The sequence below is a fragment of the Hakea prostrata genome, chromosome 5 (genome assembly GCF_041222555.1).
Source record: "Hakea prostrata isolate BN-2017 chromosome 5, UWA_Hpros_2, whole genome shotgun sequence".
Lineage (NCBI taxonomy): Eukaryota > Viridiplantae > Streptophyta > Magnoliopsida > Proteales > Proteaceae > Hakea > Hakea prostrata.
Window position 1 is genome coordinate 56,610,873 of NC_142604.1, and position 223,230 is coordinate 56,834,102.

General features: G+C 38.9%; 6 protein-coding genes and 1 long non-coding RNA gene across 14 annotated transcripts; 2 read left to right on the forward strand and 5 right to left on the reverse strand.

Annotated features, from left to right (window-relative positions):
• Positions 1–12,575: 12,575 nt before the first annotated feature.
• On the reverse strand, positions 12,576–57,723 carry LOC149016701 (Zinc finger C-x8-C-x5-C-x3-H type family protein). The gene is made up of 10 exons (XM_089154777.1): positions 57,441–57,723; positions 32,853–33,054; positions 32,473–32,564; positions 32,228–32,323; positions 31,983–32,076; positions 14,138–14,358; positions 13,860–13,951; positions 13,409–13,643; positions 13,070–13,139; positions 12,576–12,692 (listed from the first exon to the last, which is right to left on the reverse strand). Exons 1-10 carry the CDS (start codon positions 57,482–57,484, stop codon positions 12,618–12,620), a joined length of 1,221 nt encoding a protein of 406 aa, XP_089010903.1. The 5' UTR covers positions 57,485–57,723; the 3' UTR covers positions 12,576–12,617.
• Positions 57,724–67,901: 10,178 nt separating this feature from the next.
• EMB3141 (Pentatricopeptide repeat (PPR-like) superfamily protein) lies at positions 67,902–96,900 on the forward strand. 4 transcript variants are annotated; one of them, XR_016173357.1, is made up of 3 exons: positions 68,099–68,179; positions 74,993–75,157; positions 95,721–96,900. XR_016173357.1 is itself a non-coding variant. In XM_089154781.1 (2 exons), the coding sequence occupies exons 1-2, from the start codon at positions 68,097–68,099 to the stop codon at positions 70,361–70,363; spliced, it is 2,067 nt and encodes a 688-aa protein (XP_089010907.1). In that variant the 5' UTR covers positions 67,902–68,096; the 3' UTR covers positions 70,364–72,280. The 4 variants fall into 4 exon arrangements, 2 of the variants coding, with proteins under 2 accessions (XP_089010907.1, XP_089010905.1); XM_089154781.1 differs by lacking the exons at positions 74,993–75,157; positions 95,721–96,900 and adding an exon at positions 68,380–72,280 and having other exon boundaries at positions 67,902–68,179; XR_016173358.1 differs by lacking the exon at positions 74,993–75,157 and having other exon boundaries at positions 68,092–68,179.
• A 5,111-nt stretch (positions 96,901–102,011) lies between these two features.
• Positions 102,012–165,526, forward strand: LOC149016703 (uncharacterized). The gene is made up of 4 exons (XR_016173359.1): positions 102,012–102,205; positions 103,263–103,329; positions 165,022–165,096; positions 165,187–165,526. It is a non-coding gene; the product is annotated as an uncharacterized LOC149016703 (long non-coding RNA).
• An 8,891-nt stretch (positions 165,527–174,417) lies between these two features.
• On the reverse strand, positions 174,418–175,919 carry LOC149016704 (HSP20-like chaperones superfamily protein). Of its 2 annotated transcripts, none has more exons than XM_089156437.1 (2): positions 175,525–175,919; positions 174,418–175,064 (listed from the first exon to the last, which is right to left on the reverse strand). In XM_089156437.1, exons 1-2 carry the CDS (start codon positions 175,856–175,858, stop codon positions 174,757–174,759), a joined length of 642 nt encoding a protein of 213 aa, XP_089012563.1. In that variant the 5' UTR covers positions 175,859–175,919; the 3' UTR covers positions 174,418–174,756. The 2 variants fall into 2 exon arrangements, with proteins under 2 accessions (XP_089012563.1, XP_089012564.1); XM_089156438.1 differs by having other exon boundaries at positions 174,419–175,061.
• An 8,725-nt stretch (positions 175,920–184,644) lies between these two features.
• On the reverse strand, positions 184,645–186,756 carry LOC149016705 (coniferyl alcohol acyltransferase-like). The gene is made up of 2 exons (XM_089156148.1): positions 186,149–186,756; positions 184,645–185,991 (listed from the first exon to the last, which is right to left on the reverse strand). Exons 1-2 carry the CDS (start codon positions 186,620–186,622, stop codon positions 184,783–184,785), a joined length of 1,683 nt encoding a protein of 560 aa, XP_089012274.1. The 5' UTR covers positions 186,623–186,756; the 3' UTR covers positions 184,645–184,782.
• Positions 186,757–197,481: 10,725 nt separating this feature from the next.
• Positions 197,482–201,881, reverse strand: LOC149016706 (uncharacterized). The gene is made up of 3 exons (XM_089154782.1): positions 201,416–201,881; positions 198,294–200,430; positions 197,482–198,203 (listed from the first exon to the last, which is right to left on the reverse strand). The coding sequence occupies exons 2-3, from the start codon at positions 200,020–200,022 to the stop codon at positions 197,758–197,760; spliced, it is 2,175 nt and encodes a 724-aa protein (XP_089010908.1). The 5' UTR covers positions 200,023–200,430; positions 201,416–201,881; the 3' UTR covers positions 197,482–197,757.
• A 452-nt stretch (positions 201,882–202,333) lies between these two features.
• On the reverse strand, positions 202,334–210,668 carry LOC149016707 (myb-like HTH transcriptional regulator family protein). 4 transcript variants are annotated; one of them, XM_089154784.1, is made up of 9 exons: positions 210,294–210,668; positions 208,674–208,772; positions 207,708–208,398; positions 206,984–207,194; positions 206,629–206,705; positions 206,510–206,549; positions 204,063–204,129; positions 203,906–203,975; positions 202,334–203,128 (listed from the first exon to the last, which is right to left on the reverse strand). In XM_089154784.1, the coding sequence occupies exons 3-9, from the start codon at positions 208,362–208,364 to the stop codon at positions 202,784–202,786; spliced, it is 1,467 nt and encodes a 488-aa protein (XP_089010910.1). In that variant the 5' UTR covers positions 208,365–208,398; positions 208,674–208,772; positions 210,294–210,668; the 3' UTR covers positions 202,334–202,783. The 4 variants fall into 4 exon arrangements, with proteins under 4 accessions (XP_089010910.1, XP_089010912.1, XP_089010909.1 ...); XM_089154786.1 differs by lacking the exon at positions 208,674–208,772; XM_089154783.1 differs by having other exon boundaries at positions 202,335–203,128; positions 207,708–208,772.
• Between the last annotated feature and the right edge of the window lie 12,562 nt (positions 210,669–223,230).

Below are 223,230 nucleotides of genomic sequence, written 5' to 3' on the forward strand. Positions count from 1 at the left end.
CTCTCCCGAATGAGGCCCTCGGGACCTTCTTCAAGGAAGAAATCAGATAACCAAGAGAGGTGTATTTGTCCCGAGTGAGGCACTCGGGACCCTTTATGAGGGAAGAGATGCATCAACCCGAGGGAGGTGCATCTCTCCCGAGGGGGGGTGCATCTCTCCCGAGGGGGGTGCCTCTCTCCCGAGGGGGGAGGATCGGGACCATATTTCCTCACAACACTAAGTTTTCTTATTGGAGGAGCTTCTCTTTTCTCTAAATTATTATGCGAGTAAAGCCCTATTATGTACCACCCGAACTCCCTTCATGTGGGATTGCTAGCTATTGGTCCTGCTGCAGCCACGATACCACGAATCTTCACACCTGCTTTGTCAGATCTACCCAGCCGGTACTCTATCTAGAATATCCGAGTGTGTGATCCACAGTTTTGAAGATCAAGTTTAGGGCGATTATATTCACATAGCACAATAACACAATCAAGAGCAAGAACAAATCATTGTATTCAATTAATTTAAGAAAAACAATCAAAGTATATATCTTAGAAGGATCACAAAAATATATCAAAGTGCGGAATAAAAGACACCAATAAAAAAGATAACTGTAGAGTATAGCGAAAAATAACTCTACACATAAATGCAGAAGGTAGATCGAATCTCTAAAGTAAGTCTAAAGCTATTACATTTAAAACAAAAGTCTAGGATTATTCTAAATCTTCCATGGGCTCTTCTTCTTCTTTAGTCTTCATCTTGTTCACCTTAGGTTTATGCTCCTGCAACTTTCGATCAGCTTCTAACTCACGATACCACCAACGAATGAGACGATATCTGCTACTATCAATAGGAGCCATCAGTGTGGTCCACATCGGTGTACTGGTCGTATCACAGGTCATAATCTTTTCCAATGATATCCGTAACTGTAACCATATAGGGAAGGGTCTTCCGTACTAGCACACGGGATCTCTTCAATTCCTGCAAAGTCATCTAAAAACATATGCCCCAGAAGGGTGAGCTCAAAAGAACCCAGCAAGTAGTTCAATCACAATAAACAACTACAAGCAGTTCAAAGCAAACATGATGCAATGATATGAGACAATGAATGCAAGTATACTTCTAACTCTAAGTATATTGGTCTCTATTGGAAAACACGCATCAAGATAAATCACCATATTCCTCTGAGTAGGTCTCAAATCACTCTCCCTCAACCTTCTCGGTCTTTTGGGTTCTTCGCGGTAATTGGGTCAATGCATCCTTCTCGAACATTCCATGGCTGGGGTTTAGGTCAACACTATCGCTCACCACCATTAGTATGAGTATTGGTGCGTGTCAAAGTTATACTTGGCCCAATGCAAGTCATCTACTGAGTCACATCTACTTTAGGGTCGGATACGTCAATTCTTCGCTTCCTGCGATCATTTCCGGTACCTTTTCCCCTAGAGTCACCATCTCCTTCCCATCTACGTAGACTCTTAACCTTATTGGTCATTCACACATAATAAACAGGAAGCTCTTGTGTCCCCTCATGCTTCTCGCCTTCTTGGGCGCCCATGAGCCCAAGTCTATTAAATGCAACACTACCAATGAATGGCCCCCACAATGTGATTTGTGTCTTCTCATGGGTTGGATACCGGTCTTGAGTGCTCACAAATCCCCATTGCTGCCACGGGTCACTCGGTCTCGATACCCCTTCCGATAGGGTCAGCTATGACGGGGTTTTCCCTAACCAAACACTTCTAGACCAAACTTAGGTATGTCAACCAATAATTACGGAAAGTGTCCCATACCACCTCCACTGATATCCAATAACAGAAACACCAAAAGGGCATTCCTCATTCCACAACTACAACATAGGCAATCACATCACATCATGATTCCATACATATCACAATATAGTCCAATTCACAATAACATTATTCATAATCAATAACAGTATGTATATCAAATCATGAATAACGTACTATAATTGCAGAAGTTAAACAATATAGAAAAGAGTTCTAAATAGTAGCTAACATATGCAAACGCAATCTAACAAAATTTAGAATTCAATTATGTAAATTGTGAGTGAACGTACTCATCTTATATTCGACTTTGCAACCTTCAAGTAAGAGATCAAAGAGCAAGTCCAAAATCACCTAAACAATTCTAAACAAACATGTATAGAACAAAGGAAACAAACTCTAATGATTGGAGACAAAACGGAGGCAAAATAGAGGTAAGTAGGCACACCTTTGGTCGATGGTCTTGGTAATGATTGGAGACAAAACGGAGGCAAAACAGAGGTAAGTAGGCACACCTTTGGTCGATGGTCTTGGTTGATGTCATCAACCAAGAGGATCGACCAAAGCTACTATGTACAGACAGTAACTTCCAGCTTTGGTAGGAAACTCGTCGAAACACATCGAAACACTCCGAAATTAATAGGAAAATTCGAGAATAACATATAGAAACTATCTATGATGGTCTAAATGTCAACACTGTACTCAAAGTCCATCTTCCAAGTCCAACATCATACAAGTCACCTCTTCTTCCAAAACATACAGGGTCTTCGGATCTACACTATGAATTTTCGGATTAGGATTTTGCACGATTTCACATGCTTGGCATGGTAGAGGGCATGTGTCTTCTTGTAGTGCAACCTACCAACATTGTCCCTAGAAATGCATCCTGATAAGTGACTACATGCCATGGATCTTCTTCCAAAAGCTTAATGTAAACTCCTGTTACTTATAAGTAAACATAAATTTATTAGTGCATTTACCAAAATCATGTGCCATTTGAGCAGATAGATTAAACCCAACTAGTGCTTTTTAATAAACCTGCTCATCACCTTCCACAACATAGCTTTCACCAATCTTTTATAAGGAAATTGGGTTTGAAGATCACAAAATAAAAAATTGAAGAAAGATTGTTGTAGCACTTCCTATATGCAGCAAATAGAAGCAGTTGTGATGCATTCTTTTAAATTGAAGATCTTCAATAAGTAGTTGAATTGGTACCATATTGCTACCAGTTATGAATTACTTCAAATTTAACCATACAAAAACACTTTCCACATACTATAGAAGCTGTATTAATCATAAGTCATGACAATTAGCTAAATCAATATTCAATATAGAATAAAGTAGAGAAACAGCTTGGTCAATAATAACTAGATCAGTTCACGGAACTATGCTTAACTCAATGCCAGCTTCCCTCTTCCTTTTTTCCCCCTCTATCAGGAAAATGATCTATTATTATGGTTGTCACGAGACAAATGAAGCCTGCACATGAAGACCTAATTCATGATACCCCTCCCCTGGTCTATCAGGAAAAGACGTTATATACTAGTGTTTCTAAATAAAAAAATATTGAAAAATATGGCGTAATGTCTTAGAAAGTTTCATCAGGAGAAAAAAGACAAAAGAAAAATGAAGAACCATCTCAAGGAAGTATGCAGCTCTCTCTCTCTCTCTCATCAAAATATATTATACCATTGTTTCTCTTTCGTTCATAGATTTGAGAATGAAATAACCATTTGCAGCTCTCTCTCTCTCTCTTTCAGTTATTTGAGAATGAAGAAGCAAATGCAAGACGAGAATGCAAATGTAGTAAGAACCGTAACCTCTCTCTGTGAACTGATCTCTTTCTCTTGTTCGCACGATCTCTCTCTCTCTCTCTCGTTCGCCGTTCTGAAGAATGAAGAAGAAGAAGAAGAAAGTAAAACAGGGCTTTTTCCCTTGATTTGGCATTTTGAAATTTCAGTCAGTTTCGGTTCGGTTCGGTCCAGAACTGGGTTTGGAACCGTTGAGCCAGAACGGTCTACCGGTTTGGTTCACTTAAATGTCCAGAAATACCACATGCCTTTAATCAATGGTTCCAATTCATTTCGGTGACGTGGCATCATCCACACCGTTCTCAGCTTAGGCTGCGTTTGTTTGCAAAGGTGGGGTGGGAAAAAAAAACATGTGGGTCCCACATGTAGTGGGGTGAGGGAGAAGAAAAGGAAAGGAAAGGGTTTTGTGGAAAAGTGATGGGGTGGGTCCCACTTTTTACTTTTCCCAACTTTTCCACAAAATCCCACCAAATATGTGGGGTTTTAAAATAGCATGGGGTGGGAAAGTTGAACTGCCACATCAGCAGACAAGGTTCGTTGATTCAAGGAACCTTGTCTCCCACTTTCCCACCCCAAGCAACCAAACACTCTACCATTTTAGGATTTAAAGGAAAAGTAAGAAATCTACACATTTTTCAAGAATTTTCCCACCCCTTTTTTCCCACCCCACCTTTATTCCAGCAAACAAACGCAGCCTGACTGAACGTAGTACTTTCCCAGGTATGACGTCCGACGGTTAGAACTCTATTTACCTTTTTATCCTTCTCAACTAGGGGTGTCAACAATGCGGTTTTGGGGCGTTTCGTGTTGGGCGCAAAGGTTTCAGGCTGAAATATATATAGCCAAATACGACCCATTAGAAAAATAACGGTTTGGGGCCAATTTCAGTTTGGTGTGGTTTGGGCTCGGGCTAACTAACTTTTTTGGGTTAACAATTTAGACTCGGGTTGACTAATAGTTTATGGTGTGCAAGAAGAAGAACAAGAACAAGAAAAACCAATTGAGCACCCTACAACAAAAGTCAAAATTCCATGCAAAGCAAAATTGCTATTGGTCAATTTCCATTAAAAAATTAAAAGTTATTCCACGTTGTAGAAAACCCACCCACCTATAGAAACCAAGAACCTAGACAGTAAGTAGTAACATAGAGATTGCAAGCTCATTCCTCAGGCTCCACTAAATGGTACTTAAAAAACAAATCTTCAAACCAAAAACACTTTTGAATTCCCATTTTTGCTACGATTGATTGTTTTGAAATTGGGTTCTTGTTTTGTGAAAATGTATATATTTTTTTCTCCCTACTATGAAATCCATTTTGTTTTTGGGTTGATATTTAGTTTGATAAATACATCTAGGTTGGATAAGTATTTACTCAATTTAAACAAACTTAATACATTCAATTGGACTTTCATACTTAAGCCTTCTGATTGTCCCTTAAACGTAGTAGAATGATTATTTGATCTTTGAATTCATGCTTAATTTTGTTAATTTGCTAATTGTCTATACCAACTACCTAGTGGTAATATGATGATTCCAATACTATATAAATTAAAACTACAAAACAAGTTGTAAACGGGTTGCGGTATGGGTTCGGGCTAGTGCGGGCTCCGCCACCCTCAGCCCATTAAGGTTTAGTTTGGGCCAGTTCAGGCTATAACAGGTCTGTGCTGTTCGGTTTTAGCGGTTCGGGCTACAAATTGACACCCCTATCCTCAAGCTTGTCCCCAGATGCCGAACTGTCAACCCTAAACCACTGCTGCTAAGCAAAGAGTAGAATTTCAGTTTTAAAGACGGTTTTGACCAAGCCAAAAACCTGAGATATGGTGGTTTCAAATGAAATTTCAGTTAAAAATTGAAACTTATTCCTACAACATTCATCAGTAAGTTTCACTGTTTCAGTCCTTTTATGGGTTTTTAATCTAATTTTTTGCCTAAACCTATTTAAAACATAATGAATACAATGTAATTGGCATTTTGTTTATAATAATAATAATTAAAAAAAAAATAAGGAAAAAATTATCATTCAAGTACACTATCACATGAAAAGTTTTGAGAAATACAAACTTTATAAAATTGAACACACAATTATAAATCATAGTCCGAAACTAAACAGATATTAATCCCATAGCCATACAAGACCATTTAAGCGATCTACAAAGCAAAAATTGAAAAATGGGAAGTTTTGAGGAAAACCTTGCAAAAATCTTCCAAAATTCCCAAAAAAAAAAGGAGCAAATAGTGTGATGGAAGACATAGGAATGACTGGAATTAGATAATAAAAAAATGTGTTGAAATTACAAAAAAATCAGCAAAAAAGGGGTTGCAGGTCGAAGCAACCTTCATGAAAGTCTCAAAACCAATCGAAATCTCGCAAATCTAAATTCACCACAGGTTTCATTTCAATTTTCTTCAACCGAAATTTGCACCACACTCCTAGTGATGCACAAAATCTTGCTAGATTTTGATAAAATTTTAAAAATTTGGTTGTCTCAACCTCGACAATACAAAACAAGGTCTGAAACGAAATTTATTTGGGGTCCTCCTCATAAAGTGACAAATAGTCACCGAAAAAATGAGGAAAATGATATTTATCTCTAGCCACAATATTTGATTAAGTGAAAGAGAGAAAATCTCTCTTGATCTCTCTAAATCTCGTATGGGTGACAATCCATTAATGAGGTAGGCACTTTCTTTGACAAAATTCATCATTCTTTCTCTCACCCACCTATTTATGACAAAGGAGACAAAAACAATAAATAAGAAAAGTTTTGTTTTTCTCTCTTTTAACATCCCCCTCCATCTATAAATAGGAGTGGGGGGTTTGCTTGAGATACGAACAAGAGAGCGAGTGATGGGTGTCGAATCCACCAAAGATAATCCTTCTCTCAACTGAATTTGTATTAGTAGTGAGTAGGGTCGAATCCACAGAGATTGGTGAAGATTTATTCTTAAATAAAAATTGGGGAGTTTTGAATCAACAAATTAAAAAAAAATAAACGAATGCATTAGTTAACAAAAAAATTAGAATAATAAAAACTTTCGATCAAGATTCAACTTCAGAATTGATTCTCTCAATTGATCATTGACTTAAAAAATAAAAACTTTAATTTCGGGTAGATTGGTTATGGTCATTGAGTATCAGTCCTCTAACAACCAATCTTTCCCTACTTTATTGATAACCTTCGGATCTGTCCTTTGAGTTATTCCCTAATTAATAAACATAACCTTCGGATCTGTCCTTTGAGTTATGTCTATTAATCGCATAAACAATTAAAAGACCCAATCCCCAGTCAATAAACCCGGAAAAGCCTTGTTTATTTAAACTAGGATATATATTCTCATAGCAAACTCTCCAGGGCATTGATTACCCATTCGAGAATGCTATTTGTCACTATATAAGAATAATAAATAATTATTCTAATTGACTAAGTATTGTATTAATCATAAAACAACAGGCCTCTTGTCTAAGGATTAATACAATAACATAATAAATATGGAAAACGCATAAATACCTGAGAATTAAAGAAAACTAATTATCCGAAGTCTCACAATTGGCGAAAATCAAACTTCCATTAATCTTAATCGAAAGCTAGAATTAGCTGGACATGGAAAGTAAAAACAAAGAAATGAAAATAGAAAATATTGTGCCGTTCTTCCTCAGGACTGTGGCTTCCTCTTGTTGTAGCTTGTGTGTCTTCTTCAATCTCTGAAAATGAGTTCCTTCTTGTAGAGGATTCTTGTCAATTCTGCATTCTTTCCAATTCTGTTATTTCCATCGTTCGCTTTGGCAATGCAATTCTTCCCAATTCAGTTGTTTTCTTTCTTCATCTTGGCCAATGCAATGGTTTCCAATTTAGTCACTTTCCAATTCAGCTTCTTCCTTAGATGTCTGATCGCAAAAGAGAACGAAATATTTGCTTGTTGAATTAAAACTTTTTACGAAAATCCTTCTGATTTGGACAAAGATCAAACCTCTAGCTTTGGACATAATCAAATCTTCCATCTTAGTTTGGGTGTGATTCTTTGATTTGATTTAAAAATGTGCCAATATGGTTCTAACCATTCTTTTTATAGATTTGAAATTCAAATGCTATAATCTGTCCATATCCAAATAAAACAACCAATTAGTCTCATTAAAATACAAAGGATTTGATATAATATTAATGCAATTAAATGATCTATCAACGAGAGAACTCATCAAGTACAAGGTTCTGAGAGTTGAGTGAAGTGTATCTGTGTTGGAGTAGTGGGTTTGAAACTCTTCAAGGGTTGAGAGTGTGAGTTGAGAGAGGGTGTACAAGGGTATCGAGTTTCGGGTATAGGATTGGTTTGGTTATAAATCTAAACACTATACAAGTGTTGTATTTGTACTATCTCATGGTGAAAAGTCTCATTATGCCCGTGATATAGGCAAAGTCGAACCACGTATATTTTTGTGTCTGTGTTCTTTTTGTAATCATTATTTTATCTTTTACGTGGGTCCCGCACAATTACTATCTACGTGGACCCCACACATACACTATTCATAGACATTATTCACGAATACCTTTGTTGTATTTCTTTTTCTTCGTCAATTTTTTACACGGGTGGGAAAAGAGTGAACCGTCTTTGATATTTTTTTCTCAATAATTTAAATAGTCAGCTTGGATCCCTTCTATTCCATCCCATTCGATTCCCCTTAGTCTCTTCAAAGATCCTTTTATCAAATGGGTTAATCAGTTGTGATCTAATGGCGAGTGGGATATTAGGCTGCTTAAGAGCTTGTTACCTTCTTACTTTGCTATCAAGATTCTCCATTCCAAGCTATCTTCGGCAGATAACCATTGGTTTAGTACGCTCTCCAAATTAGGCTCATTTTTCTATACAGCGGACTGCTCTGTATCTTTCTCCTAATTCTAATTTTCGCGGAGTCAAGTATCTAAAATGGTGGAAGCTCTTTTAAGTTTTTTAAACTTCATCTAGGTATAAAATTTTCTGCGGAAGTTGCTAAATAATGGCCTGCCTAGCTATTAAGGGGAAACAGCAAAATGATACAATAATGCTGATACGGGTTGTCCTTTTATGTGCTCACCGTTTAGAATCATTATGGCATCTATTTTTAAGTTGCTGTTATGCGAAACATGTGCTCAATAGCAGGGCCTTTGGGTATTGCTTCTCAGTTTTTGGTGGCTGATTTATTTGTATATTGGGAAAGCTAGGAATGCTTGTGTTAAGAAAGGGAGAAATTTTTTACCAACAAAAAAGAAAGAAAGGGAGAAATTTCATCCAAGTAAAGTCGGTACACTTTTTTTTTTTTTTGGCTTAATGAACTGCATCTATCTTCTCCTGTTTCTGGTGTACATATAACTTCCGGAATCCAGGAAGTTCCTTCTCTCTCTAGGGGCATTACTTCTGTTGATGATTGGCACAAAGTAATGTATCCAACTTTGGTTGTTAAAGGTGTCTGAGTCCCTCTTGCGGATCGGTGGCAGTGGGGCTATTTATTTATTTATTATTATTTTTTAATTATCCTGAATGGATGTTGTGTGGTTAAGAGTTATGAATAAAGAGTTTGATTCAAAGGCTGAAGCTGTGTTAGTGCAAGAAATATGATCTTGACCACATGGTTTGCTTCTGATTCAGCCTCTGCTCCTGAAACCAAAAGAATGTGAAAGTGGGCCGCCTCTGAGGACGGGAAGCCACCTCCGACGATCGAGTTAGTCCAGGCCAAATAATCAGAGACTCCATTAAAGAGTAAAGAGCCCCCAGAGATGATGAAGATCATGCTCTTGAAGGGTCAGAAAGGTAATGAAGGATGGCTGGAGTGTGTAGAGCTTACCCCGTTCAAGCATGGTGAGGAATTATATAATTGAGCCATACCTCAAAAGATAGTATGCTTCATAGCCCTTGGATGCTGATTTGATGAGATGGAAGGTGGAAATGGCCTTTGCGGTTTAAGGGCTCCAGGCGTGAATAAGAGAGTCGCCATAGCTGCCAGGGCGTCCCATCAGAGGGCTACGTCTCAGTGACCTCTTTGTTTGACGCGGTGGAAATCCATGAAAAGAGCTGGGTATGCTGCCATCCCAAGGCTCGAAAAGATCTTTACGTGTGTCAGGCTTCTGACAGGGGCAGCCAGTTGCAGGGTAACGGGACCCACACATCATGATTCTTGCCACGTAGAACGCTCTTGCCTTGCTAGGAGAGAGAATTCGGGTTTGGGCCCTCAGGCCACTTCTCGGGAGGAGAAGCCTTGGTGCTGCCGCTGTTCGAAGAGGAGCCTAGGCCCAGCAGATGGATCTGGGCTGACCCATGAACTAGTTCTTTGGACTGAGGGGTTATGACGATATCACATGGTGCCAAGGATGCAGTACACAGGGGCTTAAGGGAAGTCTCATCCGGCTATAGTTTTTTCAACTCAGTACTTCAAGTCCCACTGGGGCATCTGTGGCTCTATTTTCTTGTTCCCATTTTTTTGGACTTGGCCAAGGAACTCTCTACTGTTACTTTTTGTGATATTTTGTTAGTTGATCTTCGTATTGCCTCAGAATCTTGTATTCTTTGGAATGTACAACAGATGACTTAGACTCTGTTGTACTTCGAGAGTTTTCTTCTGGGAAAAAAAATGAATTTGAATATTTTGATGAAATTTCAAGAATTTCAAGGGATTGTATAATAGAAATTATAATCAAAATTTGACTATTTCTCAATATTTTTTCTTGTATTTTAATAAAAAATTCTACATTTTCTTGTATATCTAGGCTTAGATTTATAAAAATACATAATCCAGTTTCGTCTCCATGCAACCATATACATGTACAAATCAAGATCACCAGTTTGTGTAAGGTTCTAGTAAAAAAGTAACCTGGTCATTGCATAAGTTGATCTCAAATTAAGTTATACGCCAAAAATCAAACCCGTACAGGATTTTATTTGCGGCAGCGATTGCTATCAACAGCGAGCCTTTTATGATCTCGTCACTGTATAAGAATAAATCTAAAGGTTTTGAAAGAAAATACAAGTGTTTGTGTTTGTTTATATATATACATACATTACAATTTTTTATTTTATTTTTTACTATATTTAAAGGTTTACTATTTCGTAAATTTATAAAATGAAACCCCAAATTCTAAGTCCCTATTTCTTGGACCTTAATTGGAGAATAGGAAATAAAAATGGATGTGTGAAATCTGATGGAATAAACAGCCTGAGCATGAGAAATCATAAAGGAATGGCTTGCTGTAGGTATAAAATTTGAACGAGAGGTGTGGATACAAGAAGATTAATCTCTTTCTTACCAAAAAAAAATATATATATATTAGTTTCATCTTGGCTTCCGTCCATCTTGGACATACTCCAACTACAGCATAGAATCACTCATACTTTTTCCCAAGGTTTTAAGTATCCCACAATACCATATGATACTAGCCGATTCGTATCCATATTTGACCCACCCGATATGACACATCTCAATACATCTCTCCATTGAATGACACTAAATACATTAGCTAGAGTGATACAATACTCGATACAGGACGATACTTCTCTTAAAATCACCTGACTGATAGGATACTCGATACCGATACTTAAACCTTGCTTTTTCGTAGGTTTCTAAGCTTATCGTCTATCTACAAATAGTCATTTTAAATACAAAACAAAGACGTGGAAAAATGAGAGGAAATAACTGCAGAATAACTACTACTTCGGACGAATAGCTCCATCTCAACAGGTCTCGAACATTTACTTTTCATTTTATTTTCAAAGACGGTTTTGGAACTGAGAGACTGAGGCTCTTTTTGGTATCAATTCTCATTCTCTATTATGCCTATTTAAAATAAATAAGTACAAGAATTCATTATTAGTCAAGAATGAAAAATGGTTTGGTGAATTTTATCGAAAATAAATTATGAAATGAAAAATAAGTTTGGTGTTAAGATAAAAAAATTGTTAAAAAATGATAGTAAACAAGTGAGAAAAGAAGGAAAAAGTATGGTTGTTATAAAAGAATGTGTATTGACTATTTTACCCTCATCTTCCTTATAAAACTTTAAGTAACTTACACAAATGAAGATAATGAAATTCTCATTATAATCCATAATGGACAAAAAGTTCATTATGGATTTTGGAGGTTTTTCTATTATTTTAAATAAAAATAAAATTAAGAATAGATGCCAAACAATTTAAAATAATGAAAATTTCTCATAATTGACAATGATAATTGATACCAAAAAGAGCCTAAGACAGAATCCTTGCATCCTTGGCTTGTCTCCAACTAGGATTTTTAAATTAGGGATTTAGAATTGGGTGGAACCAGGGATTTCATTTTATACATTTACAAAATAGAAAACCTTTAAATGTACAAAGAAAAACTCATATTTACCCCTGCACTTCCTTTCATAGTGAGATCATAATTACTCACTATTGGCAGTCGTCACTGCGGCAAATAAAAATCGCTAAAACATCTTAAAACCTATCAAAACACTCGACCAAACATGGTACTTCATTTTGCCATGTTTAACTAGATTTTTCGTGAAATCTTGGTTATCTTGACCTTGTCTTGATACTAAGAAGAGCGGAGATTTTAAACTTTGCTCCTACCAGCATGCCTGTGCTGCCCCCACCTCCTTTGAGGAGAGAGAAGCAAATGGGAGTGTTGGCATCGAGCACACTAACAGCCACTCGCTTCATTCCTCCGTCTGTTTCACACGGTCGAACTAATGAATTATCATGTAATGAATAATGAATTGTTACTTTTCACTAGGCATAAAGATGGGGATAAAACCATACAAAACAAACGGGCTAACATGTACTTGCAAGATGAGCTTTCAATGACACTTCCCATTGCCGTCACCAAACAAGAAGATCCAGCGGTCTAAATGGTGGAAATGACTCCATTTCGATCCAACTTCTCTCATTTACAGTCAAAGGTGAAAACGGGAAAAATGTACAAGAGAGGAAGAGTAAACAGCCAGTAAGATAAAGGCAAGCACCATGCACCCCCCCCCCCTTCCCCCAGCATCAACTGATATGGTCCTTCATCCAGTTGTCAATATTACTTTCATCTTCCCTTCTGATTGGATCTAACACCAGGATCTGGAAATATGAACTCTTGTGGAGGTTCTTCTTCTGGAATCTGCAGAAAGTAATACTATTCAGTATCTACAGAACAATATACAAGAAATCCCGGCCCCAAAGTGCAGTGATAAGACCATACCTCTGTTGGTTTCAGCTCGTGATGTAAAATAGCAAGAAAAGAAAAGGTTAAACATGATAAACTAATAAAGCGCACGCCAATGACTCCAAATAACCATAAATATGCCATTATAATATCACCACCACCAACAACCAACCACCAGAGAGAGAGAGAGAGAGAGAGAGAGAGAGAGAGAGCTAAAAGAACTCTTATGACACCAATGTTTTGGTGTCACCAGCTTATCTCATGTGGATAAGCCCATTTTGGAAGGTAAAGCAATTTCAGTCACTAATCTATTTGGATATTATTTCCTTTACCTCCCCAGGTTCCCAGTCTTTTAGCCAAATCCTTCCATCCCCAGCAGTAACATCTATTTTCTTGCTATCCCTGCAGAAACAGGATGCCGAACCAATGGTGAAGAAATAGCATTCCATTCAAGAGAGACAAATATTGTGTAGGTATAAAATGAGTTAAAGCACAAAAAAGTGGACAACTAAAAGGCAATAAGCAAATTGCCGCCCAACTTAACTGAAGATCAGCATAAGGATCTCAAGTGTAAAAATCATTTTATTCCTACATTTAATAGGACTCTTTCTATACAATCTAAGTGTTCAATGCATTCTTGCCTCTAGAAAAGACACCTTCAATGGACTTACACAGAATTAGTTTCCATGGATGCTTGTCCAACCACATTTGCAGAAAATTTACCCCCATTTAGAAGTAAGTTTGACTCGTTAGTTGCATATTTGGGAAATTGCGTTGGCAATGGCATTGGTGAAGAAAAATGAAATGGGTTAATTCCAGCACCAGAGTCACTGCCGCCGACATTTGGAATATTGAAGGTTGCAGCACTTGTAAATGCCTGCATAGGCTGCTGACTCGCAAAAGGTTCTGCATCAAAGATGGCAATTAAAAACTATGATTCAGCCTGCATGAATTAGTTTTGAACTCACAAAAAACTACTGCAGCATAGATGGAAGTCAAGAGCCACACAGCCTGCATGCATAAGTTTGAAACTCCCTAAAGATTCTGCAACATAGATGGCTACAGAACACTATGCAGCTTGCATACATAAGTTCCAAATTTCTGAATTATATATCTTAACACCTTTGCTGCCAAATGTCAAGTTGTCCATCCCAAGTCCTGTAGTTTGTATAGAAATTGATTGCCCAATAGCATTGGTTGATGACACAGGAGACCTGAAAAAACAAATGTTTTACGTAAATTGCTGAAGTTAATGCTTTTCTGAGATGGAAGCTGCAGAATACACAATTTGCCCTCCAGTATTATGAATTTATAATTAAAAAGGCACTTAATAATAATTCTGCACATCTCCAATTCGAACCAGATAACCCCCAAGAATTTGGGTAGAAATGGAACCTCACCATGTACTGCCTCCCAGATTAAGTGACGAGCCCAATTGACTAAAACTTGAGACTGAAGGAGGTCTACTATTTGGAATGGATAAGACAGATGCATTTGAATTGATACCAGAGAATGAGCTTCCCCCAGTGGAACTACAATTCGAAGATATCACATACGGATTACGAAGTAAGTTATCAAATTCAATTAACTTTGAGTTCAGCAAGTTCCTTTCTCTTTCAACCTGTAAAGGTAATCAACACATTCACTTAAGTTTAACACAATAGAACATGATATGCACTTAGCTACTGTAATATCATCAAAGTGTAAATAAAAGAACATGCTAATTAAAAGCAGGGTAAATTTCATGTACCAATACAATGTCCCCCCCCCCCCCCTCTCTGTGAAGAAACTATGTGTACCTCCATACTTTGCCACAGTGATATCAAGGTGGTCCACTATGTTAGTTGGTTTCTGCTAAAGTGATGATGTCATCAAGTAACATTTCTCCAAGTGGCCCCAAAAGAAGAGGAGCTACAATTTGTAATGACATAGAACTCCAAATCCCTAACCTCTTGCCGCTAAAAAACAGAACCCAAACCCTAATCAAATAAGCAAAGCATCCACTGGAAAACCAAAACTTTTCTTCGTCATCAAATGAGGTTTCCCTGAGGCCATTAATCTCCTAGACCTCATACCAGAAACGGAGCATTAGTTCACCTTGATGAAGCCAATACACAACCAACATTCTTTTGTAAGATTTTTGGTGGTTTGTGATTTGTATCTCTTCAATTCCTGTAGAAAAAGACCAGGCTTAGCAGATTTACCCAAAATCTGAGTCGAACAAATTTTTGCCAATTGATTATTTCATTCCTCTTATTCTGGCTTATTCATCCTTTTAGCCAGCAAACCAAATATAAAAACTTCTGCCTGTCTCTTTAGAAAGAGGGAGATTCTGTAGGAGCTGTTTCGTGTTTACAGTTTTCCACAGGAGCAGAAAGAAAACAATGAGTCAAATCTGACCCAGGGAGATCACTTGACGAGGTTATAACAGGTCCTAATTTCAGCATATTTTGATTCCAGATTTGGTATCCTATCCTTCCCTCTCTCTTCTTGTCCTCTGACAAAACTAGTTGTCAGTATTGCAGATTGGAAAAGACTGAATATATCTATTACAGAGAAAACAAACCAAGAGAGGTACACAAGAGAAGATGCGCATACTAACATGTCAACGTAACATGAGCACTCGCTAAGCCGTTGCCTCTTTGGTCTATATTACGTTCACAGAAGGGGCATGCTGCTCGGCAGGGCAAAGCATAACCACCCGTTATATCATACTGGGTACATGGAGAAGGACCATTACGCCCAGTGCAAGTTGATCCGGGATCGCAACGTCTATAGACGTCATGCCCTTTTGACTACAGCCCTGGTCTCCGACCACCCTGTAGTTTTCTTCACTCCTTCCCGGCCCGGAAGTTCGCTTCTAGCGACTAGCTTCTACCACTAGCGCTTGGACTTGGAATCCGACTCTACTCGCTTTCCACAAATTGAGATTTGGCCATAGAAGGATCAAATTGTATCCGAGAAACAGGGGGATACAAAAAAGTAATAAGAGAGGCACACAGACCAATCAAACGTATCAGACGTATTCTTGAATTTGGAATGAAACCGGAAGTCTTTCGATCCCATGCAGTCAATGCCATTGGGTGTGTTTACGAGCTGGTGGCAACCAAATACCATCACTCTCTTCTATGCCAGAGGGCCGAATGCTCTCTCCGCTCACTCATTCCTGTAAGGACAGAACATTCTAATTGATTCCCATTCTAAAAGAGAGAAGGTTGACCACCCCGAACCAGCTGTTGATCTCATCCGGCTTCGACACCAAGATAGTTAGTAGTGGTCCTTGCTTTGTTGAAAGTGGAGCAGGGCGAATTTCTCGTACTTGCTCAGTGTGCCTCACCGGCATGTCGAGTGCCTCGCCTGGCTTGAGAATCAATCTTTTTAGATTAGAATGAAAATTTTTGTTAATTTCATTGAGTCTAGCCATCATCTATTTATGTAATCTGGGGTTTTAGTGGATTCTACTTAGGGTTGAGTTTGATCAAAGTAGGAGACCAATCAAACTTTTGGATTTAAATTGGTGTTACTAATTAATTTCAGAATTTCTATTTGCTTGGGCTTGTAATTCAGATTTAAAAATTCTTTAATTGGTCTCAGCTTTAAAGTATAGTTTTGAAGAAGAAGAATAAGAGGGTAAGGATAGAATTATCAATCAGATGGATTATATGAAATGCTATAATAGGGTAAAGGGGTCTTTTATATATTTATTAGGGTTGTAAGCTAACCGCAGCAGTTTTAGGGTTTCTGTTGACATCATCAATTAAGAGGATTATATGAAATGATATAACAAGGTAAAGGGGTCTTTTATATTATTATTACTTTTTAAAGTTGTAAGCTAACACCGTTAGCGTTAGGGTTTCTGTTGATATTCGTTCAGACAAAGAGGGGTACATTACTACATTATAGCTGGCTATTTAAAAAGGGGGTACAGGAAATTAATTCTTAAAGGTATGGTAATGGGTACCGGGATACTAATTAAGGGCTGCTCCTCACCCCACCCCCACCCCCACCCCCTCCCAAAAAAAAAATCCTTCGTTGTACAGTTTTTGGAAATCATAGTTTATTCATCCAAAATATAAAAAAGGGTATAAGGTAGAATTGTCTATGGGGTTTGTTGAGAATTGCACAAGCTTTATGGCTGTTGCCTTGGTATGCAAGACTTGGGGCAGCAGTCTTGGGGCTCAAGTTACTAAGATTCTATTTTTTGAGAATAATCACTGGTGCACAAGTTTTGAAGAATTAGTGTGACTTAGTTTCTATTCTCAATTGTTACTATTTTCATACCTTCCTTTTATATTCTTTCTATTTTGAGCAAAATTCTATTTCAGTCTATTATGTCCTGCAGTTGTAATTTTGTGTCCTTTTTTAGAGGACAAGGTTACTTGTCTCTCGAGTTGTAATTTGAGTATTGAAAGCTACAAATAAGACCAGCCAGCGATTCTAGGAAGTTAATCCAGAATCGTACACTACTGCTAGTTCTTCTTCTTCTGCTTCTCTCTTGACTTCTCCTTCGCTTCAGCAACAGGTTTGATTCTTAAGAGCTTGACTTCTCACAGGGCTTTAGCAATGTTGCATTGTGGGTAAATATTTAACTTTTACAGCTCATCCTATATTATAAATAAAGGGACTGTCTCCCTGACATCAAGCTCAATTGCCCCAATCTTTTAATATGGTGTTAAAGTGTTGGATGAGTCGGAGGAATCCCGACTTTTTAGACAGAGGAGGTACTTTATTTATACTCAAAACTTACTAAATACAGAACAAATAAAATCTTCCCAGTGTGGGGATCTTATACAACCAACTCTTTGATGAAATATCTATCAATCTTCACATGCTTGGTCTTATCATGTTGTACTCAATTGTACAAAATTCGGTCGAAATTTTGCATTTTTGAAACCTCAAAATGAAACTTTGGGGGACCCAAAAAAGTCCCAAGTTTGGAGCAAAACTGTCAAAATTTTGTCCAAACTTTCAAATTTCGAGGTTGGATAGAAACCTGACCCGAACTGGCTGAACTAGCCGGTTTATGAGAAAAAATTCGAGGGAAACCCGGGAAATTTTGTAGAAACCTATGACTTTTTCCTGCAAGTTTTGTGGTTTCCCCAAATTTTCAATGTTTTTGTTTCTTTCATGTTTCACTAAATACCACAACCAATACCCACTCATCAAGACTTCTCTATCCAAATTGTGTATTTCCTCAGACAGGTTATCTTAGGCATGTTGATGACCAAATTGTCATAGACAATGGCTCCAACTTCAAGAAGGCAAGTGAGATGTTAATGAGTTCACTTCAGTATCATTGTTTTTTGACACCCTGTGCAGCCCATTCTTTCGACCTCATGTTGAAGGACATTGGGCTGCGAATGGGCACAACGCACAAACCACCATTTCATCTGATGATTTCTAGAGAAATGTAGGGATTGGGTTGTATATTATGGAACTCATTATAAAGGTCTTGCATATGGAGGACTCCTCAATGAGATGGCCCATTATGCCCCACCTGTATGCAACCATTGAGCATATAAAGACTGCCATACAGAGAGCAAACCCAAAGGCTGCAAGGGTTTCTTTAGGATCGTTCATAAACGATGGACCAATCATCTTATACATCGGCACATCAAACCAGTAAGTTATTATCAAGGGTTGTTGCCTTGTAGGTATTGATAATTCATTCAATCCTAACTCTGACTGTGAGTTTATAAATTGTGTAGCCTATTAGCTCCACCTCAAATATCAGTATAGCGAACATTTGGGGTTGGACACCGACCTGTGCGATGTCGTGATGCAAGTGATTTCAAAGTTGGAGCCAGACCCGATGGTCCAATCATTTGCCACAACGAGTTGAGATAGCAAGGATTTCAGACTTAGGACTTGCATTTGATTTTTTTAAGAATTTAGCTAACCATCATTACAAATGATTGTAGATAAAGCTATTTAGGGGCACATTTGGGTCCTTCAGTTCAGAAGCTGCTATTAGGGAACGAGAAAACGCTGATTTAGGTTAATACAGAAAAGTAGATTATATGTTAAGTATTAAACTATTAGCTTAATGTTTTTGTGATAATACAGCTAAGCTGTGGGTTCTTTATGGTAAGAGTGTAGCGAACCTTAGGAGATTGGCGATCAGGATCCTCTCCTAAACTTACCCCGTCTCTAGGTGCGAGAGGAACAGGAGTAGATTTAACATGATCCAATCTAAGAGGAGAACAAGTTGGAGATCCAATGCCTAAATGATCTAACGTTTTTCCACTACAACATGAGGTTGAAGATACAACAAGCTAGGCAACAGGCTGAGGGTAGGGTGCAGGACATTGACCTTGCCGATCTCTTCGAGGTGGATGCAAAGGATCAAGATACTCAATGGTTGATGGACAGGGGTGAGCCGGTGTTAGACCATCCTAGAGGGAGGCCTAACCCAAAGACTGCTCAAGCTGTGAGGGTTGATATGGATGATTTCATGGCATCTCAGGATGGGAAGACACATGCACAGGAGGTAGTTGCTACTATGGATGAGGCTTGGATGATGGCAATGGCACGCGCAACAACGATCCAGATGATACACTCACTCCCAGTCCAAGTCAGAGGCATTATGATAATAATGATGATGATGATGATAGTGGTGGTGACGATAAGGATCATAAGACTAGAGGTGATGTAAATGATGACGATGGTTATCGTGGTGGAGGACTTCAGGAGAGTTTAGTCGTTCCATTACCAAAAAAAACACAGCCCCCCCCCCCCCAAGATTCAATGGGGAGTCTCACTTCACACATGCCACCCAAGATCAGGATCATGGTGCTGAGGGACATTGTTATTGTACTACAACCTACAACCAAAAGGGGAAGAGCCAGGGGAAGCAGCACAAATATGGTTATGGTGATGACACCCACTCATACGTATCGTAGGTTCTTTCCTAAATCCTGAAGATCCAGAGGACAACTTGACAGAAGCGATGGGATCCATAAGCTTGGATGAGTCCATAGGCTCCACATCTACTTATGGGGCTTATGGTCCTTATGGTGTCCCTCTCGCTCAAGGACATAATAATATGGGTATGTCCTCCGGTAGTTCGTACTATGGGATCAATTATGGAGATTATGACCATAGTCTCTTATGGCGAACTCATTTGCAGAGTCTATTTTTGGATGGCATATAGTACCACCATGTGCACAGGCACCAAGAATACCACCACAGCTATAGGAGCAGATTCCTCTATCTTATTATTAATTCCCTCAGACCGGAATTCTCGAGGCGGCAGATGACCACTACAGAGCTGCAGTTCAGGACTATCTGAACGAACATCAGTAGGGAATGAGATGGGTAGCATATTGTTAGGAAAGGGCAATTTGGGAAATGACAGATCCATCGAATCGATAGGAAAAAGAGGCGGTAGTTAAGAGTTTTATACCAATCGAAATTGGTTGATGCTTTCCTATATAGAATATACTTGTAAATTAGCCTATATAAAGTAATATTATTTTGAGGAGAGCTCCCAAGTTCAATCTGAGCCTCCACAACTAAATCGTGGCTTCCATCATCTCTTCTCCCTTATTCTTTCTCAAAATAACATGGTATTAAAGCTGTAGTAATTCTTATTCAATTCTAAGAATTACTAGTACAAACAGTTGATCAGGGAAAGAAACTGTACCTAGTGTGGGAGTCGTTTCCAGTAAATAAAAGGATGCAGTTACGCTGCACTTGTTGGTGATTATTATTTTGATGTAGCTCCTTATTGAAGATCGGTGATTGATATTGAAGATCGGTGCAAGAGATTGTCCATGATTACGGTCAATCTGCACTTTTTTTCAGGTACGAATCTGCGCTTGTTTGAGATATATTTCGTTTTTTTTTTTTTGATTTGGGGCTGAGGAAGAGTGTCTCTGTAGTCCTCCTCACTCTTGATCTGTTTAGAGTTGAGAGAATAACAATCTTTGGAGAAGAAGAAGCAGCCGTCGGAGTAGTCGCTGGAACTATGACTTTTCGCTTCCGACGCTGTTTGAGATCAGAGTGAGAGAGAAGGAGAAGAGTAACCTGCGACACTGCTTTAGATCAGAAACTGGTGTGATTTTTTGTTTCTGATTGTTGCTCTAGATCAGAAAGAGTGAGAGAGAGAGAGAGAGAGAGTCTTCGTGAAAGAGAAGGCTGACCTGCGGTAAACCCAGTTCGATTGGTTTTAATCTGTTTTCTGGTTCGGTAGGTTCAAGTGGTCCAAATCGATTGGTATTGGTTTGTTTTCTGGTTCGGTTGGCTCAAGTGGTTATGAGAATAATCTGATTCTGGGATTAATCTGGAAATTATTCTGATTCTATTTCTGATTTCTGATTTCTATTTCTGATTTCTGGGATTTGATTTTAATTGTGTTGGCTATGGGAGAAATTCCAAATAAAAATACCATGACTGAAATTATTTCTTCATCCTCTTATCGGTTAACTGAGAAGAAATTGGAGGGTGGATCAAATTTCCACCAATGGAGGGCTATAGTTAAAATTGTTCTTACTGGACAGGGACAAATAGATCATTTGACTAAGACTGTACCCAAAGATGATGATACTTGGGCAATTATTGATGCACGAATACTTGGGCAGATGTTTAATTCCTTGGCCGATAATATTATAGATTTGGTTACTCACTTACAAACTGTGAAGGAATTATGGGAGTATTTGAATGTGTTGTATTCTGGTCAGAATAATCTGGCTAGAATCTACGAATTGTCCCAGGAATTTTATCGAGTAAATAGGAAAGGTAAAGATATTACCCAATATTTTGCAGATTTTAAAAGAATGTATGAAGAACTAAACTCTATTCTACCTATCTCCTCTGATATCAAAACTATGCAAAATCAAAGAGAGCAATTAGCTGTTATGGGTTTCTTGGGAGGTCTTGGAAAGGAGTTTGAGGCAGTTAGAGCACAGATTCTTGGTAGTGATCATGTACCCACATTAGCTGACACATTTTCAAGAGTTCTTCGTGTTGCAAGGGAGAGTACCAATAACTCTACAGAAAATTCAGCTTTGGCAATAGTTTCTCGAGGCATTTCTAGAGGACATGCCCCTGGTGGACAGAATATAGGACGAACTCGAGGAAATAATACTGAAAAATATCCAGGTTCACACAACTCTACCGACAGTACAGGACAAGTTAAGACTTGTCATCATTGTGGTCGTCCAGGACATATTCAACGGTATTGTTGGAAGCTTCATGGGAAGCCCCCACACATGGCAAATGCAATCATCACCTCTGAATCAGCATCTCCAACTACTACCGTTCATCCTGAGGGTAAGACTGTAAAGATGACTGATACAGATTATATTCGTTTCACTCAGTTTCAGGCCACTCAACCACATTCAGCCGCTGCCACCCTTGTTTAGACAGGTAATGCTACTGTTTGCCTTTCAACCACATCTCGCCCATGGGTCATTGATTCAGGAGCTTCTGATCATATGACTGGGGCTACAGGTATATTTTCCTCTTTTGTTCCATCATCCTCTTTGGTTACACTTGTTGATGGCTCTCATATCAATGTTAAAGGAGTGGGTACAGTTCAACTCACTCCATCCATTACCCTACCCTCAGTTCTTTATGTACCGAATTTTCCATTTAACTTATTATCTGTTCATAAATTTACCTCCACTAATAACTGTTTGGTGCAATTCTTTCCTGAATATTGTTTATTTCAGGATCTTACGACGAAGAAGATGCTTGGTAGAGGCCGTATGTCTGGGGGGTTGTATCTATTCGAGGAGATATCCTCTACTGCGTGTTCTAGTATTTCCATCCCCCATCAAATACATTGTCGGTTGGGGCATCCCTCTTTGGAAAACCTAAAATTGGTAGATAAAAGTTTTCATTCTCTTTCTAAGTTGGACTGTGAGTCTTGTCAATTTGGAAAACTTCATCGTGTAAGTTTTCCTCCTCGTATAAATAACAGATCAGATCACCCTTTCTCTCTAGTTCATTCTGATGTGTGGGGACCCTCTCCTATTAGTTCTACTTCAGGTTATAGATACTTTGTTACATTTGTGGATGACTTTTCAAGAGTCACTTGGCTTTATTTAATGAAAAATCGTTCAGAATTATTTGACATATTTTGCAATTTTGTTACTAAAATTCGTACTCAATTTGGTGTTCCTATTCGTACTTTTCATAGTGATAATGCCAAAGAATATTTCTCTGATCCTTTTTGTAAATTTATGGCTTCCAATGGGATTCTTCACCAATCCTCCTGTGTTGATACTCCTCAACAAAATGGGGTTGCAGAAAGAAAAAATAGACACTTATTGGAGGTCACCCGTTCTCTCTTATTTGATATGAAGGTTCCTAAATCCTTTTGGGCTGATGCAGTTTCAACTGCGTGTTATCTTATTAACAGGATGCCTTCATCTGTCTTAAAAGCTAGCATTCCTCATTCTCTCTTATTTCCTTCATCTCCCTTATTTACTTTGCCTCCTCGCATATTTGGTTGTGTATGTTACATTCGTAATCATCGCCCAGGGATCTCTAAACTTGATCCTCGTGCACTTAAGTGTATTTTTTTGGGGTACTCTCGCACTCAAAAGGGATATCGTTGTTATTCTTCTGACTTACGAAGATATTTTGTTACTACAGATGTGTCTTTTTTTGAGTCCACTCCCTTTTCTACTGAATCTCATAGTTTAACTGACCTAAATGATGATCTATGTATTTTTCAAAGTGTGTTTCCACAGGGTACAGTTCCTCCACCTCTGCCAGACATCACCAAAGTGTACATGCGCCGTCCAAAACCACCGGCTCCCCCTCTGCACCTACGGTCTCTACCTCTGTGCCGACTTCGTCTGTTGATCCTGCGGATGTTCCTGCCAAATCTGACCTTGATATTCCAATTGCTCTTCGGAAGGGTACTCGTTCTTGTGTTCAATATCCCATCTCTAACTTTATTTCATATTCTACTTTATCACCTGGATTCTCTACTGCTCCATCTACTATAGAGACTTATCCTATTCCTAAGAATGTTCTTGAAGCCTTATCTAATCCTAGGTGGGTCAGTGCAATGAACGAAGAATTACAAGCCTTAGAGGACAATCAGACTTGGGATCTTGTGTCTTTACCCTCAGGAAAGAAAGCTATTGGTTGTAGGTGGATATTCACTGTGAAAGTTAATCCTGATGGTTCTTTAGCTCACCTGAAAGCTCGTCTTATTGCCAAGGGCTATGCTCAAGTTTATGGTGTAGACTATGTTGATACTTTTTCGCCTGTTGCCAAGCTTACTTCCATCCGCATTTTAATCTCTCTTGCCGCTACCTACCAGTGGCCCTTGTTTCAGTTGGATGTGAAGAATGCCTTCCTTCATGGAGATCTGCATGAGGAAGTGTATATGGAGCAACCACCTGGGTTTGTTGCTCAGGGGGAGAAGAATAAGGTTTGTCGCCTCCGCAAATCATTATATGTTCTCAAGCAGTCACCTCGAGCATGGTTTGGATGATTCACTACTGTTGTAATAGAATTTGGGATGACTCGTTGTGAAAGTGATCACTCTGTATTCTTTAAAAACTCGATGCCAGGCAAAATCTTTCTTGTAGTTTATGTTGATGATATTGTCATCACAGGAAATGACACTTCAGGAATTGATAGGTTAAAGACCTATTTGCAAGAGAAATTTCAAACCAAAGACTTGGGCAAGTTAAAGTATTTTCTAGGAGTAGAAGTTGCCCGATCAAAAAAGGGCATCTTCTTATCTCAACAGAAGTATGTACTAGATTTGCTTTTTGAAACAGGAATGTTGGGATCAAAACCCATAGACGCTCCCATGGAATGTAACTTAAAGTTAATGCCAGAAGATGGAACCATTCTTGATGATCCAGAGAAGTACAGAAGGCTTGTTGGAAAGCTGAATTATCTGACTGTGACTAGACCTGACATTGCCTTCCCAGTCAATGTTGTGAGTCAATTTTTGTCTGCCCCACGAACATCACTTGGGATGCAGTTATACAAATTCTGAGGTATCTTAAGAAAGCACCAGGACGTGGACTTCTTTACACTAATCATGGGCATAGAAATGTTAAAGGATTCTCTGATGCTGATTGGGCTGGATCACCTATTGATAGAAGATCGACTACAGGCTACTGCACATTCGTTGGAGGAAATCTTGTATCATGGAAAAGTAAGAAACAAACTGTGGTAGCAAGATCAAGCGCAGAATCTGAGTATCGTGCTATGGCACAGGTAACATGCTAGATGGTATGGATAAAACAATTACTCCAGGAATTAGGAATTATTGATGACACACCAATGAAGTTATGATGTGATAATCAAGCTGCGGTTCATATAGCATCAAATCCAGTTTTTCATGAACGTACCAAGCATATTGAAGTTGATTGCCACTTTGTTCGTGAGAAGTTACTACAAGGCATAATATCCCCCAAGCATGTGAGGACTGGAGAACAACTCGTAGATTTGTTCACCAAAGCTCTAGGGAATACAAAAGTTACCTATATTTGTAACAAGCTGGGCATGAGTAATATATATGCTCCAGCTTGAGGGGGAGTGTTAGGAAAGGGCAATTTGAGAAATGACAGATCCATCAAGAGTTAGTGCCTTGCACTAACTCTCAATAGGAAAAAGAGGCGGTAGTTAAGAGTTTTATACCAATCGAAATTGGTTGATGCTTTCCTATATAGAATATACTTGTAAATTAGCCTATATAAAGTAATATTATTTTGAGGAGAGCTCACAAGTTCAATCTGAGCCTCCACAACTAAATCGTGGCTTCCATCTTCTCTTCTCCCTCATTCTTCCCCTTATTCTTTCTCAAAATAACACATATGTACATTGGTTGCGGGAGAGGATGATATACTCTACAATGGAGCATCGGGAGGAGATGGATCCACCTAGGCACAATACTTGGTATTGAGATGATTGGATGACTAACATGTACTTGCCTACACTTGCATACTTATACCTGTACACTTAACTAGTTATATAATGGATCTTGTAGTTCTCTTCTTTCTTGAAATTTAATGAAGATATTTGTTTTCTCTTGCATCATTTGCATATTTACATTTGTTTAAATTCATGTTCTAGAATTCCAGTTCACCCACATATAGCCAGGCATGTGCCGATCAAGAACATTTCAGTTTAGCTTTTAGGCCAAAATAACACTCCTATTATGTTTATTAGCCTTAAATTAGGCTAAGCGCAAAAAATCAGCCCAAAATTACCTCAAATACCCCTTGAAACTGGGGGGGGAAACATTTCGCTGACATTTCAACAAAATTTTGGGGTTTCGGCCCGGCGAAACCCGAAATGTAGCCAACATTTCATACTTTGGTTCCACATTCACCCTACCCACCAGTGGATTTCTCCAGTGGAGACCCTCTTCGCACTTGAGATGACTTACTTATCAGCCTTCAAAAAGGTAAACATACTTGTAAGCTACAATCAAATGTCATTTATCCTATTTTTAACTGTGTCTCTCTCTCATTTACCTCCTGTTTTTTGTCATTTTCGTTGTCTCCCTTTCTGCCACTCATATTCCAACCCATTACCTTGAGGCCCTTAAACTCCCTAAATGGTAGGCCACTAAGGATGTGGAAACGGATGCTTTACAATCTCATAATACACGGTCTTTGGTAGATTTATCCCCCAGGCGGGATTTGGTACATTTTCACTGGGTGTACATTGTCAAGTACTGATGAAAGGCTCAAGTCTCGCCTGGTAGCCAAAGGCTATACTCAAATTTATGGTGTTCATTATTTTGAAACTTTCTCTCCTGTTGCTATGCTCAACTATCTTTGAGTTCTAATTTCTTTGGTTGTAAATCATGAATGGCCTATTTTCAACTGGATACCAAAATGCATTTTTGTATAAGGAGGTTTATATGGAGCAATCCCTTGGTATGCTGCTTAAGGGGAGGATCATACTCGTGTTTGCAAGTTACATGAAGTAATTTTTGTCTCAAACAGTCTCCATGGACTTGGTTTGAGAAATTCAGTAGTATTTTGGAGTCTTATTGGTTGTTCAATGTTATTTTGACCATTCTTGTTTCATTCAATAGCAGGGCAGCAATATAGTCATTATGGTTGTGTACGTTTATGATATAATTATTTTAGGGAACGATGTTGATGCTATTAATGTAGTTAAAGCACAATTAAGTAACAGTTCCAAACTAAAGACTTGGGTAACCTACAATACTTTCTTGGAGTTGAGGTAATCCACAGTAAAAAGGGAATTATACCATCACAGAGAAAGTACGTTTTTATCATTTTATAGAGATTGGAAAGCTTGCCTCCAAACCTACTGACATCCTTATAGACCCTCAGTTAAAATGTGGACTACAGGATGGTGAATCGTTACAGAAGTCACTTTGGAAAACTTATCTTCTCACAGTTACGGCCTGATAGCTCTTATTCTATAGGAGTGCTAAGCTAATTTATGCAGTCTCCTAAGAAAGCCCTTTGGGATACAGCAATGAGACTGCTTCGTATCCCAAGCGTGCTACCAGTAAGAGACTTATTTATTGTTCTAATAAAAGTATGAATTTGGGAGCCTTCTCCGTTGTAGATTGGGTAGGATCTATAGTTAACCATCAGTCCGCTATAGGTTACTATACATTTCTTGGAGGGAACCTTTTGACATTGAGAAGTAAAATCTATTGTTGCCCGATCTAGCGCTTAAGCAAAGTATAGAGCTATGGCTCAGACAGCTATATAGTTGATGTGGTTTCGTTCTTTACTGGAGAAAATGGGGTTTCTAATTTCCTCTCCCATAAAGATGTTTTGCAATAATCAAGCTGCCACTTATATTGCCAATGATCTTGTTTTCCATGAAAGAACAAAGATATAGAGGTGGGTTGCCAATTTGTCTGTGATGGTGTTAAGAAGGAAATTATTGTGACACCCGTTGTGTGATCTGCAGTTCTGCTGATCAGTTAGCTCATGTGTTCACCAAGGCCTTTTTTGGTCCTATTTTTCGATCCATCCATTCCAACCTAGGCATGGGAGATTTGTATGCTCCAGCTTGAGGGGGAGAGTTAAGATCTATGAGAGATTTGGATACAGCTGTAGTTGGATTGGAGATCTGGATTTTCTGGAGTTTCCTTCTTCTTGCTTTATATTTTTATGTGAATAGAATATTGGACTGAATATCCTGCAACATTTGTTTCTATTTTGGACAGAATATCCTGTCCTAGTAGATTGTAATTGAAGACTGCAGCCTATAAATAAAGAGGTCTGCGTTCTGGGAAATCAATCCAAAATCACAGGGAGTGGTGCTATTCCTGCTGCTCTTCGTCTTCTTCTTCATTCTAGCATCTGGTTTTGATTCTTAGAGTCTGATTTCTGACCACTACAACAACAACAACAATAAGCCTTGTCCCAACTAATTGGGGTCGGCTACATGGATTCTTGCCTTCCAATCAGTTTTGTTTGAGCCTTTGAGGACATGCTAGATACAAGGCCTAAGCTATGCATATCCTTTCTCGCCACTTCTCTTAAGGTTATCTTAGGTCTACCCCTAGCTCTTCTAGCCAAACCCTTTTCATGGATTCTGACCACTAATTTTATAATTTTTAAAGAAATTAATAGGCAGAATTACTGGTTAAGGTCCTGATTGTGTGCTCTCATGAATAATTCTTGAGGTCTCTATGCCATCTCTGTGAAGCCCCTTGCTGCTAATGCAATAAAAAAGTATATGGAAAACTGATGAGTGTTTAGTTATGCCTACTAGATCAATACCATTGATCCCATAATCGCATAGGGTTATCTTCTTCTGAACAATGTTGTTGGTGTAAGTATGGTTGCCAGGTAAACTTATTCCAAGGTAGGCAATGATCCTCAATGCTAAGGAAATTTGTTCATGTGCATTGATTTACTGATCAGAAAAGAATAAACCTTTGTCATAGTCATCTTGGCTACTATTGCAAAAGTTTCTCGATAACCAGTCCTATAAGTTTTTGTGTTAATGTGGAGCTACCTATGCATTTATGCTCTTAATATAAGTCTTCAATTGGCATAGCTTATAATCTGCTCAGCATGATAGGATAAAAAATGTGGAGATTGATCATCACTTTATCAAAGGGGAGATTGGAGAAAGCTTATCTCCATTCCTATGTTCCATCTGTTGGTCCGCTATAGATGTTCTTACCAAAGGACTAACCACTAAAAGCAACTCTGTTGGTGCATCAGGTTAGCAGCTGGCACCGGAAAAATCTAGCCAGACCTTTTTCATGGATTTGAGCTTATAGGATAAACATCATGCTAGCGTTCCCTGACAATAGAAGTGACACGCTAGTCTATGGCCCAAGTGTAGTGACAAGTGGGCAAGGTTAAGCTAGGGCATCCCCCCGTAAGTGACGCATCGCATCAGCGCTAGGATACGGTGATAAGTTGGCAAGGGTTCCCGTGCCATGGACAAGTGCAGGTAAAGAAGCTAATCCAGAAATGGATGATTAGATTGGCATCTTAGAACATAGGATCTTTAACATGTAAGAGCTTAGAATTGACAGATGTCATGAGGAAAATAAGATTAATATAGTTTGTATTCAAGAAACTAGATGGAAGGGTAAAAAAGCTAAAGAGTTAGATGACTTTAAACTTTGGTATATTGAGGATAAGAGTAATCAAAATGGAGTAGGTAACTAGGTATAATAGTGGATAAAGATTTTAAGAACAATGTGGGATGTTAAAAGAGTAGGTGAAAGGATTATTGCTATCAAGCTTATAATGGAGAAAGAGATCATAAATATAATTATTGCATATGCGCCTCAAGTAGAATTGGATGAAAGTCCAAAGTTAGAATTTGGGAAAATATTGATGGATTAATGCAAGGAATTCGTCAAGGAGAAAAGATTATCAAAGGGGGTGATCTAAATGGATATATTGGGAAAGATTAAGGAAGCTATGAGAGCGTAAATGGAGGATATGGTTTTGGAGAGAGGAATGAGGAAGGGATCTCAATTTTAGATTTTTCCATTGCTTTTGATCTATCAATCGTAAATACTTTAAAAAGAGAGAGAAGCATTTAGTTACCTTCAAAAGTGGACATCATAGAAGCCAAATAGATTTCTTCCTAAATAGAAGGTCTGATAGATTGTTGTGCAAGGATTACAAGGTGATACCAGGGGAAAGCTTAAATGCACAATATTGACTAGTGGTCTTAGATATGCGCCTAACTCCAAAAACTCATAAAAGATGCGAGGTTAACTATCCTAGGATAAGATGGTGGAACTTTAAAGGAGAGTGTTTGAAATCTTTCGCTAATAAAGTAGTCAAATAAGAAAAGTGGGATCTTAAAGGGGACACTAATACAATGTGGAATGAAATGGCTACGTGTATCAAGAAGGAGGATAAAGATGTCATAGGTAAATCAAAAGGAAAGCTTCATTTCTATGGAGAGACTTGGTGGTGGAATAGTGAGGTTCAACCGTTCAAGCAGCCGTTAAGAACAAGAAAGCTAGCTTTAAGACATGTCAAAGAACTAAGGATGTTGAGGATTTTTAAAGGTATAGGTTGGCTAGAAATGAAGCTAAGAAAATTGCATGAAAAGAATGGGAAAAGAAATATGAAGATTTATATAATAAGTTGGGCACGAAGGAAGGGGGAAAATATATTTATAAGATAGCTAAAGTAAGGGATTGGAAGAGTAAAGATCTTGACCATGTTAAATGTATTAAAAGTGGAGATGGTAAAGTACTGGTACGTGATAAGGACATTAAGAAGAGATGGGAAATCTATTTCTTTAGTCCACTAAACGAGCATTCTTTAGGTACCTATGAGTTGGATGATAACACCATTCACCAAGGCACCAATTTTCAAACATATATACAGATTCCGTGTTCAAAGTAAAAGAAACTCTAAAGAGGATGAAAATAGGCTAGACGCATGGTCCTAATGAAATCCCAATACAAGTATGGAAGAGCTTAGAAACCTACAAGCTAGCTTGGTTAACTAAGTTGTTTAATAAGATTATGAGCACAAGGAAAATGCCAGATGGATGGAGGAGAAGCATCATTGTCCAATTTACAAAAATAAAGGTGATAGTCAAAGTTGTAATAACTATAGATGCATTAAACTAATGAGCCATACTATAACATTATGGGAGATTCTAACAATAATTGAAACTCATTTGAGACACTTAACCACAATTACGGAGAACCAATTTGGGTTTATGTCAGGACAATCTACAACGGAGGCTATTTACCTAACTAAAAGATTTATGGAAAGGAAGTGTAGGAAAGACCTTCATATGGTATTTATTGACCTAGAAAAAGGTTACGATAGAGTTCCTAAAGCTAATTTTGCAAGTAAATATGGGGACATAGTTAAGGATATGTATGATGGTCTAGTGACAAGTGTAAGAACAGTGGAGAGATAAAGTAATGAATTCCCAATTTATTTTCACTTAATATATGTCGACCAACTTCCCCAACTACTACTCCAGCCCACATTGGTACTCAGCTTCCCTTACATCCACCTCTTCCACTCCATGGATCAGATTCTAGTGCGTCTACCCATCTGACTGGTAAGTCAGAACTTGAATCGATTATGTTTAACTCACATAAAAGCTCAGAAAATCGGGCCAGAACCACTCCAATGGGCTGCAAAACCACAATCTCAATATTGCAGGTAAAAAATACCAGCTTTGGTTCAAAACCTTATATATATCTTGGCTACTAGCTGGTCGAACTTGATATGGTAGGAGCATTTTCTCATATACGCTTTACCTTCTGTGACGTTATGTGTATTTCTAGGTTTCTGTTTGTTTTAACTGATAGAAGTTTCCATTCCAATTAGAAGGCAAGTAGAACTGACTGGCATTTTATCCTATTATAAGCTTTCTGAAGATTCTTGAGTATCTTTTGTGGTCTCAATCTTTTGCCCCCTTATCTGTGCAGTTTTTTTTATTTTTTTATCATTATTTTTTGGGTGAATACAAGAAAAGTATTCAGAATCACTCTGGACTTCGTGTAGATTATTACCAATGTGAAGGACTGTCTCTGCAGAACTAAGGAAATTTGGTTTTACATTCTGACTAAATGAAGATTATTGTGTCGAAGACTCAAGATCACCATAGAAACTGGCATGTATCAAAGAAAACAACAAACATTTGCAAGCAAAAATTGCAGATATACTTTAGAAATTTAGAAACTGTTCTTGGCAAGTAATTTCGGAACTCACGAAAAACATATATGATAAAAGTAAAAACAATAACGTATATATAGAAATAAACTTATCAATAGATTGAGAGGATATCGTTCTTTGTATAAATCAAACATACAATTGATTGCAAGCTTAACCCCTGCTTCGCATCATTATATGCTTCAGCCCGCAATTCTTCATAGCTAATGTCACCAACAATGTCACATGATCCACTACAAAGAAAATAAGCAACAATTTAGCCATGGAGAATCCCACATGGAAATAAAAGAAAATGAAGTAAGAGATATTAAACTTTCTTCGAGGACTGGAGTTCACGGATAAATAGTTGTCAACCCTTCCCCACCCCTGTTACTTAAGACATACTATTTAAAATGCCCATAGCAGGTCAGCTTCCAAAGTGGTCTTTCATTTTGAAAATCTTCGAGAATTTGACGTTTGCATAATTCAGGATCTGTACACCTAGACATCAATGAAATGCAAAATTCTTCAGCAAATAATCTTTGGTTCAATACACTGTGTGCATGAGAGAGAGAGAGAGAATCAGGAATAAGTTAAGATCTGTAAACAGAAGCAAGCATGCAAGTTTGTCTTACAACTAGAGGACTCACTTGTGAGGAGCCTGGGACTGGTTGTCAGCTTGTCGAGAACTGGAGTTTGGAGTGGGTACACTTGATGAACGAGTCCACTTGTTCTCCAATGGCTGATCCCAGAAAACATCATTGCAAACAATAGACACCATGTATCATGTATGCTGAACTCTTTAATGGGAAAAGAATACCAGGTGAAAACTTACATATCCTAGATCCATTAGCTCATAAAACCACCAAACATGAAAATAAGAAAAATAACGAGACTTTAAGGATGTTACATATAAGAGCATACAACAGCCAGGAAGAAGGAATTTCATGCCTACCATATAATATTACCTTTGCCTTGATTGGCAATCCAGGGAATTATTTAGGCTATGGATGAACATATCATTACAAACCTTGAATTGACTCTGATATTTTGGACCAAAATCAGAGGTTCCTCTAGGCTTCGAGTTGTTCTGCACCCCAAATCCAAAAGGATTGGGCTTTTGTTGTTGCTGATTTGCCTCAAACTGTGAACCAGACCCAAAACCAAATGCATTAGGTTTTGCCTGTTGCTGGTTCACATGGAGAAACTTACAACCATCGCCATATTTACAACTGGAAACATGAGGGGAAATGTTAAGCATTGCACAGGGTTTGGTTTAAAAAAAATCAATAAAAGCTGAGATAAGCAAGGCTAAAAAGTACAAACCAATCAAGTTTTTCAGAAACTGAACCAGAAAAATCTTACATAAAAAGCATAGGTACATCATGGAACCCGCCTCAGTGGGATAAGAAATTTCATACCAAATGCATCAGATGCATATATACTAGTGGTTGCAGTCTGGCAGAACAAGTAAAAAGCTTGGCCTGCTTTTCCTCACAACTCAAACCGCATAAATTGTCAGGGAGAGCTAAAGATAAGCATGAACTAGATTGGGTGAAGCTTTTCAGCCAAGGATCAAAATAAGTTATCCAGCCAGCCTGTATAACTCCCCATCTTATTCTTTATAGTTGCTTAAACTTCAAGTTTTACAAAAAAAATGTTTAGATGTTCCATTTCTTGCTAATTTAGAACAAATACAATTGTCTAGTTCACTTTCACAAAACAAAAATAAACTACCACAGGGAAAGAAATGCTTCCGTACTTCTTTCCTAATTTTTAACCCACAACCATATTGAATTTGTAGGTAGAACACAAAGGTTGGGTTACGGTGATGCAGCCTTACTTGAATAAGGCTTAGTCTACCAAGATCTCTAAGGCTAGACTAGCTTCAAGGCCCAAACCTTGATTTCAGGTATATGTATGTGATGGTTCCTGAATGGGTTTCCAATTGGTTTGAGTTAGTGTTCTCCGAATTCCCTAGTTGGTTTAGTTGGAATGCAACAGTATCAAGGATGACCCAGTGTTAGTTTCGGCGTTGGAATATAGTCGATTACGTCAGGAGGGTTCCATTATTGAGCCAAACGCCAGTGGTTTGTAGAAAATCCTCTCTGGAGAAGTACGTTGTTGCTAATTATAGTTGTTACCACTAAGAGAGGTGTCTGGAAAAGTCCTCTAGGTGTATAGTAGTTCCAAACTCTCTTTAACTTAATATGCAACCAGTTAAACAATGGAGTAAATTCAATTTTTACTTTTACTTTTATATTTTAACTGGCTTAGTCTATAAGCCGCAGATTAAGTCATTAAACTTGGTCTTATATTGTTCAACATCCTTGGTATTTATTTTAGGAAAGAAATATGTGGGGCTGATATGATTTTATTTGTTTCTAGAGTAGTAGGGATGCAATCTCAATTGATTGTAACCATGGTGGGAGATCTCGGCGAGATCTCGCGAGATATCTCGCTATCTTGACATAGCGAGACATGAGGAGAGGCGAGATCTGCGAGATGGGAGATCTCGCCACATCTCGCCGAGATCTCGCCATATCTCGCCACATCTCGCCACATCTCGCCAAGATCTCGCCATATCTCGCCTCTCTCTCTCTCTCTACAACCATAAAAAATTGCCAAAAACTTGATTTTTTGTCAGAATTTGTTGGGGATTCAACTTCTAAACATCTTTAAAACATCTACAACATCAAATTATCATCATTCAAGCCTATTACTTAATGTGACATTTAAACCTATATGTGACATACTATAGTGATGAGTTGACTTGGGAGTCATATGTGGCCACCGTTCAGAATCAGTTGATGCAGAATGCTGAGTGATACTCTTCCTGTCTTGTAGTCTTGTAATCTTATTACTCACATACTCTTGTGATTGTGATTGTAAACTTATGGATTATGATTTATGACTTACTAAAAGTCTAAACTTCTTATAGTTGTAAAATTTTGAAGCCATTTAAGTTTTTTGATAGTTTGATGTGTAATGTACTTAATACTTTATAGTTGATAACATGAATTACTTGATATCTCTACATTCGGTTTTACACATAGGGTTGACTTAGAAGACATAGTTAGGGGTTATTTTCTCACAATTCTAAGGCCACCAATGTGTTCAAAAGGCCTTAAATAGACTAAATACCAAATTTCAGCCCAACCGGGGCCCTAAAACCCACCGAGATGGGTCACCGAGATTACGCCAAAATTTTGGTAGATCTCGCCATTTTGGAGTGACGAGATCTCTCCCACCATGATTGAAACCAGTTCAGGAATTGTTTCCTACACTAAGGATTATGGAATGGCTCTTTATTCTATGAGTGAGGGGGAAGGCTGCAACCTCTCTCAGTACTTTCTCTTGCCTACTGCAGCTTTTGATGCACTCTGTTTTTAATTCAGAATCAGCCACACTATGATGTGAAGAAGCATTTCTTCAAGGCGGCCTGATTCCACCCTACGAATGACTTCAAGGTCTGAATATGTATTATGCCTGCAACACTGAAATCTGAAATTTACTGCTACTTCAAGACATATACTTGCACTGAGATCTGTTACTTGATGGAAGACATTGAAGCCTCCTCTGATTTCTGTCAACAAGTATGCTCTTCTATGGATGATGACTCCTCTGTTCAGGGTTCAAATTCACTCTGAATTCTGCTCCTCAGGTGCTATTATTCTGACTCAAACTACTTCAGTTATTTGAAGTCAAGAAGTATGCTCTTCCATGGATGATGACTCCTCTGTTCAGGGTTCAAATTCACTCTGAATTCTGCTGCTCAGGTGCTATTATGTTCTTCTATGGATGATGACTCCTCTGTTCAGGGTTCAAATTCACTCTGAATTCTGCTCCTTAGGTGCTATTATTCTGACTCAATCTACTTCAGTTATTTGAAGTCAAGAAGTATGCTCTTCCATGGATGATGACTCCTCTGTTCAGGGTTCAAATTCACTCTGAATTCTGCTGCTCAGGTGCTATTATGTTCTTCTATGGATGATAACTCCTCTGTTCAGGGTTCAAATTCACTCTGAATTCTGCTCCTCAGGTGCTATTATTCTGACTCAATCTACTTCAGTTATTTGAAGTTTATTCCTCTACTATTGCTGCTTCTGTTCACCTAGCTACTAGGCTGTGCAAGGTCTTTATTCGGTTTTGTCATCTATCCCTGCACACCTGTTTATTACTGCTATCCTGGCTGACCCTAAGGCATCTACTGATATGCTGAATGTACAAGTTACATCTATTAAACTCAATGGTGTGTCTAGTTACCTATTATGGGCCCAGGCTATTAAAGCCTATAGTCATGCAAAGGAAAAGATTAAATGTATAAAAGAAGATCCTCCCAAACCTGACCTCAAAGATCGCAAATCTGTTGCTGCCCATGATGATTGGATGCGTGAAAATTTAATTGCGAAGATCTGATTGTGGAACAATGTTGAACCTAATATTTTGGGTAATAGTAATATTTCACACATTAGCTAGAGGCGTGTGGGATGATCTTTGTGAAGGTTATTCACAGAGCAAAACTATTTATCACACTTATGAACTCTGAGAAAAAATATATTAGATTTCACAGGGGGACAAATCACTTAGTGATTATTACAGTACTTATTTCAGTACTTATAAGGGGTATCTTGAGGAATTGCAAATATACCAGCATTTGAGAGTTGATCTTGACCAATTAAAACAACAGATGGCAGAATTTCATGTGGCTAAATTTTTGGGAGGTTTGCATCCTGATTACCAATGCACAAAAGCCTAGTTTACTGGAGAGAAGGTGCACCCCCTTAATGAGGTCTTCTTTCAACTTAATCATCTTGCCACTGTTCCACCCGTATTCTGCTATTGCTCCTACCGAAGAAAACTCTGCCTTTATTGCTGATCAAGGAAAAGGATCTTTTAGAGGACATAATCAGTCACGTGGCCATGGTGTGGTTCCGCTGGACAGCAATTTGACAAGTCCTCTCGTCAGTGCATCTTTTATGGAAAGCCTAATCATACCATTGAGTCTGAGAACATCTCTCATCCTGGATAGAAAATTGCTATGGACGTTGAGATGGATGCATTCTTGTCAAGAAAAACATATGGTCTCTTGAGGATTTGCCTCCTGGAAAGGATGTTTTCCCTTGTCGTTGGTTCTATATTATGAAGTACCTTCCTGATTGGTCCATTAATATTTTAAAGCCTGGCTGGTCGCTAAAGGTTATACTCAGACATATGAGATCAACTACTTCGAAACTTTTTCTCCAGCAGCTCAACTTAATTCTGTAAGAGTTCGCATATCCCCTTTACCAGTTGGATGTTAAAAATGCCTTCCTCAATGGTGATCTTGCGGAGGAAGTCTAAATGGAGCAACCTCCTAGAGTTGATGCTTAGGGGGAGATGTCAAACAAAGTTTGCAAACTTCATAAGGCTATTTATGGACTGAAACAGTCTCTCAGATGTGTTTTGAAAAATTCAGCTCCGTTGTTATCGAATATGATTTTATACAGCGCTAATATGATAACTCTATGTTCACCGTCGGAATTCACATGTAGAAATTCTTGTGGTGTATGTTGATGATATCAGCATCTTTGGAAATGATGCTACCAGTATAGCGGATGCAAAGATTTAATTGCATCGTCATTCCAACTGAAGGACCTAGGTGGCTAGGTCCACTTGGATATGTCTTAGATATTAAAGTTCTTTGCAGCAAGGAAATTAGTTTGACAAAGAAATATGTGCTTCACTTACTAGGATAGGAAATCTTGGTGCCAAACCAGTTGATACACCTCTAGATCCTCATAAAAAGTCCGGCACCGCTGATATTGAAGACTTTGGTACAGGAAGTTAACAGCAAAACTAGTTTACCTAATGGTTAGTATGAGTCTACGCCACAATTATTTGCTATTGGGATTGTTGCCAATTCATGCACTCCCCGACGAAAATACACTGGGAAGCAATATGTCATATATTGTGGTTTAGGAGCACCCAGAAAGCGACTAATCTATCACTCTCATGGTCATATAGATGTAAAGGATACTCTAATGCAGATTAGGCAGGAGTTTATGACGATAGACAGTCAACAACTGGATATTATACATGTGTGAGTGGCAACCTGGTTACTTGGCAAAGCAAGAAGCAGCCCATTGCTGCTCAATCAAGTGCAGAGGCCGAGTATAAAGCAGTAGCCCAAAATACTGCAGAGTTAATGTTGCTGAAATCCTTCCATCTTGAGTCGGGACTTCCTGTCAATGAACCGATGGAAATATTTTGCAACAATCAAGCAGCCATCTGTTTTGCAAGTAATCCAGTGTTCCATGAGTGTACAAACACATTGAAGTTGACTGTCATTTTATACATGATGGAGTCCTTATGAGTTACAACAAGATTAAAACACCTTTTGTTTTCCTCTTCGGACTAGCTTGGTGATATCTTCACCAAACATCTTTTTGGACCTATCTTTAAGAATAGTTGTTCCAACCTGGATACCGGTGACTTGTATTGATGAAACCCCGAATCTAGGATTAGGGGTAGTAAGGCAATTTCCCCAAACTCCTTGGGCTGCCAAGGATTTCCAACCAAAAGAGGAAGGACATGCTAGGGTTTTAGGGTACTCTTGAGGCTCTAAAACTCTAAGGAGGAAGGTGGTTTAGATCTGAATTCCAGATGTTAGGGTTTGGTGGAAGTTAAAAATTCTGCAGAATTCCTTAACAAAGAAGTGCAGAAATTTCAGACTTCAGGGAAATAGGGTCTAGATGGTCTGATCGGGTTGAAACTAGAAGGTTACTAGGGTTAGGGGCAGGCTACTGCTAAAGTTTGGTCCAGATCTAACACTTGGTTTGCCGTAGATCTGACCACAAATTTTAGGTCCAGAAAAGGGCCCCGAAAATTCCAGAAACTTTCTGGGAAAATAAAAGAAACTTGCGGGTGGCCTAGAAGAAGAGGGAGGGGGTTAGGAAGGGCTGCAATGGGGTTGGGAGGCGACTGGACTAACCTGGGACCGATTTGGAGCTGTCGTTTGATGGCTGTAGCTTGTGGAAACTTGCTGGAAATTGCAGAAGAGAATTCAAAAGCTTGAAAAAGAAGAAAGAACTTCAAGACCACAGAAAACAATGGCAAATACCCAGCCGCAGGTCACCCATTTCAGGATCCCACAACTCCACTCAATTCCATTCTTCAAATTATAATTTATTCATCAATGAATCAGAAAATTATGATACAAGAAGAGGCTATTTATAGCCTAAAAATAAAAGACTCTGACTAGGGTTGGGAATCCTTAATAGATGAGGATCCTAACAGTAGACTACCACACCCAAAAAACAATCAAATTACTAAAGATCACAACTCTAGAATTGGAATCTCGCTAACACAATTTAAAACAAAATAGAACTCTCAAAACAAAACAAACTCCTAAAAGAGGATAAGGAAGCTTATCTTATCCACAACTAACTAACAAACTCAACTTGACTTAAAATGGGATATAACTCTCAAATGACTAACTCAAATTAAGAAACTAAAAATAGATCCATAACCTTTGGATCGAGGGGATTCTATCAAGAACCATATTGAGGCCTAAAAAGGGGTTTGAAAAGGACAAAAATACCCCAGGTGTAATTCGGCCAGCTTTAGGAAGCTTCTTTGGGTTTAGACTTTTGGGCCCAATTTTTTGGGGGCCCAACCTAGGTTAAATCCGCTCTCCCCTTCTTAAAAACATTCATCTCCTAAAAATGTGTTTGTCATGTGCTTCAAGGTCAACCCTCGGGAGGGCTGTTAGGACCCTAGGATGAGAGGCCTTGTGGAATGAGGGTTAGTTAGGGTTATTTGAAATAATAAATAGAGGAAAAGAGGAAAGGAAGATCATCGAATTTTGGAGAGTCTTGTGGGCAGCCATAGGCTGAGGGAACACCGTGAGGTGTGGGGGGTGATTGGCACCATAGAAACCAGTGTTATCTTGTTATTTCTTGCATTCTTGTATGAATTTTTGGGAAATATTATTAGGGATTCATCAATTGGCATCAGAGCTGTAACGATCCAGGGAGGTGATGGCACTGCCTTCGTTTTCTGGTGAAGGAGGAGTTCAGAGATGGATTTTAGAGGTTCTTCTCTTCTGCTGGGAGAACCAGATCGAGGAAGAGCAATGGTTGGGGATAGCGATCCAACATCTGGAAGGAGAGGCACTTGACTGGATCTATCACAAGAATTGGATGGCATTTTCTTGGACGGGATTCAAAGAAGCCCTGAGGTGTGAGTTTAGCGACGGGAGACAACCGACATCAAATTTGGAGATAGACAACAACCAGGTTGAGAAGTATCGAATGAAGGATGAAGTACTGCCGGCTACGAAAGTCACGCATCACCAAACGTGGAGCAAAAAGATGAAGATAGGATTGAGTGAAGATACCTACCGTACCAGAGTGGAGGAGCAATATTCTGCTATAAAATCGAGATGCAGTGAAGTGAAGAAGCATAGAAGGAGGCCAGGTACAATCGACGGCAAGTTGCAGGCGGCCAAAAATTCTATTCGTAGGAAAGGAAGAAGACTGTGGAGTTTTAGGGTTTTTGAGGTTGGTTCGGCTCAACCCAAACCGGTCAATCAGTTTGGTTCAAACATTAAGGGCCAAGGAGCTTCTAATTCGGGCCCAATTCAGGTATGCTTAGAATCAGATTTAGAGCCCAAGAGATCCAAGTTCAAAGAATGGGCCGTATGTTTTCCTAAGAAACCCCCTTGGGCCCAGCCCATTCCATTAATCCCCAGCCCATCGTATTTCATTAACTCATTATCCAACCCATATTTGTTAACCCATGATTTTAAGTGTTCATGTCTAGCCCATTTAATAGAATTATTTTGGGCCCATTACAGTTTCATAACCCAAAACCCAATCCCTACAATCAAACCAACGATCAGCCCATTACTCTTCACCCATGGGTTTAAGTATTTGGACCTTACACCTTCTCATCATCACTCATGGGCCTGGCCCATTTCGTATATATCCAAAATCCAAGCCTTTTCATCAATACTTTAAACCCAAATAACTCAAACGGGTCAAAACCCAAACCCAAACCAAGCCTGAACCAAGAACTTGCCAGAAAATGGTCCAACCGAACCAACAAGTTGGGGAACCATCGTCTTCAACCTCTGAACTTCAGAATAGAAAGGGAGGCAACGTTGGGGCTGCAATGACTGAGGAAAATCCATCGTCTTCCAAGCTACACGCAGGCTTCTTGAGATGCAGCGGTGCGATGGGGATTAATTTCGTTGCAGGCAAAAAAAAAAAAAAAAAAAAAACGCTCCAAGTCTGATTTTGAGCAGTGGGTGTGTTATTCAGCCTAGGAGGATGATTTTGATTTACTACGGTTATGCGGCACCATCACACGACTAAACTTCAACAATTCCATCACCTTGAGGACAAGGTGATTTTCGAGGGGCCGGTAGTGTTAGGACCCTAGGATGAGAGGCCTTGTGGAATGAGGGTTAGTTAGGGTTATTTGAAATAATAAATAGAGGAAAAGAGGAAAGGAAGATTATCGAATTTTGGAGAGTCTTGTGGGCAGCCATAGGCTGAGGGAACACCGTGAGGTGTGGGGGGTGATTGGCACCATAGAAACCAGTGTTATCTTGTTATTTCTTGCATTCTTGTATGAATTTTTGGGAAATATTATTAGGGTGGAATGAGGGTTAGTTAGGGTTATTTGAAATAATAAATAGAGGAAAAGAGGAAAGGAAGATCATCGAATTTTGGAGAGTCTTGTGGGCAGCCATAGGCTGAGGGAACACCGTGAGGTGTGGGGGGTGATTGGCACCATAGAAACCAGTGTTATCTTGTTATTTCTTGCATTCTTGTATGAATTTTTGGGAAATATTATTAGGGATTCATCAAGGGCTTGCATGTGGATTTGTCCTCTCATCTTGCAGTCAGGAGGAAGCAATAGGTGTGTTGCTACTTGCACCTTTCCTTGACAGAATCTTGGTGAAATTGAACTGGGGGCAATGTAATCCCCAATCCTAGGGGCCTGAGTGTTAAGAGCCCTAGGAGGAAGGAGGGAGTCGATAGCCATGCCTTTGGAGCCTTTCTCTATCAACACCTTTATCATGATTGTAGCTATTGCCCTTAGAATAATCATGGTACCTTCTCCCAGGAAGAAATTGAGACCTAAAGGAGGGCCAATTTTGCATGGGATTGGTGCTGGTATGGTCCTGATGTCTGTGGGCAGCAGTACTCTACCGTTGATGCTAAGGGCATAGGGAACCACTGGTGTAGCTAGCGGGTACCTCATCGATGCGATCTTCCACTCTTATGGTAGTTTTGTCAATCTCTTATACACCTTTTCCAAAGGAAGCTTAGGGATTGGAGGAGAGGGTTCACCATTAGATTGTGGAGCCTTGGCCTTAGAGCAAGAGGTGGTGTCTTGGTTGTTCTCTTGACTGGGTCCTTCATATTGGAATCCACCAAGTGATGTATTTTGGAATTGGAGTCCTCCTGAGTTGCTTTGAGGGTCTGCTTCTTGATCTCTGTTGGTAGGTCCAAGGGTAAGAATACCATTCTCAAGCCTTTGTTACCATTCTCAAGCCTTTGTGCGTGAACTTACACTTGTTTTCTCTCCCCTTGATAGTTACATTGTTATCATACAATCAAGCCTACCTAGAATAATGTCAGACAATCCCATGGGTACTACATCACACCATATCTCCTCTGAGTGAGAATGGGGACTAATGGGAACTACACACCTATGAGTGACTTATAATTCTTCATAGTTTATAAGGTAGACTCTATGGGGTTAGGGATGCTTCTCAATTTTAAATCAGTCCTCTTTACAAATTCTTCAAACACCACGTTGGAGCTACTCCCACTATCAACAGTTACCAAAGCTCAATGCAAACCTCATTGTACTCTAGTGTAGAAGGGGCAACTCCTCCTCTAGTCTTCATTGTACTTTTTTCCCTATTGAAAATACTTTTAAGATGACATTAATGGAGGGGCTGAATAAAAGTCCTGCAGTTCAATTCCTTCTTTGCAACAATAGATCGAGTCATCCACGGAGCTAGAACTATAGCTCTGATACCACTGATGAAACCTAAATCTAGGGTTAGAGGTAGTCAGGTAGTTTCTCTAGACTCCTAGAGCTGCCAAGGATTTCCAAACAAAAGGTGAAGGACAAGTTAGGGTTTTAGGGTACTCTTGAGGCACTAAAACTCTATGGTGGAAAGTGGTTCAGATCTAAGTTCCAGAACTTAGGGTTTGATGGAAGCTAAAAATTCTGCAGAATTCCTTAAAGAAGAAGTGCAGAAATTTCAGACTTTAGGGAAGGTTTAGATGGTCATCGGGTTGGAGGGAAAGTTACAAGGGTTAGGGGAAGAGTACTCCTAAAGTTTGGTCTAGATCTAACTGTTAGATTGCCATAGATCTAACCTCAAATTTTGGGTCCAGAAATTTTCTAGAAAAATAAAAGGAACTTGCAAGTGGCCTGGGAGGGAGCTATGAAGGACTGCAATGGGGTAGGGAGGTGACTGGACTAACCTGGGACTGATCTGGAGATACCGTTTGATGGCTGTAGCTTGTGGAAGCTTGCTGGAAATTGCAGAAGAGAATTCAAAAGCTTGAAAAAAAAAGGAAAGAACTTCAAAACCATGGAAAACAATGGCAAATACCCAGCCGCAGGTCACCCATCTTGGGATCCCACAACTCCTCTCAAGTCCATTCTTGAAGTCATGATTTTATTCATTAATCAATCTGAAAATTACAATGCAAGAAGTGGTTATTTATAGCCTAAAAATAAAAGACTCTGACAGGAGTTGGGAATCCTTAATAGATGAGGATCCCAACACTAGACTACCACACACAAAAAGGAATCAAATTACTACAAGATCACAACTCCAAGATTGGAATCTTGCTAACACACTTTAAACTAAAATATAACCCTCAAAACAAAACAAACTCCTAAAAGATAAGAACCGTTTTGGATAAGGGATCTTATCATATCCACAACTAACTAACTCAACCCAGCTTAAATGGAATATAACTCTCAAACTACTAACTCAAATAAAAAACTAAAAATAGATCCATAAACCTTGGATCGAGGGAATTGTATCAAGACCTCTACTGAGCCCTAAAAAATGGGCTAGAAATGACAAAAATACCCCTGGTGTAATTCGGCCAGCTTTGAAAGCTTCTTTGGGTCTAGATTTTTGGGCCCAATTTTTGGGGGGTTGAACCCAGGTTACATCATATATGCTCCAACTTGAGGAGTGTTAAACAATGGAGTAAAATTCAGTTTTTACTTTTACTTTTATGTTTTTCCTAGGTCAATCCAGAAGCCACAGATGAGACTTGGTCTTATATTGGTCAAGATTCTTCTATTTATAGTACGAAAGATATAAGTGGGAGAAATACAGATTTATTTCTTTCTAGATTACTAGGGATGTAATCTACATTGATTGTAACCAGTTTAGGAACCTTTTCCTAAATTGAAGATTATGGAACGGCTGTTTATTCTATGTGTGAGGGGTAGGGCTGCACCGTCTCTCCTCTACTGTGTAACACAACTTGTACAGTATCTTCTGTTGTGGATAGTTGACTGGAAGCAAGTACAGCACTAATCTAAGTATGCAATCTGTTACGAAACTGTGCTACCAATACTTCATCATCCCAATCAGAACCAGACCAATTACCATAATAATAAAATTTAGTTCAATTGTTAGGTTAATCTATTTCAACTGAGGCACATGTCTTGCTTGTAGTAAGTAGGGAAGAACCTTCTGTTCACAATTTCATGGCTTGAGTCCAATTTTGTTGGCGTTTTTGCTTGATTCACCATACTCGAGCTGTGCCTTTCAACTAAGCTTCTACAAATGTTAGACAGCAAAGTTGGAAAGAGAAAATGAGAAAAGAAGAGATCTAGAACTAACTCAAGAATGTTAGTTTCATTGGCTGGATAGGGTTCTATCCTAATTTTTAGTTTCCTATACACATTAGTAGTTGTATTCTACTCTATAAATATTGGATCTTGGCTGTAAGAGGCTTACACGATCACGATTATGGCCTCCTTGGCTGTTCTCTCATCTACTTCTTCTTCTTCTATCTCTCACCCACTCTGTTCTTCCATCTTCTACCAATCTACTCTCTGATTTACATGGTATCAAAGCTGTAGGTGACACTACAGCATTCCTATTCTTAGTATTATTGGTTCAGGCAACTCTTGCGATACATGGAGAGGCATCACAGCTGGTTTCTGAAGCTTTCTTGTTTTCATTTGAAGACAACACCTCTCACTGCTTTTTGGTTTCTAGATTGTCTGTATGGATTAAGAAGTTTCTAAAACTTCTATTTTACTGAAGGGTTTTTCTATCCATGACTTCTGGATATGAGGTTAGTAGTCCATTTCTGAAATTGTTTTTGTTGTTTGAAACTAGGAGGTTGAAGCAAGGACCTGCTCAGATTGAACTGCTGCTTCAGGCACTTTATCCTGCTGTTTTGAGCACACCGTTTTAGACCAGAAGTTGTGGTATCTTGACTAGTTCAAGTTGTTGAGAAACACAAAATTGGTAGAATGGCTTATTGATCCATGATCTCAAGCCCTCTATTTATACTTAAGTGGAAAGTAGACTATTACAAGGAATAGAATTTTACATGAATATAAACTCTAATTTAACTCCTATACAAACTCTTATTGGACTCCTAATAGAATCCAACACTCCCCCTCAAGTTGAAGCATAATAGATATTAGTCATGCCCAACTTGCCTACAATAGGAAGGAAATCTTTTTCTTTCAAACCCTTAGTAAAAACATCTGCTACTTGGTCTCCAGATCTTACAAAAGGCATGCAGATAAGCCCTTGTTCCAACTTTCCTTTGTCAAAAAACCTGTCAATTTCAATGTGCTTAGTTCGATCATGTTGCACCGGATTATTAGCAATACTAATAGCAGCCTTGTTGTCACAATATAACATCATAGGGTCTGGAACTTGGACTCCAATATCTTGCAGCAAGCCTTTCAACCATAGTAGCTCACAAACTCCACGAACCATAGCTCTATATTCAGCTTCAGTACTAGATAAAGCTACCACATTCTGTTTTTACTTCTTCAAGTAACTAGATTACCTCCAATAAAGGTACAGTAACCTGAAATTGACTTCCTGTCTGGAGATCCAGCCCAGTATGCATCAGTGTATGCTTCTACTTTTAGATTATCAGTGGGTGACAAAAGTATTCCTTTTCCAGGAGTTCCCTTCAAATACTGTAGTATTCTGATAATAGCCTTCATATGAGCTAAATATGGATCATGCATGAATTGACTCACTATACCTACAGCATAAGCGATGTCTGGCCTGGTGTGGGACAAGTAAATAAGCTTCCCTACCAGCCTTTGGTATCTTCCTTTGTCCACTGGTTCTCCCTCTTTTTCTTTAAGTTTAGCTCCAGCTTCAATAGGGGTATCAACTGCTTTACACCCCAACATTCCCACTTCTGATAATAGATCTAGGACATACTTTCTTTGGGATAGGAATATACCTTTATTTGATCGAGCCACCTCAATCCCTAAGAAATACTGTAACTTCCCTAGATCTTTAATTTCAAACTCTTTGCCAAGATAGTTCTTCAACTTTTGAATTTCTTCACCATCATTCCCTGTGATGACAATATCGTCTACATAGACAATGAGAAGTGTGATGTTAGTATTTGACTTCTTGACAAATAGTGTATGATCAGCATTGCTTTGCTTGTACCCAATAGAAGTCATTGCCTTCTGAAGGCGTCCAAACCAGCATCTAGGAGACTGTTTTAACCCATATATTGACCTCTTCAACCGACAGACTTTCCCTACAGTATTGTCATCGGAAAAACCATGTGGGATTTCCATATAGACCTCTTCGCTAACTCCCCATGTAAGAAGGCATTCTTTACGTCTAGTTGGTGCAAGTTCCAGTGTTTGTTCACAGCTACGGACAACAGAACTAACTCGACAAGTATTTAGTTTCGCAACTGGGGCAAAGGTCTCCTGATAATCAATCCCATAGGTCTGGGTAAACCCCTTTGCAACTAGTCTAGCTTTCAACTTGTTGACTGATCCATCCATATTTTGTTTAACCACAAATACCCATTTGCAGCCCAACGGTTTTTTTCCGGAGGAAGTGTAACCAGCTCCCAAGTGTCATTTTTCTTCATTGCCTCGCATTTCCTCTACCATAGCTTCCTTCCATCTCTTATCAGCATAGGCTTCCTGCCAACTTTTAGGAACAGATACAGATGACAGAGAGGATATAAAAGCACGGTAGGAGTCAGACAAAGAGTTGTAAGAAACATATTTAGCTATGGGATGTTGAGTACAAGATCTGACCCCTTTTCTAACAGCAATAGGAAGATCAGAAGAAGATACCTTAAGGGGAACAGTAGAATCTGATTCTGGAGCAGGAGACTGTAGTGGTAACGTATCACCTTTCTCCACCTGCTTTAGCCGATTGTATTTCTACCTCTGATAAGTCTGTACCTCCTTATTCTGGTCAATCTGGTTTTGAAAGACCTCAACAGTGTGTCTAACAGGAGTGGTCTCCCCCTGGCTAGGTTCTTCACATGGTTCAGAAATCGAAGGTGGAGGATTAGAGTCCTCAGTTATACTGGCCGAAGTTTCCCCCTGGTCAGGAAACTTTTCTAGGACTCTTAAGTTGGGTTGGTGTGTGATAGGAAGATCTAAAGTCGGAAAGAACACCTCTCCGCTAGGACTCTCCCCTTGGAGAGGTGTATAGTAAGGGCAAAACTCATTAAAAATTACATCCATGGATACAATGGTTTTCCTGGAAGGAGGATGATAACATTTATACCCTTTCTGAGTAGCAGAATACCCCAAAAAAATGCAGCGTAGGCCGCGGGGAGCCAACTTACTCTGGTGGGCAGTGATTCTGACATAACACACGCATCCAAAAACCTTTGGGGGAATAACAAAAGAAGAGGCTCCCTGAAGAATCTCATTAGGACATTTAAAACCAAGTATTCTACTGGGTATCCTATTCATAAGGTAAGAAGCAGTGAGTATAGCATCACTCCAGTATTGATCAGGTACATCCATAGCAATCATAATGGAACGGGCTATCTCTAAGAGATGCCGATTCTTCCTTTCGGCAACCCCATTTTGGGCAGCCGTATCAACGCAACTGGTCTGATGTATTATACCACAGTCAAAGAGATATCTTTGAAATTCACCATCAATATACTCTGTGCCATTGTCACTACGAAGGATCTTCACAGTGGCATTGAACTGAGTTTTAATCATATTATGAAAATCACAAAAACATCGGAAAACCTCATTTTTTTTGTTTTAAAAGATAAATCCATGTAGAACGAGAGTGACAATCAATAAAAGTAACAAAGTACCTATGACCAGTAATAGACACACGTCAACAGGGACCCCACACATCAGTATGAATTAGCATAAAAGGAATAGGTTTTCTATTATGAAGAGAAGGTAAATAAGTAGAACGAGTCTGCTTTGCAAAAATGCAGGCTTCACAAAAAAAATTATTCTCATTACAAGAAGAAACCAAATCAGGAAATATTTTCTTAAGAGTTCCTAGAGGGGGATGACCTAGCCTACGGTGCCACTGATGAAGATCTGATATTACCGAATGGACCGGATTAGAAGATGTAGTCAAAGCAGAAGTAGATCCTCCAATCGGCTCGAGCAAATAAAGTCCATTGTCTAGTTTACCAAGTCCAATCTCCTTCCCCGTTACCAGATCTTGGAAGACACAGTAAGATGGGAAAAAAGTCACTTTACAATTCAAGGCATGTGTAAGACTACTGATAGAGAGCAAGTTAGTAGAGAAAGAGGGAACATGTAAAACGTCAGACAAAGAAAGTGATGGAGAATGTTTAATGGTCCCTTTTCCAGCAATGGAAGAATAGGAGCCATCAGCAATTCGAACTTTATCCTTTCCAAAGGTTGGAGAATATTGTAAGAAAGAGCTGGATAAATCTGTCATATGATCTGTGGCTCCTGTATCAATGATCCAAGGAGTAGAAATTGAAGAAGCTTGAAAGTCTGTAAAAGTTTTACCTGAAGTAGCAAGGTAGGAGTTGGTATGGGTAGTAGAGGAAGCAATGTTCGAAGCTGTACCGGCAGTAGAAGACTACATAATACATCACAGAGTAGCGAAATCCTCTTGTGAGAAACCAAAGTCTGCAGAGGGTGTGGTGGAAACTATCTCAGAGAGATTAGCCTTTGGTTTTCCCTTTCTTTGTGCTCGTTTTTGCTCAAAATCAGCAGGCTTCCCATGCAGTTTCCAACAATTTGCCTTGGTATGATATGGTTTGTGACAGTGCTCACACTTGACAATCTCCTTAGCCAGATCAGATTTAGTGTGAACAGACTGTAAGGCTGATTTCTCCATAATAGGAGTATGAAGCATGGTTAATCGACGACTTTCCTCACACTGAACAAGAGCATAAGACTGTTCTAGCGTAGGAAAGGGAGAACGACTTAAGACTTGCACTCTGATCTGATCGTACTCCACATTCAAACCTGCTAAGAAGTCATATACCCGAATCTTATCAATGTGCTTCTTATAAGTAGTCACATCATCTGGGTTAGTGGGATGATAATCCTCATAATGATCCAACTCCTGCCAAAGAGAGCGCAACTCAGCATAATAGTGGGCCACCGTCAGTTCCTTCTGGGTAGTCTCATGAAGCTTCTTTCGTAACTCATAAACATGTGCATCATTCCCCAACTGTCCATAGGTTTCAGTATTAGCCTTACAGATTTGGGCTGTAGTATCAAGTAATAGGTAACCCCGGGCAATATTTGGATGCATGGAACTCAAAAGGAATGACATAATAAGGGAGTCATTTGATATCCATTTATCCTGTAAAACACCTGCAGTAATGGGTTTGATGGTGGTGCTCGTAATGTATCCAACTAGTCCTTTTCCAGCAATAGTCAAGTAAGCAGAGCGAGACCAGATCAAATAGATTGTTCCATCAAATCTCACGGAAAGAGAATGAAGAGTGGGGTAGTGTTTAGGGCCGGTGGGAGCAATAGTACCCTCAATAGTTACCATGTTGAAAAAAGTGTCTGCAGTTCTTCAGTCTTCACCTTTTGAAAAAAAACTAAAACGTCACAGAATGCAATAGCCAAACAACTCAGGACAAAAAATTTCTCCTTTATCCCCCTTTTTTTCTCTCTCTCTCTCTCTCTCTCTCTCTCTCTCTCTAACAGAATAGCAGATTATAAGAAAGAAAATAAAATGGTTCGGCCAAATATGCAATGGGCTGGTTTGGTCTAAATTTGGAGAGAACCACAATATGGCCTAAATTTGGTTTGGTTATATGGAAAAAAAAAACAAAATCTGGTTCGACCAAAGATGAATTGGTTTTAAAGGGATTTTAGGAATACTATTGCATCGTCGAGTTTCAGGGGTTTAGTTTACCTAGCTTCGATGGTGATGGTGGGTGAATAAGACGCGGTTGATGACTGATGGCTGAAGACGATAATGGCAGCGATGGCGGCTATGGCTGAAGGCAGCGATGGCTGAAGGAGTCTGGTTCCAGAATATCGTTTCAGAAATCAGAATTTCTTGCGATGGTGATGGAGTGCAGCGGATCTTTTTTCTCTTTTTCTTTTTCTTCTTTCTCTTCCCTAATCAGACGATGGCTGCTTGGAAAGACGTATAATGGAGGTAGGTTTTCCTCACCGATAATTTTTTCTCTTATTCTTCCCTAATCGAACTTAGGCTCTGATGCCATGTTGAGAAACACGAAATTGGTAGAATGGCTTATTGATCCATGATCTCAAGCCCTCTATTTATAATTAAGTGGAAAGTAGACTATTACAAGGAATAGAATTTTACATGAATATAAACTAACTCTAATTTAACTCCTATACAAACTCTTATTGGACTCCTAATAGAATCCAACACAAGTTTATCTATATCCCTGCAAGTTTTCTGGTTCGATTCTCTTGTGGTTGCAATTCTGATTTGTGAGGTTCTGTTGATTGATCCACTGGTTCTGCAAATTTTTCTGGTTTAATTATCTTATGGCTGCAATTCTGATTTGTATATTTTTCTGGCTCTATTGAGATTATGTGGAATGTTTGGTGAGTGTTGCAAAAGCAGACCCTATTTTGAGTAATTTCTTGTTTGGACTGTTTTCCTGCTGAAAAAAACCTGTGGAAGGCAACTTATAATTGATGGCTAAAGCTAAGACTGAGACTAAAACAACCATAACTGAGGTTTTTGTCCTCTTCCTCACATCCTCTTACTGAACTGAAACTTGAAGGAGCCACTAACTTCCACCAGTGGAGGAAAATTGCAAGGGTAGTTATTATTGGGAGAAGGCAACAAGACCATTTGACCAAGAGGCCTGATGCAACAGACCCTATTTGGGAGGCCATGGCTGCCAGTGTCCTTGGACAAATGCTGGATTCAATGGAGAAACATAATGTGGATCTAGTTACCCATATTGATACAACTTTCCCGCAGTTATGGACTGTCCCAGGAGTTCTGTAGAGTTGATCGAAAAGACTGTCCCTTGAACCAATATTTTGCTGACTTCAAGCAGATGTATGATTAATTGCATACTTCCCAATTTCCCATCACGTCGACTGTTACCGAAATGCAAAACCAACATGAGCACTAGCAGTCATGAGCTTTATACGAGGACTGGGGAAGGAATTAGATTTGGTGAGATCCCAAATCCATGGTGGAGAAAAAACATCCACGTCATCTGACACCTTTTCAAGGGTTCTCCGGGGTTTCTAGAGAGAACTCCCATGATGCTACATCCAGTGACACATCTACTCTTGCCTCTTTCACTTGTAATCAAAGACCCAATTCTAGAAATACTTGTGGTCATTGGGATACTATTGGGGAAAAAAACCCTACCACTTCACAAGAGTCTGCAAATGCATCTGGACCAGTTAAGACTTGTCATAACTATGGTTGGCCAAGACAATTTCAGAGATTTTGTTAAAAGTTACACAGCAAACCTCCTACCTCCTCAGGTTGCCAATACTGCTACTGCTACAGAGACTACTTCTATACCTACACAGTGTAAAGATAAAACTATGAAGATGTCTACGGGAGATTTTATTCACTTCACCCAGTTTAAAGCAGCCCAGTCCTAGCCATTTGCTGCTACGTCTGTATAGCAGGTAATGCAACAGCTTGCCTCGAATCCACCTCTCAGTCTTGGATCATTGATTCAGGTGCCTCTGATCAGATGACTAGCACCCCAGGTATTATTTGCTCTTTCTGTTCACCTACTTCCATGGTCACCATCTGAATCATTCCCATGCCATAGCTAGGCACTAGAACTATTCCTCTTACCCCTTTCCTAACCTTAGCTTTAGTTCTTTATTTACCAGACTTTCTGTTTAATGTATTGTTTATTCATAAACTTATGACAGCATATAATTGTTCTATCACCTTTCTTCCTAGCTATTGACTTCTTCATAATCTTACAATGAAGAAGACACTTGGTACAGGTCATAAGTTTGGGGGGTTGTATCTGCTTGACACTTCTGCTTCTCTGGCTTATTAGAGCATCTCACTACTGCACCAAATTCATTGTTCACTGAGACATCATTTTATCCAAGGTTTGAAATTGTTAGATAGTTGTTTTCAGCATATTTCTGAGTTACCATGTGAGTCGTGTCAGTTTAGGAAACTCCACTATGTCTGCTATCCACCTCAAGTTCTAAATTGGTCTTCCTAGCTTTGGTTCATTCTGATGTTTGGAGTCCTTGCCCTACTGCTTCTACTTTGGGTTTCTGATATTTTGTTACTTTATGTTAGACTTTTCAAGCGTTAACTGGATTTGAAAAACAATTCTAAGTTGTTTGATATATTTTGGAATTTTATTGCAAAAACTCATACTCAATTTGGCACTATGATTAAGATTCTTCATAGTGATAATGGAAGGAGTATTTTTCGAACCCTATTAATTCTTTTATGAATTCTAAATTTCTAAGGGCATCGTCCATCAATCCTCTCTACGTACACCCCCATAACAAATGGTGTTGCAAAGACAAAGAATTGCCACCTTAAAGAAGTAGCTTGTTCGTTGTTGTTTAAATAAAAGGGTGCCTAAACCTTTCTAGCTGATGCGGTGTTGACCACCTGTTCCTTATTGATCATATGTTATCTTCTGTTCTGCAAGGGAAATTCCTTACTCTGTTTATTTCTATCTGCCCCCAGTTTGTCTTACTTCTTCGCGTGTTTGGTAGTGTCTGCTTCATCCATGGCTTTCTTCCCAGATATCAAAATTTGATCCCAGAGATCTAAAATGTATTTTTATTGGTTATTCGTGCACTCAGAAAGGTTACTAGTGTTATTTGTTTAACTTAAAATATATTTTGTCTCTAACAATGTTTCCTTCTTTGACAACACCTTATTGCATTGACATTTCTATTTCCACTTTCCACCCCTAATGATGATGTCTCTATCACCATTGTTCAGAATACTATTTCGCAAGATATTGCTATCTCATGGGGTTTTAGTTCCTCTTTTCGGTCTTTTGCTTAAAGACCTTGTTCTCTTGTTTTCTTTTGTCTAATATATTTATTTATTCATCCAAAAAAAATATATTGTCTTTTCAAGAATTTCAGCTTATTAGACGGATGCCTCAATAGTGTACTGGAGATGTCACCAACCAGATGTTGTCCCTCTTGCTCACTGCCTCCACCAATGTCTTCTTCCTCAGCAGATCTGGTGGTAAGTCCTTCCCCTCCTCTTTTTCACTTTGATGTTCTAATTCCTCTTTGTAAAGGCACTTAGAGTTGTGTTCAATATCCTGTTTCTAACTTCATTTCCTGTGCTAACTTGATATCAACATTCCATTCTTGTTTATCTAGCATTGAAAATTACTCTCTTCCAAAGACAGTTGCAGAAGCCTTGACTAGTACAAAATGGACATAGAATTGTCTACTTTAGATGACAATCATACTTGGGAGCTGATGCCTTTGCCTCCTGTGAAGAAGACTATTGGGTGATCAATGGGTGTTTCTTGTAAAAGTTAACCCCGATGGTAGTTTTGCCAAGGTTTATGGCATCGATTATTAGAAAACTTTTTCCCCTATTGCTAAAATGACCTCTGTCCAAATCTTGATTTGTTCAACTCTTTGTTTCGTTGGCCCCTATATCAGCTTGATGAAAGAATGTTCCTCATTGTCTATAATGACAACATTAGCATTACTAGAGATAAATCTACAGGGATTGATAAACTGGAGCTATATTTGTAACAAAAATTCCAAACTAAAGAATTGGGAAGACTAAAATACATTTTGGGTATAGAAGCTGCTCTATCCAAGAAAGGTGTTTTCTTGTCATAATAGAAGCATGTAATTGATATGCTAACAAAGACTGGAATGCTTGGTTCTAAACCTTTAAATACTCCTATGGATCCAAATGTGAAGCTTATGCCAAAAGATGGAAACTTCCTTGATGATCCATAGAGATATTTAACGCTTGTTGGAAAATTGAATTGTTTCACTGTGACTTGACCTGATATTGCATGTAGTGAGCTAATTACTATATGTTCCTCAGACAACTCATTGGGATGTAGCGTTACAAATATTAAAGTATCTTGGTTGTGGACTACTGTATAAAGACAATGGTCATACAAGAGTTGAAGGTTTCTCTAATGCAGATTAGCCGGATCACCAACTGATCAAAGGCCAACGACAGCCCACTACACTCTAATCGGTGGTAACCTTGTATATTGGAAGAATAAGAAATAGACTATATGACGTAACCAGCCAAGGACAGCCCAAGAAGGGCCAAAGGAGGGCCCAAGCCCACTCAAGTTCTAAAGCAAGCCTGAGGGGCCAAACCAACAGAGGAAATTTGGTCATTCTCCACCCCTAGATCAAGTCCTAATTAGCTAAGATAAATCCAGTTTTTTTTTTTTTTTTTGGTTCTTTTCTGTTTTTCTTTTGTTATTTAAAGTACTAGTTTGAGAGTTAATTAAAAGTTTTAGTTTGGGTAGAAGTTAGTTAGTATGGATAAGATAAGATTCCTTAGCCAAGAGGGTTCTTATCTTTTAGGAGTCTGTTTTATCTGGAGAGTTCTAGTTTGATTTAAAGTTGTTGCTTGAGTCCTAAGTTATCTTAATTAGCATGTGCTATTAAGTTATAGCGTGATTCCCATCTAAGGGTTGAGGTTCTAGTAATAGATTCCCTTTCAAAGTATGTTGGTCAATGGGTGGAATTCTTATCCATTAGGGACTCCCAACCCAAGTCAGAGTCTTTTTTTCTAAGGCTATAAATAGCCTATTCATGCAATCTAAATTTCAGCTTTGGAAGAATGAAAATTGAGTTGAGAGAAACAGACTTAAAGAAGTCATGGTCCCAAGGGGTGACCGCGGCTGGATATTTTACCCTTGTTTTCTGCAATTGAGTTCTTCTTCCCCCCCCCCCTAAAAATTCGGCAACAAGTTAATTCAAGCTTTTCCAAGTAAGTACAGCCCTACCCATTCCCCCATAGCAACCATAGCCTTCTCCCCCTCCCCTTCCCCTTCTTCCTGCGATAGCAGCACCACCTTCTCTCAGTTAGTCCTACTTCCCCAGTCCCTTTAAACCCCATTCCCCTTCCCCTAGGACCGCACCAGCCTTTTGAATTCCCCCACAGCTACTTCCCCAAACAGCCCTATTTCCCCAACCCAGAAATTTCTGCACATCAGCTTCTTCCTTGAAAGAATTCAGCAGAATTTTAATACCTCTGAAACCTTAATTGAGTTGAACCAGATCACCTTGAACTTGTTCTGAACTTGCAGGACAGAAATACCGGCCCCAAGCCCACCCTGGCCGAAACCTACCCTAACCCCCCTAACCGTAATTTGACCTTAAATTTGAATTTCAAATGTGGAATTTCAATTTACAGTAGTTTTCAGACCTCATTCTCAGTTATAGCAAGGTTACTTAAGGCCCTAAAAGATCCTAATACTTCTGAAACACCCATCCCTTTGCTGGAAATTCTTGGGCAACCCTAAAAGTCCTTAAAATTACCAACTTACCCCTAGCCCTAGATTTGGGGTCTATATCACTATAGTGACTAAGCCAAGTGCAGAGTCTGTATTCATCCAAAAAAAAAAAAGTGCAGTCTCTGAGTATAGGATATGGGCCATATGGCACAGGTCAGTTGTGAGTTGATGTGGATTAGACATGTTGAAAGAACAAGGGGTGATGATTCGTCTGTGACAGTATTGTGTGATAATCAAGAGGCTATTCACATTGTGACTAATCCGTTGTTTATGAACGTACAAAACATATTGAAGTTGACCATCACTTCGTTTGTGAGAAGCTGCAACAAGGATTAATTTCTCTAGAGAATTTTACGTACGGGAGAATGGTTGCCTGATTTGCTCACAAAATCTTTAGGGTGCCAACGTTGACTATATTCATAACAAGGGAAAGTGTTAGAAAGCAAAGTTGGAAAAAAAAAAAAAAAAAAAAAAAGGGGGGGGAAAAGAAGAGATCTCAAGTCAGTACTAGCACAAGAATGTTAGTTTCCCTGGTAGGACAGGATTCTATCCCTAAATTTTAGTTTCCTATACAGATTTGTAATCATAATCTATTTATTCTATAAAGAAAACATCTTGGCTTTAGGAGGCTTATACGATCGAGTAAACCCTCCTTGGATCTCTCGCCTTCACTGTTCTTCCTTATTTGATCAATCTAGTCTCTACTTTACAGCAAATGATACTTTCATAGCCTTAGTTAACGCATACCATCTGAAAAAGGTCCCCAACCTATGAATCCAGCAAACATACTGCTCTACATTATTGTCCCTATGAAAATCAAGAACATCCAACCGGTTATGTGTGAACTGATATTTTGTATCCAACATCAAAGATGGACATGCACTTACATATTTTGGTGGATGACCCAAATGACCCGTTTACCCAATTGAGACTCTAGATATACGTACCTTATGTTCTCTTATATTATGAGATTCAAGGTTTTTGCCTCAGGATTTTGGGAAAAAGTTTTTGTAACGCGATTTTGGCAATTGGTTGAAAGCTCTCTATGGTGATCTTCTTCCTACATAGTGAAAGTTCTTGTTCATCACTTGTGGACGTAGCACATCACGTTGACGTGCAAACATTGTCATATAGCTGTTTTGCTTTGATTTGTGACCTTTTATGTTCATGATTTCTTAGTGTTCATTCTAACACAACCTTACTGCTCTGCATCATAAATCAGCTTCAACCTTCCCATTTCCTAATTTTGCTTATACTGGCAGGAGTTTTTCCTCAAGCGGTTCCTATTTATTGAAGTTTTAGTTTGTTAACCCAGGAAAAACCAATGCACTAACCTATCATGTTCTAACCTTCGGCATATGCTAAACCAAAAAACAAGATTCTAAGGTAGAGCGAATCGTGACTAATGAAGCAAACAAGGTGCACTGAAATTGGTTCAGACATTTTATAAGGCAGCAAAAATTTATAGTTCATTTGCACTTGGAATACCGAAACATTATAAAGATAAATGAAGGGAGTGACAGCACATCGTGCTTCAGTTTTTATAGAACCACAGTCAGGGCGAATTGTCATAACTTCTTCTTTTGGGTGGAAGGCGAATTGTCATACCTACTAAATAGTCAAGAAACGAGTATAATAGGAAGATGGAAAGAAGAAAAAGTAACCAATACCTGCCACGCTGAAAGTTTCTGCAGGGCTCTGTCTTTCGATACATCTCTGTGTGTCTCAGAAAGAGACGAAATCTAGCATTTTTTTACCAAAAAAAGAAAGGGACGAAATCTAGGATTTTCGTTCGCGCCTGTAGATATCTCCCGCGCTGGCTCAAACATATGACACGTATCCGACGAAAGAGGTTGATTTCACGATTTTTCCGACGGCAGTACAAGGCGGCGCCGGACAGGTGAGGGATGATAGCTTGCAGGGGTATTTCCGTCAGTCAACATCGTTGCCTAATCATTAATCAATAATCACCTCAAATGGCAGGTGACTTAGGTGAGTAAACTCACATGGAGTCCGGATCAGCAACCCCGACAGGAAGCACAAAGTGTTCCCCCGACGCTTCCTGATCACAAACATTAGTGGGGCCCATGGTGAAAAACACTTTTTGAAAAAAATAAAAATAAAAAGTTTTTTTTCACCAGTGGGACTCACTGGTTTTTGTGGTCAAGGAAGCCTTGGGGAGCACAAAGTGCTACCTCGACGGGGAGAAGATCCGGATTCACTCACATGGGCCAAAGATTTTGCATCGCAGTCATGAATATTTGGCCAGGACTATATGCTCACTTTGGGTATAAACATGTAATTTTACATGTCAAGAGCTGTTCAAATTTTCAAGTGTGAAATGGGCCTGATTTGGAGCATGATGGGATAGAAATGCCATTATGGACCAACTCCATATTATATATTAAATTAAGAAGCTAATTTTGAAATACGACTAAGATTCGTTAGAACTCCGCCAGTGTTTTGCTACCGGTCCCAAGCCCGGGTAAAGGAGGAGGGTTGGTGCGTCAGGTCGGCAGCCGGCACCGGAAAAAATCTAACCAAACATTTTTTCATGGATTCGACCTTATATGATAAAAGCTATGCTAGGGCGTTCCCCGACAAAAGAAGCGACGCGCTACACTATGGCCCGGGTGTAATGAAAAGTGGACAAGGGTTAGCTAGAGCGTCCCCTGTAAGCGATGCGTCGCATCGGCGCCCGGATGCGGTGATAAGTAGGCAAGGGTTCCCGCGCCATGGACGGGTGCAGGTAAAGAAGCTAGTCCATAAGCGTAGGATTAGATTGGCATCTTGGAACATAGGATCTCTAACTGGTAAGAGCTTAGAATTGATAAATGTTATAAGGAGAATAATGATTAATATAGCCTGCATTCAAGAGACTAGATGGAGGGGTAAAAAAGCCAAAGAGTTGGATGACTTTAAACTTTGGTATATTGGGGATAAAACAAATAAAAATATAGTGGGTATAATAGTGGATAAAGATTTAAAAAATGTGGTGGATGTTAAAAGAGTGGGTGATAGGATTATTGCTATCAAGCTTGTAATGGAGAAAGAATGCATAAATATAATTTGTGCATATGCACCTCAAGTAGGACTAGATGAAAGTCTAAAGCTAGAATTTTGGGAAAATATTGATGGATTAATGCAGGGAATTTGTCAAGGAGAAAAGATTATCATAGGAGGTGAATTAAATGGACATATTGTAAAAGATCAAAGAGGATATGAGAGTGTTCATGTAGGATATGGTTTTGGAGAAAGGAATGAGGAGGGGATTTCAATTTTGGATTTTGCTACTGCTTTTGATCTATCTATTATAAATACTTATTTCAAAAAGAGAGAAGAACATTTAATTACTTTCAAAAGTAGACAGCATAGAAGCCAAATAGATTTCTTCCTAACTAGAAGGACTGATAGATTGTTGTGCAAGGATTGCAAGGTGATATCGGGAGAAAGCTTAACTGCACAACATAGACTTGTGGTCTTCGATATGTGCTTAGTCCCAATAACACATAAAAGGTCAAAGGTAAACTATCCCAGAATAAGATGGTGGAATTTGAAAGGATAGTACTCGAAATCCTTCATTAATGAAGTAGTCAAACAAGGAAAATGGGATTTTAAAGGGGATGCCAATGCAATGTGGAATGAGATGGCTATGTGTATTAAGAAGGTGGCTAAAGATGTTCTAGGTGAATCAAAATGAAAGATCCATTCTTATAGAGAGACGTGGTGGTGGGATAGTGAGGTTCAAGTTGCCATTAGGAATAAAAAAGATAGTTTTAAGACATGGCAAAGAACTAAGGATGTTGAGGATCTTCAAAGGTATAGGTTGGATAAAAATGAAGCTAAGAAAATTGCGGGAAAAGCAAGGGAAAGGAAGTATGAAGAGTTATACAATAAGTTGGGCACAAAGGAAGGGGAAAAACCTATTTATAAGATAGCTAAGATGAGGGATAGGAAGAGTAGAGATCTTGACCATGTTAGATGTATTAAAAATGGAGATGGTAAAGTATTAGTTTGTGAGGAATATTAAAAAAAGATGGGAAACCTATTTCTCTAGTTTACTAAATGAGCATTCTTCAAGCACTTGTGTTTCGAATGATTACACTTTTCACCAAGGCACCAGTGTTCGAACTTTTATTCGTAAAATTTCGATGTCCGAAGTAAAAGAAGCTTTAAGGAGGATGAAACTCGGCAAGACACAAGGTCATGATGAAATCCCAATTGAAGTATGGAAGAGCTTAGGAACCCATGGACTAGTTTGGTTGACTAAGTTATTTAATGAGATTATGAGCACAGGGAAAATGCCAGATGATTGGAGGAGAAGTGTTGTGGTTCCAATTTACAAAAATAAAAGAGATATTCAAAGTTGTAATAATTATAGAGGCATTAAATTGATGAGCCATACGATGAAATTATGGGAGAGAATAATTGAAACCCGTTTGAGACACTTAACTACAGTTACGGATAACCAATTTGGGTTTATGCCGGGAAGATCTACAACAGAGGCTATTACTTAATTAAGAGACTTATAGAAAGGGATAGAGAATGTAGGAAAGACCTTCATATGGTATTTATTGACCTAGAAAAAGCTTATGATAGAGTCCCTAGAGCGTTAATTTGGCAAGTGCTAGAGAAAATAAATGTTGCAAGTAAATATGTAGATATAGTTAAGGATATGTATGATAGTTTGGTGACTAGTGTTAGAATAGTGGGGGGACAAAGTAATGAATTCCCGATAACAGTTGGGCTACATCAAGGGTCAACTTTAAGCTCATATCTATTTGCACTGGTAATGGATGAATTAACCAAAGACATTCAAGATGAGGTCCCCTGGTGTATGCTTTTTGTGGATGATATTGTGTTGATTGATGAGACCCAAGTGGGGATTAATACCAAATTAGAATCATGGAGAGTAGCTTTGGAATCAAAAAGCTTTAAACTTAGTAGATCGAAGACAAAATATCTAGTTTGTAACTTTAGTCATGATCGGGCAGATGATGAGGTGGTGATACTTGACGATAAAGAGATTCCTCAGAGTGATTGTTTTAGGTACCTAGGTTCAATAATAAGTAAAAGAGCTGATTTAGAAGATGAGGTTTCCCAAAGAATTAAAATAGGGTGGATGAAGTGGAGATGTGCGTCTGGGGTCTTATGTGATCGGTGTATTCCATTAAACCTTAAAAGAAAATTTTATAGGACCGTTGTTCGACCAACTATGATGTACGGTGCAGAGTGTTGGGCTGTTAAAAAGAATCATATAGATAAACTCAGTGTAGTAGAAATGAGGATGCTAAGATGGATGAGTGGCAAAACTATGATGGATAAGATAAGAAACGATCATATTAGAGTTGGTCTGGGAGTTGCTCACATAAGTGATAAGCTTAGAGAAAGTCGTTCGAGGTGGCACGGCCACGTTCAACAGAGACCTATAAATGCTCCTGTTCGGAGAAGTGATATAATCAATATTGAAGGAATTAGAAGAGCTAGGGGTAGACCTAAGATAACCTTAGGAGAAGTGGTGAGAAAGGATATGTATAGCTTAGGCCTTGTATCTAGCATGGCCTCGAACAGAACTGATTGGAGGGCAAGAATCCATGTAGCCGACCCCATTTAGTTGGGACAAGGCTTATTGTTGTTGTTGACTAAGATTCGTTAGGATTTTTATTTTATTTTACTTTATTATAATTGAAAATTTTCCAGGGCCCACAAGTAGACAAATATTAGGATTTTCTATTTTTTTCTTTAGATTTTTTAGAAGATTTGAATATATTTTATTTATTTCTCTAACTATTTTTCTCTTTCCTCACTTTCTATTTCTTTCACTTTATTATTATTTTTCCTTCCTTAATTAACGCACAACATTTTTCTAAAAATTTTCTTTTTTGTCCTTTCCTTCTCTCCACTTTTTTCTCCACATATAACTCAAAAATTTATTTATTTATTAATGTTGGGGGTAATTGTATTACAAATACTACAAAATACAAAAAATGAAATTGCAACACAATTGAAAGATGAAGATCCTTAGCCAATCCGGAGAGCTTGATGTTGCAATCGAACGAACCACCGATCAATGAGGTTGAGTCACACCTTGAGTACTGTCTTTAAGGTAATTGATGCACCCTACTACCAAGGGTTCTTCACACCACCACTTCCAAGATAAAGCAACCTCCAACTAGAAGATGAGGTAATTCTTCTAATCCCTTCAAGGAGCCAAAAGCTAGAGCACAACACTTAGACAATTCAATTAACTTTGTAACACAAATAATGTGAGTGTGAGGAGTGTCTCAATTGCACACCCCACATGCAAGGAAGGGTTGGGTTTATATAGGCCTGAACCACACTTTACACCCATTAGGATTATTAAGGCAATGAATTAGATTTAATCCATTAAATAACCTTAACCCACTCATGGTAATGAAGTTGAAATGAGAATTGATGGTCAAGAGTTAGAATTTAAGTAAATTCCATCCTCAAGTAAGCCCACCTCACCACCATGATCAATACCTTTAAGACCCATGACTAATATCATGAAGAGCCTCATAACCAAGGTCATGATGGGCCTCTTTTACTCATGGTGCCTCATTACTAACCTTACCTCATAAGTCCCACACAATAACAAAACAATTAAATAAAAGAAATGCAAAAACTAATTTTGAAACTTAATATAGATTTAAATAAAAAACCTAACAATTTATTATCCACTTATTCTCTCTCTCTCTATCCGTTCCAAACCATTTTATTATTTTTATTATTTTTTTTCTCTATTCTTTCTATCTCTAAGTTTTCTACTTTTTTTTTTCTTTGATTTTATTTTTCATAATTATTATTCCTCTCTTAGACCCAGCTGCACTTCCTTTCTCTTTAGTGTTTTTTAGGTCATCCACCTTCTATTCTTTCTGGCTTGTTTAGGTCTTTTCAAGTTTTTTGATTGTTTTGTAGGGTTCTAATTCTAGATTGAATGTTCAGGTTCAATTTTTTTATGTAATGCAATGAATATTCAAGTTATTTAGTTTATTTTATGCAAGTGTTGTTGTTTTTTTTTTTTTTTGAACAATGCAATTTCAATTTCAATTTCAATCTCAAGTTCAAGCTTCAAGTTTCAAGTTTTGATTTCGAAAAGGATTCTTTTTTCTCTTGGTCTAGCAATTGCAGACTTTGATCATTCCAGATCTGATTGTTAGGTTGGTTAAGATTTGAATTGATTGTTCAAGGTTTTATTTTTGTCATTCGAGATTTAAAGATACAAGTTAGTAGTCTTCGTCCATAATCTTCTTTGGCCCCTCCATTCTTGCTTCTGTCTACCCTTTCATATTCTTAACTAAGGATTTACTTTTCAGTATTTATTTATTGTTTTCCTATCCCTTGGGTCGTTGATAAAAAAATTACATTTGTGCCTCTCTTTGGTTAAGGTTTCCCTTTTCCATTTATTGTTTTGTTATTTGTTTTCTACATTTTTTTCCTTTAATATCCATTCCACCGATTGGTAGAATGTAAGCTACGGTAAAGGGTCCACAGTCAAAGTCATCCTAGTTATACTCTCCTTCCCTCGATCCAGAGCTGACACTCGGATGACTTCCCTTTTATTACTTATTTATTGTTTGCATATTTTATTCTTGCTTTTTATTTATGCATTTTTTTATTTGCTTATTAGATGACGAATGGTTAGGTTATGTTTATTTTATTTTTATTCTCAATTTGATCACATTAGATGTATGTGTTAGGACTGCTCATTTAGTTTAATTGATTAGTTAAAAATTTTGAAGCATTGCACTCTCGCGTTACCATTAATAAGTTAAATTTTAAAGTAGTATATGTCCTTGAAATCGACCCGTTAACTTCACAATACCGTGCGTTTGCAGTTACGTTTATTTTGCAAACAAGACCCAATAGCCTTTTTTGCCAAATGATAATTGAATAAGAGACCAAGTCTAATTATGATCAAAGCTAGTATTTTAGCCTTCATTGCATCACACCAAGCTTGGTGCTGTTTCGCTTCAATAAAAGTAAGACGGTTCCGTATCACTAGACAATGAGGTGAGGAAAACTAAATGTGGAGGCATAAAATGATTATAACTCAAAAGATTAGAGAGGGGATTAGGTGTATCTAAATCATTAATCGTCGAGGTTCTTGAGACAAGGTAAACGAGCATTTATAATCCTACAAATACTGAGGATGTTGACGAGTTGGTGGGGTCTTGGATTTTGAGGAATGAGTGTAGGCACAACAGAGTCAATTGGGTTGGACATGGGGTAATAGGGTCACAAATTCATGAATCAAGATTGGGTTTGGCTGTGTTTAAGGGAAGAGGAAGAAAGAGTGAACCTAGTTCATTGTGGTGAAGTAGGGAGAATGGAAAAATGTGCTAATAAAAAATAACATTATAAGAGACAAATACACATTTGGATTCAATTTGAAATTTAAAAAAAATACTTTGAATGTAAAATAAAAAAGCAATAATTGCAGGTATTCCTTTTTTATATAAGAACCATCGGATCAAAGTTCTTCTACATGACATAATCCTAATGATTGAAAGGATATAAGGGGATTTTGGTCTAAAATATGATGATTTGTCCTTAGTTGGTTTTGTTAGATACCACAGGGAAAGCAAATGCAATATATCATTTTTTTAGGTTAAAATGACATGCATCAAATCTCAGGGGGTCCAAATGAAAATTACTCTTATTCATTTGGGCGCTTCAATTCTTTATCAATTTGAAATACATTGATCTTTAGCTGAAGTGTGACTTAGCTACCCTAATCAAAGAAAGAAATTTTGATCATAAATCCCATTCATAGGAGATTTCCCTTGTTTTGGCTTGTTGGCCAAAATAAGGAAGCGACAATCTCATTTTGATATTGGAAAATTTTGGAAGAATCTCTTAGAGAGACAAGCAAAAAATCTAACGATTTGGAGAATAGGAAAGGCCCAAAGGGTACTCATAATTTCTTTTTACATGATTTATTCTTTTGAATTTCTTTCCCTACAAAATAATATTAAGTCTTAAAATGACTTACTCACATTAATATGACTTCAGTATGGTGCTCATAGAAACTATGTGTTTGTTTTAGTAGTTACTAGTACAACCTCATGTATAAATGCACGTAGAATTTTCGCTTTTGTTATGATTTAACAAAATAATATGAGCATAATTTCTTTTGGTAATGTAAAATTTTGTCAAGTGATCCTATATTCCAATGATATTTTTAAAGAAGAATTTTAAAAGCTTTTGAAAGAAATAAAGGATGAGAATTGGCAATGGAGAGAAGAGAGGCGTTAGGGATAGTCTCTACTTTGATTTGCAATGAGAAATAGAAAGGTAGAACTATTGAAAAAAAACAAGGTATATTCAATCCAACTGTATCAAAGTAGACACATACAGACCATCTGAGTAGCTATACATTGTCCATATGTTTGCATTTGTTAAGTGAAATAAACTTTGAGAAGCATGGTTCATTTGGGAGAAGAGAACTTCTAAAAGGAATGATTGAGATTAGTTGATCAACTAAAAGGCAAATAATCTTTCAAGTTAGTTATGGATGAGATGGAGAGTATACACAAGGGGTCTGGGAATTTAAATACTGGGAAGATAGCAATGTGTCTAACCTAATGCATCAACAACATTACTGAGGTTGAGAATGGAAGATGGTGGAGATTTAATATGAAGATCAATTTCAAAACCGAAACTCTCAAGAAGAAAAGGAAGAGGTGTTTGCTGAGAGAGGTTTGATAAATAAGGGAGATGTTAAAAAACATCTCTTCAATCAATTTGGCTTGATTTGTTTGATGGTCTTTTACTATTTTGGATTGTTTTAAACGCTACAGTTCATGGATATGTGGTTCAGTTTATTGACATTATGGAACTATGTGCCAACAGTTGTTACCTTGGTCATCTATCAGGAAAAAAAATGGAGAACAAAATGGGAAACCAAGACAAAATCACGTGATTGAACCATCATTCTTCAATAGTAATTGCAATAATTCCATTTACCCAAAAAAGATTGTAAGTGTTTGAAACTCGACCATAAAACTTGACATCAACAAATATTTCATCATACGATGAAATGAAAACACTTTTTTAACCCCTTCTAGTTGGATTCCCTTTCATCCTCCACACATATTGTTGAATGAGAAATGGTTCTCTACAGTAATAAGTTTCAGTATCAGTTAACATCCATATTGATTTGTAAAGTTGCAAACGATCTCTCAAGAGGTAAAAATGAAGATATTAAGTGGCATACTTTAACTAAGCTGGACATACTTTTTGGTATCACAGCTAAATGAATCAAATTGGCATTGAACCACTAAAGAAATCGAATGGACATGAACTAAATTAGCATAACTCCAAGTTTTCTGCATTGGAAGGCCAACACAACTCACACACAACCGCATGAAAAACCATATCTTTAACACCGTGACTAGATGAAAATCCATCAAGTAGAGAGTGAGTCAGGTCTAGCACTGCATCCCCAAGATGAATCTCTGGCATGCAAAAGCGTTAGCATAACTTTGGAATTGCAGAATTTCGACTATCAAAGAAGCCAATGCAAATTTAAAGCAATATTGGTTTGATAGCAACTGATTGAGCATTTTTGTGTTGCTGGGATAGATGCTCCCAATCCCTTTTTGGATGGATTTTTGGTGTTATTTAGTTGTGGGTAGTTGGGAAGATGCCTACGTAGTAGCTTCACTTGCTGGTCTTTTAGGGAGTGAGATCTTGGAAAATCATTGTGGAGGTGTCCTCTTTTATTATTATTATTTTTATTTTAAATCTTGGTGTTTATAACGTGTAATTCCTCTACGTTATGATTTGATGGATAATTTAGGAGGGTGTGGGTAGAGGGGGTGGGAAGTTTCAATGGCAGGAGTACTGAGGGGTACTTTGTTTTGTAAGGGTGTATCCCCTAGTGGGAGGTTATGTTGCTTTGGGGCATGTTCCATGACCCGGGAGATATGTTGTTTTGTGGGAAGAGTATTTTGATCTAATGAAAAATTGTTCGTAACTGATTTGAGGTTTTATTTTTATATAGCAATATGATATGATTTTTGGTCCAATGAAATATTGTCCACAATTAATTCGAGGTTTTAATTTTATATGGTAGTATGATATTATGATGTGTGTTGGATGTATTTGTCCATTAATCCCCTAGGACTTGATTCGGCTTAGCATTTTATATAATTACATATTTTTGTTATCTGGTTTAATCATTCATTTTTATATTAAATTGGCAGTTGACTAGGGTTTGGATTGGTAGCTTTTATAATATGTATCCACCCTTTCTTTGTTTCAAACTCTTTTTCAACATTTAGGATTATGCTGTAGATCCTACTATGATTTTTTTTGACAAAAAATGAATAACTACTTTGTGTGTAATACTGAAGAATCTTTGTCAGTTCCTCATGTAATATAGCTCGTTGGAATGGAAACAAACCTGTGGATGCACATGTCCATCTGGTCTAGTTTATATAGTCAAACATTTATGTTCTTTGGTTTAATGAAATCATATGCATCATTCAAATGTTATGAGCAAAATGTGTCCATATATAATTGTTAATTAATAGTCATCACTAGTGTTTTGCTTTGTCTAAAAGAAAATAGATAAAAGAGACTAAGGTTTGGGTTGGACAGCCCCTATCATGTGGTCATCATGTTTGGCCTATGCAGGCATAGTGAGAATAAAGACACAAATTTCAGTACACTTACATGAAGACTAGTTACATTTGTTACCCTTGTGTTAAAAACATTTTCCATATTTTATATGGATGATGCTTATGGATTAGAGATGATTATGTAACCTACGGATGTATCTAAATCAAACTGAATGACCCTAAAAATATTTTCAGAGCAAATTACATTTATTCCTCTATATTGTAAATAATTATATTTACTCTTCTTGAAATTGAGTTTATTATAAACTTCCCTTTTGCAGTTGTTACATAATTCAAAATGTAAGAGAAATAAACCTAATCTAATGTTTATCAATAAATAAAAAACCTAATAAAATGAATTTTAGGGAGTCTAAACTTAACTTTTTGCAAAACAGACGGTGTAAATATAATTTTATGTTAAGAAATGACAATGAAAAATGACATGCAAAATGCAGAAAAATAGCCGTCTAACCATGTGGAGCTGCGGGGTTTCGATCTCAGTATGACTCCCATGGTTAGTGAGCGCTCTACCATCTCAGAAGCACTGGCTTCATTCTAAAGGTTGATGTCTTTATTTTATATAATCACAAACACTTTCCATTCAGGCGGAGCAGCCGATGTTGAAAGTTGAAAGCTGGAAGTAAACGTTTTGAATTTTAGGAATGCATTGGCATCAAAATGAGGGATAGAAACTGGATCACCCAACATCATCCCGGCAGATCTCCCGTTTCCTGGATTTCTGATTTGTCACGCACATATAGGTACGTTTATCGCGTACTTCATTCCTTTCACTGGTTTTCTTTGTGTGTTCCATGATGGAACTTCCATTGTCACGCTTCCAAAATGGATCATTAGGTCGCACCCAAAGCTACTGTGGCTTTTCGAGTTTATTACTAGATCCCAAAGGTCACAGTACCAGAAATATTGCCCTTTTGCATGGGTTTTATTTCTTATATGACAGAAGAGACAGGTGGAGAATGTCACCGTCTCATGTCAAGTGTTTTTCTCTTAAGCAAGGGATACAACCAAGACCCAAGCCAAAACACACAAGTCATATCATCCAAAATTTAGAAATAGCAGTTGCTTCTGAAGAATCGCAGACTAGGAAACCCACTTCAGGGTTATGCGTTCAGATAGAGAAGCTCGTTTACTATAAAAGGTATGAAGAGGCACTTGAATTATTCGAAATTGTGGAGTCCAAGGGTAATTGTGTTGTGGGGTGCACCACGTACGATGCGCTGGTGACTGCATGTATTGGGTTGAGATCTATTAAATGTGTTAAGAGAGTAACCAGCTACATGCTTGAAAGCGGGTTTGAACCGGATCAATATTTCCAAAACAGGGTCTTGTTGATGCACGTGAAATGTAGGATGATGACGGACGCACGCCGGTTGTTTGATGCTATGGCTGACCGAAACTTAGTGTCCTGGAACACAATTATCAGTGGGCTTGTCGATTCAGGAGAATACATTGAGGCTTTGCAGTTGTTCCTTTTCATGTGGTTGGAGTTTTCGGATGCCACCACCCGCACATTTGCCACAATGATTCGGGCTTCTGCTGGATTAGGACTAGTCTCTGTAGGGAGACAATTGCACTCATGTGTGCTGAAGATGGGGTTAAGGGCTGACATTTTTGTGTCTTGTTCCCTGATTGACATGTATAGCAAGTGTGGGGACATTGAATCTGCTCAATTTGTCTTTGATGGAATGCCAGAAAAGACTGTGGTTGGATGGAATTCAATTATTGCAGGTTATGCACTTCATGGATACAGTGAGGAGGCTATGATTAAGTATCATGAGATGCAGCGTTCAGGTGTGAAAATGGATCACTTCACTTATTCCATAATTATTCGAATATGTACCCGTTTAGCTTCACTAGAGCATGCTAAGCAAGTACATGCTGGTCTGGTTCGTCATGGTTTTGGGTTAGATGTAGTAGCTAACACAACACTGGTTGACTTGTATAGCAAATGGGGTAAGATTGAAGATGCACACCATGTTTTCAATAGCATGCCTCACAAAAATGTAATTTCTTGGAATGCTTTGATTGCTGGATATGCTAATCATGGCCGGGGAGTGGAGGCTGTCATGATGTTTGAAAAAATGATCTTTGAAGGCATGGTTCCCAATCATGTGACTTTTCTTGCTGTGTTGTCTGCCTGTAGCTATTCAGGCTTGTCAGATAAAGGGAGGGAAATTTTTGAATCAATGACCAGGGACTACAATATCAAACCCCGAGCAATGCACTATGCATGCATGATTGAGCTATTAGGACGAGAAGGTCTCTTAGATGAAGCCTTTGCATTGATAAGAGATGCTCCCTTTGAGCCTACTATAAACATGTGGGCTGCCTTGCTGACAGCCTGTAGAGTCCACAGGAATTTAGAACTTGGGAAAGTAGCAGCTGAAAGGCTTTATGGGATGGAACCCGGGAAGCTTAGCAATTATATTGTGCTGTTGAATATATACAACAGTTCTGGAAGGGTGAGGGAAGCTGCTGCAGTCATACAGACCTTGAAAAGGAGGGGTTTGAGAATGCTTCCTGCATGTAGTTGGATTAATGTGAAGAAAAAAGCTCACGTTTTCCTTTCAGGTGATAGATCCCATATTCAAACCAAAGAAATTTACCAAAAAGTAGATGGTTTGATGTTGGAGATATCAAAACGTGGCCATATCCCAGTTCAGAAATCTTTGCTTCCTGATGTGGATGAACGGGAAGCACGGATTTCTTCCTACCATAGTGAAAAACTGGCAATTGCTTTCGGACTCATCAATACATCAAGTTCAACGTCATTACAAATAGTGCAGAGCCATCGGATCTGTGCCGACTGCCATGAGGTTATTAAGTTGATAGCCTTGGTCGCTAGACGAGTAATTGTTGTGAGGGATGCAAGTCGGTTTCACCATTTCAAGGATGGAAGTTGTTCTTGTGGGGATTACTGGTGACTATGCAATTATTCCCTTGTAGAAATGAAATTCTTTTGTATTCCATTAGTACTTGAAGATATGGTTTCTTTTATTAATGGAAATATATACGAAAATTCTTTATACACTGGGAGTTGGACCACATGCTCGATTTTCTTTACATTGGATAGTTGCCTGCAGTAATTTGGTTTACTCAAAGCTTCTTCCTTATCTTTGATGATTATTATTCATTGTATTTAGTATAAGTAGATGATATTTCCCCTTCTTTATATATAGAATTAGAGACACTGCTTATGTAAATTCCTAACCTAATAGATCTTTCCTATATTGTCTCTATTGTCATCATAACATTACTCTAGTGTGTCAAAGTACATGTATGTTCTTAGACCTCATTGAAGTGAAGTTACTCAAATGAAGTTGGATCTTTTTCAACAAAGGGTTTCTTGATTCCCACCAAGGGGAGTTGATTAATTCAGTGACCATTCCGTCACCAAGTGATGCCTTGAATACAGATGCTTTATAATTGATTAATTTCCACCATTTTTAGTTTTCAACATGAATCACAGGGAGTTTTTGCCTTATCCTCAGCCTTTCCTAGGTAAGCTGTTTGCCTTTAATTTTTTCATTGATTATATAATTTCCTTTGTTGGGTAGCCTTGATTGAATCTGTTTCAAATTTAACAATTCAGTGAAAAACTGTACTCATAAAACTTATCCTTTTTTTTTTTGAGAACTCATTTGTATATGAATCTAGAAATCAAGGATGAGTGCCACAGTTCTTAGGTTTAATGTACAAAACTCATTTTATTATACTTTTTCTTCAAAAGTTTTCACTTAGAATCATCTTGTTTGCAACACAATCATGAGAACAATGAACAGTTGAACAAACAAAAAATGGACATTGTAAAGCTCCACATCTGTGTTGACATTTGAAAAATGTTGTGTTGGCACACACGCGGTGTGCAGTGCTGCAATTGTTGTCAACACAATGTTAAGAGATGGATGGGCAAGTTCAGTTATGGCAGCTTATATGGCAATATACTTGGTGGTGATGTAATGCAGGTATTCCTATACGTTAACCCAAATCCATTTGAGAACCAATATATAGATGGATAGATTTTTCTTGAACATTAGAGTGGCAAAACTAGGAAGGATAAGATAAGAAATGATCATATTAGAGTTGGTCTGGGATTTGCTCCCATAAATGATAAGCTTTGAGAAAGTCGTTTAAGGTGGCACAACCACATTCAACGGAGACCTATAAATGCCCCTGTACGGAGAAGTGATATAATTCAGATTGAATGAATTAGAAGTGCTAGGGGCAGACTTAGATAACCTTAAGAGAAGTGGTGAGAAAGGATATTGTTGTAAGTCATAAGTTGAGTTCAGTTAGGAGTTTGAGTTCAGTTGGGTGTTTGGTCTATTAGAGCGTCTTTATTGTTTATGTTTTTTAATCCCACATCAGGGAACATTGTAGTTGCTCATTCATAACTATTATTATAAATAATGCCCTGCTATGTCACATAGGACATAAGTCAGGATTCTCTCAAGATTTTAACTTGGTATCAGTGCGAGGTTAAACTCCCAGTCCCCATCACCTCCATTATTCTAAACCCCAGCCCCCATCCTAGTCCCTATCGCCTCCATCATTCTAAACCCAACCACCATCCCAGTCCACATCTAGACCTAGTCGAAGCCTCTTTTCAGCCCAACAATAGAGCCTAAAAGAGTTGCTGCATTTTTTACTCTTCTAGGGCCATCGCCTAACTCTGTTATAGCCCTCCAGCCCCAATCGAACTTCCCCACAACCCTCTTTAAACCCAATGATTGCTTCTAGAAGACTCGCTGCATCTTTATGACTCTTTTAGGGCCATCCCTTGACCCTGTCCTCTCCAAAAAATCCTAGGATGTTCTAAACTCCCAAAAAAAAAACAAAAACTATCCTCTGTGTAAATTCAGCCTTGCGAGAGTGTTTGGCAAGCCTTCAAATGTCTCTGGAGCCTTCAAAGATGCTTAAGAGTGGTTCTAGGTACATCGTAGGTTCAGGTAACATTTTCTGAGATTGTAGGGACTTGTTTTGCAAATTCAAATAGTTTTAGGGAGCTATTTGTAAATTCTACTATTTTTAGGGGTTGGTTTATAATTTCAAATAGTTTCGGGATTTGTTTGAATGGTTCTAGGGAGCTGTTTGTAATTTGAGTGATTTCTTCCTATGATGGCCAATCCCACATCTCCCTTGTCTGGTACATCTGAAGAGTCTCCCATGTCTTCCATTCATAGGGATCGTGAGTTTTCTCTGCTTTAGATGACCATTGTGAAACTCAATGGGACAAATCATCTTAGATGGTCTCGTTCAATTTTCCTTGCTGTTGGAACTCGTGGTCTTATTGGCCATCTTGATGGGACATCTACAAAACCTTCCATACTTGGTTCGCAACTTTTCAAGTGGTACACAAATGAATGCTTGGTCATGGGTTTTTTCATCAACTTCATTGAATCAAGCATAGCTGACAATTATCTCCTCCTTCCTGATGCGACAACTATTTGGAAAGTTGCTAAGGATACATACTTCAGAGTAGGCAATGATTCACAATGCTTTGAAATTAGACAGAAAATTAATCAGTTGTAGCAGAAGGACCTTACTCTTTCTTAGTACTATAACTCTTCGGGGATATTACCAGACTTCAGATTTCTATGGGAAGTTTACATCGAAGAATGCTGAAGATGCTATTACCTATCAACAATAGAAGACAGAGAGTTTATGATTTTTTAGTAGGATTGAATATAGAATTTGATCAAATTCGCGGACAGATCCTTTCTAGATAGCCTTCCTTTCTTTGGCTCAAACCTATACCATAGTAGGTACAGAGAACAATCGACAGATAGCTATAGTATATAAAGACTCCTGATAAGTCTGCGTTAGCTGCTGGTTTTGGTAATTCTAAGCCTAGTTTTGGTAACTCTCGACCTCCTGTGAAGTGTGAGTATTGTGGGAAGGAATGCCATGCAAATAATAAATGTTGGAAACTACATGGACTTCTAACCAGTTCTCGTGGAGGAGGAAAGAGTGGTAGTAGGGGCAGCAATCAAGTATCTGCAAATTAGGCTATTCTAGACATACATAGTACTCCAACACTTGCTTCCATAGACGAGATCCAGAATCTTTTTCGTCAGCTGATGACCAGATTTGACGGATCCTCTTTCGGTTTGACTCCCAGTGCAAGTGTTGCATCTGCCGTTGCATTTACCTTTGGTTTTCAGCCTCCTACATGTATTTTTGGTTGTCACAATGTCAATTATATTGATCCCTCCTTGATAATTGACTCTGGGGCCACCGACCACATGACGGACTCATCTTCTTTATTCCACACTTATTCTTCTATTCCACTTGTTCAGAACGTTCGAACAGCTGATGGATCTCGACCCCTATTTCTTGGAAAGGGCTCCATCATCTGTTCACCTAACCTCACCCTTTCCTTTGTTTTGCATGTTCCTAAGTTTTCAGATAATTTATTATCCATTAGTAGCCTAACCCGTGACATGAACTGCAAAATAACATTCTTTCCATCTCACTGTGTTTTTCAAGATTTGGAGATGGGGCGTACGATTGACAGTGGTAAACAGAAGGAGGGGCTTTACCTATTGGATGGTTCTGATTATCCATCAACTCTTTCTATTGTTTCTACATCATCCTCTCTTGCATTAGTGTCTTTATTACAGTGGGATAATCGTCATGACCACATTCCTTTATCAGTTTTGTGTAGACTCTTTCTTGATTTGGTTAGAAAGTGTCATTTGAATGGTTTTTGCTTTGATGCTTGTACTTTGGCCAAGCAAACAAGACATATATATATCCCATTTCAGATAATAGAAGTAAAGTTCCTTTTTCTGTTATTCACTCTCATGTATGGGGTCTTTCTCGGACTGTGTCTATATCAGGCCATCATTGGTTTGTAACATTCATTGATTGTTGCACCTGCACTACTTGAGTTTATCTCTTGCATAAAAAAAAAATTGTTCTCCTGTTTCCAAAATTTCCACAATATGGTACCTAGTTTGGGGCTGTAATCAAAATCCTGAGGACATATAATGGGACTAAATATTTGGGTGACAACTTTCCCTTTTACTATTCTGATAATGGGATTATTCATCAAACCAGTTGTGTTGGTACACCTCCTCGAAATGGGGTTGCAAAATACAAAAATAGGCATCTCTTGGAAGTGACACGGTCCCTTATGTTGACTATGCATGTGTCACCTCGATTTTGGGGTGATGTGGTTCAAAGTGCCACCTATTTCATTAATAGGATGCCTTCACGTGTCATAGTCTTCTTGAAGTTCTCCTAGATACAAACCAAAATTACTATATCCTATAAGGTCTTTGGATGTGTTGCATTTGTTCGTAACCATCATAGTCATGGTAAGCTTGATCCGAGAGGGTTACGGTGTATATTCTTGGGCTATCCCCTACACAAAAAGGTTATAAATGTTACCATCCTAGATCTTGTCGATTTTTTGTGTCTATGGATGTTGTTTTTCAGGAACAGGTTCCCTTTTTTCCTCCTCTTCTTTAGGGGGAGTCTTAGTGAAGAAACTCTTGTGTTCCTTAAGATTTCTCTTGAAGTTTCTACTGTTGAGTCTCCTTTGGCAGGTTTCCTATTGGAAGATGGAGTGACTGGACAGGAACAACTGGTGGATGATGTGTAAGGGGAGTCTAGACCTCCTCTAAAGACCTACTAAAGGAAGCAGAAGCCCTCCTCTGAGCCACGACAATTGGAAGCACTAGATCCTAGTCCTGAAGCAACCATTCCTCCTGGTGAGTCTGTCTCTAATCTTGATTTGCCCATTGCATTTAAGAAAACAGCCACACACTTGCACCAAACACCCTATTTCTAACCATGTATCATATCATTCCCTATCCCTAGAATTTCAAAGCTTTATTTCCGACTTGTGTGATGCTATTCTTACTGCTTGTTTTCTTACAAAGTGTATGCCTTCTTTTGTAATGGATAATAAAATCCCTTTTCAACTTGTGCACCCTATTGCACCCTTGTTTCCCATTTCACCTTGTGTTTTTAGAAGTGGGTTTTGTTCGTGACTTTAAGCAAGAATTTGCAAATTATCTCCATGTGCTCTGAAATATGTTTTCTTGGATACTTTCGTACTCAAAAGGGTACCCTTGCCTTGACTAGACTTCAAACATTATTTTGTGAGTGCAGATGTTACCTTCTTCGAAGACACCTCATTTAATCATTCTTCAAATGATTCAACTGTTGTTTTTTTCTTATAAACCACCTGATATTCCTAACCCACTTCCTCTTATCACAGAGTCCCAGCCATTGTTGGTGTATCAATGTAGATGGCAACAACATTCCCCTTCAGTGCCAAAAGATAGTGTAGTTCCTGATGAAGTCATCCATGATCATCCTTTTGACACTGTAGGGCCATCCAATCGCCCTTCATAAGGGTACACGCCCTTGCACCTTAGATACCTTACATATCCCATCGCTCAGTACATTTCTGATTCCTATCTTCCATCTTTGCATTGCTACTTTATGTCATCAGTATCTACCAACACAATCCAAAAATCTCATATTGATACAGCTATCAATGGAGTACAACTAGAATAGATAAGAATAGGAAAAATAGAACTGAGGAGCCAAATAATGCTTCCACAGTGCTCAAGCTCTCTCTCCAACTTCCTTCTCCTGGACGAAATCTCCTCCCTCTGTTCTTTGTCTTCCTCTTTTTTTTTTCTCTCCCTTTTGTATTGGCTGCCCCCTTTCTTTCTTTAAGTGCTAGGGTAAATAAGAGCTTAGGATTAGAAAATCTTCCCTTGAAAATCAGTGGTTGAGATCTTTCAGGTAATGACAAAAAGGTATATCCAATCAGCTAGCCTCTTTTGGTGTTCTCATTGATGATGCCACATGTGCTTTGATCACACAATTGCAGCAAACTAAGAAGATTAGTTCTCTGTTTCTCTTCTGTAATTCATGCCATTTCTTTATCCATTATAACTTCATATTTCCTATGGTGCCTAGAAAATTAAGATTGATCAATTCCATCCAATAATTAAAGAAAATTCATGCAAAAACAACATAAAAGAGCTACACTAGACTTAAAACTACTAAGATTCCCTAAACTATAATTAAGGAAGAACACTCACTAAAAGTAAGATAATTCACTCCTAAATCAAGCTATCTTAAGCATAAAAACACTTGAATTGACTCTATTTCATAGAGTTGTTAGCTACCTTCCTCATACACACAATATCCAGAGGTAGACCTTCTGTCATTTGGACATTTTGCCTAGTCTGCATTTGTATATGCCTCAATCTTCAAGTATCGATGAGCTAAAACCAGTATCCCTTTTCTTGGAGTGGCCTTCAAGTACCTCAAGATATGATACATCGTGTCCAAGTGAGAGGAGTAGGGATCATGCATATACTGGCACAAGATTGACTGCAAATGTGATGTCTGGCCTGGTATGATGGATAGAGCAACTTTCCCACCAACTTTTGATGCCTTGTTTTGTTAACTAGTTCCCCCTGTTTTTGCCTTTAAATGTAGGTTAGGCTCAATAAGAGTCTCAGCAGGCTTACACCCTAGTTTTGTAGTTTCCTTAAGATGATCCAATGTGTACTTTCTCGGGGAGAGAGAGACACCATTGGAGGAATATGCCAACTCCAGTCATAGGAAATATCTGAGCTTCTCCATACGTTTGATCTCAAATTCAATTTCCAAAAAGGTCTTCAATGCTGAATCTCATCCTCACTGTTGTTGATGCTCACAATATCATGTACGTATACTAGAAGTATAGTGTGGGAACCATCTCTTTTGATGAAAAAAATGTGATATGCATTGCTCTGCTTATAGCCATTAGAGATCATTGCCTTATGGAACCGTTGCAAACCACGCTTTCGAAAACTGCTGATGCAATCTTGCATTGACAGTACCTAAGCTTGGAATGTGAAGCAAGTTGACATGGAAAGCCTTGGCTGAAATTTGCCATGACTCATATATTTAAATTAACTGTTTATTTACTGTCCACCCATTTAGGTAACTATTATATTTACTATCTCGCTATTCTGATAACTATCATTTTGCCATCCCTCTATTTAAATAATTGGCATATTAGCTACCTATCTAATTTTGGTCATTAGTATATTCTCTTTACCCTAAATGAGAAGGTTGCTTTACTATGTTATCTAAAATGTAATGTTCCTTTACTTATATATTTAAGCCCTTGTGGCCTCTTTTGAATATAATGGAATGAAAGGATGATTTAAACTCATGTTTGAGTTGATTTGGACCTTGAAGAGTGCTTTATTCTGTAGCCTTGAAGAGCTACTCGTCATCTTAAAGAATGTCGCCCCTATCCTTATCTTTTCTTTTCATTTTTTATTTATCCACCATATCAATCTTGGCAATCCTAGGCTTGCATCAATTGCTTTAGCTCATATAACACTATCTTCAACTTGTATACTTTCCCATGAGTCTCGGCAGTAGAATACTTAAGAGGCACATCCATATACTCCTCCTCTTGGGGTTCTCCATGTAGAAGAACATTCTTCACATCCAACTTTTGTAGACTCCATCCTTTATTCACTGCACATGCAAGGATAGTCTGAATTGTGTTCATCTTGGCAACATGAGCAAATATCTCTTGGTAGTCAATGCCAAAAGTCTGAGTGAAGCTTTTGGCCACCAATTTTGCCTTGTACCTCTTAATAGTCCCATCTGCCTTGTGCTTGATTACGGACACCCATTTGCACCCAAAAAATTGCTTTCTTGCAAGCAAAGTCACCAATTCCCATGTTTTTTTCCCTTCTCCAAAGCTTGCATTTCCTCATCTATATATTCCTTCTAGTTTGAGTGAGATAATGCTTCCTGCCATGTTGGTTGAGTTTTACTAGGAGTCCAATTCTATTAGAGCTTTTATTCATGTAAATTTCTATTTCTTGTTACCCAAGTAAGGGTATTTATGTAATAGTGTACTCTCCACTTAATTATAAATAGAGGGCTTGAGATCACATTGATCAATAAGCCATTCTACCACAATCGACTTTCTCAACATGGCATCAGAGCCTCAAGACGATTAGGGAAGAACACAAAGAGAAGAAAAAAGAGAGAAAGAAGAAGAGAAGAAGAACCACCACTAACGTTGCTACCGCCGCTGCTTCTTGTGAGTAGGAAAGAACAAAAATAGAATCGCAATTGCTTGCTTCTTGCTCCAAGAACGGAATCACAGCTGTTGGCTGCTGCTTCCTGCTCCTGCAACATCGTTGCGATTAGGAAAGAAATCGATGCTTCCTGTTCTTGCAACACCGTTGCAATTAGGAAAGAAATCGCAGAATACAAACAGTTTTTTTTGGCCCATCAATCGTTTGAATCGCAAAATATCGATCGTCTGAATCACAGTGAGTTTCCTCTGTTTTTTTTTTCTGTTTGAAACTCTTCGTCTCCGTCGAATCTCTTCGTCTGAATCTCTTCTTTTGACCCTTGAATTAGGCCCAACTTTATTCGAATCATATTTAGTATTTTTTCCTCCTTACCTACGGTTCTATTTGCCCAAAAATAGGAAGAAACAGAATACCGATGTTTCAGGGGTTTCATTGGTAAATTTGCCTCTCTTTTTTCTTCCAGGGATCTAATTGCAAATTTGCATAAATTTAGGGGTTTATTTGTAAATTTGCATAATTCCAGGGACTTATTTGTAAATTCAAGTAGTTTTAAGGACTTGTGTGTAAATGTGCATAGTTTCAGGGACATATTCGTAAATTCAAGTAGTTTTAGGAACCTATTTGTAATTTTAGCTTTTCCAAGGGCTTGCTTGTAATTTAAAAAAAAAAAGAAGAGAGAGAGAAACATGGTTTTCCCTATATGCACTTTTTGAATCGTGGTTTCGCTATTGCATTCTGTAACGTTTCAGTTATTTTTGAAATGGTGAAGACTGAAAAACTGTAGACAATCTTTTCAACATGGCAACTACCGATGGTACTACTGCTCCCACTGGCTCCGAACATTACCCCACTTTTCATCCTATTTCGGTAAGATTTGATGGAATAAATTATTTGATCTGGTCTCGATTCGCTTACCTGACTATTGTCGGAAGAGGATTTGTTGGACACTTACGGGCACTACTATCAAACCTACTACCACAAGCTTTTCATAGAATAAATGGATCTCGAATGGCTCTTTTATTATGTCGTTCCTTTTGAATTCCATGAATCCAAATATTGCCGGTGGATACCTGTTACTTGATCTGCAACCCAAATCTAGAAGGCTATTACTGAAACATATGGACAGTTGGGGAATGATGCACATGTTTACGAGCAACGAAAGAAGCTTCATGAGACTACCCAAAAGGAACTGACTGTGACCCAATATTATGCTGAGTTGCGATTTCTTTGGCAAGAGTTGGATCATTATGGGGATTATCACCCCACTAATCCAGATGATGTGACTACTTATAGGAAGCACGTTGATAAGATTTGGGTACATGACTTCTTGGCAGTTTTGAATGTGGAGTATGATCAGATTAAAGTGCAAGTATTAAGTCGTTATCTTTTTCCTACACTAGAACAGTCTTATGCTCTTGTTCAGTGTGAGGAAAGCCATCGATTAACCATGCTTCATGCTCCTATTGTGGAGAAATCAACCTTACAGTCTGTTAGCACTAAATCTGATTCAGCTAAGGAGATTGTCAAGTGTGAGCACTGTCACAAACCATATCATACCAAGGCCAATTGTTGGAAGCTCCATGGGAAACCTGTTGATTTTGAACAAAAAAGAGCACAAAAAAGAGGAAAACTGAAAGCTTATATTTTTGAGACAGTTTCCACAACACCCTCTGCAGACATTGGTTTTTCACAGGAGGAGTTAGTTACTCTGCGACGTATTCTGCAATCTTTTACTACCCGTACAACCTCTACCACTGCTTCCTCCACTACCCATACCAACTCCTACCTTGCTACTTCAGGTAAAACTTTTATAGGCTACCATATTTCTTCAGTTTCTGCTCTATGGATCATTGATACAGGAGCCACAGATCATATGACAGGTTCATCCTTTTTTTTTTCTTACATTTTGCTCTAACTTCCAGAAAAGATAAAGTTCGAATTGCTAATGGCTCCTATTCTTCCATTGCTGGAAAAGGGACAATTCAACATTTTCCATCACTTTCTTTGTCTAAAGTTTTACACGTTCCCTCTTTCCCTACTAACTTGCTCTTTATCAGTAACTTTACGCATGACTTGAATTGTAAAGTGATTTTTTTCTCATCTTATTGTGTCTTCCAGGATCTGGTAACATGGAAGGAGATTGGACGTGGTAAACTAGATAACGGATTTTATCTGTTAGAGCCAAGTGGAGGATCTACTTCTGCTCTGATTGAATCTCCTAATCCGGTCCATTTGGTAATATTAGACCTTCAGCAGTGGCACCGTAGGCTAGGTCACCCCCTCTAAGAACTCTTAAGAAAGTATTTCCCGATTTAGTTTCTTCTTATAAAACGGATGAATTTTTTTGTGAAGCCTACATTTTTGCAAAGCAGACACGTTCTACTTATTTATCTTCTCTTCATAATAGAAAATCTATTCCTTTTGGACTTATTTATATTGATGTGTGGGGCCCTTGCCGACGTGTGTCTATTACTGGCCATAGATATTTTGTCACTTTTATTGATTGTTACTCTCGTTCTATATGGATTTATCTCTTAAAACAAAAAAAATGAGGTTTTTCGATGTTTTCGTGATTTTCATTATATGATTAAGACTCAGTTCAATGCCATTGTGAAGATCCTTCGCAGTGACAATGACACAGAGTATATTGATGGTGAATTTCAGAGATATCTCTCTGGACTCGGCATAATAAACCAAACCAGTTGTGTTGATATTGTTGCCCAAAATGGGGTTGCCGAAAGGAAGAATCGACATCTTTTAGAGAGAGCCCGATCACTTATGATTGCTATGAATGTCCTTGACCAATACTTGAGTGATGCTATATTCACTGCCTCTTACCTTATGAATAGAATGCCCAGTAGGATACTTGGTTTTAAATGTCCTAATGAGATTCTCCAGGGAACCTCTTCTTTTCTTATTCCTCCAAAAGTTTTTGGATGTGTCTTGTTATGCCGAATCATAGCCCATCAAAGTAAGCTAGCTCCCCGTGGCTTACGCTGCATTTTTCTAGGGTATTCTGCTACTCAGAAAGGCTACAAATGTTATCAGCCTCCTTTAAGGAAAACCATTGTCTCCATGGATGTCATTTTTAATGAGTCTTGCCCTTACTATACACCTTTCTAGGGGGAGAGTCCTAGAGGAGATGTGCTATTTCCAACTTTAGACCTTTTTTTTTTTGGGTACAAAGGGGCTTTATTAAGCCGGGGGATGGGGATATTAATATGCCTCAGCGAGAGTCGAACCCACGACCTCTTCACTAAAAGGTGTTGGTTCCAACTCTAGACCTTTCTACCACACCACCACAACACAACTCAGGAGTTCAAGATGTGTTTCCTGACCAGGGGGAGACTTCAGCCAGTATACCTGAGGACTCTAATTCCCCCCCTCCGTTTTCTAAACCATGTGAAGAACTTGGTCAGGGGGAGACCACTCCTATGAGGCACACTATTGATGTCTTTCAAAACAAGATTGACCAGAATAAGGAGGTGCAGACTTATCAGAGAAGGATTTACAACTGGCTAAAGCAGGTGGAGAAAGGTGACACATTACCACTTCAGTCTCTTGCTCTAGAACATAGTTGTCAAGGCGTTGCCTAGGCGACGCCTTGGCGTCCTGGCGGGTTTCTAAGGCCTGAGGCGATGGTTGCCTCAGGCAAAGTTCATAAGACGGGCACCTCAGAGATGAGGCGTCTCTGAGTCGTCGCCTCAGACGACTCGGACGCCGTATTGCACTGGGCGATCGCCTTATTGGGGGTTTAGAATTGTAAATTATTTGATTCCAAATCAAAGGTGAAATTTAATTTGAAACGTAGATTCTAATCGGAAAGAATCTAATGGGTGAGTTGTTATATAGGTGTTACATATTATTACATATTATCATTTGTAACATTAAATTAATTTAAAAAAAAAAATAAAATAAAAAAGGAAAAACAAGATTATTGAAATCGATCGAAACTCAATCTCAACCTTAACCTCTCGCTCTCTCTCTCAGTCTCTCTCTCGCTCTCTGCTACTATCCCTCTACAACTCTCTTCATCTCCGACTCCGACAGCGACCACCGGCGACACCAGTGACACCGGCAACAACTAGTGTCATCACCGGCGACATCCAGCGTCACCGGCGACAACCTTTGAAGGATTTGGAGACTTGTACTCGTGTGACTCTATTTCTTCTTCTTTCTTCTGCAACTCCACCGTATCTCAGCCTTCTTCTTTCTTCTGCAACTCCTCCGGCGGTTGTAGGCTTGCAGCGAGTCACTTCCGGTCACTCTGGTCTCCATCTCAGGTGACGGTAAGTCGTTGAATACTTTTTTTTTCTTACTTCTGGTCACTCTACTCTTACTTTTGCTTCTTTTTTTTTTCTTTTTCCCCCCCCCTCATAGGCTCATACGAAGGCCACTGTAGTTGCAGCGATCAAATTGCAGCGGCGTCGGTCACCATCTCAGGCAACGGTATGTCGCTGGAAATTTTTTTTTTCCTGCGATTGTAAGATTGTTACAACTTGCTTTTTTTCTTCTTTTTTTTTGGTTTGGTTGTTGCATACTGCTTGGTGTATGACTGTATTATCACTGATTCACTGTATGTTGCTTCTTCTTTTTTTCCTCCTGCGATTTGCTCCCAAGCATGAATTTTTCAGAAGCTTGGTTGATGCACCATGTGCAAACCATTTGTTTTCAGCATCAAACAATTGAGATTGATGCTTTGTTTCCATCAGCTTTGCTTCGATCAGTAAACCTTCTTCTTTACAGGCTCCCTGGTTCACCCTTGCATGATTGCTTCTGCTTTACCTGAAACCCAAAACAAAAACACAAATTAACTTCCAGATTAATTCATACCAACATTTCTAAACATATATAATTTGATGATCACAATAGAAACTAACCTCTGCAACAGGCTCCCCTGGTTCACTCAATATCCTGTATTCTGAATTTCTGATTTGCTTGTGATGGATCCTTCTATTAACAACTGCATCGGCTAATCAGCTTCATCACCATGTACAGTAATTTTTTTAGTCATCATCTTCATCTTATATTTTCTGATTTTTCAAAATAGAAGCTTGGTATCATTATCAATTTCATTATTTAGGACCTACTATGTGTGGTTTGTAGTATGTTGGATGACTTGAGGTAGGCTAAATGGCTAATATTAGTTTTTTTTTATTATATATAAGATATGTTTATAATGAATTAGTGTATGAGATGTACACTAAAACGCCTCGACCGCCTCAAAAGCGCCTCGGAGGGCACCTCATCGACTCATCGCCCCAACTAGCTAAAACCGCCTCGCATCGCCTCGTCGCCGTGACAACTATGCTCTAGAATCAGGTTCTATTGTTCCCCTTGAGGTATCTTCTTCTGATCTTCCTATTGTTGTGAAAAAAGGAGTCAGATCTTGCACTCAGCATCCCATAGCTAAATATGTCTCTTTGTTTGACTCTTACCATGCTTTTATATCCTCTCTATCATCTATATCTGTTCCTAAAAGTTGGTAGGAAGCCTATGCTAATAAGAGATGGAAGGCAGCTTTGGTAGAGGAAATGCAGGCAATGAAGAAAAATGATACTTGGGAGCTGGTTACACTTCCTCCAGAAAAAAACCAGTGGGCTGCAAATGGGTGTTTGTGGTTAAACAAAATATGGATGCATCAATCAACAAGTTGAAGGCTAGACTAGTTGCAAAGGGGTTTACCCAGACCTATGGGATAAATTATCAGGAGACTTTTGCCCCTGTTGTGAAACTAAACACTGTCAGAGTTCTGTTGTCTGTAGCTGTGAACAATGACTGTAATTTGCACCTACTAGACGTAAAAAATGCCTTCTTACATGGGGAGTTAGCGGAAGAAGTCTATATGGAAATCCCACATGGTTTCTTCGATGACAATACTGCAGGGAAAGTTTGTCGGTTGAAGAGGTCAATTTATGGGTTAAAATTGTCTCCTAGATGCTGGTTTGGACGCCTCCTGAAGGCAATGACTTCTATTAGGTACAAGCAAAGCAATGTTGATCATACACTGTTTGTCTAGAAGTTAGGTACTAACATCACAGTTCTCATTGTTTATGTAGATGATATTGTCATCACTGGGAATGATGGTGAAGAAATTCAAAGGTTAAAGGACTTTATTGGTAGAGAGTTTGAGATTAAAGTTTTAAGGAAGTTACAGTACTTCTTAGGGATTGAGGTGGCTCGATCAAAGAAGGATATATTCCTATCCCAAAGAAAGTATGTCCTAGATTTATTATCAGAAGTGAGAATGTTGGGATGTAAAGCAGTTGATACCCCTATTGAAGCTAGAGCTAAACTTAAAAAAAGAGAGGGAGAATCAGTGGACAAAGGAAGATACCAGAGGCTGGTAGGAAAGCTTATTTACTTGTCCCACACTAGGCCAGACATTGCTTATACCGTGGGGACATGATCCATATTTAACTCATATGAAGGCTGTTAGAAGAATACTACAGTATTTGAAGGGAACTCCTGGAAAAGGAATACTTTTGTCACCCACTGATAATCTAAGAGTAGAAGCATACACTGATGCTGATTGGGCGGGATCTCTGGACAGAAAGTCAATTTTAGGTTACTGTACCTTTATTGGAGGTAATTTAGTTACTTGGAGAAGTAATAAACAGAATGTGGTAGCTTTATAGTGCTATGGTTCGTGGAGTTTGTGAGCTACTATGGTTGAAAGGGTTGCTACAAGGTATGGAGTCCAAGTTCCAAACCTTATGATGCTATATTGTGACAACAAGGCTGCTATTAGTATTGTTAATAATCCAGTACAACATAATCGAACTAAGCACATTGAAATTGTTAGGTTTTTTGTCAAAGGAAAGTTGGAACAATGGCTTATCTGCATGCCTTTTGTGAGGTTTGGAGACCAAGTGGCAGATGTTTTCATCAAGGGTTTGAAAGAAGGAGATTTCCTTCCTATTGTAGGCAAGTTGGGCATGACTAATATCTATGCCTCAACTTGAGGGTGAGTGTTGGTTGAGTCCTACTAGTAGTCCAACTGTATTAGAGTTTTTATTCATATAAATTTCTATTTCTTGTTACCCAAGTATGGGTATTTATGTAATAGTGTACTTTCCACTTAATTATAAATAGAGGGCTTGAGATCACATTAATCAATAAGCCATTCTACCACAATCGACTTTCTCAACATGCCAAGTGTTAGGAAGTGAAGTAGAGGACAAATAGGAAATGAAACTTTGAAACTCTGGGGATAAAGACTGAAATGAAACATATTGGATAGATGATATCTGGTACAAGTTCATGGCTGCTTTCTCAATGCAATTTATAAGTCCAAAATAGGGTAAAAAGAAAGGTTAGAGAAAGACTCACCTGGAGGAACGGATTCTTTAAGACTAGGAACCAAAGCTCGCAACTGGCTTGGTTCAAAAGGGGTGGTCACTCGCTTCTTTCTTTGATAGGTCTTCAGAGGTGTAGGCTCCCTTGCACATCATCTACTAGCTGTTCCTGTCTGGTCACTTCATCTTCTGAGAGAAGATCATTTGCAAGGATCTCAAGAGAAATACTGAAAGGAGGAATTAACACTGAAACCTTTTCTTCACCAAAGGCACTCCCCCTGAAGAGGTGTTGGGGAAAAGAAAGGGACTATTTCCTAGGGCACAACATCCATGGAGACAAATAATTAATGAGAACCAGGATAATAACAGTTATACCCCTTCTGTGTAGCAGGATAACCCAACATAATGCACAATAACCCATGATGATCCAACTTACCATGTACATGGTGGTTTCGGACAAAGGCAACATAACCAAACACCCTGGGTGGAACAGTAAAAGCGGTTGTCCCTAGAAGAACCTCAAGGGAACAACACTGTTGCAATACACGGGATGATGTTCGGTTAATTAAATAAGCTCCAGTAAGAACCACATCACCTTAAAACTGAGGATGCGCATGCATAATGAACATAAGGGAGCGTGCTACCTAAAGTAAATGTCTATTCTTGCTTTCGGCAACCCCATTTTAAGGTGGATTGTTGACGCAACTTGTTTGCTATATGATGCCATGGTTAGCTAACTAAGAAGGGTTGCACCACCCTAGACTCAGTCCCATTATCCGTACGAAGGATTTTTATTGTAGCCCCAAACTAATTCCTAACCATATTATGAGAATTTTGAAAATATGAGAAAACGTCACTCTTTTGGTGAACTAAGACTAAACAAAGATGCAGCCCAAGAAGGACCCCACACATTAGAATGAATTACCGAAAAAGGAATACGATTGTCTGAAATGGGGTAAATATGCCTTGTCTGTTTAGATAAAATACAGGCCTCACAACAAAAGTCATCCAAGTTACATCTTTTAATCAAATCCGAAAATAACTTAGATAAAATAGATAATGGAATGTTGCTAAGATGACGATGCCACTATTATAAGGTAAAAAGTGCGAGAGGTGGAACTAGAGGCCGTAGAAAGTGCTGATGGAGACCCATCCAATAAGTACAACCCCCCTTTCTGTCTAGTCTTGGTTTCTAGGTCCCAAGACAGAAGGAAAAAATGTTATTTTATAGTTTATATCACGATTAAGGCTACTAATAGATAAAATGTTTGCTGAAAACTTAAGAACATGCAAAACAAAAGATGGGGTAAGAGTAGGTGAACTACATAATATATCCCTTCTAGAGATAGGAGAAAGAGATCCATCAACCATAGGCGAACTAGATAATATATCCCTTCCTAGAGATAGGAGAAAGAGATCCATCAGCCGTTTGAACATCCTGAGAAAGAAAGGATAGAGGAATAAGTATGAAACAAGGAAGACGAGCCAGTCATATGGTCGGTTGCCCCATAATTGGTTATCTGGGAGGGATAAGTTGAATTGACACTGTGGCAACCGAAAATACCTGTGGAGGACTGTGGATTGACAGAGGGAACAATGGCATAAGCTACCCTCTCACTGGAAGTAGCCACTGAAGGAGATACGTTAAGTCTGGATAGCAATTAACGAAGGTGATGGAGCTTGGCTAAGGAAAGAGGTGTTGGAGTACTCTGGGTGTTAGAACTAGCTTGGTTTACATATGCAATGGAAAAATCAAGGGATAAAACAACATAAAAAATAGAGTTAGAGATGGGGCATTGAACACAACGATGAGTACACCTTTTTGAAGGGTAATGGGAATATCAATGTCAAATGTGGTAGGAACGTCCTCATGACTAGCAGACAAAGTCAGCATAGAGGTATAAACTGCAGGTGCAAAGGGGGTGTAAAGGGGGGGAGCAGTTGGTCTTGATTAGTGCACATACACTTTGGTGATGGCTGGTGGAGGTGGAGGTGAAGGAACTGTGCCTTATGGAAAATAATTTGAATAAAAGTGATAGCCAGTTAAGCTAACAAATTCAATAGAAAAAGGAGTGAACTAAAAAAATGATACATTTGCAGTAACAAAATATTTCTGTTAGTTGAAAGAATAACAACGATATCCTTTTTTGGTCCGAGAGTACCTAACAAAGATACACTTAGGAGCACGAGGATCAAGTTTAGAAATTACAGTGTGATGACCACGATTAAAACATACACTATCAAATATGCGGGGAGGCAAAGCAAATAAGGGGGATGAATGATATAACAAAGAATAAGGAATGCCACCTTGTAACACAGACGACGGCATCCTATTAATAAGATAGCAGGCAGTCGAAACAACATCAGCCCAAAAGGATTTTGGAACTTTATCTCAAATAAAAGAGAATAGGTGACCTCCAATAAGTATCTATTTTTTCTTTCTGCAACCCCATTTTGTTGAGGATTATAAACACAAGAGGAATGATGAAGAATTCCTTAGAAGCCCTAAATTTACTAAAGGGATTAGAGAAATATTCTTTAGCCTTATCACTACGAAAAGTGCAAATAGAAACTCCAAGTTGTTATGAATTTTAGTAACAACATTGTAAAATATGTCAAATAATTACGAGCGATTTTTCATCAAATAAAACTAAGTGGCTCTAAAAAAATCATCCACAAATGTAACAAAGTATTTGTAACCTAAAACAAAAGTAATAGGACAAGGTCCCCACACATCAGAATGAACCAAAGAGAAAGGTTGGTCTAATCTTTATTTATACGAGAGGAAAACTCACAAGATAAAGCTTTCCAAATTGACACGAGGTCACAATCTAAAGTGGAAAGGGAATGAAAACGTTTAGCTAATAGTTTTAAGTTCCAAAGAGGGTGCCCCATTCGGCAGTGTAGTTGGTGGGGGAACGGAGATTCTGAAACAAGAAGTAGTGGATTTTTCCTCGGACAAATAGTACCAATTCCTTTAACATTGGTATGGGAACCATCAGCAAGTGTAACCAAAGAGGATGATGGAACAAAAGTGGAAAATATATTTATAGCCCTGGTAATATGACCAGAAGCTTTTGAGTCAATGATCCAAGGGCGAGATGTGGTTAAAAGGTAAGTGGTAGCATTACTTGTTTGAACAAGGTGGCAGTTGCAGATTGTGGTTGAGTGGCCTGAAACTAAGTAAAATAAATATAATCTTCCTGGTCATCTTTACAGTCTTAGGTTGAACTTTAGTGGTTGTAGAGGTTGGTTTAGAAGTGGTGGCTGCATTAGCAATGAGTGGGAGCTTTGTATGAAGTTTCCAGCAAAATTGTTGAATATGTTCAGGCTGACCACAATGATGACGAGTCTTGTCCTGTACTGTTAGAAGAGTTGTGTGAACCTGAATTTTTTTTTCTAGCATTATTCCCTCAATTTTGCCCTGTACTCTGTCTACTAGTGGTTTGTCCTCTAAAGTGCCACGGGAAATGGTTGCCAAGGCTGAATTTTCAGTAGTGTTATTTGGACTCTCTCTTGTAATATGAAGAACTCAGAAAATGTATCAGCTTAAGTGGGGACATGATCACTACCAACAATTTGATTTTGCATGGTACTTTACATCACAGGAGATAGGATAGAGTTTAATTCTTCATACATTCTTTTAAAATTCACAAAATACTGAATAACATCTCTACCCTTCCCATCTACTTGATAAAAGTCCTGGGATAATTAAAAAATCCTAGCCAAATTGTTCTGTCCAAAATACAGCACATTTAGATACTCCATAAGTCCTTCACAGTATGCGAGTGAGTAACCAGATCATCAATATTGTCTGCCAAAGAGTTAAACATTTGCCCAAGCATGTGGGCATCAGTAATTGCCCAATTATCATTGTCTTTAGGTGATGTTTTAGTCAAGAGATTTATTTGTCCTCGTCCAGTGAGAACAACTTTAACCATAGTCCTCTACTGGTGGAAGTTTTATACACTCCAATTTCTTTTCAGTCAACTGATGAGAGAATGAAGAAATAATTTCAGTCATGGTATTTTTATTGTCACCCTTACTTGAAGTTGCGCCTCTTCACCAAAGATCGAACACAGAGGTTTGTATGCATCGAATCTTCAACCAGAATTTCCCATGAGTTGCCGCATGAGGTGGTACTTCAAATCTTCGACTGAAACATCAACAAATGTGCAGTGTGAGGTGCTGCCCTCCCTTAATGTCTAGGACCCGACCCTCCTACCAGGTGTACCTTCCCTTACTCTAGAAATTGCTCTTTGTACTGACAATGCTTAGAATCGCAAGGTAAAAGAACACCTATGGCTCTGATATCATGTCACTTTGAGATAGAGAAAGGAGAGGAATGAAGGAGAGAAGAAGTTGATTTTGCTGTGGAGGCTCTAACGGAAATTATGGGCACTCCTCTTAACAAAACTCTTATTTATAAACTGTTTACAATAGGATTCCCAGTAGGAATCATCATAAAAGTTTAAGTAAGAATCGAACTCTTAATCTAATTCAATCTATGACTCTCAGATTTGCCTCTTTTCCCATCATGAGTTAGCACCTGCCGCTAACTCAACGATGGTTCTATTCTCTTCCAATTTTGGATTTCCTAACAGTTTGCATAGCTTAGGCCTTGTATCTAGCATGGCCTTAGACCGAACTGATCGGAGGGCAAGAATCCATGTAGCCGACCCCATTTAGTTGGGAAAAGGCTTATTGTTGTTGTTGCTGTTGTTGCATGCAGCAGAACTATTTTATTGGATCCTTTTTTTTCTCCCTAAACCCTGTTCTACCTCTTTATTTTCTGCCTCTCCTGCCCGATAACAGCCTTATGCGCCCCACCTCGGCTGGGGGGGGGGGTGGGGTTTCCCTTTGCTTGTGGCTTTTCTCCTACCTTGCTGCAGCCTCTAGACTATCAGGTAATTTTCCATCACTTATTTATTCCCTTTCCTTTCTTTTCCTTTTGCAGCAACTTCTTCGTACTGTGGTTGCTGAAATTATCCTTTGAACTGCTGGATCATTGCTTCTGATTTTGCTAATCCTACTTGGTTTTTTGTTTAGGTGTTAGTTTAGGTTTGGGGTTGAGATTTGAATGTTGCTTATGTGGTTTTCCTCATATTGAATGGATTATTGATGCCTACGAATCTTGCTGCAATTTTTAATTGTTTTGAATATGATGCCCCCAATCCCCTTTTTAATTTGAGTGGTTCCTTCGTACTTGATATCTGAATTTTATCTCCTTACTCTTTATGATGTTTGCACTTTATTTATATTATTGATTGCTGGTTAATATTCTGTCGTAGGTATCTTGCTAGTTTTGTGTGTTCGCTGTCCCCGTACCCCCTCCTAGCGTTGTAACTAACTAGTGAGCCTATCTCCTTGTAGAATACCCCAGTTCTTAGGGATGTCCTATATCAATCTGGTATTAGAGCGTGGTTAGTACGTTCTGATTTTTTCTTTTTTGCATTGTTAGATTGTCTAGCATTCTTTGTATTGAGTTCATTAGCATTTTAGGAACCTAGGCTTGTCCATTTTATGTTGTGTCACTCTAGGTCCATCCTTAGGCATAATTTGTCGGTAGTAGAGCAAGAATTACGAGAGTGTCACGATCTTCTTCTTCGTTTGAAGTCCGATTGATCTGAAATTTGAAAGGGAACCTCACACAAACATACTAAGACTATCTAGCATGAATTGGACATCATCCGTGGTCAAATATCATAACTTTATAATTTGGAAACATGACTTTCTAAATTAGAAACAACATGGTTTTTATAGCAAAACACACCATGGATTCAAAGGGGAATTTAGAGGGAACAAGGCTTCACTCTAATGGAATATCAGTAACATATCAGAGATAAGAATCATTATAAGAATGGATCAATCATGCTAGAGAATATGATCAAACATGCATCATGAAGATATCCATGATCTCTTTTAGAAAATCAAATAGGGGGATCATTGCATCATTAGAATGAATGGATTCACAACCATGAAGATCGAAGAAGAGGTGTTTGCAAGGATCCAATACCATCTTCATAATCACAGCAAGAGTAACCTAATAGAAAATCAAAAGAATACTAATCCTTGAATGAAAGGAACTAAAATAGAAACTTGCTAGAATGCTTAAATCAATGATCAACATAGCAAGCTAGAATGGCTAGAATGAATGGGAATTCATTCAAAGAGATGGAATATATTAGATCAGCAGTAGAAACGAAGAATAAACATGTCTAACATTAATTAGAAAGAAAACTACAGTAGAATGATCATGCTGTCCAAACTTAATCAAAATCAATGAAGAATTGAGGAGATTCACCATATGGCTTCAAGGAATGCATGGAGTGATTGGGGGTTCACTCTAAGACACAAAGAGACAAGAGAATAGGTAGTTACAGTAGTGTAATACCTTCTCTATAATCAAAACATTATGCTAGAACGGTAAGAAGAAGAAGATAGATTACTAACCTTGTTTAAGATGAAACCAAATAAGTAACTAGGAGGAATCCTTGGGGATCTTCCTTGGCTTGAGGAGGAGGCTCTAGGGTTCTTCCCACGTTCACTGGCAATTGAGAGGCCAAACAATAGGGTTTAACACTAGGTTGCATTATATAGAGGATCCTAAGATCAAAACTTCCAAAAATAAGAAATTCAGCAATCTGGGCAGCTTTGGTCGATGCCTTGGTTGATGGGATCGACCAAAGGGTCTTCCTTTATCAAACTTTGGAATTTTGAGTTCTCCAGGGTTAAATCCGACACTTGGGCCTATAGACAACTTAGGGAAAGGTTTGAACTGACTTTCTAGGGTCTTCTAAACCTATCCACACTGAACTCTGGGTCCCATTTACAGGTCTAATATCCACAAGTCACTTCTTTATCCAAAACAGACAGGGTGTCCAGGCTAGGTTCAGGGCTGGATTTCACATTATGTGTGGAGGGCCATGCTCTGCACCAAAAATGCAATCCTGGACAAGTTCTCCATCCCACGATCTATGAACTTTGGATGAGTTAAGGGGAGCAGCAGTATTTAGTAAACTTGAACTCAAGATTGGGTACCATCAACCAGAGTGAACGGGGAAGTTGTTGAGAAGACTGCCTTTAGAACACACAATGGACACTATGAATTCCACGTTGTGCTGTTAGGATTGACAGATGCTCTGCTACTATCCAGGCACTAATGAATGAGGTATTCAAGTAAAACTTTAGAAAATTCATACTTGTGTGTTTTAATAATATCTAAGTGTTCATGGGAGTCATTTGCAAATTGCCTTCTCACTGTTAGTGCAGCACAAATTGGTGGTGAATTTGAAAAGATGTTCCTTTTGGGGTCCCGGAATTGGAGAGGTTAAGCCGCTTAAATTCTGGAAATGGAGTTGCCTCATATTCTCAAAAAATAAAGTGCATGTTAGAATATAGCCACCTCCGAGTAATTTAAAGGCTTTGTGTGGATTTCTTGGGCTGGCTGGTTATTATCAGAGATTTGTAAAAGATTATGGGAAGGTTGCTGCTCCACTTGTACAGCTGTTAAAAGAATATTTTGTTTGGAATGAAGAAGCCATCAGAGCTTTTTTAGACACTCATGGAGGCAATGACTATAGTACCAGTTCTTGCAGTGCCTAATTTACCAAGGACTTTTTGGTGAAGACAGATGCATCAGGTCTTGGATTAGGTGTAATACTCATATAGGAGGGCCATCCAATAGCATATTCGAGTCAAATATCTGTCCCTAAGAGCACTAGCCAAGTCAGTCTATGAGAAAGGAGTTGATGGTGATTGCGGTAACCAAATGGAGGGATTATCTAATAGGTCAATGCTTCAAGGCTAGGATAGACCAGCGTAGCCTGTGATACCTCTTGGAACATGTAGTAGCTGCTGATTAGCAGAAGTGAGTTATGAAGTTACTGGGCTACAATTCTGAGATCATCTACAAACCAGGAGCAGAAAAGAAAGCTGCCAATGCTGTCACAGGAGACTGAAGGTGAATCCCACCTAGGTGCTCTCACCACCAATGTTTGGCAAGAAGGAGCTGATTGAAGAAGTGAACAGCGATAGATACCGGCCCATTATTCATGATTTAATTAGTGGGACAACAGCTAACGCCAAGTACCAGTTGAGGAATGGAGTTCTGTATTATAAAGGTTTGGGTTGTGGTAGCTAATGACTCCCCCTTGATCCCTAAGTTGCTGTCCTAATTCTACGCCGCTCCCTCTTCATTCGGGTTTCTTATGGACCTAAAAGCGTATTGTGGCAGTTCTGTTTTAGGTTGGCATGAAAAAGATCATCTGTGATTATGTGGCTGCTTGTGATACTTGTCTGAGGAATGAGCATCAGTCCAAGGTTTTCTGGCCCCTACCTGATTGTTGAGAGATTAGGACCAGTAGCTTGTAACCTAAAGATACCAGAAACCACACAAATGCACCTAGTCTTCCATGTATCCCAGAAGAAGGTCATAGGTCAAGATATTCAGCCATAATCGCTACCCAACTGCTTGGCGGAGGACTAGGAATTAACACCCATAACTGAAATGCTACTAGTCATCCGGTGTGCAGACAAAGGGCTCCGCTGGTTTTCATCAAATGGAAGCATTTGCGGCATTGTGAGAACGCTTGGGAGTATTTTACTGAGATGCACCAGCAATTTCCTGTCTTCAGCTTGCAGACAAGGTGAAACTCAAGGGGTGGAGTTGATAAGCCCCTGGTTTCATGAGTTTACCCACTAATAAATAAATTCAGTGAATAAGCACCATGCATAAAGAAATAATGAGGATAAAGAGGTCACTTGGGGAGCAAGGAGAGGGGCAGTTAGCCAGTTATCCAATTCGGTTATGGGGATTGGAGGGGTTGAATTGACCCGGGAGAGGCTTTTGAAAGGCACAACTAGATCATGCCCCAACCTTTTCTGTTAGTCGATAATGTTTAATATTTACCATGGCCAATCCACCTCCTTTCTCTTCCAAGTTTCAAGGAAAACCACCATTTCCCTCCTTTCTCATTAAATTCTCTTCCCATTTCCCACAAGCTTCATGGTTTCTATTAATCTTGAATTACTATGAAAAAATTTGATGTTTTCTTGTGCTCAATCTTTTCTTTCTCCAGAGTAGGTTCACAGTCAATTATGCCATTAAATCTTAAGCCCATCATCAAAAGCTCCAACCCTTCCTCTCTTCTCTCTGAGGATATATGTAAACCCATCTTCATCACCTGAAACCATTGCCATGTGTGATCGAAGGCCTATCACCATCTTTCCTTGTTTAGGTATTGCCTTGTTAGATGGTATTCTGGTGTAATCTCCTTTTTCTGCCTCTTTGTCGGGGTGGTGGTTCTATGAGAGAAATCAAATTCAATCTTTACCCTAAACGATTAAGCTGGTGCCATAGGCTTAGAACTTCTGTGATTTTGTTAGAAAGCAATAATTGGTTTCTTTGAGTTAGAAACCACCATATATATATATTTTAGATGAATAAAGAATTCCTTACCAAAGGAAAGAGTGGGGTAGTAGGAAGGAAATACGAGCGAACGCAAGGGCTAAGCCCAAACAAGAGCCAACAAAGGCACTTAGCTAAACTCAAAACTAAAGAGGAATGGTCAATGCTGGAAACTAATTTGTGCCTCTATTATTTTTCATTCCCCCCCCCCCCCCATGAGACTTGAGCCCAACAACTAAATCTCCATTCCAGTGGTGGCCATCTAGTGGAGCGATTGCTTCTTCTGCAGCCTACATGATCGGGAACCCCACTGTCTTTAATGGTGGCCATCTGGTGGAGCGGTTGCTTCTCCTGCAGTTTACATGATTGGGAACCCCACTTTCTTTTAGATTAACATCTTGCATTGCTCATCTATGCTTCCTCCTAAGAACTAATGGCAGCCATTTCAGTTCCTTGTCTTGTTCTAATTTTGATTCTACTTCTGCTGCAGTGGATCCAGACGATTACATGCTGCAACTCAAAAAACACGTGCTCCAGTGATGGAAAACGAGATTCAAATATGCAAGTAATGCTTTCACTCATTTGCAACTGCAGACCTGGAGATTGAACTATTAAAGTAGTCCTTTCACTCATTGCAGGTGTGGACCTGTTGGTGAAGCTATTAAGGGTTAAACAAAACAATCATAGGGCCTCCTTTTCCCCCAGTGATGGCATCTATTGTCATTGTTTATGCACACAGAACACTTAATAATATCTGACCATTCTTCCTCTGATATACCTCGAAGACTTGAACGACTGAAACCAATCCAATTGCAATAGCTGATTCATCTCTGAAGTTACATGATAATGGAATAAGTATCACCTGCTGCAAATATTGAGGCATCATCACCCCCCTCGTATCCAAATGCAGATCACCATTCCAATGATTTCTATCATCCACCTGTAGGCCCAGAACCTTAACCTTACGTACAGAATCTCTCAATTTGCCTTGAAGTTATCTCCCTTCTCCCTATTCTTATCTCTGTTTCTTTCTTTCCTAGCTTTTGCTCAAATCAGCATTCTTGTTGGTCAATCACACTATCCCTCTCTGTTACAAGGTCTGATGCACCTACTCTCATCAGTTACAAGGTGAATCCTGATTCCTATTGGACATGGGATTCCAAGCCCTAAATAGGGAGCCAAGCCCCCTGAAGACACTTGACTCTCCAAAGCCCGGAGGAGTTTGCATGTAAACTCATGCTACAATCACCATCCAGGGCATAATATGCAGGATCTCTGAACTCTGGTAAGTAAAAAGTGTGCTTTCGATATGATTGTAAGCTACATACTTGTCCTTGTTTATTCATTCCCACTTGGACAACGGATTCTTCTTTTCTGGATTCCAATTTGGCAATTATCTTGGGATACAAACCTCGTATTCGAGTTTTTTTAATTTTTTTCCTATCTAATTTTGGGTGATTTTCCGAGATTTGCCCAACAGTAACGGATGAGAAATCAGATCTAATGATCACTGGGATATAGTTTTCAAGTTCAAATCAAATGTTGTGAAGCATGATTTATAGGTTAAGTTTCCTTCTCCAAATTATGGACAACATTATAGTGTTGCACATCATTTGTGAGGTAGAGAATATAGATGGTAATTATTTAGTATGCAATGTACGGATGTCAAGTGATATTCGAAAGGCAAAATTTTTTGACCGATTATCATTTGTTGTTTCACTGAAGATGCAATGTATTGGTTTTTTTTTTTTACCCTCGAATTCGTTGTATCTTGAGTCCATTTTCCAAGTTCCATAAAAAGTGAATGAAAAATAATCCTAAAATTCTTAAGAGATATATTAGTTTCCTAATCATATATCTTACATTAATGAAATATGTATCAAAGTTTTTGCTTTAAATTAAGCATACGAACAATAGTGCCAAAGCCAATATTTGTTAGAAACATCTTATGAACTTATCGTGTTGAGATTTATGCAAGTTATGGAGATGTTGCTTAGGTATGCAAGACACAATAATGTGAATAGTAAAGAAGAATTTCCATACTAACAAATAGAAATTGTAACTCCCAATATTCACATGAACTATTGTAAAAGGCAAAGTAGTAGGCAAAGGTATACTCATTATGCATATGTTATTTTTTTTTTGGGTGAAATCATTTTATATATACTAACATAACAAAAGCTCATAAGATAATCTTTAGTACACTTCAAGTGTAATACAAAAATGAACCCTCAAAAAGGAATCTCTCGAGAATCCGCTTGTGGGCGAGTCGGGAACCCTCAGATCTCAATCTCGTTGAGATCTGCTTGGGGGTGCACTGCAACGTATCTGTAGTGATTCCACATGACAAAACCTCACTTGGGGGTGCACTGCAACGTATCTGTAGTGATTCCACATGACAAAACCTCACCGCGTTGATAAACTTAATCCCTTTGATCTTACAAAAAAAAAAACTTAATCCCTTCGATTGCAATGATAGTTCTTACTTAATACTAATGGCTGGATTGGCGACTCACCTTCTACATTGGCTATGCAGCAAATCAAGGACTCCAAGGGTCTATGTGGATAATTAATCTGAACTTTTGATTCCTGTTGTGGAGAACATATATCTTGAGGACCCCCCCTCGGGACCAACGTACACCCCCACTCGGGATAGAGAAGTCTTCTTAAGGGAAGTCCTCTTAGGAGGATTCTGAGAATCTCTTCTGGAGAAAACGCATACCCACTCGGGACTTGAGTCTTCTGTAGACTCAGGAGGAATAGTGTTCTCCCTTGAGAGGCACAGAAAACCCCTTCGGGAGGAAGCTTATTGACCTCCTCGGGAGGAAACATATTCACCCCTTCAGGGAACATGAACGGAATATAAGCTCAAGAAGCCCATTTGGACTAAGTCCAAGAGAGATGTTGAAGAAGACGGTCAGGTCAAGAGAGTTAGTTACAGATAACCACTCAGAAAGGCCGTTCCGAGAATTGGGGAGATGAGTCATCAGATAACGGCTCTATTTGGTCCGACAAAGAAGGAGCCGTTATTCCAAGATACTCCTCTCACTCTTCAACTGTCGATCCGAAACTCAAGGAAGCGCCGCCTCCAGGTAACTTCTATATAAACCCACCTCCTACATGGAGAAAGGAACGAGAACTTCATCTGAGAAATTATTCATTACGTTCTTGAGAACTCTCTCAAGAACTCTTATTGTTCCCTAGGCTGACTTGGGCGTCGGAGGCGGTTCCCTGGCCAAAACTTGGCCGGACCGTTCTTGCTTTCTTTGTGAGTCCAGGCATTCCAGTTATTCCAACTTGGCTGGAGAGCTCTTAAGGTGGTCATCTCAATATCCGGCCCCCGAAGAAGTTCTAGACGCAACAATTCAAATCTCTAGATCCAAAGAAGTAAAGTGCCAAAGATCATAATCTTTTCTTCAGCCAACCAAATTAAGATTTTCCAAATCTGCTCCCAATCAAATTTCTTGAAGCTAATTGTTACTAGAATTCTCTGGTGGTTCAAGGTTTACTTGTAAGTGAGATGAAGATTTGTTGAATCAGCCAAACTTCAATTCTTTTTTCATCCTTTCGCAGGGTAACCCTAAATTTGTTAGTGGATGCGAACCTCACCTCTCAATGCGGAGGTTATGGATTCAACCCTTACCGGCAACATATGTAATATTCTAATCCCCAAATTCCCTATATATAAAGCGTCTTGGTTACCAAAAAAAAAAAAAGGAGAATGATTGCGGCCTAGAAAATACATCTAGAATGGGGAGGAATCTGAACCACTCAAGGTTTCATTGGCTGCATGATTACATACCCTTCCATTTGTGGTACAAACGAATAACAAATCTGTACAAAGAATCTATGCCCTAACTTCTCCATTTCAGCTATGATTCAAGCGCAGCTCGAAAATGCCCTTCAAAATTTTGTGGCTCATAACTTCTCCGTATTGAGCACCTCATGGCTATATCCTTGCCAATTACCCCCAATATTCAAGTTTCTTATATTAACAAATCTACACTGTCTTATGCAAGAAAATGGAAAATAACTCAAATTGACCAAAATGCTTTTAAATTAAGATGACCCATTAATCATCCGTTTTAGCCCTATAATGAGCGTCAATTGTGGCCCACTACCATTAAGGGGTCATATCAGCATATCTTCACTGTTTTTCATTATGACAACGTTAAATAACTCAATAAAGGCCAAAATTCCCTTTAAAATGAGGTGACCCCTAACTTCTCCGTTTGGACTCCTTATTGAGCACCTCTTGTGGCCATTTCCATGCCAATTACCCCCAACATTCAAGTTTCCCATATTAACAAATCTACATTGTCTAATGCAATAAAATGGAAAATAACTCAAATTGACCAGAATGCCTTTAAATTAAGATGACCCATAACTCATCCATTTTAGCCCTGAACTGGGCATCAATTGTGGCTGCACTACCAATAAGGGGTCATATCAGCACATCTCTACAATTTTTCAGTATGACAACGTTAAATAACTCCAAAAATGCCAAAATTCCCTTTAAAATGAGGTGACCCGTAACTTCTCTCTTTTGGTTCCGAATTAAGCATTGCCCACGACCATGCAAACTTGCCAATTACTCCTACTGATCAAATCTACTATACTGAAAAATCTACACTGTCTTACGCAAGATATCGAATGTAACTGAAATCGTTCAAAATGCCTTTCAAATTTGGGGTACCCATAACTTCTTTGTTTTAACTTCAATATTGTAGAAATCTAATCCATGTAAGGGTAAAGGGGTTCCAAGTATGGGAACAAGATTTCATTGAGTTTCAATGAAGGGTATAAGTTTGATCCTTGAATATAAAATAAAAAGATTAAAAATGCAATTATAATTGGTCTTTTTAACATAAACCGTTAGATCGAAATGTCATACATGGTACAATCTTGACTATTGCACCATAAGGGTATTTTAGTCATCAAAATTATGGTTTGCCCTTAATTAGTAATTTCTATAAACCTCAAGGGAGCCCTATGCAAAAAGGAACTTTTTTGGCTAAAAGTGACCTAGACCAAACCTTAGGGGGTCCAAATGAAAATTACCCTAAAAATAAACATAAGATAAATTAAGTATAACATAAATGAAGATAATAAGATGGATGAGTGGCAAAACTGTGAAGGATGAGATAATGAATGATCATATTAGAGTTGGTTGGTAATTGCTCTCATAAGTGATAAGCTTTGAGAAAGTTGTTTAAGATGATACGACCACATTAAACGAATACCTATAAATGCTCATGTATGGATAAGATATCTAATCCATATTAAATAAATTATAAGAGCTAGGGGCATACTTAAAATAGCCTTAAAAGAAGTAATGCTAAATGATATGCATAGCTTAAACCTTGTATCTAATATAACATCAAACATAACTGATTAGAATGTAATAATCCATGTAACCAACCCCATCTAGTTGAGATAAGGCTTATTGTTGTTGTTATTGTACTATTTTCAAGGTTAAGCAGATAAACTAACTTTTGATTGTATATTTTTTCATTACGAATTTAAAAGAATGTGAATGTATATTTTTTCATCAACGAATTTAAAAGAATGTGAAGGATTCTTGTAATTACAAATATTTGTCGATGGGATAAATTTTATAAAGTGCTCCATAATTCACCTTTTTTTTTTTTTTGGATATGAGGTTCATCCGAGCCAACTTGCGCGCACCACGATTTAAATCCTCAAGGGAGCTTTTTTATATTATCATTGTATTGTTTGTTAACATTCACTGCTCTATTTAAATTGATGCTAAAACTTAATAATTTGCTATATTACTAATATATTGATGCACGAGGAAAGATAAAACGGTGTATTGTCAGAGTACTATGCAACTTAAATGTGTCAATTTTAAATGATAATAACATAAGATAGTTTATTTATTAGCAACTATAAAAAAAATTTAATCATACTATGGAGATGATTGATTTCAACTTAGTCTCATGGAAATCATCCGTCTAATTCTTTGCATGAGACCTATCACTCTGATTGAAGCCATCCTAAAGTTTTATATGTCTATTTTGGATCTTTCAAAATATTATTCACATGCAATTGGTTCTACGTCATTGTAGACTTGGATTGAACAAAGTATGAAAAATCGCTCTGTGTCGTCGTGTCGGTGGCTAGCGACCCCACTGACATGGTGACATATTATGATATATCGGACAACATTTGGAGGGGTGTCAATGAAAAATCAACTCATAGTTTCGAGGGGTATTTGGAGTTATTTTATTTTCAATTTGATTGTGCAGCTTAGCTTGAGGCCAATAAATACATTGTGAGCGTTATTTTGATCTAAAACATCATAAAATAATATTCATAATTGACACATGTCGACTGTATAAAATCCCACTTCATCGAAGATTATAGCAAAATAAAGTTAAAATGCAAGAAATAAGAGAAATAAGCAACATTGATGGCATTTGGTGACATATCGCAATATATTGTTGACTTACTGTCGACCTCGTGTGGAAGCGGGGTGTCTGTCACAACATGGAGATATGTTGCCGACACTCCGAACCATGGACAGAACTAGAAGAAAGGTTGTAAGAAAATGACATAAAAAAAAATTGAAATGTTTCAAAACTTGCTATATTTACCAAAAATATAAAAAGTAAACAAAAAACCTAAAAAATGGCGTAGACTTGCTTCCCGCGCTATAATATTTAAAAAAAGTGTACCGCTTGTCTGAAGGAAACCGACTTATTCAATATATATTTCTTTCAGTTTTCTCTGAGCGTCTCTTCAGTTTCCACAGAAGAAATACGACTTCATCGCTGAGTTTTTCGCTCTCCTGAACTCCAAGCCTCCGACCCCAACCCCAACTTCTTCCTCTGCTATTCGTTGCAATTTGTGAATAAGAATCATAATCTACTTGTATTTTCGACCGCCGGGCGACCACGGCTGTTCATCTCTGTTAGAAGTTCTTGAGCGTTCGCATTTCTTCGGCTGACCCTGGTTCGCGATCTTTTCTTCAATCCCTCTTTTAATAGGATTTTCTAATTTGTTATTGAAATTAAATTTTGGGTTTGCTATCTGGGATCGGAAGTCGTAGGGAGAAGAAATACGACCTCGCTCCAGTTTTCTTTCGAGAAAACTGAAGCGAGGTCGTATTTCTTTTCTTTCTACGACATCCGATCCCACGATCCCGATCACCAACTCCTTTCTCTGCTATTCGTTGCTACTTGCTAATAAGAATCTTATCCTACTTCTCTTTTTGATCGCGGCTGTTAAGTTCTGGTCGAAGTTCTTGAGCATTTCCGAAGATTGTAGGCTTATTCTTCAAATGAAACTTAGGTTTATTTTGCATATCATTGTTTCTCCCCCTTTAATATGTAAGCTTCAACTCCAAGAAAAAAAATAAATTCATCGCTTCTTAACTTTTAAGACAGTGGTCGACCTTCATTCCAGTCGGACATTCCCCAAGTTTCACTCTCTCTCTTCTGTCTGTCTCTCCGGCAAAGAGTCGGACATAGCCGCAAGTTACCTTCTCTCCCTTCTAGTACTAATCTGATTTTTTCGTTCCTACGTCATTATTGATTTGTTGATTTATAGTTCTGTCTTCTACCGTTTACCCATATCGACTTCTGCATTTCAGTTGTATCAATTTTATCTCTGGTTTTGATTTGGTAAAATTCTGCGCATATCATGGTAGTATGCCTGTTGTATACTTTCCCTTCAATTATGGCATTTGTCTATCACATTAAAGTTCAGATCTGTCCATGTGCCTCATCCACCACCACCGAAAAATAAGGTGAAGATCTTGTTCGATGTTGGGTGACTAATGTAGTTTCCTTAGATTGTTAAAATTAATGACTTAAATTCTTAAACAACTAGAGTTGCCTATCTTTTAAATGTCATACCAGGGTCCTCAGCTTAAAACTTTTGTGCAAACATTTTCTTGTAATATAGTTATCCTTTCAGTTATGAAGTATGATATTTGGATTGGCCTTTACTTACAAATTACAGCCATTTATTGAGATTCTTTTGGTTTTCTTTTTCTACCCTCTCTCAGTCTAGGATGCTCGTCCTACCAGAGCTTGTACAGAAAGAAGTCAGTCAAGACCATGCATGTGAAAATGGTGAGTTATTTCTGCTAGTTTTATGTATTTGTCAAACAACACCATCCAGTGTTTCTAATTTTTTTCTTGTTTTACAATTTCCCCCCCCCCCCCCTTTCTGAGTGCCCTGTAATGGGCGTTAATTTTCTGTTGGTAGCATTTGCTGAATATTTCACGGCTCAAATATTGTGGAATGGTTCCTCATAATCATGATTCTGTTCAATAGTTCAATATAAATTTAGTAGACATACTGAGAAGCTTTATGTCATCAAAGTCTTATAGTTAAACTTATATGTTTGTTAATATGAACTTCTCTTATATCTAAACTTTTTCTCTTTAATAAACTGTTCGATAAGTAAGTAGGAGATTCTATGTAGAAAACATAATTCATGAACATGGAAGAAAGTTGGAGGGTAGTGCATAAGATTCATATGAAGATTGATAAAGTGTTAGAGAATGTTGGTTGGGTTGATAGGTTAAGGTTGTTTGAAGCATTTTTTTTGGAGTTAGGATCATCTAATCATAATAATCCAATGCTTGTGAGATAATAGAGGAGTTTAATTCAGGTGCTAAACCATTTTGATTCTTCTAGAATGAGACCTCTTGGGCTTACTACCATCATGGTAAGAAGAGGATGACAAAAGTCAGTAAATACTGTTTGAACTCCTTGATAGGCCATGTCGGCTGATTACGATATGTAAATATTGAGGTAAAGTTGTGGAACAAAGAAGAATTTGGTTGTACTTATCTAGTAGTGAAGGAAGCTAAACAGAAGTTGGCGAATATTCAAAAACTACAAAGTAGTTCACCCTTGGATGATAAACTACTGGATTAAGAGAAGCAAAGGTGATGTAGTGGGCAGCACTACATGAAGAAAAAAGTCATAAAAGAGTTATTTGAGGAGTAGTAATTATAGTTTGGAGACAAGAATAACAGTTTTTCCAAAAGGTGGTCAACTGTTAGCGGACTCGTGATCACATCTTATAGTTCAAGGACATTAAGGATTGATATTGAAGTCCCCAAGGATCTGTAGGAGGAGGTAGCTGATTTTTAATAGGCTAAATGGGTCCCCAAAGATTGATAAAGTGTTAGAGAGTGTTGGTTGGGTTGATAGGTTAAGGTTGTTTGATCTATAAATTTTGGTGCCAGGATCATCCAATCATAATCATCCAATGCTTGTGAAAATAGTTGAGGAGTTTAATTCAGGTTCTAAACCATTTAGATTCTTCTAGATTCTTCTAGATTAGGACCTCTAGGGTGTACTTCCATTATGTTTTAAGAAGAGGATGACACAAGTAAGTAAATACTGTTCAAACCTCTTAATGGGCTTTGCCGGCTGATTAGGATCTGTTAAGATTGAGGCAAAGTCGTGGGAGAAAGAAGGATGTACTAATTTAGCAACGAAGGTAGCTAAACAGAAGTTGGCGAATATTCAATAACTACAAAGTGGTTCACCCTTGGTTGATAAACTACTGTATTAAGAGAACCAAAGGTGAAGGGGTAGGCAGTACTACATGAAGAAAAAATCATAAAAGAGATGTCTGGGGAGCAATAATTATAATTTTAAGACAAGAATAACAAATTTTCCATAAAGCGGTGAATTATAGGTGGAATCATGTTCAGATCTTATAGTTAAAACACTTAAGGGTTGATTTATTCAAGTCCCCAAGGATATGAACAAGGAGGTAGCTGATTTTTTCTAAGCTAAGTGGGTCGAATCCGAAAACGTTAGACTAGCGTCACAATGGATAAGATGGAAAAAACGATTGGTGGATGTTAAAAGATTTGGCTGTAAGATTCTATCCATCAAGCTTATGTTATTGACGGAGATCATAAATTAAAGGATATGCACCTCAAGTTGGACATGATGAAATCACAAAGCTACATTTTTGATAGAAGATGGATGGACTGGTGTACGGATTTTGTAAATGGAGGAGAGATTATTATAAGAGGTGACCCAAGTGGGCATATCAAGGAAGTTCAAAAGAGTTAAACATACATGGAGGATATGGTTGTGTCGAGGGGGAAAGAGGATGGTATCTCCTTTTGAGATTTTGTTGTTACTTTTGATTTAGTTGATGAAAATGCTTAGTTTGGAATAAGAATAGAATTTGATAACCTTCAAAAGTGGATATCGTAGAAGCTGGATGCGTTTCTTCCTATTAACACAATATGAATAGGGATGAAGTGGTGAATAAAGATATGGATACTAAATACTTAAGGCAGCTACAGGGGCTGTGAGGGTCAGGAATGCCTCAGAGATAAAGCCATATTTAAAACATGTTGAAGTGTAAGAAAGTGAGTTTGGCCAATCTTATAGTAACAAAAAGAGAGGAAGCAAGTGCACATGACTTTTTGGTAGCAAGGAACGTCCATGGAAGTATGTTCATAATACATGGTGGAAGAACTAGCATGACTTGAGTTGGATGGGACCCAAACTTTCTAAATTTTGAAGTACCACGGATGGAACCCCAACTTAATCTTGTCATGGTTACGGTTTTCTAATAAGCTACTTTGTTTGCTACATAGTGTATTCTAGTAATTCAATGGAAGCAAGCATCTATAGAGGGATGCGAAGGCACTAGTAAAGAATTCATGAGCCGAGGATGGTTTTAGGGTATGCCAATATTTTGTGTCAATGAAGAGAGAAGATAGGCATGGACCCTTCACGGTTGGCAGAAATGTTGGGTTTAAATGTTTGCACACTGGGTTGACATATTTATAAGTGGACTGTGAAATTGTATACTTGGAGTCTTGGACAACTAAGTAGTGGGTTTAGCATGAGATTTGTTTGAAGCTTGTCAGAGTGCTAGAGAATGTTGGTTGGTTGGATAGGTTAACGTTGTTTGAAGTGTGTTATTTTCGGAGCCAGGATCATTTGATTATAATAATCAAACACTGGTGATGATAATATTAGAGTTAAATTCTTCCTCTAAACCATTTGGGTTTTTCTAGGCTAGGACCTATTGGTTTGACTACCATCATGTCATAAGAACTGGACGGAGCAAGTCATTAACTATTATCCGAACCCCTTAATGGGCTTTGCAGGCTGATTACTATATGTTAAGATTAAGGTAAAATCGTGGAACAAATAAGCCTTCTGCTATACTTAAGTGGAGGAAACTAAACTGAAGTTGGTGAATTTTCAACAACTGTTCCTTGGATGATATACTACTAGATTGAGAGAAGCAAAGGTTAAGGAGTAGGCAGCACGACATTAAGATAAAATGAGAAAGGAGATGTACGGGGAGCAACAATTACAGCTTATAGATGGGGATGACAATTTTTTATTAAGGTGGAATAGTGATTAGATCTTATTGCTCGAGGACATCAAGGAGTGATTTATTGATGACCCTAAGGATATGATGGAGTAGGCAATTGAGTTTTCTTAGGCTAATTTGCCCTAATTGATATAAAATATAATGGGTGCCATAGTGGATAAAGATGGAAAGAATGAACTGGTTTAGGTTAAAGGATTTGGGAATAAGATTATTGGCACCTTTTTGCAGTTGGCAGCAAAGGAGGGGTTAAATGTGTGAATTGATGTGGCTGGTTGACATATTTGGTGTGGAGTGAGAAAGTGTACACTTGGACAAATAAGTTGAGTTGAGAGCATGAGATTCTTTTGAAGCTTGGTAGAGTGTTAGCGAATGTTGATTGGGTTTTTCGGTTAAGGTTATTTAAACCATATGTTTCGGAGCTAGGTTCATTTGATCATATAATAATCTAATGCTTGTGAAGATAACAAAGGAGTTTAATTCAGGTCCCAAACCATTTAGATTCTGCTAGATTAAGGCCTCTAGGGCTGACTACCTTTATGTTGTAAGAAGTGGATGACACAAGTATGTGAATACCGTTCAATCGCCTCAATGGGCTCAGCCGGCTAATTAGGATTTGTTAAGAATGAGGTAAAGTCGTGCAACAAAGAAGGATGTACTTATGTTTGAATAAAGGAAGCTAAACAGAAGTTGGGAAATATTCGACAACTATAAAGTAGTTAACCCTTGGATAATAAACAACTGGATTAGGAGAAGCAAAGGCTGAGGAGTGGCCAGCACTACACGAAGATAAAATCATAAAGGAGATGTCTTGGGAGCAGTAATTATAGTTTTGACACGAGAATAACAAATTTCCCATAAGGTAGCCAACTATAAGCGAAATCCTGAACACGTCTTATGGTTCAAGGACATTGAGGGTTGATTTATCGTAGTCCCCATGGTTGTGAATTGATGTGGCTTGTTGACATATTTGGTGTGGAGTGAGAAAGTGTACAGTTGGACAAAAAAGTTGAGTTGAGAGCATGAGATTCTTTTGAAGCTTGCTAGAGTGTTAGCGAATGTTGATTGGGTTTTTCGGTTAAGGTTATTTGAACCATATGTTTCGGAGCTAGGATCATTTGATCATATAATAATCTAATGCTTGTGAAGATAACAAAGGAGTTTAATTCAGGTCCCAAACCATTTTGATTCGTCTAGATTAGGGCCTCTAGGGCGGACTACCTTTAAGTTGTAAGAAGTGAATGACGCAAGTATGGGAATACCATTCAATCCCCTAAATGGGCTTTGCCGGCGAATTAGGATCTGTTAAGAATGAGGTAAAGTGGTGGAAGGAAGAAGGATGTACTTATCTTGCAATAAAGGAAGCCAAATAGAAGTCGGGAAATATTCAATAACTGGAAAGTAGTTCACCCTTGGATAATAAACTACTGGATTAAGAGAAGCCAAGGTTGAAGGAATGGTCAGCACCATGAGGATAAAATCATAGAGGAGATTTCTTTGGAGAAGTAATTATAGTTTTGAGACGAGAATAACAAGTTCCCCATAAGGTTGTCAACAATTGGCATAATCCTAAACACATCTGATGGTTCAAGGACATTGAGGGTTGATTTATCGTAGTCCCCAAGGTTATGAAGGAGGTAGCTGATTTTTTTTTCCAGGTTAAATGGGTCAAATTCGAATAATGTGTGACTAGCGTCGCAATGGATAAGATGGAAGAAGGATGTGGTGAATGTTAAAAGATTTGGCTGTAAGATTCTATCCATGAAGCTTATGTTATTGACGGAGTTCATAGATTAAAGGATATGCACCTCAAGGTTGACATGATTAAATCGCAAAGCTATATTTTTGATTGAAGATGGATGGATTGGTCTAACGGTTTTGTGAAAGGAGGAGTGATTATTACAAGAGGTGATCCAAGTGGGCATATCAAGGAAGTTCAAAAGAGTTAAACATACATGGAGGATATGGTTATGTTGAGCGGAAAGAGGATGGTATGTCCTTTTAACATTTTGCTGTTGCTTCTGATTTAGTCTATGAAACTACTTAGTTGGGAATAAGAATAGAATTTGATTACATTCAAAAGTGGATATCGTAGAAGCTGGATGGGTTTCTTCCTATTAACACAATATGAATAGGGATGAATTGGTGAATAAAGATATGGATGCTAAATACTTAAGGCAGCTACAGGGGCTGTGAGGGTTAGGAATGCCTCAGAGATAAAGCCATGTTTACGATACGTTGAAAAGTAAGAAAGTGAGTTTGGCTTATCTTCTAGTAACAAAAAGAAAGGAAGCAAATGTTGATGACTTTTTAGTAGCAAGGTACGTGGAGGGAAGTATGTCCAGAAAGGATAGTGGGAAAACTCACATGACTTAAGTTGGATGGTACCCAAACTTTGTAAATTTTGAAGTATGACGGATAGAACCCGAAGTTAATCTAGTCTTGCTTAGAGTTTTCTAATATGCTACTTTGTTTGCTCTATAGTGTATTTTAGTATTTCAACGGATGCAAGCATCTATAGAGGGATGCGAAAGGCTTAGTAAAGAATTCATGAGCCGAGGATGGTCTTATGGTATGTTAAAATTTTTTTTGTCAATGTAGTGAGAAGATAGGCGTGTACCTTTCACGATTGGAAGAAATGTTGGGTTTAAATATTTGCGCACTGGTTCGACATATCTAAAGTTGACTGAGAAATTGTATACTTGGACAACTAAGTATAGGGTTTTGGATTAGATTCGTTTGACGCTTTACAAAGTGCTAGAGAATGTTGGTTGGTTGGATAGGTTGAGGTTGTTTGAAGTGTGTTCTTTTCGGAGCTAGGGTCGTTTGATTATAATAATTAATCCAACACAAGTGATGATAATGGAAGAGTTAATAACTATAGGTTTAGATATGTCGAACCACAAGTGGTCGTTTGATTCTTGCTCTAAACCATTTGGGTTCTTCTAGGCTTGGACCTATAGGTTTGACTACCATCATGTCATAATAACTGGAAGGAGCAAGTCAATAACTTCTATCCGAACCCCTTAATGGGCTCTGCAGGCTGAATACTATATATTAAGATTGTGGTAAAATCGTCGAACAAATGAGGCTTTGGCTGTTCTTTAGTGGAGGAAGCTAAACCGAATTTGGTGAATATTCAACAACTGCTCCATGGATGTTATAGCGCTTGATTGAGAGAAGCCGAGGTGAAGGAGTAGGCAGCACGACATTAAGATAAAGTGACTAAGGAGATGTACTGGGAACAACAATTACAGCTTAGAGATGGGGATGACAATTTTTTCTTAAGGTGGATTAGTCATCAGATCGTATAACTCGAGGACATCAAGGAGTGATTTATTGATGACCCTAGGGATATGATGGAGTAGGCAATTGATTTTTTTATGCCCTTTGGCCTTAATTGAAATAAAAGTATAATGGGTGCCACAGTGGATAAAGATGGAAAGAATGATGTGGTTTAGGTTAAAGGATTTGGGAATAAGATTATTGGTACCTTTTTGCAGTTGCCCGCAAAGGTGGGGTTAAATGTGTGAATTGATGTGGCTGGTTGACATATTTGGTGTGGAGCGAGAAAGTGTACACTTGGACAAATTAGTAAGTTGAGAGCATAAAATTCGATTGAAGCTTGGTAGAGTGTTAGGGAATGTTGATTGGGTTTTTCGGTTAAGGTTATTTGAACCGTATGTTTCGGAGCTAGGATCATTTGATCATATAATAATCCAATGCTTGTGAAGATAACAAAGGAGTTTAATTCAGGTCCCAAACCATTTAGATTCTTCTAGATTAGGGCCTCTAGGGCGGACTACCTTTATGTTGTAAGAAGTGGATGACATAAGTATGGGATTACCGTTCAATACCCTTAATGGGCATTGTCGGCCAATTAGGATCTGTTAAGAATGAGGTAAAGTCGTGGAAGGAAGAAGGATGTACTTATCTTGCAATAATGGAAGCCAAACAGAAGTCGGGAAATTTTCAATAAATGGAAAGTAGTTCAACCTTGGATAATAGACTACTGGATTAAAAGAAGCAAAGGTTGAAGGAATGGCCAGCACCACATGAGGATAAATTCATAGAGGAGATGTCTTGGGAGCCGTGATTATAGTTTTGAGACGAGAATAACAAGTTCCCCATAAGGTTGCCAACAATTGGCATAATCCTAAACACATCTTATGGTTCAAGGACATTGAGGGTTGATTTATCGTAGTCCCCAAGGTTATGAAGGAGGTAGTTGTTTTTTTCCGGTTAAATGGGTCAAATTCAAATAATGTTTGACTAGCGTCGCAGTGGATAATATGGAAAGAAGGATGTGGTGAATGTTAAGAGATTTGGCTGTAAGATTCTTTCCATGAAGCTTCTGAATTTGACGGAGTTTATGAATTAAAGGATAAGCATTTCAAGGTTGAGATGATGAAATCGCAAAGCTACATTTTTGATAGAAGATGGATGGATGGTTTTTATGATTTTGTGAAAGGAGGACAGATTATTTTAAGAGGTGATCCAAGTTGGCATATCAAGGAAGTTCGAAAGAGTTAAACATACATGGAGGATATGGTTATGTCGAGGGGAAAGAGGATGGTATGTCCTTTTGAGATTTTGCTGTTGCTTTTGATTTAGTCATTGAAATTGCTTAGTTTGGAATAAGAATAGAATTTGATTACCTTCAAAAGTGGATATCGTAGAAGATGGATGGGTTTCTTCCTATTAACACAAAATGAATAGGGATGAAGTGGTGAATAAAGATATGGATGCTAAATACTTAAGTCAGCTACAGGGGCTGTGAGGGTTAGGAATGCCTCAAAGATAAAGCCATGTTTATGATATGTTGAAAAGTAAAAAGTGAGTTTGGCTTATCTTTTGGTAACATAAAGAAAGGAAGCAAATTTGATGACTTTTTAGTAGCAAGGTACGTGGAGGGAAGTATGTTCAAAAGGGATAGTGGGAAAACTCACATGACTTGAGTTGGATGGGACCCATACTTTGAAAATTTTGAATTTCCACGGATAGAACCCGAAGTTAATCTAGTCTTGGTTAGAGTTTTCTAATAAGCTACTTTGTTTGGTCTATAATGTATTTTAGTATTTCAACGGACGCAAGCATCTATAGAGCGATGCGAAAGGCTTAGTAAAGAATTCATGAGCTGATGATGGTCTTAGGGTATGTCAATATTCTTGCTCCAACACAAGTGATGATAATGATTAATCCAACACAAGTGATGATAATGATTAATCCAACACAAGTGATGATAATGGAAGAGTTATATTCTTGCTCTAAACCATTTGGGTTCTTCTAAGCTTGGACCTATTGGTTTGACTACCATCATGTCATAATAATTGGAAAGAGCAAGTCAATAACTATTATCCGAACCCCTTAATGGTCTTTGCAGGCTGAATATTATATATTACGATTGTGGTAAAATCGTGGAACAAATAAGGCTTTTGCTGTTCTTTAGTGGAGGATGCTAAACAGAAGTTGGTGAATATTAAACAACTTCTCCATGGATGATATAGCGCTTGATTGAGAGAAGCCGAGGTGAATGAGTAGGCAGCACGACATTAAGATAAAGTGACTAAGGAGATATACTGGGAGCAACAATTACAACTTAGAGATGGGGATGACAATTTTTTCTTAAGGTGGATTAGTCATCAGATTTATAACTCGAGGACATCAAGGAGTGATTTATTGATGACCCTAAGGATATGATGGAGTAGGCAATTGATTTTTTTAGGCTATTTGGCCCTAATTGAAATAAAAGTAAAATGGGTGCCACAGTGGATAAAGATGGAAAAAATGATGTGGTTTAGGTTAAAGTATTTTGGAATATGATTATTGGTACCTTTTTGTGGTTGGTAGCAAAGGTGGGGTTAAATGTGTGAATTGATGTGGCTGGTTAACATATTTGGTGTGGAGCGAGAAAGTGTACACTTGGACAAATTGGTAGAGTTGAGATCATAAGATTCGTTTGAAGGTTGGTGAGTGTTAGGGAATGTTGATTGGGTTTTTTGGTTAAGGTTATTTGAACCGTATGTTTCGGAGCTAGGATCATTTGATCATATAATAATCCAATGCTTGTGAAGATAACAAAGGAGTTTAATTCAGGTCCCAAACCATTTAGATTCTTCTAAATTAGGGCCTCTAGGGCGGACTACCTTTATGTTGTAAGAAGTGGATGACAAAATTATGGGATTACCGTTCAATCCCCTTAATGGGCATTGTCGGCGAATTAGGATCTGTTAAGAATAAGGTAAAGTCGTGGAAGGAAGAAGGATGTACTTATCTTGCAATAAAGGAAGCCAAACAGAAGTCGGGAAATTTTCAATAAATGGAAAGTAGTTCAACCTTGGATAATAGACTACTGGATTAAAAGAAGCCAAGGTTGAAGGAATGGCCAGCACCACATGTGAATAAAATCATAGAGGAGATGTCTTGGGAGCCGTGATTATAGTTTTGAGACGAGAATAACAAGTTCCACATAAGGTTGCCAGCAATTGGCATAATCCTAAACACATCTTATGGTTCCAGGACATTGAGGGTTGATTTATCGTAGTCCCCAAGGTTATGAAGGAGGTAGTTGTTTTTTTCCGGTTAAATGGGTCAAGTTCAAATAATGTTTGACTAGCGTCGCAGTGGATAATATGGAAAGAAGGATGTGGTGAATGTTAAGAGATTTGGCTGTAAGATTCTTTCCATGAAGCTTCTGAATTTGACTGAGTTCATGAATTAAAGGATAAGCATTTCAAGGTTGAGATGATGAAATCGCCAAGCTACATTTTTGATAGAAGATGGATGGATGTTTTTTATGATTTTGTGAAAGGAGGAGAGATTAGTACAAGAGGTGATCCAAGTTGGCATATAAAGGAAGTTCGAAAGAGTTAAACATACATGGAGGATATGGTTATGTCGAGAGGAAATAGGATGGTATGTCCTTTTGAGATTTTGCTGTTGCTTTTGATTTAGTCGATGAAACTGCTTAGTTTGGAAGGAGAATAGAATTTGATTACCTTCAAAAGTGGATATCGTAGAAGTAGGATGGGTTTCTTCCTATTAACACAATATGAAAAAGGATGAAGTGGTGAATAAAGATATGGATGCTAAATACTTAAGGCAGGTACAGGGGCTGTGAGGGTTAGAAATGCATCAGAGATAAAGCCATATTTACAATATGTTGAAAAGTAAAAAGTGAGTTTGGCTTATCTTCTAGTAACAAAAAGAAAGGAAGCAAATGTAGATGACTTTTTAGTAGCGAGGAACGTGGAAGGAAGTATGTTCATAAAGCATTGTGGGAAAACTTACATGACTTGAGTTGGATGGGACCCAAACTTTGTAAATTTTGAAGTACCACGGATGGAACCCCAACTTAATCTTGTCTTGGTTAGAGTTTTCTAATAAGCTACTTTGGTTGCTCTATAATGTATTTTAGTATTTCAATGGACGCAAGCATCTATAGAGGGATGCGAAAGGCTTAGTAAAGAATTCATGAGCCGAGGATGGTCTTAGGGTATGTCAATATTTTGTGTCAATGTAGAGAGAAGATAGGCGTGTACCTTTCACGATTGGAAGAAATTATGGGTTTAAATATATGCACACAGGTTCGACATATCTAAAGTTGACTGAGAAATTGTATACTTGGACAACTAAGTAGAGGGTTTAGGATGAGATTCGTTTGACGCTTGACAAAGTGTTGGAGAATATTGGTTGGTTGAATAGGTTAAGGTTGTTTGAAGTGTGTTTTTTTCGAAGCCAGGGTCGTTTGATTATAATAATCCAACAGAAGTGATGATAATGGATGAGTTAAATTCTTTCTCTAAACCATTTGGTTCTTCTAGGCTTGGACCTATTGGTTTGACTACCATCATGTCATAATAACTGGAAGGATCAAGTCAATAACTATTATCCGAACCCCTTAATGGGCTTTGCAGGCTGATTACTATATATTAAGATTGAGGTAAAATCGTGGAACAAATGAGGCTTTGGCTGTTCTTTAGTGGAGGAAGCTAAACAGAAGTTGGTGAATATTCAACAACTGCTCCATTGATGATATAGCGCGTGATTGAGAGTAGCCAAGGTGAAGGAGTAGGCAGCACGACATTAAGATAAAATGACAAAGGAGATGTACGGGGAGCAACAATTACAGCTTAGAGATGGGGATGACAATTTTTTCTTATGGTGGATTAGTCATCCGATCTTATAACTCGAGGACATCAAGGAGTGATTTATTGATGACCCTAAGGATATGATGGAGTAGGCAATTGATTTTTTTAAGCTCTTTGGCCCTAATTGAAATAAAAGTATAATGGGTGCCACAGTGGATAAAGATGGAAAGAATGATGTGGTTTAGGTTAGAGGATTTGTGAATAAGTTTATTGGCTCCTTTTTGCATTTGGCAACAAAGGAGGGGTTTAATGTGGGAATTGATGTGGCTGGTTGACATATTTGGTGTGGAGCGAGAAAGTGTACACTTGGACAAATTAGTAGAGTTGAGAGCATAAGATTCATTTGAAGCTTGGTAGAGTATTAGGCAATGTTGATTGGGGTTTTTCGGTTAAGGTTATTTGAACCATATTTTTCGGAGCTAGGATTATTTGATCATATAATAATCCAATGCTTGTGAAGATAACAAAAGACTTTAATTCAGGTCCCAAACCGTTTAGATTCTTCTAGATTTGGGCCTCTGGGGCGGACTACCTTTATGTTGTAAGAAGTGGATGACACAAGAATGGGAATACCGTTCAATCCCCTTAATGGGCTTTGCCGGCGAATTAGGATCTGTTAAGAATGAGGTAAAGTCGTGGAAGGAATAAGGATGTACTTATATTGCAATAAAGGAAGCCAAACAGAAGTTAGGAAATATTGAATAACTGGAAAGTAGTTCAACCTTGGATGATAGACTACTGGATTAAGAGAAGCAAAGGTTGAAGGAATGGCCAGCACCACATGAGGATAAAATCATAGAGGAGATGTCTTGGGAGCCGTAATTATAGTTTTGAGACGAGAATAACAAGTTCCCCATAAGGTTTCCAACAATTGGCGTAATCCTAAACACATCTTATGGTTCTAGGACATTGAGGGTTTATTTATCGTAGTCCGCCAGGTTATGAAGGAGGTAGCTGATTTTTTTTAGGTTAAATGGGTCAAATTCGAATAATGTTTGACTAGCGTCGCAGTGGATAATATGGAAAGATGGATGTGGTGAATGTTAAAAGATTTTGCTGTAAGTTTCTTTCCATGAAGCTTATGTTATTGACGGAGTTCATAAATTAAAGGATATGCACTTCAAGGTTGAAATGATGAAATCGCAAAGCTACATTTTTGATATAAGATGGATGGATTGGTGTAATGATTTTGTGAAAGGAGGAGAGATTATTACAAAAGGTGATCCAAGTGGGCATATGAAGGAAGTTCAAAAGAGTTAAACGTACATGGAGTATATGGTTATGTCGAGGGGAAAGAGGATGGTATGTCCTTTTGAGATTTTGCTGGTGTTTTTGATTTAGTCGATGAAACTGCTTAGTTTGGAATAAGAATAGAATTTGATTAGCTTCAAAAGTGGATATCATAGAAGCTTGGAGGGTTTCTTTCTATTAACACAATATGAATAGTGTTGAAGTGGTGAATAAAGATATGGATGCTAAATACTTAAGGCAGGTACAGGGGCTGTGAGGGTTAGGAATGCCTTATAGATAAAGCCATATTTACAATATGTTGAAAAGTAAGAAAGTGAGTTTTGCTTATCTTCTAGTAACAAAAAGAAAAGAAGCAAATGTAGATGACTTTTTAGTTGCAAGGAACGTGGAGGAAGTATGTTCATAAAGGATAGTGGGAAAACTCACATGACTTGAGTTGGATGGGACCCAAACTTTGTAAATTTTGAAGTACCACGGATAGAACCCGAACTTAATCTAGTCTTGGTTAGAGTTTTCTAATATGCTACTTTGTTTGCTCTATAGTGTATTTTAGTATTTCAATGGACGCAAGCATCTATAGAGGGATGCGAAGGGCTTAGTAAAGAATTCATGAGCCGAGGATGGTCTTAGGGTGTGTCAATATTTTGTGTCAATGTAGAGAGAAGATATGTGTGTACCTTTCACGATTGGAAGAAATGTTGGGTTTAAATATTTGCACACTGGTTCGACATATCTAAAGTTGACTGAGAAATTGTATACTTGGACAGCTTAGTAGAGGGTTTAGGATGAGATTCGTTTGACGCTTGTTAAAGCGCTAGAGAATGTTGGTTGGTTGGATAGGTTACGGTTGTTTGAAGTGTGTTCTTTTCGTAGCCATGGTCATTTGATTATAATAATCCAACACAAGTGATGATAATGGAAGTGTTAAATTCTTGCTCTAAACCATTTGGGTTCTTCTAGGCTTGGACCTATTGGTTTGACTACCATCATGTCATAATAACTGGAATGTGCAAGTCAATAACTATTATCCAAACCCCTCAATGGGCTTTGCAGGCTGATTACGATATGTTAAAATTGAGGTAAATCGTATAACAAATAAGGCTTTTGCTGTTCTTTAGTGGAGGAAGCTAAACAGAAGTTGGTGAATATTCAACAACTGCTCCATGGATGATATAGCGCTTGATTGAAAGAAGCCAAGCTGATGGAGTAGGCTGCATGACATTAAGATAAAATGACAAAGGAGATGTACGGGGAGCAACAATTACAGATTAGAGATGGGGATGACAACTTTTTCTTTAGGTGGATTAGTCATCAGATCTTATAACTCGAGGACATCAAGGAGTGATTTATTGATGACCTTAAGGATATGATGGAGTAGGCAATTGATTTTTATAGGCTCTTTGGCCCTAATAGAAATAAAAGTATAATGGGTGCCATAGTGGATAAAGATGGAAATAATGATGTGGTTTAGGTTAAAGGATTTGTGAATAAGATTATTGGCACCTTTTTGCAGTTGGCAGCAATGGAGGGTTTAAATGTGGGAATTGATGTGGCTGGTTGACATATTTGGTGTGGAGCGAGAAAGTGTACACTTTGAACAATAAGTAGAGTTGAGAGCATAAGATTCGTTTCAAGCTTGGTAGATTGTTAGGGAATGTTGATTGGGTTTTTCGGTTAAGGTTATTTGAACCGTATGTTTCGGAGCTAGGATTATTAGATCATATAATAATCCAATGCTTGTGAAGATAACAAAGGAGTTTAATTCAGGTCCCAAACCATTCAAATTCTTCTTGATTAGGGCCTCTAGGGCGGACTACCTTTATGTTGTAAGAAGTGGATGACATAGGTATGGGAATACCGTTCAATCCCCTTAATGGGCATTGCCGGGGAATTAGGATCTGTTAAGAATGAGGTAAAGTTGTGGATGGAAGAAAGATATACTTATCTTGCAATAAAGGAAGCCAAACAGAAGTCGGGAAATATTCAATAACTGGAAAGTAATTCACCCTTGGATAATAGACTACTGGGTTAAGAGAAGCAAAGGTTGAAGGAATGGCCAGCACCACATGAGGATATAATCATAGAGGAGATGTATTGGGAGCAGTAATTATAGTTTTGAGACGAGAATAACAAGTTCCCCATAAGGTTGCCAACAATTGGCATAATCCTAAACACATCTTATGGTTCAAGGACATTGAGGGTTGATTTATCGTAGTCCGCAAGGTTATGAAGGAGGTTGCTGATTTTTTTTAGGTTAAATGGGTCAAATTCGAATAATGTTTGACTAGCGTTGCAGTGGATAATATGGAAAGATGGATGTGGTGAATGTTAAAAGATTTGGCTGTAAAATTCTTTCCATGAAGCTTATGTTATTGACGGAGTTCCTAAATTAAAGGATATGCACCTTAAGGTTGACATGATGAAATCGCAAAGCTACATTTTTGATAGAAGATGGATGGATTGGTGTAATGATTTTGTGAAAGGAGGAGAGATTATTACAAGAGGTGATCAAAGTGGGCATATCAAGGAAGTTCAAAAGGGTTAAACATACATGGAGGATATGGTTATGTCGAGGGGAAAGAGGATGGTATGTCCTTTTGAGATTTTGCTGTTGCTTTTGATTTAGTCGATGAAATTGCTTAGTTTGGAATAAGAATAGAATTTGATTACCTTCAAAAGTGGATATCGTAGAAGCTGGATGGGTTTCTTCCTATTAACACAATATGAATAGGGATGAAGTGGTGAATAAAGATATGGATGCTAAATACTTAAGGCAGCTACAGGGGCTGTGAGGGTTAGGAATGCCTCAGAGCCATATTTACAATATGTTGAAAAGTAAGAAAGTGAGTTTAGCTTATTTTCTAGTAACAAAAAGAAAGGAAGCAAATGTAGAGGACTTTTTAGTAGCAAGGAAACTGGAAGGAGGTATTTTCATAAAAGATGGTGGGAAAAGTCACATGACTTGAGTTGGATGGCACCCAAATTTTGTAAATTTCGAAGTACCACAGATGGAACCCCAACTTAATTTTGTCTTGGTTAGAGTTTTCTAATAAGCTACTTTGGTTGCTCTATAGTGTATTTTAGTATTTCAATGGACGCAAGCATCTATAGAGGGATGCGAAAGGCTTAGTAAAGAATTCATGAGCCGAGGATGGTCATAGGGTATGTCAATATTTTGTTTCAATGTAGAGAGAAGAGGCGTGTACCTTTCACGATTGGAAGAAATGTTGGGTTTAAATATATGCACACTTGTTCGACATATCTAAATTTGACGGAGAAATTGTATACTTGGACAACTAAGTAGATGGTTTAGGATGAGATTCGTTTGACGCTTGACAAAGTTGTAGAGAATGTTGGTTGGTTGGATAGGTTAAGGTTTTTTGAAGTGTGTTCTCTTGGTAGCCAGGGTCATTTGATTATAATAATCCAACACAAGTGATCATAATGGATGAGTTAAATTCTTGCTCTAAACCATTTGGGTTCTTCTAGGCTTGGACATATTGGTTTGACTACCATCATGTCATAATAACTGGAAGGAGCAAGTCAATAACTATTATCCGAACCCCTCAATGGGCTATGCAGGCTGATTACTATATAATAAGATTGGGGTAAAATCGTGGAACAATTGAGGCTTTGGCTGTTCTTTAGTGGAGGAAGCTAAACAAAAGTTGGAGAATATTCAACAACTGCTCCATGGATGATATAGTGCTTGATTGAGAGAAGCCAAGGTGAGGGAGTAGGCAGCACGACATTAAGATAAAGTGACAAAGGAGATGTACGGGGAACAACAATTACAGCTTAGAGATGGAGATGACAATTTTTTCTTAAGGTGGATTAGTCATCAGATCTTATAACTCGAGGACATCAAGGAGTGATTTATTGATGACCCTAAGGGTATGATGGAGTAGGCAATAGTTTTTTTTTGGCTCTTTGGCTCTAATTGAAATAAAAGTATAATGGGTTACATAGTGGATAAAGATGGAAAGAATGATGTGGTTTAGGTTAAAGTATTTGGGAATAAGATTATTGGCACCTTTTTGCAGTTGGCAGCAAAGGTGTGGTTAAATGTGTGAATTGATGTGGCTGGTTGACATATTTGGTGTGGAGTGAGAAAGTGTACACTTGGACAAATTAGTAGAGTTGAGAGCATAAGATTTGTTTGAAGCATGGTAAAGTGTTCGGGAATGTTGATTGGGTTTTTCGGTTAAGGTTATTTGAATCATATGTTTCGGAGCTAGGATCATTTGATCATATAATAATCCAATGCTTGTGAAGATAACAAAGGAGTTTAATTCAGGTCCCAAACCATTTAGATTCTTCTAGATTAGGGCCTCTAGGGCGAACTACCTTTATGTTGTAAGAAGTGGATGACACAAGTAAGCGAATACCGTTCAAGCTCCTTAATGGGCTTTGCCGGCAAATTAGGATCTGTTAAGAATGAGGTAAAGTTGTGGAACGAAGAAGGATGTACTTATCTTGCAATAAAGGAACCCAAACAGAAGTCGGGAAATATTCAAAAACTAGAAAGCTGTTCACCGATGGATAATAAACTACTAGATTAAGTACAGCCAAGGTTGAAGGAATGGTCCGCACCATGAGGATAAAATCATAGAGGAGATTTCTTGAGTAGTAATTATAGTTTTGAGACGAGAATAAGAAGTTCCCCATAAGGTTGTCAACATTTGGCATAATCCTAAACACATCTTATGGTTCAAGGACATTGAGGGTTGATTTATAGTAGTTCCCAAGGTTATGAAGGAGGTAGCTGATTTTTTTTCAGGTTAAATGGGTCAAATTCGAATAATGTTTGACTAGCGACGCAGTGGATAAGATGGAAACAAGGATGTGGTGAATGTTAAAAGATTTGGCTGTAAAATTCTTTCCATGAAGCTTATGTTATTGACGGAGTTCCTAAATTAAAGGATATGCACCTCAAGGTTGACATGATCAAATCGCAAAGCTATTTTTTTGATAGAAGATGGATGGATTGGTGTAATGATTTTGTGAAAGGAGGAGTGATTATTTCAATAGGTGATCGAAGTGGGCATATCAAGGAAGTACAAAAGAGTTAAACATACATGGAGGATATGGTTATGTCGAGGGGAAAGAGGATGGTATGTCCTTTTGACATTTTTCTGTTGCTTTTGATTTATTCGATGAAATTGCTTAGTTTGGAATAAGAATAGAATTTGATTACATTCAAAAGTGGATATCGTAGAAGTTGGATGGGTTTCTTCCTATTAACACAATATGAATAGGATTGAAGTGGTGAATAAAGATATGGATGCTAAATACTTAAGGCAGATATTGGGGCTGTGAGGGTTCGGAATGCCTCAGAGATAAAGCCATGTTTACAATATATTGAAAAGTAAGAAAGTGTGTTTGGCTTATCTTCTAGTAACAAAAAGAAAGGAAGCAAATGTAGATGACTTTTTAGTAGCAAGGAACATGGATGGAAGTATGTTCATAAAGGATCGTGGGAAAAGTCACATGACTTGAGTTGGATGAGACCCAAACTTTGTAAATTTTGAAGTACCACGGATGGAACCCCAACTTAATCATTTCTTGGTTAGAGTATTCTAATAAGCTACTTTGGTTGTTCTATAATGTATTTTAGTATTCCAATGTATGCAAGCATCTATAGAGGGATGGGAAAGGCTTAGTAAAGAATTCATGAGCCGAGGATGGTCTTAGGGTATGTGAATATTTTGTGTCAATGTAGAGAGAAGACAGGCGTGTACCTTTCATGATTGGAAGAAATGTTGGGTTTAAATGTTTGCACATTGGTTCGACAGATCTAAAGTTGATAGAAAACTTGTATACTTGGTCAACTAAGTAAGGGGGTTTAGGATGAGATTCGTTTGACGCTTGACAAAGTGCTAGAGAATGTTGGTTGGTTGGTCAGGTCAAGGTTGTTTGAAGTGTGTTCTTTTCGGAGCCAAGGTCATCTGATTATAATAATCCAACACAAGTGATGATAATGGAAGAGTTAAATTCTTGCTCTAAACCATTTGGGTTCTTCTTGGCTTGGACCTATTGGTTTGACTACCATCGTGTCATAATAACTGGAAGTAGCAAGTCAATAACTATTATCCGAACCCCTTAATGGGCTTTGCAGGCTGATTACTGTATGTTAAGATTGAGGTAAAATCGTGGAACAAATGAGGCTTTGGCTGTTCTTTAGTGGAGGGAGCTAAACAGAAGTTGGAGAATATTCAACAACTGCTCCATGGATGATATTGTGCTTGATTGAGAGAAGCAAGAGTTAAGGAGTAGGCAGCACGACATTAAGATAAAATGACAAAGGAGATGTACGGGGAGCAACAATTACAGTTTAGAGATGGGAATGAGAATTTTTTCTTATGGTGGATTAGTGATCAGATCTTATAGCTCGAGGACATCAAGGAGTGATTTATTGATGACCCTAAGGATATGATGGAGTAGGCAATTGATTTTTTTAGGCTCTTTTGCCATAATTGAAATTAAAGTATAATGGGTGCCACATTGGATAAAGATGGAATGAATGATGTGGTTTAGGTTAAAGGATTTGGGAATAAGATTATTGGCATCTTTTTGCAGTTGGCAGCAAAGGAGGAACTAAATGTGTGAATTCGAGTGGCTGGTTGACATATTCGGTGTGGGCGAGAAATTGTACACTTGGACAAATTAGTAGAGTTGAGAGGATAAGATTCGTTTGAAGCTTGGTAGAGTGTTAGGGAATGTTGATTGGGTTTTTCGGTTAAGGTTATTTGAACCATATGTTTCGGAGCTAGGATCATTTGATCATATAATAATCCAATGCTTGTGAAGATAACAAAAGAGTTTAATTCAGGTCCCAAACCGTTTAGATTCTTCTAGATTTGGGCCTCTAGGGCGGACTACCTTAATGTTGTAAGAATTGGATGACACAAGTATGGGAATACCGTTCAATCCCCTTAATGGGCTTTGCCGGCGAATTAGGATCTGTTAAGAATGAGGTAAAGACGTGGAAGGAAGAAGGATGTACTTATCTTGCAATAAAGGAAGCCAAACAGAAGTCTGGAGATTTTCAGTAAATGGAAAGTAGTTCAACCTTGGATAATAGACTACTGGATTAAGAGAAGCAAAGGTTGAAGGAATGGCCAGCACCACATGAGGATAAAATCATAGAGGAGATGTCTTGGGAGCTGTAATTATAGTTTTGAGACGAGAATAACAAGTTCCCCATAAGGTTGCCAACAATTGGCATAATCCTAAACACATCTTATGGTTCAAGGACATTGGGGGTTGATTTATCGTAGTCCCCAAGGTTATGAAGGAGGTAGTTGTTTTTTTTAGGTTAAATGGGTCAAATTCGAATAATGTTTGACTAGCGTCGCAGTGGATAATATGGAAAGATGGATGTGGTGAATGTTAAAAGATTTGGCTGTAAGATTCTTTCCATGAAGCTTATGATTTTGACGGAGTTCATGAATTAAAGGATATGCACTTCAAGGTTGACATGATGAAATCCCAAAGCTACATTTTTCATAGAAAATGGATGGATGGTTTTTATGATTTTGTGAAAGGAGGAGAGATTATTACAAGTGGTGATCCAAGTTGGCATATCAAGGAAGTTCGAAAGAGTTAAACATACATGGAGGTAATGGTTATGTCGAGGGGAAAGAGGATGGTATGTCCTTTTGAGATTTTGCTGTTGCTTTTGATTTAGTCGTTGAAACTGCTTAGTTTGGAATAAGAATAGAATTTGATTACCTTCAAAAGTGGATATCGTAGAAGATGGATGGGTTTCTTCCTATTAACACAATATGAATAGGGATGAAGTGGTGAATAAAGATATGGATGCTAAATACTTAAGTCAGCTACAGGGGCTGTGAGGGTTAGGAATGCCTCAAAGATAAAGCCATGATTACGATATGTTGAAAAGTAAAAAGTGAGTTTTGCTTATCTTTAGTAACAAAAAGAGAGGAAGCAAATTTTGATGACTTTTTAGTAGCAAGGTACGTGGAGGGAAGTTTGTTTAAAAAGGATAGTGGGAAAACTTACATGACTTGAGTTGGATGGGACCCATACTTTGAAAATTTTGAATTTCCACGGATAGAACCCGAAGTTAATCTAGTCTTGGTTAGAGTTTTCTAATAAGCTACTTTGTTTGCTCTATAGTGTATTTTAGTATTACAACGGACGCAAGCATCCATAGAGGGATGCGAAAGGCTTAGTAAAGAATTCATGAGCCGATGATGGTCTTAGGGTATGTGAATATTCTTGCTCCAACACAAGTGATGATAATGGAAGAGTTATGTTCTTGCTCTAAACCATTTGGGTTCTTCTAAGCTTGGACCTATTGGTTTGACTACCATCATGTCATAATAACTGGAAGGAGCAAGTCAATAACTATTATCCGAACCCCTTAATGGGCTTTGCAGGCGGAATACTATATATTAAGATTGTGGTAAAATCGTGGAACAAATAAGGCTTTTGCTGTTCTTTAGTGGAGGATGCTAAACAGAAGTCGGTGAATATTCAACAACTTCTCCATGGATGATATAGCGCTTGATTGAGAGAAGCCGAGGTGAATGAGTAGGCAGCTCGACATTAAGATAAAGTGACTAAGGAGATGTACTGGGAGCAACAATTACAACTTAGAGATGGGGATGACAATTTTTTTTTATGGTGGATTAGTCATCAGATTTATAACTCGAGGACATCAAGGAGTGATTTATTGATGACCCTAAGGATATGATGGAGTTGGCAATTGATTTTTTTAGGCTCTTTGGCCCTAATTGAAATAAGAGTAAAATGGGTGCCACAGTGGATAAAGATGGAAAGAATGATGTGGTTTAAGTTAAAGTATTTGGGAATATGATTATTGGTACCTTTTTGCGGTTGGCAGCAAAGGTGGGGTTAAATGTGTGAATTGATGTGGCTGGTTGATATATTTGGTGTGGAGCGAGAAAGTGTACACTTGGACAAATTAGTAGAGTTGAGAGCATAAGATTCGTTTGAAGCTTGGTAGAGTGTTAGGGAATGTTGATTGGGTTTTTCGGTTAAAGTTATTTGAACCGTATGTTTCGGATCTAGGATCATTTGATCATATAATAATCCAATGCTTGTGAAGATAACAAAGGAGTTTAATTCAGGTCCCAAACCATTCAAATTCTTCTAGATTAGGGCCTCTAGGGCGGACTACCTTTATGTTGTAAGAAGTGGATGACACAAGTATGGGAATACCGTACAATCCCCTTAGTGGGTATTGCTGGCGAATTAGGATGTACTTATCTTGCAATAAAGGTAGGCAAACAGAAGTCGGGAAATTTTCAATAACTGGAAAATTGTTCACCCTTGGATAACAGACTACTGGATTAAGAGAAGCAAAGGTTGAAGGAATGGCCAGCGTTAAATGGTTCAAATTTGGATAATGTTTGACTAGCGTCGTAGCAGATAAGATGGAAAAAAGGATGTGGTGAATGTTAAAAGATTTGGCTTTAAGATTCTATCCATGAATCTTATGTTATTGACGGAGTTCATAAATTAAAGGATATGCACCTCAAGGTTGACATGATGAAATCGCAAAGCTATATTTTTGATAGAAGATGTATGGATTGGTGTAATGATTTTGTTAAAGGAAAAGAGATTATTACAAGTGGTGATCCAAGTGGGCATATTAAGGAAGTTCAAAAGAGTTAAACATACATGGAGGATATGGTTATGTCGAGGGGAAAGAGGATGGTATGTCCTTTTGAGATTTTGCTGTTGCTTTTGATTTAGTCGATGAAACTGCTTAGTTTGGAATAAGAATAGAATTTGATTACCTTCAAAAGTGGATTTCGTAGAAGCTGGATGGGTTTCTTCCTAGTAACACAATATGAATAAGGATGAAGTGGTGAATAAAGATATGGATGCTAAATACTTAAGGCAGCTTCAGGGGCTGTGAGGGTAAGGAATGGCTCAGAGATAAAGCCATATTTACAATATGTTGAAAAGTAAAAAGTGAGTTTGGCTTATCTTCTAGTAACAAAAAGAAAGGAAGCAAATGTAGATGACTTTTTAGTAGCGAGGAACGTGGAAGGAAGTATGTTCATAAAGCATTGTGGGAAAACTTACATGACTTGAGTTGGATGGGACCCAAACTTTGTAAATTTTGAAGTACCACGGATGGAACCCCAACTTAATCTTGTCTTGGTTAGAGTTTTCTAATAAGCTACTTTGGTTGCTCTATAATGTATTTTAGTATTTCAATGGACGCAAGCATCTATAGAGGGATGCGAAAGGCTTAGTAAAGAATTCATGAGCCGAGGATGGTCTTAGGGTATGTCAATATTTTGTGTCAATGTAGAGAGAAGATAGGCGTGTACCTTTCACGATTGGAAGAAATGTTGGGTTGAAATATTTGCACACTGGCTCAACATATCTAAAGTTGACTGAGAAATTGTGTACTTAAACAACTTAGTTGAGGGTTTAAGATGAGATTCGTTTGACGCTTGATAAATTGCTATAGAATGTTGGTTGGTTGGATAGGTTAGGTTTGTTTGAAGTGTGTTCTTTTCGGAGCCAGGGTAATTTGATTATCATAGTCCAACACAAGTGATGATAATGGAAGAGTTAAATTCTTGCTCTAAACCATTTGGGTTCTTCTAGGCTTGGACCTTTTGGTTTGAATACCATCATGTCATAATAACTGGAAGGAGCAAGTCAATAACTTTTATCCGAACCCCTTAATGGGCTCTGCAGGCTGAATACTATGTATTAAGATTGTGGTAAAATCGTCGAACAAATGAGGCTTTGGCTGTTCTTTAGTGGAGGAAGCTAAACCGAATTTGGTGAATATTCAACAACTGCTCCATGGATGTTATAGCGCTTGATGTAGAGAAGCCGAGGTGAAGGAGTAGGCAGCACGACATTAAGATAAAGTGACTAAGGAGATGTACTGGGAACAAGAATTACAGCTTAGAGATGGGGATGACAATTTTTTCTTAAGGTGGATTAGTCATCAGATCGTATAACTCGAGGACATCAAGGAGTAATTTATTGATGACCCTAGGGATATGATGGAGTAGGCAATTGATTTTTTTATGCCCTTTGGCCCTAATTGAAATAAAAGTATAATGGGTGCCACAGTGGATAAAGATGGAAAGAATGATGTGGTTTAGGTTAAAGGATTTGGGAATAAGATTATTGGTACCTTTTTGCAGTTGCCCGCAAAGGTGGGGTTAAATGTGTGAATTGATGTGGCTGGTTGACATATTTGGTGTGGAGCGAGAAAGTGTACACTTGGACAAATTAGTAGAGTTGAGCGCATAAGATTCGTTTGAAGCTTGGTTGAGGGTTAGTGAATGTTGAATGGGTTTCTCGGTTTAGGTTATTTGAACCATTTGTTTCGGAGCTAGGATCATTTGATCATATAATAATCCAATGCTTGTGAAGATAACAAAGGAGTTTAATTCAGGTCCCAAACCATTTAGATTCTTCTAGATTAGGGCCTCTGTGGCAGACTACCTTTATGTTGTAAGAAGTGGATGACACAATTATGGGAATACCGTTCAGTCCCCTTAATGGGCGTTGCCGGCGAATTAGGATCTGTTAAGAATGAGGTAAAGACGTGGAAGGAAGAAGGATTTACTTATCTTGCAATAAAGGAAGCCAAACAGAAGTCGGGAAATTTTCAAGAACTAGAAAGTAGTTCACCCTTGGATAATAGACGACTAGATTAAGAGAAGCAAAGGTTGAAGGAATGGCCAGCACCACATGAGGATAAAATCATAGAGGAGATGTCTTGGGGGCAGTAATTATAGTTTTGAGACGAGAATAACAAGTTCCCCATAAGGTTGCCAACAATTTGCATAATCCTAAACACATCTTATGGTGTAAGGACATTAGGGGTTGATTTATTGTTGTCCGCAAGGTTTTGAAGGAGGTAGCTGATATTTTTTAGGTTAAATGGGTCAAATTCGAATAATGTTTGACTAGCGTCGCAGTGGATAATATGGAAAGATGGATGTGGTGAATGTTAAAAGATTTGGCTATAAGATTCTTTCCATGAAGCTTACGTTATTGACGGAGTTCATTAATTATAGGATATGCACCTCAAGGTTGACATGATGAAATTGCAAAGCTACATTTTTGATAGAAGATGGATGGATTGGTTTTATGATTTTGTGAAAGGAGGAGAGATTATTACAAGAGGTGATCGAAGTGGGCATATAAAGGAAGTTCAAAAGAGTTAAACATACATGGAGGATATGGTTATGTCGAGGGGAAAGAGGATGGTATGTCCTTTTGAGATTTTTCTGTTGCTTTTGATTTAGTCGATGAAACTGCTCAGTTTGGAATAAGAATAGAATTTGAGTACCTTCAAAAGTGGATATCGTAGAAGCTGGATGGGTTTCTTCCTATTAACACAATATGAATAGGGATGAAGTGGTGAATAAAGATATGGATGCTAAATACTTAAGGCAGCTACAGGGGCTGTTAGGGTTAGGAATGTCTCAGAGATAAAGCCATATTTACAATATGTTGAAAAGTAAGAAAGTGAGTTTGGATTATCTTCTACTAACAAAAAGAAAGGAAGCAAATGTAGAGGACTTTTTAGTAGCAAGGAACGTGGAAGGAAGTATGTTCATAAAAGATGGTGCGAAAAGTCACATGACTTGAGTTGGATGGGACCCAAACTTTGTAAATTTTTAAGTACCACGGATGGAACCCCCTCTTAATCTTGTCTTGGTTAGAGTTTTCTAATAAGGTACTTTGTTTGCTCTATAGTGTATTTTAGTATTTCAACGGACGCAAGCATCTATAGAGGGATGCGGAAGGCTTAGTAAAGAATTCATGAGCCTTGGATGGTCGTAGGGTATGTGAATATTTTGTGTCAATGTAGAGAGAAGATAGGCGTGTACCTTTCACGGTTTTAAGAAATGTTATGTTTAAATGTTTGCACAGTGGTTTGACATATCTAAAGTTGATTGAGAAATTGTATACTTGGACAACTAAGTAGGGGGTTTAGGATGAGATTCGTTTGATGCTTGACAAAGTGCTAGAGAATGTTGGTTGGTTTGATAGGTTAAGGTTGTTTGAAGTGTGTTCTTTTTGGAGCCAGGGTAATTTGATTATAATAATCCAACACAAGTGATGATAATGGAAGAGTTAAATTCTTGCTCTAAACCATTTGGGTTCTTCTTGGCTTGGACCTATTGGTTTGACTACCATCATGTCGTATGAATCAAAGTAGCAAGTCAATAACTATTATCCAAACCCCTTATTGGGCTTCGCAGGCCGATTCTATATATGAAGATTGGGGTAAAATCAAGTAACAAATAAGGCTTTTGTTGTACTTTAGTTGAGGATACTAAATAGAAGTTTGTGAATATTCAACAACTGCTCCATGGATGATATAGTGCTTGATTGAGAGAAGCAAAGGTGAAGGAGTAGGCAGCACGACATTAAGATAAAATGACAAAGTAGATGACTTGGGAGCAGCAATTACAGCATAGAGTTGGGGATGACATTTTTTTTCATAAGGTGGAATATTGATGATATCTTATAGCTCGAGGACATCAAGAAGTGATTTATTGAAGACCCTAAGGATATGAAGGATTAGGCAATTGAGTTTTTTTTAGGCTAAGTGGCCCTAATTCAAATAAAAGTATAATGGGTCCCACAGTGGATAAAGATGGAAAGAATGATGTGGTTTAGATTAAAAGATTTGGGATTAGATTACTGGCACCTTTTTGCAGTTGGCAGCAAAGGAGGGGTTAAATCTTTGAATTGATGAGGCTGGTTGACATATTTACTGTGGTGCGAGAAACTGTACACTTGGACAATCAGTAGAATTGAGAGCATAAGATGCGTTTGAAGCTTGGTGGACTATTAGGAATGTTGATTGGGTTTTTCGGTTAAGGCTATTTGAACCATATGTTTCGGAGCTTGGATCATTTGATCATATAATAATCCAATGCTTGTGAAAATAACGAAGGAGTTTAATTCAGGTCTCAATTAATCTAGATTCTTTTAGATTAGGGCCTCTAGGGCTGACTACCTTTATGTTGTAAGAAGTGGATGACACAAGAATGTGAATACCGTTCAATCCTCTTAATTGGCTTTGATGGCTAATTAGGATCTTTTAAGAATGATGTAAAGTCGTGTAACAAAGAAGGATGTACTTATCTTGATTCTTGCAATAAAGGAAGCTAAACAGAAGTTGGGAAACTATAACTATAAAGTAGTTCACCCTTGGATAATAAACTACTTGATTAAGAGAAGCAAAGGCTGAAGGAGTGGCCAGCTTTACACGAAGATAAAATCATAAAGGAGATGTCTTGGGAGCAGTAATTATAGTTTTGAGACGAGAATAACAATTTTCCCATGATGTGGCCAACTGTAGGCGAAATCCTGAACCCATCTTATGGTTCATGGACATTGAGGGTTGATTTATCGTAGTCCCCAAGATTTTGAAGAAGAAGGTAGCTGATTTTTTTTTAGGTTAAATGGGTCAAATTCAAATAATGTTAGACTAGCATCACAGTGGATAAGTTGGAAAGAAGGATGTGGTGGATGTTAAAAGATTTGTTGTAAATTTCTATCCTTCAAGCTTATGTTATTGACGGATATCATTAATTAAAGGATATGCACCTCAAGTTGGACATGATGAAATTGCAAAGCTTTATTTTTGATAGAAGATGGATGGAATGTTGTCAGGATTTTTTGAAAGGCGGAGAGATTACTATAATAGGTGATCCAAGTGGGCATATCAAGGAAGATCAAAAGTGTTAGACATACATGGAGGATATGGTTATGTCTCGGGGAAAGAGGATGATATCTACTTTTGAGATTATGTTGTTGCTTTTGATTTAGTTGATGAAAATGCTTAGTTTGGAATAAGTATAGAATTTGATTACCTTCAAAAGTTGATATCGTAGAAGCTGGATGGGTTTCTTCCTATGAACACTATATGTAGCCCTTGAGTACGTCCGTAAGTGCGAATAATGTTAGAAGCATGCCACCATCCAGAGAGGTCCCGTTGTGCCATTGTTCCCCATCTTGTGCCCGACCCCTTTTGCTACATGGGGGGATGAATATAGTTAGGAAGTTACCCAAAGCCACAAAAGGTAGAGAATACCTTGTTGTAGTCATCGACTATTTCACAAAGTGGGTAGAGGGCAGAGCCCATGGCTTCCATAACATAAAAACAGATTTAAAATATTTTTTTGAAGACAAGCTCATCTACCTGTTCGGGATACCACGAGTCTTGGCGAGCGACAATGACATACAGTTTGAAGGTTCAGGGTTAAGGGCATTTTGTAAGAGGTATCATATCAAATATAGATACTCGTCAGTAGCATATCCACAGAATAACGGGCAAGTCGAAGTCACGAACCGAACATTATTGGACGGGAAAAAAGTGGTTGGAAGATAGCCAGGCCATGTGGGTCGAGGAGGTACCGAGTGTGCTATGGTCGTACTGGCCTGAACACCTAAGGGAGAAACACAGTTCCGCCTAGCTTACGTAAAAGAAACCTTGGCCCCAGCCGAGGTCCTAGCCGGGTTGATAGGATATCAAACCTATGCAGAGAAGGAAAACGAAAAAGGACTCAAAACCAACCTTGATTCCCTTGTGGAAGTTCAGGACGTGGCCAACTACATTAATGAACGGTACCAGAAGAATGGTAAAATATCCACTTTGGAGTGAAAGACAGATGATATAGGTTGGGTGACCTTGTGCTGGGAAGGACCGAGGCTTCACATCTAGGGAACCATATAAAATTTGCCCAACCTGGGAAGGCCCTTACATTGTAGACAAGGAAACAAAGCCGTGAGCATACTACCTGATACGGGGAGGTAACACCCGACTGGGTCTGGGCCCAACTGGGGTCTATATCAGTAAGACAGTCGAGAAGTAAGCTGACCACACGACGCCTTTGGAAAGGCTCCACTCACTTTGGACCAAAATGGCAACAGTGCAGTAACAGGAAGATCAACCCCAAAGATGATTAAGCGGAGCAATTGCCGGGGAATCCTGTTTGTACCCAAATGGGTAACCCACATGCTATTTAAACAATGGCTAACCCCTCCGGTAAGTCACAAACACTTTCTTAGCAAATTTCTGTGTTGTAGTTGCACGAAATCTTAATTTGATAACCGAATTAATTAGCCAACGGGGTTCAGTGCACCAAGTTGGAATCCAACAAGGTCCCACACCTAATACCCAGGCGGGAAGATTGAGCTGAGCTACTAGTGCATCAAGGGGTACTTGACCGCAAGATGGGAACTTAAAAGGAGGTCGAGCCGACGGTCGTCGAGCAACACAACTCGGTCATGAGACCAACCAGAGACGGGACGACGGAGAAAGAGTCGGCGCCTTCAACCCTAACTCAGACGGACTAGAGATCTTCCTCGAAGGAGCCGCTAGATCGAGAATGACAAGGAGGTAGAGTCATCCCCAAGGAGCCCAATCACGAGTATCGGTGGCTCGAATACATTCAAGACGAGCAAGCACCGTTCTGGAGAAAACCAGTTGGGACAACTCTGACTGCGGAGAAGTGTGGCTGAGGTGGATCGAAGGTTGGAGGATCAAGATCATGATGAAGCTTTCGATGTGGTAAATCGAGAGCCATTCTCAGTCGAAATAATGAAAATGCCACTTCCACTGAATTTCATCATGCCGACCTCCACCCCGTTCAAATGACTGTTTTAGGTCAGGTAGACGAGCTACTCTGTCGATCTTTCTAGGCTTCATTGGAAGGACCGGCCATAAAGTGGTTCAGCAGCCTGCGACCTGGTTCCATCCACAATTTCAGAGAACTCGCCTGGAAATTCATAGCCCGATTCAGAAGTGCAATCGGGAGCAAGAAATCATCTGATAGCTTATTTGCTATTAGGCAAAGACGGAATGAATCAATCCGGGATTATCTAGAGCGTTTCGATGAAGTTGTCATTTAGATCGTGGAATTGGATGGCCAAGTTGCGTACATTGCTTTGTGGAGTGGCATCACACACCAAAGGCTTTTGGAGGTCTTTCTGTCCGATAAGCCCAAATCGTATGGGACTTTGAAATGCGATAAACAAGCCGTTGTGTATGAAGTAATAAACGCTCGAGTAAAGGCAGACAAAGAGTATAGGCCAGACGGTGAAAGAGGTCATCCTAGCGATCGAGAAAGGGGAACGAAAGGAAAACGGAAACGGGAGCATGGTTGAGAAAGCTACACCTTGCTCAACACCAAATCGTCGAAAATCCTCATGCAAATACGAGATAAAAAATCTGTTAAATGGCCCGAGAAAATACATTCGACACCTGTTGATCGGGACAGGAATAAATATTGTTGTTTCCACAAGGATTATGGCCAAAGCACCGACGACTACCAAAGCCTGAAATCGGAAATTGAGAAATTAATTCAAGATGGCTAGCTTGGCTAGTATGTGAGGGGCATGGGACGTCCTCGAGACAAGTCACATGAATCCAAGAAAAGGGCCTGGTCGGCTAGTCTGGGAGAAGAGGGAAAGAAGACTGACAAAGGGAAAGAACGGTAGGAGTCTCCCCTCTACGTCCTAATGGGAGGCCCCGACTATGGAGTCAATAAAAAAAGCCAAACAATTGGCTCGGTTTGAGTGAGTAGTCACCTGCCCAAAAAGAGGAAAAATCCGACTTGTCCCGAGCCAATCAGTTTCACAGATGAGGATCTAATTGGGATAGCCACGCTCCACGATGATGCCTACATTATCAAAGTGAAGCTAGCCAACCGGAAAGTTCTCCGAGTCTTGGTGGATACAGGTTCTTTGGTCGACCTGCTATCGTACGAGGCCTTAGGACTTAAACTGGCTGACGATATGCTGACCCCTTGTGTAACCCCCCTTTATGGTTTCGCGGGATCTTCATCCATGCCAAAGGAAGCATCCGGCTTGATCTAAAGATCGGGACATCACCTTGAGATACGTTGGTTCAGGTAAATTTCATTGTAGTAAAGGATTTGTCAGCATATAACGTGATACTTGGGCGACCAAAGTTAAATGCGTTAGAAGTGGCAGTATTACCTAAACACATGAAGCCCAAGTTCCCGACCGAAGCATGGGTAGGTGAATGCAAGCCCAACCAATCAATGATAGTGTTATGTCAACTATTTGACGCAAAAGAGAAGATCCGAATGTTCGGGAAGTGCCCTGACCATTAAGGTTCGAGACGATAGGAATGAAGAAAACATGTAGAGAGTAGAAAGGATCCAATTACATTCGGATCACCTAGAACACGGGAGTTTAGTTTGGTCTGAGCAGCACGAGGACTTCAAGAAAAATTTGTTTGAATTCTTGCGAGACAATGCAGGCATCTTCGCATGGTTGGCGAATGATATGCCCGGGATTGACAAGAGGGTAGCCGAACACAAACTTTGGATTCAAAAGGATGCACTCCCAATCATCCAAAATTTAGGAAACTTCTCAATTGGGAAACACGAAGCAATCAAGAATTGTAACAGAGAAACTTGAGAAATTAGGCTTCAAAGAACCAATCGAATGCCCGACCTGGCTGGCAAACGTAGTGATGGTTAGAAAAGCATACGGGAAGTGGAGGATGTGCACCGATTACATAGAACTCAACAAGGCGTCGCCGAAAGAGTTGACAGCTGGGCACGAAGAATTGATCTACTCGTCGACGCGATAACCGGGTACGAAGTTCTTAGTTTCATGGATCCTATACCAGGTATAACCAAATTTTAATGAGTCGGGGCGATAAAAGACATATCGTGTTCATGACTGATCGGGAGAGCTATTTCTACTTAGTGATGCCATTTGGTTTAAAGAATGCCGATGCAACCTAACAGACAACTGTAACCAAAATTTTCAAAGCACAAACCGGAAGAAACATGGAGGTATACGTTGATGATATGCTCGTGAAAAGCTTGGCCCAGGTTAATCACTTGACAGATTTAACGGAAGCAAATGTGCATTCGGGAAATTTCTCGGGTTCATGGTATCTTAAAGGGGGATCGAAGCAAACCCCAAAAAAAATCCAGGTCTTGATAGACATGCAACCTCCTAGAACTATAAAGGATATCTAGTGTTTGATTGAGAGAGTGACCGCGCTAAACTGATTCATTTCTCGAGTGGGGGAAAACTCTTTTTCCAGAGCACTTAAAGCCACAACAACTCACGGAGAAAACATATGGACTGAAGAGTGCTAGCAAGCTTTTGCAGGCCTCAATAAGTCACTCTAGACAACTCCTGTCTTAGTGTGTCCTGTTACTGGAGAGAATCTAACACTGTATCTAGCCGTACCATCGATCGCAGTAAGTGCAGTACTGGTTAAGGGAGAGACAACCCAAAATTCGGTGTACTATGTGAGCCATGTGCTGATTGATGTAGAGACAAGATACCCGAACATCGACAGGCATGCTTTAGCCCTGCTGATAGCCTCGTGCAAGCTAAGGCCCTATTTTTAGGCTCACTCGATCATTGTCCTGACCAACTTCCCACTAAAAAATATCTTGCGCAGACCAGACGTGGCCGGAAGAATGGTCAGTTGGGCAGTCAAACTCAGTGAGTATCAGATCGAGTTCAAGCCAAGGACGGCCACCAAAGCCCAGGTCCTAGTTGACTTCATCGTGGAAAACAGTGTCCACGGGCAGTAGATTCGGAGCTCGATCAACCTAATGAAACTGAGGACCTATGGTTGTTACATGTGGACGGTTCGAGCAACAACTCGGTATCTGGGGCTAGCCTAACTCTTAAAAGCGTGGGTGGTTTTATAGTTTGCTATGCACTGAGCTTTAATTTCCCAGCTTCGTACAACGAGGCTGAATACGAAGCTGTATTAGCCGGACTACAAGTTGCTCGAGCTCTAAGAGTGCGAGACTTAGAGATCAGAAGCGATTCCCAATTGGTAGTAAATCAAATCAAAGGTAAATATAATGCAAAAGATGATTGGATGGTAAAATACCTTTCGGCGATCGAGCAACTTCAGAATGTTTTTTATCTTGTATTTTTCAAACTAATACCTCGGAAAGAAAATGAAGAAGCCGACAAACTGTCACGACTCTCCATGGCCAAGTACAAAAACCTAGACTTGGCAGTGTATGTTGAAGAATTAAACTCCCCGAGTGTACAAGAGATTGAAATCAAGGAGAATGAGTGCGAACCCGAGTGGACAACCCTGCTCATATCCTACCTTATGGATAACAAGCTTCTGATTGATCAAAAAGAGGCCATAAGAGTTAGGAACCAGGCGGCAAGGTTCACCATCCTAAACGATCAATTATATAGGAGATCCTTCTTCGGCCACTCCTGAGGTGTGTTGGACCATCCCAAACTAAGTACGCAATGGCAAAAGTCTACCAAGGAATATGCGGTACCTATATGGGCGGGAAAGCTCTAGCACAAAAAATCCTAAGGTCAGGACTATATTCGCGGACCATGCAGCAGGACGCTATTGAGTACGTTCGTATGTGTTAGCGGTGCCAGAAACACGCCACCGTTCCAAAGGGACTAGTAGTGCCCCTTGTGGGGAATGGACCTAGTCGGGAAGCCACCAAAGCCTCAAGGAATTAGGAATATCTCGTAGTAGCCATTGACTAATTTACGAAATGGGTCGAGATAGAACCTTAGGTCTCCATCACAGAGTAACAAATGGAGATATTCTTTGTAGAGAAAATCATCTATAGGTTCGGGATACCTCGAATTCTGGTAACCGACAACGGCAAACAATTTGAAGGTTCAGGGTTGAAGGCATTCTACAAAAGGTATTATATTGAACACTGACACTCGGTTGCCTACCCACAAAGTAACGGACAAGTAGAGGTTACGAACATGACTCTATTTGACGGAATAAAGAGAAGGCTTGAAGATAGCCGGGCATTGTGGGATGATGAGCTCTCGAGCGTTCTATGGTCATACTGGACCACGGTTCGGGCTTCCATAGGGGAATTACCATTCCACTTGGCATACGGCAGCAAAGCTTTAGCTCCAGTCGAGGTGTTGCTGGGTTTATTTGATACCAGACCTTTGACGAGAAGGAAAATGAGCAAGGTCGGAGGACAAACCTCGACTTCCTACAAGAAACTCAGGAAGCAGCTTATCACAAGAACCAGCGGTACCAGAAAGGGTAGCACAGTACTATAACTCCTGAGATAAAAATTGAAGGTATAGATCGGGAGATCTCGAATTGCGGAGAATAGGGGCTTCGGACCCATGGAATCAAGGAAAGCTAAGCTCGACTTGGGGAGGACCTTACATTGTTGACAAGGAAACAAAACTAGGAGCATACCGATTGAAGGAGCTGATAACAGGGAAAGCGGTTGACTAATCATGGAACTCCACCAACCTGAGAAAATTTTACCAGTAGTTTGTATTTCTTTCAATGAATAAGCATTTTTCATCTCAGATATTTCTCAATAGAGCACCTCTTTTGAGGACTTAATGTACAAATACATACAGTGACTCGGGAACCACCCCGATCACATCCTTTACATCTCTTTTGAGGACTTAACGTACAAATGAGTAGTAGTGACCCGGGAACCTCCTTGGTCACATTTTTTGCACCTCTCTTGAGAACTTATCATACTTAGAAAATTTCTACTTTCGCGTATTTTAGGAATACTTTTCCCTGGTTAGTCCTGATGTTACACGCACAAACCTTAAAGGTCAACTAAGTTGTATCTTGGGATCGTATCCCACAACTCTCGCGTTAATAACAACCAACACATGAGGCATAATTCTCGGGAGCATGCAAGCTGCAAAATACTTGGTCAAAAATTTAATTCACAAAAAGGGGTTGGCAATACATCCTTCTGAATACATAAGAACAACATGCTCGACTACAACAACTTGGGACACAAAAATTATACAGGGCTAAAGTAAAAAATGACCTGAGAAAAACTAGTAGTTGGTTACTAATATGCTGAAGCATCTTTGAACTCTTCGCAGTTGTCGAGAGCGAGATTCATGTGCCGTTTGAAAGCCATGAACTTACCAACGAGCTGACTGCCGTCTTCGATGTCACTCGCATCCGTCCCCTAATGCTTTAATCAACCCTCAAGGATTGACTCGAGGATGATCCTGCCTCATTAGTTTGGTCAGCCGATAGACCATCATTCGACACACTAGTGTCAACAACAGTGTCACTCAGGGTCCCATACCTCCAGCCTAGGGTACCTCGGTAGGCGCATTACTAGCATCTTCCTACCGAGAAAGAGGTGTATGAAGTCCATATGATTAGAATCTCCAAGTCGGTTCGGGAAGGCCCTCGGGATGAGGAATCTGGAGCTCATCTAGTACTTTCGAGTAAAGGATCTTGGATGGCTTCCCCACATCCTTAAGAGACGCTTGCCCTAGGTCTCGTTTGAACCTTGGTTTAAACCCCTCCTAAGAGCAGACGTCAAGAAAGCTAGTTTTGGATCCTTGAACTGAGGAGTTTGTAAATAATCCTCCACCGCCTTCCTCTTGGACTCAGAAGAATCCCCGAGGGAACTGGCCTTTAACTCCTCGATCGTCTTCTTCACTCCGCATTATTTTCCACCTCCTGATCTAGGAGGGTTTTGGCTTTGTCCAGCTCCTGGGTGACCTTGATTTTCCTTTTGAGAGACTTCGCCTTCTCCTTATATTTTCCCCGGCCCTTGAGAAGTTCCGCATTCTCTTTCTGTGGAGAGGCCGCTTTTGCTCAAGCTGTGTCAAGCTCCCTCTTGGCTTGGTGGGAATTATGATTTGCTTGCTGGGAAAGGTCTTAGGAGAGCTTTGACCCCTCCGACTGACGCCGAGCCCGATTCATCACCTCGGCAAAGCAATGGGTTGCCCGTGCCAAATAACTGGGAATCAACGAAATTGTTAGTCGAGATCATAAAATTGAAGGAGAGAGGAAGGACAATCGGTTAGGAAATCACCTGTACCCATCTGAGAAGAACACTTCATCCCGAGAATTCTTCAAGTAATCTCGGTCGGCTAGAAGAGTTGCACCCTCGACCTATCGTTGAGCTATGGTCGGGTCACCAAAGACCGAGTCCCGGTCTGTCAAATCCCACTAAGGGACAAAGGCACTGAAAGACCCAACAAGGGAGTCAGGTTCTTGGATTCCCATTCTCTTGGATGGGGCTGCTTGAGGAAGATATCTAGTCGGCCTCGCGCCCTTCTCAGGGGTTACAGAAGCAACTTTTCTTTTAGGGACTCCTTATAGTCTCGACCACAACAGCAGAAGACTTAGTTGTAGCAGCAAGAGTAGAAAGGGGGCTTTGGTTTTTACGCCGGCTTTCTAGCCCGGGCAAGGGACATGGCCCCACTAGAGCAGTCAGGAGATCATTGGTAGGAACTTCGTTAGACATTGCAACACAAAGAAAAATGATAAGGTCAGAGAATTGAATGCAGAAGAAAAGATTATTATGCACAGGGGGCTCCCCGGGGTGAAACTCCACAACTGAAGGACGGGCACATATTCGACGGAATACCTATGGACGACAAACGTGTCCCCTTCGACCTGCTTGATTCGCCCGACAATATCTTTCTCCTCGAGATCAAGATCAAACAAGGCATTTGACAAGTGGACTTCTTCCCTCGTCCTCTCTTGGAAGGTGGTAAAGGGCTCGAGAGGAGGATGGAAAAAAATATTAAACTCCCTTCACATTTTAGTAGTGGACGGGAGAGAATCTTTCTCAATGAAATGTTCTTGAAACTTAAGGGAAAAAGATGGGCTCTTGGCCAGAAAATACCAACCCCGTTAGGTGTGGGGATGCAACATGAAAAAGTAGAATAGTCTAAAGGTCGAGGTAACGCCCAGATTATGGCAAAGCCAGCAAACTCGATGATGTTGCGCCAATGGGCTCAAGTTGGGTGGGCTGAGTGAAAAGTTATTCAGGCCATCTACAAAAAGAATATACAAGGGAAGATGTAATCCCCCGATGAAAGCGTCATAAAACAATGAGTAAAAACCCCTCGGGGGACTATTCACCCGATCATCATCACCTGGAAGGTTGACTTCATACCCATCGTGAAGAGGAAGACATAAAAGAAATTTATTAAGGCCAGCTGAAGTATGAGGACATAGGTGAAACTTAGGTCTTGATGTTCCCACTACAAAGTCTACATGCCTAGGCGTTTGGGGCTCAGCCTGAGCTAGGGCCAAAGCACTGGCATCCAATTTCTTCCAGTCCGGCTTACGAGGGTCGGGACCTTGAAAGCCGCTCGGGCGCTGAAAAAGTAGGACGAGTAGAAGTCCTATGCCAGGAAGAAACAGTTCAGGAAGAAGATGCAGGTTGATCACGGGAAGAAGCGGCCATCGTTTCCAAACTAAGAGGAGCATTATGTGCAGAAACAGAAAGAGTAACAGATTCATCCTTGGAGCCGGAGAGGCCACATCGGGGACTTCTACAATCGAGACAGATGATGGACCCGCTTGTTCATTCGACGCACATGAACATACCAATTTGACAACCTCCTTATAAGCGGTCAAGTCGTCATCAAGGGGACTATCACTCTCGTCTGGTCACTATCACCCTCACTGCCATAGCCCTCATAGGAAGGACGTTTTTTCTCACGAATCGTGGGGACGGGAACACTGGGTATATACCTATCACCACCCTTCGGAATCATGATCGGGAAAAAGCAAAGCAAACTTACTGATGGAAGATAGAGTTGAAGAGTTGAACGCAAAACAACTTTAGATTAGAGGATGTTTGGACTTCCAAAAGTTGTCATTATGACTATCCACACTGACACTTGATGTGGCGATACTAGACTATGGCTAATACCTTGGGAAGCCCCAACCGTCAAAACCAACCTTTTAGCTCGGAAATGGTTGAGGAACACCCCTGTCTCAAAATTCAAACCCGTCTGACGATGTCAACAATCGCACGGGCTAGGGGCTAGTGATACGGGAGGGTAACACCTGATTGGGTCTAGGAATGACCGGGGTTCATATCAGCAAGACAATCAGGAATTAAGCCAACCACACGACTCCTATGGGAAGGCTCCACATACATTGGACCAAAACGGCAACACCGCCGTGAGAGGATGGTCAACCCTACAGATGATTAGGCGAGCAACTGTCCGGGGAATCCTGTTTGCACCCAAAAAGGTAACCCGCATGCTATTTAAACAAAGGCTCACCCCTCCGGTAAGCCACGAACACTTTCTTAGCAAATTCTTGTGTTGCACTTACGCGGGATCTTAATCGATCACCGGACTGATTTAGGCATCGGAGGCAGCTGCTCGGAATTCTAGCCGGCCCGTGTTTAACCTTTCTTGCAGGGTTTATCGTCTCTGGACATGAGAAGGCAATCGAGTGTTAACACGGCTCAGTAGGGACCTAGGTCGAAACTGAGACACATCACTGCCAAAAGGAACCCGGGACATGGAAACCAATTGATCATTTGTGAAACTTTACCAATAATTGTACGGATCTTCTGTTCAATAATAAAACCCCCTGCTGGCCATGCCACTGCATGGAAAGGAGCCCATCTATAGGTCTTTTGCTCAACCACCTAAGGATCTTCCCGACCATATTTTAGCACCTCACTTGGGAACTGAACTTCTATGTACAACCACCTGGGGAAATCTGGGTCATATTATTGTGCCTTACTTGAGGACTGTACTTCTACGTATAATCACCCAGGGATTATCCCATTCATATTTTTTGCACCTCACTTGAGGACTGTACTCCGACCTACAATCACCCCAGGAATCAATCCTATCATGCCTTTACTCCTCATTTGAGGATCAAATGTATTTATGACACTACACCGACGATCCTCCCGTACACTATCCAGAATATAGAAAAGGCCTTGCAAACAATAGTTTAAGATGGTAGCTGCACCCAAAGCTACTTTTCCCCTATTGTTTCCATGACGTCTTGATATGTTGGGACTCTCCTATAATCGTTTATAACATGGGGTGATGTCTTAAATATGTTGGGTCATATGTGGTTCAGATGATCGAGACACCCTCATAATCATTTATAGCATGGGGTGATGTCTCAAATATGTTGGGTCATATCTGGTTTAGATGATCAGGGCACCCTCATAATGATTTATAATATGGGGTGACATCTAAAAAATGTTGTCTTATATGGTTCGGTAAGTAAACCAGGACAACCTCACAACAGTCACCTGGGATCATTTATTGGGAGTGTAGACTCCTATTGGGGAGAGGGAGACTCAATGAAGTCGCCGGGGTTAAGGTCTTCCACCTGTGACAACCGAGGAAGCCCTTCGTGACGAGGCGCTTGAAGCTCGTCAAACACCACCGAGTTAGGAAATGAATGCAATTTCTCCATATCCGGGAAGGTGGTCTGCTGTAAGGCGAGCTTCAATGTCTGATCCCTACCCTTTCTGAAAGCAGTTACGAAGAGGGCCAGCTACATAATGGCGAATTGTGGAGTCTTAAAATACTCCTCCAACGCCCTCCTAACATCCTCGGGAAATGAAGAAGCAACCTTCAAACGCTCAACCATTTCTTTCAAATGTTTATTATCCACCTCTAGCTGGTTGAGTAAGGTGTTGGCTTTATCCAAGTTCAAAGATGCTTTCTCGAGCTTCTTCCCGAGTGACTTGGATTTCCCTTTATATATGTCTCGACTCCCCAAAAGCTTGGAGCTCTCTCTCTTCAGAACCTCGATATCCTTCTTAAACGCCCCGAGCTCCAACTTGGCCTGATGGGAATTGTGATTCGCTTGCTTGACCAACTCCTGTGAGAATTTGGGCTCCCCGGCCCGATGGGTCACCTAGTCTGCAACCTCAACAAAGCAGTGGGCCGCTTCGGCTAGGTACCTAAAGAGAAGAAATCTTAATGGTTTAAAGAGTTTAAGAAATAAACTTTCTTGGTCTTACCTATAAGCATTTAGGAGAAGCTCCTCATCCTGAGAATCTTTTCAATACTCCCGATCAAAGGAAGAGTTGCATTCTCAATCCAGCTCTTAGAGGTGTCCAGGCTCGAAAACACAGAGTCTAGAACCGTCAAATCCGAGTGAGGGATAAAGACCCCTGACGGCTCAGACGATGTCGAGACAATAGGCCCTTTGGCTTGCTTTTCTAGCTAGACTTTGACAACGTCCAAAGAAGACACGACAGCCTTCTCGGGAGCCTCTGGGGCCCTTTTCTTCATACTCTTGGCAGCTGAGGATGTCTGTTTTGGCTTATGGGGCGTTTCCTTGCCTTAGGACACGACAACCTTCTCAATTTTGCTCCGTTTCGACTCCAATCTTTTGGGAATTGTTTCTTATGATCTATACATGTTTTGTCAAGCTTGTTTAGATGATTATGGATCTGTTCTCTGATCTCTTATTTGAAGACTATAAGTTCGGATTTCGAGGTGAGTGTTTCAACTCACAATATGCCTAATTGCATGCCTTTATGTATTTTAACATGAAGACATGATCTAGCTGCTACTACCTTGTTTTCTTTACATCATGATACTTCTGCGACTACAGTAGCTTGTCCATATTGTGAATTACATATTAGAATTGATTATTGATTATGAGAATGTGATATGGACTATGGTGTGGATATGAGTGTGAATATGATATGTATGGAATCATGATGTGATGTGAATGCCTAGGTTGTAGTTGTGGAATGGGGAATGCCCTTTTGGCATTTCTGTCTTTGGACACTAGTGGAAGTGGTATAGGACGCTCTCCTATGGTGCCCCTTGACTCTTTCCTTAACTGCTGGTTGACATACCTAGGATTGGTCTAATAGTGTTTGGCTAGGAATACCCTTATTATATCAGACCCGATTCGGAAGGGTATTTAGACGGAACGACCTGTGGTAGCAATGGGGATTTGTGGGCGCTCAAGACCGGTAACCAACCCGTGAGGGGACATGAATCACATTGTGGGGGCCATTTATTGGTAGGGTTGCAAATAGTAGACTTGGGCTTATGGGAGCTCAAGACCGGTAGCCAACCCGTGAGAGGACATGAGAGCTTCTCGTCTATTATTTGTAGATGACCAATAGGGTTGATGAGTCCGTAGTCCGGGACTATGCTGACTCTGGTGAGAAGGATACTGAAAAGGATCGTCCGGGGCGAGGAATGGACGTATCTGGACCTGAGTTGTTATAATCAAGTAGATGACTTGCATTTGGCTAGGCTTAACCCTAACATGCGCCAATACCTAGACCAAACGGTGATGTGAGAGAGCGGTGACCTAAACCCCAGCCATGGAATGTCCCGAGGGATGCAGGACCCATTACCAACCGATGATGAGTGATTTAAAGCATGTCTGCCAATAGAGACCAGCATACATACATAGAGTTAGAACCAAATTTGCATATATTGTTTCATATCATTGCACAAATGTTTGCCCTTAAATGCATGGGAAGATGCTTATTGGGTTTGGATTACTTGCTAAGTTATTTTAAGCTTACCCTTTGCGGGACTTGTATTTAGATGACATTGCAAGAATCGAAGAGAACTCGTGCCACAGCACGAAGGACCTTTCCATACATGGTACAGCTCCGGAAGTCTTTGGACAAGGTGTTGACCAGCAAGGCAGCCAACACACAGATTTGGACTGCATTGTTGGCTCCCATTGACGGCAGCCAACATCGTCTTATTCGCCGATGGGATCGTGCGCTAGATGCTGATCTGAAGCTTGAAGAGCGTAACCCAAAGGTGAAGAAGATGAAGGCTGAAGAAGAAGAAGAGCCGACTGAAGATGTTGATTAGACTTCTCTTATTTCTTTTAGACTTTTCTTTTACTTGTATTAGCTTAGAGCTTGTCTTAGTTTCGATCTACCTTTCGCATATGTTGTGGAGTATATTTCCGTTGTACTCTACTGTTGTCTTTTGATTTGGTATCATGTTATTCCGCACTCTAATATTCTTTAGTGATCCTTCTGAGATCCTTTATTGACTTTTATTAATAAATTACTTGAATACAATGACTTGTTTTTGCTTTTGATTATGTTATTGTGCTAAATGGATATGATCGTTCCTAAACTTGATCTTTGGGGCAGTGGATCACACACTCGGGTATTCCAGATTGGGTACCGGCAGGGTGGATGTGACAGAATGGTATCATAAGTCATGGTTGCCCCTCTAACATCAGCCGTCAACGCTTCCAAAGAGACTCTTTTAAGCATTGCAAAAGGAAAAACGATTGGGTCCGACACATGTATCAAAGCAATGGAAAAAGAAGGAAAAGCAGAATGCACACTAAGCGAGGGGCTCACCCTGGACGAAATCCCACAACTTCAAAACGGGAGTGTATTTTATGGTGTAACCATGTACAACATAGGAATCTCCCTCAACTTGGTTTATCTCTCGGACGATGTTCGTCTCCTTTAGAGTGAAGTGAAATTGGGTGTTCAACCCGTTAAGCTCCTCCCTCGTCTTCTATTGAAAGTCGCAAACAAACAGGGTGAGAGAAGCAGGCCAGCAAAACAAGAAAAACTCTCTTTACTTCTTTGTGGAAGACTGAAGGCTGTCATGCTCAGCACAACTACCTTGGAACACGAGCTTCCAGTAGGGCCTTTTGGCCAAGTAGTACCAATCCTGTTGCTATTGGGGATGGAGCATGAAGAAATAATGGAAAGGACGGATGGTCGGTACGACGGCTTGATTACTAGAAAACCCTACGAAACCTATGACATTACGCCAACTGTTCGAGCTAAGGTTGGCCGGGTAGATGACGAAGTGGAGGGGGGAGCCGTACCCGCCTGATAAAAGCATTAAAATAAACTGGAAAACATATCTTGGGTGGGCGATTAGCCTGATCATTTTTAGTCCGGAGAAAGACCTCATATCCCTTGGGAATATTAAAATAGGTAAGAAACCGACTCAAATCTGTTGGAGTGAGAGTACACGGATATAAGTTGAGACCCGAAGCACTCTTGAGATAGTCAACATGCTAGGGAGTGCGAAATTCGTTTTGAGCCCGGGCTAGGGGAGCACCACTTATCCCTTTTCTATTTGGCTTAGGAGGATAAGGGCTGTGTGACCTGCTCGGGCGTTGAAACGGTGGACGAGGAACGACAACTTTGGTTTGGGAAGAAGAAGGAATGGCCCTAGATGAAGCTGTAGGTTGGGAAATTGAATGGAGTGCCGAGTCATCCATGGGATCGGAAGCAGCCCAACGAACCATGTTTGCATTCTCAATCTGTACAGACAAAGGACTTGCTTGACCACTCGACTAAGCAAAAGATCCCACCCACCAAGGACTTCTTCGAGTTATTCTGGATCATGATCAACATGATTATAACTGGAAGACCGATCGGACAAGTCCTCGGGGGATTGCTTTTGCAAATTCTTAAGGCGATCCTCCACGAAGCAGACAACTCTCGTTTGGTTACTTTCACCCTCATGTCTTCTTTCTTGGGTTCTTAGGTAGGTCGAAATTAAACCTACGGTTGGGATCTAAACGACGATTCTTAACCATGTTGAATGGAAACTTACTGATCGGGAGAAGTGCAGAAGCAAGTAAGAACAAACGGGGACCAAGATCTTAGTCGAGAGCAACAAAAGTGACGTAAGAAGTGCTTACAACATAGAAATTAGGGGGTATTAATACCTTCGGAAGAAGTTGAAATATTCTTAATCGAACGGACGAAAAATGACGCGATCAACGGCCAGGGACGCTAGACTATATAGTTACTCGGAGGAGTCATTATGACTAACTGTCTCGTCAGATGATGTGTAACCACTCGTCTAAGACTAGTAGCTGGATAACTCAATGGTCACATATCCATTAACCAGCTTGGGAAATGCAGGACCTCAAGGGAACATTGTGGCGATCGTTGTCCTGACAAGTTCTACCCCACCCAATGATGACCACCATCGCACGGGCTAGGGGTTTAGTGCTACGAATGAGGTGCAGACATGTGGACACAAACGTATGCAAGGTTGGCATGTCACGGTTCTTGTAAACCGGCTATTTGGTCGGGACATATCCCTGTTAAGTAAGACTCGTAGGGAATACCTCATTCTTGTTAAGCTAAAAAAGGACATGACATAGAAGAAAACTCCTAATCGGGGATTCATCCCACAAACAGCTGCATGAGTAGTTATATGGGACTCCGTCGACTCCAAGAAAGGTAACCCACATATTATATAATAAGGATCCAATTCTTAGCTAACACGGACATTTTTTGGATAATCTCTGAGCAGACTTTGGTCGGAATCCTAATGATGGTCTGATTTCATAGGTATTTGTCCTTTTCGTCTAGGATTTTGGCCGGCTCTTCATTATATGAAAGATCTGGACTAAGACCCTCAGGTTTTTGCTGTAGTAGATGTTCCAGATTCTCTATGTATTGTCGTAGCATCGATATATGGAAAACATCATCAACTCCAGCACAAGACGGAGGTTAGGCCAAACGGTACGCAACAGGTCCAACCTTCTCCAGAATCTCATGAGGTCCAATGAACCGAGGGCTAAGCTTTCCTTTAACTTTGAATCTCATCACACCTTTCATAGGTGACACTTTTAGAAAGTTTTCCCCCCAACTTGAAATTCCTTGGTCCTTTTCTTATCCGCATAAGATTTCTGTCTTTACTAGGCCAATTTGCTGTTAGTGATTAGACGATCCATATTCTGCGATTCAGATGATCGATGGGCCAAAACTGTTTGTATTCTGTTGGCTGTATTTCTGCGATTCAGAAGAAAACCGTGTTGGCTGCGATTATGTTCTTGGAGCAGGAAGCAGCAGTTGCAGGAGTAGGAAGCAGCGACCAACAGCTGCGATTCAGTTCTTGGAGTAGGAAGCAGCAGCCGCTGCGATTCTATTTTTGTTCTTTCCTACTCACAAGAAGCAGCAGCGGCAGTGGTGGTAGCAGCGGCGGTGGTGGATCTTCTTCTCTTTTTTTTCTTTTTCTTCTCTTCGTTTTCTTCCCTAATCTTCTCCAGGCTCTGATGCCATGTTGAGAAAGTCAATTGTGGTAGAATGGCTTATTGTGATAAGTGTGGCCTCAAGCCCTCTATTTATAATAAAGTGGAAACGACACTATTACATAAATACCCTTACTTGGGTTAACAAGAAATAGAAATTTACATGAACACAAACTCTAATTTAACTCCTAGTAGAATCCAACAAAGGTTGAATGCATGAATGTAGACAGGTTTGTTGCAGCCTGAGAACGGGATGAATTGTCTATCTCCACATGATGATGAGGCTGATCCTCATCGTGGTCCTCCTCCACCCTGTCCTCGGGAAGTACTGGTGAGTCAACTCCTCCGTGGAGACTCATCTATGATCAACCTTTGTCCAATGGGATCTTCTATATGACCAGTCTGCATCTTTGTGTCCTCCAAGCTAACATCGAAATGTCTAAAGATCCACGTCAGTAGAAGTCCAAAGGCAAGGTTTGCTACCTCAGGGTTTTCCACCCTGTACATTATGACATTCTGAATGATGTAAGCCAAAGTCTATAGGAAAACCCACATAAAGAGCGTAGGTCATTAATGCCTGTATCATGGAGATCTTGTTTTGGTGCCCAACCTTAAGCACGATGTTCTTATTGACTATATGGGAAATGACTTGAGTTGAGGGAATCATGTACTTATTTCTCTCCATGTTGCTGCACTCTCGGTTGCAAAGCATGGACTAGATAAGGAAGTCCCCGATGTAGTGCAAGGCTTCATCAGACTTGTTACCTAGTGCGATCCATCTCTCACCTGGGACATAGGGGACGTCCAAAATATTTGCCAGTGCATGAGTGGAAAAGTAAATGAGGGTATCTTGCACTCGACTTTACACAATGAGACGCCAGCGTCACAGTGCATGAGTGTAACTCCTCAAAAAAGGTCAATTGCTATAGAAATACATGATGAGCTCTGGGTAGACAGGCTCATTTAAGTTCAGCATGCAGTCCCACTCAAGTGTATGAAACCTCTTGGCAATCTTGAATGCTGCAACCTCCTCAATAGTTAATAATGACCAACTTGCCATTCTCTATATGGGCGTTCTTGAAATAGGTGAAGTAGAGGTTCACTACCTCTTTTGTACCAAAAAGATGTGGTAGGTGGGTCCCTATCCATGACCACGTCCTTGGATGCATGCATGATGACCTGCACGGGCAGCCATAAAAGGATCTGATGCAGTAAGACAGGAAAAGGAAGTGAAAAACATTGAGAGATAGTGAGAAACTTGTGATTGGGAGCATGGTAAGTAGTAAATATAAGTTTAAAAATCGAGATTTTCACCAAAACCTAAGTTACTAAGAAAGAAATAAGAAAAAGTACAGATTTGAGATGAATGAAATGAAACTGAAATCAGAGATAGACGAGAAGAATAACCGAGAATGGGGCAAGATTTGTGTAAAAGAAGTTGTAGATGCATGAGGGAACCATAAAATCACCTTTTGGCATAAGAGGAAATTTTCTCTAGAGCCAGAGAGAAGTTTGGAGTGTGTATTGGGCAAGAAAAGGGGCAGGCAGTAGCTTTTATAAGCGTGGTGGATTAACCTTACCAACTGCCACCATTTTAGGTGAGCGACTAGATAGGGAAGGGGATTGAGCGTCGGCTAGAGGTAATCAACCAGGGGCGGTCGATTGGCTTCTATAAAGCCTGACCGAACACCCTTTGTGACAGTTCGGACCATCACACAAAGGTGGTGGTCAACCGGGCAGTCGATCAGCTGACATCCTTGTTGGACATGGCCTTTTGAATGGATTTTAGCTATGGACCCTACTTGTTGCATGCTTAACTTGAATTTGGATGTTTTTTAACTTATCTACATGCTTGTGGATGATAAAAACTGTGGGTTTTTTTTTACTGGAACTTAATAGTTGAGTTTGTGCTTTAATCTATTATTCTAGGATGGCGAATCTTAGGAATAGAAATGTAGCCAACAGACAGGCTGGAAGTTCCAACCAAGGAAATAACAATGGAATCCCTCCTCCTTTGCCTTTGAACGGACCCAGAATATTGGGCCTCAGAATACTTAGCTAGGAGCTCCTAACCTCCTGCAGTGATGACGGCAAAGGATGTTATGAATATATTGAGGAACGTGATGCATAAGTAGCAGAACCAATTTGACAACATGATGCAAGGGTTCATGGTGATGCACAATGCAACGCGTGCTCATGGTGATGCACAATGCAACACGTGCGGCTCGTAATAACTCTAGTGGAGCTGGTATGTCTACAGTTGGAGCCAATATTGGTGGCGTAGGTGTTGGACCCCATGCTAAGATGATGTAGCATTTCCTAAAGCTCTTAGTGCCAACTTTCTCTCTGATTACAAAGGACACACTGCAGCCTTTGAATTGGTTATAGGCGATGGAAAAGGCATATAGGTTCATGCAGTGCATCGGGGAACAAAAGATACTGTGTGTAGGCTAGAGGCTACTACATGAGGCTAATGCTTGGTGGAATATGCCGCTCAACCCATTTTGGCAGCCCTCCACCCAGTGAGAACATGGGATATTTTCAAAGATGCCTTTTGTAAGAACTATTTCCCCAAAGCAGTAAAGGGGGCAAAGGAATCTGAATTTATGACACTTCAACAGGGTTCGATGATGGTACTAGATTATCAGCAAAAGTTTGGAAAGCTATTCTTTTTGTCCCTTGAGTTGCTGAAGGTTGAGTTAGAGTAGGCCAAGAAAATTTTCAAGGAACTCCGGCCATTTATTAGTGTGTACCTCTCGGCTCAGCCTATTGAGATTATGCTCAGGTGGTACAGTCATCCAATAAGGTTGAAGAGGCAGAATAGAGGAGCTGTCAATTACAACGGTCGGTGGCTAACGAGAAATACTTATGTGGATCAAGGCAATAAGAGATTCAGCAAGCCGACCCCATACCCTACTCCATCCTATCAACCTAGATGTATGGGTTATGGAAATGGAAACAATGCAGCGCGTCTAGTTGATGCTACTCAAACGGCGGGACCCATCTATGCATACCCTCATCCTATATCTAGTCAGAGGCCTATAGCTCCGGTGATGGCGGTACGATGAAAATAAGTCACCTACTGTAATTGTGGCTGGGTGAGCCATTACTCCCACTTTCGTCCATAGAAGCGTAATCAGCAGCTTACAGCAGCGGTGAAGCCAACACAAGCCCCTCCTGTAGGCATGGAATAAATTTTGATCGAAACGGCTGAAATTTTGACTATAATGCCTGCATTTTGTGAAAACGAAACGGAATTTTTGAAAATTTCATCCCCTAATTTTGGCCAGTCCAACACGAAATGTCGGTACTGGCCAAAATGATACCCCCGCGGTTATAAATTTACCTCATTTCGATTGGAACATGCGAAATTCAGCAGGTTCTTCTAGTTCCCCCTTATTGTTTCGAGCTCTTCCTGCTTTTTCTCTGATTTCTTTTGGATTCTACCCTCATTTGAGCTGATTTTGACTACTCATTTGCATTCCAACTCCACTCTTGCTCCTCTATTGTTGGGTTTTTGAGAATCAAACAAGGTGAGTTAACAAAGTTTCCCATTTTTCATTTTTGTTTTGTTTATGCCTCAAATCAACTTAAATTGCTTTCACATTAAAGTATGTTTAGTCTAAAGTGTCGATCTATGATTATGTGAAGTTAAAATTAATTTTTGGATATTGCTACTATTTTTTTATTTTTCTGTTTTTAAAAATTATTTTCTTAAATATGTATATTCCTAGAATACACATGTATAAGCTTCAAATTGATGAATGTGAGACATCATCGCTTAATTTATGCTGTGATGGTGTTGAACAAGATTTTTTGTTGTTAATTATTAATTTTAATTAATAATTATAGGGGCATTTAATTGATGAGCCGTACTATGGAATTATGAGAGAGTAATTGATACCCATTTGTGATACTTGACTACAATTACGGAGAACCATTTTGGGTTTATGCCGGGAAGATCTACAACGGAGCCTATTTACCTAATTGGGAGACTTATGGAAATGTATAACGAATGTAAGAAAGACCTTCATTTTTTATTTATGGACCTAGAAAAAGCTTATGATAGAGTTCCAAGAGCGTTAATTTGGCAAGTACTAGAAAAAAGAAGTGTTGTAAGTAAATATGTAGACATAGTTAAGGATATGTATGATGGTTTGGTGACAAGTGTAAGAACAATCGGGGGACAAAGTAATGAATTCCCAATTACAGTTGGACTACATTAGTGATCAACTTTATGCCCATATCTATTTGCACATGTAATGGATGAATTAACTAAAGGCATTCAAGATGAGGTCCCTTGGTGTATGCTTTTTGTTGATGATATTATGTTGATTGATGAGACTCAAGTGGGGATTAGTACCAAATTAGAATCATGGAGAACAACTTTGGAATCAAAAGGCTTTAAGCTTAGTAGAACGAAGACAAAATATTTAGTTTGTAACTTTAGTCTTGATCGGGCAGACGATGAGGTGGTGATACTTGACGGTAATGCTTTTTGTTGATGATATTATGTTGATTGATGAAACTCAAGTGGGGATTAGTACCAAATTAGAATTATGGAGAACAACTTTGGAATTAAAAGGCTTTAAGCTTAGTAGAACGAAGACAAAATATCTAGTTTGTAACTTTAGTCTTGATCGGGTAGACGATGAGGTGGTGATACTTGACGATAAGGAGATTCCTGAGAGTGATTGTTTTAGGTACCTAGGTTCAATCATAAATAAAAGAGGTGATATAGAGGATGATGTTTCCTAATTAAAATAGGGTAGATGAAGTGGAGAGGTGAGTCCGGGGTTTTGTCACTTGTGTCATCAATGTATTCCATTAAAACTTAAAAGGAAAATTTTATAGGACCATTGTTCGACCAGCTATGATGTACAGTGCAGTGGGTTGAGTTGTTAAAAAGAAATCATATAGATAAACTCAGTGTAGCAGAAATGAGGATGCTAAGATGGATGAGTGGTAAAATTATGAAGGATAAGATAAGTAATGATTATATTAGAGTTGGTTTGGGAGTTGCTCCTATAAGTGATAAGCTTTAAGAACGTCATTTGAGGTGGCACAATACCCCTGTATGGAGAAATGATATAATCCAAATTGAAGGGACTAAAAGAGCTAGGGGTAGACCTAAGATAACCTTAAGAGAAGTGGTGAGAAACATGGTTGTCAAAGCGTCCACCTAGGCGCGCCTAGGCGGTTTTTCAACTGCCTTGTTTTGAACCACTTAATTGACGCCCAATCTGCAAAGGAACTTCAAGGCCCAAAATAACATAGAACCTATTTTTCGCTTTGGGGGACCCTTGTGCAGGCAACTGAATGTGAAGCATGAGCCATACTCAACATCAAGAATCAATGAATCAATAAATGCCTAGGCGGACGCTTTGACAGCCATGGTTTGCTGAGATGAACTTATGTTTGTGTTTTTTTTTTGAATAATTTTTCATAAATATGATTCTTGAATGTTTGTTTTTTGGGATGAATGTGACTATTGAATATTTGTTTAGCTTATTATAGAAAGTAGTTGTATTTTTAAAAGAAGTTGTATTGAAATTTTTTTACCCAACCGCTTTGGTTGCCTTATTGCTGCCTAGGCGCCGCTTTGTCGCCTAATCACCTAAGGAAAGCCCTAATCGCTGTGGTCGACTTGCCGCCCATGACAACGATGGTGAGAAAGGATATGCATAGCTTAGGCCTTATATCTAGTATCGCCTCAAACAGAACTGATTGGAAGGCAAGAATCCATGTAGCCAACCCCATTTAGTTGGGACAAAGCTTATTGTTGTTGTTGTTGTATCAATTTTAATTGTTTAAAAATTATTTAAAATATAAAAAATACTTATTAATTTTTGTTATATATTTAAAAATAGGAGATTATTTGCAGAAGCATGTATGTAGTTTTTTGAGCTTATTGTAATGCTTTTTAAGATACTTAGTGTGTATTTCTTGTATTAGACACTTCCATTAAAAGATGTCAGACGTAACCTGGCAACACACGCGGCCACGAACAACTAATAAGACGAAAAGTGATTGCAATTATTGTAAGGAACATATAAGAGGAGGTGGGGCCACTAGATTGAAGGTGCATCTAGTAGGGAGAAATAGGGATGTAACAGGATGCCCCGAGGTGCCTTCGGGGATTAAGAAGGTAATTGCCTCATATTGGCTGGTCAGAATCAAAAAAGGAAGAGAGGAAAATACGGAGGGAGGAGTTTGAGAATGCATGCCTAGATGACCTCCCAGAGCTAGGAGAGCAGGACTTTGATCCAGAGGAGCTAGGAGAGTATGGATGTTAGACTAACTCAGAGTTTGCACAAATGAGGAGGGCGATGGTGATGACTAGGGAGCTGGTGTGGATTGATGGTATGCGGAGGCGGCAAATGGCTTTGGGTTGTGGGTCCTCTTGGGAGCTAATAGGTATAGGAGGCAGCTTGGGAGGCCCTATGAGGACTCAAGAGTGTGCGGGAGGAGATTCACATACCATGAGCCCCAATACGAGGCCGAGTTTCATCAGCACATCCTACATATTTGAATCTTGAGATTCTTTGTACAGATCCAGCCCTATTTAGAGAGTCTGGGCATTAGCACAAGAAGTTGAAGCACTTGTGGGGGAGTGTGAAGGAGAAAGTTGGGATCGCTTTCTCCAAATGGGCATTGTATGATAGCATTCCAGCACATGTAGCCTTGAGGCCCTAGTATAGGGATATGATCGAGGAGATAGGCAGGGCTAGGAGTGGTATACAGGGGCCCACCCACATGATATCTACAATGTGTACCTACCTAGGCATAAATAGGATTTGAATGACTACATTAAGGAATGAAGCCTATGTGGGCTTACTATGAAGTTACAGTTATATGTGATGGTCCCACTAGACAATTCATCATCAATTTCCTGTTGAACTATGATAGGAAGATAATGTTACTTAAGTTAGTGGATGCATCTAATGAGAAGAAGGATGCAAAATACATTTGTAAATTGTTGAGCAAGTGGTAAAGGAGGTTGGAGTGGAAAATGTGATCTAGATTATGATAGATAATGGCTCTAACTACAAAAAAGCTGGGATGAAGGTGGAAGAGAACCTTAGGTATCAAAACATGCTTCTACTTCTAGTCTTCTAGTATAATTTTAATTTTTAAATACATACATACATACATACTAGATGTTCATTACTAATTTGGAAATGCTTACCTAAACAAACATAAACTTTTTTGGACTCTATGTGCTGCTCATTGCATTGACCCATGCTAAAGGACATGGGTCAAGTGCCTTTTGTGAAGAAAGTGGTGGAGGAAGCAAGACATATAAACACTTTCATTTATAACCATTCCTTTACACTAAAATTGATAAGGCGCCATTGTTTGGGTGAGTTGGTGAGGCCAACCATTACCAGATTTGCTACCAATTGGATTGCTTTCAAGAGCTTGAGAGCAAGAAGGTTGGCCTTAGGACCATGTTTGCATTGGAGGAGTGGTTTAATTGGGAGGTTTCTTCAACCACAATAGTGAGGAGAGCCCAAAATACCATACTATGTGACAACTTTTGGGATAATGTGAAGATAGTTGTGAAAATGCTTGAGCATGTGGTGTATGTGTTGAGAATGGTAGATTGGTAGAGAAGACTTACTCTACCACACATAGAGTTACAATCAACTTGATGCAGAAGCAGGTTACTTAAATCCACCCATGGGGTAACCAAATAGTCCTTAATATCATCTGCAATAGAAGGGAGAAGCAGTTGAACCATCCACTACATAAAGATGGTGAGTTGTTAGGTTTATTGGAGGATCTGATTTTTATTTCATTATCACATTATTGCCTCTTATTCTTATTACACAACATACTATTTATATCCCAAGTACCACTACAATGAGATGCTTAGGATAAGGCAAGACTTGATAGGTGGCCTTCAAACTGTAGTGGAGAAGATGAATTTGGATCCATCCAAACAAGTGGTCATCATTATGGAGGTGAGAAGGAGATTTCATAATTCACAATTCATAGTTTCATTTTAAGTTGTTAATTACCAAGTATTGACCTAAATAATGTTTTTCCTTATTTTAGATTAAGGTATTTAAGGATGCTACTGGGAGTTTCAGTTGCTCTGTGGCCATATCAGGACGGGATTCCACCCTTGGGGGTAAGTTAACTATTATATATTGAATTATTTATATTATATCTTTTAGTTAGTTACTTAAGTATTGACTTTGAGTCTATGCTTGTTGCAGCTGAATAGTGGTTGCAATATAGCCGTGACTTTCCCCACCTGATTATGATTGCATGTAGAGTGCTCTCACACACATGTTTTGCCATTAGGTGTGAGTGGAATTGGAGCACCTTCAACCTCATACACTCAAAGAGGCACAACCGATTGGGTGTGAAGCGTCTAAAGGGCCTTTGTCTGCGTGCAATATATTATAATACTGAGGGAGGATCATATTAGATAGGGGATGGACAGAGAGAGTAATATGATCGAGTTGGCTAACATGTTTGAGTTGGAGGACAATGATGAGGCTCCACTGTTTGATTGGATTGGGGAAAGAGGCAATTGGTGATGGATGAGGAGGGAAGTCGTCCTAGTAGATACTGCATAGTAGATGGGGGCTGATGTGGATAACTTCTTGGCCCGTGAGGGAAGTACATGTGCAGCGCTTGCCCGTCCCATCGTGCCACACCTTAATGCATCCACCCTTAGTGAGGATTTGATTGTGTGGTTGTCGGAAACCGTGGATGATGCATCGACTTGGGCATCCCCACACGATGATGGTGATGATGATGATGATGTTGATGATGATGGAGTTAATGGAGGGGATGATGAGGATGTTGGACCTCATGATTAGGATTTAACTGATCTTAGGGAGAGACTACCACCAGCAACACCAACAATATGTGAGAGTGAGGGATGGGGAGGTTTATTAATTAGATACATGGGTGAGAGTTAGTTCGCTTATACAGCACAGAATTTGGACCATGGTGGAGCTGCATCTTGTGGTCATAATGTTTCGACGATATATTTGAGGAAGGGGAAGTTGAAAAAGCATGGATATGGCACGGAGGACACATCATCATATGGGTCTTACCGTCCAGCTGATGAGGAGAGCTTGGTGGGCTCTATGAGATCCATAAGCATAGATGATCCTAGAGGCCCCACCTCTAGTGGATCCGAATGGCATAGACCCGCAGAGTCCTAGTCACATTATACTGCTATAAAAAGTGTTGGTTCTACTTCTTGTTCGACTTATGGACCTTTTGGTTATAGACCTTATAGTGTCCCTCTTGGCTATAAGACTCAGAGTCAACCACTAGTGGAACCTTATGGTTATAAAGCTTATGGTGTCCCTCCCACTCTTAGCTATCAGAGTCAACCACTAGGACCTTATCATGATTATGGAGCTTATGTTGTCCCTATCGATGATTATGGTGCTTCATTTGTTGAGCAGATCTTCAACATTATATCTCTTCCACAGCCACCACCAACCCTTTCATCAGCATTTGAATTAGTCGAGTAACTGGAGATTCCAAACTTCCCACCATCAAGACATTTAGGCATGTGGATGAGGACACATATAGAGCTGTAGTTATCGACAACTATATGGACCATACATCATGGGACATGTATTGTGCTTGGTATGGGGTGCAGAGGGAAGAGGGACACATGTATTTGACCTAACATAGTAGCAATGTATCACTTTACTTCATTTGTTGACTACTTGATTTGTCCAGTTGTCCTTTTTTCCATATAATTGATTATTGAAACTGTGTAAGCTGTAAGTTACTAAGTTTGAAGTTCTAACTTCTTACTTCATTTGTTCTCTAAGATGGTTAGAAACTCTGTAAGTTGTAATGTAATACAATTGTCTGCTTGGTAATATTCTTGTTTTTTCTTATATGGTAGTATATACTTGAATGTTAACTTTTTCAATGGTTTCTTTTGGTAAACTGGTAGTTTTATTGTGTTTGTTATGCTTTAAATATGTTAGATGCAAGAATTAAGACCATCTGGAGGTCATATAAGACATGAATCAGAGGGTTGAAACTTCTCAAAAAAAGTGCCAGGTTTTAACCGAATGGAAATTTTGGATTTTCCCTGAGTTTTGACCAAAATTTTCACCATGCCTACAGGGAAGGTGTACAGCATCACCAGGATTGAGACTTATTAGAGTCACGATGTAGTCACAGGTCCACTCTTAGTAGCCTCAATTCTTGCTAGTGGTGCATCTCAATCATTCATTGCATCTACATTTGTGAATTGCATCATGATGTCATCTAGGAGATTGAAACAAGTTCTAGTGATCAGTGATAAAATTGGATGAAATATGTCATTATTAAGAGGATCGGCACCGAGGCATATGTCATTGATTTGCCATCAGATATGGTGATAAACAACATCTTCAATGTTGAGGATCCCAATCCTTACCATGACCAACGCACTGCCCCTTATCTTGTCCACTTGTATTAGGAGATTCCCCTATTGACATTAACTAATAGAACCCTTAAGCCCACATTACACCTCCCCCTCCATTAACACAATTTACCGCCATACTTAAGAAGATTGAGGATGTGCTAGATGAGACAGTCATATCCACCACCCATGGAGGGTGACACGAGTTTCTGATCAGATGGCATGGACGACCGTGAGTGACGAATCTTAGATCACAAGTAAGGAGTTTGATAATCTACCCGGACCGCAATAGCCAAAACCTCAAACTGAAGGTAGGAGATCAACACGTATGAAGAATTCCGCAAACAACGCCTCCAAGAGAACCTAAACCGGTTTGAGTTGATTATATTTAACTTCATTTTTCTCCCTAATTGCATCTCGACCTACTGTTTTCAACTTCTTTGTATATCTTGCACCTTTTATTAGGCCACAATACCTCCTATGTTTCCTAAACAAGATCTAAAACTCGATGGAATCTAAGCTTTGGCATTTTGGGGATGGACATTAGAGAATTATAGAAATGATGTCCTTTGCTCTCCGTTCGATTGCTCCTCCTCTTCTCTCCCTCTTCATTCATCTGCTCCTTCTCTCCCTCTCTGAATCGTTAAATGTTCAATATGATTCATTCAAGCAAGGGATTCTAGCCAATTAAAAGCATCTTTTGATCAATCTAGAGATCTATTATAGTGTTGTGCATGCTTCTCCAGTCCTTGCTGCATCGATGTCCCTTGCGATTGCTATGATGAAGTTCCCTTTTAATGGAATAGCTGCAACGCCTTTTGTTATTGCTGCAATGAAGGTACCCGTTCATCAAACAAAAAGCTACATCCATCCAAGTTGGCCCACTGCAATGATAGTCTGCATGCAACGTCAATGGCGAACTACCATTGTTTTCGGCGAGTGCTCCAATAGGTCGCAACCTGGATCAAAATCGATTGGATCCCTCTACAAAGCTTACCACAGTCTTTGCGTCTCTAGCCATGAATCCCGCTTTGATTCAGTCTGAGAATCTGGATGCGACTCAAGCCTTGATTCCTGCTACTTTTGCTCCTAGCCTTGTCCCTAACACCCCTGGTTCTAACGCCTCCCCCCCAGAGCCCATCCCTCCTACTTGTCACCCCTTCCCCCTCATTCTCTGCTCTCCTTGACTACGAGTTGTAGTCAATCCCTTTTTTCTCTCTCTCTTCCTTCCTTCCCTTCTCATCTCTATACTCCTCCCCTTGTGGGCTGCCCCCTTGGTCCTCCATTGTCTATTCCTTCTCTCCTCTCTTAGCCCCACTATGCCGAGCCTTTCTTCTCCTTTTCGCCCCACCATTTTAGGTCCATTAACTTCCCTCTCCCTCTCCTTTCCACCCCTAGATCTGTGGGGCCTATGTTGGCTTTCTCGGCCTATGGCCTTCTTAGATCCTCATCCTTGTCCACTTTAGATCAGGCCTACCTCTCTCCTCCTTTGCTTCTTTGTCCCAACTCCCTCCAGTGGTCCCTTTTCTTCCTTCTCCCCTCCTCTCCGCTTCCCCAATTTTGGGGCCTCCTCCCTTTTGCAGTGCCTCTTGCATTTTTGAGCATGAGGACTCTTTCTCTTCTGAAAACTCTTCCCTCTTCCCCATGAAGGTCGGCGAAGTAGTAGGTCTACTTGAGGATGTCACCATCTTGATCAAGATTTCGTGTGGAGCTCCCTCCCTCAAAGAAGAATAAGAAGAAAACTGAAGACATTAGTCTCTTCTTGTGTTGTCTTGGTTTGTTGGATTGATGGGGACATCACACATCCGTCCATTATTCATTACTACCAGAGACATAAGCGACCACCTCAGAACCTTTAAGCATGGTTCGATGAGGAGTTTGAAGAGATCTACTAGCCGCACATGTGTAGAGGGTCACTTAGACCCTTAGGACCATGGTGCACATTTTCCTTATTACATAGGTTATGTTTTGGACTTATTTTATTGTAAGGGTAATCTAGGGATATTTGTCTTTAATTCATTAAGGGTGTTTTGTCTATGGATTTCCTTTAGTTTATTAGTACCTAGAGCACCAAAATAGGGGGACCAGAGAATGCAGAAGAGAATTTTGTAGAATCAGCGAATCGAGATCTCTCTTTCTTGGCCGGGCCTACTTTCTTGTTTGGTAAGTCTTCTTCTTCTTCCTCTCGTTTTCCTCTTGTCTGGAAAGTCCCTCACCCTTTCTTTTCTCTAGCCCGGCACTTCTCTTGCCAGGAACCTTTACTTTTCCCCTCCTTTCTTCAACCTTCCTTCCTGTCCAGAACCACCCTTATGGCAGAAAATTCTGCCTGAACCATCCCCCTTCTCCTTTGTCCACCTTCTTTTTCTGTCATAAATTCCTTGCAACCAAATTATTTTCAGCTATTTTTTTTCCAACCTCTGTTCTACCTCTTGTCCGATAACAGCCTTAACCCCCCCCCCTTTTTCCTTTTTCTTGTGGCTTTCCTCCCACCTTGCTGCAGCCTCTTGCCTATCAGGTAATTTTCGTTGCTTATTTATTCCCTTTTCTTTCTTTCCCTTTACGGCAACTTTTCCATACTGTGGTTGCTGAAAGTTTCCTTGGGACTAATGGATCATTGCTTTCTATTTTGTTAATCCTACTTGGTGCTTTATTTAGGTGTTAGTTTAGGTTTGTGGTTTAGATTTGAACTTTGCTTATATACTTTTCCTCATATTGAATGGATTATTGATGCCTACGAATTTTGCTGCACTTTTTGACTGTTTTGAATATAATTCCCCCAATTCCCTTACCTATATGAGTGGTTCCTTCATGCTTGACATCTGAATATTTGATGCTTTGTTTAGGTCTTTATGATATTTGCACTTTATTTATATTATTGATTGCTGGTTAATATTTTGTCGTAGGTATCTTTCTAGCAGTGTGTGTGCGCTGTGCAATTCCCATCCCCTGTAGCCTCTGCTAGTGTCCGAACTAATTAGTGAGCATATCCCTTGTAGAATACCCTAGTTCCTAGGGCTATCCTCATCATTATGGCATCATTATTTAGGGCACCTTTTTTTGCTAATATGTGGAAATAGTTACCCCATTTATTTACATCCTTTCAATCTTTTCACATATTTAAATACAAACCATGTATTTTTGCTAAAAATTGTTCTTTTTACCCTTACCATGGCAATAGATGCACTACACCATTTCACATTGTATGCTTCGATATTTGGGGACCAGCTCCTGCTACCTCTTTGTCAGGTTATTGTTGTTTTGTTTCTTTTGTTGATGGCCGTTCTTGGTAAACTTTTTCTGATGAAACAAAAGAGTGATGTTACAAATTCTATCGGTTGATCTTAACTCAATTTAGTTCTTGGATCCAATCGTTTGTTCTGATAAGGGTGGTAGTATATTTTGGGGTTTAGAAGAGTTTTTCATTGATCATGGCATTACTGACCAGATTGCTTGTGTTGATAAAGAGGGATGGTTTAGCAGAGAAATACGCTTTACTCTGAAGTTAGCTGGAACTTATTGTTCGTGATGCATGTTCCCGAAGTTTTTTGGTCTGATGCCATTGTTGTTGCTTTTTTACTCAACGGAGTACCTGCACAAATTCGTGGCTCCAAATCTCTGGTGGAACTTCTTTCCCCTAGTTCTACTTTCTGTCTTCCACCTAATGTCTTTGGATGTGTTTACTACATCCATGTCCATAAATCCTCTCAGACTAAACTTGATTGGAAAGCCCTTGAATGTGTCTTTCACTCTTTTTTAGGTTTTTTTGTCTGTTCCAAAGGGTGTAAGTGTTACCAACCCTTCCCAGAGGTTTCGTCTCTCTAAAGATGTTTCCTTCTCCGAGTCTGCTCTTTTTCCCCCCTTCACAGCACTCTCTATAGGGGGAAAATAGTGAAAAAGAAGAAGCAGTTGGCATTCCTTTCTTACACCTTTACCTGCTTCTCTAGTTATGATTGGTGCTGGTATTAACAAATAAGGAGCTGCTCTTGATATTGGGTAAGTGAAAGATAGATGGAAAGTTGGTTTGGAGAATGTAAAGGACTGTTTTTCTCAAGAGTCTTCTTCAGATCCACATCCTAATTTTCCTATCCTTGAGCATAATGCAAATCTGTGTCTGATTTGACCTTCCTAGTGCTGTTTGAAGAGGAGAAAGATCTTCTACTAACCCCATCTCCCAGTTCATCTCCTATGATGCTGTCTCTTACAGGTGTGCCTGCACTGTTGCAATCTGCTCAGCTTCCATACCTAATCTCTGTAAGGTCATCCTTTGACCTAAAGTGGACACAAGCTATGTTTTTCAAAATGATGGCACCCCAAACAAATAGAAATTGAGAGTTGGTTGAACTTGCTAAGTTGCTAGGGGGAGAGTTTTTAGTGGATGCAAGTGGGTCTGTACAATTAAGTATCAATCAGATGGTCTTGTTTACGAGGCTCAACTAGCAACCAAGGGGTACAAGCAAATGTAAGGCATTGATTACCAGGAGAGGCTTGCTCCTGTGGCCATACACGATTCAATTAAAATGTGTCCTGTCAGTGGCAAGTAGGGATATGTCAAATCGTGTAACCGGGTTGGAAATCAGGCCAGACCAAACTGAAGTGAAGTCTTATTGGAAGTCTGGGATATCATGACCTTGAACAAAATTGAACTAGCTGAAAACCTAAGGAGCCCAAACCGAAACCAAATTAAATTCCAAATCGATTGCGAAACCAAACTGTTCTACTCTGTTAATAAACTGATACCATTCTACTCTATTAATAAACTGATACCAGTGGCAGAATCTTCTTTCATAGTTTTGTTATAAACAGCATGTTTGGATGTTTCGACGTTAGGTAGTTTTGTTTCTGTGTGGTTGTACCTTGATCTTGTAGTTGATGTTTTCAGGAAGCACTTCTTTGATGATGATTTGAAATGGAATGATTGACTGAAAAAGATTTGAAATGGGATGAATGAAAAAAGACAAACTGGATTCAACCAATAGAAAGAAACCCATACAAACCGAATTTAAGCCGTTATTAATAAAAACTGAAAACAAATCAAAACAGAAAATTTCTTAATAGTTTGGTTTCTGTTTCCCTAAAATGCAGATCAACGAACCGAGGAACCAAACCGAAACCAGACTTAATTAATCCATTGATACCCCTAGTGGTGACCAACAAGGACTAGCCCTTGTATCAGTTGGTGCAAAGAATGCCTTTCTCTATGGTATCTAGAAGAAGTATATCTGCAGCATTTTCTTGGATTCAAATCCCTGAACAAGGTGGTAATGGTCTGCTATGGTGAACTTTCACAGGAGGGGAATCAGAATTTAGAAGAATTGGAAGAGGAGGAAGAGGGAAGAGAGTGCTCTCACTCGCACACCAGCCACACAGGCTCTCACAAAATAACCCAGTCCATTCTATTCAATCTGTAATTGCATCCTAATACAAGCTATTTAAAAGAAGAAACAAAAATCCTACTTGAAATGTTAAAATCAAAAACAAAATTCAAACCCAAGTATAACACAGTCTTACGTAGGAATACAAAAACAAATGGAACACTTTAAATTAAAACTGAATTAATATATTTAAAATTCAACTCTTGTTGGACCAAACCTCATCGGTCCGGTTCCTTTTGGGGTTGGACTGGAACCATATGAACCAGTCTATTGATACTGCACCAAAAGGACAGGTTTGCTTCCTCAGGAAAGCTTTATATGGTATGAAACAATATATGAGGGCTTGGTTGGAGAGGCTCAGATAAGACAATCTGAAAATTGGATACCACCAAAGTCTTGACTCTACCTTGTTCCTCAAGAGAAGTGATGGATCTGTCACAGTCCTTATTGTTCATGTTGATTACATTATAGTGACTTGGAATGACCTGAGCTGGATTAAGCGATTGAAGTCATATTTAGCCCAATGATTTGAGATTAGGGATCTTGGGCACTTGGAGGATTTCATGGGGATTCAGTTGTCAAGATCAAAATAGGGGATTACATTTATTGGAGGAAGTTTGTACATAATTTGTTGAAAGAAACTGGAATGTTCAACTGCAGATTTTCCAGTTCTTCAGAAGTTTGAATTGCATGGTGATAGAAAGGTTGTGTGTATACCCTGGTATGGTTGGCCCCTTCGTGGAAGTGAAGTGGGTTGCATACAAATGTGATGTGATTGATAATTAGGGTAACTGCTAGCCAGTCTTACTTTAATTGTTTGATAGTCTGCAGACCAATCACAGTAAACAGCTGACCAAGGATCGGTGCTTTTGGATAAAATTTTGGTGTGGACACTGATTCATCCCTCTCCTCTTTGCCAATTTGGTAACGTGAAGTTGAAACCAGTTATCTGGCATTTCTGATTTTGGTGCATGAGTGTTGCTGTTTCAGATCATTTGGCAGTGCTCTAGCCAGACTCTGTTTTTCTGACCTCTCTCACAGAGGAAAGGATATGGATGGATCAAAGAACCTTCCAAGCAGAAAGCTTTGCAGACCTTTGGTAGGGCATTGCTCCAGTTACATGAGTCTTATCTGTCTTGTTTCAGATTATGGGTAGAATTTGAATTTGCTAGGCACTTCAATAAAGATGGGAAATTATATTCGAGCACAGCCTCTTGCCAGTGCTCCCATTTATGCTTCTGATTCTTAGTTTGTTGCGTTTGGAGAGGCTTCACATGTTAGTTTCCATTAACAAACTGGTGATTCTTTACTTGCTGTGGCTTTCATTTCTATTGTTCCCTCTGTTTTTGCTGGAGTTGAAGGAGGTTATCTGCTTTTGAGTGTTCAGTATAGTCTTGTTTTGAAGTTCTGATCTATTTCTGCTTCAATTACCTGCTTTCTTCTTCTTTCTTCTTATTTATTTATTTTTTCTTTCTAAAATGTCTGGTGCAAACCTCTGTAGTTGTGGTGACCATTCTCAAGTTGCAACGGCTGCAGCACTCCGACAGTTCTTTGCATCACAACATCTCAGGCGAAGGTTGGCAATGCTGTTTCTTCTTCTTTCTTCTGTTTTTTTTTTCTTTCTTTTCTTCTTCTTCTAAAAAGTCTGGTACAAATGCTTTTGTAGTTGCAGCGACCATTCTCAAGTTGCAGCGGCACTCCGCCGGTTCTTTGCGACGCAGCATCTCAGGCGAAGGTTGGCGATGCTGTTTCTTCTGCTTTTTTTCTTTTTTCTTTTTTAACAGATTTTGTTAACACTAATAATCAGTAAACTCCAGTGATTTTTGGATGTTTGTTCACCATCTTCTTAGGTGACGGTATGTCTCCGGCCTTCCTTTTCCCCCCTATGTTTTAACCATGTTATAAGTATAACCGAGACCATTTTGTTAGCTTCTACTGATTATTGTTGGTTAGAAGTAATTTGTAAACTTGTATTTCTCTTTGATCAATGATTGCTTTCCTTCTTTTAGTGTTTTCGTTTTTGCTGAAATTCAACAAAAAAAAGACCTTGTTTGCTGAAAAACCAACCAAAATTTTCATAACTTTATCTTCTTTTTTTAGAATAGAAGCTTGATTATCATCAAGTGAGATGATTAGATGAATGCATCAAATTTTTATTGTGGTGCCCTACCCCTATGTCTGGTGCAAAATTTTAAATTATATGGTATCATTATCATTATTATTATTGTTTTTAATTTTGGTTGATTATATGTATATGTTTCATGTTTTTTATTTGTAGATATTTCCTAGTTATTTACAATGGCCTCAAGGCCCTCAACTGATAATCTAGCGGCTGCTGCTATTCCTAGTGGGGGTGTGAAACTAGTTATGATCCCTCAAAAGATCCAAAGAGAGAGGCCAAGTCAAATGACCTAGGTTGAAGTATGGGTAGGTGGACTTTGTGCAACGAAGACCTTAAAGGAGGAATTAGAAGATTGAAGCAAGATCTACTAGGTGAATATGGGGATGTTATGAAGTGCACCAAGGCCACTGCAACAATTGCCCAAGAGATGAATGCAATGTAGTGGAAAAATAAAAAGAAGGCAATTGTTACTGATTGGGATAATGAGGAGTATGATGATATTCAACAAGTAAGACTCCTGCCTCTACTGATGGAGGGACATTACCTAGTGTTGGGTTTGAGGTGTGCTCCAAGAAACCAAGCTTTAGGACTGCATCAAAGAGATTGAAAAGTATCCTCAATAAGGCACTAGTAAGGTGTCCTATGGATATGCATATTAGATGCATTCCAGAGGAAGTTGTTGATGAAAGGAGGGCAAATGATGCTCTCAAACAACAATCTTGAATAGAATGAGATCTGTGGAAGAAAAGAAGCAAGTGGATAACCACATCGCTAATTGGATTTATCAATATGAAATTCCATTCAATGCAGTTAAAGTTAAAAGCTTTGAGGTGATGATTGAGTTTGTTGCACAATATGGTTATGGGTATAAGCCCCCAAATTACCATGAAGTCAGGGTGCCTTTATTGAAGAATGTGAAAGAAAGAACAATGGAGATGATGAAAAGTTATAAAATGTATTGAAAGATGTATGGATGCACACTCATGTCTGATGGGTGGATTGACAAAAAGGGTAGGCACTTCATCAATCTTCTTGTCAATTGTCAAGAGGGAACATTCTTCCTTAGTTCTGTGGATGTATCTAGCCATGTGCTAGATGCAAAATGCTCTTTCATTATTGGAGAACAAAGTTGAAGAAATTGGGGAAGAGCATATAGTTCAAGTGGTGACTCATAATGCCTCAAATTACAAAGCAGCTGGGATATTATTAATGGAGAAGAGGACTACATTATATTGGACTCCCTATGCAGCCCACTGGCTTGATTTGATGCTAGAGGACATTGGGAATTTGAAACGATATAAGAAGGTGATAATTCACAGGAAGAGAATAATCATTTTCATTTATAGGCATACAAGATTGCTGGAGGCCTTGAGACAGAAGACAAATGGCAGGGATCTTGTGAGGGTTGTAGTGACTAGATTTGCCACTTCATTCTTGACACTGCAAAGCTTATTTAAACACAATGATGACTTAAGACACTTATTCATTTATGAGGAGTAGACAAAATTCAGTTTGTCCAAGACAGAAGCAGGGAAGAGAGTAGCTAAAACAACATTTTCTACAACATTTTGGCTTGGTGTGGAGGATTGCATTAGAGCATCCAACCTCTTATGATTGTATTGAGGATTATAGATGCTGATGAAAGACTTGTATTGCTTGAAGTGTTTCTAGCCATGCAAGAGGCTAAGAGAAGAATAAAGAACAATTTTGGCAAATAATGACTCTAGAAGAAAGTCATACAAATAATTTATAGACGATGGGGGTGTCAGATGCATCCTTATTTTTGAATCATGAGAAGTTCTACAATTTAAATGTTGTAGATGATTGTGACTTGATTAGTTCTCTCCAAACTTCTTTTAATGAAGTTGTTGGAAGACTAGTGCTTGATGTACATCTACAAGATAAGGTATTGCATTAAGCAAGTGAATACAAGCAAGTTAGAGGTAATTTCTCCACAAGTATGGCTATCAAACAGCGTACAACTATGAGTCATCGTAAGTTTTTACTTGTATGTTTTTTACTTTTATTTTAGTTATACTTATTTGGTTTATAACTCTAGCTTTTATGTTAATCTTTTTTTTTTTTTTACTATAGTTACATGGTGGGATACAAATGGAGGAAATGCTTTTGAGCTTGTAAGGATTGCAAGGAGGATACTAAGCCTTTGTTTTTCCTCCTCTGATTGTGAACAGAATAGGAGCATATTTGAGTTTGTAATATTAAGAGATTTAAGTATTTAAAATACTTTTAAGTTTCAATTTTGGAATAATGACTTGGGATTCTTTGCAATTGCTAGATTCACATCAAGAAGAGGAATAAGGTGGAACATGAGCGGTTGAATGATAATAGTTTTTATTCAGTATATATATATATTAGAAAATAACCCAACTTGTATGGATTGGTCAAACCATTTGATTGAGGCTCTATGGGATCATAGAACTGTATATAAGATGGATTTGGGTAAATCTTTATATCGTTTAGTGTATGGAATTACCTACCGATCAAATTATATATATCTAATTTGCCTATTAGAAACTTTTACCTAACCACTCGTTTGAGGGTAGTATTCAATAGCAAGTTTATGGATGATTCCATATTTTTTCATCAAGGCCTCAAAATGCCAATTACAAAAATGCTTGCCCCTATCATTAATCAAAGCATGAAGAGTGCCAAAATGTTAGAAGATATTCTCTCAAGAACTTGACCATTATTTTGTGATCATTTGATTTACATGCTATGGCCTTTACCCATTTTCTCACATATTCCACAACCAATAGAATGTATAGATTTCTGCAAGAATTAGGGAATGACCCCATAAAATCAATACTCCAGACATCAAAAATTTTAACAATTAGGCATCATGTTTCTTTTAGTCACTCGACCAAGGGATTGACAAGCCCTACAAGCTCGACAAAAAGAGAAAGAATCCTAGAATAGCATGGGCCTGTAGAACCCACATTAAAGAACTTTCTTCTGCAGTTTTCCTAGGCTCAGAAGAACCCCTGCAAGCATGATAATGAAAAAAGGAAAGAATTGACATTTGGTCATGCTCAAGTACGCAATGTCTAATTCAAATCGGTCATGTTCAAGTACGCAATGCCTAATGATTTGATCTTGTCACACCCCACCCCACCCAGCCGGCATTGGATTCACCAAAATATCCATAGATGTGATCTACAATCACAAGGATCAAGTCTACATTCAATCTACAACCAATTCAAAGAATAACATAATCCAAGAGCGATAAATAAAAGTATAACTATTAATTACATTAATCCATAAATGTCAGTGAAAGCCTAAGAAGTTTAATTTATCACAAATGAAGTACAACGTGTTTTTAGTCCAAATGTTTGATTTCTCAGATTAATAGATAAGTGTGCTAGTCAAAGACCTCTATGTTCCTAAACATAACTAAACGGTGCTCAAAAGGAGTTGTGTGTCGTATGAACACTTCATGCTTGGACACGCGTCAGTATAAGCCTCCATGTCCTCATCCGCTGGTAGTTCGTGTGGGTCTGACGGCATCAAGTACTTCAAAATTGTAGGGTCCTCATAACTTATATAGAATCTAAAAAGAAGTTACCATAAGGGATGAGTTCCAACAAACTCAGTTAGATCAACAATATCATATGTCCAAACATTTAACACATGCATGAAATATGAAATGCAATTGAAATGTAAAGATGTAAATGTAAATGTCAGGATGCTCCTATGAATCTAGTCATGCTAGTCTTTACCTAGGTAGACACGCATTAAGATAGAACACTGGCCTCCTCTGAGAAGTCTAGATAGACCCCAGCAGCTCCAACTAAAGTGGGCGTCACAACCAATGTATAGGCATACCAATCTAATCAACGACCATGGTAGGGGATTAGAGCGACACTCTCTCACCATGACCACTAGCATAAGAATTGGCATGTGTCAAGGAACTTCCTAGTCCAATACAAACAATCATCTACTTAATCATATCATACTAGGTCTGGATACCCTTCCTATGGCACCAACCAACTTGGTCAAATATTTTTTCCTATTTAGGGATTTTTAATCCTCGTAGAATGTCTAACGCTTGTTAAAAAACACCTGTAACCCTATCCACATATGATAGGGCGGACACTCACATACCCTTCAAAGGATGTCTACCGACTGTTGGATGCCCATGGGCCCAACTTCTATCATATGCAACTTTACCATGAATGACACATGATTTATTTGTCTCCTCACGGGATGGTTACCAACTGTTGGACGCCTGCAACCCATCATTGTTATCACGAGTCACTTAGCTTCAATAACCATGCAGATTGGGTAACAACATAATAATGGGAATCCTAGCCATGCATTTAGACACCTAAAGCAATGCCCATAGAATCTATTTGATATGCAAAGGTACCAAAGGCAATGGGCGAACCCACAGCCCTAGGTAAATAGTATTCATGAATGCATCATACCACCCATTCCCATCATATCATATTCAACTATATAAATGAAATGAAATTGCGAGATAAACTCATGTTACTATCCACGCGTGCATGCCGAACATCATCAGTCCACATATTTAAACATAAGTAAGTATGATAGCTTTAATAGAGATTGAATTAAATACATGGGTATACAAGATCATATCCCTCACTTGATAAAAGTGTAAGTGCCTCCAAAGAGTCCAAAAAGTCCACAATTAGTAGGCTAATAAATCACGCAAACCCTAGAAAATGTGTAGGTTACATTAGTATTAGGGATCCAAATCAAACGAGACAAGCATTGGACAACATCACCTGACCAACCTCTAGTAGGGCAAGTCAACCGCCCTTAGGCAACCTCCCCTGTGTGCAGATAGCACATAGGCTCAACCCTACCTGCTTTGATTCTCTTGCTTCGATGGGTTTTGAAGCTAACCTAGGGCAGTGAGTTCATTACAAAACCATTCCCAACAACCCCCTTTTGAATCATCCTCAAATCCAAACATTTCCTAAAGAGTTAGGGTTTCTCTGAGATAATCTCTAAGATAGAAATTTAGTACAATAGGGTTAAGGAAGTAAGCTTCGATAACAAACTAATCTCACAGCCACCACCATTAATCTCACCATCCAACTATAAATGAAATAAGAAAAGTTGTTGGAAAGTGAAGAGAAATGATTGTTTACCTCAATGGCACCCACCACCATGTGATTCAAACTACGGTATGTGAAAATCTCCAAAAATCTCATCAACTCCAAAGCGTCTCCTCTCCCTAAGTTTGTTGCCTCCAAGAATGATAATAAATTCGTTTTTGAGGCTTGGATGCTCAAAAAAAAAATAGGGTTTTTGGGCTCAAATACTAAGTTTGCCCTTTTCAAAAAGGACTGACAACATAGGGGTGGCGATCTGCCTAGTGGACCAACTACCAGCTCAAAGTCCAGATAAAGGTAGGGTTTTCAGCGAGGTTCGTCTAGGACGCTAGCCAAACATTATAAAGCAAGATGAGATCATTTACCTAAGCTTGGGGACCTTCCAACCTTGTTTTCTGTGCGTGCAACATCCACTTCTTCATGTCTGTCCGGGCTAGATCTAGACATTCTCCCAAAGTCTTCCAAAGTGGCAAAATCACCATCTTCATCATCAGTGTCCATGGATTCAATTCCCGATCCAATGGCCTCAACTCGGATGGCCTACAATTGTCTTATGCTAGCACTTTGGGTTCTCGGATCTACAAGATGGGCTTTTGGGTTAGGATTCTAGGGTATTTACAGATCCATGCCCATTTTGAATGAGTATGGATCATCCTAGAAAAAGTATTTCACTTGTGAATGGAATTGATATTTATCTTGGGTGGACCAATGGGATGGGGTTTCACCGATCACAGGATAATTAACAATATTTGCCTACCAAGGTTCCTTGTTCACTAACATCAATTGTTCATCTAGAATTGTTTCTAGAATTGAACTCTTTGCCTTCCTAGCACTAGGAAGGCAGGACAAATGGTCTGCAACCAAATTTTTAGTTACCATTTTGTCCCTATTTTCTAAGTCAAATTCTTGAAGTAGAAAGATCCAACGAATTAGTCGGGATTTTGCATCTTTCTTGTCTAACAAGTATTTGATAGCTAAGAGATCAGTGTAAACAATGATATGACTACCTAGCAAATATGAGCGAAACTTCTCTAATGCAAACACAATAACCAAAATTTCTTTTTTAGTCGTTGTATAATTCATTAAGGGTTTGACTTGCATGAGAAAACACAGGGGGCATCTTATTTAACCTTTGACCTATAACCGCTCTTAAACTATAGTCAGAAGCATCATACATTAGTTTAGATGGTTCTAACCAATTTGGTGCTTGTATTATAGGAGCGTGGAGAGCTTCTTTTTCAACTGTTCAAAATTCAATAAGCAGTTAGCGGTGAAATTAAAGGAGACATCTTTAGCAAGCAATGAAATTAACAGTCTGGCTATCTTGGTAAAGTACTTGATAAAATAGTGATAGAAACTTGCATGCCTTAGAAATGATATAATATTCTTAACACTCTTAGGTAGGGGTAAACTAGAAATAAGATCAACATTAGCCTTAACAACCATAAGTCCCTCCTTAGAAACAACATGATCAAAGACTATTCCACTTTTCACCATGAAGTAACATTTCTCCTAACTAATAACCAAAATTTTGGTTGTACTACATTCAAGAACTAAGCAGAGATGGTGAAGGCAGTCAAAAAAGGTAGACCGACCTATGATAGAAAAATCATCTATAAATCATTCCTAATAATCCCTTATCATATATTAAAATATGCTCATCATGCATCATTGGAATGTGGTAGGAGCATTGCATAATCCAAAGGGCATGCATCAATAGGCGTATGTTCCATACGTGCATGCGAATGTGGTTTTGTCTTGGAAATCTGGTGCTTTAAGGATTTGGTTATAGCTAGAATAAACATCAAAAACAATAATAAGCATGGCTAGCTGAACACTCTAACATTTGATTAATGAAGCGTAAAAGAAAATTATCCTTGTAAGTGGCTGCATTATGCTTCTGGTAGTCTATACAAGCAAGCCAACTAGTTTGGATACGAGTTGAGATGAGCTCATTGTTAGCGGATGTAACCACTATGGCTCCGAACTTCTTAAGAACAACTGGACTAAAATAACCCACTGGCTATCTGATATGGGATAGATAATCTCATTATCTATGCATTTCAACATTTCTTCATGAACGGCTTCTTTCATCACATGATTAGCCCTCCTCTAGGATTATCTGGAGGGTTTAGATTCATCAATAAAATTTGATGTTGAACTACTAAGGGATTAATTCCTTTCATGTCGGCTATTTGCCAACCTTTACATTTTTATTGTTTTTAAGCAAACTAAGAAGTTCATCCTCTTGGTCTTTGGTAAGATTAAACGCAATAATTACAGGAAGAGTTTCATTAGGGTCTGGAAAAGTATATCGAAGAGTCGAAAAGGTTTCAATTCAAGTTGGGGGGGTCTCAACCACAAATGGGACATGAAGAGTTTTAGCCAAATTACCAAGTGGCTCATTAAATTGTTGTGTGCTCATTAATCATAAAAAAAAAATCACTCCCTAAATCCTCTAGTTCGTACAAATAATTGTAGAAGTCATTATCAAAACATTTCTCAAGGGAGAAATCAATAGCCTTAAAAATACTTTGCAACATACTTACATTCTCAGAAAAATTTGGTTGTTTCTCCAAACTAAGGACATTGAACTTTACGGATGTATTTCAAAATGATAACCTCAAAAGATCATTTCGACAATTAATAAAGGCATTGCTTGTAGTTAAAAATGGTCCTCCTATTATCATAGGAATTCAGTCTTTAAGGTTAGTAATGGATGTGTACACAATGAAATCAACAAGGAAAACGTATTCTCCTACTCGGATTAACACATCTTCAATTATGCGATAGGGTATTTTAACAGACCTATTGCTAACTAGAGAGTAGCCTATGCTAGTCTGAGTTTTTCAAGACCCAATTGTTTATAAACTGGGTATGACAATAAATTAATACTAGCTCCAAATTCTAGTAAAGCATGCTTTATTTTTATTTTTATTTACAAATCACCAATACTACATAGAATTGTTGGACATCTTGAGTCTTTGAACTTAATTAAGACTTGTTCTGAGAGGACTAAACTCACATTTGCAATTAGAAAGACCTTTTTTGAGACATTTGTGGTTTTCTTTTAAGTACATAAGTCCTTAAATACCTTAGCATAAGAGGGGACTTGAGAAATAGCATCCAAAAGTAGAATATTGATACTCACATTTTTTAGAACTTCTAGAATTTTATCAACATTTGCATTCCTTTTATTGCTTGCTAATCAGCTAGGAAAATGGGCCTTAAGTACATAGGATCTCTCATTTGAATTTTGCTCATTTTCTAAGAGTTTCAAATAGTGGTGCAGCAAACTTAGGTATCTCTTAAGCAATTGATTCATCCTCAACTCCTATGAGTTCCTCATACAAACCCTCATTAGGAGATACTTAGACATTCTCTTCATCACAATGGTAACTAATCTTGCTCTTTTGATTGACTTGTGACTCACCTATTTAATATATTTTCCTTACACATAATTAATTGGCTTTAAAGAAGAATGGTGGCTTCAACTTAGTTGATTTGATTTAGCAAATTTGATGGTTTTTGTTGAATTTGATTCCTAGGATTTAACTCAAGCTGGCTAGGCATCTTATCATTTAGCAACACTCCCTTACCCTCTACCTTATTGAGAGTGAGACCATTGTAAATGATGTTAACCCCCTCTCCTCTTAACAGTTTTACCTTGATCAGGATCATTCGACAATTTCTGTTACTATTGCAGAGGAAGGGTAAGTAGCTAGCTAGATGATTAGTATGGGTCAAGAGTAAATTCTGTTATTAATTATCAGAAATACTTGTTAAAATATCCAACTAATTAAATCTCTTAGGCCTCCTTCCATTTTAGTCATTTACATTAATTTGTTATTGAAACATATATATATATAGTTCCAGTAAGAGTAAAGTATTCTATCAAAAAAGAAAAAAAAAGTAAGAGTAAAGTAGTCGATCAATTACATATGCGTACAACGTTGTTACAAACTTACAATTACAGTTACACCACCACCGCTTCAATTAAGTTGAGTTGGAGTTACTCAAGCGAGTCTCCGCCGGATCCCGTAGCTTTTCCTTTTCCTTTTCCTTGAGAGGTTGAAGGAATCTTTGGAATTCTTATCTCTAAGATGATGTCGTCATTGACGATGGCCTCGGTTTTCCTCCAATCTGCGTCTTCCGGGAGCTCAAGGCGGCGAACATACCCGTGTTCCCACCAGTGGCCATTTTTCCAGTCCCTCGTCGTATTGGAATCTCTTTGGCTTTGCGGCCTCCATTGTCCACTCATCTCCAGGACCTTCCCATTTTCCACACATACTTGATTAATGTTGTAATTGCCAACCCCTGCTGGTATTATATATACATATGTTCAAATCATTAATAAGAAACTGTTCTGATCATGAGATGCATGTAGCTTCCCGGCCAGGCCAGGCCAGGCCAGGAGGAATCGAGGATAAGTGCCTCGTTGGCTGCTTTTAATGTTGGAAATAGGGAAACCGGCCAGTTTTTTCCTTCAAAATTAACTGTATTCTGAGAGAGTCTAATTAGACGGTCGTCGTCGATCTTGTGTTCATCACCTCCGATGCACAAGCATCAAAACGACGAACATACAATACACAATACAATACAATACCATACCAACCAAGAAAAGAGCATAGTAATTAAGTAAGCTGGGTACAGGTAGCTAGGGTGGTGAACATGATGATGAAATCAACGTACATCAACAGGATAATATATTTTTCAAAACTAAATTAGAACTAGCAAATTAATTAACTAGTTATATATATATATATTGATCAGTAGTTACCTGCTGCTGGCAGTTCTGCTTTTAGTGCATATTCTGTTGCCGTTTCAGACCAATCGACAGTGGTCTTGCCAGAGCTCTGGAGTGCCGAGAGCAGGACTTCTGACTCAAACTCCCACAGAGGAAAGGCATCGGATGGATCAAAGAACCTTCCAAACAGCAACGGACTGAAGAACGAACCATCACCAAAAGCCCTGAGAACCGTGGGTGTGGTTTTGGGGTTGTCGACCCTATGCTTAGAGATGAAAGACTCGAATAAGTTTTCTGTTAGTGAGACGCCCCATTTCTTGGGGTTCACATCTTCGGATCGAACTTCAAGCTGTTTCCGGCCGGGCATTTTTTTTTTCTGTACATCAGACAGACACTGTGTATTTGAGAAATATATTGTCCAAAGCCGATTCACCTCAAGTTTTATGCTTCATGTATAGCGTGAGACCACTCTTTAAGAAAGCTAGTGGACAAATTCCATTCGAATTTTGGGGGATCATAAAGCGGCGAAAACGAATATTTCTTCTCTGGACTTTTCTCGCCTCGCCTAATTGGTATATATTATTATTGTTAAGTAAGCCACTGGGGGCGTGTCGGATTACCAATGTGGAAGAGAAGGAATATAATAATCACATATTAACCCTGGAAACAGATTAATTAATCAGTGAGAAGGAAAAGAAAAAGGATTGCGTATTCTCAAAAAGCCGTTCAGGGAGTGGAATTGGAGGCTTAATTGAATGATCGTCTTCGGGTTTGTGTGTGTAGTATTGTTTTGAAAGTCCACACGATTACAATTCGGTTGTATTTGCAATTGGAATAGAGTTATTACTTATACAAGGGTAGAAATATAATTATATAAAGATTAAGGTTTTGAGTGAGTTTTTCTTTTTTTTTAAATAATATTTATGAGATAATCTTGTAAGAGAAACAAGCTTTTCTCTCGAGTAAACGTAAGCAATTTTGTCAAACTATGTTAAATTCTTTGGGATTATAAGTGTGTTTTCTACAATTCCCTGTAATTTTTTTTAGAAGAGAGATTTTATATTAGATAAAAATTATAATACATAATATAATAAAACAAAATTAGGATCTAAAGAACCCACGACCCTTTCTCTCTTCGGCTACTTATCGAGAAAACTATTCAGTAATCCTCTCAGGTCAAAAAGGAATTCCTTCCTATCTAGGATTGTTGTACGTGACAGTTCATTATCCAACCGTCACAATTAAAACTCAACTAAGGATTGAATCTAATAAATCCCTAAAATTTCACTCAATTTCATATCTTTTTTTTCTTTCTTGAAGCTTAATTTTAGGGATTTATTAGATTTAATTCGTGATTGGATTCTAATTCTGACCGTTGGATAATTTGCTGCCATGTGTCGCAATCCTAAATAGGAATTATAGGGAATTGCATGGGGTTGGAATTGTAGAGGATGTGAATTCGTTCTTCTAGTAGTTGGATTAGGTTTCTTGTATTATGTGGTTTCATATAATTATAGTTTGGCTGTATTTCTAATTGCATTAGGGTTTTGGGTCAACTACATGGACATAAGTAAAATTGTAATTATATAAGGATTAGGATTTTAAGTTTTCTTTTAAATAGTCTCTGTAAGACTGTAGGAAACCTAAATCTATCAATCTATGCAGAGGATTGGAGAATCTATCCTAGGAGAGGATGGGGGTATGCATCTCTAGAGGGATGGGAGCAAGCAAATTGTAGCACTGAGGTGTGAGAATGGCAAGATTTCAAAAATAATGGAAATCCTTTTTCTCTCGAATGGACGTATGCAATTCTGTCAAACCACATTAAATTCCTCGAACGTGTTTTGTTTGTGTTCTTAGTGGATGTGCATCCATCCTCAAAACTTTGTGACTATGCAAAACTATCCTTCATAAGTTGCAGCTTCGTGACTAATGAAGATAGGAGGTTGAAGCTTCTATATGATCCTACCAAGATTTTGGGCCAAAGTCTGTCAAAAGGTTCTTTCTATCTACTATTAATTAACCCCACTTCAGATTCAACAAAGTGTTGAATCTGAAGTGGGGTAGGGGAAAAAAGGCGGCTGGAAAAATAGACATGTAGGACCCGTATATAATGGGACTCACAATTAAAAATTATTTACAAAATCATTTCCTTTGGACTTGCTTGAAATAATAATAAAAAATCAAAATCAAAACCCTAAAAAGGGAAAATATGGAAGTTTACTGATAAAGCAAAATGCAAGAAGCCCTAATATTTTGCCTTCCTCTTCTTGGTCGCTTTTGCGTTCCTCTTGTTCGTCGTCTAAAGCCCTTCGCCTTGCCTTCCCCTTCAAAACCCACCTCTCTTTCTCTCTTTATATTCATTCGTTCATAGAAGTCGAAGTTGAATGTAGAAGACAAAAACACTAGTTCATTTTCCAAGTGGTACCACAAAGCAACAAGTTGTTGTTTGTCGTCTGAAGCCCTTCGCCTTGCCTTCCCCTTCAAAACCCATCTCTCCCCATTTGGTTCCCAGAATCAAAGTCGAATGAAGAAGACGAACGAAAAGCCCTGGCTTTCCCTCTCATTTGCGACTTGGAAATCTCAATTTGAGAGTGGGTTCAATTCGGTTGAGTTAGGCTGGGTTGGGTTTGGAACCATTGAACCGAACGGTTTATACGGTTGCTTCACTTAAATGGATTGCAAGAGCACATGCGATCTTCAACGGTTGAGATTTTGTTTGGTGAGGTGGCTTCATCCGGACTGTACACAGCTCTGAAGCAAAATCTTAAGGGATAAAAGATAGATGCGAATATCGCAGAAACGACAAAAAGACATAACAGTGCATAAATTTGAGCAGCAATAACAGAGAACAACTCTTCACTGTAACCAAGGAAAGAAATCTTGCCGGGATTCGCCGGTTTGCCACCTAGCGAACCAGGCGAACTGGTGAAATCTCGACAAGATTTCGCCGACACCATAGCCAACGATATCGCCACTATTCCTTTCTCTTTTCTCTTTCTTTCTTTTTCTTCTTCTTCTTCTTCTTCTCCTTCTCCTTCAACGATCCGGCGGTGTCGCCGTTGCTACTAGTCTCCTTGTTTTCTGTTTCTTTTTCTTTCTTTCTTCTTCTTCTTCTCCTTCAACGATCCGGCGATGTCGCCACTGCTACTAGTCTCCTTGTCTTCTGTTTCTTTCTCTTTCTCTCTTTCTTTCTTCTTCTTCTTCTTCTCCTTCTTCTCCTTCAACGATCCGGCAGCGATGAAGATAAAAGGGGTTTTGAAGAAGATAAATAGGATTTCTCCCCACCTCAAGAGCAGTAAAGCATAAGAAGATCATCAACCAAAAAAAAAAAGTTTCGATTTTCAGGCAAAGTTTTGAAGTTTTGCCAGAAAATCGTAGTTTCGATTTTCCGGCAAAATTTTGAAATCTCAATTTCGGTGCCTTTTTTGTTGCTCACTGGCAAACTGGACGAATTTCGCCGAAATTTCGACAAAATTTACCGATATGTTTTTCCATGACGGTAACAAGCCAAAAAAAAGCTAAACTTTCATTTCTCTGATTTTTGTTTATGGTATAACAAGTTTATCTTTGTTTCTTGTTTTGACGAAAGTCGCACTCCACCAAACCAGCTTCTTCACCCTAATGTCGTTGGGAATTCTATCTACTTTCGGCCAAAGATTTGATTTTGTAAATTTAAAATATAAAATACCCTTAAATGTTAAATAATATATTATAATTATAAACATATCTCATTTTTTTATTGGAATATTGGGATTGAAACTAGACATGCGATGCTAACCTGACGGTCGTGTTATCGAATAAAAAAATAAACTGAAAATATATAACGGCATTTTGGTCATTTAAAAAATTATTTTGTGTCCTTAAATAGCTTTTATGGATACTACACGGAGGCAAATGCAAGTTCTCATATTAATTTGGGTGAGTCAAAACCTTAGGAGTTCAAATGAAAATTATTAAAAGAGAAAATTACATACAAAATCCTAAATTTAATAAATTGCATTTATTATCTGATATGGGATTATTATAATCGAACCGGGTTATCCTCGGCTCGATCCTTGACCCCGGTTCAAAATAGTTCGACCATGGTCGAGTTTGAGCAACCAGTCAAATCACTAGCGTGACGAAGAAGGAACCTTGCAGTTCTAAAGACAAGCATGATCCCACGAAGTTCGGAATGCAGAACCGAATTATAAACGATTATTATCAATAGCAGGAGTTGGCAATCGTGCAACATATGGCAACTACCACAGTTACGGAGTAAAGGATCGTGTGAGTTAAGGAAACCACCCACAACTCCGAAAAAGGGGCTTAACCACAATATCTGACGGTCGCCAGGAAGAGGCACGAACGTATCCGACAATCGAGATTAGCAGATAAAACTTATATAAACAAATAGCATACGCACAGAAGAGGTAACTGAATCGTTTTCCTAATAATCATATTCAAATTTGGCTCTGCAACTAACCAGAGTTTTGTGATCAGTTCATCAACTGACTTAGCCTTCGAAAGTGGCCTCCTGACCCCTACAGTCGAGCCACGTCTAATACTGTTTTGCAGGTGATTCCTCAAGCATCTCAAGGTTGAGCAGATTTTGAACACATCAGTATCTTTATAACTAATTGATTCCAACTACACCCTTATTATTGTTATTATTATAATTTTTGGGGGGTCAAACTGGAAGCACCCCTATTGCTAGGGATTAATATTAAATGACGATATTATCACTATTTAAAAATTTGAAATGTCAATTCTACGCTTCGTTATTCAAATATTTTTAGAATACCAGCTTTATCCTATCCTCTATTCTATTCTATTGGCTTCCCTCTCTCCGTTCATTCTTCAGCCTTCTTTCTCCTTGATTACATCACTAATAGAACCTAAACAAGTGTTCACATGAATTATTAACTACACCAAAAGAAAAATTGAAGGCATGTTTGGTTACATGAATCTAGATATTTTAAATCTTTGGATTCATGAATATGAAATTTATATCCGTTTGATTGTGAAAATCCTTGGATTCATGAAGTCTAGAGATTCATCTTTCTATACTAAAAACATGAATCTATAAATTTATGGGTATTGGATGAAATTCATAGATTTCACCACTACTATAAAAGCACTAAACATTTGCACATTCACAAAAATCATAGATGAATCTATAGATTTTATTGCACAGATTCAGATTAACCAAATAGTTAATTTTATGAATTATGACTCCATAGATTTGAAATCTATATATTCAAAATCTCTACACTCATATATCCAAAAAGACCCTAAGGTACTTGAAATATCAGATGGTCAGCTAATGAAACCTCTTGTTTCAGTAGTCATTAGGATGCATCTTCCCCTCAAACTAAATCTCTTCTTAGGTTCCACCAAAAGAAAAGAAAAAAAAAATTTCTCTTCTTAGGTCAAACTCCAAAAATAAAAAAGGAGTAGTGTCATACAACACATCCCCTAGTAGATCAAGGGGTGTTATTACCAGAAAAAAAAAATTGCCCAAGAGAAAAGAAAGAGGGCAAATGCATCCCAATACATGCTGATCCACGCTTATCTCCATTTGTATATACCGACAAGGTTTAAAGTATTCCACGATACCATACAATGCTAGCAGATACGTATCCATATTTGACCCAACTGATGCGATACATCTCGATACATATCTTCATTGAATTACCTAAAATACATTAGCTAGAGTGATACAATACTCGATACTGATACTTTAAACCTTGTATACGGAAACTGATTCCTGCCACTGCTAAGTGCTAAGTACTAGTATTAGGGTTTTCTTTTTTAAAAGAAAATTAAAGTAAGAATTAATAAAAGAAAAAAGGCATTATGTAGTTTCACACTTAGGCGAAACTAAGACATTGTTTGTTTGTAAAGGTGGAGTGAAATAAGAAAAGAAAAAAAACATGTGGGCCTATATGTAATGGGGTGAGAAAGAATAAAATGAAGGAATTTTGTGAAAATATATTACATGTGAATCTTACTTTATTGTTTTCTAAAATTTTCACAAAATTCTACTTATTTTATGCGATTTTAAAAAGGCATGGGGTCAAAATGTTAGCATGTCATTTACAAACTTCTTTAAATTAAAAAAGTTTTTTTTGTCAGTTTTTCCACGCTATGAACCAAAGAAACTGTACTTTTGAAATTCCATGAGAAATTTATTTTTTCCAACTTTTTCTCACCTCGCTTTTATTCCAGCAAACAAACTGTAACAAAATCTCCAAAATTTATTTTAGATTTCATGAAGAATACAAAGTCCCTAGAAGAAAAAGAAATTGCCTTTATGACCGTGAAGAAAAATCTCTTAATGCGATTTGCTCGACGCCTAGGGTTGAAAACCCCTTTTTAAAAAAAAAAATTTGAAACTATACTTGGATGGAGCACCTAGCAGCGAGCGAAGAACACCACAAAACTGAATACGCAGAACACCTGTTTCTTGCACTTGACATAAGGGCGCACCTCTCTCTTTTTTTTCTTCTAAATTTGTTTCTTATAAACAAACAAATTTCAAAATAATAGAGTGACTTCTCGGTTGCATATCTGATCGCTAGGATTTGCAAGTGTCACTCAAGCGGAATTAGGGGCGGAAACAGGATTCAATATTGGGGGTGGGGGCGGGGTAAATAATGAAAGTCTGTATAACCTTCCCATTGAGAAAGCACTAATGCTTTTTCATTACACATATTATGTGGGCTCTTATAAGACCCATTGGAGGTCCCACCTTTAAATTATTTTATTATATTAAAGAATAGACCAACATATATTTTTAGGTGCACACCTATTTGAAAAAAAATAGGTAAATTATGATAATGATATTTTCTCTTGACAAAATAAATTACAAAAAAAAATACCCATGATTTCAACCCTAAATGTTAGATGGAAACCAAAATTTTCTTTAGTAGGAAATGCAAACCAATGGTAGTTAGTTACATTACTAACTATAGACATTTTATTCACAATATAAAATCAAATAATAAATATTGCAGAAAAAATAAAGAAACAAAAAATGTAAAATTAAATAAAAAGAATAACAAAAAAAAATGAGAAAAAGATAAACAATACCAAATTTTCCTTAACCCAGGCTTATAGAAAGGGAAGAGAATAAATAAGAAGAAAAGAGAAGAGAGGAGATTGGAGATTGGAGATTGGAGAGAATAAATAGGGATTGAGGAGTTAGATTTTAATTAAGAATGACATTATGAATATCTAATAAAAAAATTTCCCAAAAATTTCCTTTAATCCGTGTTTATAGAAAGAGAAGACAATAAATAGGAATAAAAGATGAGAGAGAATCTCAATAGATATTTGTCAATGCAGGGTTGGTAGAATGGTAAAATCCATACTTCTCAGTGGAGAGGTCATGGATTCGACCCTTGCGAACGACAAGCATCCCCCTGAGGATGTTATCAAGGTGCGCGCAAGTTGGCCCGGATGAACCTCAAATACCAAAAAAGAAAGATGAGAGAGAAGAGATGAGAGAATGAATAGGGCTTGAGGAGTTAGTTATAATTAGGAATGACATTTATATCTATTATTTTACCTTTAAAAATGATTCTCAATATTGAAGGGGTCAAATAGTGATATTTCACATGTGGGAAGAGAAAAAATTAGAAAAATGGTAATACAAAAACTGAAAAAATTAAGGGAACTAATATAATATTTTTTTAAATCTGGGGGTGGCCCCACTGTGGTTCCACCCTTGGGCGGACCCACTGTGGTTCCACCCTTGGGCGGAATGTAGGTAGGAAGTGGAGATCTGTTGAAGAACCTGAGAGTGCTAGACCAAACGAAGCTCCTAGAGACAAACAAGGGATATCCTACGACAGGGGCCACAAAGTGTAAATCACATTGGCTTTGTCGAAAAATTGGTGATAGCAAGGTTAGTGGCTTCAGTCTTGTGCATTAAATGCATAGGACTGTTCAGTCCAGAATTGAGATTTCGATCTTCTTCTTTTTTTCAACGGTCAAGATTGAAAATTTCGACCGAGATCTCAGTTGAACGTATCACCCACATTTACAGAAGCTCAATCTAGGTCAGTGCTCCAAGAGTCAAGTGGAAAGAGGAGAAAGAATAAAATAGAATAAAGAGATCAAGATATTGTTAGGTATTGTAAAAAATTGTGTAACTAAGGGTAAAATTGACATTTCAAATATTTTTTGATGATGACATCACTATTTAATATCAATCCTTAACATCAGAGGTAATTGACTTTTTTTAGATATGAAATTAATTATAATTCAAAGTGTCTATATGTAATTTATAGAGAAACATAAATCATATAGAGACACTTCTTCCCATACGACATCCCTACATACACGGTTAAGATGGTAAATTGCTAAACCATTGTTGCAAAACAACAGCCTTGAATTGTCAATGTAAGGTTGGTTGAGTAGTAAAGATCCATACTTATCCGTAGAAAAGTTGTAGGTTTGACCCTTGCAGACGGCATTTCATTTTCAGTATTAAAAAATCACTAATATCAAAAAAAAATCATTGAGTGACAAAATCTTGGTATCCCAAGTGTGTCACCCATTTAGATACATATATATCCAGAACCCTCAAGGGGTCAAGGGTTTGTTATTAAAAAGAACATCATTATGCAATTGCCGTAAGAAATAACAAGTAATAAAAAGGGTAAGAATATCCAATGGAGAGAGGGTTTGTCAAAGGAGGAACTTTTGAGAAGAGATATGCAAGATGGATCAGAGAGAAAAATTATATTCTTAATCCCAAAACTCCTACCACCCAAATTTGCCCAAATTTTCCTTCTAAATTAATATTAATAGCTAGTTTCTAGTTATATTTTTATATAGTAAATCTCTTAATTTGGATTTACTTTCACCTGGCATGATTTACAAATGAAACTAAGCCGTCGTACGTACGTTTTTGCATGTGTAGTATAAGTTGTATATTAATAAGAAAAGTAAATAAATTGATTACGCTTCGTTGTTAATTAATCTTTTTTTATTTATTTAATTATTTCTTTTGAATTACGTCCTTATTGCAGTAGCTTTCTGTATAGTTGAGGCTTCGCGGTTGACCCAAGGAAATTTAAACTCAATGCACTTAAATCTTAAATCCATGTAAACATGTAATATATATAGATATATATACTACTAAGTAGGCAGATCGCAGATGAGTATTACAGGAACACCGATTAAACAACATACATAGCAGAAGTGCAGAAGGCGTGGATACGACATACAGTGCGTACGTAGCTAGGTTTAGGTTTGGGTCGGTCCGGCCGGGTGATCGAGTCAGAGTGAAAGTCAAAGTCAAAGAAGAAGATAATCAGAGGTGATTGGCCTAAATATGGAGGCACCCAGAGCATCCGCCTCAAGCAAGTCCAGGTGGGCTCTGAAGAGGTGCATGTAAACCAACCAGTCTCCATTCCCATTGGCGGTCGGCATGGGCATCACGTAACCGGCATCCCCTCCCCATGGGAAATGGTAGGATCCGAACACCGCTTTACCCCAACCGAAGTCCACCTTTGATACTGGGAAGCGTTGCCCCGACGACACCACAAACGCCGGATTCGGATCCGCATGGACCCCTCCATGCCCATGCCCATGGCCATCATCATCATCATCATCATCGTCTTCATCTTTGTCGAAGTTGCAGTAGATCTTGGCCACCGCTGGCTCGGGTCGATGCGCTTCTACCCAGTCGATCAATCCAAGGAAGTGTTCCTTGGTAATTGCACTCTCCAGGAATCGGTGTACAGCTTTTGCTGCCCAACTCAGTGGTCTTCTCTTTAGATCTTCGGCTCGAGCCTCCCCAAATGGTATTGAAAGAACATTCCCGAAATAGGATGCCATGGGGTTGGGGTCATCATCCTGCCGCTGCTGCTGCTGCTGCTGCTGCTGCTGCTCATCGTCAGCATTAGTGCTTGCAGCTTTGCAGCAGCTGCCTAGTCTCTTTCTTCCATCAACCACGACTCCGATCTTGCATCTCTTTTTGCTCGTACCTGCATCATCACAAACGCTTTTAGCTATGATTTGCCATAAAAGTGCACTCAAGGACTCAAGCTTGCTTATTCTTCTTCTTCTTCGCTGCTGTTGCTTGTATCCGCCGCAGCCACCATTCGATGAATACTCTTCATTATCATTACCGTCACCATCAACATCATCATCATCATCATCATCATCATCATCAGAGCTGCAGGCCTGCGACTGTAGCCATTCGAGATCCTTGGCCGTGACATAATAGATGCGGCTAATCATAAGGTGATCATCATCATCGCGTGCGGGTGGAGGGGGTGGCAGCTTGGACAGAGGGACGTACATGTCATCAAGGGATGGGTCATAGCGCAGTGGGCGTGTTGGATTAAGGAGTGAACGACGGAGACATGGGATGAGAGATGTAGATTTCAGCCGAGCAATTTCGGACCATGCAACCAAAAACATGTTGGTTGAATAGGCATCTGCTACCCGGTGATCGAACTTGCAACCGACAACAATCCCTCCGCATCTCAGCTCTGTTGCCTGCGGATGGATGCAGTCAGTTATATAACCAAACATATGAGATGATCCATGTTAATTAATTAATACATACAACTAACTACTCATCAAGCCTTCTAGTCTTTGCTATCGGATATTTGCTAGCTAGCTTATTTTCACGTACGTACATACGATACGTTACCTGAACCGAAAACACGCCGTCCTGCTTCTTGGGCACGAGCTTTCCTTCAACTGTGGCATCTGGATTGTGGAGGTCAATGCAGCAGAGATCCACATCCGCATAAGCTTCGATGAAATCGACTCCGTGGTTGTTGCAGAGCAGCTCTGGCTCCCCTGCAGGGTTAAGAACCAATTCCCCGGCGAATAAGTAGTAGGACACGAGGACCTGAGCAAGTGATTTCTTCAGAACGTTGACCATGGAAGCGAAGTCATGATGATGCTGATAATGACTACCACTACCAGCTGCTGCTGCAGTGGGATTTTTGTAACAGAAGAAAACCCCGACGTCCAAAGCGGGGAGGAGCAAGTCCAGGTTTGAGAGGGTCAGCCAATGCTCCTGCAATGGTAACAGCGCTGCTATCACTTCCTTCCTCTTAACTTCTACCTTGAACTCACTCTTCATCACCCCACACATTCCACTGCTCATCAAACACATAATTAGCACCACTTAATTACAATTCAGAGAGCAGCAACAGCGTCGTTTATCCTGGAAGGAGGGAGGGAGGGTTGATCACATATTTATACATCTTTTGGAGATAAGAGACGAGAGAGAGGGGATATTAAGAAGATTCCCAATTCGTCCCCAGCTCCAACTTGTTTGTTTGTCGTATAAATCCCAAAACTTAAAAGAGCAGGTAAGGGAGGGATGGGCGTGAAGTGTATAAATTTTATTTTTTATTTTTTTTTTTCTGGATATATCACGATTAGGTAGTTAAGAGGTGCTCATCAATAGCGACTGAGCAACCTTCAATGGTAAATATATACAAAAACTGTTCAACAGGTTTGAAATCTAATGGGGAGAATTTCTCCAATGTTGTCTGTCACTAATCAAAACGAGAGTATGTACAACCAATATATGGCATCTCAATACAAAAATTGAGAGTTAAATTGGCATTCTACGCACCACCTACGTACCTGCTGCTAGATTAATAGATGATGAGCTACGTACCTAGCCGCGTTGCAGTTTATGATTGAATCGTCCTCACCTTGTGCCCCTGGCCCATACATGAGCACATTAAGGATTATTAATTTATTTTGTTCCCTATCTATTCCATTCCCGGCCATATCGATCCATTGTTAAATTATGTACTAAATAAACTGTCGTTCCTGAAAACGAAATAAACGAACAAGACAAACGGGGAGATTAGAAAATATAATCACAAGACCTTACCCACCCCAAACTTAATCTGGTGACTTTAGCCTTTAGGTATGACATTTGACCTACCTCTGGCTAACAATAACATTGGCTGCAGGGTACGTCGACGATCGTTAATCTAATATATTGAAATTCTAGAGGTCGATCCAATGATTACAAGACAAATAAGCAGGAGACTTTTAGTCAACAAATTAGGACCATCGTCTCGTCTCATCTCATCTCATCCCCAACTTTCTTTCTGGAGGTTGAATGAAGTTAAATTGGTTGCACTAAAGCAGGGAATGCGGTGTTCATATTCTGTGCTTTCTGATGGAGCTAGCCCTACTCTTTGGTTGCACTAAAGCAGCAGGTTTTTAATTATATATCCCAGAAGATCGAAGAGGGTACGTTCTACTGGATCGATCTCTAGCTTCTCGCCGCATAGGTCCTGGAAGAAAGAACAGGCCGCGGGTTTCTTTATTAAAATATATACCAGTTGAGGAGTGAGTACTGTGATATGATATTGCATGCCCTGCTCTTGTTTGCATAATTAATTATTATAATACCAGTGGAGGAGTGAGTACACTGTGATATTGCTCTTGTTGAAGGGCTCAAGGGTTTGGAATCATGGTCGATTCACTATTAGGTTGGCAAATCCATTCACCAAATTAATAAGTCCTAGTGTGACGACGCATCAAATTAAGTGCGTACTGCATACATGTCACAATATATGTGTTAATGATTGATAATTAAGGAGTAGTATATATATGCCGCTACATATTACATACTATTATTTGTATCACCGTATCTCTATAAATACCCACGCACTGTTTTTTGGGTTGGGGTAAAAAGACGATACAATATTACTGCGAAGGTGAAGCCGAGACTACATCAAAGCAAAGCTCCTCAAGCCAAGGAGCAGAGAAATAGGCCATTCAGTCGTGCCTTGAATTGATATATTGAGCCCTCCGGACTATGTGGCCGGTCTAGCCACAAAGTTAACCTGCCTAGAAACATATTGAAATTTGCAACCAACAAAATACCTACTTAGACGTCTAATATCGATCTCCTATATATAATAGGCAGCAAGATAGAAGACCGGGGGGAATTGAAGGAGGGGTGAGGAAGCAATGGATGTACACTAGCATCACTAGCTAGCTCTTGGCAATCTCTCTCAAAGATGCATTTTCCACACATGCAGCTAAGGTGTAAAGCATGGCCGAGCGCATCACCTTGTGCATTTTTCTCTTGATGAAACCTCCAGGTCAATTACCATACACAACAAGCCCTATGGCTACGATGGCCTAAAAAACCTGCGATTGTTTACGTGGAGGCATTGGCTGTTATGGGTGGTTGCTCACAACTCATTTGGAGTTAATTAGACAACTAGTTTGGAAAAGGAGTTTGCTAACATTTAAAATAATAAGGTAATTAGGAAATAAGGGAACGGTCCCAACATGGGTGACCAGAATCCTAGAGCCATTTTATTTGCATCATCTATCCCATGTTCAAAACCCTCTTCTTCCTTTTTCTTTTTTTTTTTTTTTTTTCTTTTCTTTTTTTTTTTTTTTTTGTCAAAAAAGAAGAAGAGGGTTTTGAACATGGGATAGATGATGCAAATTGTCACACTCCACCCAGCCGGATCCGGTCATACTCGAATGCCCGTGGGGGTGATACACCGCCAGATCTAGGTTCAGTGACAAATCCATACAAAACATGATATAGTATAATTAAATGGACAAGAATAAATCAAGTTTATCATATAAAGTTATCAAAACCGAAATAATGGTTACAATCATCCATTACTTCAAAATAAAAGTATAACATCAGAGTTTTGAAAAAAAAAGAGAGTAGCTTTATTCGCAGCGAAAAAATAAACTAAAATAATTCTCTAATGGAATCCAATCCAAAAGAACAGTCTTGATACTGGTATGAAGCTCCATGTGCGTCCACTTCTTCTTCGGTCACTCCTTCAAGAAGATATACTAGCAACGAATCCTCCATTCGAAAGAAGTCCTCATAACCTGCAGTATAATCTAATAGAAAAAGACATATAAAAGGAATGAGTTCAACAGAACTCAGTGAGGTCAACTCAACATCATATCATGCATTCATTCACAAGATTCCACACCACACATACAATATGAATATCGATAATGTAATTAATGACAATGATATGATATATGAATGATTATGCTCCTAACTATATCATAAAGTCTCTATGGTAGACACGCATTAAGTCATACACCAGTCTTCTTTGGGCGGTCTCATCACTCTTCCCTCACGGCTCTGATGCACGTCTGTTGGGTTCTCCGCGGTTGTTGTGTAAAGTCCTGTAAAACCATGGTTGGGGATTAGGTCACCACTCTCACACATCACCATTGGTATAAGATCTGGCGCATGTCAAGGATAATCCTAGGTCAATGCAAAGTCATACGGTCTCGTACTACATGTGGTATAGATACTTCCCCTATGGCACCAACCAACTTGGTTCAGTATCCAATATCTCCCCTCATGCCTAGTGCTCTGTTGGTTCGATACTTTTCCACCTAAAGTCAACGTATCCTATGGCACCAACCAACTCGGACTACGTTGACCCCTAACCCTATGGTCATCCACATATAATGGACAGGATGCTCTCCATGTCCTCTCACAGGTCATTTCACCAGTCTTGAGCGCCCATGAGCCCTTGTCTATATGCAACCCTACCATCTCATGATGACAGTGGGCCTGCTTGACACACAGGTTCCAGCCACTAACATCACGGGTTAACCGGCTTCAATACCCCAACCAAAAGGGTAGTAGTACTCATGAGGTCACCTAACCAAACACTTCTAGACATGCCCTAAATATGTAAATCAGTAATCGGGAAAGAGCCAAGGGCATCATAGGAATGTGTCCCATACCGCCTCCTCTGGTATCCTATGGCAAAGATGCCAAAAAGGCATTCCCTATTCCCAACCACAATATAAGCAATCATATAATGTCACTAGGGCAATGGGTGAACCCACAACCCTAGTAGAAAATACAAGGTAGAGGAAATAATAATATTTCTCCTCTCATACAATCACCTTCCATTTCATAACAACAATAATAGATTTCAAAGCAAGGAGCAACATCAGAAGTAATAGTAAACATAAATTATAGCAATTCATATTTAACAAAAGACATAAAATAACCACAAGATAATACTAAAGCAATACAAGATATCAATAATGAAAAGTAACTAACATCATTACACATGTAATATAAAGTTAAGTATATTCCTCACCTTTTACTTTGTTCTTCCTCCAAATCCAAGAATCCACTCCCACAAATTAGTGATTAAAGATATATTAACCTATTTATGCAAAAGAAATAATTATCACAAATTATAGCCCATTTGGATTTCAAAGGATATCCTAAAATCTTCCCACAAAAACCCAAATATGAAAACTAGGTTAAAAAGGGTAGTTCTCAACCTCACTAGTGAATGGTCACTAATTTGCAACCAATTCAAAGTCTAAACGAAACGAAATTTTGGGGAAAGCTAATGGACAACAAAAGGATCCTACGGGTACCTTCAATTTTATCCAATTTGACCAAAATCAAAATGCCCCAAATTTGGCTCTCATAAATCACCCGTGGGTGACCCGGGGAGTCAAATTCTAAAATCTTTTGTAAGGAAATAAACCATTACTCCCAAACTCAAGGGGAACCTTAATACAATAAAAGAGGATCATCCAATATACCAAACACGCATTCCTTTAAGATCTCCACAAAAGAAGAGAATATAATTCTCGCCAACTATGATTAAAGAGAAGGGTTAAAGAAAACTAACATTTCATAAAATTCCCGCAATGATTCGAGTTGCAGAACACCTTTGATTGGATGAGGAATACTCTTCTCCTTCCTTTCTCCTCTTCCCAAAGCCTCCGCCTCTTTCTAGCCTCCAAAAATGTGTTTACGGATGAGATAAAACATAAATAGGGTTTAAAAATCCGAATTTCCAATTTTGCCCCTAAATAGAAAATGGGGTGGGGGTTGGTTCACCCAAACGGCCCAAACTTCTAGTCCATGGTTGGACCCCCAAACTAACTCCGATTTTGATGATTTTTGGCTCGTTAGAAAGGTCTTTCGACGATCTTCGATTTGATATATTATTCGCGTCAATCGAAGTCTCCATCACTGATCTACAGATATTCCAAAATTACCATTTTTACACTATCGAGACTAATCTTCTCTCTTCACTTAAAATCTAGGAGAGTTTTTGAGTCATTACAAGGGTCATCCACCAACATTTGATCAATTTCCAATCCTTCGGGCTCGAATTGAATGGTCCACGATTGTCGCCGAATCAAGGCCCAGATTCTCGGTCTTAAAACCATGGGTTAAAGGGGTAGAAATTCGGGGGATTTCACATTCCTCCCCCCTTAAAAGAAATTTCGTCCTCGAAATTGAGGTACCTGAGGTGCCAAAGAGGATAGGATACTTCTCCCGCATTTCATCTTTTATCTCTCACGAGGCTTCTTCTACTTTATGATTCTTCCACCTACCCTTCACCAAAGGAATGGCTCGATTTCGGAATTGCTTGTCCTTTCAGTCCAATATCTCAGCAACCTCTTCTTCATTAAATAAATCCACACTCAATCCTTCCTATTCTTGGGGTAATAGGTGTTTCAGGTTCTCTATACCTTGACAAAGCATAGAAACATGGAACACATTAAGTACACCTGCTAAAGATGTCGGAAGTGCCAACCCATATCCAACCAGTCCCACTTTCTCTATAATTTCAAAAGGACCAACATATCTTGGGCTAAGCTTCCCCTTGATGTTGAACCTCATCACACCTCTCATGGCGAGACCTTCAGAAATGCCCTTTCACCTACACGAAAATCAAAGTCTATCCTTCTGCCTAGACTAAGCTACCTTTATTCTTTCTCTAATCAAGTCAACCATAGCTCCAGTAGCTTCTCTCAATTCAGGGCACAAAACTCTTCGTCCTCTAGCTTCATCCCAACTTCCACTCATGTCAACTACACAAGCACGAAGCATATCTTCTCTAGCTTCTCTTGCAACAATGGATCCGAAGGTTGCAAGGTAATGATCATGCTCTTAGGGTAGGCCTTGCTATCAAAGCAGCAAAGATTACGTCAAAACCTTCCGACACATTCTCCAACTCCAACTTCACAATAGAGTTCAACAAAGGCTTACTAAGAACATTAAGATCAATCACTCCTCGAGTGCTCTTCCTACTCAAGGCATCAGCCACTACATTTGCTTTACCTGAATGATATTGGATATCGCAATCGTAGTCATTTACTAACTCCAACTACCGATGTTATCTCATATTCAACTCCTTCGAAATTTCCAGCTCTTATGGTCGGTGAACAATGGCTATCTTTTCTCCAAAAAGATAGTGGCGTCATATCTTCAAAGCAAGGACCACAACAACCAATTCAAGATCATGAGTGGAATAATTGTATTCATAATACTTGAGTTGCCGTGATGCATAGGCTATCACTTTCCCATGTTGCATTAACACACAACCAAGACCGATCTTCGATGCATCCGAGTAGACCGTCAATCCTCCAGAGTTATCGGGTACAGTCAACACCGGTGCATTGGTCAATCTTTTCTTCAACTCTTGGAAGTTCTTCGCTACTTCAACGTCTTCAATGGACTTCACTTCCTTCATTTCTTTTATGGAAGCCCATAGTTTAGCACCCCCACTAATTCCTTTGTCTAGAGTGCCACCACTATAGTCTTCTCCACAATGCTTTCCCAATTCACTTTGGAACTCGAAAACAAGGCCATCAACAGGATGAAATTCAACTTTCTCCTCAAGATATGAGATGACTGCCTTGTGAGCTGCCAGCCAATCCATGCCTAAGATTGCATTAAAATCCTTCATATCCAACTTCACAAATGCACAAGTCCAAGACATCCATCTCTTGTAATAACCACTAGCAAACCAACCAACCATTTGAGCTTAAGGCAAGAATAAATATCAATTGAAGCGCTTAAAAGGTCCCCGAAATTTTAATTAAATCTTATATATATATATATATATATATATTATTGGAAACCAATAGAAGTGCTTAGAAGCTTTCCAAAATTTTCTTTTTAATAAATACCATGGGGTCTTTGGAATAAGAGGGCCAAGAGAAAGAAAAAAAATAATAATTTCAAATTTTTTTTTTCCCCAAGAGGACTAAGGGTTTCTAAAATTAGGACCCAATTTTTTTATTTTTTTTCCTTTTGTTTTAAAAAAATAATAAATAATTACCCAGTCTTTGAAATAAATAAAAAAAAAATTTAAGGAACCAAGGGTAGTTTTTGAAATCACATGCCAAAAAGAAAAAGAAAAAAATTTCTTTCAAATTTTTTTTTTTTTTTGGGAACAGGGAAGTTTTTGAAATCAAGGGCCGAAAAAAATGCTTTTTTTTTAAATTTATATTTATATATTTAATTTTATATTTTGTTTATATATATAAATATATATTATTTAGTTTTTTAAAACCCAGGGTCTCTAAGAACAGCGTCCCAGAAAAAAAAAAGTTTTTTTTTCTTTTTTTTAATAATTTTTTTTTCTTTTTTTTATTAAAACCCATGGGGGGTTGGGCCGGAGGCTTCAAGCGCCCGGCCACCCACCCGGTAGGTCTCTGGAATCAGAGACCTGCCAAAACAGAAAAAAAAAATTTTGAAAACCTCCTTGCGCGCTGCGCACGCGGGGCACTGCCCGCTGGCGCAGCCGTCTGCGCAGGCTGCGCTGGCGCGCGCGCGGACGTGTCTGCTGCGCGCGCACGTGCGCCTACAGCCCAAAACCACTTTTTTTTTTTTTTTCACCTTCTCTCACCCTCACTCTTGCCTTGGGGGTGGTTCTACTATACTTCTAGGTTAGATCTAACTCCATGCGACGCTTGAACGCGAAATCAAATGCAAACTTTCTCCACACATCATCTTCGCTTATATGTGAGATATCCCCATTGATCTCACATATACCATTCACAGTGCAGCATCCCAAGGTATCCAACCTTGGGTACGGGTGTCTCTTGACCCATATCTTCAGACACTTCAAAGTGGATCATCACCAACACAGAGAAATTGAGGGAGAAAATTCGGAAAACTTCCTTCGTCCAAAATGCCTCAACCTCCACCCAAGCATTAACAACCTTGACTCTACCTTCTACTATCACAGATATACCGGGTAACTTCACTCGGCTTTATTATGTTTCAAACACATGTTTTATTATGCGTGTTTGTCATGCTTTTTCACTTGATATTGGGTTATGATGTTTTAGAATCTAAGTATTTTATCAATTATGCACTTTAGTATTTCACATGCTTTATTGTGCTTTATGTTTTTGTTTAATTAATGACCTTCATGACTTTGTGTTTCATATATTTATTGTATCTTATTCCAGTCGGTACATTATACAACAATTATGATAATTTTTCTAAGTTCATGTTGAGCCTATTATTCACTTCTATTAAGTAGAGTCATTTATGGATCGATGACTCAGAATGCCCCTACTGTATCATATAATGTTAGGACTTGTATGAACCTAGGCTCTGATACCACTACTGTCACACCCCACCCAGCCGGATCCGGTCAGTGATAAATCCATACAAAACATGATACACCGCCAGATCTAAGTTCAGTGATAAATCCATACAAAACATGATATAGTATAATTAAATGGACAAGAATAAATCAAGTTTCTCATATAAAGTTATCAAAACTGAAATAATGGATACAATCATCCATTACTTCAAAATAAAAGTATAACATCAGAGTTTTGAAAAGAAGACAGAGTAGTTTTATTCGCAGCGAAAAAATAAACTAAAATAGTTCTCTAATGGAATCCAATCCAAAAGAACAGTCTTGATACTGGTATGAAGCTCCATGTGCGTCCACTTCTTCTTCGGTCACTCCTTCAAGAAGATATACTAGCAACGAATCCTCCATTCGAAAGAAGTCCTCATAACCTGCAGTATAATCTAATAGAAAAAGACATATAAAAGGAATGAGTTCAACAGAACTCAGTGAGGTCAACTCAACATCATATCATGCATTCATTCACAAGATTTCACACCACACATACAATATGAATATCGATAATGTAATTAATGACAATGATATGATATATGAATGATTATGCTCCTAACTATATCATGAAGTCTCTATGGTAGACACGCATTAAGTCATACACCAGTCTTTTTTGGGCGGTCTCATCACTCTTCCCTCACGGCTCTGATGCACGTATGTTGGGTTCTCCGCGGTTGTTGTGTAAAGTCGTGTCAAGCCATGGTTGGGGATTAGGTCACCACTCTCTCACATCACCATTGGTATAAGATCTGGCGCATGTCAAGGATAATCCTAGGCCAATGCAAAGTCATACGGTCTCGTACTACATGTGGTATAGATACTTCCCCTATGGCACCAACCAACTCGGTTCAGTATCCAATATCTCCCCTCATGCTTAGTGCCCTGTTGGTTCGATACTTTCCCACCTAAAGTCAACGTATCCTATGGCACCAACCAATTCGGACTACGTTGACCCCTAACCCTATGGTCATCCACATATAATGGACAGGATGCTCTCCATGTCCTCTCACAGGTCATTTCACCGGTCTTGAGCGCCCATGAGCCCTTGTCTATTATATGCAACCCTACCATCTCATGATGACAGTGGGCCTGCTTGACACACAGGACCCAGCCACTAACATCACGGGTTAACCGGCTTCAATACCCCTGCCGAAAGGGTAGTAGTACTCATGAGGTCACCTAACCAAACACTTCTAGACATGCCCTAAATATGTAAATCAGTAATCGGGAAAGAGCCAAGAGCATTATAGGAATGCGTCACTCGCGTCAATCGGAGTCTCCATCACTGATCTACAGATATTCCAAAATTACCCTTTTTACACTATCGAGACTAATCTTCTCTCTTCATTTAAAATCTAGAAGAGTTTTTGAGTCATTACAAGGGTCATCCACCAACATTTGATCAATTTCCAATCCTTCGGGCTCGAATTGAATGGTCCACGATTGTCGCCGAATCAAGGCCCAGATTCAATCTTAAAACCATGGGTTAAAGGGATAGAAATCCGAGGTATTTCACACAAATAAAATGTGATTAAAGACCATATGGTATGTGGCCCTAATATCAATAATCCATAATAAGAGATGGGGTGTGACAAGAAGAGCAGTACCTGCAACATTTGCTTAGGGATGGATATTACTAAGTGAAAAGGAGAGATAAAAGCTGTTGGATTTGCTCGGCAGATAGGTTTGGAACAGTACACAGACTCACTGGTCTGGGTCAAGTACGCAACAGGAGAACGTTTAGTGGTAGTGGATCGAAACTTGTGCGAGGAGTCCGGTTAGGAGGGGGTAAGTAACCATGTCATTTGCAACAATGTGAATCTGAATGACTGCTCATATTACAAAAATTACAATGTTAGCACGATCGATTAAGACCCTTACAATCAGTACGGGAAGGAGAATTTTGAGTAGCCATAGCAACTTGTTCAAGTGGACCTAGCCAGGAACCTTGGAGGGAACGCTGACGTATGTTCCCTTTGGAGAAGCAAAGAGTATGCCAAACGCGATTAGGGAGCTCAAGAATTTTTTTACAAATGGTACTTTTTTGCACCATGTCCACAAGATCAATTCATGTACTGACTTCCTTGCCAGATTCCTTGATTCCCCACAGGGAGTCCACCTTGCCGTGCGTGTCCTTCCGTTGCCGTTATCCCACTCTAGCTAGTTAGGAATGGAATGATGCCAACAGAAGACAATTCCACCGATTGTAATCTTGTAATTTCCTAATAAAACCTCCCTTTCTCCAAAAGAATATAAATAAATATAAATTTTAAAAATTAATAAAAAAAATTCCCATTTTCCTAGCTAGGAATTAAGAACAGGAATACATGATGGGTTTCCATATCGCCAAAAGGCATCCATAGGGTTAATTAAACTTTCACCAAACATGATGATAGTCATTCCTATGTCCCAAATGCAAAATTCCGATTTCCAGTTCAATCTAAAATATAGTAGACCATTTTTAGGCCCTACCCCTGGCCAGCCGGCTGGCCCTATTCATTTGAGAACCGGATGGATGCCTGGGTATTGATTATAAAATCTTCCAACTGCACTGATTCTCAAAGCTTTCATGCATTCCCCCCACAAAAACCACCATTGTCCAATTCACCTTCCAGAAAATAAAACATTATTACCACCAATATGTTTGTACTGAAAACTGTACATTGTCACTTGCTATCAGCAAAAAGTATACAAAAACTCAAAGCTAAAAACTTACCTAAAAGTGCAAAAAAGTAAAAGGCTACTAACAGAAACTTGTTTGCAAATGCAAGCTGCTTTCAATTCAGCATCAGTATCACTTCAGTTGTCCATCGTCCTGTCTCTGTCCATTTTCAATACCATGGCATCAAAACTCCTCTTTTGGTTGAAAACTAGAATGTTCCTCATTGATGGAACTTGGAAGGGGGTCCTTATTCCTGTCCCGATCCCCGTCCCCTTCTTCATCCCCGAAATCAAAATCCATCCAACATGAATCATTAATTTGAGAAGAAGCTATATTTTGAGTTCCCTCCACGATCCAGTCACTCATTGGGTCAACCTCATCAACCACATAATTACTGTTATCCCCATTTCTGACCGACGTGAAATTCCGCAACCGGAGATTGTAATGAACAAATATCAGATCATCTAATCGCCTTTGTTCTATACGGTTCCTTCCATTGGTATGCAGCTTCTCAGGCAAATCCTTCTTCAGCTCATATCTTAATGCCCCAGTACATGTCTGACTTACAATTCGGATGGCAACTCTCTGCAGTTCGGGGCAATTCCCTCCAAAGCAGGACCACCACAAAGCTGCAGTAAAACTACAATTAGACATTGCCTTTTTTAAGAAAATTTTATAGAATTAGAAATGAAGCTGTGAAGAGGACATATGCTACAAACCTGGGGTCATCTTTGTTCTCTGCTCAACAGCGCTCCCCTGACCAAATAGACCCCTGGCAGCTCGATACTCATCCAGCTGCAATGTTATTAAATCCTGGATATTTCGATCCTCCACCATACGGACAATACAGCACAAAAGCCCACTAGCCACCTCAGCATCAGCAAAGAAATCACTTGAATAAAAGAGACTTGGGTTCAGAAAGTAGCCAGCTGAATGGAGGGGGCTATGAAGATGATTGTCCCAAACCCCATCAATAAGTTCCCAGAAAGGCTTATACACTGTTTTCTTGCCTTTAAACTCTTCTTTTATTGTCTCCTTAGCTTGATCCATCGTTTCATATATGAAACCCACCTGAGCTTTATGATCTTTTCCATCAATCAGGGACAGGACCCGCAGAAGTGGAACGGCTGCTTTCAAAGCCATCCTAGCATCACTCCAGAATGAAGGGTCCTCCATCAATTTAGCTACTCTCCTTCCTTCGCTTTTAGAAGCCCAAATTGAAGTTTCCCATGCGGATGAAGTGAACATATTCTTTAAATTCTCCTTTTGGGTTACAATACTCTCCAACGTTAAAAATGGCATTGCAGACTTAAACCTGGACGTCTTAACTAGGTCTTGCCCAAAAGTATGGTTTCTCATAAGCATCAACACAGTTGCATGACTGTAAACAAATTTTGTAATAATTTTTGCCTTGCCCAATGCTTCTTTAATGGGAAACATCCTCCCAATCTTCTCTATCATCAGCTCTATGCAATGAGAAGCGCATACAGTCCAAAATATAGTCCTGTATTTCTCCATCAACAGTTTGCCAAGATCCTCCATACAACCTGCTGTTGAGTACGTGATAATTTGAACCACATTCTCTACCCCGACTTCCTCAATAACTTTATCAATTGCCGACTTTAAAGAACTTCCATCCCCATCAGAACCTGAAATATTGGCAGACCTCAGGAAGATAGGGCCACGTGGACAATCCACAATAAAGTTAATCAGTTCCCGGCCCTTCTCATCAGTCCAGCCATCCAACAAAATGCTGCACCCTGTACTTCCCCATGAATGCCTGACCTCCTTCACATACTGCTGAATCTCTTTTACCTCCTCCCACAGGATCCACCCTTTAAGTTCCTGAGAACTGGGAGTATTATAGGCAATACTACCACTACCTAGGATATCACTTACCATTCTCCGAAAGCTAAGTGACTCGGCCAAGCTGAAATCAATACCAGTTTCATAAAAGAATCTGCCAATGGACCTCTGAGCATTCCTTGACAAGTTTTGCATTCCATCTTCGTTCTTTGTCACCGGAAAGGAATCTCCCCTTGTGTGGGTAACATCTTCCGGATCTTCCTCATGCAGAGAGTCCACTGATATGTGCTCTCTCTTCCCCAAGACACTGTTCTTGGCAGATTCACCATGGGAATGGTTGTCACTGGAAGTCTTAGTACACCAGTTCCTCCTCCACGGTAAATCTGGGTGGCAAAGTGTGTCAACTTCCCTACTCAGATCCCCTTTCTTTCTTGCAAGTAAGCTGTTTCTCATTTGAACCCTTACATCTACGGGAACCTCTTGACATGGTAGTACATCACCACGTATGCCTCCTAAGTGCTGCTTAAGGCGGCTGAAACCGCTCACTTCTTTGGAACAGTAGTTGCATCTAACTCTCTTCTTTTTTTCATCAACAGGTGTCCCATGATCATGAACGTTGTTTGACACTTCACTTGTAGCCATTCTAAATGAATAGTTCAAGAACAGGATGCAGGTTATACCCAAAAAAATAAAATCCACATTGAACTTCTAAGTAATCCTGAAATCAACTACGCAACATTCAATTGATGGAAAAGTCATTGTTCATGACAATAATAAAAACCAATGCGCTGTAACCATAGTTTAAATTAAAGAGACTGCCAAAAGGATGAAAAGAATCTGTATCACACCAACAGAATCCCACAACCTTTCAGTCCATGGTACTCAGCCACCTGCAACGAAATTCTGAAGCTGCAACCCAAATTGACTATAAAACAGATGTCACAATCCCATTAAAACCTCACTTTCAACTTTCTCCGGCCCCACAATGAAGGTGGTCCAAACAATTCAAAATTGATCCATACTGGGATTGTTGCACCAAATAATATATACCTGCAACCAGTAAAAGAAAAAGAAGGTGAAGTAAGATAATATCTACCAGTGTTGCACGACAGAGTCAGCATAAGAAGAGGTTTTATCAAGAATAAAAGGAACCCAGGCCAAGCAAAAGCATGAACGTGCAAAAAATGCAAAGAGAAAACAATAGGACTTATAGGAATTTCATTCGCAAGGCTCAGGGGCTCCCTTAATTGAAGGCACGCTTTAAAAGCTTTGTTGCGGTGACACACCCCAAAACCCTTGTTATGAAACAGGCATTAGTAAAAGAAAGGATTGGTATGAAATAATTGTCAACTTCAGCGAAAGGGTAGGAAGGATTTGCTAGAACCTTAAAAAGAAGGATGAAAAAGTTAATTGCGGTATTCTTTGTACTGCCTGTATCAATCAAGAGAAGTGAGGATGGAGCATATGGATCATGATGGAGGCTGTCAAAGCCATTGCTGGGTATACCCAACAAAAACCAAATTTTTGAGTCTGAATGAATTATGGCACTTTTACTTCCTCAGTAACCTATGTTAAGTCTGAAAAGTGATTACCCGAAAAAGGGAGAAAAAAGAAAAAGTCTGAATGAATCGACAATCTGAAAAGCCTTACACAGGAGAGGGAGAGGAAATGATAGAATAAAAGAAAATGCCTTTTTTTTTTTTTTTCCCCCTGAATTTCTTGATGAAAAAGAAAGTGCCATTAGTGAAGCGAAAAACCTGCAGAGGACAGCGTTATAGAACTTCATCTAACCAGTAAAACGCTAAAGAAATCACTGAAACAGAGACAGGGATGGGAAAAGACTTAAAAATAGCAGAGAACGGCAAGGCAAGGCAAGGTACGGTATGATGCGTTGCGTTCTCCGTTTTAAGGAAAGATTAGAAACACTGAGACACACACACTATTTCTATTTTGTGGCGGCGTTAATAAAACAGAATATGTATAGATATCATAGCAGAGAAAAGCATCGAGAAGGAGAAGAAGAAGAAGATATGACCTTTCAAAGAAGACGAAATTAGTTGGTTTCCCGCCGCAGGTCCGCTCCGCCTTTCGTTAGCATTAACACAACAGAGAAATCTTCAAAAATCAAAATGGGGAAACCTAGAAGATATTAATTAAAGAGCCCTAGACTTGCTGCCGTCGAATGCTCCCTTGGCTCGCTGGTCGCGCATCCCCCACTCCCAGTCAGGAATCACGGGACTCAGCAGGAAGAGGAGGAGGAGGAGTCAAAAAGGACAGACTCGTTTGGGATCCATCTGAATTGAAGCTTTCTTTGCCCTTTTTGTTTTTCATCTATTCATTTATTAGCGGTAAATAGGAACAGAGAGAGAGAGAGAGAGAGAGAGGAAAACAGAGTCCCGTTGCTCCAAACCAAGCCCTCTGCTCTCTCAAGTCTCGAGTCTCGAGTCTCAAGTCTCATCATACTCTCATGTCTCAAGCGTGGAGTGAATCTTGGACAAAAAGGAAATAAGGCAAACTACATTTGCCCAACCAAGAAAAATGTAAAATTGGTAAATACTGATCCATTAGTCCTCATTAATTATAATTAATTATATTAACTCCCCCAGCTTGCTCTTGCTCTTACTCTTGCTTTGCGTGGTCAGGTAAGGATTGCACATCAAAATATTCCAATCTAACCGTAGAAGGAGACCGTCTTAGTTTAGGAGATCAGAACTGCTCGTAGCATTCTTTCCCTGACACTTTTTCGTTTTCCTCAGAGTCAGTCAGTCAACCATCAGGTACTGGAAAAGAAAGGCCAAAAATAAATTTAAGAATTAAGAGGAATTCATTCACAGAATCACAGATTCACAGAATCACAGGTAGGTATTAATTATCAAAATCAATCAGCTTAAAAACTCGAGCTTTCCTCCGTCTGACGTCATGAACGAATTCTCACACGTTTCTCTATTCCCGTTGATCTATCTATCTATCTGCTTTCTCTGTCTTCCATCCACTGTTATCGTTTTCTTAGTTATCCTCAGAAACCCAATCCTTGATCATCTATCTTAAAAGAGAGTAGCAAAAACGGATTGAGTGGTTTATCTTTTTTTCTTTCTGTCAAGGCTTTCTACGTATAAATCGAGAGACTCAGAGCCTCACAGCCTCACAGCCTACTCTCAATCGATAATAAAGTCGGACTCTGGCGTAGTAACTTAATTTACAATGGCTAAATTAGACACTGACACAACAGCTGTTCAGGTTCTAAAACACACATTTTTCTGTTTGCCTGCTAAATTGAAGATTCACACAAATTTCCACTTAACAACACTTTTATCTCGTGTTCTCTAACTCTATGATTTTACATGGTATGTACAAAGAGGGAGAGGCATTTCTCAAACAAATTTTTCAAGCACCATCTGAAGAGTCACTGTCCAGGATTTTCAATCAGAGTCTCGCCAGAATCTATTTCCAGCTTGGCTTCACAATGAACTTCTTTACGACAAGTTGCCTGCTCAGATTGAATACGATATGTAGCTTTATGCTTTGCCACTAGAGTTGAGGACTCCATTCTGGAATCTGGTCGTGGCAACACACAGGTCGATGAAGACTCAAGCTTTGGTTCAGATTCTGGTTGTGGGCTACTCAATGATGGCAGGTTTGGCAGCTCACAAGCAGCGAGTAACGTACCACCAGCCTTCTTTTGTTCTTCTAAAATCTTCTGCAAATACCTTGCATGTTCCTCTATACGCAATTGAAGAGTCCTCTGTACCTGCAAAAACAACAAAGAAAAGTAAATTAATACAAAAGCCATAAGAAAAAAGAGAGATCTACCAACAAGCAAAACGGAACTGTCACAAATCTCAAGAGCTCATACTGTTAAAGAGAAAAAATTCCATAGGCAAAGTCTTTGACTACAACAAAAACTCAGTAAAAATGCAATCAAATAAGAATGGCAAGCAACCATATAAAAGGATCTTAAGCAGTTTGTTAACCACGTTGCCTACACTAATTGATGAGTTCTGTCTCTCACTAAAACTAAAGAGGTACTACTCGATTATAAAAGATTCAAGCTCCTGGGTTGCCACCCGAAGCCACACCCCTCAAACAGAAATACTTCCCTAATCAAGCTCTACTCAAACCACCAGTGAAATATCTCACTTTTCAGATTTCGTAATGAAGGACAAACTAATAAAAGATCCACCTCTTACCAAGAAACTGTTACAAGTAAAATATATTTGAACCCAAAATTGAGACTTATAATTTGTGGGTTTGAATAAATTATGGAGGAAAAACAAAAATTCCGACTACCATTAGAGAAACTCACTTCCTCAAACATGGATTAATTCTTCATCCATCATCAAAATACTGAGCAAATGGATTAGAACCAACAGAATGCAGTTGAGAACACAATACAAATTAAATGACCAACCATACAGCACTGAGCATGCAGTAAAAGCTTTCAACCTCTGCGAAATGAATGAAAACATCAAAATTTGAAAAAGCAAAATTTCCAAACATAGCCTGGATCCATCGAAATATCACTTACCTCAAGCTGTTCATGAAGTTGTTTTTGAACTTCCATTTGCATGCGTAAAGCTTCTGTGACTTGTAGGCTCCTGTAATGAGGTAGAGTACAACTATTTATTAATTTCTTTGTATGATTGACCGATTATGGAAAGAAACAGGGGGTAGGTGTTATTGACCTTTTCACACGTGCATCACATTCAGTTGAAGCCATCTTCTTTTCTTCAGAGCATGAAGTTCTCTTGCCTTCAAAAATGAAAAAAAATAATAATAATATTAACAATAAACATTGTGAGAGGCTCTGCATTGGTATCACAAAAACTAGACAATAATATCAGCTTACAATACATGAAAACAGAAATTTTTTGGCACCATTTGTTCTATAACGTTTGATTGGGCTATTCTGATCATTGGATAGTTTGGAAGTTCTCTGGACAGGCCACAGGTCAATAGTGGCTCAGTTCATCCATATAGCCACCATGTGTAGGGTTATTCTCCTAATTTAATTATAGGTTTCAGATTCTGAAACAGAACCGACTTCTCAAGCAAGTTTTGACACATTCTCTTTACATCTTGCAGATTTTGGGTTTCAATGATGAGAATGTGAACAGTAATAAGCACTAATAGAACTGCCACGTGGCAGCCAACAGCAGACTGGATGGAATGAATAGAGATGAAAACCTGTTCCCTGTGATCATTTACAGGAAAACATCCTTCTTGACATCACTGGTTCCCTCATTCGCAAACCAACCCGGATAGGTGCAGCTACCACCCAGCCAATTCCTATATCAAGATTGTGTTTCACACTCCACCCAAAAAGTACACATCATAGAGACAGATCTAAGAGGAAAGAGATATTCCCTTTCTAGACATAGTATAAATCTGGGAGATGAGAGATTCGTTTCTGATGTATATAGATCCATTTCAAAACCCAAGATCTAGACCGACAAGAGGCCTTCTGTGATGCAAAGTTCCATCTTAAAAGAAATACTTCGAGTAATCCTAGCTCAAAGTGCCCCCAACGAACACCCCCCACCCCCAGCCAAAAAAAAAAAGAACAGGAAAGAAGAAACAAACAAACAAACCCACCCAATCCCATCCCCCAGGCAAACTAAAGAACAAAAATATAAATAAAAACCCTTAACTTGGCATGCCAAAATCTACCACATGCATAATTGAGTAAGATCACCTATTAACAGGCAGAATATGGAGGAATTTGTGCATAGAAGTAGAATATGTATGTCTAGATAGCAATGATGACCAATAGAGACCAAATAAAGATAATACAAAATTTTATTAAGACAGAATGATACCAATCATGGTTGAAATCTATGGATCTGAATGTTGGTAAAATCATGTCAATAGGACAGGCTCAAATCAGGTGAGGCTGTTGAGATGGGTTCAAAGAACAGAAAGGTTAAAAACTGAGGATGTGAAACCTATCAGAACAGAACCCTATGAACTCAACCCATCAGTTGGAACATAACATTTCAACACAAAGCACCAATAACACCAAGAAAGAGAACCCAGTAAACCAGACAAAGAAAAGGCATTTTTTCCCTCCCAACATGGATGAGTAAGCACATCTAACCACCACTTCTCCACAGGGGTTGTCCAAATAACCTGTCAATCCAGACTGCTCATACAGAAGGCAACCCATGCTGGTGAGGTTGGTTTTGAAGAAGACACTAGTTCCAGCGGAAGGGGAAAGAGATGACACAATCACATGCTCACAAAAGTGAAAAAACTTTTAATCAACTAACACCACTGCCCACTCTTTGGGTTACATGCAATTATTTGAAGGGAAAATAGCATGACTTCCAATCAAACCATGAAATTGAAAAACTTGGAAATCTTACTTCTAATTCACAACCTGAAACAAATACAAGACTTAAGTATTAACATATTAAATAACTAATTCCAACCCTTGTTGGATCAAAAACATTGGACCGGTGCTTTTTGGGTTTGGGTCTCCAAAGCCTATCATGCCGGTCAAACCAGCCAGTTGACATACCAAATCCTCAACACCAGGAAAAGGAAGATGAAGAGGAGAACATGGACCACTTCAATTGCCTGATAATACATTTTAGTAGCACCATTCCATTTCTCAGACTGCCCCATCAACACTTAATAATTCTTGGGTTGGTTAAACTACCTTCTCTTCTTACTTTCGGATGTGTATTCGACCCATATTACTTGAAACAAACCATATACCAAGTAACAAATCAAGGAAGGAATGTTACCAAAATCTACTTCCCACTTCCCCTAGAATTCTTGGGTTGGTTAAACTACTCTTGTTAAGTGTTAAAGAAGTTATCCGCCCATTGAATAAATAGGACCATTGGTCAATAAGGAGTAAGGACCAAATTATGGAGGACATGGATAGTACTCAGCATCATATAAAGGGCATACCCAGTGCACTCCTGCCACTGCAAGTTCTGAGGAGGGTCATAATGCAGACATCCTCACCTTGCTTTCACACACAGGTTGTTTCCAAAATCCAACCCATAACCACTTGGTCACTACCAAGCATCATATAGTGTTTTATTATTGATGTAGTTGTAAAATGATGCTATATATACTAGATTCAGAAGAGCCACCAGTAACATAAGGTAAAAAGTTTCACCTTCTTTTGCCTCTGGCATATACTTTGCCAGTCTGTATTTCTGCAAATCATAAACAAATGAAAACATAAGCTCAATGGCATAGAAACTATCCCAATGTTTAACAGACAATACAAATAACCTGCAGATGACTTTTGACATGGTAGATGGTCAAACCCTCAACATTCATAAGCTTCAATATTCCCTTAGGGGTTGCCTCTGCATTTAACAAAGAAGCATGTGAGACATCTGCAAAGTTCAAATATTAACTGATATTAAAGGAATTGCATTCCTTCAGAGAAAACTAGAAGTTTTTTGCAGTTGCAGCTACACCTCACACAAATTTCCAGTATTGCATCGGAACCTTGATATTTTCATATGATATTATCATTGCAACCAGGGTCCAGGACAAGATCCAAATCTCAAGCTTGAGTTCATGAAATGGCACAAAAAACTTTTTCGAATGTATAAGCTCATTCAACAAGGTTGTTGCTTACTTTCAGCCCCATCAAGCTTGTTCACAGCTTCAATAAAACGTTCATGAAGCTCAGGCGTCCATCTCATTCTTGGCTTGTGTGCAGTGGCAGCTACAGAAGTTGGATGATTTCGATGGATCTGATCATCAAGTGGTGAAATCGTAGGTTCAAGATCTTGCTTGCAATCCAGTCCAGTTGTAGGAACTGATGAAATTTGCACCTCATATATTTCCTGCATCAAATAAAACCCAATGTTTCATCACAGGATGTTGTGACTAGAGTTTGTACACCGATAATTAACATAGAAGAAAGCTAAGGTACACACTGAATAGATCAGGGCACCATGCCGATGACAAAGCATTCTAAATGACTAAAATTAAGGAAAGAAACCCAATTGTTCTTCAAATGACCTGTCACAGTTCTGATGCAACTGAAGAATCTAACCATCAATGATGTTCAAATTTTCAAACAAATAGAAGATATACTGGATGGCTCGAAGATACATTTATGGATAGAAGGATTGTACAATCTTATCAGTTATTGGCTATCAAATCTCGCTGGCAATAAGGGTGCTCTGATCTTTCAGTAGATCTACCAGGAGTCATCTTGAATTTCTTATACGAAAATACAAGAGTAGAGTATAAAACAAAGGAACAACAACAAAAATAAAAAATAAATTGATTCTGAAAGCAATTTGAAAAATGCTTAAGAACATAATGAAAAGTTGTGGGTCAAAAGCACTCACATCAAGCCTGGGATTTTTTGCATTGCCTGTGATAGCTATGTCAAGCTCTTCAGACAACATCTGCAGTTCCAGCTGCTCAGTGAATGTTAAACTCTCATTCGCATAATTTGCACCATGAAAGCCACCATCTGAAGACTCTCCCGAAAAATTAAGATAGTCCTTCATCAGATCCTCCGAGCTATCTTCATCACCTTGGTTGCCAAAATCCCCACTCAAGAGCATTGGGGATTTTGATGAATGAACAGCAGCAGTGGTTTGGTTACAAGTTGGAGGATGAGGCAGAAAGGGTAGGTTGCCAAGCTGTCGACTGGTCTCAGAGTTTATTGAAGAAGATAAATATAAACTTGTACAGAAAGCAGAAGACCGAGAAAACATGCTTTTGGGATGTTGGAGATGAGAACCAGGAGAGGCAGGGCCATTTAATTCAGGGCTTGGGCTTAACTTCTGCCTTAGATATGAGGATGCTCTCTCAAGACTAGGGGCATTGAGTGATTCATTTTGTATGTAAGAGGGCAAACACCCAGATGAACTATCATCATCCAATAGATGTTGTCCTTTAGATTCACCATTGAATACATGATGAATTTGGGGATAGTTATGGGTCACTGTCTTAGGAGACTCGCTCTGTTTAATTGTAATCATGCCGGGACGGTTCATGGTCTTTAGTTGAGTCCAAATGTTTATCCACTCACTGAAATCACGAAGCAGGAAGAGATAGAGAAGAACAAAATTGAATTAAATTACATATAATATCTGAAAATGAGTTTATTTCTTAGTACAAGCCCACTGGATGGCTACAACATTACTTAAATGTTTCCACAAGAGTTCCATGAACAAAAAAAATCAAAAGGTTGTTTCTACAATATCAAAAGTGTTCCCCAACAAAGACACTCATTCACCCATTCCTGAAATTGATTCCCCTCAACAACAATTTCTTTTAACAAGATGATATAATGAAATATTTACCCAGCCACATAAAGAATGAAGGTCTTAGATACATTTAAGTAAACCCAGCGTTATATTGCCACCAGAAGGACAGGCAGAAAACCATGGCAAACACATGACCTGCACTAAGAAAAAGAAGTCCCTTAGTTCAGTGACCCAGAAAAGAAAAATCCCAGCTTGTGAACAGATAAGAAATTTTTCATGAAAGAACATTAATCAACTTCAATGCTTTCAGCCTCCAACAGGAAGTGAGGAAAATCCCAACTTACGAGCAGACAAGAAATTGTTCTTGAAGACCGTTTATTGACTTAATTAGAAATAGTTAATAAGAGATATTGTTGAACTGTATCATAGCTATAAAGTTTATGCATTCAGCCTCCAACAGGAAGTGAGGAAAATCCCAGCTTACGAGCAGACAAGAAATTGTTCATGGAGACCGTTAATTGACTTAACTAGGAATAGTTAATAAGAGATATGGTTGAACTTTATCATAGCTCCAAACTTTCGTGCACTCAGTCTCCAACAGGAAGTGAGGAAAACAGAGCTTAAAAAATAGTATCAAGAGTGTTTGGTTATAAAATGATCAAAACATCCCAAAGACGAGGTAGATTGATATGCAACTGAACACTATGATGTACGTCCTCACTTTGATATTATCACAATTGGTTCCAGAAAGAGGAGTTGCAAAAGACAGGGCTCCTTGACTCAACTAGAATCAGTCAGCACTTGGTCACAATTATTTGGAACGTACTTGATTCATCAGCAGTCAAGGATGACGCCCGCCATTACCAGTTCCACAAACAATCAAAAAGATGATGACAGTCAACACCACATACACAATGCCACCAACAGCATAGTATAACATGAAGTACAGACTACAAGTCCAATGGGTGATTTAGTACATTTTGGAATCTTTATCCCTTTTTCTTCAAATGAAATATTTGGCTCCATCTGGGTTGCAACTTGCAAGTAGAAAGGGAAGGAAAGTGAAATTATTATTTTAAAAAAAAAAAAAAATTTTGATGAACTACTGTAACCACTATTTGACATGATTGTGCAATTAACTCCAAATCATTATAAATTTAGCTACTAAATTTTAGTTAGCAATCCCTTTCCCAACTTTTACTGGCAACAAGACGGAGTGTCGAAGGAAAGGGTTGGCGACTCAGCTCTCCCAAAACGATAATGTTGAACAGAATTCACCTAACGAGCCCTCAAGAAAAGTAGAAAACTACGTAGGGGTCGACTTCTCATGAAAATCGCCGCAGTTGCTGTTAAGTTGCGAACTCTTGATTTCTCTGATCCGTTCAACCCAAGTGTCGGAGAAAACAACAACAAAGCAGGTAGAGGGAGAAAAGGGAAGGACGAAAAAAAATTTGAAGTTTTCCAAAATACAGAAGAAAATCTTTCGGGGACTATAACAAACAACTTCCAAAAAAGGGTAAGGATTAAACAGGTTCAGGAAAGAAGAATCTTTTGCACAGCTCGGGGTGGGGCTGAATGAAACAGCTAGAAGCGAAGGGAAGAACTTGGGGCTGATCTAAAGTAGACATAGAAGAAGAAAGATATCATTATAAGCTACAGAAGAAGAAGAAGAAGAAGAAGAAGAGAAGAAATTCTTGATGAGGAAATTGATCTCACCTCTGTGGGTGGGAGATTGTAATCCCTTTGAAACAGAGATGTCCGAAGAATTTGATGGTCGTATCTCTCGAGTCTCAACTATCGGTTTGGCAGCTGCTCCTCTCGAATCTGGAGATTCTGGACCGCAGAAACAAAAAAACAGGAAGAGAAGAGAATTGAAAAGAAAAAAGCGTAGAGATTAGAGAACAACACCACACCCGCACCCGCACCCGCACGGCTCTCTCTCTCTCTCTCTCTAATCTCTCTGGAGTCCGGAGACTCAGAACCAAATATTAAACCTGTGCCGCGTGTGTCAGTTTTCTTAAAAGTGGATCCACACTCTCTCTGCAACCAAGTTGCTTACGCAAGTCACGACAGAATGAAATTACATCCTTCGAGTCTCTCTCTGTCTCATACCATAAAAAAGAAAGAAAAAAAAAAGAGTCTTTCTATCACTCTTTAACTTTAATACTTGTAATACGATGACGTGGGCATTTGATTTTTCTGGTTTTCCTGATTTTTCTGAGGAGTTATGGTGGTGGTGGTGGCGGGGTTCGATTGTTGAATTGTTGAAAGCAGAAGCAGAGCATCAATGATTGAAAGTACCACGCACTGTTCAAGCGGCTATCCTATACTGCGGCTTGATCGTGAGTACTCTCGCCTCTATCTATCCATCCATCTGATCTATCTGTCATCTATAAATGGAATTTACCGAGAGAGAGATATTGATCAAGATCAAGATCAAGGCAACAGTTAGACTGGATTAGATTAGCTACTGTATATACCAAATCACCCTCCGTCCATTTTGGTGGAATCTCAGAGTCTCAGTCTCTTGGGAGTGGGACCCCTCCTCTGCTGTCTGTATTTGGCACCAAATTTTCCCCGTAGGAATTTTTTTCCGCTCGCTTCTCAGTTCTCATCATACAATCTCTTCCTCTCTTCTTGGATTAAATAAAAGCGATTCCAATAAAATGTAAATATGCTAATAATAAGGTAATGAGTGATCACCCAATCGGGCACCTCCACAAAATGCTGGCCGACCAATGCTAGATTTTCTTTACCTTTTTTCTTTTTTTTTTCATTTATGTATACTGTCTAATTGACAAGCCCACACATTTTGAGAATCTGGATCAGCTTCAATCAGACGGAACAATGTGTTTTTCCCATATATTTGAGTTACACGATAGGGATGAGGCCCACATAGGCACCTCTGCAAATTTTTTCTCTAATTTTTTTTATTATTTATTCATTAATTCTACCACTACGTGTGGTTCAAAAGCGTAAACAAGCACTCAAACTCGCATTTCAACAGGATATATTGTGTCGATTATTTCATTCTTCTGTAATTTTTTCTATTTGATGACAAGATAAAACTATAGATGATCAAATAGTAAGACTATTAGGTGTGATATGGATGATTTTTCATCATTTTTCTAATTGTTTCTAATTTGAATTTTGTCCATATCATTTCATCATCTCATTTGAATTCTTTCTATATCATTTCATCCTCTCATTTGAATTCTTTTCATCCATCATTATTTCTATTTGAATTCTTTCCATAGAATCCCATCCTTTCATCTCATCAATATCCTAATTTGGCTTTGGCTTGATTAAGTTTCTCTATTAAATCATTTTCATATGTTGTGTTTCCATACAAACATTTACATGTATTGTATTTCCATGTTTTATATCTTTCTTTTATTGTTCATAGTTACCTAACAGCATGAGATTTATGCTACCTATATATTTGAGGTTCTCTCGTATAAAATTATTCAACCGTTTTTTCTATTGAGGTTGGTTCTTAATAAAGACAGAATTAACATTCCAATCACATCTACTCCCCCATCTAAAAGAGAGAGAAAAAAAAATTATTGCTCTGAGCTCATCAAAATATTAGTATATTCTAATTCTCAAAATCCCAAATAAGAAAAAGAATCTTACAGCAATAATTGTACATATTTTATTGAGAAAATAAGAAGATTTTTATTAGATTCTCCTCCCCACCTTTACACCCTAAGTAAGGTTTAAGATATGTATTATTATTATTTTTTACTTTGTCGTCCGTTGAAAGATTTACAATAAAAATAAAAATGAATAAGTGACGGCAGAATGCATGAAGCTGGCTTTCAAACTCAAAATTAGGGTTTGTTGGTGCAGGATTTGCCGGAGATCTTGAACCGCGGTCTTGGCACCAAACCAACTCAGATCTGAATCAATCTGGCTTGCTTAATCCTTAATCAGTCTCTCGTTCCTGAAAGATAGAACACCAATGAGAAACAGAGCCGATCGTCTTGATCGGCGTCGTGTCTCCGACGGTCTAATCAGAATGATGAAGACGATTCTTCAGAGCTCGAAGGAGCTTCTGAGTTTCTGAGGTGTTCTAATGGAGTAAAAATCAAAAAGTATCAGTGTTCAGGTTGATTGAGAGACTTACCTCGACAAACTCATTGTTCCTTCTTATATAGATTTCCCGCCTGATTTGCTTTTAACTGTGACCGTCGGATCATAGTATAGAATTGGATGGCCATGATTAGGCCTTCTTCTTAGCTCCTGAGCGGACTCATTGATTGCTTTAGGGCCTGTTTGGTTACATGAATCTAGAGATTTCAAATCTCTGGATTCATGAATTTGAGAATTATGCCCGTTTGGTTATAAAAATCTCTAGATTCATGAAATCTAGAGATTCACATTTTTACACTAAAAACGTAGATCTGTAGATTTATTGGTAAGGGGTGAAATCAAAAGATTTCAAAACAATCTATACATTTGCACATTTACAAAAATCACGTCGATCAAATAGTTTTTTAGGATGAATCTACAGATTTCATTCCACAACCAAACATCTAATTTTATAAATTATAACTCCATAGATTTGAAATCTATAAATTTGAAATTTCTAAATATTTGAAATCTCCAGACTCATGTAACCAAACAGGCCCTTATTTAATCGACTTAAACCGATTGTATTAGATTTAGATCGGAGTGAACCACCCTGAACCGAGGTTGGGGTATTTTATTCATAACAGGGTTGGATCAACGTTACCTTCAATTAGTAGTGAGGGCAATGGTTAAAGTATTCCACGATACCATACAATACTAGCCGATACATATCCATATTTGACCCAACCGATACGATACATCTCGATACGTTTTTCCATTGAATTACACAAAAATACATTAGCCAGAGCAATACAATACTCGATACAGGACGATATATCTCTTAAAATCACCTGACGATACGATACTAGATACCGATACTTTAAACCTTGAGTGAAGGAAAGAAGAACCCACCAAATTATCTATATACACAGAGTTTTTTTTTTTTTTCTTTTTCTTTTTCTTTTTCACAACAGAAATTCACATGACCTAGCTAGCTATTATTGTAGATGATAGATTGCATAGTGGAAAGTGGGGACCCTTTTGTATATACAGTGGTCCAGGATGACTGGTCTACCTTAATTAGTAGTAGTAGTTGTTAGCACTCACCACTCTCCCCCATATGATCGATCATATGAAAGATATCTATTTGATTACTTTATTATTATATCATTTTTTACGATTTTGACATTTTGAGCTTAGCAAAAATCCAAGAGGAAAGAAATCCAGCAGTATTAATACTATTTTTTTTATATATTTCACTTTCGATGTGTGTGTTTTCTCTTTCATGGACAGAGTTTAGGTTTGGCACCGCATGGACTTTTACCCTGCCGTACCCAACTTGTTTCGATGATCATCGTATCATATCGGTGAACAAATAATGAATTTAACCGAATTTTAAATGAGACAAGTAGGCCTAAAGAATAAGATTCAGTCCATATGTAATGTAAGGTGGTGGGCCTCGATCGAGTTGATCAGAATATTATTATTATTAATATATATAATGAAACTAAGAATGTGACATAATAAACATTCATCCGTATGATCAGAATTGTGGACCAATGGTAGGTTATATATATATATATTATTATAAATACAGCCCCGGTAGGTGGTGGGCCGGTGGGGTATGCAGATTGCTGGCTGGGGGATGTGGCTTTGTTTTCTTAAACTCGACCAAACGTAAAACCAACGTCCCAAAAACGATGATGGAATTTGAAGATAAATCATCATCATCATCATCATCATCATGTTCACCATTCCCTTTCCAACTTAAACGACAAGAGGAAAACGAAGAAACTCTTGTTCCCAAAAAAAACAAGAAAAACAAAGGAAATAAAGAAACTTGAAACTGACCGGACAGAAACATGGGACTGAAACGTCCCCGCCAATTCTTCTTTTTCTTTTTCTTTTTCTTTTTCTCTTTTCTTTCTATTTAATAAAATTAGAACTTTATTTATTCAAATGAAAATTTCTAAGAAAAGGGGTGGAGAATATTGATAAAAAACCAATTCTGGGATACTGCTGCAGACTTGGCAAGTTTGTCCGCTACAAAATTAACCTCTTTAGGAATATGTGAAAAAATACATTCGGTGAAAGATGCAGCTAACATGAGTATGTCATTGATTAAGTGGATGGTTTTCCAGTTGTGGCGGAACATTGGATTGAGGATGGAGAACACTAACACTTAGTTATCACTTTCCACACAGACGTGAGACAGATTAGAATCAAGTGCAAGGGCTAGGCCTCTTCTCCCGGCCAATTCTCGATCCATTGCAAATTTTACAGCTCATCCTGCTTTCACTTCTCCTCCCCTTTCTTATTCCTAGCTTGTTACCAATATGGCCATATGATATGGTTGTCAATACAGAATTTGTAGAGTGGAAAGATTCATATTTCTCAGTGGAGAGGTCATGGATTCGACCTTTGCAGACAACAAAGCATGTCTCAAAGTTCATGTCTCAGTTTCTATAGTTTCTAAAAGCCCTTATATAAAGGTAATATCATGATAGGGACGGCCACCAAGTGGGACCAGACAGACAGCAGTTAACTTATTTTTATTTAATACGATTCGCGGAGATAACGATAAATTTGACAAGCTAACGTCATACCCTCTGGTGTATCTTTCCAAATTCAACGATGATATTGGATTGATGTGACAGGATTGATTAATAAGCGACTCATTAGAGAATCGATCAAGATTCATGTGAGATCAGGAGCAGGAGAGCCAGGCAAAATGTAAATAAATAAATAAATAAAATAAAGAAAGGTTAAGATTTAAGATTCAAGAATGTGGTGGAGGACGACGAAGAATATGTAATAAATTTTCAACATTGAAATAGAAATCGCCACTCAACTCAATTATGCAATTATGGTGTCCGCTCTCCGCTCTCTCTCCGCTCTTATTGGTTACAATTTAATCGAATAAATTTACAATAACATGTGGGTCTGTCTCTGATTTGACCTTGAGGTTCCCAAGCCTAATAAATGCAATTGAAAGCTCCGACCTGGCAGCTCCGGCAGCCTGGGTGGGTGGCGGCGGCGGTGGTGGTGACTGGTGAGTCAGTAGTAGTAGTGATCATTCACAATTTCAGATCACGAGCCAGGACTACGACTAGAGTGAATGAATTCTTTTTCTGGTTAGCCTCAACGCTGCTTTCTTAGCGCCTTGTTAACAATTACCACTTACCCGTCGTCGCTGCAAAATATATGTAAAATCGAACGCAATTACCCTCTGAAACGCCAAAACGCCAACCTACCATTTGGACGCGGCGAACCCCTCTCTCTCTCTCTCTCTCTCTCTCTCTGTCCTTTGGGCTTTCAAGATCATATAACATATATGAAATGACTACCCTTAACATTTTTTTATCAACGGCTTTCAATTAAGAGTTGGCAATCAATCATTTCTGGGCATGGTAAAGAATCCGGGAAAGAATTTTTTTTTTTTTTTAAAATTCAAGAAACAAGAACAAATGTATTACCCATTAAGCATCATGCATAGATCTTCAATTTGTATGTATAAGGCTAAAATTACCTCTATTGGTTGAGGCATTAGTATTAAAAGTCTTACTAGTCAAACGGTTTAGAGAGTTAAGGAGTTTTGGGAAACTATAATTACAAAAAGTAGCATTAAGTAATATCTAATAATCATGTATTTGATGAATGGGCCAGTGCACTTTGAGTGGGGCATAGAAGAAAGGGGTTGCATTATCATCATTTACCCACACTTCCTGGATGAGGTTTGTGTTTGTGTAGTCTATGCCTTCATTCATTGCCATCACTAAAACTTTCAAGAAAGAGTTACTCCTTAATTGGTAGAGTAATAAAAACTTGAAAAGTTTTAGACTATCACGTCATATCTGGCAACAATTTAGCTAGGCAAAATTTAGATTCAAGTCAAATTGATTCCATAAAATGCAAATCTTCATTCCTCGATATTTCTACTCTACTCACGCTTTGCAATTTTTCCAATACCAGGATCTGAGAGAAGTGAGGCAACTCATACTACTTGTTGTAAGAGAGCATCTTCGAATGTTAAATACCGGAAACAAAGAGAAGCCCGACCACTTTTAACAAATTCTAAAACTACCCATTACCCACAATTACTGTTAAACCCACTAACAAAGGTGCTCTGGAATAGAAGAAATTGACTTTAATTTTTGTGGTTGAGAATTGTTTGTAATTGTGGATTGTCTAGGGTTTTGCCTCTCCAACAAAAATTCTAAATACTTTAATCACATTATGGACTTCTGAACCATCTTGTTTGGTCAGAGAAAGCAGAGAAGAAGATGCGAGGGATTACAATGAATAAAAAGATTTGTTAATCAACCACTCTCATGTTGCTGCACTCCCTGCTTGACTGCCCAAAGAGCACTAATGACCCTCACCCTCAAAGAATAGGTTTTTTTTACCTGAAGTTTAACAAAAATGTATGTGGTGGGAGTGAGTCATATCACATGCTTTTCATTAATTTACTATGATTTTCTTCCAATGCCTTATTCGCTTTCATCCTTCACTTGTGACAATCCCTTTATCTGAATAAGCATGGCCAGAATAAAAAATTACAAAAAGGCAAACATAACTTAAAATTTTATTAGATTTTATTTAGATTTTGAAAATGTAATAAATCTTAATTAATATCATAATTTATCAACACAAAGAAATGAGATCAACATTAATATAATGATGAGGATGAGGATGATAACGATGACAATGACAATGACAATAATAAAATAAAGAGAAGCTTCAACGGTCAACAAGCTTTTGCAACTTGGATCAAGATAGCACTTATTCTATTCTTAGTTTTTCATCCTCGTGGATATTTTGGTCTCAGGCCTTTAGCAGCACGTAGCTGAGAAATAACATCCAATGAAGTTCCAAATAACATTAAAATATACATAAACTAATAGCTCCCACTCAGGACAACAGCATCAAATTTTCAATAAATATAAAAAACAACAAGAAACTCACCTTTGAAGTTTGAAGGACCCTATACCCACAAAATCAAAGCCTACAATTCCGTAAAAAGCAAAGTGGTTTGTAAGAATCATAATTTGAGGGGGGGGGGGGGGGGAAAGAATGACACCCAAAATACATTTCTTCACCAAGTCCCTTCTTCACTTTTGGTTAAGCCGAGAACCACCCAAATCCCTTCTTCTCATTTTGGTAACTTCGAATTTATTGTCAATCACAGGTGCTCTACAGTACACTCTCCATGAATTTTCAAGGGTTGAAGCTAGAATTAAGTAAAATTAGTTAAAAATTCCAGCAACCCCACTTAGAGCAGATCCCAGTTTCCATCTAGTTTAGACGATGCTTCCACCGGAGCCAAAGTCGGATTCAAACTTCAAGCAATAAGGTATTTCCGGTTGTCGGAGTAGGAGGCTTCCGGTGGAGAGAAAATTTGCAGGAAGAAGAGAGATATCTTGAGAGACAAAGCGTAAGTGAGGGCATTTTGGTCGTATCACACACCTAAGGGGTATTATCGTCCATCTAAATTCAAAGTTTGAATTTTTTAACGGTCAAAAAGAGGGAAAATAATTATGAGTAACAGGTAATTTTAGGATTTATGAACAGTGGGCATCCAATAATTTTCCCCACTTAGGTGGGTAAGTCATAGTGTCACCCCAACTTAAGTGAGCTACCGGAAAAAAAACTCTAAAAACAATGACCTACACAGACTAGACAGGAGGCACCAGATGGAGGGAGCTCCGTAATCTGGCTGTTAACATAATTTGGAGCATACTCTTCACACGCTGCACTAAGGGCGCATTTGGTAATGGGCCAAGGAATAGTTTCTAGCATTCTTTCGTTTTCAGAATGCCAAAAAGCTTTTGGTAAAGTGGGTCATTTTTCATTTTCTTTAGGAAACGAACTGATTCAACTTTCGTGTATGAAAAGGCTTTTTATGGAACAACTTTGACTTGTTTCTTTGTTTTCAAAACGAAAAGCACATCAAAATTACGTCAAAGAGTGATAGTCAACCCAAACTTCATTCAAACACAAATTCTAACTCCTTCCAGCCTTTAGAAGAATTTTTATTATTAATCTTTTACACAATTCTCTTAGTCCAATGGTAAAGACCAATGACTAGTTAACCGACTCCTGGTCGACATGAGGAAAACAACTATTCTTCTGGTAAGGTGGACGAGAAGAGCAAGTCTTTGTCTAACTACTCTAACCAGGAGGGGGATGATAGGTGACAGGCCAATAGGAAGCTTGCTATGGTCTAGTTCAAACGGACCGAGGAACCGCGATGGATATGTTATCAGCCAATGCATGTCTTTGTCTTTCCAGGTTGTCTTTTGCATGCTATTCCTTACGCCCTAAGGAAGAACCTCCATTTGGACTCACCCTCTAGTTTAAAATTACCATGGTGTCGACCTTCAGCTATGCTATCAAGAGAGTGTTTCGATCCCTTCCCTCTCCTTTTCAATTGTCTTTCAAACGCTCTCCTTTTCAGTCAACAGCTTTGCTCAACCAGCACATACTGAAAAAGTCAATTCATACTACATTTTAAAAAATAAAAAATAAAAAATAAATCTTCATCTCAAGTGTTCTCAACACATATTTTACCAAACGGTCAAAATTGTGCTTAGACTATTATTCTTTGATAAAATGCTAGAAAACGATTCTTGCAAAGAACTCCGTTCTCAAAAAAGACTATTACCTAACGCACACTAAGAGTTTTTTTTTTTTTCCATAACCACACCAGGTCTAGAGACTAGAGATTCTCAACATTTCATACGATAAGCCATCTATAACAATTAGATATTCCATCCGTAGGTATAGACCTAAACCACCATACAAATAAAATTTAGAGTTTTTTGTAGGGCACCCACTTAAGTGTTCCTCAAATTCTTGATTGAGTGGGCTAAATTGCATGGCACCCACCCAACTCATATTGAAAAATGGCAAGTTAGTCACCTTAACTTTTGACCATTAAGGTGGGTAACTTTAAATGACTCATATACCCCTATTAATATGAAATGACCAAATTGCCCCTCAATCACTTAAGTGACCAAACCCTAGGTGGGCCACCTTCTCCCCATACCCCGCTAGAAACCCAACATCACTAGCAACCACCACCGACCTTTCCTCCACTTGAGTGACCCAAACCTTAACACCATACACCTTCACGAAGGCATCTCTACTCTCATCACACCGAGTGACATGTGCAATCACTGTTGAAGAGGAAAAGAACTGAGGAAAAAATTCAAATCCTATTTGACGGAAAATGTGAAGGATCACAGTTATGTTTGTCAAAATCACATAAAAATATTGCAGAAGTGAGTTCAAAGAAATCATCATTTGACCGGAACACAATAGATCTGCTTAATGAGATGGATTCTATGCCCAAACGCTGGATCATCAATCATCAATCATCAATGGAAACCCTAAAATTTGGACTATAGAGCTTGTTTATTTGTTCAGAGAGATTAGGTTGAAAGTCCAACGAATTGAGTAGATTGATAGCGAGAGACTCAATAGTGATTCTGATGGATTTCAGCTGAAACTAAAGACAAAGAAACTCTTGTTTTAAGGGTTAAGGGTTATGGTTTGAAATTGAAAGGATCAAGTATAAGGGCATTAGGGTAACTCTCAAAGGGTAAACGATACTTTAGGAACTATAAAGTATAAACATTGTCTTTTTTCTTCTTCTGTTTTTGTCAGAAATAATATTAATTTCTTTAGTAATATCTAATCCTCTAGGTATTTACATCTAAAATTATCAAAAAGCAAGGCCCAAGAAAGGAAGAGGGGAGGGGAATTAACATAATAGAACATATCCTGTGATTTAGCGTCTGTTTTAGCAAGGACATCATAGCAAAATTAGCTTTGCAAAGTATATGGCGAAACTGACAATCCAAGAAGGTGTCAACAAGAAGAAAAATGTCTTGTATAAGAGCAGTGACCTTCCAAGGAGAATGAGTTCGTGAAGTTCGTGAAGTTAAAAATGTTGCCGAGCTTGATTGTCCATTTCTACAATGATGTGTGAGAGATGAAGTTGTTATGCACACTGGAGAGCCATGTGAACTACCAATGCTTCAACTACAAGAAGAACTTTTGTGTCTTGACCTTGACCAAAAGAAAAAAGAACTTGATGGCCCTGATTTTAAGCTAAACCACCTATGCCAAAGAAGCATCGATCACACAAGAAGAGCCATCAACATTGATCTTTCACCCATCCCTGTTGAAGTGGTTCCCAGGGGATCAAACGTTGTGTTTTAGAGGTCTTGATGTAAGGGTGGAGGAAGAAACTCGAGCAATGATCTGCATATGTATTGAGTAGCGTCCTCAAGCGAGAATGGTCGGGAACTACCAATCCAGGAAGTATGGAAGCTCCAGAGTGCCCAAAGAGAAACGATAACTTGATAAGCTTGAACATTTTGTTGTGTGTCGGAGTAGAGATTGATTTACAAATCATTCTAATTTATCATTTGGTATTCCACTTTGGTAATCGCGGTTGATCCCAAATGTAGGTCGTGATAGGACAAAGTATGAAAAGATGTTGCACTGATGAAGAAGTTAACGTGCAGAATAGACAGTTATTTGGTATGTGACAACCACTATGGGTCAGAAGATCGGCAGTAGGTAGTTTATCCTGGAGGGCTTTCCAAAGGAAATGCAATGTATGTGGAGGGAGAGGAAGATGCCAAAACTTTAGCCAGTTAAAGCTTGGAATTAGGATAAGGCTGTGTTTGGGAGTGACGACAAGCTTGTAGGCTAAGCTTACTATGAAAATTCCTATAGATGTGTATTTCCAAATGTGTCTATCATCACTGGAGTGAAGAGGGATGGGGATGCTAAGGATTTTGTGAGCAATCTCTTGGGGCCACCAGTTGAGTACTTTCTCACGATCCCATTCAGCTGAGTTATGATTGATGATTTTGGCTACGCAAATGGAAGAATGACCAGCTGGGTAGCATCCATGATCGATAGGTTGGTTGGGGACCCAATCGAGTACCCATGGGCTGGCTTGCCTGCCATTTCCAATTTTAAGGAAAAGTCCTTGTTGTAAGAGATCGCAAGCCTACAGGAGTGATTTCCAACCCCACAAGAATGTAGGGGAAGCGATGGCCTGGAAGAAAGAGCTATGTTGAAAATACTTGTTCTTCATAATGCGACCCCATAAAGTAATACCTGGAGAGAGGAGTTCCCATGCCTTCCGAGACAAAAGAGCTAGGTTAAAGGCTTCAAGTTTTTTGAGGTTGAGGCCTCCTTGTCTAATAGGCCAAGTCAACATTTTCCAAGAGAGTGTATCAATATGTGTCTTGTCTCTACTGGACCAATAAAAGTCCATAGTTAGTTTTTCCAAAGTTTGAAGAACTGAGGCAAGAAGCTTGAAACAAGACATAAAATGGATCGGAATAGTTGTTATTGTGGACTGGATATGTATAGTTTTCCCTACCGAAGGCAAAAGTTTAGCTCACAAAGATTGTAGTCGATTATTGACGCATGAAAGAAGCACTTCACAGTGTTTCTTCTTCAATTTCCCATGGAAAAGCGGGATGCCCAGATAGATGTCCAATGTAGAAGTGGGAGTGATATTAAAATGTGTAGATAGCTCTCTTTTCATACTAGCTGATGTGTTGGGGCTATAATGAGCTTTAATTTTGTGTGTATTCAACTATTGGCCCGAGAAGTGGCAATATTGAGCTATAAGGGCATGAAATGTGCATGCCTTTGAGAGAGTGGTCTAACCAAAGAGTATTAAATCATCTGCAAAAACCATATGAGAAAGGGTTTTCCCTCCTCAGGATAGTTAAATACATTTTAGCTTGCAAGTACACAAAGCAATTTCCATATGTGACTTAAAGAATTTCGGCACAAAAGACAAACAAGTACGAAGATAGAGGATCACCTTGTCGCAGCCCTCGAGAAGGTGTAAAGTGTGAAAGTGAGGCTCCATTAATTAGAACTGAGAATTGTGGAGTTATAATGCATTGCATCATATTAACAAACGTTGAGACATCCAAAAACAAATGAAGGCCTCCCGACTGTCCAAAAGGGCGTGATGATAGGACGCCAGATAAGTCCCATTTTTGACCTTACAGGTGGGCTAGACTTTAGATGAATGGACTTCACACAAAAATAACATGCAAGGCCTATACTTGAGGATTTTCACATTAAGCTCCTTTTTTATGTTGAGGGGAGACCAAGCCCTCGACGATTAAGGCAAAACTGCATCATGTTGGACTGGATGGCTATATCCAGCCAGCCATCACAGCTTCAGAAAAGTTGGATCCGTATTGGTAGATTTTAATTCTCTTACTCTCATCATCATCGTCGTTTGCTGACTGGGTGCAGCGCAGAGATGTTTGGATGTGCTTGTGGAGATCCATAGCGAATGTAGCGTGCCTCCAACTCTCTAGGAACTAGAAACGCGGTCGCTTCATAAATTTGCAAGCAAATAAGAAATCGATCGTCTTTCCCAACTTAGATCTGAAATGGGCCAGAATCAACTCATTTGGTCGAGACTAAAGAGAGACAAAATCGATCAACAACTTTTGATTTGAATCAGATCGAGCAAATTCATCAATTCCACATTCCACTCATGAAAACCTACATTTTTGTTGAATTC

Bases quoted from the DNA above. Each gene is read 5' to 3' on its own strand.
- LOC149016701 (XM_089154777.1), bottom strand. From the start codon at position 57,484: ATGTATCGAAAGACAGAGCCCTGCAGAAACTTTCAGCGTGGCAG. The intron at 33,055-57,440 runs GTATTGGTTACT...TCATGTTTCCAG, and splicing joins AGAAACTTTCAGCGTGGCAG to TTGTAAATATGGCGATGGTT. The intron at 32,565-32,852 runs GTTTGTAATGAT...TTCTGGGATCAG, and splicing joins AATATCAGAGTCAATTCAAG to CCATTGGAGAACAAGTGGAC.
- EMB3141 (XM_089154779.1), top strand. From the start codon at position 68,231: ATGATGGAACTTCCATTGTCACGCTTCCAAAATGGATCATTAGGTCGC.
- LOC149016704 (XM_089156437.1), bottom strand. From the start codon at position 175,858: ATGCCCGGCCGGAAACAGCTTGAAGTTCGATCCGAAGATGTGAACCCC. The intron at 175,065-175,524 runs GTAACTACTGAT...ATATAATACCAG, and splicing joins AGCAGAACTGCCAGCAGCAG to CAGGGGTTGGCAATTACAAC.
- LOC149016705 (XM_089156148.1), bottom strand. From the start codon at position 186,622: ATGTGTTTGATGAGCAGTGGAATGTGTGGGGTGATGAAGAGTGAGTTC. The intron at 185,992-186,148 runs GTAACGTATCGT...ATCCATCCGCAG, and splicing joins ACGGCGTGTTTTCGGTTCAG to GCAACAGAGCTGAGATGCGG.
- LOC149016706 (XM_089154782.1), bottom strand. From the start codon at position 200,022: ATGGCTACAAGTGAAGTGTCAAACAACGTTCATGATCATGGGACACCT. The intron at 198,204-198,293 runs GTTTGTAGCATA...GTTTTACTGCAG, and splicing joins GAGAACAAAGATGACCCCAG to CTTTGTGGTGGTCCTGCTTT.
- LOC149016707 (XM_089154786.1), bottom strand. From the start codon at position 208,364: ATGAACCGTCCCGGCATGATTACAATTAAACAGAGCGAGTCTCCTAAG. The intron at 206,550-206,628 runs GTTATTTGTATT...TATGATTTGCAG, and splicing joins ATGTCAAAAGTCATCTGCAG to AAATACAGACTGGCAAAGTA. The intron at 204,130-206,509 runs GTGAAACTTTTT...TCATTTTTGAAG, and splicing joins TATGCCAGAGGCAAAAGAAG to GCAAGAGAACTTCATGCTCT.